A 266,367-nucleotide genomic window follows, 5' to 3' on the forward strand; every position below is an offset into this window, starting at 1 on the left:
AGGTGATGTTGCCCTGGCCAGGGAAAGCATAGTGCTCCAGAGAGATTGTTTGTGTCTCGCTCTAATTCTCCAGCAGCACAGAAGCAAATCTTCTCGTTTTACAGAAGTTTTCATTGTTTGTTATGATAGTTTTAGCTGCCGTGCTTGAAATTTACTTGCTGCCAAATCTGTTCTCTGGAACAGCAGAGATTCTATCTCTAGTCTTTGGTGGTCGCCTCAGCATTTCGAATACGGCACTGGCTGGCTAGACAGCAGTGTGGAACTAGGCTGGTCCCATCTCCCAGACCATGAGAGCCAGAGATATCAGGAGCCTCATTCCTGTCACCAGGTAAGACCTCTACTTCTGGTGCTCCCCTGAGTCTGGGCTTCCCATGACTGAGGAGATTGGCTGGAATCTCACAGGATGTGCAAATCAAGACCCAGGGTTTGCAAGTGATAGTCTCAACTCATGACCTATGCAAGAAAGATGAATTCTCTGGCTGAAAAATGCTAGAGGGAGATCTGTATTTGGATATGCTTGTTTCTAGGGTCAGGGATAGCATCGTCAAGGCATGCCTCTCCCTGTGTACCCTTGGCTCTGCTTCCTTCTTAGCTGGCTTCCTTCTCAAGCTCTCTATGGAGGGACAGAAATTGTCCTTAACATCTAGCAATTTCAGGACAAGAAATTCTTCTTTCCCAACAATTATACAGAGTCAAAAGGTACCTCTAATTGCCTACTCTGGGTCATGTGGCTATCTTAGTTTGTTTGGGCCGTTAAAACGAAAATACCACAGACTGGGGGACTTAACACGCATTTATTTCTCACGGTTCTGGAGGCTGGGAAGTTCCAGATCAAGGTGTCCGCAGATTTGGTGTCTGGATAGAGCCCACTTCCTGGCTTACAGATAGCTATCTTCTCACTACGTCCTCACAAGGCAGAATGGGAAAGGCAACTCTTCTGTGGGGTCTCTTCTGTAAGAGCACTAATCCCATTCATGAGGATTCTACTCTCACGACCTAATCACATCCCAGAGGCCCATCTCCTAATACCATCTCATTGGGGGTTAGGATTCCAGTATATGAATTTAGGAAACAGATAAACAGTCCATTGCAAGGACCATCCCCAAGGCAAACAGCATGATCTTGGGGATGGAGTATTTTGATTGGTCACCTGGGTCTGAGATAGTGATTGACAGTCCTACCAGGGGAGGGACAGTCTTAAAAATGTCTGGGCATGTATGGGTTTCTTGGGGCTGCACAACAAATTACCACAACTTGGTGGCTAAAAACAACAGAGAGATATTACCTCACGGCTCTGGAGGGTAGAAGTTTGAAAGCAAGTTGTTAGCAGGGCCACACTCCCTGCAAGGACTCAGGAATCATCTTTCCTTGCCTGATCCAGCTTCTTTGACCCCAGGCAGTTCTTGGTGTCCCTTTGCTTATAGCTGTATCACTCCAGTCTCCGCCTTGACTGTCATATGACTGCTCCTTCTGTGTTTCTCTTGTTCTGTGGGTGTCCTGTCCTCCTATAATGACATTTGTCATTGAATTCAGGGCCGACTTGATTAATCTACAATGATCTCATCTCGAGATCCTTCACTTAATTACATCTGCAAAGACCCTTTCCCCAAATAAGATCACGTTCACAGGTACTGGGAATTGGGACTTAGACATATCTTTGGGGGGAGGAGGCATAATTCAACTAATTATAGGGCAGAAAGTAAGTAATAGATAGCCACTACACTGTGCCCCTTGACTACCTAGCATAGAAACAATTTCAGAAATGCACCACCATACAAACATTTTTCCCCATACAAACAATTTCAGAAATGTGCCACCCCAACATGGTACAAGCTGCCCACATGTCAGCCAAGCTGGTGGATGTGCATTCTTCTTGGTCGGGTCTGGATGTTACTCTTAATAATCTGTCAGTTATTAAGAGCAAGTGGTCAAGTCAAACACCCCAGCATTTAATGGTCGAGAGAAAAAATAAAAACCACTTGCCTTTATTAAAGGGAATGGGGCAACAGCACACTGTGGTCACTCGTCCAACATTCTACAGAAGAGAATTGGCAAGAAGCCACTTCATATCTGCTGGAAGATCTGAGTTCCTCAATCGTCCAGGGGTGCCTGGGGTTCTGCTCTCCGGAAGACTCTCTGTTGCTCTTTACCCTCCATGAGTGGCATCAGAGAGAATGCGCCTTCTGGAAACTGTATACTCTAGCAGGCCACTAGATGAGGACCTGAGGACAGAGGTCTGGGGCTGGACCCAGCAATTGAGCAATCTCATGCTGTGGTTTGCTAGACGGGGGTGTCACTGGCAGTATGACTCTTTAAACTTGGAGACAGTTGCTGGACAGTTAGTTTTCTGATAAGTCCATAAGCTGGCAACCAACGCTGGAGCCCAGTCAAGTCATGCTCTGGAATCTGGACCTTGTCCTTACCATGTCTGTCTGCTAACAGTCATCTCCGTGCTCTTCCCTCCGCCAGCTTTCATTTAGACGCACAGCCACTTGGCCTCTGCCCTGGACACACTGAGTAGTGGGGGAGAGGCAGGGCTGATTTGACCACTTGCCCTCAGGCTCTTTCCCAGTGGACCGCTGTCTACAGTGGGGGGGAATGGTCACTTTGGCCAGGCAGGGAGGGCCCAGCAAGAGCTGCTGGAGGACAAGAGGCCCTCTCCAGTGTTCCTCTCTTATCTCCCATTGTGTTTTCCTTCTCTTGGCCTGGGCAGGGATTTGACTTCTGCGATCCTGAAAGATAATTTTCTGGCTCTCAGCTCAGTTGAATTACCGGCCACAGGCAGAAGGAGGATCTCGTGGCTCTGTTTTCCCATTTCTCTGCTTTCAGAAAGGCCAGCTGAGATTCAAGTATGTCTTTTGTTATAGAACCTTACTAAAGTCTGAAGAAGTAGCCAATGCACTCCAGAGCCCAGCTTTTTAAAAAATACGCTCTTTAAATTTCCAACCTCACTGAGCATGTGGTTTGACTCCCCAGACCCAACAGGAGAGAGTTTAGCAGCTTTGCTCCATGTAGCAGATATTGCTTACTTTCTGGTCAGGGAAGGGGAGCTCCACACGGCCCTGGTCCCCACCCCAGCACAGCCAATTCCACATAGTAGGGCTTGCCCCTTGTAAACCCCTGCTCATGATACACAATTCTACACTACACACAGCACACTTTTGATTGCAACTAGATCTGCAACTGTCTGCATAATGGATATCAGGAATGGCTGGATCAAGACACTCGAATGACAGGATGAGGACTTTGTCTCTGTCTTACCCCTCTCTCTACCCCTCTGTGACTCTCCAGTCCTCCTTTCTGCTTTTTTCTCTGCTAGCTTCATTTTCAGACAGATTTCATGGAGCTCTGGGCCTGCCATGCATTTACATATAGTAATGTTACCTCTTTCTTGATTGTTCCAACAGAAGGACATGGATGACTCTGACTGGGCTGGCTTGGGACCTCTGTTCATCCCTGTATTAACCACTGAGGCCAGAAAAGCAGAAGTATCCTGCCTAGCTGCCTTGAGTCACATGCCCACCAGACAGCCCCTCTGGGTTGCAGGGAAAGGTAGTCTCTGAAAGGAAAAAAATGCTTGAAAGGCAAAAATAAATGTGTAGGAGCTAGGCCCCTGAGCAGGTTCTTGATCTGCATTTTCCTTTTGGTCCAGAGCATGGCAGCCTGCCCAGCCTTCGCTCGCACCCTCGGAGGATTTGACCTTCTTCTGCATCCTTACCCATCACTGAGAGGCCTTTTTTCCTTTATGTTAATTTTTTATTGTGAAATGTATCATACATACATATAAGCCATATGTTCAGCTTAAAGAACAGTGAAACAAACACTTGCATCCCACCTCCCAAGTTAAAAAATAGAACAGTGTGAGTTTCTTAGAAGCCTCTGAATGCTCCTCCCTAGTCAACACTCCTCTCTCTATCGAAGAGAACCTATACAGAATTCTATGTTTATCAGCCATGCTTTTCCATACAGTTTTATTACCCACATGCACACTCATACACACACACACACACACACACACACACACACACACACTCTTAAATCTCTGAGCAGTATATTGTTTGATTTTGTAGAGCATGGATGCCTATTTTAATGCTATATTTAATAATATGATAGGGACACCTGGGTGGCTCAGTCGCTTAAGTGTCTGACTTCGGCTCAGGTCATAGTCTTGCGGTTTATGAGCTCGAGCCCCATGTCGGGCTCTGCTGACAGCTCAGAGCCTGGAGTCTGCTTCATTTTCTATGTCTCCCTCTCTCTCTGCTCCTTCCCTACTCACACTCTGTCTGTCTTTCTCTCTCTCAAAAGTAAATAAATAAAAAAATATAATACATATTCTGTGACTTCTTTCATTAAACATTATATATCTGAGATTCATTTATGTTGATGCAAATCACTGTAGTTCACTTTTACCGCTACATACTATTCCACTGTGGGATTATCCCACATGGCATGTATTTCTTCTATTCTTTAGAGTGTATACCAGTGTATGAAATTGCTAGTTTTAAGGGTGCTCACACCTTCAAGTCTACTGGGTAATGCTAATTTCCCCCCTCACATGATTATAATAATCTGTATTTTTACTAGAAGTCAACGGCAATATTTTGGTTGATCTCATTCTTGTTAACTTTCTCAGTTGAATGGGCATGGCCTGTGTCTCATTATGGTTGTAATTTGCATGTATTTGCTTACCACCGATTGGAAATTCTTTTCATGCTTTTGAACCATCTGCTTTTTCTCTGCTGTGAAATGCCTGTTCATGTCTTTTCTCTATTTTCTAACGGGCTGTTGGTATTTTTTCTTGATTTATAAGAGCTCTTTATGGATTTAGAGGGTTACAATCTGATATTGGTTCTATATGTTCAGATATTTACTTGCAGTTTGGGATTGCCTTTGCATTTTACTTGTAGTGACTTGAACAGAAGCTGTTCATTTTCATGCCAAATTTTTCTTGTCTAAGAAAACTTTTCCAAGCTGAGGTCATAAAGATCTTATTTATTATTATCTTCTAAGAATTTCATATTTTGTCTTTCATATTTGAAGTATGAAATCTTTCATGTTTTAAGTATTTAATCTACCTGGATTTGATTTTTGTGACTGTTGTAAGATGATCGGCTCCCAGTTCTACTTTTTTCCCCACTCCATCAGAAATCAAGTTTCCATGTGTGACTGGTTGTTCTTTTTCCTCCGACCTCTCAAACGTTCTGTGTTGAATGCCAGTTTTTCCCATAATCCATTGCAGAACAATGGTTTTGGAAATACAATAAAAATCAATTGCTAGAAAAATGAAATTCAAAAAGATACACAAAATAAAGTCCCCAGTTTTTTATTATTAGATCCAGCAAATTAAAAAAAAATTTTTTTAATGTTTTATTTATTTTTGAGACAGAGAGAGACAGAGCATGAACAGGGGAGGGTCAGAGAGAGAGGGAGACACAGAATCTGAAGCAGGCTCCAGGCTCTGAGCTGTCAGCACAGAGCCCGACGCGGGGCTCGAACCCACAGACTGTGAGATCATGACCTGAGCCGAAGTCGGACGCTCAACTGACTGAGCCACCCCGACGCCCCAAGACCCAGCAAATTTAAACGTACTCTGTCAAGTTGCTATCCAAGTTTCCAAATGCTTACTATTCACGTCTGTACTGATGGTTGGCCCATGGCAAACAGTTCAGAGATGACAAGCAGTGTTCAGACTACACTTTGAGTGGTGCTACTGTGTTTTGCCCTACTAATATGTTTGTTTATTCCTGCTCTAATATCCCCCAATCTTTTTGAAAAATTGTGGTAAAATATACATAACTTAAAATTTACCATTTTAACCATTATAAAAATTTTTTAATTTGGGAGAGAGAGAGAGAACCTGCACGTGTGAGCGAGGGAGAGGGGCAGAGGGAGGGAATCTTGAGCAAGCTCCACGCTTAGTGTAGAGCCCAATGTGGGGCTTGATCCTACAACCCCCAGGATCATGATCTGAGCCAGAATCAAGAGTCAGACGCTCAACTGACAGAGCCCCCCAGGGGCTCCCCATCTTAACCATTTTTATTTTTACTTTTTAAAATATATTGATCTATTCTGGAGAGAGAGGCAGAGAGAGAGAGAGAGAGAGAGAGGCAGAGGATCCGAAGCAGGCTCTGCGCTGACAACAGAGAGCCTGATGTGGGGCTCGAACTCACGAACCGTGAGATCATGACCTGAGCCAAATCGGACACTTAACTGACTGAGCCACTCAGGTGCCCCTTAACCACTGTTAAATGTACAATTCAGTGGCATTCAGTACATTCACTTAACATACAGCCATCCACACCATCCATCTCCAGGACTTTTCAGCATCCCAAACTGAATCTCTGTCCTCATTAAACAATGACTCCCCACTCCCTCCTCATCCAAGCCCTGGTTACCACCATTCTACTCTTGTCTTTATTAATTTATTATCTTAGCTAACTCAGAGAAGTGGAAGCATATGGTATTTGTCATTTGGTGGCTGGCTTTCTTCACAAACATGTCAGCAAGGTTCACCCATGTTGCAGGGTATTTCAGAATGTCCTTCCTTTTTGGAATATTCCATTGTCTGTGTCTGCCATATTTTGTTTATCCATTCATCCATCAATGGACATGAGGATTGTTTCCACTTATTGTGAAATACCGTAAACAATAATTTTGTGAATATTCCACCTATTGTGGCTGTTAGGAATAGTTGCTATGAATATAGGTGTACAAATGTCTGTTTGAGTTCTTTCCTTCCATTCTTTTTGGCATATACCCAGAAGTGTGATTGCAGTTTGATACGTAATGATTTTGAGTAAATGTTACAGTGTTTTCACAGAGGCTACACCATTTTACATTTCCGCCGGCGATATACAAGCGTTCCAATTTCCCCCGCATCCTTGCCAACACTTGTTATTTTCTGTTTTTGTGTTTTGTGGTGTGAAGTGGTATTTTATTGTGGTTTTGCTTTGCATTTTTGTAATGATTAGTGATGCTGAGCATCTTTTCATGTGCCTGTTAGTCGTTTGTATTTGTATATATTCTTTGGAGAAATGTCTATTCAAGTCCTTTCTCATTATTTAACTGGGTTGAGGGTTTGTTTTTTTTTTAATTTGTTTGTTTTTGCTGTTGAGTTGTGGGAGTTCTTTCATTTAATCTTAATTGCTATGGTTTTATAACAAGTCTTGATATCCGGTAGAGGAAAGGTAACTTCCCGCCAAAAAGAGACATATTTGTCTGTTTTTAAAAAATGATTTGGCATTTCTTGGCCCTTTGCTTTTCCAAACAAATTTTGGAATCATTTGTTGAGCTTCTTTTTTAGAATCTTGTTCAGATTTTGATTGGAATTGCCTAAAACATGTACATCAATTTGAGGATTACTGATATATTTACAATACTGAGTCTTCCTGTCACCAACATGCTGTCTCTCCATTTACACAGGTGTTGTAAAAAGTCAGTAAAGTTTTACAATTTTCTCCATAAAGGGCTTTCGCAATTTTTGTTAGATTTAGAGTATTGACATTTGCTCATGCTATTATAGATGGTATCTTTTTAAATTACATTTTCTAACAGTTGCCGATGAACAGAAATGCAATTGACTTTCACATATTGGTTTTGTATCTGGAAAGCTTCCTGAACTCTCATACCAATTTTAATAATTTACTTGTAGATAATGTTGGATTTTCTGTGCAATCATAAGACCTGAAAGGTTTTTTTTCCTTTTTTTCCAATCCTTACACAATTTGATTTGCTTTTCTTTTTTCCCTTACTCTACCACACTCACCAGTAGAATGTGGTGATAATGGGACTTCCTAGGCCTTGTTCCGGATCTTAAAGGGACTGCTTTCAATATTTCACCATTAAGCATGGTATAAATTTTTTGTTATTTTTTTCTTTTCTGGAGAAACAGAACCAGTAGGAGAGATATATTATGTCTGTATTATCTATTATATCTTATATATAATATAGAAGAAATTGCTCATGGGATCATGGAGACTGAGAAGTCCCACAATCTGTTGGCTGCAAGCTACAGACCCAAGAAAGCCAGTGGTATAGGACCTAGTCAGAGGGCAGGAGGAGGCCAATGTCTCAGCTCAAACCATCAGGCAGAAAGCAAAATCTCCCTTTCTCTGCCTTCTTGCTCTATTCAGACCCTCAAAGAATTGGATGATGCCCACGACCCTGGGAGGGCTGTCTGCTTTACTCAGTCTACCAATTCAAATGCTTATCCCATCTGGAAACACCCTCACAGACACACCAGAAGTAATGTTTAACCAACTACCAGGGCACCCCACGACCCAAGTTGACACATAAAATTAACTATCACAGTGTTCTTGTTTTTGTTATTTACTTGTTTCATTATTTTTATTTTGTTGTTACTGATATTGTTCCCCTCCACCTCTTTTTTTAACAATGCTTTAAAAATATAAAAACTAGGGTGCCTGGCTGGCTCAGTCAGTTAAGCGTCCAACTCTTGATTTCGGCTTAGGCCATGATCTCATGGTTTCGTGAGGTTTCGTGAGTTCGAGCCCCGCATCGGGCTCGTGCTGACAGCGTAGAGCCTGTTTGGGATTCTGCGTCTCCCTCTCCCTCTCCCTGCCCCTCCCCCACTCACACTGTCTCTGTTTCTCTCAAAATAAATAAATAAACTTTAAAAAGAAAAAGAAAAAATATAAAAAACTATTCTTTAACTCACAGGCTATGCAGAAGAATTTGCCAATCCCTGACTTAGATTATCTCCCAGTATCTACATCTCAATAAAGTTTTATTGTTTCCTACAATATAGTGATGCTTGTGTGATTTCTTAAAGTAAATATGTATGGAAGTCAAGAGTCAGAGGGACAGCCACCGCACAGCAGGAAAACCATGCTACCATATCTCCCTCCACCAAATCCAGTGTCTTTTCAAACTAGTACCAACCAGGATCACACCAAGTGCCTCTAACACTCAGGCATGGTGACGTGAACAGCTACAGTTAGACTCTGGCTCTCTCTTGCTGCCCTCTCCTGGCTGGCTCACTGTTGAGGATTAGATGTGAGTTCTGGTGGCGTTTCATGTGGCTCAAGATACCTCCAGGTCTGGGTGCTGGTCTGTAGACTTATCAAAACCTGTACCAGTGGAACGTACTAGTAGGACTCTTAACACTGCTTGTGATGGCCAAGTTTATTATTTCTTGTAAATAGTAAAGTCCTCAGACTTTTTGAGTACAGGTATTGTTATATAAAAAGAAGAGTTACCATGCAGTGAATGTTTCTGCCGAGCATGGCTAAACACGTGATGTTTCACCTCATCCGTGTAACAACCACATGAGCTCCATCCGTCTTGACTGTTCAGCATTCCCTTTGTGCAGGTGAAATGGAGACCCAGAGAGGTTACATAACCTGGCCAAGATCCACAGGTAGTGGGTAGTGGAGCTGCAGCTTGGGGTTCAGTCCTTACTGATCTGACTCTAAAACTCACGTTCTTCACCTGCTACCCAAGGTTCTCAATCTTTGGTAGAGTCTAAATCAGTGGGAATCCTCTGGAGCCAGAAATTTGCAATTTTACCAAGCGCTCCAGGGTTCTGATGCAGGTGTCCTAGAGATCTATACTTTGAGAACACTGCCTCCCATAAATGGAAACTGAATGGCTTCCAGCAGAAACGTAGAACTGTTTAACACCAGAAGCCTCACCCTGGGGTGCAACAAGCTGCTGGGCCTACCCCCTCCTGTGAATGCAAGAGGAGATTAGAAGAAGTGACAAAATGTCAGATATCTTATCTCTTCCTGTCCCTCAGGCTTCCCTACCCGACTCCCCACCCAAGCCACAGAGAAGTGCTGCTGTCACATTTACCCAAAGAGGAAGAACATTCCCCATGACTGACAAAGAGCCCTGAGCAGAGGTACACTGGTTATATGATGACGCTCAACACCTGAGCAAAGCCTGGCTTGTCTGAGGAACAGTTTCACGTCTTAATTGAAAATACACACTGAGCCACGCAGCAAATCCCCTTCCCTTTCTTTAATAAGTTAGACCCAGTGCTCAGGCTGTCAGATCTGGAACTGTTCATGGCTTGCTGGGCAGAGACAAAAGGAAAAACACTTTCTTATAATCCAAACACAATGATCTTCAAGGAAATAGAGCAGCTTGGGCTATAACTGTTTCTTGGCGCACTCTGGGTTTCCAGCAGCAAATCTACGTTTGGCAAGGAATGGGATGGAAACTTCTCCCCACCTGGTGGCCAGTGTTTCCTTGAACTTCTTTATCTCTCTTTGGCTCCTGAGTAGGGTTGGCCATCATCCACAGAGTGGGGGTGGGGGTTGGGGGCACATGCCTGGGAATCAAACCCAGAGTCCTTGCCCTTTCCACACAGCCATGTGCCACAGTAGGGGACCGCTGCTCTCTGTGTTCCTTCTTCAGGATAGATCCTCCCCTTCCAGTACAATCAGGTTCTGCTCACAGGCCTTGGCAAAAGGTCACTTATCCTCGGGTCTAAGAATCACATAAATATGATGAGCTGTTTTTTTTTTTTTTAAGATTTTATTTTCAAGTAATCTCTACACCCATTGGGAGGCTTGAACCTACAACCCCGAGGTCAAGAGCTGCACACTCCACTGACTAGGCCAGCCACATGCTCCTAAAATGAGCCATTTTTTTTAATTTAATTTTATTTCATTTCATTTCATTTCATTTCATTTCATTTCATTTCATGTTTATTTATTTATTTTGAGAGGGGGAAGAGGCAGAGAGAGGGAGAATCTCAAGCAGGCTCCATGCTGTCAGTGCAGAGCCCAATGCGGGTTTTGATCCCACACTGTGAGATCATGACCTGAGCCAAAACTGAGAGTTGAATGCTTAACTGGCTGAGCCACTCAGGTGCCCCTACAATAAGCCATTTAAAAAAAAAAAATAAGATTACTGGGGCGCCTGGGTGGCTCAGTCAGTTAAGTGTCCAGCTTTGGCTCAGGTCATGATCTTGTGGTTGGTGAGTTTGAGCCCCGCATCGGGCTCTGCTGTCAGCACAGAGCCTGCTTTGGAACCTCTGTTCCCTAGCTCTCTGCCCCTCCCCTGCTCATGAGCACTCTCTCTCAAAAATAAATAAAAATTTAAAAAATAATAAAAATATAAGATTACATATGTCAAGCACTTCACCCAATGCCTGGTACTCAGCAGACCTCTGGACATTGTCGGGCCCCTGGGCCAGGAGACTCCCTTAGCCATTTGGTAACAAACATGTCTCAAGCGACTACAATGGATGGTCAAAATAGGAAGAAAAAATAGCTTTGGACTCAATAAATTTATAATCCAACTGGGGAATTAAAATAATTTCATATTTAGAAAAAAATGAAAACTTATTAATAGCCTACCTATCACACAGAGTCCTCATTTCTAGACTAGTCCTGATCTTACCAACTACTAAATGTGTAGCCATGGAGAAAATGATTTCACTGGGGCCTCAGTGTCCTCGGTGGGAAAATGGAGACACGACCGATTTTATTGTTAGGGTCACACACGTGGTCGATTCCTAACAAACAACACACAGGAGCTGGGGGTAAAGGAGGAAATAGAATTAGGCGGGCTTTCTTCAAGACCTGGCTTTGGAACTGAGGTCTGAATGTGATGAGGGCTCTGGAACTCTAAAGAGGAAGTAATGTTCCTGGTGCTTGTATCCTCGTGTTATGGAAAACCCAACTCAAATTGGTTTAACCATGAATGGACTATACTGACTCACAGACCCAAGAAAGAGGCGGGGCAAGTCTGAGACGCAGTTTGATCTAGGCCTACGAATGACGCCATGGCTCCTGGCAACCGTTCTTCGTGAGGCTTTGGTTGTTGTTCTTCATGTGTTGGCTTTGCCAACAGGCTGGCTTTGCTTATGATAGTCAAATGACTGGAGCGGCCCAGCCTCACATCGACAGCCCCTGCAGACCTTCTGTTCCCTATTCTCCAGACAGTTCCAAGTGGCATTGAACCCATGAACCAATCCCTGCATGCAGGGGGGTTGGAATTATGTGATTGGCTTAGCTCAGGCCACATGTTCCGTCCCCAGCACCTTGGAGTCGTGCCCAGTTTCTTGGAAGCACGTGAAGCCTCAAGTGGAAAGGGGGACCTCTTGGAGGGTGGGATTTGGTAGGGAGACAGCCACAATGCTCACAAGGGGGAAGTTACTTTCATAAAATAAAAAGGAAAGGGTAAGCAGTGGTGAGAGCGAGCCTACAGGCTTGTTTGGCAGAGTGTTCTTGAGAGGGGGTGGTGAGAAAGGGCAGCGGGGGCCCTGGAGGGGGGCCATGCCAACCCTGGGCCGGGTGTTGTGTGAGCCTGGGAGTTCAGCATTTACCAGCATTTACCAGCACCTCAGCAAATTCAGGAAACACGCCTGTTTCCTTCTATTATAAAGGCTAACCCTTAATTCATTAAATAGAGTATTTACTGTACCTTAAAACATTCAGTGGGGGGTTAGAGAAGAGGAGAGCCCACATTTACTGAGAGCCCACTCTGTGTGGACTCTGGGCTGGAGGCACTTCCTACATCTTCTCCTTTAATGCCCCAACCTCTCTCTGAGATAGGAGGCATCAGCCCACTTCACAGATGGGCGAGGAAAGGGAATTTCAGTTGAGTCACTCAGCCAACAGATGTGCAGGGGGGAGACTTGAGTCCCCAGGCCTGCTTGACTCCAAAGCCTACAAACAGGGAACTGCGTTGGGGTTTTCTCCAGTTCGTGAGAATTTTGTTGTCCTATGTATCACAGAAAGTACCAGGTTGATGACCCTTCTGCATGGTTACTCTTGCTGCAGAGAGTGAGCTTGTCCTTAGCCACATCTGTTGTGCCCAAGGACACTGATAAATGTGGGAGTCTGGAAGCAGGAAGCTACTCATGGCTGAGGGCCCTGTTTCTAAGGCCTGAGGGCAGGAAGTCAGGCCCGGAGAACCAGGGCAGGCTGAGCACTCTGTCCTGGCCATTGTCATTGCCCACCTGCTCACAGTTTCCTCTCTAGCAGCTGTGAGTACTCTGCTCAGTGCTTTTCATATATTGTCTCCTCAACAGTCACAAAGCTCTTTTGAGCTTTCGAGGCTGTTATTCTCCCCATTTTATAGCTGGACAAATGAAGGAACGACCACGAAGGCTGAGATCACAGGAAGTGGCTTGTTCCTGTGGGTTGTGTCTTCTCATCCCTAGTTTATAGATGAGTACGTTAACCATCTGCTCAGAGGTTGCACACCGATCTCACATGGCTGGCCAGTGACAGAGTCAGGATTCAAACTCAAGCTCTGTCTGACTCCAGAGACTGGGTTAAGGGCTGTGCTATAAAGGGTGGCCATTAACTTAGGGAAAACTTTCAGGGAAGCTATTTGTCCTTGTGGATTTCGCTCCCAGAGGAGCTTGTGATCCACTTGTTGGGATAAACACAGGTCCTTTCTTGGGTCATCTGTGTATACTGATGTCACTGTCACTGTCCCTGTCCACTAACCCCCAGCTTTCCCCCACTTTCCCAAACACCTTACAGGAGGCCCTGAACAAGCCCTGGGAGGAGGAGCCACTTCAGAGGAGCTCCCTCTGGCTGGAAATTTTACACCTGCAGCAAGTAAGTACAGACTTCCTGGAGCCTCAGGCCACATCACCCCAAGATGATGCTGATGCTGATAGTAAGCCTTTTATTTTTTTAAAGCCACCGACAGCAAAAACACGGAAACTCAGAACGCAAAAGGTCGGCATGAGCAATCACAAAGTGTAACAGCAGCTGCAGAAGGTGACTGCGGGGAAGCGGATTGCCCCCCTTTACTTTAGGTTCTGTTTTTAGCCTGTGTTTTTCAGAGCAAGTAGGTGCCATGGTGATAGGTGCCATAGAAATAGATGGAGCACACCGCTGAGTGTGGGGCTGCCCAGCCGTTCCCATGGAAATGCACCGCGATTCCGCTGCGTCTGGCTGCTGGGCACAACGGGACCCTCCAAGGGCCCTGTCCCACCTGCCGACTGCTTAGTCAGAAGAGACTCCTAGGCCCCTTGAAGCTCTTAACTTTCTCACTGTGTTTGTCCGAGGCCTCTGATGGTCTCCCTCTGAGGGCGCCCGCGGGGGCATCCTCCTGGGCAACTCCCTTACGGAGCTCTTCCCTTTGCCCCAGCACACTGATCACCTAGGCAAACAGCGGCCTCTGAACTAGCGCCCGCCATGGTTCCCCTCCCCAGCGTTGGGAGTGCGCTGTCCCCTGCACTGTCCCCATCCTGCCTAGATGTACAGCTGTCACTGGTTTTATGCAACAGGTAATAAAGAGCTTGCGGTGTAGGCCCTGAGTTGCAAACATCTGGTGGTCAGGAATACTCATAAAATGAAATCTCAGAGAATCTTAACCAGAAAACAGAGCAGGGAAGGGCATAATCATGTCTGAGAGTGTGTTTTTCAGTTTGTGAGACCTCAGGCAGTGCAGACCCTGGCTCGGCCTCAGCTATTTCTGGATGCAGCTTTAACGGGACTGAAAGACCCTTTGGAACAACTGCCTGAGCCATCCCGTAGCATTTACACAACCGTCTCTGTACAGCTGTTGATGGATGGATATAAATGAAAGGGGGCCAAACTTAGCTCATTTTTATTTGGATTTAGACCAATTGCCTGTCTTCTGAAATGTAACCCATATATACATATGGCCTTGAAACCTAAATTATATTAGGCCCAGCATAAGAGGATTAGGTTTAAAGGACATGTGTCATTATATCTGTCTCATAATATGTACTTCTGGAATGGGGCTCTATTACTGAATATATTTGTTTCTGTACAATTATGATCTCAGGTGGCAAACTTCCTGCAGGGTAGGGTAAGTATAGTTCCGGACTAATGTGTGGTTCTGAGACCAATCATTCCAAGAACTGACCAACTAAGAGTTAATTTTACTCTCAAAGAAACACACATACATATCCCTAACACAGGAATTAAGGAAAAAAAAAAAAAAAAAAAAACTTTAGTAACCCATACCACCATCAACTCATAAATTATTGCCTGAGTAGTTACAGATTGTGAAAACCATAGGACTGGAAAGCACTAAAGAAATGTCTATCCTGGCACGTCTGACATTTGACACGAAGGAACCAGGCCGAAGGAATCAAGGTGCTTTGCTGTTTGATTCACTGTATCTTCTACGTTGTGCCAGATTATTACCACTTAGGTGAGACCTTTCCCAGCCAAGGAAGGGCATGAAGCCTCCAGCTCCTCCAACCAGAGAACAGTGTTCATTGTGACCTTGAGGTAGGCTTGTAGGTCGTGCTGTTGGTTGAGCAGTGAAGTGGACGGGGAGCTAGACATCAAAGCAACTGTTTGGTTTATCCCTAGGACTCACCCAAGGAACTACAAGGCAGCATTTACTGTTAGTAACATCATAGACTTAACCTCCGTCTGGATTTGTGTGTCATGTTTCATGGCCACAGGAATTCGCTCTGACAGAGCATTGCAGAACCTCTGTATTAAATAAGCAGACATGCGTGCTCTAGTTTTACAAGCAAGGCAAACTATGAAGCAGAAGGGTTCGCCTTGTTTGCCCATAGCAATGTCGTACCTTGGAGTCTTGCCACTTGGTTGGGTTGCTTTATTTAGCTAAGTAACTAAAAGCAGATTTACTTTGAAGAATGAGGCTCCCAAATATTCTATCACTCTCTAAGAATGGACATTCACCACCACGTTTGGCGGGAAGAGTTTTTCCTAAATTGTCACAGAGTCATAAAGTTAATGTTTGGCGACGTGAAGCATTTACACAAAATCTTTCCTTTTTTCAGGGTAAGCTCCTTTTCACGGAGCTGGAACAGGAACCCTGAGTTGGAGAATATTTGGTATTTATTTATTTATTTATTAAAAAAAAAAATTTTTTAACGTTTATTTATTTTTGAGACAGAGAGAGATAGAGCATGAACAGGGTGGGTCAGAGAGAGAGGGAGACACAGAATCTGAAACAGGCTCCAGGCTCTGAGCTGTCAGCACAGAGCCCGACACAGGGCTTGAACCCACGAACTGCGAGATGGTGACTTGAGCTGAAGTTGGACGCTTAGCCGACTGAGCCACCCAGGCGCCCCGAGAATATTTGATATTTAATTCAAGACACACACCGACCCTGGTGACACTTTTCACAGCAACAATTTGAAACTAAACATGTCACCAGAATGCACCTTAGCAAATCACAGTTTCCTTTGTTTAAGTTAAATATAATGTTGCAAAATATACGTAACATAATATTTACTGTCCTCACCAGTTCACTGGCCTTGAATATATCCAGATCGTTGTGCAACCATCACTACCCTCCATCTCCAGAACTTTTTCATCTTCCCAAACCTAAAACCTGGCCCCAGTAAACACTCACCCCCCGTTACCCCCATCCCAGCCCTTCGCAACCACCCTTCTATTATCTGTCCTTATGAGTTTGACTATTCAACGTACCTCTTTTTTTTTCTAGGCTTATTTATTTATTCTGAGAGAGAAAAAGAGAGCATCCCAAGCAGGCTCTGTGCTGTCAGCACAGAGCCCAACATGGGGCTCGATCTCATGAACCATGAGATCATGACCTGAACCATGAGATCATGACCTGAGGCGAAATCAAGAGTCAGATGCTTAACTGAGTCCCCCAGGCACCCCCTGCCCCCAGGAACCTCTTATAAGCAGAATCATACAGTATTTGTCCCTTGTGATGGGTGTATTTTACTTTCTATAATGTCCTTAAGCTTCATCCATGTTCGTAACATGTTAGAATTTCCTTCCTGTTAAAGGCTAAATAATATTCCATTATATGTATATGCTACATTTTATTTATCTACAATTTAATTTTCTATATTTGTTTCTTGTCATTTTTAAATTTTGAAACAATCACAAAGTGACAGAAAAATTTCAAGGGTGGTACAAAAAAAACAAAACCCTCTTTTTTTCTTGAACTCTTTAGGAATACATTGCCCTGATACTCCATCATCTTTCAATACTTTGCTGTGTCTTTCCTGCATACAAAGACACTTCCCTACCTGACCACAGCACAACCATCAAAACCAGGAAACAAGATTTGCCAATTATCGCAACCATGTTTTTGACCACAAAAAGATCCAGTTCAGAATCACTCCTGCACTTAATTAAGTCTGTTTAGTCCCCTTCAGTCTGGAAATACAGCTCAACAGTCTCTCCTTGACTTTCATGACCTTGACACTTTATTTTTAATGTTGTTATTTATTTTTGAGAGAGAGAGAGAGAGAGAGAGCAAGCATGGGAAGGACACAGAGAGAGAGAGAAACACAGAATCTGCACTGTCAGCACAGAGCTGGATGTGGGGCTTGAACTTGTGAGCCATGAGATCATGACCTGAGCCGAAGTTGGATGCTTAACCAACTGAGCCACCCAGGCTCCCCTTAAAAAAATTTTTTTTAATGTTTTGACCTTGACACTTTTAAAGATCGCAGACATTGTAGAACGTCCCTCAGTTAAGGTTTGCTTAATGTTTCCTCCGGATCAGATTCAAGTTATACACCATAGCAGGAAAATCATGCAATGACACTGCCTTCTTCCCCTTGCCTCCTACCGAGGCGTTCTCCATTTTGGTTTGTTCCTAAACTTTGATCACTTGGTTAAGGTGGTGTCTACTAGGTTTCTTCACTATAAAACTAGACTTTTCCTCTTTGTAATTGATAGGTATTTTATGGGGAGGTACTTTGCAATTGTGTAAATGTCTCATTCCTCATCAATTTTAATTATTTTTTATCTCCATATGAACTTTTGGATTCCTATAAAAGTTAGTGAGTTATATCCATTCCCATCATTCTTTAATTTAAAACTCGCATTGTCCCCAGTTTGACCACTGAGAGCTCCTTCATTCTGTGGCTTTTGTGTATGGTTCCATCATTCTTTCAGCACATCCCTACTTTCCAGCACACCTTCTGGACTTCTGACTTCCAGAAGGCTCACCTTCTGACTTCTAGGCCCCAGTTAGTGAATCAACCATTTCTCCAAGGCATCTTGATTCATTTTAATGGAAAATGGCATTTGGAATCCAAGATTTGGGCACCAGATGTGCTCATCCCTTTTGAGATGTTAGTGCTCCCAGGCAGAGCTAAGATACGTGTTTCCCTGTGCATGCGCACACACACGCACATGGGCACGCCCCCACGTGGGTGCACTCTTTCCCTCTGATGCTACATGCCAGTCTGCCATTGTCCCACCGTATGAGGAATCTCTCCTTGCACTGATCGGATGGTGACACCACGGGTCATGTCACCCTCCTTGGGCTTGTCCTCCTCATCACTTGGACTCTGATCCCCTGCTCTGGGCCACCATGGCTCCTGCCCTCCATCCCCCACCATGGACTCCTTCCTCACTCAGCTCTACCTAATGACTTTGGGACTGAATTGTTTAGGAAAGGAACCCATTGGCTTTGGTTGAAAATGCTTGTTTTGTTCACAATCTTTTGCTTATTGGGAGCACTTGAATCTGGCCTATTAGATAAGCAATACTAAACATGACTGCCAGCATTCTCCCTAATCTTTTGTCTCTCTTATTGTAATGAAAACAATTTTTGTGAAATGTCTATACAGTTAGGATGGCTTCTTCCTTACAGCAACATCTATTTTGCAAATTTGCAGTTGTATTTAGGCTGCCACCAGCCACTCTCTTGGCAAACGTCGAGCGACTCCCACCACAAAAATTAATGAGTAAAGACAAGGTCTGCACACCTACTTATTCTGTTCTTCCATTATCAAGCTGTAGGACTCTGGGGAAGTGATCCAGGGGACATCTACAGAAACCAGAAATGGAGTTTTGTGTTACTGTGAATTGCTCATGCTTGTGAATTAAGATCTTCCTGGTTAGACTCTGAACATCAAGGGAATGGACTTGTCTCCTCCTACTTTTTGTACCCTTCCAGGTCAGGTCCTAAACGCAATCCTGCTTACGGGGTGGGTGCTCCTGATGCTTGTTAACCAACAGGACCACGATGACACCATTATGGTGGTAAGGGAGAAAGGGCATGAATTCCAAACTCCAGTGGGTGCTTGTTGGGCTTTATCCTCCTTGACCTCCATAACCACCAATTCCCCCCCTGCAACACTTGCTTCCCTCGGCTTCTGAGCCATGGTTTCTCCTCTCCCTCCCTGGCTCCCTCATCATGGTTGCCTTTGTGCAAGTTACTTGCTCTGCCTGTGTCCTCCAACAGTGGACATTTATTGGGCATTCTCCATGCGCCAGGCACTGTTGTAGGTACTGGAGATATAGCAAGGAATAAAGAAGATCAGAACTCCTTCCATGGAAGAACTGAAGGGAAACAGAAAGCCTTGTCTCTTATGTGTGTGTGATTTCTTGTGTCCGTTCCACAGGACCAGCCTCTGCTGCTGCCCTGAAGCGTGTTGAACACTGACTGGTCCGGCCAGGCAAACAAAGGGTTAAGGTACCATCTCTCCTTCAAGATTTTTTCTAGAAGGAAGACTTTTTTTTTTTAAGTTTATTTATTTTGAGAGAGAGAGCGCGAGCACAAGCAGAGGAGGGGCAGAGAGAGAGGGAGAGGGAGAGAATCCAAAGCAGGCTCTGCACTGACATGGGGCTTGAACTCACGAACCATGAGACCATGACCTGAGCTGAAATCAAGGGTCAGATACTTAACTGACTGAGCCACCTGGGCACGTCCTAGGAGGGAGCCTTTCTGTACGCTCATCTCTCTCCTGGCCTCCCCTCTCATCTACCAGCCTCCTATTTTGCCTGCCCTGCCGTCCAGTCCCCCACCTGCAGCCAGAGTCTTCTTCATAAAAGGTAGGTCTTACCAAGTCACTCTACTGCCTAACACCTTCTTGATTTCCCATCGTTCTTGGATCGCCCACGAGCTGGCCACTGCCCCATCCCAGCTCCTACTCCCCTATCTCCTCCCTGACATCAAACATTCCAGCGGCACAGGAAGCTGGTTTCCTTCCCATGCCTCCCTGCTTTTGCTCATGCTGTCCCCTGGCCTACAGTGCCCCCTCCCCACCTGTCTGCTAGTCTGACCCCTACTCTTCCTGTTAGACTGAGCTTCTTTTCCTCCTCCACTTGTAGTCCACGTGGCCCAGGAGTGCTCAGCACATGGTGTTATAGCTACTGAAGATAGATACAGTGGTAATTATGTGCTTAATGTCTGTCTCTGGGGATGGCAAACCCCCTGTGAGCGTGGGCTGTGGCTGTCTTATTCCCTACAGTATGTGCAGCACGCTGGGTGAGGAGCGGTAAACAGGCAACGCTTTTGTGGTGCTAACCGTGCACCCAGCCAGAAATTGTTCTAAGAATCTCACGTGTGTTAGCTCATTTAATCCTTACCACAACTCAGTGGGATACGTATTGTTATGAATCCCTGTTTACAGATGAGAAAATAGGCACAGGGAGGTGAATATGATCCCCTCCTGAGTGTAGAGGCAGGCTTGGAATCCAGACAGCCTACCCCCTAATCTGTGCTCTGTACTGCAATGCCTGTTGAATGGCAGGTGGATGATGGATCGTGTCTGGATACTAAGTGCCTAGCAGGCACCCAGTAAGCGACAGCTGTCATTATTATCACCATGGTGTCCACACTCCCAGGCATGCATGCCTTTTATTTTTCTATTTTTTTAAGTTTATTTATTTATTTTGAGAGAGGGAGGGATGGAGGGGCAGAGAGAGAGAAGGAGAGAGAATCCCAAGCAGGCTCCACTCTGTCAGCACAGAGCCCGATGCAGGGCTCAAACTCATGAACCATGAGATCACTACTGCAGCCAAAACCAAGAGTCAGATGCTTAACCGACTGACTGACCCAGGTGCCCCAGGCATACATGCCCTTTAATGGGGATAAGTTCTGCTTTACTCACCTCTGTGTGCTCAGCACATTCTACCCACATGGTAAGGACTAAATAAATATTTACCAAATGAATGAAAAAACTCATGACAGAAGTATAAGGAATGACCTAGGGTGCCTGGCTGGCTCAGTCGATCCCCGATCTCAAGGTTGAACATGCGATCCCGGATCTTAAGGTTGTGAGTTCAAGCCCCACAGTGGGTGTAGAGGTTACTTAAAAAGGATATGATCCTACCTTCCTTATATATGTTTAAATTAAATTCCAGTTTTTAAATTATGTGATACTTACATGTTGTCCTATTGAAAGTTGTAGGAAGGATAAAGAGCAGAAAATCCCTCTTCCGTCAGGGCCACCCCCTAGCACAACTCCAGAGGGCACCACTCACCTAAAATACAGTGTGGCAGCCACTGCTCCTGCTCAGGACCCCATCCACCTAATTTCCCTCTCTGCGGCCACAACTGATATCAAGCTCTTTTCCATCTTTACAGAGATAGTTTACATGCATTTGAATGGATCATGGGTGTGTTATTCAACATAAAATCCTTTACCTTACCTTGTTCATTTTATGTCTTTGGGAGATTGTTTCATACCGGGTGTATAGAGTAGCCTCATTCTTTTTAGTGGTTACACAGTATCTCATTGTGCGGTATGGATGTACCCTAGTTTAGCTATGCCTCTATTTAATCAGCCCTCTATGTATTTACCCAACCTGTATTAGGTTGTTTCTACATTGTTTCTCTTACAAATAGTGCTGCCATGTGCTCCCATCATTCCACCTGGCTGTTTGAGAACATCTGGAGCATGCATTCCTAGAATTGGATTACTTGGGTAAAGCAGAGAAATGACTTTCTAATGGTGGAATTTCAGTCATCTGTGACAGGCATAGCTGAGGTATTTTTATACTGGGCTTTGGGGTGTGTCAGATCCTTCTAAGGAATTGATGGTCTGTGGGCCCCTCTCTGGTGTATCCCAGGCTAGGGAATGATATCTGTGGGCTTGATAGTTTGTTACTCTCTAAAGAGAAAAAAGAATTCACAGTGGAAGGGTAAGCTTCTTAGAGTCCAACTAGTGCTCAATGATTAGATCCCTTACTTAAAGTAAGGCCTTACTGGGTATTGAGACACTTGGGCCACGCAGGGCCACTCAGCAGTGAGTTCACTGGAGACCCTGGCGGAAAGCCTGAGAAGTTCAGGGTTCAGTCCCCAAAGGAACATATGGACTCAAGAGACTCTGGTTCTGGAATCACCTTTTGGGAGAAAAGGGGAAGGTCCTTGCTATTCCTACAGAGGATGTGGTTCTTATTAACACCAGAGGATGGATGGAAGGAGGGAGGGATGGATATATAGACACACAGGCATAGAAAGGTAGATATCAGTCAAGCAAGCATGAATTTAGACTTATTTTGGGGCTTAGGCTGTACCACTTAATAGTTATCAGACTTTAGGGAGCTTCTTTGATCTCCCCAAGACCCCATTCTTTGTCCATAATGGGATTAACAGTGTCTTTTTTGTGGGGCAGTGGTGAAGAACCAATGGTTGTAAACCAAAGAGGGTAAAGGGTCTGGCACGGTGCTGGCATACAGTGGGTTCTCATATATGGTAGGGTGGTAGCTACCATCATTTATTATATGACTGGGCACTCTGTCATTGGTGTATTGACAATTGCTAATGAGCATGTCCTTCATGCTCCATGTGGCCCTGCCTTCAAGGGGGATGACTCTGTAGGGTAGGGGTTCTCAGCCTCCTTTCCCTCCCAACATGCACAGTGGGTAATATTCAGGTGACTGGCACACTCCCAGCATGCATTTCACAGGGCAGGATTTCAAGCTACACTTATATAATCTCCAGGCCAGCAAAGCAACATTATTACAGGAATGACCTAGATCCACTTAAACTTATATTAAAACAATAAATAAATAAAGGAAAGGAAAGGCAATCACCCTCAGATTTTGGTCTTTTGACTACAGTTTATTTGCAAACCAGCTCCCAGCTTCCACCTGCTGTCTTATAGAGTAAAAATGAGGGGCGACAGCTAACAGGTACCACTGAGGGCTCTCATTTCGGTGGGTTTGGGGTAAGTTCTATTCTCTCCTCTAGATATGAAGTGAAGGCCATTACCAGAGGAGTCTGGCCACTGTCCCCACTTGATTATGGAATGGTTCTCTCTTCGACCTTTGCTGAGTGCCTGGCTGAGATGCTAAGATTTCTGCAGTGACCCTGGGAAAACACAGACATCCACGACCTTAGCTGGTGCCTCAGATGCTTGGCCAAGGGGTCAGGCCGGCCAGGTCCAGGAGGGCTCTCTCAGTCCAGCAGACAAGCTCAGGCTTGACCTCCCAAAGCAGCTGCTTTAATACTCAGTATCTTCAACTGGGGAATGGAATCCAACCTCACCTGACCCTCCCAGCACCCAACCCCCTCAGCCCAGCAGGACCAACTGTTCTCTCCTCTGTGTCCCCAAAGCACTTTGTTCTGTGGCTATTAAAGCACTCACTGTCAGTTTAAAACACACCTCCTCTACCCCTTCCAGGGCAACACTTCTTATATTTTGTTTGTTAAAGTTTTTATACGATCTCAAATTTTTCATTAAAATGGCCGTGGAGTTTGCTTGGTTTTCTACCTATGAGATTGGAGTTGAAAACTGCATTGGTGGTTTGGAATCCCATTGGGTTCTTCTCTAGCAAGAAAGGGCTGTGGAAAATCTGGCTTGTCCAGAACCTTCCCTGGGGACACCACCCTTGAATCCTGCTTTCATCCATTGTGCAGTCAGTCAGCTAGCCATTCAACAAACACTGAACTACACTTTTGTGCCAGGCACTGTGCTAGACATGTAGTATACTGAGATGAAGACGACATGGGCTGTGCCTTGGAGGCCAACACAATGAGACTGTCTAGCTCTGGATGGTTGTAAATTGAAGTATAGGTGACCTACAATGTTGTAATAGTTTCAGGTGTACAAACACAGATTTGACAATTCTGTACACTGCGCAGTGCTCACCAAGGTAATTGTAGTCACCATCTGTTAACCACACAAAACTACTGCAATATTATCGGCCACATTCTCTATGCTAGACTTTTCATCTCTGTCATTTCGTTCGCCTCTTCATCTGTCGAACCCTAGATTCCGCTGACACGTTGAAACCTCTTTCTAAAGCATGTTAACCTTAAAGAGAAAACTGCCAGCCTTTTTACCAGCAAAAACGGGTTTATTTGGAAATAGCAGAGAATTGCAATCCCAGGACGTGCAAGCTGTGGCAAAACTACAGGCAAGGCCAGAGGCAAGTCCGGGGAGCAAAAGGGAGGTAGGTAGCTCCTTTCCAGAGGGAAGGGGGAAGATGGGAGAGCTGTTATAATCCGGAAGTCCATTGGAGTAAACTGGGAGTTCGAAGTGTAGTGCCTCCTGATTGGCTGAGCTGTGACCGTCATTGGCGGGGCTGTTGCCAGGAGAGGAGGAGACCTTTCCTCCTCCTGCTGGGGCAGTAAACTAGTAGCTAAAGTAGTATTGGACTTGGTAAGGTGTAGGTCTTCCTGTTGGGTCTGTGAGAGCTCCCCCTGCTGGCCTCCCTCCTACGTTTTAAACTCAACCATAACCTGAACTAAACTGGTTTCCTTTCATTAGTTTTCACAAGAAGTCAACATACAGGATTCCTTTCTGAATGCAATTTCCTGGAGCTTTGACACCATCTCTGTATTTAAAAATCTGCAGTATTTTTTATTCATCCACCAAAAATCTCTGTTAGGCACTGTACCTGGAGTAGCGGGGTGGGGTGGTGGGGCAGGGAATATAAAGAAGAAAACATAAAATCTGTTCCTTCTAGGCACCTAAATCTAAATAACAGAAGTCACACATAGACAGAAAATCTGGCCTATTCTTTCATTTGTGATTGCACGTGGCATGCAGTCGTTTGTTCATCCGAGCATAAGTATTTTTGGTGTGTGCTATGTGCTTTGGCTGTCGTAACACCGCGGGAGGCCCAAGATGTGAACCTGCTCTCTGGGTACTTGGGGTCTCCCCGGGAAAGAGAAAGGGGGTCCAGAGTCCAGTAAACATCAGGCCGAAGTCAGTGGCTCAAAGAATGCTCTGGGGGCAAGGAGACCCGGCAACCAGTCGGCGTGAGCCTACTGGGTGCTTCATAGAGGCAGAGGATTGGAACCTGTACTGAGGAATGGAAAGGTCTTCAGGAGGGAGGGAGGGAGGACATCCTGGGCCAGGGGAAGGTCATGACAAAGGTCAAGACAAAGGTCTTGAAGTGTTAGGAGTTTCTCACTAGAAACTGAGACATGAAGGGGATGGGAATAGGGTGGGGAGAATTTGCTCCAAACAATGCCCACTCGGGCCAGGACAGGTAGGGCCGGGGTTGGGGGGTGGTGATGGATACCTGACGTCGAATCTGCCCCCTGCAAGGAAGCTGAGCTTCTCATTTGTTCCTCTTCCTTCCTTCACCCAGACTCTGGCCCGTTCAAAGACGGCATGATAACCTTCACACTTCCCTCTGCCATAAGGAGCTTGATCCTACAGAAGACACCAGACATCAGAAACATGTCCAGCGTGGCTGGGGGTAAGTAGTGATAGATGTTTAAAAAAAAAGAAAGAAAGAAAATCCCTAGAAATACCAGCGGTGCAGGGCCCAGGAATTCCTGAGACTTGTAGCTTCTGCCTGGGAGACAGGAAGTAAGAGCAGGATGATATTTGCTCGGGTCCCTAATTAATGTCCCAGCAGGTCTGGCAGTTGGGCCAGACTCAGGCGTGAACACCTTACCAGATGGCTCCGGTACCACCAGTTCTGCTTGGTCAACCCAACTCCACGGGGGGACCTGCCAATGGCCTCAGAAGATGAAAGGGGTTTTCTCTCGGGGGGGAAAAGCACGCCCAGATAACACTGCATTTTAATCTGGTTTTTGATTCAGACTACGTCTCCCCGTTTTGTTCCTCTCTGGGTGCACCGTCTCCCCAGTCTCTTCCAGGAGTGACACTCAAGGCTCTGAAAGGTCCTGTGAGAGAAAACAGCCGTCAAAGTTGTCACTGACACAAGTCCCAGCAAAATTTCATGATACGAAAGACTTTCGGTTACCGGAATCGCCAAAGAGAAAAACCAGTAGCATGGTTTAAAGTTCTGGAGCAGGACAGTTTTCACTGACGTATCTGGCCTCTGTGGCTATTTCTGGACCAACAGAATTCTCTATTATTGCATAACAAAGCACCCCAGACTCACCAGCTTAAGCGATATTCTGCGATGACGCTGGCCTTAGCCGGGGGGTTTTCTGCTTCACGTGGTACCACGTCTGCTGGGGCTGGACCATCCATGATGGCTTCTTCCTCACATGTCTGGAGTGTCTACTGGGAGGCCCAGAGCACTTGGGGCCGGCCTAATGCTTCTCTCTTGCTAGGAAGCCTCGCCAGCAGTGGTAGCCAAACTTCTTTCCAGGGTAGCTCAAGATTCCTGGAGGAGGAGCTGTAATGCCCAAGCACGTATCAAACACCCGCTTGCGTCATACTTTCTACCGTCCCGTTGGCAAAGCAAGGCACGTGGCCGAGGACAAAGTCAACGGGGAAGGAGCCACTCAGGGCTGTGAGCCCTAGGGAGCGTGCTTTGTAGAGAGCCACCAGGGTCATAGTCTCCCCCAACCCTGTACATGACGTACCAGCAAACACCAGCTGAACCCCACTGCTCGCTAGCACTTCGGGGCTCCAAGAGAGCAGAGCGTACCAGTCTGGATGTAAGTCCCAGCTTGGCTCCTTCTGGCTGTAGCTGTGGGTAAGGTGTATGACCTCTCTAAGCTCACCTGCACCCTGAAAGTAACAGTTCAGTCCTCCCTCAGGAGCTGTCGGGAGGGGTAACTGAGCTCGTGGGGGTAAGATGTACCATCCAAGTCAGCCGCTGTCATGGAATGTTCCACAAGGAAAGAAGCTCATTCTGCAGAAGAGCTGCAGCACCTCAGTTCGGGACTACGTCTTCCGGGGCTTTAGATCAGATTAGGGACATTAGAGGTGCTTTTTTTTTTTTCCCTCTCCCATCATTAAGTTAAAAAAAAAAAAAAAAGAATGGACAACTTTGCTTTGAGGTACAAGGACTCAGAAGGCTCACTTTGTTTCTCCTCACAAAGAAAAAGCTGTCATGACCTTAGATGGAGCCGGAGAGACCCAGGCAACACAGGAATCCGTTCAGACCCTCCCCTCACCCATCCCCCCCCCCCCCCCACCCAAAGCCACCACTGAGCCCTCTATTGGTGTCTTGTTACTAATGGGAACAACTGGGGACTTGGTACCATCAGCAGTGGAGATGAACAAAATGAAAACACAGTGCCCTCTGAAGTGCGTTTAATTAAAAAGGAAACAAAGAAGCTTTGTGCTCATAATACCTCTCTGATTTGCGGTATTAAAAATCCAATTTGCTCTCACAACAGGCTTTGGAGGTAAGAAAGGAGGCGGCTAGGGAAAGCCAGGCTTCTAGGCTGGCTGGATTCCCTTCCACCTCACTCCAGACTATTTTTGGAGACACGCTGGGCTTGCTCGAGACATGCAGTCAGCTTCCTTGGGCTTTCAGCAGCTGGGAGTGTCCAGCTCGTCCCCATTTTCAAAGTCTGTAGCATTGGCAGGCACCAAGGGTTTGAGGCAATGAGTTCCAGGATGTTAGAGCAGAAGCTGGTGCTAGAACTTTCCGTACGGATGGTTGCATCTGCTTGTATCCACTTCTTTCTACCATCCCTGAGGAGGAAGGTGCCGGAATGGGTGGTGGACCCATCCTACAAAGGTCTGATGCCTGCAGTCCAATGGTGACCCTAGAGGGACTCAGCGGTCCCCTGTCTCAGGCTTAAATCCTGGCTCTGCCATGCCTCAGCCATGTGAAGTCACTTCATCTCTTTGAGCCTTGTTCTCCTTACGTATAAAATATAAGTGATTACGTCTACAAATGACTTAGCACAGAGAGCTAAGGAAAATATCAGAGCTAAAGAGAAAATACTAGCAGACAGTATCGTTGTGGAAAAGAGATGCCCACATGTTGATACGGCAACCTAGCATTTAGGAGAATTGTCACCAAGATTATTTCTCCAAAAGCAGCATAATTATGTTTTTCTTTGGGATGGTGTGTTTAAAGGAAATAATCCCTTAAAAAAAAAACAAACCATAAGTTTTCTTGTTTGTTTTTTCCTCCAGTTACAGAATGATACCTATTTATTACATACATTTTAGAATTGAGAAAAGCACAGAAGAGAACATTAAATATCACGCAGTCCTGATACAGGAGATAACTGTGATTAACATGTAGATGTATTTCCTTCTAGTTATTTCTCTCATGAACTGTATAAAGAGGAAAATATGCCCCAAATACGGTTTTGTTATCTAGTTTTGTTCCTTTAACCGTACATTACAAACCATCATTAAATATTCCTTCAGTACCATAATTGTAAATGTCCATGCAAGAGTCCATATTCATGCCTCCAACCCCTACTTCCTGTACACCTGTGTGTTAGGTAATTAACACACAGGAATGAACCCCCAGAGTTCTCTTTGAGGCAGGTGTCATTACTGCCATCTCCTCCTTGGGAATACCAAGGCTCAGGGGGACACTGCTGGTCAGAGGCCGAATCAGGATTCAAACACAGGTTTGTTTAGCTGTCAAAGGACTTCCCATTCCAGAAGAGGGCTCCTTACCACAGGAGGTGGTGTCATGCAAGTGGGGGGTCTTCCCCCATAGCTGAAGTAAGACTACCTCCTTGGAGGGGGAGTCAAGGATTCTGTGAGCCTACTCAGTCAAGAATCTGCCCAGACAAAAGACATGAGCAGTGTCTTTCCCACAAAGGATACCCAAATGGCCAATAAAACCTATGAAAGTCACTCAACCGCATTGGTCTTCAGGGCAATGCAAATTAAAACCGCAGTGTGAGGCCACTACCCACCTGCCAGGGTGGATGGAATGGAAAAGATAGGCAACAGCAAGCACTGGAGAGGATAAGGAACAAGCAAGAACTTGCAATATAAATTGGTACAACCGCTTTGGAAACCGCTTAGCTGAACATGTATATACCCTGCAACCCTAGGGGTATGCCAGACAGAAATGCACCCCAACATGCGTGTATTAAAATGCTCATGGCAGCACCATTTATAATAACCCCAAACTGGAAGCCATTCAAATGTCCATCCACAACAGGACTGGGTAAATACATTGTGGTAATGAATATATCACACAGCAATGAGAATGAACCAGCTGTTGTCAAACACAAAGGTATGGATGGATCTCCCGGACATACGATTGAGTGACAGAAGCCAGACTCAAAAGGCTCACATTGTATGATTCCATTATATGAAGAACAGGCAAGAGTAACCCATGGTGTTAGAAGTCACGGTAGCGGCCACCTTCGAGGCTGGGGTGATTAACTATAAGGGGCATAGAGGGATTCTGGAATGTTGATAAATGTTGTTTCTTGACCTGGGTGTCGGTTACGTGTTCATCAAGTTGTACACTTATGGGCATTTTTCTGTGCTGTGCTACGATAAAGAGTTAAAATTGAAAGGCTCTACCAAGAGGCAACCGACTATGCCTGTGTCCCTTCTCTCACCAAACTCAGGGCTCCGACCAGCCAGCATGGTGGTCCTGCACAGGTCCCTGGCTCCAGCCTTTGAAAAGTTCTGCCAAGCCAACAATGGCCCTCTGCCCCTACTAGGTCTGACTGAGCCAGGCAAGTGGACGTCGCCTACCCCGAACACTGTTCTGGACACCAGGTAAAATGCTTGGGTTACCAGGGTTCAAGCTTGGGAGTGGCCACATGCAGCAGCCAGGTGTGTCTGTCAACGGGGACCTCTTTGTCCAGTCATGGGGATGCTCAGTACCTGGTACAAGGCCTCACCCATGACTCTTGCTCAGGGATGAGCTGTCCTCCCCTCCATTCCCATCCCTGTCCCTGTCCCTTGCCCTGGGAAAAATCTTGGGGATCACCAAGATAGTCCTGCCCTGGCTGCAGAAATGCCGCTGGCACCTCCCATCATCCACTTCCTCACCCAAGCCAGAAATCGGAAGCACTGGATGAAGAAGAAAGTAAAAACACTTGCATTACTGGTACCTACCCAGGGAGAGCCGTTATTAACACTGTGGGTATGTTCTCACAGACTTCGAAAATATAACATATTGAATAAATGGGCCTGCTGATTCTGCTTCCTCCATAGCATCCCAACGAGCCCACCTTTCTCCCACGACCCCAGCTCAGGCTCACATCCCTTCTGCTCGCCCACCTGAGTGACTTTTCCTAAATGCTAGGTCTGATCACATGACTCCCCCATTTAAAATCTTCAGTGCCATGGAGCGCCTGAGTGGCTCAGTTGGGTAAGCATCCAACTTCGGCTCAGGTCATGATCTCATGGTTTGTGGGTTCAAGCCCTGCATCGGGCTCTGTGCTGTCAGCCCGGAGTCTAGAGCCTCCTACGGATTCTGTGTATCTTGGTCTCTCTGCCCTTTCCCTGCTCGTGCTCTGTCTCTCTTCTCTCTCAAAAATAAATAAATAATTTTAAAAACATAAATAAATAAATAAATAAATAAATAAACTCTTCAGTGCCTTCCCATGACTTGCACCTTGGCCTGATACCTGGTCACCTGTAGTGACCAGGCCCTGGCTCAGTGTCTCCCCTCCCCCATGACACTCCAGCCATCCCCAGCCATCTCCCCAGAGAGAAAGCTCCCCCCGAACATTCTGCTGCTACCATTTTGTGGACTCTGGGCTAGGAGAGTCCTTCAGAGACCCCACCCAGACCTGAGGTCAGCTCCTTCTGTTTTTTTTCCTAGCACCCCCCAGGCTACCATCTTGGGGACGCTTAGAGCAGATCGCACGGGGTGTCACATGTTTGATGCCTCCATGCTGTTCACATACTGTTCCCTCTGCCTAGGATGTGCTTTCCCCCTTGTTCAGCTGGTGAACTCCTATCCATCCCTCAGGATCCAGCTCCAGCACCTTCCCCTTTGTGGGGGAGAGTGAGTTCCTCCCTTCCGTGGGTCACTCCTCCACCCACACTGTTAACACTCACTGCTCTGTGTTGCAAGTATTTGTTTTCAGTGCAGTCTCACCGCCAACGTAGGATTGCATACTTCTTATGGGCTGGGCCGATGTCCTCTCTGTCACTGTTGTCCCATCACCTGGCTTGTGCTTGGCACAGAGGAATGGCTCAACAAAATAATTTTGGAGTGAATAAAGAACTGGCTTAAAACCATATTTTTTTTTTTAAATTTTTTTTTTCAACGTTTTTTATTTATTTTTGGGACAGAGAGAGACAGAGCATGAACGGGGGAGGGGCAGAGAGAGAGGGAGACACAGAATCGGAAACAGGCTCCAGGCTCCGAGCCATCAGCCCAGAGCCTGACGCGGGGCTCGAACTCACGGGCCGCGAGATCGTGACCTGGCTGAAGTCGGACGCTTAACCGACTGCGCCACCCAGGCGCACCAAACCATATTTTAATTCTACAGAAAAGTCTCTTTTTTTAAAAGATTTTTTAAAGCTTATTTATTTATTTTTGAGAGAGAGCACAAGTGGGGGAAGAGCAGAGAGAGAGAGAGAGAGAGAGAGAGAGAGAATCCCAAGCAGGCTCCACACTGTCAGTGCAGAGTCCGACATGGGGCTCAAACTCATGAATCTGAGCCGAAATCAAGAGTCAGAGGCCTAACCAACTGCGCCACCCAGGGACCCCAACCCCCATTCTTTTTAAAAATGCATGGTCAGGGGCCATCTTGATTCTGGAACTATGAGCTTCCCCCCAGGACAGGGTGTCCCTAGTTCCGGAAGTACGAGTTTGGTGCCCGCGGAGGCAGCCTGACCTCATTGGAGGAGTACTCAGAGCAGCTGAGGGACATGGTGACTTTCCTCCCGGAGTGCAGCTCCTCCCTGGAAGCAGCCTTGGAGAAGGTGGGGCTCCCCAGAAGAGACTCCGTAGGGCATGGTCACGTGGGTGCGTACGAGGTAGGACACAATCTCCAAGGGCAGAATGACCTGAAAATGTGCATCACCTTGTATTTTCCTGTGGTGGGGAGAACATGCACTCAGGAGGTCAGAGACTAAAGTGACCTGAGCTCAGCCACTCTCTTGCTGTGCAACCCGACAAGTGGTTAACCTCTCTGAGCTTGTCCCCTCATCTGGAAAATGGAATGTCCAGCCTCTCTCGTGCCCACCTCTGGGATTGCTGTGAGCTCCCAGGGTGGCCTTGAGTGTTCAAGTCAAGCCCTTATAGACATTGTGGCAACTGTGTAAACCAAACCTGTCTGGAATTTGTCTGGCTCCTTTAACTTAGAGCATCTCAGTGAGCTTTTTGAAAATCCTCCTTGGCTCAAACTTCCTGGCATCGGGCAGAATGTGCCTGGCCAGGTAAATGGCCCGGGGATTTGTGGCAGGGCCTTGGCCAGCCTGTTGGCTGCCGGGTTATGTTTCTGTCAGGAAAGCTGGGTTCTGTTCTTGGCCAGCGGTGGCCCCTGGGGGTCGCCTCTCCTGGGACGTGCCCGCTGCCAGGGGTCACCTCCCTGCCGTGTCTCTGAAGTTCCATTCCAGCCACTGCTTGTCAAGGCAGGAGAACCAGATTCCCTCATTCCCCTGACCCCCCTCCAGGACATCGTGTGAATCAGCCCACGTCAACGGCCAGCTGCAGGGTCCTCTATGGAGGACTTGGACTGCAGATTTGGTCTTGGGCTTCCGGACATTTATTGAAACTTGCCTGGTTTGGGCTCCTGCCAGAGAGGCCCGAGCTGCCTCTGATGAGAAACAATTTTCATGAGTGAAGCATGTGCCTGAGCAGTTTTCTTAAAGGTAGGGAAGGGCGGAGACAGCAGTCACTGGCAGGGGCCCTGGGGCAGAGGTGGCCCCCAAACACACCGCCCTTGGCAGCGGGTACATCATGGGCAGTCTGTCATTGAGATGAGGAAACTGAGGCCTGGAGAGAGAAAAGGACCCGCCCATATCCCAAAGCCAGACCCTACCCTAGGACTCCTGGCTCCCGTTTATGAAATGTCACTAGTAGAAGTGTGACGATTAAGGGATGCTTTGCACAGCATGTTCATCACTGCCATGGTCAGTGCTCAGGGGAGCCATGGTTTTCCCATGACAGCTCACTTACCAAATAGCCTTCTGTTCAGTACGGTTGCCTCTGGCCCTTGGCTCCTGGGAGATACGGCCAGGCAGCCATCTTGGATTCAGGTGGGGCCCTGAGGGGCAGCCTCGGGGAGCGCTGCCTGTCCCCTGTGAAAGTCCCTGACGCGTGTCCCTTCCCCAGTGCTGTGATTCAGACACCGACCGGGCAGGCACGCCAAGGTTTCATCCTGCGGCCACCAGGGACTGCCAGGGAGGAAAACTTGTCCCTTCTTCCCTTCTAGGCCCTTTGGCTGGTCTAACACTTAGATCGACAGGAGGTGGATTAACAGGAGAAAACTAAATTTAATGTCATACCTACAGGAGCCCCAAATATGTGAGGCTCAAAGAAGTGACCAAAACAGATAGCTTTTACACCTTTCAGACAAAGAAACAATGAATTTGTGAAGAATTGGTAAGACAAGTTTGAGCTTGGGGTAGTAAATTCACGAGGAAGTCACAAGGTTTGTTTACATAGCCCTCTCGGCCTTGATTTCCCATCTCTGGAGATAAAGATGCCTTCTACCCTCTTGGTACAGGGAGGGTCCCTTCACGTGGGAGGATTATTTCCTGCTTTTCAGCGGGGGGGGGGGGGGGGGGGGGGGGGGGGGGGGGGGAGGGGGGTTGCTGGAAAGGGGTGTAGAGTGTTTTTCTTGCACTGGCGGTTTCTCAAGTAACTTTAATTCAAAACAATCTGTATGCCAAACTGGTGTATTTTGGGGTGGCATTTTCCCCCCTCAGTGCCAACAGCAAGCGCTTTGGGCAGCAGCCACGTCCCAGTGGATCATCATCCTGGCCACATTCTAAATCATTCATAAGCCCCACGGCAGCCACCAGAAACCGTTCAGACCACAAACACCACCACCAGTGAAAGTCACACAGGTCATTCTAAGGCAGGAGGAGGGAGGCAGGGCTCAGTGGGGCCCCCATCCCCAGTGTGGACTCACGAGGCAGAGCAGATCCCAATGCCTCCTGAGACATCCCTTGTCCTTGGAACCCTCTGCCGCTGACTGTCTTAGAGGTCTTCACCTGCGGTCCACGGACCCCTAGAGGTCTGTGGAGAAAATCCAGAGGACCCATGAAATTGGATGGGGAAAAAATTACATCTTTATTTTTATAGCCTCAGACTGAAACTGAGCATTTCCTTTGATTATGAATGCAGACAAGGAACTACAGTTGTATCAGCAGACCCTGTGATTTTGTGGCTGCCCAGAGAACTCCCAGATAGCTTCATGTCTCATGGCCATGCTGATAGCACAAAAATATCCTATATGTTGATCACTACACCAAAATTATAATGGTAGGTCTGCTGTCTTGTTCCCCAAGCTGTTAATGAAGGATACATATCGCTGCATCACATTTTTTCATAAGTTGGTAACTGCATGTGCGATATAATTGGTTGGCTTTGTAAACCTATGCGTTTCTTTTTCTGTAGTTAAAAACATTGCTTTAAGTGCTTTAAGCTACCAGAGCATCCACAGCACATACAAGGTTCTCTGTTTTAGACCAATAAATACCAGCAGGCTTTCTCATTTCTATGTCACATAAAAGTAGAAGCAACATGGGGCACCTGGGTGGCTCAGTTGGTTGGTTGAGCGTCCAACTCTTGATTTTGGCTCAGGTCATGATTTCACAGTGTTGCGGGTTCAAGCCCCCCATCTGGCTCTGCGTGGGTAGAGAGGAGCCTGCTTGGGATTCTCTCTCTCCCTCTCTCTCTCTGCCTCTCCCCTGCTGGCACTGTCTCTGTCACTAAATAATATAATATGATTAATATAATATAATATAATATAATATATTAAATCAGTCTTAAAAACAAACAAAAAGTAGAAGCTATAATTTTATAATAGCTGCTTGGATCCCCTCTTTCATTCAGCTGCTTTGAACTCCTAGTGTTCAGGCTTTCCATCTGTGTTAATTCTGTTTTTCAACTTGTTTTCCTTGATTTCTTTTCAGACGACAGCGCCTTGTGCTACCATTGCTGGCTTTTGCTGCCACCTGGTGGTCACAATGCGGCCCATCCCCAATAACAAGCTGGAAGGGCTGGTGCCGGCCAGTTGCTCCCCAGGGAATAAGGGACATCCCATTCATATCGGCGACCCGGGTGAGTGTCCACTCTCATTCAGTATTCTGACAGCCACCCCTGAACTTCAGCACGAGAAGACGGGAACCTGCTATGTTCCCGAACTCCCCCGGCTTGTCCTCATCTTCCCAGGGGTCCTGGGCGTCCTGGACAAGGATCAGACTCCCGCAGCAGCTTTCGGGCTGGGTTTACAGAGGCCCCTCAGGTTTAAAGGTGTTGCCCTTGGCAGAATAGTCAGCCTCACCCATCATCTCCCATGAACTTAAGGTGAACCTGAAGGGTCGGGGGAAGCAGGTGGTAGAGAATGACAGCACGGCTATGTGTCCCGGGACTTGAGCTGAGAGCAACCTCTAATCCAGGCTGTTGGTCAGCAGCGTATTTAGCAGGGGAAGGCTTTGTTCCAAATGTTCACTTCAACTGATCCCCAGGGTATTAACTCAGTCTGAGAGTGAGTGAGCAGATCCAAGAGTGACAGCTGTCCAGGCCTCTTTGTGGTTCTCAGAGGACCTGGTGAGAACCTGGGATTGGGTCTTGGGTGAGAGTCAAAGCTCAGTGTAACTGAATTTGCTCAACTGTGTAAAACGAGCCAATCAGACAAAACCTGCTTTCTCTAAAGATGCAATCAACAGCGGGGCCACCTTCCTCTTAGAAAGATGATCTCAGGACCCCCCAAAGCAAAGTGCATTGATGAATCATTGAATTGTCTTCTCCTCGGTGGGCTTGGGTTGGCCCAACACATCCATCTTTGCTGTCCTCATGAACCTTCTGATGCCAGACCATCAGTAGGGGTGCTGTTGGTGGTTAAGCAACAGAGTTTAGGTCTGCATTATGTGACTCAGCTTGTACCAAGATAAATGTGGGCTTACAAATGCTGGCTTGGTTAGCAACCTGCACAAGGTGCTGGGCTAAGTGCACCCAAGGCTCCTCCAGCAATCAAACCAGGGGTTTGAGGTTCTGTGTTCGGAAACTGTGCTACTCAGAATGGGCTAGAAGTTAGCAAGCGCCCTGGGTTGTTAAAGTCCCAATTCCTTTTCTCCAGTACCATCGACAGCAATCCTAGGACCAGAGTCTGTCTGGGAGAAAGAAGCATAAACCACTCAATGTGTGTCAACTTGGATGGGACCTACTAGGGCAGGATCCGATGGACTTCATTTTCTTTTTCCATTTGCAGAATGGTTGGGAATCAAAGATCTTTCTAGACCTGACTATGGGGAGCCTGTGGTGTGTCAGCCGGGGGACGTCCCAGTGTTCTGACCTTCTCCAATGACCAGCCTCGAAGCTGTCAGCAGCTGCAGTATGTCTGGGCTTATGGGGCACAATCACCATGACCCACGATGGAAACCAGTGGGGCTCTAGTTCTTGAAAGCATAGACTCACAGTGCAGTGATTTAAGAAATAGAGTCATAATGGGTTCCTGGGTGACTCAGTCAGTTGAGTGTCCGACTTTGGCTCAGGTCACAATCTCACAGTTTTTGAGTCCCCGCACTGCATTCGAGCCCTGCTCACGCTGACAGCGCAGAGGCGGCTTTGGATCCTCTGTCCCCCCTCCCTCTGCCCTTCCCCCACTCATGCTCTCTCAAAAATAAATAAACATTAAAAACAAAAAAGAAACAGAGTCACAAAACAGAACACAAAGCATACGGGTCTCGCTGGCTTCCTTCTTCCCTTCTCAGGGCTGGGTCTCACCAGCAGCTCGTCTCTCAGCCCAAGGATGCTTTGATTAAAATATTTCTCACCGCAGAGGGCTCCCAGCCCATTGTGATAGAATCTAGACCAATATTTAGCTTGACTCTCTGAGACATTTTGAAGGTGGGTGGGGCTTGTGAAAACAAGAGCGAAGGCAAAAGCACAGCTAAACACACCATTCCACGTGGCGTTGGCAAGGTGCAGCGGGCCCCCCTCATCTTCAGTTCTGCCTCGGGAGGTTTGTTACCCACAGTCAACTGCAGTCAAGAAGCAGATGATCCTCCTTCCGACGAATCGTCAGAAGGTCAGTAGTGGCGTCCCACTCCATCACAATGCCTACTGGTCACTCACCTCACTTCATTCAGCTCTCACGCAGGCACGTTATCACCTCACATGATCACAAGAGGAAGGGTGCGTACAGTACCAGAAGGTATTTTTAGAAAGGGAGACCACATTCACATAACTTTGATTATAGTATATTGTTATAATTGCTCTATTATTAGTTAGCCTTCTTAATCCTACTGTGCCTAATTTATAAACTAAACTTTATCATAGGGATGTACATATAGGGAAAAACATAGTCTGTAGGGCTTGGTGCTATCCGCGGTTTCCTGTCCACGGGGGGTCTTGGAACAGATCTTCATCCGGCAGGACCTCCGTATTTGAAAGCGATGTATATACAGTTTATTTTTCCCCAAGTGTAGGATGCTATTACAACGAAGCGACACACGAGGGCGCCCTAACTAGCTCACAGTAAGGTAGGGATGTGATAAAACATTAACTATTGCAGTCTATTTCATAGACACTGGAAAATTCTAGCCAGGTCAGCCACACTCACACTACAATCCATAGAATTTAGTGTTACTTTAATTGATTTTGAAATCATTCATATAAGTTTAGCTATCAGAATGGCCTCATGACAGGGGAAGATTAATATGGTGATGAGATCCGTGGAATTCTATTATCTAACATTAAATGTATGAGGCACCTGCTATGTACCAGGCATGGACCCAGATCTTGGGAATAAAATGCTGCATGAGACAAGATGCAGTTCTCAGGGAGTGTGTGGTCATTTCTGAGTGTGTGTGTGCTCATGTGTGTTCACACATCCACACACGTGCAGTAAATATTGTCTAGCTCGGTGGCCTCGCTCCTCTCTGCCACCAGCCACAGGGGACGCCCTGTTCTGCAGCAAACCCCAGCCCATTAGCTCTGGCTGGAAATAGTCTTTCTGACTGTAAATGATACCAAGTGACATCATTGGCTTAGGGATGACCTTGAATATTTCTGAGTTACAAAAGTCATGCTCAAACTTCAACATTTGAACTTCTCTCGGTGATAGATTAGTTGCTACACACCTCAAAGCTGGTGGGGAAAAACCTTGTGTCACCTTCTGAGCTGACTGTTCTGATGTGTACCTGGCATTAGAGTGATCAGTTTTAGATGCTGTCTAAAGTGATTACATTCATCAAAATCCTTAGTCCTTGCCTGTCTAAAAATTAAGTTAGAATGCTTTCTGCAGTTATCAGTAGGTTTTCCTTCTGAAGTGTTGACCAACTTTGGACTTTTGTTAAATCTGAAAAAAATGTGACTGTTTTCCGTGAAATTCGAAACATTTGTGCGTTGAGACACTCGAATTCTGAGATAAGTAAACAAAGGTCCCTCATCTCTGGGAGCATATAGCTGAGTAGGAGTGGAAGCACTCTAGGATAATAATGACAGTGAAGAAAGCAGAAGACGTAAATGAAGGACAGGAGGTATTAAGCACCTAAATGAGCCAGGCACAAAAGCATAGGATGAGTAAGATACCGTGCCTGATTCAGTGAGGCAAACCATCACTTATTGAAGGTTTACTCTGAACCACTTTGAGAAAACACTGTTATGTGCATTTTCCAGTTCTGACAACAACTATCTGAAGCATTATCATTATGATATAGTTGAAGAAACGTGTTTAGAGAAGATAAAGTCTCATCTCCAACTCTGGCACACTAAAGCCAGTTCTTTATAACTATACTAGAGTGCCCGGGATTCACATTGCCCAGGATTTAGTGTGGGAGAGGCGTGTTGTTTTGTTTGTGTTTTGTTTTGAGGGAGGGAGGGTGCAAGAGAGAAGGTGTGAGTGGGGGAGTGGCAGAGGGAGAGAGAGGGAATCTTTTTTAAAAAACATTTTTAAAGTTTATGTATTTATTTTGAGAGAGAGGATGCAAGCAGGGGAGGGGCAGAAAGAGAGAGACTCTTAAGTAGGCTCCATGATCAGCACGGAGTCCAATGTGGGGCTCAATACCGCCACCCTGGGATCATAACCTGAGCTGAAATCGAGAGCCAGACACTCAACGGACTGAGCCCCTTTTTTTGGAGGGGGGAGGAGTTTTTTAAAGAACAAAGTTAGCATATACCAAATCAAAATAAAAGTCCTATGGGAAAAAAAGGAGGTATGTTCAGAGAGAGCTATTTATTAGCAAAGTACAGAAAGATGGCTTCATGCATTGTAAGAGTTCAGTAAGTACTTTCGGATACCCGTGGGATTAAATTGACGGAAATTCCTAGAGCCCTATCTGTAGCTATGGCTGTACCTCCCTTCTCCCTTCTTCCATACCCAACTCATCTTCACTTTCCTAAAAATTGGAGGCACTTGTTTGAGTGGGACTTGATCTAGCCATAAGACAGTTTTTTCTGACTTGGTGCAAGAAGCCGTGAAGCACTGTTGGCAGAGTCGATGCATGGTGCCATCTTGCCCGTCCGACAGTGGGCTAGATGAGAATGAACTGAGTCTGATGAAGTGAGTGCATTCAGGCCCTCTTGTTGTGTGTTTCAGAGACCCCGCTGGCTTTCACCAGTGCACTGGGTTGCACAGTCATGACCAACCTGAAGAATACGGAGGCTCCACCCAGTTGTCTTGCCCCTGAGGGAATTCCTGAGGTCCATCCCATTTCCCAAGATCCTTTGCACTACAGCATCGCATCGGCTTCAGCTGTTCAGAAGATTAGAGAACTGGAGACTATAATTGCCACAGACCCAGGTAAGAAACAAAGTGTTCACACCTTAATGACTTGGAGAAATTCATCATTGAAGTAATGGTCAGTGAAAAAGGCAGCATGCAAAGTACATGCATCTATAGTACGAATTTTTTATGAAAAGAAGAATTTATTCCTCTTTATTTAACTAGCACTATCAAAGAGAAGAAGTTGCTGTTTTACCAAGAAAGTAGGCATAGCCTTGGGGCACCTGGGTGGCTCAGTCGATTAAGCGTCCAATTTTGGCTGAGGTCATGATCTCACGACTCGTGAGTTCAAGCCCCACATCGGGCTCTGTGCTGACAGCTCGGACCCTGGAGCCTGCTTCAAATTCTGTACCTCCCTCTCTCTCTGACCTTACCCTGCTCTCTCTCTCTCTCTCTCTCTCTCTGTCTCAAAACTAAATAAATATTTTAAAAAATTTAGGGGCACCTAGGTGGCTCAGTTGGTTAAGCATCTGACTTTGGCTCAGATTGATCTCATCGTTTGTGAGTTCAAGCCCCATATCAGGCTCTGTGCTGACAGCTCAGAGCCTGGAACCTGCTTCAGATTCTGTGTCTCCCTCTCTCTCTGACCCTCTCCTGCTCACACTCTGTGTGTCTCTCTCTCTCAAAAATAAATAAACATTAAAAAATTAAAAAAAAAATTTTAAACAGATACTCAGAATCCAAACTTTTTTTTTTTCAAACTCTAAAAAGTTACTTGAGAGTCATTAAGATACTTGTTTGAGTCGTCTTTCCCCTCCACCTCCACCTACATATACAAGGGTCAGCTGCCTAAATTCCCTCTTTGCCTCTACTGAGCAGTCCCACAGCGTGATATTTTATTTTATTTTATTTTATTTTATTTTATTTTATTTTTTAACGTTTATTTATTTTTGAGACAGAGAGAGACAGAGCATGAACTGGTGAGGGTCAGAGAGAAGGAGACACAGAATATGAAACAGGCTCCAGGCTCTGAGCTGTCAGCACAGAGCCCAACGCAGGGCTCGAACTCATGGGCCGTGAGATCATGACCTGAGCCGAAGTTGGCCGCTTAACCGACTGAGCCACCCAGGCGCCCCCACAGTGTGATTTTTTAAAAATGTTTATACTGTGTATGAATCCCCCAAAAATGCACCAAAATTCTAATGTTGATGATCTCTGGGTAGTTCGACTATGAATAATTTTTGGGGTTTTTATTTATGTTTTCCCCCCAAAATTGTCAACACTAAAGATAAGAGGGACTTTGGAAGGTGAGCTTATTAATTGGGTACATTGCCAGCAGGACTCAGTTGGGACCGGGTAGGTAAGAAAAGAGGGAGTATGATTCCTAGGTAGTCAACTGGCACCATTTAAACAAGTCACCCCTGGGTTTCAGTGTCCCTAATCCCATCTTTTTGTGCCATTGCCCTGAGGTTGGGTGCAGAATAGGCTGTGCTGGGCAACAGAGGTGGGGGCGGGGGGCTGGGTTGCCACTCACTTGCAGATGCTGGAAGGGCAGGACCCTGCAAGAGACAGCCTCACAAGAGTTTGGAAGCAACATGTATATTGTATATCGAGTCTCAGAGAAAGGACATTCCTTCTATGGCTTGCGGCCTGCTGGCTTTCTAGACATGAGATCCACTAGGGGTCTTCTGGTTGCAAGTAGGAGGAGGTTGGCTGTAAGCCAGTCGAGGGGCTTTTCTCTTTCCCCTGCAGCACAGTTTGTAAGAGCCAAAGGTCTAATTTTTAAACATACGACCAGCAGAGGGCGCTGATGTGCATGGAAATTCCATCAATTTGCTGGCTAGTGCTCCCCAGAGAATTAAGGTGCAGCCTTCCCAGCTGCTCTCCCCGTATGTTAAAAGCTTTGACACATTTCAGGGCGCCTGGGTGGCTCAGTTGATTAAGCCATTAAGCGTGATCTCATGGTTTGTGGGTTTGAGCGCTACATCCAGCTCTGTGCTGACAGTGCGAATCCTGCTTGGGATTCTCTCTCCTCCTCTCTGCCCCTCCTCTGTGTTCTCTCTTTTTCTCTCAAAATAAATAAATTTTTTTAAAAAATGTAAAAGCTTTGACACATTTCATCTTATTGAATTCTTCCAGTGACCCTATGAGACAGCTATTATTAACTTTAACAGATGAGGAAACTGAGGCATGTAAGGTTAAGAAACTTGCCCAAGTCCACCTAGCTAGCAGATGGTCGGGGCAGATATTGAATCCACACTAACAGACTCCAAAGCCCACGATCCACAAATGTTGGATAAATTGGAATCTGAGTTTAAATCGTATATCATGGTCCCACTGGGCCAGTTAAAACAGTGCTCTGGTCTCTCCTGGCTCACACCCCATTTCTTCTGCACCTTATCATGGGCTGTAATTCTAGACTTGGGAGCTCTTTGTACTTTGAATGTCTGGTGAAGGCATATAATGGTCTCCCTGCTGGCCCATCTGATCCCTGTTTCCTAAGCAGATACCTGGATTGATGGTGGTGGGTCCCCTGTGGAGAGCAGAGGGGTAAGGTCAGCCTGGAGACATCGACCCTCCTGGCCAAAGTCCCAGCACCTAGACAGAACTGATGACAGTAACATCAGTACAGAGAGCAGCAGCTGGGCAGAGTCATAGAGCAGCCAGCCAGGGTGCCTTTTTATGTTAAATAATACTGTGGCCAAAAATCAAATAGTTCCAGGACCAGTAACCAGCCTTAAAAATGTCTGATCTCAGGGTGCCTGGGTGGCTCAGTCAGTTGAGTGTCTGACTATTGATTTCGGCTCAGGTCATGGTCCCAGGGCTGTAGGATTGAGTCCAATGTTGGACTTCTCGCGGAGCATGGAGCCTACTTAAGATTCTCTCACTCTCTCCCTCTGCGCCTCTCCCCAGCTTATGCTCTCTCTTTCTCTCTAAAATTAAAAAAAAAAAAGTCTTCTCTCTCCCCTGGGTTTGGGATCAAAGGTCTACAGTAGCAAAATTTCCTTCAAAACCACAGGGCATAGCTTTTTGATTTTTTGTATGTCTGTTAGGTTGTTCGTTCATTCATTCATTCATTCATTGGTTCTGCAAAGAGTATGGTTTCTTTTACATATAAACCCACAGTAAATTTGAGATCTATACCTATCACAGGTGCACCTTTAAGGACATATGCATATACGGAGTTGAATGCTTATGGCTATATATATATATATAGAGAGAGAGAGAGAGAGAGAGCACCTCTTACATAGTTGGTCTCCTGGGTGGATTTTTTTTTTTTTTAATTTCTGCAATACTTTCTCCCTCACAAACATTCTTATCCAGGCTATATCTCTTCCACTCAGCACAAGGGTCATAAGGGAAGATGAATTATTAACTCTGCCATTAGCTCAGATAAAAAAGTAAGTGGGAAGTAAATTTACTGTAGACCCAGCACACCCTAACTTACTAAGAATGACCTAGGAGGTCATCCACAAAGCCCCCCTTTGGTGCTTAGTCAGACTGTGTCAAGGTTTGAAGCATGAGGGTTGGGGGAAAGGCAGATTCATGACAGTCCGAATGTGCCAGTACGGTCTATTAAGGAACATCTTTAATCCCCAAGAACAATAGATGCTTTTGATTCCTACTATATTACATAAGCAGATACAAGATTAATGGTGGTATACTGAGCATTACTCACTATTAGAGCCACTCAGTCATTTTTGAGACGACGTTGGCTTGCATTTGAGGTGCCTGGAGAATATGAAGGAACACAGGGTTCATAGCGACGATGCTTCTCTCATAATAAAATCATTGCAAATGATGAAATCATACACTGCTCTAAATTTGACAAAGTTCTCTCTCTCTCCTCCTCTCACTTTTGTTATCACATCCTATGAAATAGGTTACATTCCAATTTCTTTCTTTAAAAATGTTCTTCTTTCCTTTCACCAACAGCAGTTCATACTCGTTGGAGAAGCATCAGAAAATATATGAATGTAAACAGGCAGTAAAGATGATCAGAATCGGGGCACCTGGGTGGCTCAGTCGGTTTGTGAGATCGAGCCCCCCCGACTCAGGCTCTGTGCTGACAGTGCAGAGCCTGCTTGGGGTTCTCTCTCTCCCTCTCTCTCTCTCTGCCCCTTCTCTGCTCTCTCTCTCTCTCAAAAGAAATAAACATTGGGGCGCCTGGGTGGCGCAGTCGGTTAAGCGTCCGACTTCAGCCAGGTCACGATCTCGCGGTCCGTGAGTTCGAGCCCCGCGTCAGGCTCTGGGCTGATGGCTCGGAGCCTGGAGCCTGTTTCCGATTCTGTGTCTCCCTCTCTCTCTGCCCCTCCCCCGTTCATGCTCTGTCTCTCTCTGTCCCAAAAATAAATAAAAAATGTTGAAAAAAAAATTAAAAAAAAAAAGAAATAAACATTAAAAAAATTACCAAAATCTCGTCCCAATTAACATTATCAGCCATTCAGTATTTGCCCTTACGGTCTTTTACTTCAGTCTTAAACCTGTAAGACTGAAGAAATATATATAGAGAAAGAATATATATATACAGAAAGAATATATATATAGGAAGAATATATATATTCTTTCTATATAGAAATAGAAAGAATGTATATATTCTTCCTATATATGTAAACAAATTGTAAATATATTTTTCCTTTTATATTGCAAACATCCTTCCATGTCATTAGCTTTCTACAACATCCTTTCTAATGTTTGCCTAGAATTCCATTTGAGGAATGTGCCACCATTTATATTATTATCCTGTCACTTGGCACCACAAACAAGGCTGTGATGAACGCCTTCTGACTATGTGTGTGGACCCCCCCAACATTAACTTTATGAGGGTAAATTCCTACACGTGAATTGCTGGTGACACTAGAATGTGCCAATCTAAGGTCAAAGCGCCCTCCAGACAAATGTTCAGTTGGCGCTCCTACTGGAGGTATGTGAAGGGCCCTTTCCCTGCACCCTCCTCCACCTGGACACCCCCCCCACCCCATGCTCCACTAGGAAACTGAGGTCCGGAGCAATCCAGGGATGAGGCCAAGGTCACACAGCTACCATGTTCCAACACCTGGGCTTGAATGGAAGTTTCCGGATTCTAAGTCTGGAACTGTCTCCCCACAACAGAAAGCCCAACCCTGTGTCCCTTCATGTTCTCCAGGCAGCTCAAGGCCGAGCTGACCTCCTCTGGCTGCGTCCCTCAGCCCACCTCTCGTTTCAGCCACAGCTTGTGGGGGAAGTTCTGAGCCACATCCTGCCTTTACGGGGCACAGATGTGCTCTGGGGTGCCCTGAATACGGACAGGGTCATGATGAAATGTGACAGGCCCTGGGAGGCTGTGCTGCCCAGTTGGGACCAGGTTGACAGTCACCAGTAGGCATCACAGCAGATGCCGTTGGCACCCCACCTGTCTCCCCTGCCCCCAGGGGTTCACCTGCTGCTGCAGTGGGGGGTTCCCAATGGGACAGCTTCCCCACTTAGGCTCACATCTCTCTGTCTTCCACCTGATCATGTCCTTGTACCTCCAGACCCCCTCCAGCACAGCAGACACAGCCCTGGGTGATGGGGAGTTTATGTCCTGATGGGTAACCTGCACCCAGCAGGGGACAGGGGCAGGTGCCTCAATGCCCAGTCTCCCTGTCCTCTGGCAGGACAGTCCTGAGGTGTGTACCCCATGGTTTCCTAGAGCATCTCCAGCGGGATCAGGCCCCAGCTGCCTTTGGAGTTGATTTGCTCACTCACGCATTCTTTAGCGGCTTTTCTCCCTTTTTTCACACTTCTTCCATCTTCGGACTTCATGTTCCTGGGCTCACTTCCCACTGAAATCCCTGCCCCCAAGTCCGTGTCTCAGGGCCTTCTTCTGGTGACTCCCCGACGAGGGCAGCCCCATTGCCTCTCCTCTTTTGACGTTCTTGTACGAGTTAGGATTTGCTAAGACCACGATAATAAATTGACCCCAAGATGCTTTCTTCAAATACAGTACAAGTGTGTGGCTCTCACGCAACTGTCCAGGGCAGGCCTTCCCAGGTGAGTGTTCAGGTTCAGCAGGAAGGGGGACCTGCCCCCACCGGAAGCTCTGCCATCACACCCCGTGACCCCCAGCAGGCGCTGGTTGTCGCACCCCAGCACCCGAGAAGGGGGGTAGGCAGGGAGGTGTGTGGCAGGCCCAGAGGGGGTGCACATGACTTCCATTCACATTCCCTTTGACCCTCTCCGAATGCTGCAGAGAGAACTCAGTCCTGTGCCCTCCCCCTCCCCCAACCCCACTAACTGGAATTGCTGCTGGGCAGAGGTTGACCGGCTACCCTTTGTGAGAGGGGACAGAGGAGAAGGCATTCCAGGGAACGACCGGCAGTCTCTGCCACACCCCTCAAATCCACGTGAGAAACAAAAGGAAATCAAAAACCAAACCGCTGTTTGCATAAGCTTCTACTCGAAACACAATGACGTTGTTTTATGATTTTTTTTTTTTCCAAATAATTTTAGGCCACCGGAGGATCGGGCACCTGCTCTGTAAAAATGAGCTGCTGAGGGCCTCCCTGTCACTGTCCCACGCCCGCTCGGTGCTCGTCACCACCGGCTTCCCCACTCACTTCAACCATGAGCCCCCAGAAGAGACAGACGGCCCATCAGGGACCATTGCTCTGGCCGCCTGCCTACAGGCCTTGGAGAAGGAGGTCTCCGTGATCGTTGACCTGAGAGCTTCGGGTTTGTTCAAGAAACTTGTTGAAGATGCCATTGAGCAAGGTGAGCAGCGAGATGAGGGCAGTCCATTTCCCCAAGGGGACCTCCGTGGGCAGAGGGTGGGGGTCAGTGTGTGTGGAACTCCTGCCCAGCACCCAGCACAGGGCTGTGCACTGGGCAGGGGCGTTTGTCGTAAAGCTCAGAACAACTCTCTGGTATAAGCAGCATTATATCCGCGTTTTATGGATGAAGAGGCTGAGCCTCTGAGAAGTCCAGGTGATTTCCCCGGGTGGGAATGGTGAGCTGGGGTTTGAACCCCGGTCCTTCAGGCTCCAGGTCCCACGGTCCCACTGTGCACCTGCTCCCCTCCCTACAAGAGCCCTGGTGACCTGCAGAGGACTCAGCAACCCTGGCCAGCCCTGGACCCCCGCCCCCCAGTCAGAGGCGGGATAGTCAAGAACAGAGTGGCTGAAGGGCTCAGGTGGCAGAGTCCCTCCCTCGGCCGCATGGGTGGGGATGCCCCATGCTGCACAGGTTCCCAGAGCACCCAGGTGGCACGAGAGCTGCAAACAGTGCTGGGTGAGGCTGTGCTGCTGATGTCTGTGCACCACGATCAGCCTGGGGGGCACTGTGAGCAAGTCTCTTCACCTGTCCTCCCTTCCACAGGTGGTGTTTGGGCATCAGCTGGGAGCCTGGTGCTCTACCCTGCTTCCCATTGCCTACCTCTCTGTGTTCTTTAGAGACACATTTTTTCCTTTTAGCCTCTAAAAAGGGCTTCAATGAAGCTCTTCGTGAAGATGAAAAAATTCTGGAGAGGGATGGTGGGGTGCTTGTCAAACAACATTGCGAATGTATTCGATGCCGGGCAAATGCACACGTACAAATGGTTAAGAGAGTAAACTTTACATTATGTATTTTACCAAAATTACATCGTTTTAAAAGTTTTTAAAAGAGTGCAGGTTGGAGCCTCGGGGTGAGAAATCTATTAGCCACACAAATGGAGAAGTCAAGTAGACAGATCTACGAGTCAAGGTCAGGAGAGCAGTCTGGGCTGGAAAGATAAATCGGAGAGCAGTTGGCATACTGATGGTCTTTTAAGTCCAGACACAGGGTGAGATCACCGAGGGAATACGAGACAGAGAAAAGGGCCCAGGATTGCCCCCCTGGGACGCTCCCCAGGGAGAGGCTGAGGAGAAGAGGGGGAGCCAGCAGGGAGATGGAGAAGGGAGTAGCTGCCCTGAGGACAGAGGAAAACTTACCGACCGTGTTGTCAACACGGAGAAGGGACGGGCCGCGGTGGCAGCCACCGCCAACAGGCTGGCAGTCTTTTTTCCATCTGACAGCCGGGTCCGGTATTTTTAGCCGCACGCGTTCCCAGAAGCAGGTCTGCTCTCTGCTCACCTGCTCGCTGGCTCCAACTCCTGCGGCACAAGAGCTCAGAACTGGGGCTCGCTCAGCCGGGCGGGTTAGCAGGTGAAATCTACTGTGTTAGGTTGTGCAGAAATTTCATTACATGTGGACGAAGAAAGCAAAAGAGATTTGGCCCTTTTGATGAAAACTATTTCGGTTCTTTTTATAACCAAAGGCTGCACATGTTTAAAGAAGAAAGAGCTTAGTCATTTCTTCCCCGTCTTGAGCGTAAATGGACCAAACTGATAAATTGGTACTTCGTAGCTCAGGTGCAGGTTCTCATCTTGCCCTGACATTCCTTTGCAGGGGCTCTTTCTGTGTGCCCCCCTCTTGGAGGTATATTATGTGCCCTGCCCTGTTTGGCCCCTGGCACCCCTTCTTACAGGAATCCTGTATCCTTGATCCAACGTCAAGAAAGTAAGAAATCACCAGCCTTAACTTAGCACCTACTATGCACCAGCCTCCCCCAGCTCAGTGCTTGGGACATATCCTATCACTGCATCCACAGCACTCCTGGGGGCAGGGAGCATGATTAACCCTATTTGCAGAGGAGGAAACCACAACTAAGGGAATTTCTGTGACTTGTCCAAGATCACACAGCTAGGAACGTAGCTTCCCACCCAGGGGTGTTTTAGTCAGTCTTTGTGCGGGGCCACCAGGCTGCTCCTCACAGCACAGAAAGGGGCTGGGTCTTTCAGCCTGCTGTGACCACCCCCCGCATCCCCCCTCCCTGCCTGTTCCCTGGCCTGCCCCATGTAGAATGTGCTCAGTGAGTTTCCCTTAGTGGACTGACTGCCCTCCTCTTGTCTTTCCCCCTTAGACATGGGGTGGAGCTGGAGAGAGAGGTTGGAGGGAGGCCCTTTAGGGTCTCTGACAATGATTCTGGCCCCTCCACCCACTGTGGCAGTTCCCAAAGGGCTTGGGGCAGCAACACGGTGAAGCTGGGCCATCCCGAATCCACATTTATTATACAAGCACGTGGTCGTAACATAGACCTTACCTGGGCTGGGTTTATGTGAGGGGTGTGAGGGGCTGATGACGGAGATTATGACACCCCCTCTGGTCCACAGAGCAGTCTGGGGGGTCCTGCAGAACCAGTGGGACCATGAGCGCTGGGTCCGATCCCTGTCGCAGGCCCTCTGTTAGGTGTCTCAAGCTCTGTGGAGAGACCTCATCCTGGGCCAGTGAAGGCGCATGGATTCCACCCCAAACTGCTGTGAGGTCTTAGTTAAAGAAAATCAAGTCAATTTTATTTTTATTTATTTATTTTTTTAAGAAAGATTGAACTAGTTTCAATCTATCCCAAGAAGGAGACTTTTTTTTTTTTTTTAATGTTTACTTATTTTTTGAGATTCAGAGAGAGACAGAGCTCGAGCCGGGGAGAGGCAGAGAAAGAAAGAGACACAGAATCTGATGCAGGCTCTAGGCTCTGAGCTGTCAGCACAGAGCCTGAAGCGGGGCTAGAACTCATGAAACCATGAGATCACGACCAGAGCAGAAACCAAGGGTCAGATGCTTAGCCAACTGAGCCACCAGCTGCCCCAAGTCAGTTTTATTTTAATTTGGAATTTGTGTGTGCTTCCCATGTATTCTACAATAATATGTATTATTATTGTAATTAGAAAAGGTGCCTTTTTTGAGAGTCAAACTCACTTTTGGAAATCACTCTACTATCAGTAGCTAACTCCAGGCCCAGACTCTGGGACCTCTCCTCTGTTGTTCTCGAACTTCCCCAAGGGTGTGCAGGGAGGGGAGGGTGGGGACCAGATGAGAACTTAGCGTGGAAACTGAGGTCGTGACACTGACCTCCATGTTCAGCTTTGCCTAAGTTATTTAGCATCTCTGAGCCTCGGTTTCCCTCTTCTGTAAAATGGGATTCATAATGGTTCTTATCACATAGAATTGTTGTGCCAATTAAATGAAAGCATGCATGTCACATACTTAGTGGAGAGCTGCCTCCCTGTCACCTGGGCACCTAAATATGTCCTCAGCGCTCACAAGGACAGTGAGCCAGAATAGGCCTCCGATCACATGGTGTTATGGACATCTACATGCAGCCTATTTGCTAGCCCACAATATTGGTGCCACTAGCCCAGTTCCACTCAGGGTCACACACTCCACCAGCCCTGGGGTTTACTCACGACTAAAAGGAAGCAAGTATTTTTGCATCCAGGTCTTGGCTTTCCTAACAAAGTATTCTACAGGTAGGTGCTGCTCACCCATGATGATGATCCTCTCCAAAGAAGCTTTTGAAGAGCCAACATGAAGTTCCAAAATGCAGCACTAGAGCTGATGCGTCCACCCTTTGCCTTTACTTTCAAGGGGTCCTGAAGACACAGATCCCCATATTCACTCTCCAAGGTGAATCAGCAGGAGCTGCTCAGGCATTTCTCTGCAAAGATGGGGACCCCAAGTCACCCAGGTATGTATGTCACCTCCCAGTGTGAGTGGTGGTGGTGGAAAAGCCCACACGCTATTAACTTTGACAACTCCAGAGAAGACAGAACCTTGGGGTTCTGATGGGCCAGGCTGGAGGGTCTCAAGCTGTACTAGGGGCTTCTCAGAGGGTCTCTGGGAGTGGCAGGTCCCTGAGAGATGGCATGTCTTCTCCGTAGAGGGAGACAATAGGACAATTATAAAAAACAAAACCTTAACAGTTTCTCAAACTGGGTCATGACCCATCAGAGGGCAGTGAATCATTCCAGTGGGGGTAACCAGCACCTTCGGAAGGTGAAACAGAAATAGAAATACCATTGTATGTTTTAAGTCATCATGTTAAGTACTGTCATGAAACTTTATGCAAGTGTGTGTGCCTTTTTAATGTTCATTTTTGAGAGACAGAGACAGAGTGTGAGTGGGGGAGGGGCAGAGACAGAGGGAGACACAGAATCCGAAGCAGGTTCCAGGCTCTGAACTGTCAGCATAGAGCATGACGCGGGTCTCGAACTCACAAACTGTGAGATCATGACCTGAGCCAAAGTCAGACGCTTAACTGACTGAGCCACCCAGGTGCCCCCAAGTATGTGTATTTTTTTTTTACTGTGTGTTATGATCAAACATTTTGAAAAATACATTTTTATTGTAGGTAGGGATGAATTTCAGATCTTATAATTTTTAATACCGTGTTCTGCAAACGTTTTTGACAAAAGTAATACATAATACATTTTGCATTGCAAAACGGTACACACGCATGCACACACAACTAGAACAGAAGATTCAAAAAACAGTGTTTTCTGACATTTTCTATTCCAGTCTGTTCTATTCTGTTCTTCGGTGTTCTATTTTACTTTTCTGGAAATGCTGACGTGGCCTAATTTATTTCACAACCCACTAATGAGTGTCCCATTAGAACTTAAAAACACTGACTTAATAGGCCTGGAGGGCATAGCTTTACTGCACGTCACAGCAGAATTTGGTGATCATAATGACAACCCTGAGTCACCAATGAAAAGTTCAATCATGGAGCTGATATGCTACTTAAAGCTGCAAGAACATGTATGGTTCATATTAGAGATGTTTCTATTCTGCAAACAGTTGGCATATAAACAAAGCTCCGGATCTCGGGGGAGAAGCTGGAACATTCTCTTGTGTGGGATCCCCGATGGCAGTTAACACAGGTGCTGCTCTGTTTGCTGAGCGGAGAGAGGTGGAGAGAGGGTTCTGCTCTCTTTGGAGAAGATGCATTAACTCTTTCCAGGGAACAGGCTTCCCAGGAGTGGATTACTTCCCACTGTAGCTAAATGGACCCTGCAGGCCTAGAAAAAAAAAAAAATCAATCCACCTTCACGAGGTATATAACTGAATTCTCCTGGGGGGAAGATCCAGAAATGGTGTTCTCCCTGCAGAACAGAGAATGTATTAATCTCAATTGGAGGTCTTGTAAACAGCTTTTTCAACAACATTGATACAGATCTAGAGGAAATTCAGGGTCAAAGCTCTTTCCTCCTGGGGCGCCTGGGTGGCTTAGTCAGTTAAGCGTCCGACCCTTGGTTTCAACTCAAGTCATGATGTCACAGTTCGTGGGTTTGAGCCCTGCATCAGGCTCCACACTGACAGCGCAGAGACCTCTTGGGATTCTCTGTCTCCCTCTCTCTCTCTCTCTGCCCTTTCCTGCTCACTCTCTCTGCCTCTCTCTCAAAATAAATAAATAAACTTAAAAAAAAAAAAAAAGCTCCTTCCTTTTGTTGATTCTGCTTCTCAGTGGTTGCCTTTTTCTGCCGTGGACATGTAGCCTCAGGATTACATTCCAAAACCCGCCCGGTGGCCTATTCATCCAGGCATATATGATGTCACCACAATATGCACAACCAGAGGGCACAGACTAGGCATAAAGATTTTGTTTTTTAAAAACATGTACAGGGGCATCTGGGTGGCTCAGTCGGTTAAGCGTCCGACTTCAGCTCAGGTCATGATCTTGCAGACTGTGAGTTCAAGCCCCACATCGGGCTCTGTGCTGACAGCTCAGAGCCTGGAGCCTGCTTCAGATTCTGTGTCTCCCTCTCTCTGTCCTTTCCCTGCTCTCTCTCTGTCTCTGTCTCTCAAAAATAAATAAACATAAAAAAATTTTTTTAATAAAATAGAATAAATAAAAACATGTACAGAAAAAGCATTCAGAGCTTAGTGGTTTTTTTTACTGTAGTAAAATATACATAACATAAATGTTTCCACTTTAACCATTTTAAGTGTGCAGTTCAGTGGCATTAAGGTGTATTCGCATTGTCGTGTGTCCATCTCCAGGACCTTTTCATCTCCCAAACGGCAATGCTGTCCCCATTAAACAGTGACTTTCCATCCCCCACCCCGACCCCAACCCCTGACCCCAACCCTTCTACTTCCTGTCTCTATGAATCAACTGCTCTAGTACCTCATAAAGGTGAGATCCTACAGTATTCGTTCTTCTGTGATTGGCTGATTTCGGTCGGCAAATTATCCACAAGTTTCATCCATGTTGTAGCACGTGTTAGAATTTCCGTCCTTTTTGAGGACACACCTCTTTTGGTTCTTGGCTCGTCTGCCGGTGGGCACTGGGCTGCTTCTACCGTTCGCTTGGTGGGAACACCGCTGTCGTGAGCAAGGATGTGCAATATCTCTTGGAGACCCCGCTGTCCGTTCTTTTGTGGAATTTCTGGTTCGCGTGGTGATTCTATTTTATGTGCTTTGAGCGACAGCCACACAGTTTCCCATAGCAAAGATTTTTAAAATTTTTTAACGTCTACTTATTTTTGAGAGAGGGAGAGAGACAGAGCATGAGCGGCGGAGGGGCGGAGAGAGAGGAAGACACAGAATCCAGAGCAGGCTCCAGACTCTGAGCTGTCAGCACAGAGCCCGATGTGGGCTCGAACTCACAGACGGCTAGATCATGACCCGAGCTGAAGTCAACGCTTAACCACCTAGCTACCCGTAGCAAAGATTTTAAAGAACTCCATCATGGGAGGGTTTGCAGAGATAAAGAAGTGTGATTTTCATGTTTTTAAATTGGATAATCAAGACAGTATTTTCCTGAGGTGGGTGGGGGATAGGCTATATGGCGGTGGGCATTAAGGAGGACACTTGTGATGAGCACTGGGCACTGTAGATCAGTGATGAGTCACTGAATTCTACTCCTGAAACCAATATTGCACTGTCTGTTAACTAATTAGAATTTAAATAAAAACTTAAAAATAGTGGAGAAAAAAGATAATATTCCTCCTAATAGTGATAACATCCACAACTACTACCACTTACCGTGCACTGAGTGGGTGCAGGGCCCTCTGCTAAGCACCTCTTGTGCATTTTCTCCACTATATTGTTGAAGCCTCTTTCAAACCCAGGGAAGTAGATATTGCAGGCACAGTGTCCAAAAATGAGGCCGAGGGAGGCTGCTTTCAGCCCTGTATGAGACAGGTCCCCTTGTCAGGTCATCCGAGGTAGCAAATGTGGGTCAGAGAGGTTAAGCACTTGGCCAAGGCCAGGAGCAGGAGGGTCTGGACTCAGAGCCTACACCATCTGATTCCATAGCCCACAAGCTTACTGCTGCTCCCTGTGCCTCTTATCTAATCTCCGTCTTGTATTAGATTCATTCGTCTTCCATTTCAACTCTTTTTTAAGTCTGTTTGTGTTCGTAAACTGCACAAGAACCTAGAAGAAGCCAGAAGTGGGCCAGGAGTGGCCAACGCTCCAACCCCTGGGTGCTGGTGCCCACTGGCTAGTGGAGATGGGGCAGGGCATCAGCAGCGTCAAGCATGTGACCCTGACCATTGGCCTTCTCAATCTCACAGCCTCTGATTCTAATGAACCGCTAGAGATTCTGATGAGATTTTTAGTGATCTGATCGAGGGGCACCTGGGTGGCTCAGTCAGTTAAGCATCTGACTCTTGGTTTCGGCTCAGGTCATGATCACACGGTTCCTGAGTTCCAGGCCCGAGTCTGGCTCTATGCTGACAGTGCAGAGCCTGCTTGGGATTTTCTCTCTCTGCCCCTCCCTCCTCTCAAAATAAACAAATAAACTTTTAAAAAAAATGATCTGATCAACTAGCCCCCAGCACAGGCCGTGGCACACATAAATGTTGAGTCAAATTCTGTAGGAATGAAGGAATCAAAGAGAGCACAAGGGTCCTTCACACAAACACATGACCCAACAAGTCAGCCACACCCTCCATAAAGCCCCTATGCCCTTGCTTCCTGGCAGATTCGACCATCTGGTGGCAATTGAGCGCACAGGAAGGGCCGCCAATGGTAATTGCTATAATGCGAGGAAGATGAGCATCAGGCACTGGGTTGACCCCACTGATGATCTTTTCCTGGCAGCACAGAAGATTCCTGGAATCTCAGCTACTGGTAAGCCGGGAGCACAGAGAATTCAACAAGAGCGTGTCTGCACTAAATGCCTTTTTAGTTGACTATTGAACAGGTGACATGAAGGAGTTCTATAGGGTCCATAGTTTTTCTACTCCAGAGATGTTCTTTGTTTATTGTGATCTGTGTAGACAATAACAACATTATCACTTAGAAATCCAACATTCCCACAGCAAGAAAGGAAAATGATGCTTTATCATATTCTATTCCCCCAACTCTAAAATATTAAAACTAATAGTAAAATAGGGGCACCTGGCTGGCTCAGTCAGTTAAGCATCTGACCCGGGTTTCGGCTCAGACCACGATCTATGGTTTTGTGGGTTAGAGCCCCGTGTCAGGCTGTGTGTGGCAGTGTGGAGCCTGCTTGGGATTCTCTGTCTCCTTCTCTCTCTGTCCCCTCCCCCACTCACACTGTCTCTTTCTTTCTCAAAATAAATAAACTTAAAAAAAACTAATAGTAAAATAATAATAATAATAAAATCAAGGCATAACATATTCTTTTAGTCATGCAGGACCAATGCACCATGTATATACTGTGCTTCATCTTATAAGAGCTTTAGTTTTGAAATATATCTTGAATATACGATTAGTGCAATATTCCGATTGCTAATAATATAATGTGATCATTTGTGTTTGTACAGAACTTCATCGCTTTCAAAGAGGTTTCACATCCATATATTGTTGAAGCCTCTTTAAAACCCTGGGAAGTAGGTAAGGTAGAGTGTCCAAAAATGAGGCCTAGGGAGGTTCCTCATAGTCGCTGAGCCCATTAGTGTTGCTGGTAGAATTAGGAGTCCAGACTCCCAGGACCCCTCCAAACATGCTTTTCATGGAATCACGTTGCTTTAACTGAATTTCTGAAAGGCTTGCTGTAACTCCCAGAGCAGTGTTCTTCCCCTGGGAGTAGGTGTAGACCCTGGGGTAATTAAGGCAAGTTTCTCTGTTCTGTGTTTATTTGTTCTCTTCATTCAAACACTTCAGAGTGTTTCCCAGACTCATTAGTCTCCTTTGGCTTTTGAGGTTGGATGAGACAATGAAAGTCTTCCTGGCTGGGTAGAAAATTTCTGCAAATCGCCTGGTCTTTCCCAGAAGAGGCCGTGGGTGTGGTGCCCACAGCACAGTTGGCTTGGGCTTCCTGTCTCTCGAGGCTGGCCAGACGAGGGACCTGAGGGCTGGAGGAAGGCGTGCCCAGGGCAGGGAGGGAAGGGGTCTCCAAGTCCAAAGGGGCAATCAGGGTCTGAAGGAGCTGCTCTTCCCCTGATGAATGGACCCCTAATCTTTGCTCATCCCCCCAAGATCCCAGAGGACGCAGGTAGAGCTCGCTGTTTGTGCCTTCCAGTTGCCCCTTTTTTGTGGGCCCTTGGACCCCTCTCTTACCCAAAGGATCCCAACCTTCTCCTGTGATTTCCCCCAGCACCCCCTTCTCAGCAGGACCACCCCTGGTCTTTTCTCCCCTCTGCTCCATCAACACCCTCTTTTCCTCAGTTTCCACCGGTAGCTACCTTGTCATGGACATACTACCGACCACCCAGGACCTAGGTGCCATCCCTCTTGGAGATTCTGGGAATGCCATCGAGTGAGGAAAACAAGGACTCACCTGAGGAGCAAACAAGATAAAATTCATAAAATGCAAAAGAGCAGAGACAGAAATAGACAAAATACCAATGCTGGGGTTGTTATTATTTCCCTTCATTCAGTAGCCCGTCGTGGACCCAGAAAATTTTTCAGAGAGAAATTCTCAGGGTGTGGACCTAAGGCATCTGGCCATTCACAACAGTCTGATTCTTTGGGCTGCGTCCAGGTCTCTGGCACTCGAGGTGGGGTAGCTCTGGTCCCTGTCTACCATCTCACAGTGAATGCTAGCCTCTGGTGGAATGCTTCCACGCATCCCAGGCCTTTCTAGAAACAGACACAAAAAGAGCCATGCAACCTTTCTGCAGGCTTGCATGGCCTGGCCCTCTGCCCTTGAGGCCCTTGGACAAGTGTTTTGGGTAAGCGGTTATCTTAAGGCAGCCACAACCCTCTCCTGGAGGCAGATTCAGCTGACCTCTGGCCTACAGAATCCTCCAGAAATACCTGGACACAGGACCAAACGGTGTTCCTCTAGCACCACCACCTCAGATGGGTAGGCTGCAGAGTTGGTTATAACTTTTTTGTTTTTTTTTTTGGAGAGAGAGAGAGACAGACAGACAGAGCAGAGCAGAGGAGGGGCAGAGAGAGAGACACAAAAGCTGATTCAGGCTTCAGGCTCCAAGCCGTGAGCACAGAGCCCAACGCGGGGCTCGAACTCGTGGACCGTGAGATCATGGCCTAAGCTGAAGTCAGTCGCATAACTGACTGAGCCACCCAGGTGCCCCTGGTTAGATTTTTTTGCATCCTGTTCCTGTGAGGGTAGTGCGGCCTGGTAATTATTTTTAGCCAGTTCACCTATCTTCAACACCATTCCTGTCACAGAAGAATTAAATCATTTCTGATATTGATTTATTCTAACATATTTGCGATAGCATTTATTGTGCTAATTTACAAACCCTCTGGTGCTGCTTATCAGATCGCCTTTAGGCCGTGGTCTCTTTCCAGTGCTAACCAACCACCCCTGTGGTATGTGTTCCTCATTAGGCTACTCCACAAGCAGCCAGGCACCCTTCTGGTGTAGATTAACTGACACACATATATTTCATACTCTTTTTTTTTTTTTTTAATGTTTATTTTTTTTCGAGAGAGAGACAGAGCATGAGTGGGTGAGGGGCAGAGAGAGAGGGAGACACAGAATCTGAAGCAGGCTCCAGGCTCTGAGCTGTCAGCACAGAGCCTGATGTGGGGCTCAAACTCACGAACTGTGAGATCATGACCCGAGCCGAAGTTGGACACCCAACCGACTGAGCCACCCAGGCTCAGTCTTTAATTTACATTAAATTACAGAATTGACCTTTACAATCTGTATCAGCTCCCCAGCACATGGATGGGTTTCAGGGCCTTCCTTGAAGCCCCTCTGTAAACAGGAGTCACTCAAAAGTTGAGGAACCACAGCTGTGTCTCCCTCGGGCTTGGTAACATCAGTATAGGGGTTATTCCATCTGTGACTAGAGAGCATGACTCAGTAGGGCACTGGCCACATTCTGGTGAGTTCCAAACTTCAACTCACTTTTTTAAAAAAACTTTGTATGTTTTATTTATTTTTGAGAGAGAGAGCACTAGTGAGGGAGGGGCAGGGAGAGAGGGAGACATAGAATCTGAAGCAGGGGCTCCAGGCTCTGAGCCCTCAGCCCAGGGACCAACACAGGGCTTGAACCCATGAACTGTGGGATCATGACCTGAGCCGAAGTTGGGCACTTAACCAGGTGAGCCACCCAGGCGCCCCTCAACTCAATTTTAACTAAAGAAGTTCCTAGAAGATCTGAAGAAGTACATCTCCTAGTTGTCTGAAAATGTACCCAGAAGCAACCCTTTTCCCTAACCTGAGGCAACAAAACACATGTGGGGGGGGACCGTCCTGCCCCACAACGAGCCCCCATTTTGCCCAATCCTATACACCCACTGACTTGGTTCCCCTTGCCTTCAGGGGTCGGTGATGGGGCAATCAGCTTGGGAAGGGCAAAGTCAAGGAGGCTGTGAAAAGACACATACGAAATGGGGATGGGATTGCCTGTGATGTGGAGGCTGACTTTGCTGTCATCACTGGTGAGTATTCACATGGCGGGCCAGTCAGGCCCAGGTCTGCGCTGGGGCCCAAGACTCTGTGTTTCTAACAAGTTCCCAGGAGCTCCTGGTGCCACTGGTCTTTTTTTTTTTTTTTTTTTTTTTTTTTTTTTTTAGTGTTTATTTACTTTTGAGAGAGACAGAGTGTGAGTGGGGGAGGGGCAGACAGAGAGGGAGACACAGAATCTGAAGCAGGCTCCAGGCTCTGAACTGTCCGTGTTGCAGAATTTTTTTTACCTCAATACCCGGGGTTTGTTGTCTCACTGCTTTGAAGAATGAAGATGTGGACACAAAATGAGCATCAGGCAACAGTTTATTAGACTATAAGATTACTCTTACTTACAAAGTAAGAGTAATAGGAAAGTCCTCTTTACCGAGAGGGAGCATTCAAAAGTGAATGCCCCAACTATAGACAAGGGTCTTTTATATGGTTTAGGTCAGCCCCTTCCCTTCCCTCTTGTTTCTTCTCAGGTCCTACCCTTATTGACTGGATAACTCTAGATGCTGGGTGGTCCATTCCTGATTGGCTTGTTTCCATTTTATGAGGGGTGGTCTATGGCCATACCGTTCCTTGTGGGTCATGGGTTTTATGGTCACCGAAGTTGGACACTCAACCGACTGAGCCACCCACACCGCCCTTGGGGCCACTCTTTGAGATGAGTTCTGCTGCTTAGAGGCAGGGTGATGGACCCCATAAGCTTTCCAATTCTATGATAGAATCTTTTTCTGTTCTAGGTGTTTCTAACTGGGGAGGCTGTGCCTTGGCCTGTGTGCTGTACATCCTCAACTCATGTGAGGTCCACAGACATTACCTAAGGGAGGCAGTTGGACCCTCCAGAGCACCTGGGGAGCAGGACTGGGCTCAGGCCCTTCCATCCATTGCTAAAGTAACACACCCCGGCTGGCCACTCCCTGCAGGAGAGGTAGGCATGCTCCAGGCTTTCAGCCCAGGGCCAGGACCACTGCTGCCTGTTAACAGCCAGAGGCAGAGCCTGCCTATGTAGGGGAGCAAAATTTGCCACCACAAAATGTGGCTCTTGGGCATGTGGATTATTTTAGGATGATTGTTTTTTGAAAACAGAAGGACTCAATGACTCTGCCCTTCTCTCTTGGGGCCTCAGTTCCCACGGCCCTACCCACTCACCCCAATCGCAGACTCAAACCCACCTCTTCATCCCCTGCTCCTCCTTGAGCCTGAAGCACCTTCTGGGAGAATTTTCCAGAATAATTTGGATCATGGGAAATTGGAGCCAAAGCCCTGACTTGATGTCTAAATCCCAGGCCTGAAGGGACTTGCCCGTGAGCAGCAGCTTCACCTGGGGGCAGGCGGGAAGCTGAGAGGGCCACAAAGCCTGAGAAACAGTGGAGGGAGCTGGGGTGTTTGGCCTGGAGGGGAGAAGACTGGGGGGCATGGATGGCTCACACCTGAATGGCTTCCTGGAGGAGGGAGACAGACAACGCCCTCAACCCCCTGAGAGACAGAAGCAGGCCAAAAGGCAGAGGTCACGAAAGCAGATTCTGGTTCACTGTAAGGAAGACCTTGCCCTCTGCAGAGCTGCGCAGCCCTGCAAGGAGGAAGCCGCTGACGTGGGCCGATGGAGGAGGGGTTCCCGTGCAAGGGCAGGCTGGGCCGCTGACCCCGCAGCCACTCCTAACCAGTCCAGAAGCAGTCTCGTGCAACTGAAGGCCTCACTTTCCTAGCCTGGCCTCCCAAAGGTATGGATCGCTAAATGCAAGACCAGGAACCAGGTCTTTTGTGTCTGCTTTCCCAGCAACCAGCAGAGGGAACATAGTGATAAATTCTTGTAGAACGAACGAATAAACGAACGGGCAGGCCGATGCAGTGCTTTGTTAGGGCAGCAGGTCCCCAAATCTAGAGGCATCTGAATCACCTCAGGGCATCGTAAACCATAGGGTGCAAAGCCCACCCCAGGGTACCTGACTCCAGAGATCTGAGTTGAGCCGAAGTGGCATCTCTGACATGTTCTGGGTGACCACACTCTGAGACCCTGGGTTAGAGTGTTGGTCTGGGGAGAAGCGAAGGGCAATCCCAAGGCAGGAAGGTTCCTGAGCCTCGAGCCTGGACATAGCAGCTCAGGTGGGGCAAGTGGTTGTGATGAGTCCCCAGGCAGCCAGGGGCTGAGGCCCAGAGCCCCTCACTTTGGAGAAGCATATGCATCCAGAGCCCTGTCTCTCCCTCTGTGTCTCTTTCTCCCTCCTGCCACCCCGTTTCTCTCCAACACCTCCCTGGGTTGATGTTGTCCCCACTTTACACATGAGGGAGCTGGGATTCCAACAAGGGAGGTGGCTTGCCCAACTCACCCAGCTAGGAGATGACCTTGGACCTGAGCCTGGGTCTTTCTGACTCCATTCTGTTTCCGTGGCTCAGAAGTTTCCTGGTTCCTGCTAATGCCAAGGTGCCATGTGGGGTTGGGGGCACTAGAGCAGCTTGAAGTGACATTTTCAGGGGAAACGATCTGCCCCATAGGGGCCCACAGGGCCTTCTGTGTTTTCTTTGCACTTCCTGGATCTGAACTGGAAAAAAACACTCAGGGGGGCTGCCTGACACATGATTCCTGATTCACACAGGCACAAAAGAATGAACCCAGCCAAACAAATTCACACAGACCAAATGCTTACCCTCTGGGGATGGAAAATTCTTTTAGTTTCCACCCAGTCCTTCATAAATACATTAATAATCTATCACTCTTGTAAGGAAAATAAGAGGAAACGTTTTCAAAGCAAAAGTACAAACTCGTGTGTGTTGAGCCCCTCCTCTGGGCCAGGCCAGTTCTGCTCTGAGAGGCAATGGGGTCAGACCCAGGCCCTGGGTAGGGACCTCGGGATCTCCCTGGGGTCAGGTGTGGGGACTCATGGAACGATAGAAGTGTGCAGGGCAAGCTGCTGTGGGGACAGAGAGCAGGCACTCAGCTCCCTCAGGGGGCTCAAGAAAGGCTGCCTGGAGGAGGTGGTGCTGAGCTAGGTCTTAAAGGATGAGTGGGGTATAAGTAGGCAGGTAAGAAAGGGTGGGGATGCTCTTCCAGGCAGAGGACCCACATAAGCCAAGGTGCAGGCACACGAAGCAGTGCAGTGTGCAGGGGGAGTAACTGGGATCGTCATGCTAGAGTTCTGTAGGTGGCTCCATGGATGTCCCTGACTCATCGAGAGGTGTGGGCAGAGCTGTGGCCTGAGCAGGTGGTGCAGCTTGATTAGCAGGATGAGGAATGTCCCCCATCTCTGCTCTGTGAGTTGCTTGTAAGCAGGGCCTCCCATATTCAGGGACGGTTCTTAGGGGTCCCCTTGTAACTGTAGCAGGTGTGGGCACCAGGCTGAGGAGCCCAGGGAAGGTAGCCACCACCATCTAAGGCACACCCTGCCTGCTCCAGCCCTTGGCTGTGCCTGGGAGTTTTATCTGAGGGCGCTAAATGGCTGGAGAGCATTCCCCACACCTTGTCAAGGGCTAAGAGCTGATTGATGACACCTTACAGGGACTAAGGATGGATGGATGGATAGATGGATGGATGGATGCATGGCTGGCTGGCTGGATGCCTGGATGGATGGCTGGATGGATGGATGGATGGATGGATGGGTGGATGAATGCCTGGATGGATGGATGGATGGATGGATGCCTGGATGGATGGATGGATGGATGGATGGATGGATGGATGAATGCCTGGATGGATGGATGGATGGATGGATGAATGGATGGATGCCTGGGTGGATGGATGGATGGATGGGTGGATGGATGCCTGGATGGATGGATGGATGGATGGATGGATGGATGGATGGATGAATGAATGGATGGATGCCTGGGTGGATGGATGGATGGATGGATGGATGAATGCCTGGATGGATGGATGGATGGATGGATGAATGGATGGATGCCTGGGTGGATGGATGGATGGATGGGTGGATGGATGCCTGGATGGATGGATGGATGGATGGATGGATGAATGAATGGATGGATGCCTGGATGGATGGATGGATGGATGGATGGATAGATGGATGCCTGGATGGATGGATGGATGGATGGATGGATGGATTTCTGGCTGGATGGCTGGATTGCTGGCTGTCTGGCCAGATGGATGGATGGATGGATGATACAGACAAGCAGGAACATGGCTTCATCTTGGGCTCCTTTTCTCTTCCAGTACCTTCATCCCACTCTACTTTTCTTTCTAACTTTTTAAAATTGAGTTACATAGACGAAAGAAGTGCATACACCTTGCATGTACAGCAGATGAATTTTTACATACATATACATCCATGCAGCCACTGCCAAGATCATGATACAGAACAGTTCTAACTTCCTAGGAGGCCCCTTTCTTCCAACCCACTTTGAATAGCAACATCACCTACCCATGACACTACCCTACCACGCACCCTGTGTGAACCAACAGTGACCACCCACACACTCAGCCACTAAGCCCCAGAAGGCATCCTAGGGCCTCTTTCCCTGTTCACAATGAACTAGGCCCCAAGCCCTGGCCTTCTTGTCTCACTTCAGTCCTCTGTCCCTCCTCTCATGCCACACTGTCTCAGCCTGGATTGGTGTCACAGCCTCCAGGTGCTCTGCCTCCAGGTCAAGTCTCCTGTCTTCTGTCACCTCCTCCATGTGGTGGCATCTCCTTGAAGATGGTGTGGTCATTCAGTGATTCCTGGAAATTTTCAGGCAGTCTCCACTGGCCCAGCTGTTCCTTGTGGCTCTTGGTAGAGGCCGAGTGCCAACCAGTTCCAAAGCTGCTGTCTAATCACATGCACCCTGACACCCCAAGCCTCTCCCTGGGACCCAGAAGGATGGGAATGGTGCCAGTGGGCAGTGTGCTAAGAGGAAATGCCCATCCCCCCTCCAGGGACCCAGGAGCACTCCCCCAGAAAGAGAGGATATGATCCAATGGAGAGAGAAATGGAAGAATAAAGCCCAAACAAAGGGCAGGAAATGCCATTCTAGGCTGGGTAGTCCCTGGGAAGGGGCTGGTGGACAAAGAGATGCCTGGAAATGCCCGTGGGTGTCCCTCCCAACTTGGCACCCAGGGCAGGTGGAAATGCAGGCTCTCCCACCAGCTGGGAGTAGAGACGGTTCCCAGGTGACTTTTGCCAGCACTCTCTCCATTGTTTTGACTGGTTTTCAGTGAGTGCCCCTCACAGCCCCTGGCTTGGCTCCTTCCTGCTCTTTTGTCATCTGACATCCTAGCTGTCTGTTTTCTAGAAAGTCTTTCTTGAGCCACTCTGATAACCAGGGTTGGATGCCCCCTGCTTGGTGCTGTGATCCCCATAGACTGTGCCTGCCTGATCACTTATCTAGACTATGAACACCCCAGGGGGGCAGGGACTATGTCACATTCACCGCTGTATCCCTGGTTCAGCTCTGGCACACAGCTGGTGCTCAAGGAAACTTTGATGGGTGCTGAAATGAATGAGAAATGCCTGAGGAGGAAGATGAGAGCCCTTCTCAGTCCTATCCTAACCTTCCTGTTGTGGATTCCTATGTCTCCTCCACCCCCCCCCACCCCCCCACCCCCCACCCCCGCTTCTGCTTGAGGAGGAGGAGAGGGAGAACGTACTTGAATTCTGCCCCTCAGGCACCGTCCTCTCTCCTTTTGCCCACACCCAAGACCCCCTTCCTCAGGGAGAACTTTTCAACCAGAGAGTAACTCATGCTAGCTTTGATAAGTAGTTCTTTGGGACCTTTACTTTCAGAAGGTGAAATGAGGGGGATCAAATCACTTTTTAAAAAATGAGCAAATATGTCAAAGGAAAAAAAGCTCTGGGCTAAAGGCCAGGGGACCCAACGCTGCCAATAATAATTCACTTCATTTCATGAGCACCTACTGTGTGCCAAGGACCACACTAGGTGCTTTACTTCCATCGTCTTATTTAATGGAGGCATTACTACTATTATCATCAAAATCCCCATTATACAGATGAGGACACTGAGGCAAGGAGAAGTTAAAACACCTACCAGGAAAGACCCAAGTCAGATCTGTCTGATCCTAAACCCTGCCTGCTGGGCCCAGGGTCTGTTATGCCCAGAATTCGTGATCCCCAAAGACCGCCAGGGAGCCGAGTCCGATGTAAAAGCAAAAGAGCCTTTATTCGAGCTAGCCCGAGCTCAATCCCCTACCTGCACTGACGCAGCAGTGAGATACCGGGGAGAGAGAGCGAGTTTCAAAAGCACAAAGGTTTTATTGGGGCCTAGGGGCAGTTGGTGGGGTAATGGCTGTGGCCTCAGCCGATTGGCTGGGGAAGGGTCGGAGTCCTGTTAGGCAGGTGAGCGGGAGGTTACTCAAGGGGAGGAGGCGTGGTCAAGGTGAAGGACACAGAACAAGATGGAGTCGGCTGGCGTAGGCCCGCGCTTTCAGGTCAGGCTGCATTTTCTCCATGACTCTGCTCCCTCCGGATGCCCCCACATCCACACTGGGTCGTATGGAGAAGACAAGAAGGTGGCTGCAGCAGGGGTTGGTACACGCCCCACAGGAGGCTAACGGCGGCGACTCAGGAGGAATGGGAGCCTCCCTGGCACAAAAGCCGCCGACGGATGACCCGGAGCTGAGCAGGGGCTAGGTTGCAGGGAGTAAGTAGCCTGTGCTGTCCCCGCAGAAGCGAATCTTCAGTGTCTTTAACAAACACTAACTCCACGGTAGTTACCGGAAGAAACATCCCAAACTGTTCCAAACTGCTGCTTCTCGGGAGCAGGTTTGGGGCAGATGAGAGGTGATACAGGACACTTACTTTTCATGATGAGTCTGCCAGTGGCATTACTGTGGTTAAGCAAAAATTCGTCTTTAAAAAGGAGTCCATGGGGCGCCTGGGTGGCGCAGTCGGTTAAGCGTCCGACTTCAGCCAGGTCACGATCTCGCGGTCCGTGAGTTCGAGCCCCGCGTCAGGCTCTGGGCTGATGGCTCGGAGCCTGGAGCCTGTTTCCGATTCTGTGTCTCCCTCTCTCTCTGACCCTCCCCCGTTCATGCTCTGTCTCTCTCTGTCCCAAAAATAAATAAAAAACGTTGAAAAAAAAAAAAATTTAAAAAAAAAAAAGGAGTCCACGCCAAGTGAAACACTCTTCCTCCACTTGTAAATGTATGTGTTTCTTTCTTTTTCCTCCCCCTCCCCCATTCTATCCCCATCCCCTTGTTTTTCCAGGAAGAAAAAGTGTTGGGCATCCTGGTGCGGCACCCAAGTCCAGAGTGGAGTCTCGGGCGAGGTGGGCCCGGAGGTAGATGGGCTGCCCTTCCACGGCACCCACGCCCAGATGATCCAGAAGCTGGTGGATGTCACTGCGATGGGTGTGTGACTGTGCATGTAGAGTGCGTACCAGATGGCCGTGCCTGGAACTAGGAGGGAGTTCCCTGAGGGCCCCAAGCTCCTTTCCACACGGTCCTGGGTGAGCAGCGCCTGTGACGGGACAGCGCAGACGTTGGGGACTGAGGAGGATGTTTCCTCAGGGCTTCTAGTCCTTTGCTTTTCTTCCTAAGTGCTAAGGGATTGATTTCAACCCTCCTCCTCAGGCTTCTTCAGAGCACCCACATGGTCTGCTCTGAGAGTTTTCCGAGGCACCACTTATGGGGACAAGAGTAGGCATGACTAGAGCCATGAATAATCCCAAGGCTAATTAAAAAATAGTAAAACAAAACAAAACAAAACAAAAAACGGAGGGGGCACCTGGGTGACTTAGTTAAGTGTCTGACCCTTGATTTTGGCTCAGGTCATGATCTCGCGGTTTGTGAGATCAAGCCCTGTGTCAGCCTCCGTGTTGACAGTGTGGAGCCTGCTTGGGATCCTCTCTCCCCCTCTCTCGCTGCCCTTACCGCCCCCCCCCCACTCTCTCTCTCAAAATAAACTTAAAAAAAAAAAAGAAATTGTTAAATGTACAAATATGTAGCATATATTTACAAACCTCTGGGACTTTACTAAAGGTTTACTCACTACCACCACCAACAAAATATTTATACCTCTGAAATGCTTTCTTTTTCAAACACTTTGTTTCCTTGGGTCTTCAAACCTTACGCTTATCACCATCACCCCTCCTTTCTGTTCCTCACCTCTCTTCACCCCCACACCTCCCGACACCCCCTACCACAGAACCTGACTCTTGGCCCGCCTCCTCCCCATAGGCTCAGCCCCAGCCTAGAGCCAGAGGCTTTGGCCTCCCTGAATAGGAGGGCGGCCACACTCCTGGAGCCAGGGGGTTGGGGGGTCAGGAGTGTCTAGGGCTCAGGTGGCTCACAGGCTCCTCCTGGACAACTGTAGTCAGCTTGTCCTTATCTCACTCACACTCGTCCAGTGCACGTTTCCCAACAAAATTAGGAGCAGGATCACCGACCACATCCCATTACACTCCCCTGTTGAGCTAATACAGTATCTCGTGCTAGTTCACTGCCGAGCGATGGCTCACTCATCCAGATGGGGTAGTCTGGCTTCCCAGCTACAGCTCCAAATGTTTATTGGGCCTGCTTTGTTTTATTTCCTTAAACAGGTCCACTTCAACTCTTTAAGGGGCGTTAGTTGTGAAGCGTGAAACACATGCTACAAAAATTACCGCTAGGTTGTCTACTCAACAGAAGTTAAAGCCTAAGCGTGTAGTAAGTAATCTGGGATTAACTTCCAGTGCCATTTACACGGCAAAGCCCCTGGCCAGCTAGGGGTGGGACAGTCCAGACCTCCCTTTGTCATTCTGGCGGGGAGTCCCCACCTACAGGTCTGTGCTTCCCCTGGTGTGGCCTCCAGGGCTGACGTGCTCATTGTGATGAGCTCACAGTCCCTCCCATCTGCAACTTCTCACAGCTCACTGAGCCTGTCTCAGCTGTCAGCTTTACTGGCCAGGTGTTCCACACTTACAGTTTTCGGCCCTGACTTGAGACGGCAGAGTTCCGCGTAATGGGGGCCTCTGAGAGCCCGCCCTGGCATTTGTGAAGTCTCGATGACTAGGAGAGAGGAAGCGAGGAAGCATCACTTTGGTAAAGCTGCCATCACTCTTCTGATTCATATTTTGGGGAAAGACACTAATGGACCTTTGGTTTTGCAATAGTAATAACAGAGTTCTGTTCTGGCATGGAGAAGTTTAAGGCATGACTGTGTAATAGGTTATGTGCGCTGTGGCCAGAAGTTTATGGGATGATGATGACATTGTTTAGGACAGAGGCCGAGACCTGGGTGGAGCCCAGAGAAGGCCACGAGTGGGGGGGTCCTAGTTCTGGAGTGAGACATCCGCAGTACGCCCCCCCCCCCCCCGCACACACACACACACACACACACACACACTGCAGGGAGAAAGGGGCTAAGGTGCAAGCAAGAGCCAGGAATAGGGGCCAGCAGGGACCAGCCCAGGGACCACTGGAGCTCTGAGTTCCAGGATCCAGTTTTCAGGCATTTCCATTCCACAGAATGATTCCTGGTCAAGCCTTTCATAAAGTTTGGCTCAAATTTATCCTAGTGTTGGCTGTGTTTTGATAAAGGGCCTGTGTTCACGTCTAGGGTGACTGGGTGAGCATGGCTATGGCCTGGAGAAGCCAGTTGCAGTGGGACAAGAGTGTCCTACAGGGAATGGTGGGGCAGCCTGGGGTAAAGATGGGCTGGAACGTCCCCCGGGATGGATTCATGGGGCAGGTGAGCATCTTGGGGCACTTCCAGGAATGTTAGAGGGGGATCCTGGCAAGCAGTGTCTGAGATGCTCTCTGGATGTTCAAGGGCAGGCTGGAGACCTTGGGCACATCGAGATGCACATGCCCCATAGACCCTACAGGAGGTGGGACTCAAAGTCAAGCAAGCCAACCAATGGAGTCAGGGTTCCTTAGACCCCTGCTGTCCCCTGGTCAAGTGCTGTCCTATTGCTCATCTGGGCAAGACATTCCTCTGAATTCATTTCATGCCCCTAATTGCATGGGCCCTGCTGATGGCCAGCCCCACCATTGTCCAGTCCACTGCATTCTGCTCCTTCCTGCCCATTCCATATGGGTTTCACTGCTCCTCAATGATAATTCCCAGATTCAAGAGACCACCGCTCTAGGCAGGACAGAGAAGATGTGGCATAAGAGCAGTTCACATGGACTCAATGTATGTCAATGATGTGCTGTGTCTGCCAGAAAAGCCAATGCATCGACAGAAGCACAGTGAGGTAGTGGTGCCTGGGTGGCTCAGTCGGTTGAGTGGTTGACTTTGGCTCAGGTCATGATGTCACAGTTCATGAGTTTGAGCCCCACTTTGGGCTCTCTGCTTTCAGCACAGATCCCACTTCAGATCCTCTGTTCCCCTCTCTCTCTGTCCCTACCCCCTCTCCCTCAAAAATAAACATTAGGAGAAGAAGAAGAAAAGAAGGAGAAGGAGAAAGGGGAAGGAGAAGGAGAAGGAGGAGAGGGAGGAGGAGGAGGAGGAGGAGAAGCACAGTGTGAGGTAAATGGTCCCTTTCTCCTCAGTGCAGATCAGACAGGCTTGGTCTCACTTCAGATCCAAGCATCACATTTGAAGAAGTGAGTTTTGTTCAGGTAAGGTTTAGGAAGGTGAAGAGCTTAAAACCTGTTAAGTGGAGGTAGGTGACTTAAATTGCCGTCTGTCAGAGACTGGCTGGATGCTCACCACTTCTGTTTCCCCTTCCTGAATACATAGGAAAACTACATTTCCCATTCTCCCTTGCAGTTGGGTTGGAGCGTGTGATTGGAATCTGGCCAATGGAGTGTGAGTAGTAGATATCAACCACTTCCAGACTTGGCCATAAATGCCCCGTGAGATTCTTTTGGTGCTGCTTCCCCTACCTGTATGGATGGAACAGTACCCCAAGATGCCGGAACCTCTTGATGGAAGGATTCTGAATCACTGCCATCACTTGGATGAAGATTTTCCAGAACTGGCAGCCTCTCGTTGGACTTTGGATGAACAGAAGACAAACTTTTCTTGTTTTAAGGCACTGTGATTTGGGGGGGGGGGGGGTATATTCATTACTGCAGTATAATCCAGCCTTGTCTAATACAAGCTTGCAAGGTTTAATACTGAGAAGTAGGATAAGAAAATTCTCTTCAGATGCCAGTACTGGAAGGACCATGTACTCCAGGGGCACAGTTCATGTGCTTTAAGGCCAGTGGGGAAAGTGGTTCCACTTTGGCTCATTAAGAGTTAAGATTTTCTGACCAACCCTGGAACGACTTACCTCGGGAAGTAGCAAATTGGTGCCATTGGTGGTATTTGTTCAGAAAACTGGACCATCATTTGGGGGAGAGGGGATATACCTGGGATAATTCATGGAGAGAAAACGGGCTATCATGACCTGTATGGTGCATTCCAGCAATGATATCTAACATACAATCTAGCAGCGTCCTTCTGAGAGTAGTTGAATTAAAGCAAATGGAATAAAAATCCCACCATGTCTCCAGATCATTGGGTACTATTGTGACCTCCAGGTGATTGCCATCAAAGGCCATTGTCTTGCTAGATGAATTCCAGGAATGGAGGCTGTAGGATCGCCAGCTTCAAGCAGCAGATTTTTCAGAAAAGCAGTGAACCAAGCGGACCACATTCTGGCTATCTTGGCTCCACCGGTCAGAGGGAATGCGGCAGATGGGGCTGCATTCTGTGCTGAAAATTTCTCCCACTCTTGTCTGGCCAACCCACAGACCAATGTGTATAAACAGGAAGATGAGCCCTCATCTTGCTAAGCAACACTGGTGAATAAGAAAGGAATCTAATGGCTCTGTCACCTTCCGTCCAAACCAGATGGGCCTTTTCCTCCATCCATTCCCTCAGGAGAGAAAGGAGTCTTAATCCCCAATAACGTCCTCACTTAGTCTGTTTGGAAGAAGGATCGATTCTTGCAGAATACTTCAGGACTCCAGGAATCTGACCCAGAGAAGGATTAAGTGACCAAAACCAAATTTACATTTTAATATGATGCAGTTAATCTTGAGCGATAAACACATAGCCTGCCACTGTTGGCAAGATGCTAAAACCTAAAAGGGCTGGTCAACAAATGTGAACCTCCCCAAACAAAACCCAAGAAGTGAGGACATCCCCAAGAGAGGACTCCAGCAGGTCTTTCTACGTTGGCAATCTTCCATGGTGAGCGGGGTGGTCTCTCTCATCAAGCCCTTCCTCGCTGTGGGGGACAGAGGGAGTGATATTCTCCAAATCACAAGGCTGGACTCTGTCCTCAAAAGGAGGAAAACGAGTTAAGTCCCGGAGTGGATTTGTAACAATGTGCTATAGATCTGAAGACACTTTATGAATCTCAAGAGGAGAGAGAGAAGACCCAACTTCACTTGAAGGCTCCATTGTTTTTGGCCACTGCTGGCTGACCAAGGCAAAATACCCTAATTTCTCTGACTTTTCTCTAAGAAAACCGATCCCTGGATCTTCCTAACTCCATTGGGTATTTCAAGAGCCTTCTAGATACCCCTGGTGTTGGAAGACCCTCCTTCCCCATAAAGACTGCAGCACACTCCAGCTGTGGCTTTTTACTTTGCTTTATTTGCAGACTCAAGTTTGCTACGTAAATCCATTGCACAATTCGGCACACATATACTTGGCATAAAAGGGAGGACCGTACAAAAATACAACTCTTGATAGTAAAAGGAACCACCCTCAGCTCATCCCCGTCCATCCTCCTGGTGGGAACACCCATGTTTAAGGTCAGAATAGGGGGAAATTTGGCATGAGGAGGCATGGAGGTCTCAACCAGTTCCATTGCCCCAGTAAGATTCTGGGCTGGGGCCGGGTGGACTTTTCTGTCACTTTCAGATCTGGTCACTGCCTCCTCCAAGAAGGGGAAGAGAAGCTCCCCAGGTTATGGGAGGCCTTCCATAAGGAGCTAGAATAGGGCTATCCAGTCAAAGCCAAAGCCACTTCCCTGGGACACATCCAACCTGGGGTATCTGCCTCTGGGCACCCCTGATTGGAGAGTAAGCGACTCAGGATAAACCCACCTCTTGGAAAGGGATGGGAGGAGAGAGTCAGAGAGATCTAGAGGATGTTCTCCTTGGCTCTCCTTTTAGCAGATTCCATAAATGTCCTATGGATGCCAGCTTGTGTCTCCCTGCCCCTGGTGCCTCCCCAGGCTTGAGTCCACCTAGCCCCTTGGCAGTGAGGAGCTTGAATCCCAGAACTCCAAAGGAAGTCAGAGTTGGCCCCAGCCCACTGACCAGGAAATCTGAAGGACTAGCATTTCTGTAAAGGTGGGCAGATCCTTGGAGCAGCAAGAAGTCCTTCTGGTCCTTGGTATGTTCACCAGGGTGGAGGCTCAACATGGTCGGGCACAAAATTGCAGGAGAAATGAGACTGGTACTGAGCTTCCCAGGACAGAACAGAAGATGGCGGGCAGTACCTTGGTCTACATACGGCCCTACAGACCCACTATCACTCTCCAGGTGGTGGGGTGAGATGTCTGGCAGACGAGCAGTGCTGGAGAACAAAAGAGGCAGGGTGAGCCCGGGGCCACCTCCTCTTCTGGTCTCAGGGGCTATTTAAACCATTATGGAGCTTAACCCCAGGCCTTTGGGCTGAGAGATGCCAGAGAATGAGTCTCCGTTTTGTTTTGTTGTATCTGAGAACTCGGAGAGAATGTCAGGGTCCTCTCTGAGACTGCTAAGACACTCCACAGGGCGTGTGGCAGGGGGCTGAGGTGGGGACTGGGGGGTGGGGGGAGACAATTCTGCCAGTAGTCATATAACCTTAGCCTCAGTGTCTTGGCACAGAGCTGTCATGGAGACCCTGGCATTTTAACTGTGAACACATGCATGCTTGCACGCACGCGCACGTACACACACACACACACACACACAAACACATAGGGTTCCTGGCATCTGCCTCTGGTGCTTCTGGGCAAATGGAAACAGAAAAATAATTAGAACTCTGTGTGTTGGGAACTCGGTTAGACACACTGGATTTAGGCCTCTGTCCTGGCCCTGCGCTTCAGGACTGGCTGTTTAAAAGGGCCACAGACATGGCCCCAGGGAGCCCCGGGATTTGTCTTCCATCAGCCCTGGGGCTTGTAGAATCCACTCACCTGTCCTGTGAAAGTGAGACATGCCCTTCACTGTCCCCCCACCACATGCTGCCAGTGCCCGACCGCCTCCCCACCTCCCTTCTCCCCTCCGGCCTCCAGGGAGGTCATCTCCCTTCCGACCCCTTTGTGGGGTGGGGCTCAAGTGTTAATGATGACAATACACCTTCGTGTGTCATGTCCTCAGGAAACACCCGTGCATTTGGACAGGTGTCATCGGTGACAACGGCCCTGGAAGGTCCTGGCAGGCGTGAACCCAGATACCCCCCCTCATCTCCCAATCCCCACCCCTCACGCTCTGCACCCTCCCCACCTCCAGCCTGTCTTTGAGAACTTCCTGGAGGTGACAATTCACTGTCTTCCTCTCCCCAGAAGCCGGCCGCAGACGACTCCCATCAGCCGATGGGGGCTTATCCCCACTGGGCTCAGCAAGCTGGAGCAGCCCCCCCCCCGGGACCAGAGAGGCCCCCCCCCCCTCCCCGGGACCAGAGAGGTCTCACGGCGGCCCAGGCCCATCGCTCCCACCTGCGCTTGGCCACGCGGGCGGCAGGCGGCGGGCAAGCTCAGGCCTCACTTGGCCCCACACGGCGGCGGGACCCTGGCTAGGCCAAGCCGCCCGCGGGGGTCCCGCCCGCTCCAGGCGAGTTCGGGGTCTGGAAGGTCGAGTGGAGCCTGGTCAGCAACTCGGGCTCATCGCTCTTCCCCGAGGCGTCGGGGGTGCCCGACGGGTAGGCCTCCCTGGCCCGGCCGGTCCTGGCGCAGGCGAGCAAGGCCAGGCAGGCCCCGCGCAGGCGGCCCAGGTCCCTGTGGGTGGACTCGCTGACGAAGCAGTACAGCACGGGGTCGGCCACGCAGTTGAAGCTGGTGAGGAGCAGGGCGAAGTGGTAGGCGTTGAAGACGGCCCTGGCGAACTGGCAGCTGGCCTCCCAGAGGCTGCGCACCAGCAGCAGGGTGTGGTAGGGCAGGAAGCAGGCCAGGAAGATGACCACCGTGCTGAACACGAGCCGCTGGATCTGGTCCTTGCGGCTCTTCTGGGTGCCGTGGCTGCGGCGCACGGCCCGCAGGATGCCCCGGTAGGAGGCCAGCAGCAGGCACAGCGGGAAGAGGAAGCCCACCAGGAAGCGGTAGTAGTTGATGCCGCGCTGCCACGGCTCCAGCGGGTAGTGCTCGAAGCAGACGCGGTGCCGCTTGTCGTCCTCCACCACCTCCTGGTGCCTGAGGAAGTAGACGCTGGTCAGCAGCTCCTTGGCCCAGATGAGCGCGCTGACGCCCACGGCCGCCTTCAGGGTGCGGAACTGGTGGAAGCGGAAGGGGTGGGCCACGGCCAGGTAGCGGTCGATGGAGATGCAGCACAGGAAGCCCACGCTGATGTAGATGTTCTCGTAGAGGAGGATGCCGCACAGCTGGCAGGACAGGTCTCCGTGCGACCAGTTGTCGTGCTGCAGCACGTACTGCAGCCAGAAGGGGAGCGAGCAGATGTAGAAGAGGTCGGCCACCGTCAGGTTGCACAGGTACACGCCCAGCTCGTTCCGGGCCTTGATCTGCAGGTAGCCGAAGTAGAGGGACAGGCAGTTGGCCGGGAAGCCCACCACCAGCACCGCCACGTAGACCACCGGGGCCAGAGTCTGGTGGATGGTGTGGTCGATGGGACAGCTCAGCGACGAGTTCTCAGTGACGTTCCCCATCTTCGGGCCTCAAGGGGCCTCGCCCCTCATGGGCTCGGGGAAGGGGCCGGGCTCTCTGACGCCATCTTGCTTGCGGGATGCGGCTCAAGCCGGTTCAAAGGCTGGGCCTCCTCGGTGGCGGGGAAGTCCCTGAAAGCTGAAGGCGGGAGAGGCTTGGAATAACAGCAGCTCACATTTCTGTAGCACCTACTGTGTGCCAGGTCCCGTTCTAAGTGCGTCACCCGATCGAGAAGACGGACCGACCTCAACTCCACTAGCCTATCCGAGCGGGTGGTACACCAGGATACTAAAATGTAAAATGTGGTTTGGGCCTCCCTGTCCCCCTTCCCTGGCCTCCCGTCCCTTATTTATTTTCCTGGTCCCTCGGGGCAGCAAGCAAGGCTAGGAGCCCTTGTGAGCACAAACCCTCCAAGGGAAGCTCAACGTAAAGTTCAATTCCAACCCACGCACGACAGTGAGGGCTCCAGCCATTCTCTACAACAGCACTATGCATCCGTCACATCTTTCCTGCTTGCTCCAAGACATGTACCAGGGCAGTTAACACTGAGGTCACGGCCCCTTCTGGGGGCCTCTCCAGACAGCAGGGCCCGGCCCTGTCACGTCCTCTTGTGCTCTGGCAAGAAACAAAGGCCGTGCTTCCCTCAGGCCACTGCCTGGATTCCCGGTGCTCCCCAGGAGGTGCTCCCTCACCTCTTCTCTGGAGAACTGAGGGCCCAGCGCAGGGAACAGCACAAGACGGGAACCAACAGAAATGAACACGAGGCCGGGGTCAGCCGCTTACAGGCTGGGCAAGGCATTTACCCTTTGTCTCAGTTTCCTCATCTAGAAGGTGGGGATAGAAGCACTCTCCCTCAGGGGCAGTATCAGGGCCACATCAAATGATGGATGTCAAAATGCACGGCATTGTTTTGCCAGAGGGAAAGAGGCAGAGTCACAGATGGTATTTGCAAGAAGTTTATCGTGTTGAGAATTTAAGAAAGAAAATGCTATTGCTCTATTTTTTTTTTAAATTTTTTTAACGTTTATTTATTATTTTTTTTTTTTAATTTTTTTTTTTCAACGTTTTTTATTTATTTTTGGGACAGAGAGAGACAGAGCATGAACGGGGGAGGGGCAGAGAGAGAGGGAGACACAGAATCGGAAACAGGCTCCAGGCTCCGAGCCATCAGCCCAGAGCCTGACGCGGGGCTCGAACTCACGGACCGCGAGATCGTGACCTGGCTGAAGTCGGACGCTTAACCGACTGCGCCACCCAGGCGCCCCAACGTTTATTTTTGAGACAGAGAGAGACAGAGCGTGAACAGGGGAGGGGCAGAGAGAGAGAGGGAGACACAGAATCTGAAACAGGCTCCAGGCTCTGAGCTGTCAGCACAGAGCCTGACGTGGGGCTCGAACTCACAGACCGTGAGATCATGACCTGAGCCGAAGTCGGACGCTTAACCGACTGAGCCACCCAGGCGCCCCAGCTATTGCTCTATTTACAGATACATTAGAACAAAATAGAATAAAAATTGTTGTTGTAAGCCTACTTTATAAATTATCTGATATATATATAATGAAAAGCCTGAGCTCCTCTATTGATTAAACACTCCTGGTTCCAGTGAAAAATCTCACTGTGAGTCTAAATCAGGATGTTTCAACTTTTTGCTTAACAGTCATCCTCCCCGGGGGCACCTGGGTGGCTCAGTCAGTTGAGTGTCTGACTCTTGATTTCAGCTCAGGTCATGATCCCAGGGTTGTGGGATCAAGCCCTGTATCGGGTTCCGTGCTGAGCGTGGAGTCTGCTTAGGATTCTCTCTCTCCCTCTCCCTCTCTCTCCCCCTCTTCCACTCTCACTCTCTCATGCTCTCTCTGTCTCAAAGAAAAAGAAAGAAAGAAAGAAAGAAAGAAAGAAAAGAAAAGAAAAGAAAAGAAAAAGAATTATTCTCCCAAAGACCCTCATTAGACATTTTTCCCCCAACCACCCCCTTTCCATGAAATTTTAATACCCCATATGTATTGCATATCTCTTTGTGTCCTGTAGCCCTTTGGAAGGTGACAAATCATCGTAATAGCTCAGATTTTTTTTCACCACCCCTCCCCCCGAGAACATACAGTCTTATATGGTTGCAAATTCTGAATGAGTAACATTTGAATTAAGCTATTTTGAAGTATCAGCAGATCAACCCTGTCCTTTGCATGGTCTCTCAACAATAGTCAATCTGGGACTCAAGGACCCAGAAGGGAAAAGCCTCAGAGTCTGCCCCCAGCCACCTCACCGCCAGCTGACCAGGCCCCCTCCCACCGCCATCTCCCTCCTGCAGCTCTGTTGTGGCTCCTGCCTGGCCTCTTGCCTCTAAATGGGCAGGAGATGGTTCTGGTCCAAAGCTACCCTCCTCACCTGGAGTCCCTGGGACTCCTTGGGGCTCCCCCCACCCCACCCTGGCTCTCCCCTTCATGCTCCTGCCCATTACCCACATGGAAGGCACAGCCATCTTTCTAAATATAACCAGCTCTTCTTCTCCCTTGCTTAAAACCCACTGAGATGGCTTCTTATCACACCTACAGTAAAGCCCAAACTCCTTGCGGGACCTACAAGGCCCAGCATGATCTGGCCCCGACTCCCTCGGCCTTGCCCCCCCCCACCACCCTCTGGCTACAAAGGCCAGCTCTCTGCGCCTCAGGCCTGAGGAAGGAAGCGTGGGCAGGAGGACCCAGGTCTGCCTACTCCATGTCCCCGCTCCTGGCCAGCCAGTCCCCACCTGAGACTCACTCTCGAACTCTCAGTCAGTCTCCAGAAGGCAGGACTCCCGTCGGGCTCACCTCTCCACCCTTTCCAGGACACAAGCCCGGAATCTCAGTGATGGTGGCGGAGGGGAGTGCTTCTCGCTGTTTTTAATTGTGGTTAGATATATATAACATAAAATGTACCATGTTAACCATTTTTAAGTGTACATTTTTAAGCGGCGTGAAGTACATTCACACGGTTATGCAACCATCACCACACCACCCGTCTCCAGAACTTTCTCATCTTCCCAAACTGGAAAACTCTGTATCCGTTATACCCTATTCCCATTCCCCTATACCCCATACCCCATTCCCCTCACCCCCCAGCCCCTGGCAAGCTCCATTGTACTCTCTGTCTCTGAATTTGACTATGCTAGGACCTCGTGTGAGGGAAATCGTTCGGCGTTTGCCTTTTTGTGTCTGGCTTATGTCACTTAGCAAAATGTCCTCCGGGTTCATTCATGGGGTAGTATACTGCAGGATTTCCTTCTTCCTGAAGGCTGAACAACATTACGTTGTGTGCATGTACTGTGTTTTTGTGTTTCCACTCATTTGTCAGTGAACATCGGAGTTGTTTCTATCCTCCCTACTGGCCAGTGTGAATAACGCTGCAGTGAACAGGGATGCCGAGGGTCCGCTTGAGTCCCCGTTTTCAGTCCTTTGGGGTCAACACCTAGAAGTGGAATTCCTGGATCATAGGACAGTTCTATTTTCAATTCTTTTGAGGAACTGCCATTCTGTTTTCCATAGTGGCTGCATCATTTTACATTCCTACCCACAGTGCACGAGGGTGTTTTCTTATTTTTTGCTTTTTGTGGTTTTTTTTTTTTTTTTTTTGGTTTTGCTTATATGTTTTGATGGTGAGAGGAAGGGGGAAAGGGGGCAGATGAGCCCTGTGACCCTTCAACTCCGCCCGCGGCCGGTGAGTCAAACTTTGGTTCCACTCACCCTCCACTTGCCGACCCTCCTATCCCTGAATCCCAAGCCCACGCACAGTTCGGCTGGCTTACATATGAGGTCAACAGCCGGACACGTCCCTGAACTGTCCCCAAGAGCACTCACCCGGGACAGCCCCCGTCTCTAGATTTACCTCAGGTTCTCCAAAGTCCAGATAAAGTCCACCCGCAGGAAGATAAAATTCATTTATAAGCACAGGCCCCCAGATGCCCCCAAAACAGGGCAAATGAAGCCATCGTGAAGAAAAACACGTCCTGTCGGGTCTTTGGAAGGTCACCAGGCTGAAGCCTATTGTTTATAAGCGGTGAGTGTATATATGTGTGTATGGCGGGTGAGGGGGGAGCTGGGGCAATGGCTTGTGGCTTCCTCTTTCCTAGGCCAACAATAAGCGAATTCTGGCAACCAAAGTAAAAAATGTTCAAGCGTGCAAGGCAGAGAAGAAACATTTACTATGTTTAGGTTAAAACACCTCCTACGTTCCCTTGTAGCGAAAAGTGGGTTTGGGTGTTCCAGAGCCGTGGTTTTCATATTTAGGTGCATCTGAGTCACCTGGAAGATTTGTTTAAAACAGATTTTTGAGGGGCGCCTCAACTGGTTAAGCGTCCGACTCTTGATTTCGGTTCAGGTTGTGATCTCGCAGTTCACGAGTTCGGGCCCTGTGTCGGGCTCCGTGCTGACAGTGTGGAGCTTGCTTGGGATTCTCTCTCTTCCTCCCTCTCTGCCCCTCCCTCGCTCATACTCTCTTCTCTCAAAATAAATACATAAACTTAAAAAAAAAAAAACCTTATTGAAATTATTGAGCCTTACCTACCGAATGTCTAATCCAGTGGGTCTGAGGTGGGGCTTGAGAATTTGCAATATGCTCCTATGTGGTGTTGGTATGCCAGCCCGCTGACCACACTCTGAGTAGCAAGGCACTCAAAGCTCTAGAAAGTCTGGGATCTGAGTCCTGATAAGGGGCAGGATAAGTATCCTGATACCTCGAGTTCCCAAGCTGGGAGGCAGAGGTAGCTGTAAGGGGAACTTAACGACCCAACAGAACCCTTATGGGCAGAACCAGGATGCAGCCTTTGGGAGGTCAACAGCCTGATTCGCTCTCTCAAGAAATAGGGACTGGATCTGTCAGGGTTCTTACACCTCATATTTGCAAAATCTTCTGCAGTTTACAGAGCATTTCACCTCTGCCCTCTCACCCATCTTCACTACAGCCCTGTTATTTTCCCCATTTTAGGCAAGAGGACACTGAGGGATGGAGTGGCTTGTCCAAGAGTCCAGTTCCTCTGTGTTCCTCCCACCCTCAGGGAGCCTCCAGTCTCATAAGACAGAACAGCACGCACAAATGACTACCGCTCGAGGCAGCGCACGGTGGTACTGTGAGCCCCCCTCATACTCACGTTTAATTTGGTTTGTTCTTTTCACTCCACACACGGCCTCTGTGGGACAGCCTCCCTCTGTGGTTTCAACCCCATCTGCACTCTGACGACTCCAGGCCTCCCACCAGGCGGACAGTGGACGTAACCAGCTTCCCGCTGCCTCACAAGACATGCTCCATGATGAGGCCCAGCCCCCTTCCATCATTTTCTGCACTAACGGCCTCTTGGAAGGGGCATCTCTACTTGTGCAGATGAATGGCCTTTGGCTTCTTCCCTTATCTTCATCCAAAGCATCCAATTAATTACCCAGTTCTACCATTTTCAACTCCTGAATATTTCCCACATCAATCTCTTCCTCTTCATTTCCTACACCAATGCCCTAGATTGACTTGGTCAAGACTTCACCCCCAGCATCGGTACAATGGCCTCCTGTTGGATTTCCTAGCTCCATCTGACCGCCCTTAATGCCATCCTCTAAACCATCCATGCAACCATGCTTTCGTGCATCCATCCATCTGTCCATCCATTCACTTATTCATTCATACAACAGACACTTATTGAGTATCTATTGTATGGAAGGCACTGCCCTAGACACTGTCACTTAGTGAAACTCAAGTTGCTTTTACTCTCATGAGACAGCGGAGAAGACGGGTGAGACCAGCTCCTAAGGAGAGCACAGGACTTTAAGGGAGCTCATGGGAGGTAACCTGACCCAGCCAGAGAGGCCTTCCTGAGCGGCAAGTCAGACTAAGACAGAAGAAGGGGGAAGGGCTACCCAAGCAGAAGGGAGTTTCTGCCTGTGGAAACAATGTGTGCAACAGGCCAAATGTGAGAGAGACAATGGGCACGTTTGGGGAACTGAGAGTAAGTAGCTTGGCATGACTGGGTCTAGGTATGAGGAAGCATGGCCGGAGAGGAGACAAGAAGGAGCTACAGAAACTGACAACTAATTAGAAGGGAGGTAGGGGCAGGGACCCCAGTCAGGGACAAATCTGAGATGTTCCTTAGTGCTTGGTCCTTATAAGCTCTCAAAAATTATTTGTTAGGTGGGTGGATAGGTGAATGGGTGGACAGATGGGTAGGTGGATGAATAAATGAATGTATGAGGAGGTAGATGGATAAATGAATGAGTGAATGGGTAGACAGATGGATGAATGGGTGGGTGGGTGGGTGGATGAATATGTAAACAGCTAGATGGTGGCGGGTGGCACCTGAGTGGCTCAGTCGGTTGAGCGTCCGACTTCGGCTCAGGTCATGATCTCACAGTTCGTGGGTTTGAGCCCCACATCGGGCTCTGTGCTGACAGCTCAGAGGCTGGAGTCTGCTTCTGATTCTGTGTCTCTCTCTGTCTCTCTCCCTGTCCCCTGCTCACTCTCTGTCTCTCTCTCTCAAATAAACATTAAAAATTAAAAAAAGTATAGCTAGATGGGTGAGGGGTAGACAGATGGATGGGTTAATGGGGAGAGAGATGGATAGATGGGTGACTGGATAGGTAGATGGGTTTGAGGTTGGGTGCTGGGACAGCGGGGTATCATTAATAGAAATAGAAAAGTAAGGAGGAAGGATTACTGGGGTTTCCTCTTCAGAAGCCTGGCATCTGCTCAAGCCTCCAGAGCTGGTCAGAGGGTCCAGCTTTTGCACTCAGGTCTTATCACAGCCAACCTTCCCTTCTACCAGTTCCTGAGGACAGGTACCCCCAGATAGAAACTCCACCTTGCCAGGAGGGTCCCTTCTCTACCTGGTGTCCATAAGAAACTTCCTCCTCAAAAATCAAGGGACACAGTGGATGCAAAAGTGTTCCGTGAATGGGAAAACCTAGATGGAATAGAAGAACCAAGCCACATCGGCCGAGAGGGCTCGACGTGCCAGGCACATTTCCGCACATTCGCTCCCTTTCAATACCACTCTCATCAGTGCTCATTTGACAGGTGAAAAAACTGAAGCTCAGAGCGATGAACCAACCCGCTTAGGATTCCACAGTTACGATGTGGTAGGCTAGGTTTGGAGCTCAGACCGGCCCAAACTCTGTGAACATGAACTCTGTGTCATGTCCCCTTTCTGTCTATCACGGTGATCCGTGAGCAACCACCCTCCACCCCCAGGCTTCGCCAAGCTCCGGTCCTCAGATGCCACCAGGAGGGCCACCGGGCTTACTCCCGGGCCTGCTCCCCTGCACCCGGCAGATGTCTACCGGGTCACCCATGTCCTCAGCACCCAAAGTGCGCCCAGTCCGTGGTGGCCCGAGGGGCGGGGGGAGGGGCGGAGAATGAACACAAGGAGTCTCTGCATCTACCTCAAACGCTTCATCATCCAGCTAAGAAATCCACGGACTATCCACGACACAACCGACCCCTGAAAGCAAATCTTTCTACAAATGCTCGTCGGCACGGAGAAAGGTCTTCCAGGACCTTAACGACCGAGAAAAATTAGCCCTGAAAGGAAGGAAGCGCCTTTTGACGCAAGCTGAGAGCCTCCTGCACATCCCCAGCCAGAAGGCGGAGGTGCCTGATGCTGGCCTGGAGCCGGTGCATAAACAGTGATCTAATCTGTCGCCGTTTCTTCCGCGTGCTGCACACAGGCACGCACACAGACGGCTACTCACGGAGCCCCGAGCCCACGGAGCAGGGAGTTTCCTGCGCACCCAGCTTCCCTTCCCTTTAGCTGGTCAAACTTCCACCTGCTTTCAGAGGCTGACATTTCCCTCTGGGACGGGAGTAGAAATCAGGCTGCAGGCTTCCTGAGTCCCATCTTGCTCCCAAACAGCCTCACTCGGGCAACAACAACAAGGAGAAAATCTCATTTCTCAAGCCCTTGTCCCTGTTGGGAAGTTCAGTCCCATCTGGGCTCAGGCAGTCGCTCTGGGGCAGGTGGGGCTCGCACTGCTATCCCATTTCACAGAACCTGAAGCCCAGAGAGCCTAAGCCAGTGGCTCAAGTTCACACAGTAAGTCGGGCGAATCTGAATCCAGGACCCAGAACCCAGGCATCACGGCACTGATTTGCTGCCTTTTAAGCTCTTCTGACCACAAAGCATAGCAAGGATACATTTGACATTGTAACCAAGCACACAGACATCACACACACACACCTGCATACAGAGAATAAAACTTCCCCGAAGCAATACTTACCCCACTACTTGCGACGCACTCTGATCATTTCTACACTAAATTGATTTCCTGACCCACTAATGAGTCACGATCCTCAGTTTGGAAACAACTGGGCTGATCCCCCGCCTTCTCAGCCTCCAGACCCCAGGAAGGCGATGGTCTCTGACGCCAGGTGAAGAGCAGGCAGGGAGCGGCAGCAAAGGGGGAATCTGGCTCTTCTCTGACTGTCTACTCGGCTGAGCACTGCCCTCAAACCTCAAATAGCCGGGCTTCCTCTGGCCCTGGAGAGTCCCGGGGGAGGAGACGGGACCCACCTTGCCAGGCCTGGTGGAGGGCCCCAAGCAGGCCACTCTGCAGCCAGGACCCGCGCTTCCCCTCCGGAGATTTCCCACAGACCACACCTCCCAGCTCGGTCTAGAAAATCCCAGCTGGAGGCTGCCCGTTCCCGAGCTGAGGCAGAATCATGTGAACTCCGATCCGGTATCAGGCTGGGTGGTTGCCGAGGAACACTTGCCAGCCAAGGATGAGAGCAGGGGGGGACTGCTCCCTCCACCATCCGCATCCTCCAAATGCTTCCAGACCCCAGGGGGGCAGGGAGAGACCTTGCCAGGAATGTGAAAGCCTGAGTTAGGGGCAAGAGTCCTGGGGAGTGGGGTGGGGGTGGGGGGTGCAGGAGGAGCTAACCACACTAATTCTACCCATCAAACCACCTTGAGCACCTACAAGATACCAGGAGAGGAGCTACAGGGTGTCGAGCCCCTGCCCCAGGAGTCCTTGCTTGAGCCGTTCAGACAAGCCAATGCTAGAATATGCTGCGGACACCGGCAAGAACGATGGGACGGCCGGCAAGGACAGGGGAAGGGGACTGTTTCCGCCCCCAGCCCCGGGCTGTCACCCTTCAGCGGCAAACAACCAACATCTGGGTCAGTGGGTCGCAACTCACCTAAGAACATACCCGGGGGACTTATAAAAATTAATACTAATGCCCACGCCCCGCCTCAGATGAATTAAATCACCCTTTCTGGCGGTGAGATGCCAGCACCAATGTTTTTCAAAGATCTCAGGACAATTCCAGTGGGCGGCCAGGTGGAGAAGCACTGATGTGGTGGTGGAGGCAAGTTGGATCCTGTTCTGCAGACTGATAGAGCCAGGGCAACGGGGAAGGTTCCGGGCTATGAAGAAGGCAAGCATCGATGTTTTAAAATAGCATGGCCCAGAGCAGAGAGCAAGCACAGGGCTCTGGTTTCACGGGCTCTTCTGTCTCTCAGGAGCATTTACTAAGCTTGGTCAGCACAGCGGGATTGGAAGACCCCCCTGGAGGTTACGCAGCCCAGCCCCCTCATCTTACAGATGGGGACACTCAGACACAGAAGGGCAAAGGCTCTAAACTGGGGCCTTACAGCTAAATGACAGAGCCGTGATTTTCTCAGAACACGCTGGCGACTTCAGACGTCATGCTGTCTTGGCATAGCCTCCTCCCTTTGAAGAACTCTCCTTGGAAGCTGCATCATGGGACACGTTGCTGGGGCCACAAAGCCAACGTCCGCCACGCATGGGGGTCATTGAGAAAGTGCGTTCTCCCTGCCCCGTTGGGTGATCTGTGGGACTCGTCCTCTCTAGAGGGTGGATCGCTGTAGTCTTTTGGGGGGACCGTTTCGGTAGGGGTCTCAGGAAAAACAAATCCCCCTGGGTTGGGCCCGGGCCCTCCGAGCAAATGCTTCTCGACACAGATGTTCTTCCGGAGCCGCGGAAGCGTGGCTGGCGTTTCCTGATGTCACAGGAAGGAATGCGTGGGTGAGGAGGGCAGGGTTGACTTAGTGGTGAATGCCTGACCACCCGGTGGACACACAGGCCAGAGAGAATGTCTCTGGCTCCTTCTGCAGGGGGGCCCAGCCTAATAGGACACGCACACACAGGGGGCGGGTGGCGCTTTAGTTTTACTCAAGTCAGCTGAGCCCACATCCTCGGAGACACCCACTCAGTAAGAGAAAAAGGAGCCCGTGCTGTGTTCTCCTTTGCTGCCAGGATTTTGTCTTGAACCTAAAACAGGAAAGAAGGCCTAGAAAGCGTGATAACACAAAGCATCAAGCAGGGGCCTGAGGGGCCCTAGGGGCCCCATAACCTCGAGTCGCCCAAACCTCACTAAATAAACCTGTAACTAAGTACAAAGTAATGAGTTTGTAATAAAAACACAGCCTCAAGAGAAGCCCCCGGACTGCCTCCTTGCATTCAGACTTCTGTCCTTAAGCCCAAAGTGATAGTATCTTAGAGCTGCAGCTGAGCAGAACGGGGAGTTTAGTGAAGGGCCAGAATGCCTGAGCTCTGTGGGGTACGGTGACCTCATAGGGGCTGCTAGGGGCCACCTCAGTGTCTCCTTCCATCCTGAAAAGCCACAGGACATAAACTGGACCACGCCTGCCACCTGAATTCACTGTCTCCATCTCTCAGCCCTCAGTGACAGCAGACAGGAAGCCCTGTAGGCCCCCAGTAGAATGGCAGCCCCAGAAGGTTGGACTGAGCCCTGGGAAGACCTGTCTGCCCCCAGCATAAACATCTCCTCCAACAACCTTGGCTCTGAGGGGCTGGCGGACTTTTCTGAGCCACTCTGGAGGCTATTTTGAGGGCAACAGGACCATAGGCAAGAAGGCTCTCGGGCACCCCTGGCTCTTAGAATCCAGACAGCCTGAGACTCATCATAGGGAGGACTTCAGAGTCTGCCCTGAGCTGGTGGCACCATGCAAGCCGTCCAGCACATGGCAGCAATGCCATGGGCACGGGATGAAGGTTAAGAGCAGAGGCTCTGGACCAGACTGTGCAGGTTAGATCCCCGGGCTGCCACTGTCTGGCTATGTGACCTTGAGAAATCGCATACCCTGTGACCACTGGCCTTCTGTGAGAACCAAAGGAGATGAGGTTCAGCCTGGCACTCAGTACGTCCTCCATGTTAGTGAGGATCCAGGGGTGATGAGGATGGTGATGATGGAAGTGACAGGCTAGAAGGTCCTGCCCCATGGTCCGCTTTCCCCTAGAAAGGGTGAAGGGTGGGCAGGCCAACTTGGTGAGGTATTTTTTTATGGTGCACTACCTTATCCCCATGGCTACTCTCCCGATTTGGGGCTGGCTGGGGTAACGACCTCGGAGGCTCCCCGGGGGCTCTGACAAGTACCAGTGTCTTATTATGAGCCATCGGCTGTTTGACACCAGGGACCTTTGCTGACTTGTGTCTTGAAGGCCAGCCTTGGCCTTCCCCAGGCCTTCTATATCAGCGGCACAGGCTGTAAGCAAGGCTGTAAGCACAGGCTTACATCAGGGGAGCTAACACATGGTGCGATATTGTTGCAGGTTCAAAGGTGGCCAGGTGTGAAGTAAGGATGGCTCCAAGGACCAAGGAAAAGAACCAGCAGAGAACCTTCCAGAGCACCTGGCACCACGGCCCTGGTGGGGTCAGAGAAGAAGTGGAGGCAACATAGGGCCAAAGAGCATAGTCCTTGCCATTGTGGAAGCATGTGCTTAGTACCTGGGATGAGCACTTCTCAGATGCTTCCTGTGTTAATGCTGGCACCAACCTTGTGAGCCAGGGTTATCCCTGTCTCGGTCCACGGAGACCCAGCATGCCAGCAACTCGCCCCGAGTCGCATAGCTGGGAAAGAGTAGAGCTGTTTGGCACCAATGACTCTTGACCACTGTATGAATTTCCTGTTGCTGCCAGAACAAAGTACCACCCACTTAGTGGCTTAAGACAACACAAATTTCTTGTCTTAGAGTCTAGTGGTCAGAAGTCTGACATTGGTTTCACTGGTATTGGCAGGCCTGCATTTCTTCCGGAAGGTCTAGGGGAAATCCATTTCTTTGCCTTTTCCAGCTTCTAGAGGCTTCCAGCATCCCTTGGCTTTCGTTTTCCAAGCCAGCAGTGGCGGGTTGAGTTCGTGTCGCACTGCGTCACCGCGGCCTCTGCTCCCAGCCTCACATCTTCTTCTCTGACTCTGACCCTGCTGCTCCCCTCCTCCATTTTTAAAGACCCTTGCGATCATCCTGGGCCCACCTGGATAATCCAGGACAGTCTCCTTATTTAAAGGTCAGCCCATTAGCAACCTTGATTCTACCTGCTATCTTAATTAATCTCCCTTTGCCGTGTAAGGTAACATACTCACTGTCTCCAGGGACTATGAACTGGACATCATTTGAGGGTCATTATCTCTGCTGACCACACCACCACATCGCACTTATCTAAAACCCTATAGAGCAGTGCTTCTGGAATGTCGGCGTGAATGATGGAGCCATCTGTGAGACGTGGAGCCATCTGTGGTGAGTTGGGATAGAGCCTCTGGGTGCGGATGGGCTTTGAGCTGGTGCCCTGAGAGAAGGGGGGGGGGGGGGGGCGGGGCGGGTGAGGTGGGCAGAGGTGGCCGAAGTGTGAAGGAAGGGAGAAGGCCCATCACCCTCGCTCTGAGTCCCAACACAGGGCCCACCCACTTCCCGGCCTCTGCTCCCTAGTCTTTCAGGCCCAATCCCGTTTCCCCGGGGAGCTCCAGCAAACCTGCATCAGTATTCCCAGGCCCTGCCCTGGGTCACTGATTGAGAATCACTGAGGGATGAGGTCCAAGAGGCGGCACTTTGAGCAATACCTCTGGGTTTTTCTGACACACGCCAAAGTCCGAGAACCACGGCTTTCAGGCCCAGCTTAATGTGCTGCACACATCCCTCCTTGGGTTCTTTTCATCCTTCCTTGGCCAGCTGGAGGACTGTGACTGCCAGGGAGCTGGGACCGGGGCTCTCCATACAGAAAGAAGGCGGCCAATGAGTTCCAAATGACAAACAGGCACCGGACGAGGGGACACCGGGCGGGTGCTTACATACTCAGAGTTACCGCTATGTGCGAGGCTCTGTGTATCCCACAACATGCCTTGCTGATGCCTTGCAGCAACCCTGGGAGGTAAATATTATCATCCCGGCTTTACCACCGAACACACCAAGGGTCACAGGGCTGGCAGAGCCGGGATTCAAGTCAAGTCTAAATCCACTGTATTTTTGGGCCCCTGGGGGGCTTAGTCGGTTAAGCATCTGACTTCATCTCAGGTCACCATCTCACGGTTCATGAGTCCAAGTGCTGTACTGGGTGAGCTCAACCCCCGCTTCAGGTGAACACATGCCTGGCTTCGAGCAAGCCCTGCTTCTCTCTCTCTCTCTCTCTGCCCCTCACTCACTTGCGCCCTCTCTCTCTCTCTCTCTCTCTCACACACACACACACACACACAAAGAAAGAAAAAGATTCATTCCCTCTCTTTCTGCCCCTCTCCCCCATTTGCACTCTTTTTCCAAAATTAAAAAAACCATATAAATAAAATATTTAAAAAATAAATTCATTGTATTCTAGTAACTATCAATGCAGTGCATGGGAATCTGTATGATTATGTGCTAATGCCCACCTCCACCTCCAGACAGTAAGCCCGTGCGGAAGGAGGAGCCGGGTCGGTTCTGTTCTCTCTTAGGGAGAAGGTGGTTTGGCCCAAAATAAACGCACAACAGAAATGTGTTGAATGCTTGAATGAATAAATGAATCTAAAATCCGTTTCTTTCTGCAGCCCAGTGTGGCTGAAATTGAAGTCAGGAGCTAAGAGACTGGGGCAGGCCACAGAAAGAGGGTTGGTTTCGACTCTGAAGACACTGGTGGGTGGCCACGTGTGAGAATGCATCACGGTGGAAACCTACTGCCGAAAGAGAGACGTTGGTCTCTCTTTGGAGAGTCTGTGGTCTTTCTGAGAAGGTCTCAGCCGTCTGGGACATCCTTCCTGCTTGGAGCCAAAGCACAAAACCACAGACCTGAAGGTTGCCATGGCGACTCCTAGGGCCTGCTGCCCTCTCTGGCCTCCTGCCTCCCCACCCCCCGGGGCTCCAACCCATCAGTTAATAACCTAATAATGTAGGACAACAGTCACTCCCCAAGCACCCAAGCAGCAACCCTCGTGAAAAACAAACAGATTTCTCCAGGGAACTGAGCGCTACATAGATGTTCATTATACTCAGCCTGGGCCACCTGCTAGAATCTACTTTTCTGAATCCAAATTATCCCCTGCCTGGCTTCTCCCTCCGGTTTTAAAGACAAGGGGCTAGCAGAGAGGTTCCCGGGAAACAGATCCTAGAGAAGCCACTGTATAGGAGGCCTGCTCCCTCATTCCGGAACCAGGCCCCAAGAAAGTGACCGTGACCGAAACAGGCTCTGTGATAAGGCCCTCGTTATGGATATCTGGATCTCTGCTGGTCTTCTCCTTTGCGAGGATGAATTAATTTGTCACCATGGCACCCAGAAAAAATTAAAAAAAGACTTTCAAGTTGTGGTACAGTCAAGATAGTTGGAAATCGTTTGATGCTTTTTTCATTGAGAGATGGAGTCTAAGTCCCCTCCCCCTTGAATGGTGGTGGTCTCTGTGGCTACATGGTCAGTAGAATGAAGTGGAAACACACTGTGCTGGTTTCTCAGTCCACGGCTGAAGAGACTATAAACCCCCATTTCCTATCACTTGGGAGAGTTGCTCTTGAAACCTGGGCGCCATGTCATGGGGAGGCCCAAGCAGCCTCTTGGAGTGGCCCCATTGAGAGGAACCAAGACCCTAGCCCCAGTCCCAGCTGGCAGCCAGGATCACACAAATGTGTGATCTCAGAAGAAGATTCTCTGGCGCCAGCTCCGCCGTATCAGCTGACGCAATAAGGAGCAGAGATAAGCCACGCCCACCAAACCCTGCCCAAATCACAGCTTCCTGAGCAAAATAGCTGAGTACTGTTATTTTAAGCCATTATCTTTAAACTGGTGTGTTAGGCAGCAGTAAAAACTGGAACACAAGTATTCTTTTTCTCCAAAATCAGGTGAGGGCTTATCATGTGCTGGTTTCACTCATATGGTTATTTTAACTTTTATAACAACTTTGTGAGGTGGATATAATAATCTCCATTTTTCCCACGACATACTAAAGCTCAGAGAGGTAAGGTATCTTGTTTGAGACCGGCCAGCTAGGAAAGATAAAACCCGCTTTCTACCGTTTCCCTGAGTCTTCTCTCCCTATGGTGTGTGCACTGTACCCAGAAGGGTGCAACCTGACGGTAATAATAAGACTCCTAGCTAACACTCAGGGGCTCTGCAAGGCTTTCAAGGCGAGATCTTCTCCAGTATGATCTCGTAACACCCTAGGGAGTAGGCTCAACTATCATGCCCATTTCGTAGAAAATCACACGGAGGCTTAAAAAGAGGGTAGCTGATTTGCTAAGGTGATCACTCTCCTAAGAGTAAGAGCTGAGATTTGCACTCCCGTCATCTCGCTCTGGAACTGAGCTCTCATTATAGCATCCACACTGTTCCAGCCCGGCATCCCCTGTTAAGCTTAGGAATCCTTTTTCCACCATCCTCTCTTTGGAAGCTTACCTGCGGGGAGAACAACACAATCTCACCATCTCAGATCTGTAACATTCTCACATCTCTTTTGTCCTCACTAAAGTAGTTATTTCCATTTGACAGGGGCCCAGCCACAGGAAGTGACCTGCCTCTGGCTCCAAATCAGTGCTCCCTCCTCTTTTTCTCCTCTTGAATCCCAAAGTGTCTTCCTGTGCCTTTTGGCCAACGCGTCACTGTTCTCCAGCTTGAGGAGTACCCGGGCCCACGGATTGCCAGGCAGGTGGCCTTGCCAACCTCAACCGGGCGCTCCTTCGGCCAATCGCAGACAAGCTTTCCCTGTGCCGGACACCTGCCCTTCACGTAAAAGACACCGCGCAGGCCTGGGGGAAGGAAGGGAAAGCCTGGCCCACGCTGAATCTTGGGTCCCCTGTGCTGCCGAGCTCTGGGAAAAGAAGGGTTAGCTGTGTGTGTGTGTGTGTGTGTGTGTGTGTGTGTGTGTGTGTGTGTGTGTGTGTGTTAATTACCAGGTGGCCACAGAGCCAGCCGAGGGGGTGGCTGCTAACCCAGGCAGCTACCGCGGGAGGAGACACTCTACCGCGGAGGGGGGCCGGGACGCGCCGGCGCTCAGAGGCAGACACCAGGCCAGGCGGGGCCTGGCCGCAGCCGCGTCTGCCGGTACTGCTCGCCCAGGGCGCGCCCGCACTTGGGCGCCTCCGCCCCGCCCGGCGCGCGCACACCCGGCCGCTCCCGCACGTGCCCGCCCCGTGCTCTGCCCCCCGCCCCCCCATCCCCCGCGCACACGAGGTCGCTCCCACGCTTGGTGGCTGCGCTCCGCGCACGCACAGGTGGCCCGAAGCGTCATCGCGCGCTCGTGGGGCCGCTTCGGCGAAGGCGGGGAACTGGCTGCCAGTGCCCAGGACGCGGCCGCTGTCCGCAAGCAGTTTGCGGGCGCGCCAGGGACCCCACGACCTTGGCGAGAGGAAGAGGCCCAGCTGTGGGGGGGGGGGGGCGCAACGGGGGTGGGGGACCTACCTGCGCGGTGAAGGGCCCGCGTGTGGGTCGCAGTCACCCCGCGCGTTGTCGGCGCCCCCTCCTAGGGCTGACGCCCAGCAAGCAGGGTGGGCACTGCTGGCAGGGGTGGTCTGGGAACACTGGCGGGTACACTTCCTGGCCGGGCCCTCCTCCTCCTCGTTGTGCCCTGATTTCCTCTATCCTCTCCCCCTTTCCCGCTCCTGACGGTCGGGCACACCCAGCCCTGCCGGGTCCTTACCCAGCCTTTCTGACCGCAGGCCACAGGCTAGGCGCCTGCCAGGAGGAACCGCAGTGGCTCAGACCTGTCCTAGAGGCACAGCACTCCCCACCCACTACAACCGTGTCCCCGGAACAGACTCTGGGTGGCCAGGGTGGGCCAGACTGGTCTTGGCTGCAGAAGGACAAGGTTCCTTCTCCAGCCACATCCCTGGGGAAGCTGAGAGAAGAGTCCATGAAGCGACCTTCCTGTACTTTGCGGGTCCTTATCCTCAGCGCCAGCACATCGGTAGCCGCTCAGTAAATGCGGTACCGCGTTGCCGCCCTGAGCCTCTCGGCACCTCCCCTGGCACCTCCCCTGACCTCAGCGGGGCGCCCCCCTCCAGGAGTCTGCACTTAGGTTTGCTGCTTCCTGGATTCCGGTGCTGGTGCTTCCCAGGGCCTGAGTGTGCCTGAGTCACAACACAGACCTCCTGCTGTGGAGGTCAAGGAGGGAAGTCGAGGAGGCAGTCAGTCTCCCCCTCTGCCCCTCGGGCTCAGGGATAACAGCAAAAACAGCAGCCAGGGCTTGTGGTATTGTGCCAAGGGCTTAGATGACCCTATTAGGTACATAGTATTATCACCCCCATTTTGCACATGGGGGAATAAGGGACAGAAAGGTCAAGTAATGAGCCCAAGGTCACACGGGTAATAAGTGGAGGCAGTGGGTTTCAAACTCAGGCAGGTGAGCCCAGAGCCAGCAGTCTGTGCCAAGCCAGCCTTAGCTGTTCCCTCAGCACCTCTGCTCCTTCACATCAACTCCTGTGTCCCCCTCCACCCACAAGAACTCCTGTCCCCATCTTCTGAACTCCAGCCCCAGTTTTAAGACCCAGAAGTCACTTCTGCTACCAGGCCTTGACAACTGTTCCAGGCAATTTGTGCTCTGCTCCCCTGACCCCTTCTCAGCGTCTTTTGCACCGTCCACGGGGGTCATTGGCGCACAGACGTCTCTCTGTAGGACTCTCACTCCCGGCCCAGCGCCTGGCTCAGAGGACGGCACCCCATTCCTATTTGTGAACTGAGTGTCTGGGAATGGTCACTGCGGGAGTCTGCAGACTTGTGCCATTGGTCATTAGGACCGGCGGTCAGGGGTTAGGACTGAGGGCAGTCAGAGAGCAGGCAGGGGACGTAAAGAGATGGAGAGATATCTCACCTTCTGCTAACCCCTCTGGGTGGCTCAAAGCTGCTCACTTTGTGACCTGGCCCCTAGGGGAGTCTCTGGAGGGAGATGGACAGTGAACAAGAGGGCAGAGGACACCTCAGCAGGAAAGGCAGGGGAAGCAGAGGCTGGATGGGGCCCCTGGTGCGACATCTTCCTCCTTCTTGCAACATCTTCACACATGGAGTTTTCTGGATTAACTATTCAGGCCATAAAAATGCACATATGCTTTTCAAAAGTTGCCGGGATGAGAGTACTTGTTAAAGAGTATGCCTTCCAGGGGCACCCTGGGTGGCTCAGTGGGTTAGGTGTCTGACTCTTTATTTCGGCTCAGGTCATGATTTCCCGGTTAGTGAGATCGAGTCTCACATCTGATATTGCGGAGCCTGCTTGGGATTCTGTCTCTCTCTCTCTCTCTCAAAATAAATAAATAAATTTAAAAAAAAAGTTTGCCTTCCAAAGCCAGTGTCTGAATTAGAGTCCTAGCTCTGCTACCTATCAGTAGGGTGACCTTGGAGAAGTCCCTTAACCTCTCTGTGCCTAGCTCTTCACGTGCGAAATGGGGACACCCCTTCAAAAGGGGGTTGAAACGATTTCACAATTAAATCAGGCAAAGCCCTTAGCTCGACACCCAGCAGATATTAGGGTTCGGTAGATGTTAGCTGTTATTATTGTCTCCTCCCAATACCCTCTTCTACACGGCTCTTGTCTTTTGAATGCTTACTGTCCTTAGTGCCTATGCACGCTGCTCTCTTTGAATTCCAAGTAGTTTTATTCTCTCCAATTTACAGATCAGGAAGCTGAGATTCAGTGAATTACCTGAGGCCACTCGGTTCTGAGTGTCTGAAGCAGGACTTGAGAGAGTCTTAAGGGAAGCTGTTCTTGCAGCAATCGTGTCCCGTCCCCCAGGAAAGGAGTGGGGTGTTCTAAAGCCCATCGTCAGTTGCCAGATGCAGGATTCTGGCTTCCAGGGGTACAAACCGCGCATGCCATGTGGAAAGGTTATTACCAAGGGAATCCTGTCCGGGCTGCCACGACGCACGGTTCCGGGGGGCCCATACACACTGGAACCGACCGGATGGTGTCCCCTGGAGTTGGAACGGTGTGGCAGTGTCTGGTGGCCCTCTCTCCCTGCCTTTTTCTAGCACACAGTCTCTGCTTACAGACCTCCAAACACAGAACCTCTCACGAGGATAAATACTCTTCGATTAAAGCAAAGCTCTGTTTGGATTCATGCTTTAGTCTTTAGAGACCGAACAGCATGGCACCTATACTACTCACTGAAAGATCCAGAATCGGCCTGTGGAAGATGGGGTTGGCATCTCTGGCTGTGCTCTCCCTAAGAAGATGCTAGATTTGGGGAAGCAAAGAGATTCGTCGCCCTGCCTGCAACGTCACCTTCTGGCTCGACTTCTGCCCTTTCTTGATGTCAAGCTGCCCAGTCATTGGCAGGAGCAGTAGAATTTGTTGTTTTGTAAACAAAACCTGGCACTGGCCTTGCAAACAACCTACAGCTCACCATGTTAAAATGAAGCATGCATTGTTTTCCAGAACCTTCCTGGTCCCAGGGAATGGCAAATTACGGCCCATGGAATGCTGATCTGAGACACCGCGCTAATAACCATCTTCCTTGCCCACAGCAATCATCTCCCACAATGGGCTGGACTCCGGAGACGTGGTCAGAATTTCTCCATACCTGGCATAAGTGACGTTCACGTCCATTTCTTTTCCAGTCTCTCATGGGATTTCGGTCTCGGCATTTGCATTTTCCCAGTGTCTGGGTTAGGGAGGCCGCTGAAGGGCCCGGAAATGGCAGCTGATGGGATGGTTGAAAGGGATCGTTTCCTGAGGGCCAGAAAAGTGCCGAGGACTTTTTATCGGCCCATCCAGATCCACTGTCCACCCGTCTCCATCCTGCTCCCTGGATCGGATCACCGGCCTCCCTTGCCCTCTGGCTTCTGTTGGGTTTGGCCAATGGGAAGCACTAACTGGGATCAGAAGATGGCAAGAGAGTGAGGAGGAGGGAGTATTTATCCCCCTGCCAGGGTAGCTTCAGGTTGGCTGCTTCCTTTTAGCTCCTGCCGGAGTCCCTGTCCTACTCTGCTCTTCCTCTGCCCCCTCCAGCCTGGGGCAGTGACGACGCCAGGCCCAGGGTGCTGCAGACTCCTGCGCTGGTTCCCTTAACTCTATCCCCACATCATTAAAAACCGTCCCCTGTATTAACCTCTCCTCGGTCACCCTGCTTGACCTTGCGTCCGCTTCCTGCCAAGACCCTGAGTGACACAAAAGTGCACAGGCCAGATGCGTCTTCACTGCAAACTCACACTAATGGAAGAATATGCGCATATTTAGAATGTGCACAGATTATCTACTTTAAAAAAATTACTGTTTTTCCAGTTCGTTCTTCCAATGAGCACAGCTGGCCAGCCTCAGAGGAAATCTGTCTTTATCCCCTGAAGGAGTCCCTGCTTCCTCACTCTGCTACGTCAATAGCACATGGCTGCCTCTTGCAGATTCCCCTGCCCTGTGCTGCCTGTGGCTGTGAGCTTCCTGGCTATTCACTTGGGTATGTGTGACTCTCCTTTTGAGAAATGTTTGTCACTGAGGAGTCATGCTCCTGCCAGGACAGTTTCAAGCAGCAAGAAGCTGGTTTTTCTGCGAATTATCTTTTCTGGCATCAACCACACTCCGGCAGGCTCGGGCCTGAACTGATTAATCAGACTGACCTGATTAATACGACGTTGTTTCCGCTCCCACTCAGACAATCCCCAGGCTCTCAGACGGAGTGTGACTAATGGAGACACCCAAAGGCAGGAAACTCTGAGGCTGGTGGAGAAGACAGCACAAGTCCAGCTGAAGTGCAAGCACACACATCTGGAGAGCTGGGGAACCCATGTCGCATGCCAGGCTACAGACTTCCGGCGGAGGCCTTCAGGCTGGGCTTGCTCAGGCTTGGGGGCTGGGAGAGGGGGTAGCATCTGAATGTCCGGGTTCAAATCCCAAACCTGTGGGTTCTGGGGCTGCATCAAGCTCTGTGACAGTGCAGAGCCTGCTTGGGATTCTCTCTACCCCTCTCTCCCTCTGCCCCAACCCTGCTTACTCTAAATAATAAATAAATAAATAAATAAATAAATAAATAAATAAATAAATAAAATGGGGGTGATAAAAAAGATTGGTGTGAGGATGAAATATAAAAGTGTTCTCAAGAAATGTGTTGTCACAGGGGCACCTGAATGGCTCACCCGGTTGAGTGTCTGACTTCAGCTCAGTTCCTGATCTCATGGTTCATGGGTTTGAGCCCTGCATTGAGCTCTGTGCTGACAGCTCGGAGCCTGGAGTCTGCTTCGGATTCTGTGTCTCCTCTCTCTCTGCCCCTCCCCGCCACCACGACCTGTGCTCTGTCTCTTTCTGTATCTCAAAGATAAATAAACATTAAAAATTAAAAAAAAAAAAAAAGAAATATATTGTCATAGAAACCAGGGGCCCAGCCTAGCAAGTGCAAAGAGGGCAGGTTATGCTGGGAAGGCACAAAAGGGGCTTGGCCAACTGAAATACAGGGAGTCAGGCTGGGACTGTTCAGCCAGCCTTGACCAGCCTCTGCCTTGGTTCTCCTGTTCATGGAGAATGGACTGAATCTTCATACTGGCTGTGTGACCTTGAACAGTCACATGACCGCTCTCTGCCCCAGTTGCCTTATCTGTGAAATGGGGATAATAACAGTACCTCATAGGGTTGTTGTATTAAATGAGTTACTGAGTATAAAACTCTTGGAAATATGCCTGCCCCTAGTGGGCGCTCAATAAATGTTAGGGCACCCCTCTTCACCGAGTGCCTGTGGAAGGCTTCCGTGTTCTCCTCTGGCTCAGATATACAGGCTTCTTTGTAATGGCGAGCTGGGGAAATGTGGTTTCGTTTCTTTGGTTTGTTGTATAAGACTTGCCTTCTATGGGGCTTGTATGCCTGGGGGAGGGGTGTGGGGGGAGGGCAGAGGTGAATTTGACTGGTACTTGGCACCCAGGAGCTTTTCCAGGGCCACCTGCCTGAAGCCCCTAAAAAGAACCATCGGAAGCTCCCTGCAGCTCCCCGAGATAGGCTTAGGTACCCCTAATGGGGTGAGAGAGGGCTGAAATGGGAGGGGACTGGCCAGAGATGGGGCCTCACCCAGAAAATCTTGGTGAAAACTCTCCCTCTCCTGTTGTTGGGCTTCAGACCTTGCCTGGCCTCTCGCAGGCTGCTGGCTGGTATCTTGGAGGTGAGAATGGTGACAGGGAGGGAGTGTAGCCCCAAGGTCAGGAGGATGCACCAGAGCCAGACTGCGTGGGTTCAAATCCCAGCTCTGCCACTTGCCAAGTTATTTAACCTCCCAGTGCCTGACCTGTACCGTGAAGGTGGTAACTATGGCACCTACCTCAGAGTGCTGGGTGATGCGTTCAGAACGGTCTGTGGCCCGAGTAAGTGTTCAGTAAATGTCAATTATTATTACTATACCACCAGCCACAGTGCCCTCTGACCACCAGGGACAGCGATTACGGCAGCCAGAATAATGCCCCTCCTCAAAGATGTCCGTGTCCTGATCCCTGGAACCTGTGACTGTGTTGCCCTTTTATGGCAAAAGGGACTTGGCAGGTGTGATTAATTTAAGGATCTCAAGATGGGGAGAGTATCCTGGAATTTCCACAGGTAGGAAAGACGCAACCAGCCCTTGTTGGTTTTGAACATGGGAGTTGACCACCAGCCAAGAAATGCAGGCAGCCTCTACAAGGTTTCTAGAAACTGAAAAAGGAAATGAGACCCATTTCTGACCTCAAGGATTGCAAGACTAAATTTGCGTTGTTTTAAGCCACCAAGCTTGTAGTAATTTGTTACAGCAGCAGCAGGGAACTCATACAGCTGCCGAGACCCGACTCAGCTGCATCCCTGAGGGAAGAACCACGCTGACTCACTCCACAGTAGACATGAAGCATCTGTGACGTCACCCACTCTGCTTGTCCCGTGCAGGTGTGGGGAACACCTTGGACCATGGAACTGAATTTCCTCTGGGCACAGGCACTGCCAGGGATTGAATACAAAAGGGCAGGACACATCCCGGTGGGCTCAGTGGGTTGAAAAGGCCTCCTGGAAAATCTAGACCCTCAGGTGGGCCTTGAAGGATGAAAGGTGTGGGGTTTGGACAGGGAAGAGGAGGAGGAGGAAGGAAAGGCATTGTGGGAAGAGGCCCAGGGGGACCGAAGTCAAGGAGGTCAACACAGTCATTCAATCATTACTCATTCATCTTCCTATTCAGTGCTTGTGCTCCAGGCCCTGTGGGGGATAGATACCTGGATAGTAAGTGACTGAGACAGACCTGGCAGGGGTTCTTATGGGACTTACAGTGGGAGTAGAAGCCAATATCCCATTATAGTAAAGCATATAACAACCCTTACAGCAGGACGAGTACAGCTTGTTAAGGAAGCACATCTGGGTGGGCTTCCTGGAGGAAGTGGCCCTTCCAGGATAGGTAAACTGAAGGCTTGTTCCGTATCACTTCAGGCTCTATGTGGTGCTCTGTACTCTCAGCAGGTGCTGACTGAGAGTAGTTTAGCCATATATTTTATTATTCACTATCCAATTCTTTCTTTAAAAAAAAAAGTTTTATTTATTTTGAGAGAGAGAAAGAGAGCACAAGACGGAGAGGAACACAGAAAGAGGCAGAGAATCCCAAGCAGGATCCACACCCTCAGGGCAGAACCCGATGATCAGGGCTTGAACTCACGAACTGTGACATCATGACCCGAACTGAAATCAAGAGTCAGATGCTTAACTGGCTGAGCCACCAGGCACCTCTAGCTAATTCTCCCTTAGCTCGTCTTCCTGCACTAAGGAGAAAGTCTCAGCTGGGTGTTAGTGTGTCTTGAATTCTTTAATTCTTATTAATCTCGCTTTGTAACCTGGAGAGCTAGACTCGGGTGTGCTATGCAGGCAACAGGTGCCCATTGAAGTCTAACAACACTTCTTGGTTTTCCTTGTTTTTATTGGTTTAATTACCTTCATTTTGTGGCAGAGGGTACTGGTTTTCCACTTCTGCGAGCGGAACACAATTTCCTTTGAAAAAGAACTGTACGTAAGTGGATGGAACCGTAAGTCAGTGAGGGGTTCTCCCTCCTATCCCGGAGTTGACCACTGGGGTCCAGCTGAACACCAAGAGGGGCACACAGTGTGTGCCCGGGGCAGCGATGGGCCTGACTCCTTAGAACTTCCAGATCCTATTCTGGGCTGTGTGCGGTGCTGGGGACAGCGAGTGGAAACTGGGTGGCCACTGAGAGGCTGAGATTCTCTAAGAGGATTCTCGTGGAGGGGGGCGGGGCTGCTACAAGGAGAGGAGCCTGGGGTCCATCTGCTAAGGCAGGGGGCACAGTAAACTGCTCAGTGTGCCTTTTTGGACGGGAAGAAAAGAAGCCTGGAGAGGAGCAGGAGACAGCCAGGGGACAGTGAGTGGCCTGCATGCCGTCCTCCACTTGTCATGCAGGCTTGTGTGGCTAAGTGGATGTGAGGGGAGGAGCTGAGCTCCCGGGGGGCCAGCTGGTGGGGCAGGAACCAGGGTGAGGGGCAGGAGGAGACGGTGCTAGAGCCAAGATGCCCATGGGATCTGGACCGAGGGGGAGGCTCAGGGGACCTCTGGGTAACTTTTTGCCTTGTGCCCCTGAAAGAGCCACTCAGGGGCCATCCGGGCCAGTGAGGGCTGGCCAGAGAGAAGAGATGACCAACAGAGAAAAGTTTCTATTTCCTGAATAGAGGTTCTGCAATCCAGTTTCCAAAGTAAAATCAAGAAAAATGTTATGTATATACTAACATGGAACTAGAGTGGCTGAGTTTTTGAAACTGACTTAGGAGGGAAAGCTGGGAGTGATACGGCAATGACAATACTCTGAGAGCAGCTATGATCACAGGATGAAGGGCAGGAGGGCCATACTGTGGGAGCCCAAGGTCCCAGAGCATCTGATCAAGAGGACAGCAGTCAAGGTGGCCTTCCTGGAAGAGGTGACTTCTAAACTGAAACCCACAAGGGGGCAGGAGCATCCTGGAATTCCTCCCAGTGACTGGTGTTTATGATGCTGTGGCTACAGAAGGGGTCCTTTGAGTATTGATGGTGGGGGGCTTAAGAATTTCTCACTAGTCCAAGGGCATATTGCTGGTGGCGAGTGTCCCCTTAGATTCTGATCGTTTGGGGCAGGAAAGAGAAACAAGGTGGATCTGTCTCTCCAGAGTGTGAGTTGTACTGGCAGGGGGGCGGGGACCAGCTCCCTCCATGTGGGGCTGCTGAATGGGCCATAGGGAATGGATGGGGGAAGAGCGGAGACAGACAGTGGAGATGCTCCTGGAGAAGCACCAGGCACCAGCAGGCACTCGGGAGACGTTAGTTTGCCCCCTCCTCCCCGCCCCCCCCCCCCCCCCCCCATCAGGAAAGTCTCCAGTCTGGTACCGGGTCCTTGGACTCCGCCCACGGCGCACTTCCTTGGGTCTTAGCTGCACTTATGCAGGGTCAGGGTGTGTGTCCCGGGGACCTGGATGGTGTTGGACTTTTGAAATCTGCGGGGACCGCGGGGGCCCTGGGCAGGGCGGCCCCCTCCGGCCCTCTGCACCCCCAAACGCCCCCTCTCGTGACACACCTTCTCCTGATAGGTCCCTGGGCCCCCAAAGCACTATCAGTGTGGACCTTGGGATGACACGGACCTACTTCCCAGCCCTTCTCCTCCTCCTCCTCCTCCTCCACTCCCCGCTAAGGCCTTTATCTGGAGACTGGATTTTGAATTTTCCGCCGCAGGAGATGTCAGGGAGCCGGCCTTGCTGAAGGTCCGTGCTCCCCTGGGCCGGGCCGCCGTCATCCGCGCGCTGCCTGCCCCGCCGTCCCGGCCCAACCCCGCGCTGCCCCGGGGCGCACTCACCTCTCTCGGGTCCCGGGCGCAGGAGGCCGGATCGCGGCGGGCGGGAGCGGAGGGACGCGCGGGCGGCGGGGACCGGGCGGGGACGGGCCGGGGACAGGCCGGGGACGAGGTGCGGGCGGCCCTGCGCACCGGCTCCAGCTCGCGCGCCGCCTCGCCGCGGGAGGAGGTGGAGGGGGCGGAGGCTCCCGGCGGGCGCCGAGCAGCCGCCCCAGGGATCCGGGGAGGGTGCGGCTTCCAGAACCATTGCTCTCCCGCGGGGAGCGCCGAGGGGCCCAGGGGTTTCCTCCCGGCTCTTTATTGGGGGTCTCTTGGAGGAGAGGATTTGGGGAGCAGGTGGCCGGCTTTGCCTCTGCCAGCTCTCACACTGCGCCAGGTGACCCCCGTAATCTTCACCTCAGTGGGCTGGGCCAAGAAGCCTGGAAAGGGGAGGACGGGTCTGAGCGCTGCCATGATCCCTCCTCACCCCTCCCCAGCACGTGCCAGGCCTGCCCCGCGCCCGGGGCTCCTGCCTGACTTCACGTCGTTCACTGCTCCATTTTACAGACGCAGAGGTCGCGGGCTTTCCTCGGGCCCACTCTTTCCCTCTACCTGGGGCAGAAGGGCAAGGAGGGGCGATGGGAGGAGACCCAGAAGCCCGGGTCCGAGCTTGCAGCCTCCAGCGATGGCTCCCTGTGCCCTGTGCAGGAAGAACACTGCGCCACCCACACCAACACGGAGTAGGCGGTCAGCTCTTCACAGCTTCCTCCCTCTTCTTTGGTCTTCTTCGGTTCTCAATTCTGTCTCTGCTTTTTCAGCCCATCTCTAAAAAGGTGGTGCTCCCAGGAGCGTGCAGGAATTTTGCAAGCCAGTTGATAAACAGTCATCACTAAAAATTAACTTATTTTAATTAACATTAATTTAATTATGTTAATTTAGTAGGGCCACCCGGGTGGCTCAGCCGGTTTAAGCATCGGACTTCAGCTCAGGTCATGATCTCATGGTTCATGGGTTCTAGCCCCGCGTGGGGCTCTGTGCTGACAGCTCAGAGCCTGGAGCCTGCTTTGGATTCTGTGTCTCCGTCTCTCTCTGCTCCTCCCCCACTCGTATTCTGTCTCTCTCTCTCAAAAATAAATAATATTAAAAAAAATTAACTTCTGTAAACCTTTGATTAAATACTGTATTTTTTTTTAATGTTTATTTATTTTTGAGACAGAGCATGAGTGGGGGAGGAGCAGAGAGAGAGGGAGATACAGAATCGGAAGCAGGCTCCAGGCTGTCAGCACAGAGTCCGTCATGGGGCTCGAACTTGTCAACCATGAGATCGTGACCTGAGCCAAAGTCGGATGCTCAACCGACCAAACCACCCAGGCAACCCCTAAATACTGCATATTAAAAGCAAAGGTAATAAATACATAAAACTTGCTGCTTCCTAATTATTTTACCAGTACCCATACTCTTGAGGTTATTTACACCCACTTTATCAGTGTGGAGGTGATGCTCTGTAACAGGTGCCACACATGTCTTTCCACCTCCGTGGTCAATGACACCACGTTGGCAGCTTGGAATCGGCCATGGTGAGAATATTTACACCACAGAAATTGGCAGATATTACCAATCAGGGCTTGATTTATGTTTTTCTCAGTGTCTAGACTTAAGGAAATGGCAGAGAAAATGTTCATAGTGCAGAGTAAACTTAGAAGTATGTCTTGGGTGAATATTTATGGCATGTAAGGCGGTACATCTATTTTTTTAAAAAGTGTGCTCCGTCTGTAGCCATGATGTGACAGCACAAAATGGAGGAAACTTGCTCATCCTGCATTCAGACCTCCTCCGTGACCAGGTAGTCCCCGTGTCATCCACAAAGGAGTGAAGTTCTGCCATGCGTTTCTGGTTCGTTTTGCTTTCATGGTACTGGTTAACATAAAGGGAAATTTCAACCAACATCCCTGTTGGAATGATACTGACAGATGTCCGTTGCAAGCACAGGCTGGCTACAAATACACAAGTGTGGCAGAAATCGATGAGAGCTTTCTCGGAGAATCAATTGGCTGTACAGTTTCTGAGGCAGAAAGTATTATATATTTTACTATTTGTAAATTTTATTACACATCTTTATAAAATTTTATGGATGTATACATGTTCCTTCTCCTTCGGTTGATGAACATTGGGCTGGATGTTTTACACTGGCTAGATCCTTCCCAGGGTTTGTCCTGTGCTTTCTCACTTTAGTGTTCTACCCAGGGTGAGCCCCTCTTGTCCCAGAGATGATTCCAAATCTCTTTCCAGGTATAGACCTCACCCTGGAGCTGTGTGCACGAATGCCAACTGCTAGTCAGCTCCCCAGACGCCAGGTCCCATATCTCCCAGGCCAGTGCAGAGGGAGGTGCCTGGAGCTCAGGAAGGGCATGATCTGGGATGCCTGGCTTAGCAACAGGACCCTGTGGTACTGTCCGGGGGTGGGGACCATTGCCTGGGATTGGCTGCGTATGTGAGCGAGGTGTCAGAGCTGGAACCAGCTGATAAAGTAATGGATAGGACACAGGGAAGAGGGAGGGGGGTGTCAAATATCATCTGGAGGTTAGGGGACAGAGAAGATGAGATGGGAACCACAAAGAGGCTTTGGTGGGGGGGCAGGTGGTAAACACTATGCTGAGCATTGAGTTGGAGGGACATCCAGGCTGGAAACACAGGTCCGGAGGCTCCAAGGAGAGGCTGGGGCTGGAGCTGTTTGGAGCCTTCTGGGAACAGGCTGTAATTAAAATCGTGGATGTGTATGAGCTTGTCTGGGGCGAGGGGAGGGAGCCGTAAGAGGGCTGGGTGCACCTCAGTGAGCCATGTAGAGCGGCCCAGTCCACAAACGCATGGGTGTGACTAGTGCGGAGGCAGAGACTTAGGGGAATGGGTCAAAAGGAAAGGTCACCGGGGGTGAATGCCCTGAGAGGTGCCACGAGGGCTAAGTTGTTTGAGGCAGCCAGTCTATTGGGAAAGCTACTGCCCAAACCCAGGGCCAGGTGTGTGTGTGTGTGTGTGTGTGACCTGAGATGAGAAAAACTAAGACAAGGGTGGGGGTGCAGATTCCAGACACAGTCCAGAACGTGACCTAGAACGTGTGGGGTGCGGAGAGAGGAAGGGCCGAGCCTGCATCTCGGGCTTCTGGTTTTTGTGATAACAGGACAGCTGGTCCTTGAATGAGCGAGGGAGCCAGAGGGGTGGGGGTGGGGGTGGGGGTGGCCAGGTGGAAGAGTCGAGCGAGGCCTGCAGGTCCAGGCAGGAGGATCTGACAGCAGGTGGGGCTTCAGGCCTACAGCTCAGCAGTCAGCCCTTGGCTAGCCCCGGGGGGCTGCCCAGAAGGGGCAGCCTCTGGGACCTAGCACCTTAACTTTGAAGGCACCTTTATGAATGAATGAGGGGCTGGCAAGTATGAGCCCTGGAGACCCGTTCCAGACAGCAGAGAATCCCAAGCGAGGTTCACGTGCTAAGTGGCCAGGTGGCAAAGTCTGCACAGGAGGAAGCGGAGAGGTGGCTGCTGCTGTTTGGCCCGAGCCTTGTGGATGGCAGCCCCCCACTGAGCGGTCACACGGGACAGGCTGCAAGCTTCCGAAAGGACAGGCGAAAGGACAGAAGAGGAGGCAGGAGACTCTTAATCCGGGGGCACACGGGGGGCTCAATCACTTGAGCTCAGGTCGTGATTGCGCGGTTCATGGGTTGAAGCCATTCATGAGGCTCTCTGCTGTCGGTACAGAGCCTGCTTCGGATCTTCTGTCCCCCTCTCACTCTGTCCCTCCCCTGCTTGTGCTCTCTCAAAAATAAACGTTAAAAAAAGCTTGGTGAGGAAAGACACACCGAGGCAGCAAGACAGAAAGCCATTTGAAGAAAGACTTCACCATGTGTGGATATGTATATGCCTCCCATCCTCCCTCCCTCCTATTTAAGCATCTGATCTGAGGTCCCGGAGATCTAAATTCCAGATCCTAGTCGAGTACTCTTGGGAAAATCCAAAGGACCAGTTGGAGCTGAATCCCACATCAAAACAGGGTGTCTGGGTGGCTCAGCCGGTTAAGCATCCAACTCTCGATTTCGGCTGAGGTCACGATCTCACGGTTTGTGAGTTCCAGCCTTGCATCCGGCTCTGTGCTGACAGTGAGGAGCCTGCTTGGGATTCTGTCTCCTCTCTCTCTCTCTCTCTCTGCCCCTCCCCTGCTCACTCACCCTCTCTCTCAAAATAAACTCTAGGAAAAAAAAATACAAGTCTGGGAAAAAGCTGTATAGTAAGCACGAAAAACTTGTTCTCTGACCTGTTGGCAAAGAGTAGATTCCAGAGGCCAAGAAGGCTCTTGGAGGTGAAGCAGGGAGCCCCGGGAGCCCCCGACAGCCTGTCCCATAATGCCAAGGCTGTCCAGTGAGAAAACCAGGACTCCGTTCTCTGCCATCTCATTTTATTACAATCCTGTCCGTGTGTTCCAGAATGAATGGCTATTCAATACACAACCGAAAGCGCTCCTAAAACTGACCTTGTTAACAATCCCATTTTTTCCTCGGATTAAATCAAAAGAAAAAAAAAAAAATCTTAAAAAAAAAAAAAAAAAAAATCACCAAGTTTAGTATATCCCAGAAAGAGCACCTTTACTAAACAGAAAACAAAACGTGTCAGGAATCTGACCAAATACACAAAAGCAGCAGGTTAAGATTCCTGATGGAAAAGAAGGACTCCCAGTGGAACATAAATAGATTCCCCCTCAAAGGACATATATCTCACAGGGGCGTGTACATACATATGTAATATATTAAAAGAAATTTGGTTTCTACCACAAGAAGTTATTCAGAAATAATAAATCAATATCTCATCTGAGACTGGGGAAGTGGAGAGGCTGTACCCCACTCTTGCACACACCTCCCCTCTGTACACTATGTGCACTTGCTGGTCGGGGCTGGGGCAGGGCCCTCTCTCTGCCCCCAGCCCCCCAGCCCCAGCAGATCCAGTGTTTGTAGAGAAGTGAGTCAGGGAAGGCAGGTCTCCCCGTGGCCCCTGAGCCCACCATGCAGAGCCCAGGAGCCGGCTGCAGGGGGATGGGGGGGTGGGGGGGGTAGGCCAAAGCCTGAAGCCACTTGCCACCTGCCTAGAAGGCCACCTTAGCCCTGGGGCAGAAGGGGATTGCCTGGGACCCCAGGAATGGCATGGCGACACCCCTGATTTTCAGCAGCAAGCCTAATTCTGGGGTCCCCCCCACCAAGGTCCTCAAGATCTTTGTAGTTTGGCCAGTCTGGACTTCTCCTAGGATCAAACGGCTTTGGGGAGAGGGAATGGAGTTTCCAGAGCCGCGGGGGCTTGGCCACGTGAAAGTGTATGTGCACACACGCACATACACACGCCCGTGCCTTAAGAGAGGTCAACGAGTTGCAAATGAGTGTTCTACCGGGACATGCTCAAATAGTGTCTGCTTCAATGGTTCTGTCACTGCATTCTGAGTGTCCCCGTCAAGTGTGGATCTGTTCAAAAGCTCTCAGGTGCTGGAAGCTACAGAAGACACACACCTGGGAGTGTAACCCTCGCAGGGCTTGGCACAGTGTTTTCATTAACAGGAGAGACGCACAGGAACCCCCATCCTCATTCTAAAGCCCTTTCCTGGCACCACAGGGGCAGAAGCAAAGGCCGTCACCGCCAGAAGGGGAGTCAGTAGTTTCAGGGTTCAGGGGCCGCCGGTCCGGACGAGTCACACGCAGCCGTACTCGTACCACACCGTCTGCTGGTCCCCACCAGGCTCGGGGGACGCCGGCGTGCTCTTCAAGCTGCTTCCGCGGCTGAAGTCCTCAGGGGCCCGGCTGGTGTGCGGAGCCAAGTCGGGAGACCTACCCGGACTCTTGGCAGGGAGGCCCTCGCCGTGGCCTTGCCTCGGGACCCCGTCTCCCTCTGAGAGGCTGAGCGCGCCCCGGACAGGGGCGATGGTGGCCGCCTCCCCCGAGTGGGGGGGCGTCTGGGGTTTGGTCCTGGCAGCCGGGGCCGCAGCCGATGGAAAGTGCTGGGGCTGGGAGCTGCTGCCACAGGCACCGCCACCTCCGGAGGCGATGGCCGGGGCCGTGGCAGACTGCTGCAGGGGGACCAGCCTCTCCTCCTTTGGGGGAGCCAGTGAGAAGCGCCTCACGTCCGGGGGCCGGCTGCGGGGGGCTGGGCCTTGACCGGAGCTGCCGCAGGTCTTTCCGGCAAGCGGGGTCCGCTCCCGGGCCAGGCTGTGGGAGGTGGGGGGCGTGGGGCTCTGCAGGACGTGACTGCCTGTTTCTCTGCCCCCTGAGGTGTCAGGACCCCCTAGCTTCTGAGGGGCCTCCTGTTTGCAAGCCTCTGGCCCACTGGCCCGGAGAAGGTCGGCCGAGGCCAGGCTAAAGGCACGGCTCAGGGATGCACTCCGGCCGGCCGGTGTGTGGGACGTCGGGGGCATCGTGGCCTGCCGGGGTCTGCCCAGTGACAGGCTCTGGGGGGGCTGGGCCTGCCTTGGGGGGGCACTGGGCGGGGCCTCGGCCTCGGCAGGTCTGGAGTTTGGCTTCACGTACTGTCCAGGCTTCAGCAACTTCCCTTCAGGGGTGTTGACAGGCATCTTGATGGTAGGGGCCACGAAGCTGGTGGGCATCTTGGCCCCTTCTCTCCTGGCAGGTGGCCCCGGCTGGCTTCCAATGGCCGGGAGACCGCTGGCCTTTCTGAAGAAGTCACTTAGCAGGTCATCCGGGCAGCTGGGAGTGTCCTACGGGGAAGAGAGAAGGAGTGAGAAGTGGGCACAAGGCCCCGACAGGCGCTCCGACGGCCCTCCCCACCCCAGGACGTCCCCTGGGCAGCACAGGTGGCCAGGACTGAGGCTTCCTGCCCCCGCTAGGCCTCTTTGAGGCAGAACATCGCCCGTGCCCCCCACACACTGGTCAAGACGGGGAGGGGGCGATACACAGACCACCAGGGAGAGAACCCCAGACGCCACTCTGGCAGCCCCCTAACTTCACAAAAACAAAAGACCTCCAGACACGGGAAGGACTTCCCGCAAAGCTCATCCAGTCTCTGGAAAGGTCAGGGCTGAAAGCCCGACCACAGCCAACTGTTCCAATCTGTTCTCGCTTTCCTACTGCGCAGGGCCGAGGGAAGCTGACCGGCAGGGCCGCACTTTTCTTCTCCCGGTCAGCCCACTGTGCTCAGACACGTTGCAAGGGCTCTGTGTGTGGAGCCACAGAGGAAGGGGAACAAGACCAGCTCCTGCAAAGCCAGAACCCTCACTGCCACTCAGACCACTCTCCACATAAGAGGCAGGCACAGCGGGGGTGGGTGGGAGCCAGAACGGCAGGCTGCCTAGTAGGACAGGGTGGCAGGAATGGGGGACATGTGACGACCCAGCCCGCCAGACTGCTCCGCTCAAGCCACCGCTCCCTGGCTGGGCTTCCCCGGGCCAGGGAACTGGTGTCCTCTCGCCACCACTGTGTAGGCAAACAGAGTCACCAGAGGCCCAGGTCTATGATGCCGCTCAGTAACTTCAGCCTCCTGTCAGCACCTCATGGCCTGGAGGAGCCAAGTGGAGGTTCCTCCTCGGGCTGATGGACACTGCAAAACCAGGCAAGGAAGTGCATTCACGTGGCAGGTGGGAGTCAGGCACTGAGGGCTGAGGCAGTCTGACCCTAGCCTTCTGTGAGCTGTTGGGGGGTGGGGGGAGCCAGTCTGCAGGACGGGGCAGCAGCTCAGAAGCCATCTGTACCTGCCAACAAACTGCTGGCCCATGGAGACATCTGGATGCTCAACTTGACAGAGCCAAAACCTACTGTTTTATGCTAGTTTGGAGCCACAGATCTCGGTTGAGCACGCGCTAAGATCTTCAGTCATTAGCAGGGACAGGAACCATTTATCGAGTGCTTCCTGAGTGCCAGACACTGTGCTAGGAACCACAGGTTAACCACCAAGAAAACCCAAACCTCCCTGAACTCTTGAAAGAGCAACGCTGCAAGGCTGTTTAAGGCTGGATTAAAACAATCTTCGATAGGAAAGGAAGTTGAAGCCCCAGGGGTCTAACAGGTCCCACACCCGGAGAGCACAGACCAGGATTAACACCTACTGCTGGCTGACCCCAGCTGCTGCCTACACATGGTTAATCCTGTGATGCGCACCTGCATGGGGCCACCCTCTCTGGCCACCCAGGGAGCCCATTTTGAGACACTCCCTTGCCGGCATCAGGGAGGTGAAAGCACGGACGGGCACACTGTGACTTCTCCGGACTGGTCGAGGGAGGGTGGGAGAGGTCAGGTGCACGGGTTGGGCAGGGGTTGTGCACCCTAGGCAGGCAGAGAGGTGAGGGTGGCTCTCCAGGGCCAAACATCGGCTTCCAACACGGACTTTGCAGTAAGATAATTTTGGGGTTGTTTAGGCTGAAAAGGGACAGGTGATGATATGGAGCGTGAGGAACAGGGACTACCAGGGACAGGTCTGAACTAAGGGGGGAGTGGCCCTGCCCCTTGAACAGGACCCACCCCCCGAAATCTGCAAAAGGAAAGGAAACTCACTGCGGTAGGTACATAGTCAGAAAGGGTCGAGAAGGAAAGTCTTCCAATTTGCAGGCACCCCTGCTTTCTGGACCATTCTCACTTATTCCACCGGATAAGTGGAATCTGGCTCCTCAGCGTGTGATGCCTGGACACACGCTGACAGCAAGAGCATCCTCTGGGAATCCAGTAAACACGCAAATTCTCAGGGACCCCCACCTCAGACCCACGGAGTCAGAAGCTCCAGGGTGCAGCCTGTGTCCTGGCGAGGCCGCCAGGAGAATCTGGGAACCACTTGGCAGACCATAAGCTTCCTGAAAGCAGCAGGGCTTCTGTGTGGTTTCTCCAAGTCCTAGTGCACAGAGCCAGTGCTTGCCGGACAGAAACGTAAATGAAGGGACGGCAGGGGCCATGTTTTCTATTTCCTTCCAGTGCCAACCACAAGACTCAGCACCTAGCAAATCTATGAGAAAAGCTTGCCAATTAATGGTTTGCTCTGATTTTCGAGAGCAGGCACTATGCACACTGTGTAACATGTAGTAGGTGCTCAGTAAGTATCTGCTGAACTAATACTTAGTGTTTCCACCATGGCCTATAAGGTGGGTCATAGAGTTTACCGTGTGGCTAAAAAAGTTCCACTGTTAAGGGGAATGAGACAGAATCATGGAAGCATTAAAAATCCTTACAAGATCTCAGGGCACCTGGGTGGCTCAGTCAGCTGAGAATCTGACTTGATTTCGGCTCAGGTCATGATCTCAGGGTCATGAGATCGAGCCCTGCGTTGGGCTCCATGCTGGGTGTGGAGCCTGCTTCTGATTCTTTCTCCCTCTCCTTCTGCCCCCAACCCACTCATGCGTGCACTCATGCATGCTCAAAAAACAAAAAAACCCTTACAAGATCTCATTTGCAAGAAAGTATACTTTATCTGTTCAGTAACCCAACTGCTTACTTGACTGAAGTCAGGCAGAGTGTGTAAAAGGCACACGTGTAGCTTCAGGAAAGTTAAACAGAGACACTGGCAAGTGACAGAGGAGGGCACCCCAACGCCAGTGATGTCTGGGGGTCAGAGCTGCAGGATGCAGGCCAGCAAACTACAGCTGGAAGTCAATCTCGGTTGGCCACATGTTCTTGTACGACTTAAGAGCTAAGGAGAGTTTTTACATTTTTAAAATGATTTTTAAAAATTTTTAAAAAGAAAAGCCTTACGTGACACGTGAAAATTAAATGAAATTCAAATGTCAATATCCGTAAGTTTTGTTGGAACACAGCCATGTCCATTCACTGACAGAAGATCTAAGGCTGTGTCCTTACGAAAATGGCAGAGCTGAGAGGCTGCGATAGAGACTGCATGGCCCAGAATGCCTAAGATATCTACTATTGAGCCCTTTACAGAAACAATTTGCCAACCTCTGCTGGTGGAGGCTGGGGAGAAGTGGGTATTAGGGGCTCTGCCACAAAAGCTGCTGAGACCCTAGCCCCACCAAGTTGGGTGCTGGCCATATCCCGAGAGCAGCTCCCAGTGGTGGGCACATCCCATCCCTACCCTCTATGCTGGCAGCTACTTCCTGCCTGCTCACTTCACAATGGAGAAAACAGGCTCCGAGGTCTGGGGCCGGCTGCCAGAGCCCAGTGGCTTGCTGACTAGTGGGTGCCCTCCCCCATCCAAGCCAGCTCTCCACCCAGGCCACACCACGCCTGGCCCGTCCCTTTCTGGGACTCTGCTGCCAGGGTCTCAGCCCCCAGTGCCCATGTGGGGAAGACAGGCACTCTGTGTCCAAGCCCCGGGCCACTCACAGGGGTGGGGGAGCGCCGGTTGCTCTCCTCCAGAAACTCCTCCAGGGTGACCATCTCACTGCTTGGCGAGGCAGAGCTGGGCCGTCCCCCAGCGTGAGGCTGGCCCGCGCCCCTCTTCTGGATGCCCTCCTGGGGGAGAGGCCCGTTCCGGGGCGGGGGGCACTCATGGCGGCTGAGGGCGGCGCGTCCCGTGGTGCTGGCGTCCCGTGGCAGAGTGGCCGTGTCCCGGCTGGGGATCAGGTCTTCACTGCTGAAGCTCTCGGACCTTCTGTGGAGCTGGTCAGAGGAACCTGGGAGTGGGGGCGGGGCGGTACAGAGGGACACGCGTGAGTCTCCCTTGCCGTCTCCTCTGCCTCCAGCGGGCTCTGTGCTGCCTCGCAGTCACGGAAAACAGAGAGAGCCCTGCCAGGGCACCCAGGCCACACTTCTCCCAGCTGCAATTCGGATATTAAGGACGTTTTGGAGAGCTTCAGAATTTCACTCTGGCATTTAAAAACGAAACTCCTTGAGATAAAAGCAGAAAGCTTCTGGTAACGTTTAAGTTATTATTTAATATTAGTAGCTGAAGGCACCACACTCAGTAGGTCTCATCCATCCATGTATTAAAGGATTAATCAGCACCTGTTCCACGCTAGGGGTCTTCCAGGGGCTGGTCATGCGCATGAGAAGGGAAAAAAGTTATCTGTGAAAAGTTTCCAGGCTTGGGACAACACACACATTCTTTCCAAATGCTCAGAAATGTTAAGACAGACGATACTGTGCACTATATAACGAAGTTAAAAAAGTACAGAAGAATCAAAGTCATCCCACTATGCTCTCTGGCCACCAGACAGAACTATGGTCAGTACCCCCACGCTACAGATGAAGTAGCTCAGATTCAGAGAACGGGGGGCAGGGGGGCGGGCACCCAGGGCTGGTCTATGGGGATGAAGGGATTCAAACTCAAATCCGCTCAAACGCCCAGGTGTGTGCCTCAAACAGCACGATGTGGACTCCACCGGCAAATGTCCGATGAGGCAGACAACCTGTGAAGATGACCACTTTGTTGTAAAAAAAAAAAAAACAAAAAAAACCAACAACAACACGAGCCCAGAACCAAAGCCCACAATATAACGAAAAGCGTGCGGAAGCCAAGGCTGACCGACCTTTCAGGTTGAGGGGCGAGCTGTCGCTGGATGCATTTCGACTGCTCTCCAAGCTGCCTGGTCGGGACACTGAAAGGAAAGGACACTCCGTGTCAAGGGCCAACGAGCAGGTAAACCCCAGACTGAACCACCTGACCCGAGAAAGGCCGCAGAACAAAGCACGTCCACGCCAAAGTCCAGGCAGAGGCCCTGAGGATGGATGGGTGCCGGGGTTCTCTATGTTCCCCCACCGGGAGCGCCAGCAACTTGCGTGTGAGGCACGGCATCCAGCAAGCGACCCAGAAACGACAGGTAGCGTTGTTTTTATTAGGTCTAGGGCTAGGACTTGAGACAATTTTGTTAACAACACGAATCGCACACGAACGCTAGTCCAGGAAGCAGACCGAAAGAGAAGGGCTGCTCAGGGGAAGCTAACGAGAGGAGAGCGCCCACGCCTATTATTACATAGAGCTTTCTGGAACACATGTGAGACCTGGAGGGGGTAGAGGAGCCAGAAGACAGCGGGGTGCACACGTGTACAAGGGGGTGCGTGCCTGCGCCCAGGGCACCTTCCCTTTGCTGATCCACAGGAGTGAGTGCGGGGACCCTGAGGAGGGGAGGGAGAGTGTGCTTTTGCTTTTCTTGGCTGTTTGTGGCCCTTCAGCTCCTTGCTTCCTCTGCCTCGAATTTCCATCTGCCCCCAAGGGAAAAATTGGCCCTTCCGGTGACAAGGAACTTGGAGACAGCAGCTCTCCTGGCTGCATGAGCCTGCCTGAGTGTGTGCACAAGGGAGCTCAGGGCGGGGAGCAGGGGGAGGCAGGCGGGGGCGAGCCTGGCTGCAGGTGGGGGTGGCTTCACCGCTGCAAAAGGCAGGCTGGCCCTCCAAGGCCGGCAGACCCCCGCTCTCCTGGTCCACTCTTCCAGGAGCCCTGCCGGCCTGCCCCACACCACTTTGTTTGTCCTGCCGGACCACGAACCCCTGGGGGACAAGAACTGCTTTTCTGTCATCCCTGCATCTACCTCAGCACGCAGCTGGTGTCGAGCCGAAGGGCACGGAGAAACGAAGACGCGCGGAGGTGCTCTGTTCATTGTGCCCCTGGGGAGAGTTTGCTCTTGCTTTACTGGGTCTATAGGGCGTCCAGTTCCCAAGTGCTGGTGCGCTCTGCAAATAGCAGGCATCTGGAAAACTCTTACTAGCAAACAGGGTTTGGGGAGGAGCCAAAAAATCCGCAGTTTTCACAAACAGTGTAAAAGCAGAGTCCCCTCTTTCAGAAGGAAAAATTGAAGAAAATGCACGTCTCTCTTTAAAAAGGAATTAAGTTTTGGGGCGCCTGGGTGCCTCAGTCAGTTGAGCAGCCGACTTCAGCTCAGGTCATAATCTCACAGTTTGTGAGTTCGAATCCCGGGTCGGGCTCTGTGCTGACAACTGTGAGTCTGGAGCGTGCTTCGGATTCTGTGTCCCCACCACCCCGCCCCCCCCCGCCCCTTCCTTGCTCACACTTTGCCTCTCTCAAAAAAAAATAAACATTAAAAAAAAATTATAAAGGAATTAAGTTTCATTCAAAGAAAACCGTGACACAAATCAACAGGGCCCCAAAGCACTTTTGTTTATTCAACCACAGCACTGAAAACTGCTTTTCCTTCCTTCTCCCCTGATAATAAAAGCTCAAGGAATCAGAGTGCTTAGGAAGAAAACCCCTCGGTTGGTCAGCCGCTGGAGCACCCATCTGGCTCCTCAGTGCCCCTAACAAAGCACCGCGGCCAGTATGTCCAGGTGTGGCACCGCCCCCCTCGGTGCAAAGACACAAGGGGCCCTCGTGCCAGACTGTTGTGCCACAGAGCATGTCCGACTTCCACTCATACAGAGCGCCAGCGTCTGTATCTGTATGAACGTCCGCATCGTAAGACACTGAAGACAACGACGGACGGGAGACAACGCTATAGCCCCTACACTTACTGTTGATCACTTCCCAAGTAGCAGAGTTCACGGTGAGCTTTCTGATTTTAAGAATCATTTCCTCACCCTTATAGGATTTTTGTTTTTCAAAACTCACCAAAACCCAAAGCAGCTTTTAAGTTTTGAGAAAGCTGGTATGATTCGCTGTTTCCCTGCTGCAGAAACTTACAATGTCTCTAAATCAAATGGCCAAGACTTCATCAGTTCCTAAGACTAGTACAACGTGGAGCTAATGTGGACAACTGAACTCCAAGTGAGGACACTGAGGGACCTCCTGGCACTCAGTGCTCCCCGTGTGGGTCACCACAATGCCCTGGCAAACCTGAGGGGCACCCCCAAAGCAAGGGCAGTTGGAGCCTGTAGACGCGGGATACTTTAGAAATGGTGACTTCCGGGGCGCCTGGGTGGCTCAGTCAGTTAAGCCTCCAACTTCAGCTCAGGTCATGATCTCGCGGCTCATGAGTTCGAGCCCCGTGTCAGGCTCTGTGCTGATAGCTCAGAGCATGGAGCCTGCTTCGGGTTCTGTGTCTCCCTCTCTCTCTGCCCCTCCCCCACTCGTGCAGTCTCAAAAACAAACATTTAAAAAAAAAAAAAAAAGAAGTGGTGACTTCCCTGTCCCTGGAGGTATGTAAGCAGAAGCCATATGCTCAGGACCCTGGGGAGGGCAGGAAGGAGCCTGGAGGAACTGCGGCCCCTCTCCATCCTCACTTCTACCCATTTTGTATGTCGGACATCCACACAGGACTGAGGTTGAAGGAAAAGTACTGCAGATGAAAATGAGTCTGAGACCCCAGGCACAAGGACATGACGCTGAGCACTCACCGTACTGCCTGTGGTTGAACTCCAGCTCCAGGGACGGGTCACAGAGGCTGTCATCTGAATTATAGCCTATGGTGACAGTAAGGTCATCGGTTATTAACGCAGGAGTTTCTGGAACACTTTGAAAAACTACAGACTCTTATTTAGGAAAAAGTATACTTTTATTTGCCCTTTGACCCAGCAATCCCAATTCAAGGAATCAGCTCTGGAGAAGGGTTGGTTGAAAAGACTGTGTGATATGTGGCCATTTAATACCAATTAAAGTAAGAAAGATCTCCATGATGTATGCCTAGGTGGAAAAAAAGAAATCAAGATGCCATTTATTTTTGCAGAAAGAAGCACCAGGAATTTCAACGAGTACCGAAGGAAAAAGGGTATCCAGAGAGTGGTTTTGGAATAGAGTTCAGGGGATGGGGGCAGAGAGGGGACCTCGAACACTGAGAATACCTCCTCACATTATTCAGGTTTTTGAATCTATATTATGTATTTTAAACACCGGGTTAATTTATGAAGAAGTCTAAAATTGAAAACAGAACAAACCTCACTGCATGCAATTGTTAACAATCATACAGAGAGAAACATTTATCTGTTTACATTTTGAATGTAAAACTCTATGTGTGCATCCTTAGTGAGATGGAACTTAAAGAGTAAAAGAACTATAAAGAAAATACCGCTTAGTGGATTTACTTTAATAACACTGGCATAACTTTTTAAACCATTTACCACATATTTGGGGGTAAAAAGATAAGTCAATGTTTCAGGAGACCAGATTTCCATGTAAGAAAAGGACAGATATGAAATCAAAGAAGGAAAATCCCTGTAATGTTACATTTGAATCGGAAGTATTGACACAAACTTATAATGTGTCCCATCTTTCTCTACTGAAAGGGCCAGAAGCAATGGCAACTCTGTAGCGCCCAGATCTTGATTATTAAGTTCTGCTCTAGGGGCGTCTGAGTACATCAGTGGGTTGTCCAATTCTTGATTTTAGCTCAGGTCATTGTCTCACAGTCTTGAGATTGAGCCACGCTCAGTGTGGAGCCTGCTTGGGATTCCTTCTCTCTCCCCACCTGCCCTTCTCCCTTGGTTACATATACACGCACTCTCCCCCCCAAAATAACAAAATAAACCGATAAATTCTGTTCTAAAAGGAATCAGATTTACTTAGAGAAATGGCTGACTCTAAGGGGGGGGGGGGGGGTTTCCACTTGCTATTTGCCCAATGGCAGTCAATACTGAGGAGTGTGAGTACACGTTGGCGGGGAAGCGCGTGGCCAGGACTGGGTCTGCAGAGGTGACCCACCTTCCTGCAGGCTCCACAGGTGTAGGAATGGCCAGAGAGGTTTCTAGGCTCAGGCTCTGGTTTAGGACTGGGATCCAGACAGGGCCCGCGAATTAGTCTCAAGGGTTGGACCCTGAACCGCACAGGTCGCTGGAAATCCGAGGGGAGATGGAGTCCCGGCTCTTCCCTGAGACCAGGCAGGGCTTCTGTACCCCAGGCCCCGGGAGAACGGGGGGAGACTGCTGACAAGGAGCCTGTCCAGGCTGTCCACCTAGCATGTGACACCATCCCCTTGACCTCCACCAGCATGAGACTACCACTTCCAGTGTCTGGCCAGGAGTAGAGAAGGACCACCTGCTCGCCCTGTGCCCACTCATCTCCCCAGAGGTGTTCATGAGCTGTGAACAAGGTCGTGAAGCTAACCCAGATGCGCCTTGAGGGTGGGGACCCTGTGTGCTTTGCCTGTCAAACCAAGGTTCTGCACAGCCAGGTGGTATGGTGGTGGGGTGGTGGTATAACAGTAATCCTTCCCAGTTCTCTCCAATTTCCAACACCCCACAGGCACCCCTTCCAGCTGTTGCTTCAGATATTTTCATATCTCTAAATTGTAAGCAGGATGTCTTTTTCAGTCTTAAGCTTTATCTTCCTGTTTGTAGATTTTAGATTTCCAAGTGCTTTTCCCCCCAACTGCTCTCTTTTACAGCATCCTGTTCTTGTTTCATGGGTAAAACCACCTCACTTATCTCAGACTCTATTAATGACAGGCATTTCAAAGCTGTCACCTCTGTGCTGTTTACTCTGTGGCCTCGTATTGGTTTTGGTCGCCCTGGCCAGAGGCTCTCTTCAGGTGTCCAGGGATCCCTGAACTTCCCTAGGCCTCACTTGGCAAGATATGACTGAGCTGTTCTGGTGGGAATTTCTCAAGCTTATCAGACAGGTCGAAGAACATTTTAATCTCACGTCCAGAGGTGTGGACACATATGGCTCCTGGCACCCAGGGAGAAGTTCAGTTTGTAAGCCCCTCCCCAAATCCCCTTGTCCTCAGTTTAGGAGACCCACTCTCTAATCTACTGAGTGGACCTCCAGTTCAGAGACACGCTCGTGTTTCCTCCATAGAGAATAAACCTCCAAACTCCCACCACGGTGGAGTGAGGGTGTTGCCTGCATTTAGCCCAAACTCCAGTTCACCTCCCTTCTGGAGCTACTGGGTGCCACCACTTCCTGAAAAGTGCTGGTGAGAGCGGCTTAGGATCGGGCCTCTGGATGGTGAAGTTGTCTGCCCTGAGTCACCCGGCTGGTAGGCAGAATCCATGCCTTTGTGATTTCAAAGCTTGCCTACAGCTTACCTGCTCTGCTTACCACCTCATAGCCTGGGGTCTTTCGGAAGGACCCTGGGCGCTTATCCCTCTTATTCTGGAGGGGCCCACAACTCACCTTTGGTGCGGCCTGGGTGCCGGGAGATGGGGGTGGAGCTGGAAGGGGTTGTAGTGATGGCTGAGGTTGAACAGGTCCGGGAGCTCAGCTCCGAGGGCCAGGGTTTCACGGCCAGGTCGGCGGAGGCATCTGTGCGGTCAAGGCTGCCTCTGTGCGGGGACCCTTGCTTTGGTTTTAGGTCCCCAGGGCCTGGGGCAGAGAAGGACATTGAGAAATGGGGCTGCAAAAGCCCGTGCGAAGGCTGGGCTGCCACACTGAGGTCTAGAAGCAGGGACACCAGGGCACACGGACCACAACAAGACAGAAGCTGGGCTGCAGTTTCAACAAGAGGGCGCAGGCTGCAGGCCTGTGTTGGGAGGCCCAGAGAGGCCAGCCCTGGCTCTACAGATGGATCCTACTGCAAGCCCTGAAAAGCCGGGAGAAGATAAAGAACTCAAGACGATCGGATCGACACACTGTTGCTACAGGTCCCACATACGAACTACGGGGTACACCTGCTGTATGTAACTCCAATGACTGATCTAAAAAGATCCTCATAACTTCTGCTCAAGATCACTCAAGGCCTGCAGCCAAGGTTCCAAAGGCCCAGGATGTGCATCCTGCCAGCTGGCTTCACTGAGGATTTGAAGAAGATGTTCACTGTCACGCTGACAATTTAAGAATTCTTAATTTCTGTTAAGAGTGACTTTTACCTTGCATCTTGTGCTTTTCTGCAATCGCTGAATTTTCTACCACGAACACATACTCTTATTATAAAACAAAATCTATGTAAAAATATTAAAAAAGAAAAAAAAAACCCAACTCATTCCAACTACCTAACAGTAGGAAAGGAGATGGGCTCTCTAAATGGAAGGTAACACGAGTGCCGTTGGAACTACTAGGAGCAGGAGGACGTCACCATGTCCCAACCCAGGAACCCCGTGGCTGGGGACCCAGAGCCAGGGCCCTTCCGTGGACCTGACCCCACCGGCCCCTCAGCCACTTGAAGTCTGGGTTCGCTGGGAAGTTTTCAGTGCCCAAATCTTACAACTTGAAACCAAGGCAAAATTTGGATTCTGAAAGATACCCTTGATGAGAAGCAAGATTCAAGTCTGGTGGAATGAGTCGGGACAGGCATCCAACAGGTGCGGTTAAAATGAGGAGCGGAGGGGAGGTGGAGATGAGCAGACAGCACGAATGGCAGAGAGACAGGGCGATTCTAATGGCATGCTGGCGAGACAGAGTCCTGGGGGACCAGGAGCACGGTGGCCCGGGGTCCCCAAGGCGGAGCGTGCGAGATGAAGTCAGTGCCACTTTGAACGACTTCAACAGCTTAGTAGGTATGTATGTACTTTTACGGTTATCTTGTTTTTATGCTGATACCGGTTTTCCACAGACAGTACTGATAATAATCTTTCCTTTTAAAAATAAATTTAAGTAGCAACGCTGAGTCAGTTCAAGGGAAAACACGGAAGTAATCATACAGGTGATAAAAAAAAAAAAAATGTGGCAGAACTCAAGAAGACCACACAGGAATGACGGAAGACAGCAAACAGTGCAGTAGCTAAAGGCCTCTATCGACCAGCATCCCCCCGCTCTGGGCATGACTGGTGTGCTGATGGTCTTTCTGTCCGCTACCATTTTGGCTTCCACATCCAAGAGGTCAGAGAGCTACCACACAGTCATAAAACTTCATTCTGGGCTGCCCTCTGGCTTGGCAACATCGATCCAATTATACAAAATGCTTGAATGGAGCAGTAAATCCTTCAAAACATAGAGAACATCTAAAAAGGGCCTTGTCAGCAAAAGCCAACAATTCGGTGCTCTGACAAAGGAAAGGGCAGCGGTTTTAAATTTAGCTGCTTAAAAATAAGTCTTAAAAAAAAAAATCTCACTTGACAGAGGCCGTATACTTTAGGAAGCAAAGCGACAACCGACCAGTCCTGCTTTACACACGGGCATGACATAAGCCTGCAGGTGCGAGAGAGGGGAAGGCAGCCCACGGCCACCAGACTTACTTATTAGCACGGACATCCTGGCCCAAGGACCTGTGCACGGATGTCCCGAGGCTCCCCTAAAACTGTGCTGCGCTGGAGAAATGGTCCAGAGGGTGTGACAACTCATCTTCTCTTTTGAAATCAGAATCCACGCTGGCTACTTTAAGTTTGGCTTGAACTGGGGTTGGGAAGGAGGGGTCCACTATGGGTCATCTGGCCTTTAGGTACTTTTTGTTTGTTTCTTTTTTGGTTTTGTTTGAATTTCAGAAATGAAGGAGGATTACGTGATGAAGACACATGATACAGGAAAAGGATTAGAAATCTCCAATTTCTGAAAAAGGGACAGGCTCATTAGGAGAGGATGGGATGTCAGAGGAAGACCAGAACCGCAGGCGTTTAGACAGAGTTGGGTGGGCCGTTGGAGACTTGTCTTTGTCCTTGCTTTTGCTTCTCAAAAAGGGACTCTTTTTGCGCTGAGTTGCTAAATTGTTATTCCCCGCAATACCCAAGAGAGGAAGAAAAGAAAAAAAAAAAACAAGTAAATCAAATGAGTAACAACAAATGACTCTAAATAAGCTAAATGTAGTCAGGAAATCAGAATCCTGTCCAACCCAGGAAAGACAGAAACAATACCCATGACAAGCCCAGAACCAGGACTCCGTGAATCATTTATGCTCTGAGTCAATTTAATTTCACCGGCATCTTTGTGCCAATGCTTCACTCTGCACGTGAGGAGAACTATATACTGCTCAAGGAGCCAATGGCTGAGACATAGTTCAATTTCAAAGTGTTAAATTATTAAATAAGGATGTTTGTTAATTTAGGACCCGGCTTCTCTTACTCGTCCATTTTAATGACAGGCCCCCTGATGATGTGGTGCTCACTCTACTCCTGTTCCTGTTCAAAGGCCTTGGAAATCCCTAATGGTCTGTTTCTGGCCTGGTGTCATGAACAGTCTACCCTCAAGTATTCACCAGTAACTCTGTATATCTACAGTAACCTCTTTTGGCAGTATATGTTTAAAAACAATGAAAATATCACTTTTTATACCAAACCCCCTGTCAAGAATTATTTCCCTTTCGATCTCCCGCACAACCTCTACCCCAATCCCACACTTCTTGGCCTTTAGAGTCTTGTCAGAGCAGACACTCAAGTCTTACTTTCTGAACACGTCCTATATTGACACAGCTGATTTAACCAATTTCTCATTTAGGATTAAAGCAATATGGGATCCTCGGTTATTTCTTCCTCCACAGCGCCACCTGGTGGCCAGAATAAGGGACCTCAGGTTCTGCCACACTTTAGTTGAGCATCTTCGGGGACCCAAAGGGCTTTAACTGCACACAGTGGTCAAGAACTCCAGCTCGCACCCCGACAGACGTGGATCCCAGTTCCACCACTGGTTACACTGGCAAGGATTTAATTTCACCAAGCCTCACTTTCTCAGCTCTGAGGAGGGACGATTAATCGTGCCTGCCGGACGTGGCAGTTAGGACTCAAGGAGACAGGTAAAGCATGTAAATTAGCTACAGGGATGCTGAGCCCAGAGGAAGCACCCCACACATGGCTGCCACTATGAATAATTTTCCCTGACCTGCTCGTTCATGGATCAGCTCAACGGTCTGGACCAGCCAAGCACTTTTTTTCCTCTCAAAGTTTTCCTAGCTCATTAGACAGATGGTAGTTCACTAAGTCAATTACAGAATAATAGAAGTGGAGGGGATAAACGTCAACAGCTTTAAATGGCCAACATGAAAACGGGAGGCAACAGGGCTCCTCTAGAAACCAAGGTTAGGCTTCCTTATCTCTTAGCTGCACGTGAGCGTTTCACCTAATCTGATCTGTAAAGAAGGGGAGGGAGGCAAGCATTCGTCGCCAATATGTGCGCGTGTGCACGTTTTTTTCTGCATTCAAAAGTGACAGAACAGGACCTCGCATGGTGAATGTACCCCCCCCCAAAAGGTTTGTGCACGTGCCACACTCAAGAGGCAGCTTGTCTCCGCCAGCCGTCAGCAGCCGGGGGCACAAAGGTCTCAGGCCTGGTCTTCAGACAGTCCTAGGGTCCTGCATAAACACTTACATTACTAGCAAGGTTTATGGGTAAGTAATCTTTAATCACCACTTAAAAGTAAATTTGAAAATATAACAACGTTTCATGGCCACTGCCGTGTTTGGTTGATTCTAAGACATGCATTTCTCCCCATTCCTTCCCATCTCTGAAATCAGGACACAGCTCCGATGGTGTCTGAAAGTCACCGGTGGCCAGGGGGTACCTCTGATAAAACGGTCACTGCCACTGCCAATTTATTTTGCTCCTGTTTTCCGTTTACGTCTGGGCACAGCAACCTAAGTCTTTGGAAGAGCTCTCCAACAAGAGTATAACAAACTTTCTGAGTGGTAAGGCACTTCCTCCTCTGATTGCCAGTCTTTTCCTTCCCGGGTGGCATATTAAGTAATTATGCAGTGCAGAGCTGATAGAGTCTTAGATGTGATGAAACATAGCATATACAACAAGAACTCCATTTCAGAACCTCTGGCAAACTCCAAATGACAGGTCTAAGTAAAAGGGTAAGCTGTGCCCCATGGCTGGTAGGACTCAGGGACTTTACTGAAGATCTAATGTGCACACAAAACACGTTAAATGCACTTGGGATTTCCCTACAGGAACAGCTCACACTAAATCTTTGACATGTACAACCTCAAAACATATACTACCGAGCCTGTCTCTACAGCGCCTGCATAAGTATCTCTGTGGATGTCAGACCCCCTACCCCAGCGTACCTGCTGGGCGATGGTTCTCATTCTAAAATAACAAAACTGTCATGGGACGAAGCTGCTGACGTAGATGTATATTTTCTACCTGGTTGCTAACATACGCGAAGAGGCAGATGTGTGCGTATGAGGCACACCCTCTCCATGCCCCTCCGCACATGCGTGCACATCCATGCACCGTCTCTCATTCTACCCTCGAGGCTCGGCCCTTCGGAGCATCCCCTCCAGAGCCTGGCTGCAGCCTGGTCGGCCACTCGTACCTTTCCCCACAGGCCCGTTGAGGGGGTCCTGCTCTTCCACACAGTTGGAGCCAGATGGGGCCGTCTCGGGGTTGTCTGGCTGCAACCGGAAGGGCTGGGAGGCAGATGGCGTCGTCGGGTCTGGGGACTCCAGCTGCCAGGGAGGGCTGTCTGCGGTTGACTTCAGTCGTTCTCTGGAACCCTCCTTCTTTGGTTTGATGAGTTTGACTAAGGCTTTGGCTCCAATCCAGTGGTTTTTCCTAGTTATGAGCAGATTGTAAGAAGGACAAGGACAAGGCCAACCCGCACTGTCCCTCCAGCAGGTCACAGGGTGGGGGGCCCTGATGGGAGCTGGACTTTCCATAAGCCTGGAAGCCATTGATTTGGGGTTCAGAATGGTGGTGCTCTTCATCACCATAATCATTGGATTTGGGGCCCAGGGATGGTAGAAATGTGTGTTGTGGCAGAGATCCACACTAGCCTCTTGGGAAAACAGACTTCAAACACGGCCACTGACTCTTGGTTATCTGTGTGAAACCAAGTGGTGCTGTGCTAACCGCATCTGTGTTCGCTGGCAATTTTTCTGTCAAAATGCCATTCTGGAACAGAGTCATGGACCTCTTCATTTTCTGTTAAAGTTAATAGTGAGTGAGGTGAGTGAACATTCTTCTCCCAGTCCCTGGCACAGAGGAATATGGGAGAGCAGGAGGCAGGTAGAGTAGGCCGTTTAAATTAAAACCAGTGAATTTTAAGAGTAAACGACAGAGTAGCAGCTAAATGGAAATGGGAGCATCCTGATATAACAAAAAAACTGACTCTGACACTAGATAGCACTGTGTCTACACAAACTACTCGGTTCCTCATCTGGGCCTCCATTTCTCTGTCAGAGAGAAGGGTGAGAATAAGGTTCTGAAATTCTGTGGTTCACCAGAGGAGCCTTGAGGCTTCATGGTGATTCTGACTTTGAGGCTGGGCTGGGACAGGACACGGGAGGGCTGGCTCAGGGGTCAATCCTGATGGATGATGCCGGCCCTGCTGGGAGACTGAGCGGGCCCCACAGCCAGGGGGCTGCTGCTCCCTGGAGAAAGAAATGTGTTTGTGAACCTGCCCTGGGGTTCAGGGAGCCCAGAGGAATTTGTGTGAGGCCCAGGGGTTCCCGTGTTCACCTGTAGGAGGTGCTATACCAGCTTCCTTCTCTGAAACAGGAACGTGATTTGCAATGTCCTGAGAAATCCTGAGACAGAACCTGACACGGCAGCCATTTGTCCCATTTTAATGGCTCCAAAACCACAGACTCTCTGCCCCCTTTAAAGGGCTGTGGCTAAATTAAGCCCACGTCTCATCACAGTCAGCTGGCATCCGCCGTCCCTCACAGGACAAGCCAGAGCACAGGGGGCGGGGCCGAACGTCTAATTCCCCTCTGTCACGGGAGCGGCCTGCACACAGGGCCTCCACAGAGCGGGAGGCATGGGCTCTACAAGCTGGGTGCTGCTCCAGAAGGGAGCAGTTTCCACCCCACTCATGAACACGGACATTCTCTGCTCTAGGTCTAAGTCATAGACACTTCCATCAACTCACTTCTTGGGAGCAGGGTCATAGAACTTGTACTGATCCATGATTTTCTCCTCCAGTTTTTCCTTATGTCTCCGTAAGGCATTTAATTTGTCTCTGTGAAGAGAGAGGAAAGGGGGGCTCTCAATCCAGTTTTAAATAAAACACGTGAATTTACTTCATCAGCCCAGCCTGGAACCTTTTCTGGGATTTGGACATCACAGTGTCATGACCCTCATGATCACAAAGCTGGGAATGTGTGAATGGAAACGTCTGGCATGAGTCCAGGGAGCCCTGCTACCTTAAGGAGCCATGATAAATCACCTAGGGTCTGGATGCAAGCCAACTCAAGGGAGCAGACTCCTAACCATCTGAAAACCTGCATGTTTCTAGAAGCTCTAAGGACTTGGCGGCCAGGTCTTTCAGGACACTGGGCATTCGGGGGTGGCCACAGCACTTGCACGTTAATACCTTTGGTGAAAGGGGAAAGGTGTGCCCTCAGCTAGTCAGTTCAGCAAAGTCAGACCTCTGACTTGGACCTATCCCGATGCCGGTTCCTGAGGACATTCCACGAGGGCAAACTCAAAAGCTTCCGGGGCCAGAGAAGGAGCAAAGCAGGCCTAGAAAGAGCAGGGGGAGCGGTGGGCACAGTAGCCCAAACAGATGGCCACTAGGCAGGGATCCATGAGGCCTACAGGGCAGACCCGCCAATGTTTTCAGAGAAGCCAGAAACTTAGGTCATGAAGCAACATGTCCTGATTTCTAACTATTGGAGATCAGTTCACATTTTCAAAAACACAAAAAGGATCAAGACCCCTCTGGACCCTGGGGCTGCCAGAGGGCACTGCTGTGCCCTAGGAGAGTCTGGCCTTCCTGATATGAAGGGTGTGCTTCTGGTTTGCTTTATCTCAGGAGTCCCAGGGGCGGTGCCTTCTACACGCACTGCCCACAGGCTGCCACCTGGGTCTCAGCAGCCATTACAGCTCGGAACCCTGGTCTCCTTGTTAGAAAAGGAGGCCTCTGAACCAGAGACAGGTACACAGGCCTCTGTCGTGGAGCTGTAGGGGCTCCATCCGAACTGAGGGCTGAGACATCACTGCACAATGACATCCCAAGAGTGACAGCTTCGTGAACCTCTGGCGCCCACCAGGAAGCCCCACTCTGCTCCCGGCCCCCTTGGCTTGATGTCTGTGTTATTCTTCTGTCTCACTGCCATGCTGCTCAGCCTTCCTCTGTGAGCACTTCCGTGGTCGTCTGGCCCCACGGATGCAGAGTAACTCCCTGCGAGTGGGCACTGCACCCCTCCCAGGGCCCAGAACGGTGCTCTCTGTTCAGCGCAGGCTCTGGGAAGCTTGCTAAGCCCCCGGCATTCCGCACTCTCTAATGCAAAACCACCATCAAATCACCCCCCTTGGATACCAGGCTCTTACTCTTCTGGTTAGCACCTGCCCAACCCCCTGCTGGCATTTTTTATCAGCTGGGTTACAGACGGCCAACTTCTGTCAGTCTGATCTACCCTAAATTTACAGCGTGGTTTTCAATGTAAACCATCCTCCAGTAGGTGGCGAGCCACCTCTACAGGATCAAAGCCAGAAAAGTAACGAAGCAGCGTCGTTATGCTGGAGAGCGGGCCCAGTGCGGCGGCATTCACTGTGATCACATCCCTCTGCCAGCCAGCTTCCTCTTGCGTTCCCCACACTGGCTAGCCAGTACCCTCCTCATGAGGAAGGAGAGCCCACCCACCACAGCACAGAGTGGTGAAAATCACCCCATATCCACGAGATGGATCTTGGATTACTCAACTTTTAAAGCATGAGGTTTCCAGGACCAGGGCTCCTCCTCCAGACCTCTATTTCCTAGGCCCTGCTAGACCAGCATCCTTTTGGATGATGGCATCCTTCCCGGCAAATCAAAACTCACAAGCTGCACAGAGAAGCCTTCCACGGCTGAGTGCCCACCTCCTCGTCCAGGCTTCTTTCCGTGCACATTCCCTGCACCCAGAACACTGCTGAGCTCCACCTTCAGGTTCCCCACCTGCCCACCTTCCATGTCCACAAGAGAACCTCATCTCCCCACTACGCTGCCTTCCATGAAGCTCAGCAGGTGCCCAGCACGGAGGTGCTCCTCGCACAACCCCCCACCCCTACCAGTTCCTGGCCCCCAGGGAATGGATCTGTGCACCCATGGGGCCCGTGCCAGAGCTGGCACTTCATTAACACCAGCTGAGGGAGGACAATCACAGCACAGCAACAACCCACTTTGCGACAATCCAGGGGAAAACAGACACAGGTGACAGAAAGACACCAGCTATGGCACCTGTGCTCAGCCTTCCACTTGGATTCTTCCCTGAGGTATTTCTCACCGGCACCGTCCTATTTTTAAAAGTGAGCTTAATTCCAAAAGCAGATTCCAAAGCTTCTGGTGGGGGTACTGCCTTTGAAACACAAACAAAAGCTAACCACCACCACTTACAGAAACCTAGAACCATTCCAGGGAAGCCAAGAGAAGGATGTGTTGGTAAGGTGGTCCGTCCCCTTGCCCTCAGGACGCCAACAGGCTCGGGGCCATTCCTTGTCCACAGTGTCACAGGTCCTGGATGGGGCCCGGGAAGCTAGAACCTCCCCCCGCCCTTTGCCTACAGGCGTCAACCCCACACGTGCCCTTACATGTACTGCTTCTGCTCCTCGTGGTACTGCTCCTTACTCTCCATGTTCTGCTCTAGAAGCATCTGGTTCTGCTGGCTCAGCAGCTGGATCTGGCTCAGGAGGTGATGATTTTCTTCCTCCAAGTTTCCCTTGAGACGGGAGAGCAGCTACAACACAGATCAACAGCGTTTCAGACACTACGCGATCCCGTGACTCCTCTGCTGGGAATGTGGCTTCCAGGGGAAGGGCCACGTGCACAGGGACGTGCACCCCTCCTCTGCCAGTGAGAACCTGCAAGGACCAAAAGAGCCAACGGCATGGGAAGAGCTGAACTCCTTCTGCACCTGCCCTGCCCAATCTGGCAGTCACCAGCAACGTGTGGCCATTGAGCTTACAATGCAGCTAGTCTGAACGGAGGTGTGCCAAAGTACACGACAGATTGTGAAGACTTAATGATAGTAAAGAACATAGAAGATATTTTTTTGGATACACATCGAAATGATAATATTTTAGATATGTTAGCCAAACAAAATATACTATGAAAATTAATCCCACCTGTTCTTACTTTTTTAACATGGCTACTAGAAAACGTTAACATGTGCACGTGGCCTGTGCTTTATTTCTGGTGGGCAGCTCTGCTCTTGAAGAGGGTCAGCACACCTTTTCTTCAAAGGACCTGACACTAAGTATTTCAGGCTTTCCAGACTGAAAGGGGGTCGCCTGTTGCAAAGCTTAGACTCAGTTGCTGCAGCAGGAAGTAGCCACAGACAAAATGTAAGCGCACCGGGTGAGGCCATGTTCCCATAAAACTGCTGACAGACATGGGCATTTAAATTTCCTATCATTTCTGGGGGGCCTGGGTGGCTCATTCGGTTAAGTGTCCGACGTCAGCCCAGGTCATGATGATCTCACGGTTTGTGGGTTCGATCCCCGCATCGGGCTCTGTGCTGACAGCTAGGAGCCTGGAGCCTGCTTCGGGTTCTGTGTCTCCCTCTCTCTCTGCCCTCCCAAACTCGCTTGCCCGCCTTCCCTCCCTCCCTCCCTCTCTCTCAAAAATAAACATTAAAAAAATTATCCTTAAGTTTCTTATCATTTCCACTTGACACAAACTATTCTGATTTCTCCCAACCATTACCACTGTCAAAGACATTCTTAGTTCATAGCCGAATGTATACAAACAGGCAGTGGGCTAGATCTGACTCATGGGCTGAGATCTGCCAACTCCTGCTTCAGAAGATCAGTACGGGTGATGTAGCAGGAAAATCGCAGGCTTTGGCTTCAGACAGAGCTCCATTCCACTACCGTGGACCTCAGTCTGTCGTCTCCTCCGAAACCCTAAAGAACCTCCCTGTGACAACACAGCCTATGGTGGCTGAGGCTTCCTCTGGCTTAAAGCCTGGCCCCCACCTCCTCCACATGCCCCTTGCCCCAGCCCAGGGGGCCTTGAGGCACCTGGGCCTTGGTTTCCTCAGCTGAGATGTCCCACAGGGCCACCACGAGCTCGAAGGAAAAGGCCTCTGAGAGGATTTCTGGACAAACGAGAGGCAAGAGGAGCTGTGTCCTGGGGATGGTGCCATCCATGGGGAGGGACCCACGGATGAAGCTGGGGAGGGACCAAGTGCTCTCTCCTGCCCAATCCACTTTGGTCTTATCTGTCGCGGGGTCTGCTCACGATTTCATTTGAGATGCTTTTGCTAAGAAGACAATTTCCAACCTAGTGCACCAAAAGAGAGCTCCGCTCCTCTGGAAACCCGGGCACTCCTGAGTAAGCTCCATCCCAGATGCCCCGGGATACAGGACCCGGAGCCAGAGTCAGCCATTCACGCCATTTCTCGGGAACAGCGTGGATACTGAATTGCAAAGATGAAAAGTGTAGACACAGACAAGGGGATGGAAATAAGTCTGTGTTCTGCTGTCCCCACGCATGTCTCTGATGCTCGGGGAAGCACAGGGCAGATGGAAAGGTGTTTTCGAATACATCTCTGCCAATCATGGGGTCCGTCTCCCTTTTAAACGCCTCAGTACCCTCTCAGCCCCTGTACCGCCTTCCACAGAGTCTTCGGATGCCGACGCCAGCGCAGACCCATCGCAACCCCACCGGGCCCAGGGCCGTCCACGTCCTGAGGCCTCACCTCGCAGCGGTTGTCCAGCTTGGTCAGCGAGATGTCCATGTTCTGGTGCTGCTCCTTCAGCTCGTCAAACCGTGCCTGCCAGCGGTTCAGCTCCAGCTGTGAGTTGTTCAGGGAGGTTTTCAGCTCCTTGGTGTGGGCGTGCAGCTCCTCATACTCCCCCTTCAGCTGGTGGTGCAGGAAATTGACCCTGGGGGTGGAGAGCCACAGGCCAAGAGCTGAAGAGCTGTCCCTGCTGTGCAGCCTTACACAAGAGGATAGCCTCTCTGGGCCTCAGTTCTTTCACGTGTAAAATGAGAGGCTTGAACAAAATCAGCAGTCTTCAAACTGCGTCCCTTGGGGTTCTACAAGGATCCCCCTGGTGTCCTCACACTGGGCTGGGGGGACAGAGTGGGTAGGCTCAGACACCTGCTCCAACAGAGTATCACTGCTATGATGTCTTTTGGCTTTAAAGCCTTGGGATATCTGCATATGTACTTGGAAAAAAGGGTTCAGTAGTTAGCGTGTTTTGTTTTGTTTTGTTTTTTGGAAACACAGAACCAGAACATTTTTGCGTCTGGCTCTTCTTCCCAATTTCAAGCTCCTTTCTAACTTCAACTCCTGGGATAAATAAAATGAGATGCCAGGGTTTTACAGAAACCCACTAAAATTATCATCATCATGATAACTATTATCTAACTGGGATTTCTTGGGGGAAGATTTGGATCAGAAAGTTCCGGTCACTGGAGGCTCACGGATTTCATTTGGACACAGCTGTGTCTTATTTGGCCCCGCACCGTTCTTTTAAATGGATCAGTGTGCCTGATTTAGAAACATTTAGAAACCTGAAAGTCTCACGTCAATACTCCGATGTCCCATTTCTCTTAAGAAAAAAGCATAAAACGGAAAGATGACCTGGTAGCGGTGAGCCCGCCTCGCGGCTGACAACCTTCAGCCGCTGTGTTCTTCTCCACGTCACTGTCCGGCCTATCGCCGACACTCCCTCACCCGCGAGCCTGGTCTCCCAGGGCACAGGACACACCGCAGTATGTGGTCCCGGTGCACATTCGTGCAAGGACATGGAGAGGAAGCAGCTTTATACGGTCATTGTGGTAAGACTGGATTCAAATCCTGATTCTGCCATTAAGTGATTTTGAAAAAATTTGCTCATCTCTGAGCCTGTTTCTTATCTGTTAAAAAAGTGGGGGGGGATAATAACAGTAGAGCTGACTCTTGATATCTGAGGTAGTGATGCTCTGTGAGGTCCCCCAAGATCACTGAACTGGTGGATACTGAACCACTGCTCCTCGGGAAAATGCACAATACAGGTTCCTGCTCTGGTTACAACATTTTAGTCGACCGATCAAGACATTCCTTATTTTATAGGGGTCTCTGTTTAAAGACACCTCCCGGCCACAGCACCGTAGCTCCTGCCTGAATGGAGCTTATCTAATGTGTACTTTCCCTGTAAGGCCATCACAGCCTTGCACTTAGGAACATGAGACAACACTTCAGTACTCCACTTGGTGGGTATTTTAAATAGTAAAACTGCCACGAAGTAAGACAAAAATATGAAAATCCCACGGGTCACAAAAAGGATGCTTATTCACAGTATGAGAACTGAAACAGGAAGGCAGAGCATCCTTGTATGTCCTCAGCTGGAAATGTGTGCGTCAGGTGACTCAGGTACTGGGCCACCCCGGGCATGTACATCAAAGTACCATGAGCATCGATTTGGGGGTGACGCATACATTTTAGGAAGGAGGTGAATTCACAACAGGAAACGTGTGAATACTAAGCATCAATGGTGTGTCCTTCATGAGATCGCCGTGTGGCCTACATCAGATGAGGGTCTGTGCCTGATGCAATATGTCTCTCGAGTCCTTCCATCCCAGCAACAAGCTAGAGCCCCCTCTCAACTGTGCCACCCAGCTGTGAACAGGACAGGGTTTATAAAAATACAGGTCTGCGGGGCACCCAGGTGGTTCAGTCGGTTGAGCATCTGACTTCGGCTCAGGTCACGATTTTGCGGTTCATGAGTTCGAGCCTACACGTCAGGCTCTGTGCTGACAGCTCAGAGCCTGGAGCCTGCTTTGGATTCTGGGTCTCCCCCTCTCTCTGCCCCTCCCCAACTTGTGCATACTCTTTCAAAAAGTCAATAAAAAATTTTTTTAAGTAAAAATATAAAAAATACAGGACTGCCAGGGGACCCCCGCTGACCTCCTCTCGGCAGGGCTGAGTGCGTCTACGTGAAATCCCGGATGGCAGCCGCCCCACACGGAGCTCACCTGTCCAGCTCTCCCCGCAGCCGCTGGTTCTCACCCACGGCCATGGCGCCCGTCCTCTGCTCTTGCTGCAGTGCCTCCCTCTCGGTGTTCAGAACCTTCTCCCGCTCCTCCAGCTCCGCCTGACGCTTCAGCATGTCGTCGTGCCTGGCAGAGGGGAGCACACCCGCTGGGAGCTGGGCTGGGGCCTCCTTTCCCTCCAGGTACCCAACTCCCCAGAGGACTGTGAAGCTGCCCACAGAAGGCAGGGCCCCTCTGGAGGCTTTCTCTGGCGTCTTTGAGGGGGATGGGGCAGGAACAGGCAGGGTGAGATGCAGGGCAGCAGAAAAACAGAGAACGGTGGCCAGGAGAGGCGTCTGGGCCAGGGGTCTCCTCCAGCCCCACACGTGTCCACAGTCCCTCAGATTCCCTGTCAAACCAGCCATTCCTCTCTGGCCACCTGGGCTGTGTTTCCTGCACTCTGAGCCCTTCCCTTCAGGAGTCATGGCTACATTACTAGGTGGTTCGCTAAGCACAAACACATCTACAAGAAACGACAAAATAAACAGCTGAATTCCACCACACTTAACTCTTAATCCCTCTTCACTGGGGCCTGGGTGAGCCCTCCGCCCTCCTCTCCTCCGGAATTGAGTCTCCTTGTTCTTTGCCTGGCGTTGCTGCTGGGACAGAGGCTTGCTTGATAGGGACCTACTGGCTGCCAGTGGCCAATTCACACACACACACACGCATGCGCGCACAGCCTTTTCTCAGGATCCCCAACCATAGCCCTCCCCCTCCCCTTAGACTTTTCTCTCCTTCTGCAGCCTCAGTCTCTGGGGGTTACTATGTAGTTGTCTCTGGAAACCAGCAGAGCACAGGAGGATGGACCCCTTGACAAGCCCAGGCTGTCTTTCCTACTTGCTGGAAACATCCGTGTTCAAAGACGACTCAGGATCTCCCCCAAATCCATGGCAACGACTAAGGCACCACCTTTCAATCGTCCCCATTTGGGCAAATCCCTCCTCTGCAGACCCTCTTCCTTGTCAGACCGTGTGACAGGGTGCCCAACCTGTCTTCACAGCTCCACGCCTGCGCCCTCAGGCCCCACAGCAACTACACTTATACCACCTGACTAGAGCCAGGACTAGTCGGGGATCAAAGTCAGAAACCTGCTTAGGCAGCCGTTCAATGACACACTTTTGTGGGGCCTTCTGCCACACTGTGGAGAAGCATAAAGCTGGGAGTGGAAGCTCTGTCTAGCTTCTCAGGTGGTGACATTTCTCAACCAGGCTAACAATTCTGAAAAAAGCCATCCAGGTTTGCAAATTAGGGCCACAGGCAGATATCAGGGCTCCCCAAAATGTGTTTCCCTGCGGTCATGTCTTGGAAAAGCCCACAGGGGTATCTGTAACCACTAGTAACCACCTAACTGCAGGACTGATGCCATGTGTCCTGCTCACCAGTGAATCCTGGGTACGAGGCATGGCACTTGGTAAATATCTATTAAAGAACGAAGAAATGAGCATCCAATTTAAAAAGTGCCATCATCCCTGTGTTCCAAGTACCTACACTCCCAAAGCCACAGCCCCACTGCAGACAGACCAAGGGGGCCTCCAGCCATCTGTCCAGCCAGTGAAAATTCAAGCGACACAGTAGTTCTGCCTGCTGTATTGACAAGGAGCCAGAGGGAAAACAACAGTGAACCCCCTCAAGGCCAGTCCAAACTCCACCTGCAAAAACCTTCACCCTCTAAACAGACACTAAGGATATCGTGAGACACGATTAGAACATAGAACAAGATGTTAATGACAAGACGCATAAGTGCCTGGTGAGCAGTGGGCAAGGTTCAGAGCTCTGTGAACACCTTTTGCTCCACTTCATTAGCCAACCGGGAGCATCCCTGGCAAGTCCAGACACAGCACCATGCACACAGTACATGCTCACCAAGTGCCACACGAACCTAGGAGGGGCTCAGGAGGAGAGGGGAGATGGAAATGCCCAGAGGCACAAGACGCTAATTTGGGCTGGAAGGCATAGTGTCTTACTAGGAGCAGATGCTTCGACAGCTCCTGAAGAAAGGAGATGTGGGTGGAGAGAGCAGGTAGAGGACCCCAGAGAGAGGCAAAACAGAAGCAATGGGTGAGTGGATAAATGAATGTCATCACCTCTGTGCCCTCAGCATCATCAGATACCCTTACCACTTTGCAGCTCCATGACTAAGACCAGTCAAAGGAGATGCTGTCAGCAAGGACACCTGACAAGCACAGGAAGTGGGTAATCAACTGCTCCCTCCTACACAGCTCCGTGGGCTTGAGTGCCCACCTCTCTGTAGAGACACAGCTCTCTCCTGGGTCAGAGTCAGGTGCACAGCACCCCTCCCACCAGACTCCGGGTCCTGCCCGGAAGCACTCAGGGATCTGCCGGGGGACAGGAGCTCGGGCAACGCTAGCTGAATGTACACGAAACCCAGGACGCTGCTTTGTGAAGAGTGCCAAGACCTGTAGGTTTCAGTGCATGTAAATTTTAGATTAAAAAAGGAAAGGAGGGCAGGCAGGGGAAGAGAGAGGTATGGCTGAGAGGTACACGGGGGTCTCATTATACTGTTCTATTTGCTTTCTATATATTCACAAGCTGCCAAAATCAAAGGCTGGAAAGAAAGCGTCCCAGACCTTGACAGGGAAAACGAGGCTGGGGAAGTCCATGGGAGCAGGTCAGTGTAAAAAACTGCGTGGCAGTTGTGGTGAATGGCCTCCTTTTTCCTGGTTTGGAGAGGAAGGGAGAGGTGGGGGAATCCTTAGGGAAGCAGGAACCCCAAGGCTGGGGATTCCCTGAGCTGGGAGTGGGCACGGCACCCCCTTCTCTACTCGGGGACCCTCCTGTCACCCGACCTCCAGCTGCACAAACTCATCCAATCGCTGGGTGGGACTTTCGATGGACTTCCCTCCGGGAAAGTCTGGGTGTCCCAGACAACGTGAAGCAACGGCCGAGAGGAAACGCGGGGAAGGCTTGTGGGCAAGGACATGAGCCCGGAGGGGCAGGGGCGCCGCCAGAGGCCCGCACACACCTGTCCCGGAGCTCCTTGTGCTCCAGCTCCAGGTTCCGATGCAGCGTCTTCAGGCAGCTGTGCTGGCGGATGAGGGCCTCGTACTCCGTGGACTGCCGCTCGTGGAGCGCGGCCAGGTGCTCGTGGTCCTGCAGCAGCGCCTCGTAGGCCGCCGTCAGCTGCTCCTGCTGCTTCTGCAGGTTCTCATTCTCGCTCTCCTTGGCCGTCTGCTGGTTCTGGAGCAGCGTGTACTGCGCGGTGAGCGCGGCACTCTGGGAGCTCAGAGTGGAATTCTCCACCTGCCGGGAGGGAGAAGGCTCCGCCTGACCGCGGGCAGGCCCCAGGGAGCCACACGCTCCGTGTCCCCGCTCGCGGTGACCACGCCGTGAGGAGCCGGAGGCGGACACCCGGACAACAGGGACCCTCGGGGCAGCCAACACCCAGCCGCTGAGAACAGTTCTGTCTCAACTTGAGAAACTGCTCTGGAAAGAGGCAGCACCAGACTGTCAGACGGCTCTGGTCCTGCGCCCTCCCTACATGGGACCTTTCGGGGCCACTTATGTCCTTTCTCTGGAGAAGCTCCCGGGCACCCTCTTTGGCTACTTTCACACACCTGTTTCCTAGAACAAGTAGAAAACCAGTGACGTTGCAGAATACCCGGTCACCACCACCAGCCACCCTAACTGATGCTCCCAGAACCACCACCCCACAACATCCCAAACTATCAGAAAACTGAAGAGGCAGCACTGCCTGACTCATTCTGGGGCCACTTTTACTGACGTGAAACTCAGACGAAGACCTGGCGACAGCCACCACCACCAAAACCAACAACCAATATCAAATTTTGTTATTTTAATACAACAAATTCCAACATCTTTGCCTAATAGTTTCCTGTTTACTGTCCTGACCCATGTTCCGTGTTTTCAAACGCTTTTCTCAGAAACTGCATTAATGAACGATTAATTCATTTCCTCGCAATGTATTAACCGTAAATAAAAACCAACGTCCTCGAATATGCGGCATGGAATACCAGTTTCACTAGAAGCTCTCAAAAGCCTGGCAGCTACTTGATGCCCTATATGTCCCTCGTGGAGATTAAAAATTCACACTAGCTTAACAGAGACTCTGCCAGGTTTTATAGTAAATAAAATCGACTTGAGTCCACAACCTCTTTCCCAAGTCATTCCTGGTCAAAGCTTATGGAAAAGACTTTGAGAAACAGGCAAGTCCGGGCAGAGCAAGTTTCCAGCCCTGCAGCCACAGGCTCAGTCACTGGAAACAAACCCGCACCACCTTCAAAGACCCCCAGGCCGGGCCCCGCTGTTTGCAATGAGCCAACGCAAAATAAATGTGCGGAGACTCTCCCGTGCTCGGAGGAGCCAGTGTGGCGGGCCGGTCTCTACGTGATGCCTGTGGCTGGGCCCTCACTCACCTGCAGCGTGGCCGTCTGGGTCTGCAGCGTGGTGTTGTGCTCCTGCAGGAAGGCGCTCTGTTTCTGCAGTGTCAGGATCTGACTGCTGAAGGCCACGTTCTGGGTCTCTAAGTGCTGCAGCTGTTCCTTGAGCAGCTGTTTCTCTGCCTGCAGAGCTGCGTTCTAGGGGATGAGGAAGCACGGGGCCCGTCAGACACCGGCTTGGGAAATGTAACCGGCCACAGGCACTGGGGTTGGAAGCAACACTCGAGAGTTGATGCTGTGGTCACTAAAGCCAGAATCCAACAGGTGAGACAAGTAACGTTTCCCTCTTGCAAAAGACAATCAACAGAATTGGGGGGGAGGGGAGAGACCTACTTTTTTTTGGTATGTGCTTTCCAGACAGAAATGCATTCACCTAATGGCGATATGGCTTCAAACCTGAGCATCTGAGTGCAAGGCAAAGGCAAGCTGGGGTTAAAGCCGTGCAGTGTCTTCTCTCTGTAATGCTTCTGTTTTCTGCTGAACACCCCACAAGTGGCGTTCTGTGAGCTTCTCCCACAGGACAGGGAGTCAAAGCCTGTGGCCACACCTCACCCTACTCAGGAGCGACAACAGACAGAAGAAGGCGGTTCACGTCCCAGCAGACTGAGAAATACCATGTAAAATATGCCACCAACCGGGCCAGGACATATGGGTTACAGTCCAGTGCTGTCCCTTACTAGCATGGGGCCTAGGGTCGAGTCTCTTAACCTGTCTCCACTTTCTCATCTGTCAAATGATGAAGATCATCACTACCCGCTTCACAAGGTTGTTGGGAGAGTCCGACAACATCGGGGGTTAGACACGCACCGGCAAACTTCTGTAAAGGGACGGACAGAATTCTGCAGTCTTCCAGGCACGTGGTCTGCACTGCAACCACTTACGTCTGCCACGAGGGTGGGAAGACCACACACAATATGTAACGAAGCAGATGTCCATGGGCTGGCAGGCCACGGTCTGTCAACCCCTAGGGGAACACTGTGGAAACAGGGCTGGTGTACAAGCCAAGGGCCAAGTCTGACGGGCAGGCAGACAGGGATTCACCATGGGAAAATGCGAACGCGCTCCTTTCCGCTAGAAAGGCTGACGAGATCTCAAATGACAAGTAGCTCATAGGACTTGCCAGGACAACTCAAGAAGTATTCAGCTGGATCTGGGTAAATCTCAACAGATTCTGACGTCTCGTGTCCTTTATGGTAATGGTGGCCTATCACTGGGACAATCAACAGAGTGCACTGCGCGCGCGCGCTCACTCTCTCTCTCTCTCTCTCAACGACCGCAGCAGGGGCAGCCCACTCACATTCCGTTCCAGCTCGATGGCCCGGTCCTTCACTCGGAGCAGCTCCATGGTGGCTTCCTTGTGGCTGGGTCCCCAGGGCTCCTTCCCCTGGAGACCGGTGACCAGAGTGTCCACAGGGTGTTTGAAAGAGTTCTCCAAGTGCTTCCCTTCCTGCTGGTTCTGCCTGAGGACCTCACACTCGGTCTTCAACTGTGGGGTGGGAGCAGGAAAAGCAGACTTGGGGCAGGAAAAGGCTGGCTCAGAGCTCCGAGTTCGTGGCTAGAGGAGAGCCCCATAGCAAACCCAACCCCTCACCTGGCACCAGTGATAAGCCAGACACCGTTCTTCTGCTCTGCAGGGAACGTACATAACCCACCCTGTGCTCCCCCTCCTTCCAGACATCTGCCTCGGTCTCAACTTCAACCACATGACCTTGGCAAGTCTTCTCGCTTTCCCGAGCTTCAGCTGTCCACTCCATCAAATGGAGATGAGCCTGGGGGACGTGGACCGGGTGATGTTACAAAGCCCCTTCCAGCTCTAGAACCACTTTGTTCTAGATTCCTTGTTCAATCACGCAGCCAAGAAATGTGCCAAGGCTTCAAAAAGCAGAAGGGGCGGGGGTTTGGGGGAGCGCCCGGGTGGCTCAGCTGGTTAAACGTCCAACTTCAGCTCAGGCCATGATCTGTTCTGGAGTTTGAGCTCCACATCGGGCTCACTGCTGTCAGTGCAGAACCCACTTCGGATCCTGTGTCTCCCTTTCTCTCTTCCCCCTCCCCTACTCCTGCTCTCTCTCAAAAATAAATAACCATTAAAAAAAAAAGCCTTTGCTTAAAAGAAGCAAAGGAGAGCTGGAAGAGCACATATCACCAGGAGTGGACATCCTGATGAAGCACCTGTGCACCCACGCCCACCTGTCCCGTGTGAGGGTGCCCAAGAGACTCGAGGCCTCTGTCTGGTCTCGATGCTCATAATCTCACACTGGTCCTCATCGGTGTTCCCGATCTTGCCTAGCAGACTCAGTGCTGCTCTGGATGTGGCCTCGTCTCCTCCCAGGCATCTGATCCTGTCCAGCCCCAATGCACAGGATTGTGATGGTAGCTCCCCCGCTCAGAACCCTGTATCTCAGTACATCTGCTCCGAGAAATGGACATCCAGGCCGGCCCTCTGCTACCCCCAGGTGAGGGGCTGGAAAAGGTGGGGCAGGGGCCTCATGACTGGGACTTACAGTGTGGCACCGAAGGGGGCCAGATCTTACCACCTGGAGCTCGTTCTGCAACTGGTGGTTCAGGCTGGCCTTCTCTTCCATCTGAGCTTCTAAAAACACAATCTTTTCTTCTTTCAGGGCTAATGTTGTTTTTAATGAGTCATTTCTGTCCTCCAGAATCTTGAACTTTCTGAAAAATACAAAGACACAACTGTACCTATCTGCCTCTTCCACCCACAAGCCCCCAGTCTCCCAGCTACCAACACCTATCTCCTCCATTAAGCTCGTTTTCCCTATTATTCTGCAGCATTTGGCCCAGAAGAACTGTAGGAGCCAAAAGCCATCACCCAGAGCCCTCCCCGGGGCTCCCTGCACACACCTGTGACACCCTCCAATGAGACATCACTGCTGTAGTCTTACAGGCATAGTCTTAGAGGAAGGTATCATCAAGGCCATTTTACAGATGGGGAAACTTAGTCTCAGAAAGGTTAAGTAAGCACAGGGCACCTGGGTGGCTCAATCGGTTAAGTATCTGACTCTTGATTTCAGCTCAGGTCATGATCTCACGCTTTGTGAGACTGAGTTCTATGTTGGGCTTTGTGCTGACAAGCAAGGAGCCTGTTTGGGATTCTCTCTCTCCTCTCTCTCTCTCTCTCTCCCTGCCCCTCCCTGACTCATTTCTCTTTCAAAAATAAACATTAAGAAGGAAGAAAGGAAAGGAAAGGAAAGGAAAGGAAAGGAAAGAAAAGAAAAGAAAAGAAAAAAGAAAAGATAAGATTAGGCCATTTGCCCAAGACTACAATGCTAGCTAGGTAAGTGGTAGCCTTTTCACCACACCGACAGCGTGTCACACGTTATCCGTCCTGTGGATCTTGTCAGTTACAAGTCCAGGAAAAATCCATGATACTGGATTTCTTTGAACAATGAGACGGTTACAGAAAGAACCGCAGGCAAAGACTACAACGGTTAAATGTTTAAAAATTAAAGGGCTGGGACCAGGAAAAGAGGAATGAATAGGTGGAACACAGGATTTTCAGGGCAGAGAAACTGTAGGACACTTGGCAGATGCAGGTTATTACACAAGGGTTGAAACCCATGAAATGTGCACCATCCAGAGCGGCCTCCAATGTAAACTGTGGACTTCGGGTGATGATGGGTCAGTGGAGGCACATCAAGTGTAACACATGCACCACCCTGGTGGGGATACGGATTACAGGGAGGTGATGCCGGGCGGGGGTTGAGGCGGGGTGGCACTGGGCATTCAGGAAATCTCTGTCCCTTCCCTTTAACTTGGCTTTGAGCTTAAAGCTGCTCTAAAAAGTGTATTTAAAAAAAATTGAGAAGCCTTTCCACTGGACAAGAGAGTCTCCTTTCACCCCTCCCTGCAAACCTCCAGGGAGATGATCTGCAAAGGACACAAGCCCCTCATAAAGACCACAAGACAACAAGCCCCGAGGTAGGTAGAGTGAACAGAGCTCTGGAGCTGGGAGCGTGCGGCGTGCAGCCCCGGGTAAGAGCCCACAGACCGCGGCAGGGAGGTCCTCACGTGTCGCCATGGCTGCTCTCGTCCTGTAGCAGCAGCTCCTTGTGGAGGCCGACCTTCTCCAGCCCCTGGCTCAGTTTGTCCAGCTCACTGGTCAGCTGCTGGCTCTTGAGCTTCTCCAGCACCAGGTCCTGCCAGGACAGGGAGAGGATGCGCATGGGACGGGAGCCCAGCACGGAGGGCCTGGCACAGGCCCTTCTCAAGGCCGAGGAGCCATCTTCCCGAGTCATGGCTGACTCAGGTGTCCTGAGGGCTGAGCAGACAGTTCCACGGGACAAGTGAACCCCAGGGACATCTTCCAAAGGGAAGGGACAGACGCGCTTTCCCAGCCTCCCAGCCTCCATGGTGATACGGGAAGGACGTGTGTTTGTGCAACGCCATTTATGTTGACCTTTGAGTAGGAGCTTTGAATTCTAACACGATTACCTTTTCTGTGAAGTAATGGAATTAAATGCTCCTTGCGGAGAATTTGGAACAGAAAAAAGGACAAAAGAGATAAAGATTTTACTAAAAACTCTGGTTGTGGTTTATTCTGCAAAAGCAGTTGCTCTCATTTAGGTGGTTTACTTACTGTATGTAGGTCCCCCTTCTTACTCCCACCCATCTTCGAAGCTCTCCAGGCAGGTACTGCTCTCTGCCCAGTGCCCCAGCTACTTGGCATGCAAGCTGACCCCCCACCAAATCCTCAGGCCTTTGACGGCCGTGTGACAGCGTGGCGCTCGCCCAACACTCCATCAGCTCACCCCAAATGTCCCAGCTACCCGGTAGTTCTGGCCAGTGAGTGGTGGGTGGACATGCTGTGGGTCACCTCCTGGCTGCAGCACAGCAGAGCCGGTGTGTGACCTTCCAGCTGCCTTTGTCCTGCCTCAGCAACTGCCCAAGCCCCGTGCTGAGAAGGCGGAGCCATAAATCAAAGCAGCCTGGACTGCTGAGTCACAGCACAGATGACAGGCTCCTGGGGAGTCACCTGGACTCTCACGAATGAGAAGTCAGTCCCTGGCGTGATGAGCCGCTATGACTCCGGGCTTGAGTGCGACCATGGCAGAACTTATCTTCTGCTTCCAGAGACAGGGACTAGGGGTCACATTAGTGAACTCTCTCTCCCATAGCCTTACGATCTTCCCGCACATGAACATGGAGACATCCCTGTGTTCACCAAATCTATTTCCTTTTCTCCCCTGGCACACCGCTGAAACACGTTCCCCAGCCTCGCCTGCAGCTAGGTGCAGCCATGTGACCACGTTCTGCACAGTGGAGTGCAATCTTTCTTACCCACTGTCTTCCTCATTTACTGCCACAGCCAGAAGAGGACTCCACTGCGGGATGGCCGAGCCACAGGATGGGAGAAACCAGGTGCCCAAGTCACTGAATTTAAGGCTGTCCATGAACAACCACACTCAACTCCTACCTACGTGAGACTCAACTTCTGTGCCGGGCCATTCAGATGCTGAAGTCATTTACTAAAGCAGTTTATTCCCCCTCAAACACTGAAGGAACCCCCAGAGGGCCCATGCAATAAATACTGGGGAAACAGTAGGATGCCAACTTAGCAAGAAACTTTAAGATGTTCATACCCTTAGAACCCCTACTTTTGCTTCTAGGAATATAGCCTGAGAAAACAGATATATGTATGCAAGTGTCCAGTGATATCTAAAATAATGAAAAGAATTGGAAAACCACCTAAACGTCCAAAAACTAATTGCAGTAAATCTACAGCATTAAAACCCTGTAGCCATTAGAAATCCATGGCTTCAATCTTACTTACTGTAATGAGAAAAGAAAGGCAGAGTAAGTAAACAACAGAAGAGCTTAGGATGCAGGGACGCACGATGTCAAGCGTGTGTATGTACAAATGCACATGGGGAATGACGGGATAAAATCGGCCAGACTATGAGCAGTGGTCATCTCTGGGCATCTCTGGGCAGGGAGATTAGAACCAGTGCTTTCCCTTTGTTCTTCGCACCGGCAGACCTTATTCTGTTCAGAATCAGGGCGGACACACACACACAGTCTCACATCTGCTCGGGAGGCACGCACCCCCACCCCCTCACCACGGGGGAGGGGCCTGCCGGTGCCAGCTCACCTCTCTCAGGGTGGTCAGCGTCCTCGTATGCATGGTGACTTGCTTGGTGAGGTCCCTGTTGTCCCTCTCCAGTTCCTTCAGCTTGCTGGCCGCGTCCCTGCAGCGGGCCAGCTCCTTGTCCAGGGCGCGGCTCTCCCTCTCGGCGGCAGACAGCTTCGCGGTGCTGTCGTCTAAGACCGCCTCCTTGAGCTCCACCTGCTGCCACAGCCGCTTTGCCTCCTTCTCCAGCAGCTTCTTGTCTTTCTCCAGCTGGGCCACCTCCTGCTCCAGGGCCTTCCTGTCCTTCTCAGCCCTCTCCAGCTGCTTGTGGGAGAGCCGAAGGGCCTCCAGGTCGCGCCGCAGGACCTGGTTTTCGGCCTCCAGCTCGCCGAGCTCTTGCTCCAGGGCCTGGGACTTCTGGCTGCTGCTCTCCAGGGTCTGCTGCAGCCGCAGGTTCTCGGCGCTCACGCCCTGGTAGCTGAGCTCCAGGCGCTCGGACTTCTTGCTCAGGGCCTTCAGCAGCTCCACGTTCTTCCTCAGCTCCTCCTTCTCCCGCTCGAGCTCCTGGTTCTCCCTCTCGATCTGAGCCATCTTGGCACTGGTGAAGCGCATGGTCTCCACCATCCTGCGCAGCTCCAGGTTCTCCTCGTCCAGCTGCTTGTTGTCCCGCTCCAGACCCTCGAGCTGCAGGGACACGTTCTGCAGGGTGTCCAGCGACTTCCTGAGCTTCCGGTTCTCCAGAGCCAGGCCCCGACTCTCGCGCTCCAGGGCGTCCACCTTCTCGGTGGCGGTCTTCAGGGAGGCCACCTTCTTGGCCAGCTTCTCGTTGTCCTTCTCCAGCCGGTGCAGCTCCTTCTCCAGCTCCTCCACCCGCTCCACCTTCTCCTTCGCCTGCTCGAAGTCCTTGTGCAGCTGCTGCTTCTCGAATTCCAGCTTGCTGAGTCTGCTGCTGGTCTCCGTCACCGTCTGGTGGAGGGCTTTGTTCTCCTTCTCGATGTCCTTCACCCGGGCCTCGCTGCTCACCTGCGACCTCTCCCGCAGCGTCCACACTGCCTGGTTGAGATGATCCTTTTCTTGCTCGAGATCCTTGATCTGCGGAGAAATATAACGCGAATGACACAGGAGGTGGCTGTTGCATGGATAAATTTCAGTGACCTGGGTCCAAACTAGGAGAATAAATTGTAGGCCCCTGAAGGACCACCCAGAGCCATCCCATTGCTTCCCAGGCCAAGGTCAAGGGCAGTCATTACTCAGTTCAAGCCAAACACATCCACAGCAGTCACAGCGATTCACAAATGTAAACCACTTCTCTTCCTCTTATTTACAAGAATGAGAATGAAAGGGATTTCTCTGGTACTCCTCATCCTGGGCAGCAAGACCCCCACGACCTGAGCCTGCCACCTATGGCCACCCCGTATGCCACTCTCCCCCGCTGCGGACGCTGCACGTGATGTTCCCTCTGCCTTGAACACTCCCCCATCTTCCCCCCACTGATCTACAGCATCTCTGTCCCCTCCTTGTCCTTCAGGCTCAGGGAGAGTGTCAGCTCCATGACTTGAACATGCCTGGCACCCAGCAGGACGCTCTCCCTGGGCATCGTGACCTTTTTCCCGCCCATACTTTGGGGATGTGCAATAGCTAGGCCTGGCAGGACAGGTAGAGAGAGGCCTGGCTTCTGGCTGGCATCACTGAGCCACTGCACCAGCAATGCGTTGCCCACCCTGGACCTCTTATAGCGTGAGCCAAATAAAGCTCAAAGGTTTGCCAGGGTTCTCTGCTAGGACACGACAGACGTTTACAGCTGGACCTGTTCTTCGTCCTGAGGGGCCGTCCTGTGCACTGCAGGCCATCTGGCAGCATTTCTGGTCTCCACCCACAGGCCACGGGCACCTTTTCTCTCCTCCCCCAAATCACGACAATCAAAACCAGGACTGCCGCTGTCACCTGGGAGGCAAAAGCTGACCCCTGTTCCTGCACCGTCAGCTAAAAATGGCTGGTTTGAGGGCAGCTAAGCTGGGTCAGTGGTAACACAAAGATCACTCATCAATTATAGGCAGTGGCTACAATCCTGGACTCTCCCTCTTGTAGGCAGAGTTCCCAAGACAGGCGAGAAGGAACATTCATCCCGGAGGCACCCACCTGCCTGGCTCTGTCGGCCTTCAGGGTCTCCATGTCACTCTGCAGCTGCTCCTTCTCTTTGATCAGCTCCTCACTCAGGGTCTCCAAATCCTGGTTGCTCTGCTTTTCTCTCTCCAGCTGGGTCTGTAACTTTTCAATCTGTGGAGCCAGAAGAAGACCCAGCCAGTGCAAAAGTCACTTTCACAAAGTGAACGACATTTTAAGACAAACCAAAGCCCTGCCAGCCTCACAGAATACTTGCACAGGCCTCTTCTCAAGGAAAAACATCCAGGTGCTGTTCCGTAGCAATCTCAACTCTTAGCTCACACCTTGCACTTTCGGCTCAGGGAAGAGGGGAGGGTCCTGGGCACCAACCAACCAGTCAGCCTCCCTCTCACCCCACCCCTGCTCATCCTCACTGCCAAATGTTCTTAGCCACACCCAGGTCCCTCGCTTCTGTCTCAGGCCTTGTCCACGCTCTCAAGGGTCAGAGCACATGCTCTAGGGGCCACCAGCCACCACTGTTGGATGCCCTGCAGGGACTTTGGACTCACCCTTCTACCCTCTCCTTCACAAAGGCCACCTAAGTTGGGGACACACCTGTTCACCCAGCTGCTCAGAGCAGTCTTCTGATGCATCTCTCCTTCCACTGTCACCCTCCAATAAGTTTGTCAGCAAGTCCTGTCCTCTCTACCTGTGCCCCTCCCCCTCCACATGCCCCCTGACTACCCCAGGCCTGACCATGTTCCATCTTTTTTTTTAAAGTTTATTTTTTAGAGTGTGTGTGTGTGCGCACATGCGTGCAAGTGGGGGAGGGGCAGAGAGCATGAGAGAGAGAGAGAGACAGACAGACAGAAACAGAGGAGGAGGATCCCAAGCAGGCTCTGCATTATCAGCACAGAGCCCAACTTGGGGCTCGAACTCATGTACCGTGAGATCATGACCTGAGCTGAAATCAAGAGTTGGATGCTCAACTGACTGAACCACCCATGCGCCCCTGGACCACACTCCATCTTGCCTGGATGACCACCTGTATCACCTCCTGGGTGCCATGCTCTTGGCTAAGACCCACCAGCGTCCATCCTTCCTAAACATGAACTACCTAGCTCAGGGCTTCTCACACTTTATCATGCCCGATACCCACATTTATCATCGTGGTAAATGCAGATTCTGACCTGGAAGGCTGAAGGCAGGGCCTACAACTCGGCTCCCAGGTGATGCCCATGTCACCTTTTGCAGTCTGAGGGCTTCGTGGGGGCTGCTGTCCCTCCCTGTCAACCCCAAACTCCTTATCACTGGGGACAGGAGTTGGGGAAACGGCACTGACTGGTGTCAGAGGGACACGGGTTCAGAGTCTAGTCCCTTGCTGCTAACAACAGGACCATGATGAGCAAATTTCTGTAAATGACATTGGGCCAGTGGCGTCCATCTTCATGAGCTATCCCATCAAGTGCTCAGCATGCATCTGGCAGGTGTCAGGTGTGCCAATGTCAGCAGACCCTCCCCAAGAGCGTGCTGCCAGTGACGGGTAAGGGAACAGGCAAGTATTACTGACCATCATGCAGTGGACGACTCTGGGCCAGAGCAACTAAGTGATTTGCCCAAGGCCTCACAGTGAGGACACAGCAGGCCTAGGATGCACACCAGTGGGTGACCCCAGACCTGCTCCCAGGCACTGTCAGCAGCCTGTGGTGCGTGCCCCCTGCCTTCCCAGCTCATCCGCTGACCTCACTGGTAATCCTTTACCCTGGCTGCCCCTTCTCTCCTGGAGAAAGGAATGTTCTTCCAGCCTCTGCATTTCTGATTGTTCTTGCTTCTAGTCTGAAGACACGATGTCCCCACATCCCACCTATCACTGCTGGATGCCCACTGCCATCTTTCTCCCTTTCTGGTTCTTTCTGCCATGGAATTGGAGCCCCTATTCTTACCCATCCCTGACGGACCACAGTGGCCCTGGGGGAGCTCGCGGGGCTGAGATGTGAGCTGGCCGTAGGCCTGTCAGCCCTGAGAGGGCTTCCCATCCTTCCTCAAGTACCTGGCTCAGGTTATGGATTCCCAGAGCATGTGGGTGCCAGGGGCCTTCCCCTCAGCTCTGGATCTGTACACACCCTCAACGGGTTGCCTTCCTGTCTCTGAAACTAAGGATTCTTTACTTCTTAGCTCAAGGCGTTCAACTTGCAAGGTATTGACACAGTTATAGTCATGAGGGCGAGGCAGTTTCTCTAAGTCCCATGAAAATTTCATTAATTAGAAGGAAGATATTAACTTTGGGGAACGACGGTTCCCACAGACATCCTGAACCTAAGCAAGCTTGCAGCCTGGGCTACGTGCAGGATGATGGGAGAACCGGGCTAGCACGGCAGGGGGCGGGAGGGGCCTCCAGGTCACTGTGTCCTGGTTGGCCCTTAACCCTCCTTTGTAGACACCTCCCAGGGTAGCTGTGCCGTCTGGGCTCGTCCCAAGGCGGTGCCCTCCCTTGTTCCAGGAGTCACTGTTGGGGATGTGTCCCCTGTGGGGCTCAGCTAGGTTGGTGGTTCACCTATTGACCAAGAAATGCCAGCTGGTGACTGAGACACACTCCATGGAGAGAAGCGCAGAGTGAGGTGACCAAGGCTGGGGAAAGGCAATCCCAGAGGAGCTGACAGGCTCCCTCCGGTGTTCTGTACCAAGCTGGATGGTGCAGAGAGAATGTAACTACCCACGCTGGGTCAGAACAGATCCAGCCAGACCCTGGGCAGGCTGAGGACAAGGAGAAGAGGTGCTCCAGTGGGCAGAAGGACTCCCTCCCCAGGGCTCCTGACTCTGGACACAGGATGGCTTCAGTCTGGGAACAGTGGCACCTCCCTTTTACCAGGGATGCTGTGCCAAGATATGCTCCCATAGGCTGCGGCAGGGAGGGCTGCTATCCCCCTGGAGAAACGATCCAGAGAGGAAGCAGGAGGTGGGACCGAGAGACGGGGGCTCAGAAATAATGTTGGGCAGGCAGCACCCACTGCTGGTCCTGTCTGTGCAGAGGAGGGACCAGGGTGGACCCCAAGGGGAGGGAAAACTTCTGAGGCTGGCTGGGAGCTGGGCCAGCAAGATTTCAGCACAGCTTTCTACGGCAGACCCGTGAGGACCTGTGGAGTTGAAGGTTCTCATTTCTCGAAACGTCAAAAAAAATTTTTTTTTTTTTTTTTTTAGTCTTGGCTGAGGTCAGACTGCCATTTATAGAGACATTTCCTGTGCTAGGCCCATGTGAATCTAAACACCCAAACCGTCTAGTCGCCCTCCACACGCTGCTCTGCATTAAGACACAGAGCACAAGAGAGTGTGTTTTCCATTGTCCTATGAGAGACGACAGACTTTGGCACCTACCACGCTGCGGAGCACACAATGCTTCAAAGGGACCAGAAGGGTGAGTAACCGAGCCTGGGAAGTCCCAGGAGGGGACGGGAGAGACCATTTCATAGAAGGAGGGGCTGCCTCAAGCCTCCCCCAGAGAGGAAGTGCAGGCAGGGCCAGCACCAGTGGACCCCAGTCTCTTGTCTGCAGCCCAAGCTCCTCCCCCTGCCGGTGCAACCTCAGTCAATGACACTGGCCAGACAGTGGGCAGGTCAGGACAGACACCCAGATACCCAGAAGCGTCGGCCCTGCACGGTGGTCAGCGGGCAAGAGCACTCTTGTCCTCTCCCTCAGCTGCAATCTGGCAGCTGGTGTGTGGATAGCCCACGATGCAGGTGCGCTGTCTGTAGTGTGGGTGACATCTACTGAGGCCCTGTGACCAACACATGCAGGCAATCCCTGGCTCTCAACTGCCCTTTCGTGCACCTGATCCGCATCCCCTGTGCGAACAGGGGTCCTCGTAACCGGAGAACAAAGACGGTTTGGGAGCCTCTGTCTGTCCTCCCAGAGGTCTGGGCTCTACAGTGCTAAATCAAAGACCCAGCAGTTGTCCTGAAAGGCAAATGCAATTTGGCCATCTCTTCTTCCTCACCCCATAAACCAAGAGAAAGAGGTGTGCTCTGATCTTGTGTTACCACCAGCAATGCCCTAAAATAGTCCATCAGTGTCCTGTACACACGTGCACGCAGGCATGTCTGACATCACCGCTTCCTCTTCCCGTGCCCCGTCCTATGCTTTTTAACAGTGCGTTCTTTTCATAGAGCACTTACTATGTATGTGCCCGACTCTACTTACACTAACCCATAAAATCCTTACAACCCCCATTAACCCCATTTCGCAGATGAAGACAAGGCACACAGAGGTCTAGTCACGCTGGGGCCACATTTGCATTTGTGGTGCAGGGACAAGCCATGCTGCCTCTGGTCAAGGACACGCTTATCCCTCTATTATAATGAACTGTGCCTGCAGTGGATTCTGCATTTTTCCCAGCTGTGCACACTCACCAACACCTGAACGCTCTGCCTGGCTGCACATTATAGACAAGGGCCGGGGGAGGAGGTCGCCCACCCCCGGCTGGAGTTACCTTCTTGCTGAGCTGGTGGTTCTCCTTCTCCAGCTCTCCGCACTTCAGGCTGCTCTCCTCCAGCGCCAGGGATGCATCCCGCAGCCCCTGGATGGTGCTCTGGAGGCTCTGGTTCTCCTTCTCTAGCTTCAGGATGCGGCTGGAGGCACATTCGTTCAGCTCAAACACAAATGACTTCCGGGAGGCTGAAACACAAAGTCGGGTCACAGTCCAGGTTCCAGGAGAGACTCTGCTTCCACTCTCTTCCCCACCCCGGGATCAGCTGGGTGCCTCACCCCCAGTCCATGCGGTGCTGCTATGGTCAGCACGCTAGAGACCTTCTCCGGTAGTTCCAGTCCCTCTGCCAGCTCAGCTGGGGTCTGGGGGAGCAACCAGGAGCTTAAGAAGAAAGCAGCTCATAGAGGAGGGGCCAATGTAAAAGTCACAGACTAAGGGCTGGGAACTGTTTTTACCAAGCTGCTAACTTGACTGTGCACTCAAGGACTGTACAGACCAACAGAGATGGCAAACAGGTGACATTTCTGGGCCGGTTCTGGGAGGTTCAGCAGGAGGAACATGATAATTGACTAGTTATGTCTGCCACAAGTGGTCAGCAACTGTGTGGGGATGTCTGCCAGGTACTTGCCATCCTTTTGACAGAGATTTTGTAATTTCCAACGTTTTTTTTTTTTTTTTTTTTTTTTTTATTTTTGGGACAGAGAGAGACAGAGCATGAAGGGGGGAGGGGCAGAGAGAGAGGGAGACACAGAATCGGAAACAGGCTCCAGGCTCCGAGCCATCAGCCCAGAGCCTGACGCGGGGCTCGAACTCACGGACCGCGAGATCGTGACCTGGCTGAAGTCGGACGCTTAACCGACTGCGCCACCCAGGCGCCCCGAGATTTTGTAATTTCACAATTGTACTGGAAAAAAATGAGATGGTATATATAAATTGCTTTAAAATTCTAAGTGAGATGAAAATGTGAGCCAAAGACAGAAAAAGGCAGATTATCTACTCTGCTTCTAAAACAGCTCAAATACAAATAAATGAAGAAGGGGGCACAGACCCAAGAGTCAGGGGACAGGAGTTCTTGGCCCCATCCTGCCACAGCAGGTGAATGATATTAGGTAACTTAAGGGGCTTTTCTGGAAAGGAAAAAGGAATGTATGTGAAAGCCCCTGAGAGAAGGGATCAGGGATGTCCTGTCCTCTTCTGTCCCGTGAGAACCATGCTCAGCTCTGGGAGCCTTACCACACTGTATGGCTAATATGGCCTCCCCCACCTGCTGCTTACTCATCACGCTAGGGCCTGGAGGTACCAAGAGCTGAAGGCTTTCATAGCAACCACATCAAGCTGGAAAAAAGAAAAACGTGTGTTTGGATCCCCTGCATGATCCTAAGAACTGGAAGGCATCCAAATCCCTCTCTGAGGTCTCTTCACCCACCAAGGACAGGAGTACAGACCCAACAAAGCAGAAAGGCCTCAAGACCACAGGCAACAACAGGCATGCAGCAGTGGAGGTGGATGGAGTGTCCGCAGTGCTGACCATCCCCGCACTAACGCACCCACGAGCACATGCGCTCTCGATGTGCAAAAACGGGTGCACAGTGGGCTGTCTCGACTGTGCTACGAATCCAACTAACCTGACCTAAAACCCCACTGACTCAGAACCTGTGATCACTGGGACAGCATTCATGGGAAAAATCACATTTTTCATTGTGGTGCAATATACAGAACGTAAAATTTACCATTTTTATCGTTTTCAGTACAGTTCTACGGCATTAGATACATTCTCACTGGTTAGATTCAACCGCCCCCACCATCCATCTGCAGACTTTGTCATCATCCCAAACTGAAGCTCTGTACTCATGGAGGATAAATGTGAAGGTTCCACACATTAAACAAAGGAATTGATTACAAGCCTCATTTCCCCTTCAGTGAAAGGCAGGCCCTCAGAGACAATGAGGACCCAACAGTTTATCACAAAACCACCAACGACTCTTGACTGAGTGCTTCGCTCATTAGCACCCCCAGCAATCAGATTTGTGAGACAGGTCGTGTGTGTGTGTGTGTGTGTGTGTGTGTGTGTGTGTGTGTGTGTGTGAGAGAGAGAGAGAGAGAGAGAGAGAGAGAGAGAGACAGAGAGACAGAGAGACAGAGAGACAGAGAGACAGAGAGAGAGAGGTGGGGGGAAGGAGGGAGGAGTTTTGACACAAGAGCAAGACAGGAAGAAAGAGGAGCCCTTCCCAGAGTGCCTGTGGGCCAGGTACAGTGTAACGCTTCACTGCCTCCCATCACTGGATACTCAAGGCAATCCTGCGAGGTGGCTGCATCACCCCCATTTTGCAGCTAAGGAAACTGGGCTGGCCAACTAGCTCTGACTCAAGAAGCCACCACACCATACATGCACAAGCACTTTCGGGCTCTGCTCACATGCCACCATTCAAACCAAAGCCCACGAGCTCCCCGCTAAGCACTAGGAGTTGGGAACACCAAGAATAAATCATCATCATGGACCTGAAAGGGCTCACAAACACACTCAGTCGTGTGAATCAGTGAGGCTTCCGACTCCAACAGCCGCCCTTGGGTGTCACTGAAACACTCCCTTTTGGTCTGATACTGTCCTAGGCAGCCTGCACCACCTCTCTGCCTCGCCAGGGGGCAGCGGTCCTCCCCGGTGAACCTGAAATCCCAGGGCAGGAATCCATGTGAACCACCCCCACCAACCCTCAGGCCCCACCACAGCCCCCGGACACCATGGCACAGGCAGAACTAACTTCTCACACTGATTAATAATTTAATCAACGTATTTTAGGTTTGGAACTTGAGAAGAAATACCCAGCTGCTTTCAGTAACCCCTCCATTATGTTTAGGGATGTTTATCAGAAATGAAAAAGTCCCCCCAAACCCACCCAATACCCTACCCACACTCTGTACAGTTCTAAGTAAACATTAACTCACACTATCAGGTGCACGTGTACTATTTTTGAACAAAGGAACTGGCTTATTGTTTGCGGAGCGCTGGAGCTTCCTGCTGCCCCACCCGCCAATCCCCAGCCAACACCTCGCCTGGGGTGCTGGGCACAGGGGGGAGAGGAAGAGGCCTGGGTCCTGTGAGGGGCAGCCACTTAGCAATCCCCACCCAGAGAGACAGAAAACAGACTGCATCCATCTTGCCCAATTATGCAAATGAACAGAGGAAATAATGCCCGGGGTACTTGTATAGTGGAGATTAATGACCACTGGGGGTGTCACCTGCCATCCAGAGCTTTCAATCATCCATAGAGAGGCCTAACATGTCCTCTGGGGGTCAGCGTGCTGTAATCTGGAAGCTCCTAGGACTGTCCATATGGGAAACGAGAAAGCTGGCAACGCTTAATTTGCATTTCATGTCCCGACACCAAAGCTGCCGGACCCCTCATGTTCTCCTTGGGGAGAGCAGTGATGAAACCATTCCAAATGGCTCTTGATGGAAACCCTATTTACTTGGGGTGAATGGCTAGACTGACACGGAAGATTCTGAGCCAAGGGTTCGGCTCCCTGGATGAGAAAGCTGCTGCAGGCCGGCTGAAGACCCCAGGCGGTACCCACCATCGGACAGGTCTGCGTTCTTGGACAGCTGCTCCAGCTCCCAGCCGAGGTGCACCGACTCATTCATGCTCTGCTTCTGGGCTATCTCGAGGACCATGTTCTCTTCCAGCAGCTCCTCAATTCGTTTCTTGTCTGTGTCCCGGTCCTGGTGCAGGAAGAGCGAAGGAGTGAGGCCGTGGCCAGGGGCTCCCGCTGGACAGGCTCCAACCCCCAGGCACCTGCCCTCGTTCCCCCCCCAGGATGAAGGGATGCCATGCACCTGGCTCACTTCCCAAAAAATACAGCTGCAAGGAAACCTCTCCAACACAGGACCAGCTGAGTTACAGCCATTAAGAGATACCCTGCCCCAGTGACCTAGGTAATGAACAGAGACCTGAGGTCTCTAACTGAATGCTGTCTTGACAAAGTGACACACTATGCAGGGCTTTAAAGCAAGTAATGTGACGACAGGTGGTTCTGGGGTCCTCGAGCAGGCCTCACACACCTTGAAGAGGCTGTACAGAGACTCACAAAATCACAGCTCAACCCGTACCATGAAGGCCAGCAAGGACCTTCCTGCCACAGACATGCACATACACCCATGCCTACGGAAGAGCACAAGCGGTCGAGTCCCGTGTCATGGGCGTCGAGTGCTGCCCACTCAGTCGCACTGAGCTTAGCAAGCTGCCCACCATGGTTCATGAGCCACCGCGGCGGCGGCAGCAAGAGCCCAGGGGTGAAAGCCCCGAGGAGGGCATGGCATAAATCAGACACCGCCCCAATCTGTTCCAGATGTAGTGGCGGGAGCTGGCAATACCAGTTCCAGGTCGTGAAGCTTGGATTTCAGCTGCAGGTTCTCTTTCTCCAGCTCGTGAACTTTATCGCCCCGGGCCCGGGCTGCAGTCAGCTGCTCCTCCAGCATGGCCTTGGTCTCGATTAAAATGATGTTGTCCTCTCTCAGCTCCTGCTCAGCAAAAACATACACGAGAACCGTCAGATGAAGGCACCTGGCTCACAACCAGGGTTCTGGACCGAAAACACACAATGTAGGGGTGAGGCCGCTGTGCAGGGGTGGGAGGTATGTCTCCACCTTTCGGCACCCCCACATTTCTCACTGGGCCAAACCAAATGGGCATGCCCTACTGAAAGAAAAGCCCCCGGATCAAGAAAATGGTTGAATTTGGTGTCTTCCTCAGTAGACACTTCCTCGATGTCTATGCTGCCCATGGTATGAAGACGTTTCCCATTTAAAACCTCATCTGGTTGGACAAGTGGACTCTGCTGACAGACATGGGGCCTTGCTGAGTCCCATTTCTTTCTTTTTGTTTTAAAGTTGTTATTTTTGAGAGAGCGAATGAGCACAGGAGCAAGTGGGATAGGGAGAGGGGGAGGGGGGGGGAGAGAGAGAGAGAGAGAGAATATGAATGAATGAATATCCCAAGCAGGCTCTGTGAGCACAGACCCCGCTGCAGGGCTCAGAGAACTCATGAACCGTGAAATCATGACCTGAGCTGAAATCAAGAATCGGATGCTTAACCGACTGAGCCCCCCAGGTGCCCCGAGCCCCATTTCCTTAACAAGAAAGAGGTGGGGCTGACAAGTCTGTCCCGGATTCGAGGGCTGAGTCTAGCCCTGTAGACTCAACATTCACTTTGTAGTCAGGGTCCTGGGAAGAGGTAGCTGTTGAGATCAGCTTTCGTTCCATACCCAGCTCCTATCTGAACTTGTCACATATGTACTCTTGGAAGAACAACAGTTCTCAACAGTTTTCTGGAAATGCAGAGTCTCCGAGACAGGTCACAAACAAATGGGAACCCCCAAAATAAGTGCTACCGGCCCCCTGTGTATTAGGCACATGCTGGGTGTGGAACGTGATGGCCATTCCCTCGAAGACCCCCTTCGTGGGCGAGGGGCAGTGGGACTCTTCCTCCTGCACCAGACAGCCCAGCACACACGATGGAATTCGGCTCATTTGCTCCATTTCTCCTCCCTCTTTGTTATGGGGCTTCTTGGTTTCTCTTCTCCTCAGAGCCCTTCTGGCACCACTCAGGATCCTGGAGGGACAGTTTCCCAAAACGCCTTCACAGTGCATGCAAAACACACACAGGTTGGAATGTGTCTGCAGAGTTTTCAAAGGCCTGCCCCCCTAACAACCGGGAAGCTCTTGCTTATCCACTACATGTGTGTCTTCCCTGTACTGAAGATTCTTGGTCGAGGGGGAAACCACGTGCCTTCTGGTCAGTGGTCACGGTTCTGATCAAAGCGTGGCAGCTGTGAAGGGTTTAAGACTCAGATTACCTAGACGTCCTCTCTCTGTCGGAGACCCTGTCTACTGTGCAGCTGGCCCTGCCCTGGGCACACCCTCTACCTCACTCGTCCCAACAGCCCCGAGAGGGAGGCAGGGACAGACCCTTTTTACAGATGAGGAGGCTTAAAGTAAGCCATGAGCCCCAAGTCACAAAGCCGCTGAGGGGTGAAGCTGGGACCTGAGCTCTGGCCAGAGAGGTCCAGACATGTGTTCTCTTCACCACCCTCAGCTGACAACTCATCCTCAAGGGGCTCACGTGGGAAAGAGGCCCAGACCAGCCATAATGATGTGAGCCAGAGCACATGGGGGTGTCAAGCAGAAAGAAAGGCTGGCCCTTCGTCTTTGGCCACTGCCCCCACTGTTCACACCCTGAGTTCCAGCAGCTGCACCCACCAGCACTTTCCACCATCACCTCACTACTGGGCTCTCCGTGCCCACAGCACAGACTGCCCCTTCATCCTCACAACCAACTCCTGATCAGCCTTCAAAACCCAGCCTGAGTTGCCCCCTCTGAGAAATGCCTGCAAATTCACTCTGTCCTGCTTGCTGAACCAGGTACTTGGGCTCCCAGAGTGCCCTGGACACGCTGTGCGGCAATGTGGCCTGCCCTCCTCCCCCAGACCTTAAACTCCTCAGGGTAGGGCTGTTCCATTTCTGCCCTTGTGAGCCTCATAGATTTGTTCAATAACACTGTTGGCTGAATCGGGTGGGCAGCAGGGGTGGGGTGGGATGGTTGGGTGGGTGGGGGGAGTCGGGCATGTGAGGTGGGCCCTCAAGGACTCAGCGACTTCCAACAGGCAGGGACAGATAAGAGTATCCAGGAGTGAAACACAGTATGGAACAGGGTGATTTCTAACTACTATTCAACTATATTTCAATCCTCTGGCCTTATCAACCTCCACCACATATTAGGCAACAGAAGTACGTCAGCTTGTCTTGGACACCCCACGACCTCAGGAGGGAGGGACTAGAACTCTGTGAAATTGTGCCCCAGCTCCTATGGCAAGCCGCGGGCTCAGCCCAGATGACTGAGAATCTGTATTCCTCCCCTCTGGGCAGCTGCCTGAAGCCAGCCTGCCCCCCGCAGATCTGACCTCAACTGAACCAGGAGGCTATTTAAAAGCCTGACCCAGCCCTGCGAACAGCTGAGGGGCCACATTTAGGGAGTCACGGGCCAGGTCTGATGGCTGGTCCCCAAGGGGCTAAAGAGCTGCCCCAGCTAATCTGTCGTGCTGACCGGGAATGTGGGCTGACAGGCTCCGATTCCCAGGCCTGCCAATGCGCTATTAGCCATGGGATGTGAAGCAAGTGAATGTCCCTCAACTGTGGATCCTTCCTTTCTGCGACGGGCACACAAGTAGGGCCGATACGGGATCAGACGCAGTAATGCTTGTCAAATACTCCGTGCACGGTGCCTGAGGCCCAGTGAGATAGAGGCATTCCCTCATGCCCCTGTGGTCAGCCCAGCACTCCCCAGGCATCCAGCCACCAAGCAACAGGCCAACACTTGTTTCCAGGGGGTCTCCTTGACCCCCAACAACCAAATGCCAGAGATGCGGGGCGGGGGGAGGGGAGGCGGAATCAAACCAACCACCGGTTCCTCCCCGCTGCACTCTGATCGCAGCACCCAATGCATCTCTCCGGAACCTAGAGCAACAGAAAGCCAGTCCGGAGGTGTCCTCAGGACGGGGACGGGGGCACTCCACACCGGGCAGGTGGACCTCCTGCTCACTCAGCCAAGATCGCCCCCTCACTAAACTCCACCTGTTTGCCCCGTCCCACTGCCATCAGCTCGGCTCCCTAGAACACCTGCCCGTTCTTCACCTGCCTCCAGGAGTGTGGTGATTGGTACAAACATCAGGTCTGCCTGCCCTGCTTTTACCTATGTACTGAATTTTATCAGCACTCCTCAGAAGCCGTTAAGAAACAAGGAGAAACACAAAGTCCCAAGTGTAAACAGATAATGAATGTCCCAAGGTTCTTACTCAGTTCCCCGAATTTTAACGTTCCCCACTCACGATACGACATCCAAATTCCCACATGGACCACTGGAGGCGGGGCCTCCGTCTGCCCTTTCACGGTGTTGTCTGAGGCAGGGGCCATCATCACCTCCTCCTGAGCACCCGTTTCCCACCCCCCGCCCCCCCCCCCCCCCCCCCCCCCCCCCCGGGCACTGCTGCGTCTCTCTGTGAGTTCCCTGCCTTTATTTCCTTCCCCGTCAAGATAGAGGCCCTGCAGGCAGGCAGACACATTTCAATGCAACCTCCGTACTGACGGCAAAATGCAGACACTGTAAATCAATCCTCAGTTTTCTCCCATGAAAACAGGACATGTTTAGCAGTGGCTGCTGAACCCTGTGGGCCACCATGAGGCTTACACGTGGTGATGTAGTTGGAGCTTAACCATTCCTAGCATGCGGAAAAAGCTTCATAAATACAGTTATAACTGCTCTTTAACACCTTACTGTGCACCTACTCTGGGCCAGGCAGTTAAGTATTTTCAGCTTTTCAGGTCATAAATTTGTCACAACCATCCAACCCTGCAGGTGAACCAAACGCAGCCACAGAAAAATGTATGAATGGATGGATGCCGTTGTGCTCCCGTAAAACTTTATACTTACAAGGTGGATGGGGGGGCCAGGTCTAACCCCTAGATGGGCTGTAGTTTGGCCATCGCCAAGCTACACAACATGCTCGAAGTCAGTCAGGCACGGACCTGGGCTTCAAGGAACTCCCAGTATGGACAGGAAACAGGAAAACACACATCACAGCACCATGTGAGGAGCACTGCCCGAGGTCACATGAAGCACTGCCTGGGGCCTGCAGGAGGTGAAGTGTGAAGCAGAAGGCTGGGGGACGCAGAGGGATGTGGACAAGGACAGAAAGAGGCAGAATGGCCAGTTTGGATACCCGCGGAAGACATCCTGTGTGTAGGCTGTGGGGTCACATGAGCAACGACAGACAAGGCCGGTAGGGCAGAGACCCTCACTCCCCCTTCCACCTGCCCTGGACAGCGGCAGGGACGTGCCGGCAGGTGGGAAAATGGGCTCTGGAGGATGGGGAGCATCTGGGGCTGGGTGGGGGCTGGGTGGACTGATCACGAACCCAGCTCCTAATTGCCTTGCCAACAGCCCCCCCCCCCCCCCCCCCACTGTACGGTCAGCTCCCAGGGCTTGCTAGGATCAGCTCACTGGAAACCAGCTCCTATAGTGCACAATGCCCTTTTATAGAACACCCAGCAAGGGGGGTGGCAGCTAGGACTGTGCCCTGCTAGGTCTCTGCCTCTCAGACTGTTTACTTTGGGGCCAGCACTGCCTAGGAAGCCATAAATGCCACATAGGAGCAAGGACAAGGCCTGTCTCACCTCCACCCCACACAGATGCACATGGCACTGAAGCACCTGTACTCTGCTGTTGGAAATTTCAGCCAAATCCAAATCACAGGACAAGAGGAACGTCCGGGCAGCTTCTGTGCCTCTGTCCTCCTCCCACAAGGCTCACTGGCAACAGCGAGGAGGGACAAGTGCTTGCAAAGAAGCCAAGGACCACCCGGTGCACTGACCCCATGCTTCCCACCGTTCCCAGGGATGGCCACACCACTCTCGCCCTGTAGTGTGAACTACACTCACGTAAACTACACCGGGAGGCACGGAAAAGCTGCCAGAAGCTTCACAGTAAAACATGGAAATTTGTGGTCCATATTTTTCTAACCAAAATTAACTTTGCCCTTGTCCTGAACCCCAAGGCCTTTTATCTTTTCCTCCCATGAGGCATGAGCACACGCTGCCTCCCATGATAGGCGTTAATGTGTCTCTCAGCGGGGAGACTCGACAGGCTCTCGGGGAGGGCACCTGGGCCGCCTGCCACTCTCCTGTCACTCTCCTGTCACTCTCCGTGTCTGGAAGAGCGTCCCCCACAGGGTAGGTGTCCACAATGTGAGCTGGCACGAAAGTGTCAATCCTGTTCCTCTCTCTGCCCTCCTGACCATCACACCTACCACTACCCCATTCTCCAAGAGAAAAAAGCTCTAGATTCTTCTCGTCCTTTTCTCCAGATCAAGTCTTTTTATTGATGAGTGATGGGGTTTTCCCTGACTTGTGGGGTGATTACCAAGTGCCTTGTGTGTGCCAGGCCCTGGCCACGCCGTCATATTAAGACCTAGTCCCTGCGCTCAGGGGCTCAAGTTCCATACAAGGAGCCTCAGGCCAAGGTCCACCCACAGACTAGCCGTCAGCCTTGCCAACCCCACCTCTTGCAGAGAAAAGCCAGCAGTCGGAGGAAAGTACCCTGTTCATATGACTATGGTCCTCATGCTTGGCAATGCTGAAAAGCCATCTGGGAGAGAGCATTCAGAACACACATTTCTGGGGCCCAGGAATCTCCATTTTTAACAGGCATGCTGGACTCAGATACAGGTGGACACAGACCACCTCTTGAGAAATGGAGATCTAACACATGGGGCTGTTCAGTATTTTAAACTATTATTAAGTTGATGTTAATCACGTATGAGCTTATTCAAAAGGGTTAACATCCACTGCTATCTTTTTACCTTCCACCACCCCCCTATATTTTATTATGGAAATTTTAAAGCCTACTAGAACGTTGAAATAAATATTCTGAACACCATACACGTATCACCAGGATTCTGTAATTAGTGTTTTGCTCTATTTGCTTTGTCACATATCCCCCCATCTCTGTTGTTAAGTTTTTGGATGTGTAAACATCGAAATTGGGTCTTTCCCAGTCTAAGGTTTTATCACATGCAGGTCAATTTCCATTCACAGACACATCTCTGCATGGTACTGCGTACTTCTAATTACTTAGAAATTATTCAAGAATCTTGAATATTCAAGAATAATTCAAGAAATTATTCAAGAATCCCTTGGAGGTGTGCATCACTACACCCTGGAAAATCTGGTTTTACGTACAAAGCTGGGCAATGTTGTTTTCTGAAACACAAACATGGACCCAAAAAACACACCCGTGCATCAAGGTAGTGCTTCTCCTTGACACGAAGCACCAGAAGGACTGAACGGCCCGGGCCCCTAAGTCTGGGGACAGGCAGCCCACCTCAATCCCTGCAGGCCCCAAGTACTACTGGCTCGCATCCCAAAGCAACCTGTCCTGAGGTCTCTAAGCAGCATTCTAGGTTAACTTCCAACACACCCCAGTGTGCCCTGGTAGGCAGCAGGCCAGGGGAAGCCTGCACAGGGGTCTGAGAAGGCAGGGGCTCTACTGCGGCCCAGCAGCAACAAGCTCTATAAACGCTGATCAAAGAAAACCCCAGATACGGGGCACCTGGGAGGTTCAGTCGGTTGAGCATCCAGCTTTGGCTCAGGTCATGATCTCGAGGTTAGGGAGTTCGAGGGCCAAATCAGGCTCACTGCTATCAGTACAGAACCCGCTTCAGATCCTACATCCCCCTCACTATGCCCCTTCCCTGCTTGCACTCTCCCAAAATTAAATAAATACTAAAAAAAAAAAAAAAGAAAGAAAGAAAGAAAGAAAGAAAGAAAGAAAGAAAGAAAGAAAGAAAGAAAGAAAAAAGAAAAAGAAAAAAGAAAAAAAACTCCGGATATAATTCTTTCAGCAAATGCTCATCCACCACCACCCATGGGCCAGACACTGGTCCAGATGCTGAGCACATACCCACAAACAAAGCAGAGTCCCCGTTCTGGGGCCCATGCCACTGGGAGTCACGGAAGCTGCAGCAGAATGCACCCTGGGCAGTCCATCCAACCTCCCCAAGCTTAGCTCGTCCTCAGGGCTGCTTGGAGAAATGAATGAGAACACACAGATGTTGCTCAAGTAACGCTCAGCAGCTTGCAGCCTTGTGGCCAGGAGAGGGAGGAAGCTCACCAGGCTGGAGATGGGCCCATCCTGGCTGATAAGAGGGTGTATGGGTCCCAGGTGGGCCCATCTGGCTGGCAGACTTCCACAGCCCATGGCATCCTGTTGCCCCTTCTGGTCCGTTCCCTACCTGGCAACCCAAAATGTGCTTTCTGAAATCCAAACCATGCCATTCCCCTCACTAAAACACTTCCTGAGGATGGCATGCACCTTCCATGGCTGGAGTCTTTGGCCCCCTCCAGACAGTGAGAAAGGCTGATGTGACTACTTGAGATCTAAGGATGAGTGCCCAAGTGCTCCTGTCCACTGAACCCTGTCATCAGGGGCATCCCAGCACAGCAAGACTCATCCTCTCTATGGTGGCCTGGACTCCGTGGACCACACCCAATTCATCAGCCAGCCTGGGCTGCAAAGGGTCTGCAAACCCATGCGTGTCCCTGCCTGCCCCAAAGTAAACACCTCATGCAGACACATACCATTTCTCTTGTGGTGAATAAAAACTAAAGTAAAATTCAAGGCCTTACCAAGCTCCCAGTAACTTTTCACTATGCAACTAATCAATATGAAAAATGTTGCTGTTACTACAGAGGCATGAAATTTGAAAATTTGAGAAGTGTGAGAAAAGAGGGGTCCTGGGAGAAACCCTAAAAGTTGGAAGCTCTGTGAATGCAGGGCATGCATCATCTTGGGTTTAGATCCCTAGCTGCTGGTGCAGGCCTTGGTACCACACAGGCGCTAAGTCACCGTGTCTGGATGACCGTGTGAGGCTGCCTGGACAGGGCCAGGGGTGCACACAGAGACAGAGACTGGATCCCGATGCCCACCTGCTCCATGGGACAGAACTGGGGTGAGGTGTGGGAGCCACACTCTGCCTGTGATCCCATCTGGGGGCTGCGGAAGGCCTGCACTGTTTAGAAGGGGCTGCTGGGGCAGCACTCTGGGGAAACGGGCGGGACCCCCCTGATTCTCTCAACTGTGGCATTTCTAGTAAGTGATAAGAGGCCCCGGTATATGTCCGTGTCCCAGAACCTGTCTGTGCTGGGGATTTATGCCTTTCAAATTCAGCGGGGCCAGTGGACCATTTCCAGGACAAAGCCAGAGGTGGTCTCCCACCTCCCACCTCTTGCACCCCAAAGCCACAGTACCAAAGGTGCCTTCTCTGCAGGAGGTAGGGCGTCGCATTCCTCGGAGAACAGACACTTCTTGGGTAACAAATGGGCCCGGCACCACAGCCTTCCCCACCACCTCCCGTGGCCCGTGGGCAGGGCCTGCCTGTAGCAGCAGAGCGCGTCCGGGTGTTCAGCCAAACACCCTTCCCCAAGCTGGCCTGCCAGCAGCATGGCTGGGAGAAGGATACCATGCCCCCCAGACCCATGTTTGGTCCCCTCAAAAGCCTCCTGAATGGCAACTGGAAACCTTTCTTACCAAACAAACCCGGTTGGTACAGGCTGACATCCTGATTTCACCATCTCATTAAAACTACCTTCAGACCCCACCTTGGGATTGTTGATAGGGGCAAAGTCCCCAAATCCTTGGGAAAGTAGGTCCTGGAACCCGTGGCTGACATGAGGCAGTCAGGGTGAGCAGTTGAAGCACCGGTAACCCCACTTGGGTCTCGGTCTCCAGTCCCCCGTTAGCCCTGACGCCCTCCCCTGCATCCTCCCAGAACCTCGGGATCAGAGTGGGCTCCACGACTGAGGACTTCCTATGGGACTTGCCCAAGTGACAGGTATTTTTTGTCTTTCATCTGGAAAAACTCATGAAGTGGTAGGATTATTTCTATTTTATGGACGAAGAAACTAATTCCCTGTAAAAGTTAGCCGCAGAAACTGCAAGAAGTAGGAAAAAATAAATAAAAATCCACGAACTGAAGGTCATCACTGTGGCAGGAAGCAGGAAAAGGAAAAATCCTAAAAGGAGTCTGAGCTCTTCATTACAGAACCACGTTCCCTCCCCGCCCTCACCCATGTGACACCTCTAGGTGGGCAAGGAGCTGAGGGATGGAGCCTCCTGGGCCCACAGACAGGCTGAAGGGCAGGGAAAGCCTCGCCGTGGAGATCTCACAGCTCCCTTTCCCGGCCGGCGCGGACGCGTTCTGGAAGGCGGGCTCACCTCCATGCGCGCCTTGTAGAAGTCCACGTCGTGCAGCTTCTCCCTGCAGCGCACGAGCTCCATCTCCAGCCTCTCCACGCGGTTCGCCTTCTCCCTCAGGGAGTCCAGCTCGTCGCGATAGGCACGGGCAGACCGGGCGTCAGCCGCCAGCTGGATGTTCTGGGGGGTGGGAAAAGGCGGGGGAAGCCAGCTTAGGGCCCCCCCTCCAGGGAGGGGAGAGGGGCTCAAGTCCCTGCAGTGCAGCCTTTCCGGGACATCCCAGGAGAAGCCAGGTCCGGGGGGCCCGGCGGGTCGGCGTGCAGGTCCCTGCGTGGGGTCCCCCACAGGCTGTCACGAAGACACAGGGTCGTCCCCCCACAGCAGTTCTCAGGACAGCTGGCTGTCAGGCAGCGTCGCTCTGAGCAGACAGAAACAGAGGCCTTTGCCGGAAGCTCCGGACGCCGTTTTCCTGAGCCTCTGGGCCGCAGTCACTGTGGAGTCTCGGCCACCACCACCTCCTCCAGGACACACGCACAGGCCCGCCCGCTCACCTCCTGCTTGGCCTTCTGAAGCTCTAGCACCAGCTGGTCCACCTCATGCCTGGTGTCCACAAGCTGCTCGGTCTTCTCCTCCCTGGGGGCGATGTGGAGGAACGGAGCTGAGGAGCGTCCTCAGCCAGCGCCCTGAGCGGCCCCCCACCTCATGAGACCACAGCAGGGAGCGGGACGGCGGCTTCTGGGAGGGAGGAGGGCAGTGTGCGTACGGGGCTTACAAAAATGTTCCTGACTCGCATTCTCTTCTGCCTTTAACTTTTCAAAGCCTGCTCTCAAACTCCACCCACCAGACACTGGGTTTCCCTCTGAGGGTGCAGGGCAGGGGGACAGGTGAGGAGGCTCCTGCCACAGGTGCACTCCCCACCGCCAGGCAGGCAGGCAGGCAGGCAGGCAGGCAGGCTGTGAGGGGGAGGAGGGCAGCTCCCCAGACGGGGCACAGGGACATTCTCCTGCTGCAGGAAAAGAGGCGACAACAGGTTCACTGGATGGCGGGGTGGGGTGGCGGCGTGGGGGTGGGGTGGGGTTGCATCCTCCCTCTAGCCAAGAAAACATGCCAGTAGGTGATCAGTCCTGCCCCAAACTGGACAAGTGTGGACAAGAGGCTATCTGCAGACCATCTGTAACCCGGGCCGGTTGGAGCCCTAAAGATCTGGTAGAACCCCTCCCCGTGCAGGCCCAGACAGGGAGGGAACTAGTCCACGTTCAAACAGCGAGCGAGCCTGGGGCAGCGGGCTCTGGGGCCCGGGTCGGACGGCTCCGGTTGGCCGCACCACACGACAGACCACCCAAAAGCAGAAAGACAGCCCAGCCCGGGGGTCCCTGCAGGACTCACAGCTCCTGTCTCACACGGCGCAGCCTGGCCTTGGTGTCTGCCAGCTCCACGGCCAGGTGCTGCTTGTCCTCGCTGGAGAGGCTGCTGGTGGGGCTGGGGGTGGACTCGGCGCTGGAGGACCTGAGCGGGCTGGGCGGGTGCTGCGCCTGCAGGTAGTCCCGCTCCTGCGTCAGGTCCACGATCAGCTGCGGCAGGGCAGGGGGAGGGGGGGGAGAGCAGTCGCACCAGCGCGCCCCGCGCCCTGGCCCAACCATCGACAGACAAGGAGAAAGCAAGAGCAGAGGCCGGGTGTGGGGGAGAAACCACGAGGGAGGTGGCTCGAGTTTGTAGGAAGAGCTAGAATATTCGGTGGGACAAGGAGTGCGTGAATGGGGGCAGGGCCCCGAGCTCGGCGTTTCTACAGACTTCTCCTCCCGCAGGTGTGTGCGGCCACGCACCTCCGTGCACTCGTCACGCTCATCTATGAGCCTCCTGAGGTGAAACACCATGTTCCTCGAGAGGGCCTCCAGCTCCTCCGGGGCCACGTCCGGGAGTTCCAGCCACTGCAGGTCAAACACGTTCTCCTGGTTGTGGGTCACCTGTGGGCACACAGGCAGGCGCTGCAGAGGCCGGCAGGGAGCATCCGCCTCCCCGCGCTAGGCCGGGCGGCGGGGTCGTGGCTGACACGTCCCACTGACATTATCAACCCGTCACTGACACATCTACTGCACCAAGGGGGCCGCATGAGTAAGGGCAAACTCCCTTCAACCAAGCTCTGGTGCAAAACACTCCTGCTTTCAACACCGGCTCAGAGAACACCTGGAGTCTTAGATTTTTTTTTAATGTTTATTTTTGAGAGAGAGAGAGAGAGAGAGAGAGAGAGAGACAGAGAGAGAGACAGAGACAGAGTATGAGCAGGGGAGAGGCAGAGAGAGAGGGAGACACAGAATCCGAAGCAGGCTCTAGGCTCCAAGCTGTCAGCACAGAGGCCAACATGGGGCTCAAACTCAGGAACCGTGAGATCATGACCTGGGCCGAAGTCAGGTGCTTAGCTTAACCGACTGAACCACCCAGGCGGGCCAAGCACCTAGATTCTTTAATGCCAGAAAGCTCTCCTACAATACAGTATTTCCCTAAACAGTCCTCAGATACGGTTGTTGTAAGCTGTCAATTTACAACTCAAGAAAGGGAAGCCTCAGGGGCTGGGAGAATCCCTCAAGAGGGGGACCCTGTGTTACTACTTCAAATCCAATGTGAATACGGCAAATGTTACATAAAAGTCTTATGTCAGAATGTGGGGCACATAACAATCTTATTTCGGGGGAAGATATTTCATAATCTAAAACAATTTTCAGTAAGCCTGAATCTCATTCCTCACGTAAAATCATCTGGTTTTTCCCTTTCCGCCAGGTGTGAGCGGAGACCCACAGCGATGTCCGCACATAGCAGCCTCTCCATGGATCGTGACAGTCTGACCTTCTCACCACCCCCCAGCCCCAGACCTACTGAGGGGGCAGATGATCTATTGGGAGCACCTGATAGCTCAGTTTGGGAAGTGAAGTATTCGTGTACTCAGGCCTCAGTGGGGGAAAACAGAAAGAAGCCAGAGCTATCCACTCAGTGAGGCGCACCAAAAAAGTTCTTAAGTTTTTCAGAGCAGTAAACGGAAACAGAAAATAGTTGAACAAAAGACAGGGCCCTTTAGTATCTCAAAAGGGCTTTCTTACCTCTCCCCTCCTGACAAAGGAAAAGCTAAGAGTCAGCTGATCCTGAGCAATCAGGAGAACCTTATCCCATGGTACAGGGTACCTTAAACTCTCAGAACTGGGAGCACAGGCTGGATGGGTGCTAGGTCTGCCCACAGAGGAGAAAAGGGGAGCAGGGGCTCAACCCCAGTGCACATCAGTCACCCAAGGAGCTTTTAATTAAAGGCTCATGTCCTCATCCCCTAGTTCTGACTCAACAGGCCTCTTGTGGGGTCTGGACACCTGAACGTTTAAGCAGCACCCAACTAATTGCGAAGCCCGGTCCCCATAGCCAGCCACCAAATGACATGCATGCAAGACTCCTTTTTGGCCACATTTGACCTTCTCTTTCTGATATTCTGCTGTCTGAGCAGGAAAGGTGGTCAGTGGCAAAAAACAAACAAACAAACACTGCTGGCTTCAAGGACCCAGTGCCCAGATAAATACAATTTTCAAATTAAAAGCAGAATGGTTCTTAGGCTAACAGCTGGTCTGCCCCTGATAAGGATGCTTGAGGATATCTGTGACACTACTGACTCTCCCTGATGGACCCCCTACCGGCCCAGAACTGCATCTGTCTCCTGCTTCAAATCCCACCTCAGAACTCATGCCCCCAACGCCCCGACAGTGCCCTGGGCAGCTGTGGAAGCCCGGGAGCCCAGGAGCAGCCTGTCCCTGGTGCCAGCAGCGGGAGCTCTGCCTTCACTGCCCCTGTCAGTTATATACCTGCTCCTACGAGCTCCTGGTTATGTCTTTTATATTTAATACATCTGTCCAATTACACTGAAGGCTGAACCTTAAGTCCTGAGGTAATTGAAGAATTTTGCTGTAAGGGTGGGGTGGAGATCAGGGAAGAAAATTTTCAGGTGAGCACCTGCCTCTCTCTACAGGCTCATTTTCCAGGGAAACCCCCTCCCACCAAGGTCAATGGCGGAGAGGCTGCTCTCAGTGCAGAGCCCTCCTGACCCCATCCTGGACGCTGGGTCTCTGGAGACAGCCCTCTGGGACTTGCTGGTTTTTAACTTCCCAAGTGGCGGCGGCTTGTCTCTCTGCCATGTTACTGACAGAAGCAGAGAATCTCTTTCTATAAAGATCAACCATTCAAAACAGGGTGACATTTGCCAGAATACATTTTCAGGATCTGTAAATCAAATTCTGAGCCTAAACCACTTGACAGCTCTTAAAAATAGTCTGAGTCCATATTAGGCAAGAAGAGGAGGCAAAAGATGACTTGATTGAGGGTTTAAAATTTTTTTTTATTTTTACCCCCATTTTATTTTAGCTCACTGATGATTACCTTTCCAAATAGAATACATTTGTCTGTGGTGTCTGAAACCTAAGATCAGCAAGAATATTGATGGGTGACATATTCTTCAAACTTTTCACTGGTGGAGACTGCCCATCTCCTGGCCACCACAGGAGCGGCAGTCCACAGCCACACCCCACGAAGCCACACACCTACCTCCTGTATATGGGCCACGATCCCGGCTTGGGTCTCAATGTCCAGCTGTTTGATTCTTTCAATAAATTCCTCTTTCCTCTCACACTGTGGAGGGTTACAGGTGTTAATGGAAGCATTCTGTGAGGGCAACCTGGGGCCACCATGCTAAAGAAGTACAAACTATCCACCCAAGCCCTGGCTTTCTCCTTTATACCCCAGAATGCTCTTGTCCCCTTACCAGCCCTTACACTAAGATTTCTCTAGAAGTTGCTCTGACTACCTAGATCAGACCTATAGCAGATTTTTAAAAAGCACATCCCAGACTGAAAACACTGGCGGTAGAACGCTGAAATCTGCACTGTATTATTTTAAGTAGGTTTCATGTCCAGCGTGGGGTTTGGACTCAGAACCCTAAGATCAAGACCTGAGCTGAGATCAAGAGTCAAATGCTTAACCCACTGAGCCACCCAGGAGCCCCTGAAATGTGCACTTTGGACAATCTCTCCAGATGATTCCTAAACCGGTAAAGAACAAGAACACCTGGTCTAGGCCAGGGGCTGGCAAACTTCATTGGTAAAAGGCCAGATGGTTAAAAAAAAAAAAAAAAAAAAAAAAAAATCTCAGACCCAGTGGGCCACGCCCCACAGATAATATGTAAAGGAATCAGCATGGCCGTGTTCCCATAAAACTTCATTTACAAAAATAGGTGGCAGGTCAATTTGGCCCCCAGGCTGCAGTTTACTGATCTTGTTCTAGATGTTCCCATACGGGGCAGTCTACTCATGGCGTCTTGGTCCGTGGGATCCCCACCTGCTCTCTTGCACAGGGTGCTCTGTGTGAGAGATCAGTGCCATCCAAGATGGTGGCCACTGTCTCTCAGGCAACCAATGGTTTCACTCCCACCTCAATTCAGGGGGCGTTTGATCCGCACAACTCCAAACACAAGATGGCTAAGAGCAGGCCCTCCCCACTGCATGCCCGGATCCCTACCTGGACGGCACAGCCCAGCACCAGCAGCAGCACCTTCTTTATTTCTTCCATGCTCTTCCCTAAACCAAAAGAGCAAGATAAATGTAACTAAGCTCAACTGTTCATAAAATTTCACCACTGATCTGCATGTGCTGTAGGGGAGGTGGGGGTGGAAGGGATCAAGCTAGAAAGCTAGAGAAAAAGGACTCTTTCAACCCAGCGATATCCATGTAGGTGTGCAGAGTCCATCTGTTTTCTATGTATGGGTTTATTTTTTTGAACCAAATGAGAATTCCGTATATGACTATTTGTGGCCCTTTTCCGTTCAGATAGCATAAATATCCTCTCATGATAACGAAGGAACTTCAGAACCAGCAGCTCTTTTCAGTGTGTGGGAAGCAAAGTACAATGGGAGAGAGTAATCCCCACGGGAAATACGGAGTCCTCCAAAACACGGCCGTATGCAACTTTACTTTTCCACCACGCAAGAACGTCCAGGAGCCAGAGGAACAAACCACCACACTCACAGCCTGGCTTCACACTATGGACTGTTTACGCATCGGTTCGGTCCCCCCCCCCCCCCCCCCCACACACACATTCGACTAGAATACTCTAAAGCAAATCCCTAACATACATGCGGCATTTTTGATAGTCTCATCTTTACTTTGTACAAAGACCACAAACTTATTCAACCAATCTTCTTGGAGAGGTTCAAGTTTTTGATACTCTAATCTAAATAATGTGATAGAGAACATCTTAGTGGCTAATTCTTTATGCACATACTTACATCTTTCATTAAAAAAAACTTTTCTTTAAAGTTTATTTTGGAGGGGGGGAGGGAGAGAGGGAGAGAATCCCGAGCAGGTATGATGCTGTCAGTATGGAGCCTGACGCGGGGCTCGATCTCATTTTTTAATGAAATTTATGTCAAACTGGTTTCCATACAACACCCAGTGCTCATCCCAACAGGTGCCCTCCATCAGCTGAAAAATTCTACAGGATTCTCCCTTTCTCATTATATCCTCTTCTGTTTGGGGGAAAAGGGACAAGCCACATATAGCCTGGTTTTCTTGACAGACTTACCAGCATGAGCTCAACCTGTGCAAAAACGGCCCCAGGTATCCCCAACACCTGCTAGGATAAACAAACCAAACCTGGGTCCCAGGAACTAGTGTGGTTCATTCCAGGTCCCTGGGTGTAAGGTGGGTGTGGAGTGACACGCGATCTTGTCCTAATATTTCTCAACGGAAAAGTGTCTCAAAATAGCTTTTCCCTGACATCGTGGTGGAGTCTCAGATGTGGGGGCTGGACATTCGTTCAGCCAAAACTGAACACCCCTTCCTACCTTCCAGCCTGAAGGCGGGCAGGAGGGGCTGGCGAGCTGGACCACAGGGACCCTTCCGAGCACTCAGATTCCACAGTCTTAACACACTTAGCTTTGACGGCACTGTACACCAGTGTACTGGGCTAAGGCCCTTCTCTTTGCTAGTAAGGTGCACAACTTCATCAGTGTTTGAAATGGGAACATTTTCAGACTTTCATACATTTTTTTTTTTTACTGGAGGCCTTTTACTTGTCCCAAGAGTCTAATCCATAGACATAAATAAATAGATGGCCACAATGACTCACTTCTCCGTTAAAGCTGAACTGATGATCAATCACAATTTTAGTGTTGATTACAAGGAAATGCCCACCTGAATATTAAAAGCCGACAATCAGTCTCACCAAAATCTTTCCCTGGCAACAGTGCTGCATCCAGCCCAGGTGACCACCCTCACCTCTGTCCCCAGACACCCAGCCAGTGCCCCTCATACACCTTTGGTGGATAGAACAGGTACAGACCCCTCCCAGCCACTGCCAGTGATTCACCACCTGTCATGGGCCATGAGCCCGGCGTATAACCGGCAGGGACACACAGGAGGAAAGCATTCGCAAGGTCTCCTGTTAGCCCAGACGTAAGTCAGAGTTCACACGGAGAATCTTTACATACTGTGTTCACAGCGAAGGCCCCAAAGGCCTTCATTATATCATACACTAGAATAATTTAAACAGCCCCGATGATCCATCTTCCTGGCTCGCAACAGATGAGCAAACTAAACGTGGGAACAAGCACTGAACACGCCCACTGCCAGTAGCAGGAGCACAAGCCAGTGACTGCAAGGAAAAGACCAGAAACCCTATGTACACACACGCCAAGGCCTCAAAACTACATTCTGTGGCTATTAAAACAACAAAGGTTCTGTTCCCTCAGCACCCAGCACTTACACACCTTGACAACCATGAGTCATTCATTCATTCGTTCATTCACTCACTCACACCTATTAGAGAAGTATGCAATTCCTGTTTTGTTAAGTCTTAGAACAGAGTAGGGGGGAAAGGTTTTAAAGGGACAGAGTTTTAGAAAAATTCTCATGGAAAAAAAGTATTTAAAATAAACTTTTTGGTAATGAACAGGGTACCAGGAAAATCACCCCTGCCCTCATTCAAATGAACCAGTGCTGTGCTCATTCTCACCAGGCTAAGTGAATACAAACATTTGCTTATAATAAATGCATCCTGGGGTGCCTGGGTGGCTCAGTCGGTTGAGCATCTGACTTTGGCTCAGGTGATGATCTCACAGTTCGTGGGTTCAAGCCCCGCATCGGGCTCTGTGCTGACAGCTCAGAGCCTGGAGCCTGCTTCGGATTCTGTGTCTCCCTCTCTCTCTGCCCCCTCCCCCGCTCATGCTCTTTCTCAAAAACAAAACCCATTCTAAAAAATTAAAAAATAAATAAATGCATCCTGTGATTTACCCCTACACAGATTCCTGTGAAGTTAAAAAAGTATATGAAAATAAAAAACGGAAGAATACAAGTTCCTTCATTTCTCCTGGGAAGCTGATGCCCAATTTCTCTCAGGATTTCAACAGTAAGGCAAACTACTGCTATTTTCATAAATCTGCCAGATTGTAGGTTTTGAATAGTTTCAAAACATACCCGAAGACTCTGTACTGGGTCCCTGCCAATAAGACTGGCTCAGTGACACACTTAAGCAGGCCAAGAAGAAATAAACCTGCAGGCAACTCCCTCCCAAGCACCCCCAGGGGTGGAGGCTCGCTGAGAACAGAACCAGAATCAACACAGTCCTCTGAGCTCAGACCAGGGGCAGCAATTTTAAAAAGCTGATAAATGCTATGGAAACCCAGAGGAAGGACATCTAGTTTGCAGTAAGGATCAGGCAAGGCTTCCTGAGGAAATGACCCCTGAACTGAGACCCAAGGATGACGAGGGATGTAAGACGCAGGTGAACCAGGGCTCAGGCACAGGGATCATCAGCATGTGCAGAGGCCCAGAGGTAAGGCAACATGGTGTCTGTCAAATTATGAATGCTTTGTGGTTACGGGTGGGTCTTCAGAGTGAGAAATGGGGGCAGGGTATGAAGTGATGTTCATTTCTCTACCGAGTGAGTCACAGGCAACCAAGGGGGGAGGGTCAAAAACATCCGACACCCTCTGCGTCTACCCACAACCCCAGGGGGAATCCCATGACAGCCTGAGCTAATGGCTGAATCTAAGAAAAACCTTCCTTTACTACCTGCTTCCTACAGTCCTGACACAGAGAAACTCACACCGGCCTTAGCAGAAATAGAATACATCAACATATGCTGATCTAAGCTATATATAAAGTTAGATGTTTGTAGCAACCCGCTTCCAAAACAGAAGGGAAACTATCTGATATTGCATGTGTGTGAGGGTAGACAAAAGATAGAAGTAGATAGACAGTAGGTAGATAGAAGTGGGTTTTTTTTTTTTTTTTTAGTAAGTTCATTTATTTCTGAGACAGCATGCAAGCGAGCGAGCGAGCAGGGGGGGTAGAGAGAGAGAGAGAGAGAATCTGAGCAGGCTCTGCACTATCAGCACAGAGCCCAACATGGGGCTGGATCCCACGAACCATGCGATCATGGCCTGAGCCGAAATCAAGAGGCAGACTCTTAACCAACTGAGCCACCCAGGTGCCGTTCGAAGTGTAGTTTGATAATTAAAGTACATGACCCTCTAAAATGTGGAGGCAGAGCTAGATCAGGGCTGGAAAATCCCCTTTCTAATCTCCTGTCTGTGGTACATGTGGCTCGTCAATATCAACACCTTGTTAAGCAGCCTGGAGAGAGGCCTCAGAATCCCTCGGAAAAGAGCACTGGACAGCACCTGCCAATCAACAGAAGTTGACACATGAAACGAAACCTGTCTTCCGTGCCTGGTACGTGATCTCTAGGGTCCTTTTTGGGTCCACTCTGAGTCTCCAAGATGCAGCCCTCTGAATGTTCCCACTTCCTGGTCTCTAAATATGGAAAATAAACCTTGTCATTGATTATTGGTCACTTAGGTATGAAGGTGGGGATTTAGGCAAAGGAATGCTAACAGTCCCCTCTAAGACGGAGCCCCTCCTGCACACCCTCTGCTCTGTTGAGGTCAGAAGGCACCGTGACTGCCTGCAAAGACAGGGTCAGAGAAAGGCACTGACACTGACTCCTCAGTCTTGCTCACTCAGCTCTCCACAACCACAGGGGCCCAGGATCAGCAAACTGCCAGCCAGGCTGAGGGTTTAACCCTCACCACCTGAGGACCCTTTCAGGTTAATTCTGCCCCCGCCCCACCCCGTGCCCTTCATGCCTACGGGCCATTACTGCACTTTCAGTAAAACACACAGTCATCTGATTTAACCCCAAAGGACAGCATTATCTCCACTTTACAAACAAGAACAGGTTCAGACCAGCAGAGTCACAGAACTAAGATTTGGTCCTGGGCTGTTCACCACCTGCTTTGCCCTAACTCCCTATCGTCCCTTTGCCCCCTGAAACTGTCATTACTGAGGGTTACAGCTCCTTCCAGAACAGAACTCTATCTCGTTTAGCATCTGACCCAAATGCCACAGTGCAGGCATTTAACCAGTGCCTGCTGATTGAGTGAGTGACATTAACAGTTAACACTGAGTCCCTGGGTAGAACATAGAGAACAATTTCAGTTTCCTTCCCTGCTGGGATGGAGACTATGCATTCGTATATACCTATTTGTTCTTAATAATTCTCTATACCGCTCTCCTCTGCTGTGTGTTAGAGTCAATCACTAACTGTGTTTCCCCCTGGTTTCTTGTTTAACAAAAAAATTTTTTTGAAAAAGTGAGAGAGTGCTCGAGCAGGGAAGAGGGGCAGAGGGAGGCTGGGGAGAGAGACGGAGGGAGAGAGACTCTTAAGCAGGCTCCACGGCCAGTGCTCAGCCCGATGTGAGGCTTGATCTCACGACCCTGAGATCATGACCTGAGCCAAAATCAAGTCAGATGCTCAACCGAGTGAGCAACCCAGGCACCCCTCTGTGCTTTCTTATTTAAAAAAACGTTATTTCCTAAGGATGATTACGGGGCTGTCTCACTGATTTGAAAGTAATGCTGTGCTGAACGTGACCCATGTGTATGTCTCTTCAATGTCTAATGGCATCCTGAGACTCACTCACAAGAGCACAGCTCTGTGGGCCCTCCTGAGGACCTGGCTTGCATCAAAACCAGCGGTTTATTATCATTTGAACAGTCAGGGTCACCTTCCGCAGGCACTGCCGAGGAACAGAATGGATGGGGAGTTCCTGGTGGGTGGGCACATGAGGACCTCCCCCACCTACCTGTCTCGGTGCATACGGTCTGAAGCAGGCATCTCCACATGATACCTCACTGGCTGAAGGGCGACCCCTAGGAAGCCCTCACCTAGCTTTCTAACACCCAGAACATTACCACACGGGGCCCCCACCAGGCAGGAACATAACCAGGCACTCCACTATCTGTTTATTCAGTTACTGAATAAATGGTTATCACAGGTGGGCTGTGGCAGGCACCAAGTCGCATGGCAGTGCAAACGGTGCAGGGGCCTCCCACGCACCCCCCCCTCCGCCGACCAGTGGCCCCCTGATCCCGGCATCAGTGCACCCCCCAATCCAGCCTGCCGCCAACCCCCGGATCCCCCAGCACCGCCGGGTGTGGGCAACAAGAGGTGTCTGCCCAGCAACAGAGGCAGCTGCTCCCAGATTGGGGAGAACACTTTGAAACAGCCACCCCAAGCCCCTCAGACAGCATGCCCGACAGAAAGGACTCCCTGCCTGTCCCCCTCCCCCCCCCCCCCCCCCACCCAGGCCACAGCAGGGGAAAGCTAATTCTCCCTAGCACCAAACAATTACAGATCAGAAAAGCAAAATGCAGAGGCGCCTGGGTGGCTCAGTCGGTTAAGCGTCCGACTTTGGCTCAGGTCATGATCTCACGGTTTGTGAGTTCGAGCCCCGCATCGGGTTCTGTGCTGACAGCTCGGAGCCTGGAGCCTGCTTCCGATTCTGTGTCTCCCTCTCTCTCTGTCCCTCCCCTGCTCACAGTCTGTCTCTCTCTCAAAGTAAACAAACATTAAAAAAAAGAAGAAGAAAAGCAGAATCTGACCACAAGAACTCAGCTTGAGACCCAGCATCTGTACTGGTTGCAGGCGAGAGGGTGCCACAGGCAGGAGATGATGCGAGGAAGGGAAGGGTTCCTCCCCACCACCAGGCAGAAAACTCAAAGCCCAAATACTATCAGTGACCATAAAGAACCTTTCACAAACAACATCTCGTCCCTCCTCCTCGGACAGCCACGGCCACAGGGAACAGTGCTGCTGGAAGCCATGGCGTGGTTACCACAGCCAGGGAGCCGTCTCTGTGTACAGACCATCGCTAAGAAGTTTACTCAACAAAGGCTGGTATCCAGGCAGATCCCAGGGCTGTTCCGAAGGCCGGCATTTGGCTGCGCTCTAACACCCGCCTGTGCCTCGTGTTAACCAAGCTTTTCACGTTCCTGGAAAAGCAAAGTGCTGGCTTTCAGCTCAAGTGTCCAGCAACCCCGGCGTTCTCGATGGACCAAAAGACTCCTTTCCGGATCCAGCAAGCAGCACAGGAGCAAAGCAGCAGGCCGTAGCCTCGCCATTTGCAACCACACTTGGATGCTCTTCTGAGCCTGCTCCCTCCAGGACAGAACGGGGAGCGTCACCAGGATCCAAATGGCTACAAGGCTGGTTCTCCTTTGCTCACTTACTTCTTCCCTCTTTGTCTAAACAACCTGAGGTTTGGGGCCCCCGGGTGGCTCAGTCGGTTAAGCGTCCGACTCTTGATTTCGGCTCAGATCACGATCTCACAGTTCGTGGGATCGAGCCCCATGTTGGGCTTTGTGCTGACAGGGCAGAGCCTTCTTGGAATTCTCTCTCCCTCTCGCTCTCTGCCCCTCCCTCCCTCACGCTCTCAAAATAAACAAACATAAAAAAATAATAAAGAACCTGAGGTTTTCGTAAATACAAAAATAAAAATATGTGCACACAAGAACAAAATTACAGTGAGGGAGAAATGAAAAAAAAAATAAGGTTAAGAGAAGTAACACCAGAAATCTCCCTTTAACCCCCGATGGTGGACGCTTGCCACCAGGTCACCCGGCAAGCGGCGGCACTAGGGAGGGCAGAACCGCAGGGAGATGGCGGGGGAGGGAAGCCAACCCTCGAGATCTTTAAGAGAACACTCACTGGGGCAAGAAGACTGTTCCTAACAAACCTAGCTCTGGGCCCTCTTCCCGGGCTGCAGGGAGCAAGCCACAGGCACACAGCCCACACAGGCTTCCTGCTAGTCTGCAGAAGGCAGAGCTGTGCCGTGTGGACTAGGAGGCAAGGCTTCCACGGGGTCTGAAAAGCACTTTGGGGATGCCTTTGACAGGAGAGCAGGCAAACACTGCAAGGGTTAAATACTGATCCCAGGAGTTTCCCTCCAGCCTTTGAAAAGTAAACTTCGGCTGGGACAGAGCTTCCTCCTAGTGTCCTGAGGACAGATGCCCCTCATGGGATTCCCAACACAGTTCCACTCCTGTGGGCTTCTCCCTCCCAGGACACCTTTCCTCTGCTGCTCTGCCACACACAGCCTCCTCCAGGAGGTCTTCCCGGCCTGCCTGGCAGAATTCATCATCCGCTCTGCATTTTATGGAAAGCACACGTATGTCACTTCTCACCCTGGAAAAGATCCAACAGTTACCAACGCGGTCTTCCTATCCTCCCTCCCCCAACACGGACTGGGGGCTTCTTGAGCAAAAACAGCCTCCTTGTTTCCAGGGGCCCTGGACCCAGCGTGGTGGGCATCTGACAATGAAAGCTGGAGGAGAGGGCCGGGCTCAACTTCTCTGTGGGCCTCTGGCCGAGGGGTAGCCTACTCAAAAAAGCAAGGGTGCAGGGCCATTCTAGTCTTCTATGGGGGTGGGGGAGGGGCAGAAATTGGCCCTTTGGTTTCCTCCATCAGAACAGAGGCCTGCATGAACTGGGAGGAAGCTATGGCACCTGCAGGCACAGAATGCTCCCACTCATCAAGGTGCTTTCTCGGTCACTAGAAGCCCTTCAGTGAGCACCAGAACAGGGAGAAAACAGAAGACCAATGGCCAGCCCACTGAATAGCAATTAATGGAATCCCCAAGGCTATCCTCAAGTGTTCCAGCTGTATTCACAGACAGCACTCTGTAGGATATGGGGACAGCCCCTCCACGGACCCGGGTATCTTGCCTTGTGTTTAAAATCCACGCAGCACCGGGCTGAAGGATGACGGTGGCCACTCCCCGATGACCCACGTATATATCCATCTGCAGAACTTAACAGTGACAAATGCGTCTCTTACCTACGGGGCCATCAAGCCATATGCTTCTGAAGGAGTTCCCTCTCCTCTCTGAGCTGGGTTTCCCAACTTAACATGGCTCCCTTCCTTCCACTCTAAGCGTCTTAGGTGGGATCAGCCATTTACAAGTCAGAAAACCACTACTGCACTTGGATACAAACCTTGGAAGACAAACAATGCTCTCTTCCAGCATGACTGCTGAATGATTCATCGGAGAAATTAATTTGCTACCACCTTGGCTTCCTGTCAGACGAATCCAGCCTTTTTTTTGTGTGGCCCGGTGACAGGCCTGGCTGCTGAGAAAGCAGAGCTTGAGGGGACCAGGGAGCTGGTCCAGGTGTGACCAAAAACCTTCCCTCGTTTAACAGATAAAGCAGACATCATCACCTCTTGGTTGTCATGACTTCTTCCAGAACAGACTCTGAGAAACCATGTAAATGTCCCTAATGGATGCACGGCTGGCAAGCTGGTGGGGTGAGGGCAGTTTCCAGCGCATCATCTCCAGTCTCGCGGAGCCACACACACATGGTGTTGGGCAGAGATGGACTTCCACTTGACCCTGACCACTGACATCTGATCTTTTGCATCTGTGAGAGCATGTGCTTAACACTTGTCAGCCGCACTTGCTTGAAGGAAGGGAAGTGGGGACAGGAGGAGATAAAGGTAGGTCTCCAGCAGGCATGCTTTCTTTACTGAGCACCTACTATGGGCCAGGTACTGCTGTGGACACTTGGGATAGATGGGAGGCAAGAAGAAGAAAAAACCCAAAGATTCCTGTCCTCATGAGAAATTACATCCTGGGGGTGGGGGTGGGTAAGCAACGCAACAGAGATGAAAAAATAAATGATACTGGAGGGTGATAAATACTGGGAAAGGGGGAGGCAGAGCAGGATGAGGGGACTGGCCTGGGGACACAGGGGGTCGGGAGGGGCACTTGAGCAAAGACTTGTGTCTGGGAAAAGCGTGCCAGGCAGTGGGAACAGCCACTGCGCAGACCCTAGCGCCAGGAGGGAAGGGGCAAGAAAGTAACACAACCTGACTGGCGTGTATCTAAGAGGACCAGGGGCTGTGCTTAGGACAGACTACCAGGGGCAAGGACAGAGCCAGGCAGGTGTCACAAAGCCACTCTGGCACGCAGCCGGGTGGGAGATCAGGGTGGCCATGTGGCAAGAGGAGAGAAGAACTCAGGTGCTGCGAAGGCACAGCCGAGGTACCTGCCTGACAAACAAGTGTGGGTGAGAGAGGTCAGGATTTAGCCAACTAGAAACAAAACAAAGGGACACCCTACAACACCCAGCCCTGGGAGCCACCAGAACAAGGTGGGAGCCACCAGGGCAAGGCTTTCCTGCTCACAGCCATCATGTAAAAGTGAGCAAGGGGCTCAGAGCAGAGTCCTGCGAGACCCCAGCCGGGCTCCAACAAGTGGGGTCCACAGTAATGAGGTACTGGACAGACGCTTCCCAAGGGACTGGCACCCAGGTGACAGACAGCTGCACAACATCGTGCCATTAAAGAGAAAATCCAGAGTGGCAATTCAAGCTAAAGAAGAGAGAATGAGGATTTGGGGCCAGAGGGGCAGGTACTGCAGAGAGATTTTTTTTTAAGTTTGTTTATTTTGAGAGAGGGAGTGAGAACATAAGTGGGGGCGGAGGGGGAGACAGAGAAGGAGAGAGAGAATCCCAAGCAGGCTCTGCACTACCACTGCAGAGCCCAATGTGGGGCTCGAACTCATCAACTGAACCATGAGATCACGACCTGAGCCGAAATCAAGAGTCGGACACTTAACTGATGGAGCCACCCAGGCGCCCCACTGCAGAGAGATTTTAACAACAGTTTAAAGTATATGAAGTTCTTTGGGGCAACTGGGTGGCTATTGGTTGAGCGTCCAACTCTTGGGTTTTGGCTCCAATCATGAGCATGGAGCCTGCTTATGATTCATTGTCTCTCTCCCTCCCTCTTTGTCTCTCTGCCCCTCTCCCTGGCTTGCACTCGAAAGAAAGAAAGAAACAAAGAAACAAAGAAAGAAAGAAAAGAAAGAGAGAGAGAGAGAGAGAGAGAGAGAGAGAGAGAGAAGTTCTTTTTCGCATTTACTGAGCAGTTCTCGAATCCCACCCAAGGCAGAAAAAAGAGAACATCCTTTTGTCTGACGGGCGCAGGCACAGCAGGTCAGACACACAGAAAAAAATCTCATAACAGAAGTCATGACACCTCCCTTGTTGGGGTCAGAGCAAGGGGACAAAGGTTTGGCGTCTCAGGATGGGTGTCACTGGGACTGGATGCTCTGTTGGGTTCTGTCCCGCCCGCGGCCCCTGGCTCCACTGAGACGCGTTTGCCAAAAAAACAGTAACAACAACCCCAAACTGTGATGTGTTATAACTAACGATACAGTGTCCACGTGAGCCGAAAAGAGCACAGGCATCTTCCTACGACGTGCGAGGAGGAGTAAAAAGACAGCGCTCCTCTCACCTTCCAAACCCACTTCCAGGCCACCACCCAAAACAGAAAGCAACTTTGTGCTTTATTCAAAAACAAACCCCAAATGCTTCACTCATCTATTTTTTTTTTTAATTGAAAACAGACGACACCATTCCATAAATAGGCCTCTGCATCTTCTTGCCAACCTTCCCTCTTCCCGGAGGCCCCCTGGGACTTCCGTCAAAACCTACCCAAGCGTGTGCCCAGCTCCCAGCTCCCGGCCAGGCCGCCAGTGCCGTGATGAGCCAGAACCGGTCTCTGTGCACGGCCCGCAAAGACCCCGCCTGGGAGCCCTCCCGGCTTGTCGCGAGGCCCACGTTCGCGGCCTCTTTCCAACCTCTCCTTGAGAGCTGGGGACACAACCTTTTGAGTGACATGTACAGATTCTTTTCTGTGCTGGAGACAATCCACGCACCTGTCACAGTTGGAAAGCAGCTTCCCCACAACGTTCTATACCTGAACTATGGCAAAGGTCACACGACTCTACACGATTATGACAGAGAGTCACCCCACAGTATACTCAGAATGGGTGAATTTTATGGGATGCAAACTATACCTCAATAAAGCCGTCTCAAGAAAAAGTCAGCGTCCACCTCACCTGGATGTTTCTGTTCAGCGCTGGACCTGAAGTGGGGGCCTGTGTTGTCTCTACATGTGGACAACCTCTTGGCCCCTGTGGTTCAGAGGCTGGAACAGAAACTCTGCCGAGGGGGAGGCTGGGGCCAGGGTTCCAGGGTGAGGAGGAACCTGGTGAAGGGGCTTCCAGGGGACAGGTTTCCCGCCAGCAGCAGGAAGAGAGGACACTGACAGGGAAAAGAAGGGGTACCCAGAGGAAGGTGGGTGAGCTACACAGCACGCCGGGGTGATGGGGGGGCTGGGTGGGGGAGTGGGAGGAGTTTCAGGTTAGATTGAGCCATCTGCCACTGCCAGTTTTGTAGGTCAAAACGGCTGAACACTGGCCCAACCTCACATGTCCGTGTGTGCTATGGATGGGGAGCTCAGACTCCGGGGTCTGCTTACGGGCTGAGTGACCGAGGGCTCATCACTTAAACTCTACGGGCCTGCATCTTCTCACCTATAAACGGGATGGCACAGCCACACCCCGGAAGCACACTTTGATTTCCACGTTTTAATACATACACAACGCCCAGCACATGGCAGGCTCACCAAGGGCTCAAGGAGGGAGCATCCTTCTTTCCTGCTCCCCCGGCCCGCCTCTTCGCCTTACGTGGCCGCCTCCAGAGCAGAACGAAGCTTGCACAGCCAGCCTCCCACAGGCATCTCTCTTCCCTTGTAAGACCGGCCCCCGAATACGTCAGGACAGTTCTGCTCGGCGAAGGAGACCCCCACTTTCCTGACGTTACTACAGAAATATGACAGCGCCGACTGTCCCTGGGGCCCGGGGCTGTGGCTGGCATCCTCTATGTGGGGGAACCAGGAAATCAAACCAAAACGCGAACGGCCCAAAGGCAGAGCTGGGGGCAAAGTGAACCAAAGGCCCCGGTTACCGACACACCCAGTGGGTAAGGGCGTTCGCTGCCAGGAGCCACCCGGTGGGCCTGGGTGGCCTCTGCAAAGCCATCATGCAAGGCCGTGAGTGCTCATGGCCAGCTGTGCTAAAGACTATGGGAGGTCATGTGGAGAAAAGGCACATGCACCACCCAGCTGGGGCCCAGGAGGACACTCGCCAGGAGCAAAGTGATCTGATGCTCAGCTGCCCCCGACCTGGTGCCCCCAGATGCTGCTGCAGCCAAGGGCCACGGTGCTAAAATACAACTTCTCTACAAGAAGTGTCCTGGGCTGGTCACTCGGTGTACTCTTCCTTCAGTCTGCAGGCAACTTTAGCTAATGTCATACAGGCAGGAGCAAGGACGGCCAGACTCCAGTGGGAGCAGGGTGAGAGGAGATGCTGCAGAGGAAAGCTTCGGTTCCTTCTGTAGAAGCCTCTACTGTGTGGGGTCCTTCCTGCATTCCTGGACCCTCACCTGTTTCTAGGAGGCCAGAGACCTACGCTAGCCAAGTGTCCGCTGGAACGAGTCCCAGCCAGCTAGTGCACTGTCCCTGGGGCCGGCGAGCTGATGTCCATGAGCCATGGGTGCAGGTCAAGGCACACAACTGTGGCAGGGAAGAAATCCATCAGCCTGTTTAACTCTCCCGGTGAGTTAGCTGGGCAGGTATGAATTAAGCTCTGATTTTCTGCAATGGAGGACATTTCATTCAGTCTTTCAAAGGCACACCAAGTGTCCAAGCCTGGGACTTAGAAACCTTGCCCTCTCGGGCTCCACAGACATGTGGGAGGTATGAAAACAGATACAAAACAGGACATGCTGGAGAGATACACCACAGTGTGAATCAAAGTGTAGTACAATCCAGCGGAAGGGACATCCGTTCGCTCAAAAGGTTCTTAACTTTCTTGCCAATAGATACCACAATACCATGACGGTGTGGCTTCCACATTTACTAAGGAGAGACCCCCAGCAAGTCTGGCCTACGGCTCAGGCGCCTAAGCCTGACAAAGCAGTGGCCTCGCCTGCCTCCACACTTGCATATGAGGGGTTGGGAGGGCTCATTCTTAAAGGGGAAGAAAACGTGCTCTTGGCTTAATGCCTCAGAGTAATAAACCACCCTTTAAAATCGCACCAAAATGATCACGTGTTGTCACTGTGGTGGCTCTGAGCCGGCAGCCAGAGCTCTGTCTCCAGCAGCTGCTCAGAGCCGATGGCACTGCCCGGGCACCGCAGGGGGCAGCTTCCACTCACCAGACAGCGGGTCTTTGCCAATCATCAAAACATTGGGCAAATTCATTACGATCAGCTGCTGGAGAACTTCCTACAGAAACAAAGGGGAAAAGATACCGTTAAGAACAGGAAACAAAAGTAAAGAATGATTAAGAAAATTACAGTTTATCAAGTCACTGGACAAAACGTGCAGCCGTTGGATGGTAACTATGAAGGATCCTACAGAATAGGAAGGAATATTTACAATACAAATAAACGTGAAAAGTCAAAGTTAATTATACTTCAGCCTTGCTCATGAACAAATAAAAGTCATGCTTGCATATGTACAGAAACCTCGGGAAAAAGATCTACTGCATGCTAGGATAGAGGATTAGGTGTAGGCTTCTTTTTAAGAGATGTCTTTATTTTTATTTTATGGTCTGCTCATGCAATTAAAAAAAAGTACAGAGTAAAGATTACAGAGATGCTTCTGAGTCCCCACGACCTGATGATTCAGGATCCTAGCATTCAGCAGGCCTTTGGTACAAGCTGTAAATGAGGAGACTTCTCTCCTTTACGACACTGGCTTCCCTGGGAGAGGGGATAAATCACAGCTAATCTGCACCGTTAGAGGCAGCGCGCGGAAATGAGCCGCCTTCTGGCCCTCACACCAAGGGGCTTTGAAAGGAGGCCCAGGCACCAGCCATCAGTCATGGCCCCGTGTCTGGGGTCTTTAACAAGCTCCCCCTGGGAGTGTGCCGGCTCCGACCCACCGCTCATGTTGCCCAAAACACTTCTCAGGGCAGGTCTGCCTCCCCCGCCCAGATGTACCTGGTTCTTCACAAATCAGAAGATAAAAGTCTAATTTTACAGAAGACCAGTAAGGGGATAGGTTTCTTAGGTATTCTTGGTCTTACAAAAGTGGTCACTACAGAAACTTCACCAACAAAGCTCCTCTTAGGCCTTTTTAAAAATGTTTCCAGTGAGACAGCTTTTTTTCCAGAGTCACTCTATTGCACAACACGAGGGTCTCTGTATTCTGTATACTGCCAGCTAGCACTGATGGAGACAAGAGGGACAATCACACAATGCCCTAATCCCACAGGGTCCAGCTGAACACCCCAGAATGATGTCCAAATCATCAGATTAGAGTGAGAGCCTTGGCAGGCATGCCTGAAGAGGCCAACACCTTCAAAAAACATATATAAACACCTTCAAAACATGTTTCAAAAAAACATGATTTTATCTCCCCCTCACTGTTTCTATGGCTCCTGTCCACACCAGAACTTGGGGGGAGTGGATGTGGACCCAAACACACCAGGCCCCTCCCCCACTCAATGATGGGGTCACAGGTCACCACATCAGAGATCCTCATGTTTTCTCAAACACGTCTTAGTTGTAAATACCTGTGCTGGACAGAAGTGTGAACCATGTAGCAGCCTCAGCCCGCCTTCAGGGCTTGAAAGAAGTCCACACACACACACACACACACACACACACACACACACACACGGTCTCTTAATTGAATGCACTCACCCCAAAGGATTCCACAGTCCCACCCTGGGGCAAAACACACATCAACAGTAAAATCAGCAAAATCCACTTTCCAGCTTGCTCATCCAGCAAAAGGAAGGACTCCAGGCCAGATTAGCCCATTCTGGCGCAGAGTCCCTGCTCTGCCCCAACGGTAAACTCAAGTGCGCAGCCCAACTTCTGGCGGATTTACTTGTTATCACTGTCCAACCAGCTATAGTCCCTTTTGGAGTCTTGGCTGGTTTCGCCCTGCCACCGTCCAGGAGTCCGGAGTGCTAACGCTATTATCGGGGTGCTTACGTTTATAAGAGATACAGAACATGAAAGCATCTTGAAGGACTCTGAAATGACGCAAAGTGGTATTTCTATGCTAATGATGAGCTCAGCAGAAGACTGCTGGGAGCATTGCTCGGAAATATTGCTAGAACACCCACATACTCCCCTTCCAAAGCAGCATGTTTAACTTTGTCTAATCAGTACTAATTTTCCCACAAGAAATAGGTCATTTGTGCAATCAAGAAGTAATGCTTTAGGAACAGAAGATATCTTTTATTTGTTCCTTTCAAAACACACTGTGGGTCTCCCAAGATCGAATCCTGGGGCCCAAAGCACTCCTGAGACATTAACCATCTCCCCAACCGCACCCCACCCCCGCCAAGGACTACCAATCACATTTTCAGCAAAAGCAGGCTTCAAGATAGAAGCAGCAAGGTCAGAGAAATACAGCGCGAGACACAAATTAACTTCAAATGTTCTAGTAACCGTCTTAAAAAAAGATTTTTTAAAAAGGTGTATTTATATGAAAATATCCTAATAATGCCTTAAGACAATATATATCCAAAATATTATTCCACCACATAATTAACATAAAATCATGAATGAGATACTTTACATTCTCTTTTCATACTATAGTCTCTGGTCTCAAAGTCCATCTCAATTCGGATGCTAAATTCTCACTGGAAACACTTGATCTGCAAAAGTAGTTTCACACACCCCAAGATGTTCCAAACACACTTTAAAAAGTTTTCCTAAATAACTGAATCAAGTATCAGTTTTTAAATTTAATTAAACTTTCACTTCCTCAGTCACACTAGCCACATCTGGAGGCCCCAACAGCCCCATGTGGCCAGCAGCTGTCACACTCCCCGACACCAGTGACAAGGGGACTCGGCAGAGATCAGTCCCTGAGGAAAGCCGGGGTGGCAGGGCCTCCAAGGCGACAGGCCAGGCCCTCCATCTAGTGGGGACGTGAGGTGGTTGCTGACGAGGAGACCCTCCCGCCTGGTACTCAGAACAGAAAGCCACTGTGGAGGCCGCAGCTGACACTGGCCGGCTCAGCAGGCACCTGGTCACACCCTGGCTGGCTGCGTGGGGTGGGCAAGAGCCAGGACGGAGAACACTAGCCCAGTGGTGTGCTCTGAGCAGCCCTCAAATGTGCCAGCAAGCCCTCCTGGCACCAGCCAGGCCTTTGCAAAAAGCAGAAGCAAAGGCCACTGCCACATCCCGAGGCAAATGATGAACGACAAGGGCAGCCTCTGTCTGGTCACCCCATCCGTGTGGCCTGATGGGCAGGAGGGAAGAGTCAGGGTCAGGGTGCAGCCTTCCTGAGACCCCACCCTTTGGAGGGACTGGGGTGGGGTAAGGGTTAAATACCGAGATCCAGGGTAGATTCTGTCCCTCTTCCTTCTCCTCCCCATTCCCCCTCTAAGTTTGTTCCCAGATCCTAATAGAAGATGCAAGGGGGACCCCAGATGCTCCTTTTCATAAATGAAGCTGCCCTAATTGTGTCCTGGAAGGATCCCATGGGGAACTGCTGTAAACAAATTCAAGGAAAAGTCACAAGAAGGGACGAAAGGAGGGTGGGTGTCGTGGGCAGCAGAGGCGGGGCAAGTGCTCTGTAATGTAAAAAGGGGACAGAACCTAGGGGACACCAACCAGCGAGGCTGTCAGTCCAGGAGCGAGAATCTCATCCTAATTCCGAAGCTCCTCCCAGGGCTGTGAGCCCTACAGGCTAGGGGAGAATGGGACGGGGAGGGGACACTCTCCTGGAAGCGTCTGTCACCCCAGTTGCTGGGGGTTGGGGGCTGCATCTGTGTTTGCACATGGTGTCTGTCAACAAGCCTAGAGACTCACCCACCCTCGGATTCCAGCTTCCGGATTCCAGCGGCAGCGGCCACCGGAGGTGACCCAGGGCACGTGGCCTGGCTCTCAGAAGTCACCGGTGGGGAGAAGTTCTAAGAACAGAACCAGGAAGCTGAGTGCAAGGAAAAGGCTTCCTTCCCATCAGAAACCTCTCCTGACAAGTACAAATGTACTCAGTGGGGGGAAACCACGGGGACGTGGGAGCCCCATTCTGGGCTCCAGTTAATGGGGTGCTGGTAGTGACAGGAAGGACGATGGGAGGATGGGGATGAACAGATTCCAGAGGCACCTGGATACACACACAATGGACAACTAAGCGAGCAGCCACTGTGGACCACACTGCAGCACCCAGGGGCACGGCTTCACTGCCCGTGGCCAAACACTGGTCCTGCTGGTCTGTGAGTCCACCTCGGGGCCCAGGTGGCAATTCGGGCTGGCTCCACAGTGTCACGCTGCACCCTCGTCACTCCCTACTGTCACCGGCCATCCCCCCCCCCCCCCCAAGCTCCCTCCAACCTCACTCCTCCCAGGGAGGCTGCAAAGTGTCCTGAACGCCTGCACTTGGTGGGTTGTCAGCAGGGCAAAGTCTTAGGATGAAAAGATCTGGAAGTTTCCGTCACTGCTCTACGGACAGGGTTGTCCTGCTAGAGGCAGGAGGACACAGCGAGGGGGAGTGGGAGGCCTGGGGCAGCACAGCAGGGGCTGGGAGGGACCCGGGATGGACCCAAGCACCCCTGGTTGCCTCAATCCACCTCCTCTGGCCCAGGGCCTGATGTAACCCTCCTCCTCATGCACCTCCCCACCCTCAGCTCCCAGGGGCTTGCAGATGCGGCTCAATTTCTGCGTCTGTCCAGTCACTCGATTAAACTGTTAGGTTCTGTGGGAGCTGGGGCCCCTAATTCCACGTTGGCCAGTCCCCATTCAGGACTTATGCACACTGCACCCACACAACCATGTTCACGCAGCTGAATGTCCCGGAAGCTCCCAGGTGAGCCTGGGCTTTCTCCCAGGACCCCACCCTTGGCTTAGGAACAGGGGACTCAGCTCAGGTCCCTGCAAACTTACCTCTGGGAATAAGTGCACATACCCCAAACTCTTGGTAAACTGTCTACTGCACAACTGTCAACAGCAGAGTATTAAACGGAGACCCTAACACACCCCTACCAAAACCTCAACATACAAATGAAAGGAAGTATGGTGTGGGCAGGGGGAGTCGGTGTGATACGGGAGTAGCACTTCAACACTGAGGCTACCGATGGGTAGGTGGTCCTGGTTAGAACACAAGATGCCTCAGTGAATAGAAGGACACACAATTCTATGTGCAGTACTGGTGTTGAAAAAAGAAAAAGAAACCCTCAAAGGGAATGTACCAGAATGACACCACATTCTTCACTCGTATTGTCAGAACAAGAGCAAGTTTTCCAGTATTTTCTAAAGGGCCTGTAATGTGCTCATATCTATGGTATTTTAACCCACATGGCTTCTCACACATACAGTCCGCAGCATCTATTCATCAGATAGTAAGCCATGAAAGGACAGGTTCACAAAAATGACCTCCTTTGAGACAACTCATCAGGTATCCAAGATGAATGAAATGGATTCCCATGTTTTAAAACATGCCCCCCCCCCCCCCCCCAGCTGGGAAGAGCAGACACCAGCCAGCAGGACCCAGGCGACCTGGCCAGGGATGGGGACAGGGCTGACTTATAGGCCTGGGGAAGGGGTGGGCTCTAGAGCATCAGCCCCTTGAAGGTTCAGGTTAGGGGTCCCAGAAAAGTTCCATCTACCACCCGAGGCAATGCAGAGGCCTCACTGAAAAGGCTTACAAGCCTGCCAGGTCCCATCTGGACCTCTGTGCCCGCTCAAAGAGAAAGGTCATTTTCTCCCCTGGTGGAAGAAATGCGAGGTCCTGGAGAAGTTCTGGGGTAGAAACACACGTGTGTAGTGGGACTACAGGATTAAGAACAAGGATTTCATTGGGGCGCCTGGGTGGCTCAGTTAGTTGAGTGTCCAACTTCAGCTCAGGTCATGATCTCATGGTCTGTGAGTTCAAGCCCGACATCAGGCTCTGTGCTGACAGCTCAGAGTCTGAAGCCTGCTTTGGATTCTGTGTCTCCCTCTCTCTCTGCCCCTCCCCCACTCATGCCCCCCCCCCCCCGTAAAAAATAAACATTAACAAATTTTTTTAAAAAAAGAACAAGGATTTCATGAAGCTGCTGAAATAATTTTTTCTCTCCCCCAGAATCAAACTGAATTTTATGGCTTGATATGGTGCCAGGAAGACCAAATAAATGCTACTAAAAGCCAAGTTTTCAGGCCCATGAGTGACACCACCCCCTCCCCCTCCGAGGGGTTTAAATGGGAGAGGATGCTGAGTAAACGAGGGGAAATCCCAGCAAAATTAAGACAATCACCGAGCAGAGGCATCCAGATCATTACCAAGGAGGTCTGGCCAGTCCAGACAGCAAAAGATGCCTTCCACACGGCTAAAGAAACAGGGTGTTGTTGTGGACCTGTCCACGTTCTCAGAGCCAATACTGAAAATCAGACACGCGTGTTATCAGCTTTGAGCATACACCCAGCACCCCTTTAGAACTGGGGTTCAGATATTCCAAAGATACATACTGAGCACCGTGCTGTGAGTGGGGAACTCTCAGCCTGAATGGAAAGGCAGAGAGGCAGAAAATCACAGCGCAAAAGGACAGGTGTCAGTCAGAGCAGCACAGCACAACCAAGTCCGGGAAGGCTTCCCAGAGGAGGCGGCTTCTGAGCTGGGCTACGGAGAATGCTTAGGAGTTCCACAGGCGGGGGAGAAAGCCCAAAAATATATTAACTGTTAAATGTGGCCAACAAGCCAAGCCTTTGGTTACCCTGTACTGTACATACTCTGCAGTTCCTCCTGGGGCACAATCTTCCTCACATACCCCTAGCCTCAATTACTACCAGTCAGAATCCTATTTATCCTCCGAAACTCACAGAAATCATCACCTCCTCTATGCAGCTACCACTGATGCCCTTAATCACATACGATTTTCTTTCCCCTGAATTCTTAAGGCTTCATTTGCCCTCTTCTGTGGCCTTTTCACATTCTGCCTTCTTCATCAACTCCCCAAAGGCAGCAAAAAGCTGCTAACAGTGACAGCTGACAGAAAATCAGACTGATCAGAAAATATTCCTCAACATTTATATTAAGATGAAAAAAAATTATCCTCTTGGAAGAGGTGTCCTCTCTCTCTCACACTAACCGGGGAACCAAGTCCTAAAAACCATCTGCTTTGCTCCACCACCATGATGGAAGTAACTCAACTGTCTTTGCCTGGAATCTTGGCAAAATCGGCTGCCACATGCCTTAAGATTCAACAGCCTGCAGATGTAGGCAAAAGTTAAAACATCTCCTCATCAATTTGTAATGCTGGTTTGGGTACACCATGCTTTCTGATTGTTAATTCCTAAATACGATCATTTTATGAGCAAAGAGAAGCAGAACAAGGGTATTTAAAAATTCCAACACTACAGAAATGACTCAGACAGGAAAGGTATCACCTGAATTCTGATGTTCTCAGGGTCTATTCCAGTGCCCTAGAAGAGGTGACATGTCTAAACCCCACAGCAAGAACACATCCAGGAAGTGCAGAGCATTTAGCTGGGGTTCACACGGGTGGGATGCCTCTGGGCACCCGACAATGAGACACTCACAGAGCACCGCAGAGAGACCTACAGAGCCAGGGACTGGCTCCAGGGGTCCTCTGCACACACACCACACAGTTTGTGCTCATGTCATCAATTAGCAGTCCTCCATACCACACCTTGAAACCTCCCACCCGCATCTGGCCAAGAGGGGTTCCTTAACGCCCTTCAGGACTCCTCAGTCAAAACAGAAAGTGCCAGAAACCCTGCCTGACCTTGCCAAACATACACCCAACCACAGAAAGTGCCCCATCTCTTTCCTTCTCCCAATATTCACAAGAGGTGCTCAGGACAAGAATTACTAGAATTTCCCATCTGAGGGAACCACAGCACAGGGCAGGTAACAGGGCTTCACGTGGGGTCCAGAGCAAGGGCCAAGACTGGCAGTCTGCGTGGCGAGCTCTCCCCCATACCACGCCAGCTTCCCCGTGGCTCACACTAGAGCACTCTCTACGGGTGAGGCTTGCCTCATACCTTCCATGGTGATGCCTGGTACCGACAGTCTGCTGGCCTCACCCCGACAGATCACGCCTCCCATGATATCACCCAATCTGAGAGCAACAGGGACTAGACTCCAAAGCCAGGTGCCACAGCCCACTTTCTGGGATACCACAGCCAAGAGCACGAGTTTCTAACGTAGCTGCTGGGAGGAGACGTAAGCCTGATGATTTATCCTCAGCCGCCTGTTCAAAGCCTGAGCCCATGGGGCCACGTGCTTGTAATTCCATCTGGACAAGGGGCTCTGGCTCCGGCCGCCTTCCCTCTCACTGGGGCAGTGAGCCCTGGCAAAATGAGTGGGTAATGAAGTGCTTTTATGTTAAGAGGCTGTCACGTAAAGCTGCTGATAGATTCAATCCATCTGTTCCAACTCCTTTCAATTAATCCTGGGGTCCCCAGGGCCTGAAACCAGTCCGGATCCACACAAGCCCAAGAGTACTGGCTCCCCTAACTAGGCCACGCTGCATCTCAGGACCCAGCGATGTAAAGCCACCAACCTGGGCCATCCGTGGTTATCACGTCGTGAAAGAACCGCCTGCCCCTGAACGCTTTGTAGCTGCTTGCCCTCGTGGCTGTTCACAAAAACAAACAACACCATTCTTTGTTCGCAGAAAGGAAAACAGTATTTCCTTCGATAGAGGAGGAGGAGGAGGAGACCTGTGGGAAGGAGCCCCTGGAAACTCAATCACCACTGCATGAGGGCAGAAGCTATGTGCTGTGTGACCTCAGGAAAGCCACAGTCCCTCTCTGAGCCACACCCTCATCTGTAACAGGACTAGGACCACCTCTAAAGGGATGTCTGGCTCCTTCAGAAGTTGGGGGAGGGGAATTGGGAAAGGAGACAGCGTGCTGGCATAGAGGAGCACATCACAGTTTTATCAGGTCACTAACTCAGGACTGCCAACTCTGAAAACAGGCAAGTGCCCATGTGTCCCGGAAGAACCCAGGGGAAACCCAACAAGGGACGGGACTGCAGGATGCTCAAATGTCCCCACAGACGTTTGTCACCTTCCCTTTAGGGCTGGTATGACGCCTGGGGTTGCTCTGCAGCAGGAGCCGTCTTATCTGATGCTGGTAAGTGCCTGTTCTGAGCCCATGGACCAAAAAAAGGTGGTGGGGTAGCCCCGGAAGCATGGGCAGGGCACTGCGTTCAGCTCCTCTGAGAAGAATTTCTGCCCATAAATGGTGTTTCGAGAGCCACTTTACATGGTAAACACAAGCCTGTCACCAGCAGCCAAGGTTGGGCTCTAGGGGAGAACTTCTGCAGCAAAGCCATCAGCAGCCACAGGTGCTGGGGGAGGGGCACAGGGCTCCAGATGGACCAACAGACGGACATGCAGACTTGCTGACAGATCCCGGCCAGCATCAAGGGGCTGGTGAGAACTAGCTTTTAAGACTGCAAGAGGCTTCCAGATTACCTACAGAGCAGGGAAACTGAGACCCAGAGAGGAAAATCACAGGGTGGGGCGGTGGGCAGCATCACACCTGGGTCTAGAAAGCCAGGTCTCCTCTGCCTCCACCCCGGAGCTCTTTCTACCATGGCAAGGAGAGCAGTTCATTCATCAGTGTCTACTGGGTGCCTCCTACACCCAGGACCATGCTCCAGGAGGGGCTCGGGGGAGGGAGGGGTGGTCCTGTCCTCACACTCAATGCCCAGAGTGGTTCAGGGCCGCCCTGTCCTCTCCTCAGCAACATCAACAGCATCAGTGCTCGGGGCTGACACAAGAAACCCTACTTCATGGCAGTGAGGGATCTTACAGCTGTGGACCAGCAGTTGGAGAATCCCTGTGTCCCAGCTTCTTGGAAGAGTCTACATTTCTGTTGATCAGCAGGCAAGGACGGTGTGGGGCTCAGAGGCAGACCACCTATTGGCCAGGGTGTAGTGTGGGTGTGCGTGGGTATGTGTGTAAGGGAGGGAGGCTAGAAGAGCCACCAACACCACCAGTCCATGGGACCCAAACTGCTCCCCTACACCCCCAGCAGCTGGGGGCCCTAGGCTGATTTCCCAGGCACCGTCTGCCCTGGGCACGCCTACAGAGCTTAGCGGGAGGGGTGCGGCCCTCCCCTGTCCCAGCAAGTTGCTGGGTGTCTACGCATCCACTGTATCCCATTCTGCTGCATCCATCACTCAGCCCAGGCAGGGCTGGAGCAGGGGCCACACCCTAGCAGCCCTCACCCGTTCCTGACAGTGCTGTACCAGCTCCCTCGCTCCCAGGGTACAAGTCTGAGCAGGAGGGGACAGAGTGCTTGGAAGCCTCCAGCAGCAGGTGGCAGCCTGCTGGGACCTGTGAGGGCAGGGAAAGGCAGGGAGGGAAGACCAACCCAGAGCGTGAGCGTCGCAGGACCCAAGGCACCAACGCATCCAAGTCAGCCAGGCCTCCACACCCATCTCCCCAGGGCAGGGGGAATAGAAGGACAGCCGATCACTCTCTTTTGGACACCACTGTATTTCCGGGTACCTAACAGGTGTCAGGTGGTGTGCTGGTGTGTGTGTGGTGGGGGGAGGGGAGTTACACAGAGATGACTTCTGTCCTCAAATCTACAATACACAGAAAGACAAGCTCAACAAAACGTGCAAGAGCAGTGAGGGTGCCCAGGGTGTGTGCGCATGGGGCCGGGCTCTGTCCTTGAAGAGCCTGCCGCCTGGCAGGGGGCCGACCTGCTGGCAAGTTTGGCACCCTAACAGCGGAGATGAGAGGCATCTCAACTGAGGAGCACACGGGAGAGGGTCACCCAGAAAGGCTTTCAGGAAGAGGCGGCACTGAGCTACGATGGAACAGAGAGGCACAGGTGCCCCCCAGGCATGTCACATGCCTAGCAGATCATGCTGATGGCAGGGAAAGGAGGCAACAAAGGCAAAGGAAGAAGCAAAAGGCACCCCACCCCCACTTCCTGTGTCCAACACGGGCACTGGAATCCCACCTCCTGGCCCGGTCCAGGATGAAGCAGCAGAACCCCTGTTCAGGGAGTTGGGGCCCCCGGCATGCACTCCGTACTCAGCTCTGCGGTGGCAGCAGTGGCTCTGGAGTCCCCAAACCAGGCCCACCAGCAGCCTCTTGCCGCTGGGACTCAGCTCCAACTCCTGCCAGGTGGCTGGGCGGGCAGGGGGGGCATCACACCTAACCCACAGGAGACTGAGCACAGCACCTGGCACGTAATGAGGCCCCAGACACTCTTAGGGAGAACACATGCCTGCCTCCTGCTTCAAGGGTCCCGCTTTAGAACAGTTCTAGGATGCACACATGTAGGAGGCCTGCAGAGACCAGAAGTGAAGACAGCCACAGTGAGGTGGGTGTGGGAGTTCACCCTGGAGGTCCTCGGGAATGGAGAAATCCTCTCCACCCCTTTTTCCTCTCTACTGCTCTGGCTCCTTCAGAAAGGACTGAATAGGAACACCTGGACACCTCTACTCCCTTGCTCTCACTTCTCTCTTCCCTCCAGTCGCTGGAGGAAAAGCACACACGATGATAGGCACTGCAAAGGCTGGCAGAGGTTTCAACCCTCAAGGCCTGGCAGGTGCTATGCTGAGAACTCTCACGGCAGGCCTAGGCTATAGGGGAGGGGGTATAGGGAGAGGGGGTGCTTGGTACATTAGTGATTCCTGGGGGATGGGGAGAGAGATGCCTGGGGGATGGGGAGAGAGGTGCCTGGTTGATTAGTGATGCCTGGGCATGGGGGGGGGGGCGGGTTGCTTGGTTGATTAGTGATGCCTGCCTCAGGCAAAATGACAGAATTTGCGCCTCCGAGACAGAGACCGGCAAAGGTGGAAATGCAAACTCTCCACAGCAGGAAGTGAGCTAGGTAGGCCTGTACTACTGCCTCCCTCGCCCAGAAAGCTGCAGATGAAACAGACGGTACAAGTTACAAAGAGGTGACTTTTGGCTCCAAGAGGAGGGATTTCTGTGAATTAAATGAGACACATTGACAAAATGATATACTGGGTCAAAAATGCCAGGATCCTTGCATTTGGAGGGAACCTGACTAGAATAACTCTACGTTATTAGAAAAGTAAAACGGGGAGAACACATTTACTCCTCAGGATTTCTGAAAACTAATCCTCAAATCCATGTTAAGTGACCTAAGGGCGGGGGGGGGGGGGGGGGGGGGGGGAGCATACTTAGCCCGTTTTACTAAAAGCAGAACATTTCTAAAAATTAATCTTCCAAAAACAGTAGCAGTTGCTACATCCGTCTGATCATCAGAGGCCTTCCCCATCATACAAATAACCCACCTGGGAACAACCACCACAACAGCAAAGAAACAGAGAAACAGATGGTGTAAGCAAACAAATCTTATAAACACTGGTCACTTCGCATCGTTAAGGGAGGTTGCCACTCATGGCCAGACTTCATCTAGAGAGTAAGGAACTCTGAAAGGTTCTTATTTTCCTATCACCAAAAATGTATTCTATAGCAGGAAACTGGGGGAGGGCAACTCAGGACACAGTTGAAAAACTGGGGAGGAGGAAGGTTAAGAAATGAGTTTGTAATGAGTAACATTTCGTCAGGAAGCGAAAATCTCAACAGATGGTATCAGCTTCAAGGCAGCTGGGCAAGGGCTTGGTGGTGGCTCAATGCACGCCCCCTCCCCCCAACACCTGATGCAATCTCCCCCACTCTGCAACACTCACCTCCAGTGCCATCCTCTACCCAAATTCCTTGGTTGGACATCATCACTTCCTCCTCTGTGTCCCTGAGCCCCAGGGCGTGCACCCCTATAGTCAGTTCGATGTGACTGGGAACCTCAGGGTCTTGGGGTGCTGTAAGGTGCTCATCTCTGAACTGTCCCCTCCACCACCCCAGGCCTCTGCACGTGCTGCCCACAGATGGTCACCAGCTGCTGGCTGACCCAAACCCACTGACCACAGGAGGAAGGGTCTGGTGAGAACAGAGGCCTCAGAACCTCAGGTCACTGACTACATCTTCGCCCTTCTTGCAGAGTGCAAGCAACACTGGCTTTTGAACAGTAAGCCAGTCCTAACCGGCAGGCGGTATCCCAGGTCCACTGGCTGGCTCTTTGCCAACACAGGATCTGTTTAATCAACAAATATTTTAAGTTTATTTATTTGTGAGAGATAGTGTGAGCAGGGGAGGAGGCGGCAGGGCAAGGAGAGAATCCTAACCTGTGAGATCATGACCTGAGTCAAAATCAAGAGTCAGACACTTAATTGATTGAACCATTGATTGAACCACCCAGGTACCCCGATCAAATATTTCTGATTGCTGGGGATGCTGCAGTCAATGAGGGCAATCAAGAGGTAAATAAGTATATTATAAGCACGTGCCAAGAAATACTAAGTGTGGAGAAGAAAAATCAGCAAGGTAAGACCATTCGGAGTGACAGAAAAAGAAATTACAGACACGTAGCCAAAGGAAAGCCCTTCCATGAAGTGATAGTTGAACAAACATGAGTGGAGAGAGGGTGTGAGCCAGATGGACACGTGGAATAAGAGAATTCCAGCCACAGGCAAGTCTTGCAAGAGGGCAAGTCTTGTGGCTGGAACACACCGTGCAGTCCCACGGAGGGTGAAGCACACTGGCAGGGGTCCACCCTAACCTGTGATGCCATTCCCAGCAGTGCCCGCAGTGGACTCCCGGGGTCAGACTCCCCATTCTGAAGCCTGAGGCAGCACAGGAATGTCACATGAGCAACTCACCAGGACACAGGGGTTCTAAAGCTTTTGAGCCTTGGACACCAGGCACAGGTGACTAGTGGTGGCTATCTGGAGCGCTGTGTTGAGAAGGATTCTGAGGCCAGGGCTCGGAGTTAGAGAGTGCCACGATCGATCAGTGAGGTCAGCCTGAGCTAGGAATTAAGACACGGGGGCACTCCCTGGTAGAGCCTGGTGTAATAACATGCTGTAACACGCTTGTGGTATAAAATGCTGCGGAGACAAGAGGAAGGGACCAGCATTTCTCTGTCACTCATTATAAAGCTGCAGACTGAGCTCCCTCTGCTAAACCATCTTCACTTGCAAAGCCTCCATACCAGGCTGTGGGGTCCCCAAGGTGGGGATCTGGACCATCTTCCTCCCTGCAGCTGCCCAGGGTGTGGTACGAGGAGGGGTTCACTCAGTGTTCTATCGGATGAGCTAGGCTGGCATGCGTTCTATGTGAACAGCCCGACTGTGGGTCCCTAAAGGACAGAGGCAGAAACAATGGCCTTCAATTAGACCAACTGGGCCTTTCTGGGTGAGGATCTGACCCGAAGACAAAAACAAAACAAAGCAACCACCTTTCTTTTCCTTTTAAAAAAGAAAAGGGAGGCTTCCTTTCAGATGTGGGTAAGGTGGGTGTGAGGACCACCAGAATCCAGGAACATTGTGGGGGGGGGGGCGTGGGTGGGAAAACTAAGGCATGCAGACCCACCCCAGCACCTGGCCACGAGGCAGCCCAGCTGAGAACCCACACTTCAAACAAATAAAGGCATCCTGGCCACCTGTTCCTAAGCTCAAATCCAGCAGGGTGACGGTTTGTGCCCATCCCACCCCATGGCAGGTGGACTCCTCCAGCCCAAGCCAAAAGATGAGAAAAGATGCCATCTGTGCACATGAACTGAGCACCTACTGTGTGTGTGTGTGTGTGTGTGTGTGTGTGTGTGTGTGTGTGTGTGTGTGTGAAGAACATCTCGCTCTGGTCCAAGTGTGTACATGCTGTCGTGGGCTGAGTGGGGCAGGTGTCTGTTTTACACCTGGCTTTTGGGGAGTGCATCTGTCTTCCAGAATGCACTCATGGTCCTCTGTGCCTTGCACACTCGTGGACTGCCTCACTTTTACATTCATTAGCTAATTCACTGAATGAGCATTTACTGAGCCTAGGTCTATTCCAGGCAGTGTGCTCGGGTCGGGGACGTGATGATGGTGAGTGAACACACACTCCTGGTAGAGACGGGCATTTATCAACCACCCTCACGAGTGAGCTCAGTCAGCAACGGCGCTGTGGGCGGGCACAGGGAAAGCTCTAAGTAAACGCTTCCTGAATGAACGTACAGGAGAGATGGAATACTGCAAAGCCAGCAGCTGGTCATCGTAAATTCCATCTCCCATCCGGAAGCAGAGAGGAAAGATGCAGGAAGTGGGACGCACTGTGCGCTCCCAGCCAGGACCACAGGCCCGAGGGAAGACCACGGGTTGAGCCACAGGATAGGCCCATCTCTCGGCAGACTGCCCAGGTACAGCCCCGGCCTGCAGCGGTAGGAAAGGCCTTTGCTCCAACAGTGACACTGCACTCGCCTGGCCATTAAGACCCAGGAAAACGAGGCCAGACGTTGGGCCTGGAACAGAACTGCTCCAGGCAGGCAGGCTGGCCAGCTACTCTGGCTGCAGCTTCACGCACACATGCGCCACCCCTCCATTAGCATCGCCACCACCTCCCTCTGCACAGAGGGGCTCTCACCCCGTGTCTAAGACACTGGTCTTTGCTTTCAGCCAGAAAAATAAAGAGAAACAGAAGCCATGACAAAGCACCCCCACGTGAAAAAGCAAGCTCATCTCATCTCACACCACCCACCCAGAGCTTCCTCTAAAGAGTAGAGGGCTCACAGTGGCTGCTGAGGGCTGGCACCAGCAGGCAGGGAACAGAGCACCTTCGACAGGCACAGGTGTGTCAAGGGGCCCCTAAATCCACTGCTGGGAAGTGGGGTCGCCACGGAGGGCAGGCCGAGAGGTGACGTTATGCCTCCACAGTGGAGTCCCTGAGCTCGTGGGGCTGCTGTGAAAATTACAGCACATGTCTACGGGTGCTGATTAACTCTGGCATCCACAGGAACCATCCTAACTCCATGAGCCAGCGGAGTTCAGAGGAGTTAGGTGATGCCCAGGTTACCTGCGGGTGAGTGGAGTGTGGGACCCAACGCCAATTCCTTGGAATCCTGACGCCAATGTGAGATCCTGCTGACCTTTTAGAATCCACAGGACTCTCGGTAGTCATTATGCACCTTGCGGTGCTAGAAACCATGGAGCTGGGGGCGGTTACATGACAGATCCCTGAGAATTACAGTCATCTGGGAGTAATGAAGACCTGAAAACAGTGACGCCCTAGGTGTCAGGGACCTGGGCACTGCGAAGCATTCCAGGCAATGGGCAGGAGGGAGCTTCTGAGAAAGGCATGCTGCCCCCTCGTTCAAGGAGGGCTTCCCAGAAGTGGCACTCAATCCTGACCCCAGAGCCATGCCTGGCTGGAGGGGAGGCTGGGGCTTCTTTTATTAAGGAAGAAGGGGGAGAGCGGACAGGAGCTGGGGGATAATCTGCCACATAAGACAGGTGATAAAACACGACCTCTGGCCTCATGGAAATTACCGTCTCGTTAGAAATATACACACATGTGGAGATGATTAGTGGGTGAGGCCACCTATAACAAGACACTTTGACACACAGGAAACAAGTGGTTAAGGCAGAACAGAGCCATGGGCCGTGGAGGTTGCTACAGCCAGCGGGCATTAGTGGAAGAGGGAGGCCTGAACTGCAAGGGGGGCAAGAGAGAGGCAGGGGGAAGGCAGCTCTGGAAAAGCAGATCGCTCCCCCCCTCCCTGTGAACACTGGGCCATCACAGCCTTTGCTAAAACTAACTTGGCAGTGGGGGATGGGGGGGGGCAAGCTGGACCTAACAGGCACAGAACTAGGTTAATTATTAAACATAATCCTTGGCTCATGACACTCATCTGTGGTCACACATGGCTCGCTTTCTTTCAGTTACTTTTTACAACGTAATAACCACCTGCAAACCCACCACCCCAAACACAGGCTATGATCTTGACAATAACCTCCATCTAACCAGATGGTTCCCCCATCCCACCTCCACCCCGCCTTCTATCCAAGATATCACCATCTTGGATCACAAGTGCACATTCCCTTGCTCTCTTTTTTACAGCTTTACTTCATCTGTAAATATTCCTAAAAAGCACATTTCGTTGCTTTTTAACTTTAGAAGAAAAGGAATGATGGTGTATGTAATCTTTGAGAGCATATGCTCTTTTCACCTAGTATTTATGATATTGCTAAAATTCATCTACATCACTGCACGTTGCTGCAGTTAATTTGTTTGGACAGCTGTATAATATTCCATTGTGTGGTCACATCTCCGTGTATTCATCCGTTCCCCTACTGATGGGCATCTGGGCTGTTTCCAGGTTTTTGCTGTTGTGAACAGAAATGCTGTGAATATCCTTGTACAAGTCTCCCAGAGTTCACGCGCCAGAGACTTTCTTGGGTATACACCTAGGCGTAAAATGAGCTGGGCCATCAGGTATGCGGATGCTGAACTTTTGCCATTAATGCCAGTCTGTTTTCCAAAGTAACTGCACCAATCTGCACTCCCTCCAGCAGAGGATGAGAAACAGAACAGCCAACACTGGCCACACAACAAGAGTTCACCAGTTCTCTCCCAGTTGCCTCATGTCAGACTGGGAGCAAACACTGACCCAGCACCACCACCTACTGCGTGCAAGAGCCAGGTCCTGACCCATCAGCAGCCGGACTCTAAAATCCCGTGTTCCCAACCACAAAGACCTCCCCACTTGACAGGCCAACTCCCGCCAGAGGGAAAAGGCTGGAAGGGCAAGGATTACATCTAAGACACCTCAACAGGATCAAGTTCAGGGTCAAGGGCTGAAACACAGACATGCCAAGCCAGTCTGTATAGGATCCTACCTTTGTCACCCAGGGCCAGGGATGAGCTGTTGCCAAGTCTGACTGGTCTTCGATGGCCGGCATTTTCTCACTCTGTCATCCACTGCCCTTGACTCTTAAACTGCCTCAATGCAAGCCCACCAGATGAGGTGGCAGATGGGGCCACATAAGTATTGGCTCCTTGAGCTTGCCTCCTTCTACTCCATCCCTGCTCCCGCTCTCATTCTTGGCTCCAGGGACAAGTGACAGTGATGGCTTTCCATGGCCAGGTCAGGTACCTACACTGGTGCCTGGGCCCTCCACTGGAGTGCCTCATTTGTTCCCACTTCCAGTCATTTCCAGTGGGCCTGCCTGAAATCAACACATAAAAAACTGAGTCTTCTTCATCAGTAGTTTAGTTACTGGAGAAAGGGTCCACCCTGCAAACATGTGAGTGAAGGCCAAAGGGTCTGGGGTTGAATATAAGTGCCGTGGGACATCAGAACGAGATGAGATGGTGGGGACTGGACAAACCCACTATTAGAAAGGACCTCCATGCTATGCCACGAGGACTCACCTTCCAGCTTCAAGTTGTCGTCCTGACACTAGCAGCACCCCGCCAAAGTCATTTCCTCACGTTTGTTTTGTCTTCACACATAGATGCTCAATAAATACTTGTCCAATAGAAACAAAACTCTCATTGCTATTTATACAAGACCACCCAAAAAATCTTTGTCAAATGCTATGGATAGAATTCTGGTCATCTTGGGGTGGTTAACTGTTCTGCAACTTTTTGGAAAGCATTACACAGGGAAGCACACCTGCTTCAACATGCAGCAGAAGCAAGGACATAAGAGCAAAGTGCCAGTGTGGCATCAGACATGCCTCTCAAAGCGGGCAGACCAGTTTAATGCACCCAAAATTACATGCAAGCCAAAAAGTTTCCAGAAGAATCCTATTATATATACACTTTTACAACATGGTTATTGTGCAAATTTTCAAAAGTAGATAAAAGGAGACAAAAACAGTACAATAAGCCCTATGTACCCAGCAGCCAGCAAGATCAGCTTCATATGTCATTTTTCCCTTTGCTATAAAATTATTTTCACACAACCTCCAGCATCACATCATCTCAGCCCTCCATCAGAATGTTTCTCTAAAGAACACTGGCATTTTCTTACATAACCACAATTACATGCTATTATCTTTTTCCTACGTGCTTCTTAAAATGAAGCACTGTATGTTTCTGGAGTCCAGCCAGGAAGTGAGAGAGAGGGGAGGCGGGAGGAGGGGGGGAGGAGGGGGGAAGGAGCAGGGAGAACGTGGATACAGGTTTCACGTGAGACCTGCAGTATGCTCTAGGGAGGGGTTTCCCCACGTGCACGCCCCATGCAGATTTGTTTCTTCCATGACTCTAACCACTGACTAAGGAGCATGTGAGATTGGGGGGCTGAGGACATGGAAAGGTGTAGTAACATGGGGAGAAGTTAAAGGTTTAAGGGCTTTCTCTGTGGGGAGTTTGAGTCTCCCATCCCCACCTATCCCAGGAAGGGGGCCTATGACCCACCAGACCCGTTGCACATTACCAGAGGGGTCTCATGGAGAGGAGGGACCCCAAGTCTCAAAAACACCAGAGCCCAGGTCCCGGAGACACAGCAGGTGCGGCAAACCAGCTGGTCAACACGGAAACAATCTTTTGGGTCTAGGGTTTTATCTTCTCCGCATTTCTCTATGCCCATGAAGTTACACATTCCTCCTGCTACTGAAGGTCAAGGCTTTTTTTTCCCCCCCAGAATAAAAAACTCTTTTATTGAACTGGGAGAAGGATAAACACGGGGAGTCTTTATCTGATGGGGTGTCCAGACTCAGGGAGGCCCGGGCTGGGGGCAGCGGAGCAAGAGGCGGCAGCGAGGTTGGTGCCCTGGAGCTGGGGCTGTGCGCACTTGAGGGATGGCTACACGGCCGGGCATGGGGCCTTGGAGCACAGTGCAGGCCATGCAAGGCTTGAGCGAGCACAGCTCCGCGGGGCTGCAGCGGGGAGACAGAGAAACTGAGGCAGGTGCAGGGGCAGCAGTGAAGACATCCTGTCCTCGGACCAATCAGGGGGTCTCAGGAGGTTGACCTGGAGGGCGCCGAGGACAGTCAGACCCCCGATTCTCCCCCGCAGGACGAGGCCAGTGGAGAGCAGGAGGGGGGCTGAAGATGGACAGACATCCAGCTCTACCCCGGGGGTCGGGGGAGGGACAGGCTGGGCAAAAAGAGGACTCACCTTGGCATCCAGTTAAATGGTTAACAGAGAGGTTGGGGGGGGGCGCCCCTCTGGACACCCCATTTGCAGCCAGAAGGGCAGCTGGGGGACTCGAGGTTGATCCACCTCTCATTCTCAACCTTGGGACACAGGATCTTCTGAGGCCAGGAAGATGCTCTATCTTCCACCCCCGGGACAAGATTAAGGGTCCCCGAATCTGGACAAACACCTCATTCTCAGACACCTCCAGACTAGACAGGCACAGCATTTTCTCTCACATCCAGAAAAATCAAGTCTGGGTGCACCTCCCCCCCCCCCCCAAGGTCTCTCATTCTCTGAGACGGTAAGGACTGTGACCAGGAAGGTAGGTCCCTGAGCCATGCCTGTAAAGCACAGGCTCCAAGTCGGAGCCCGCCCCATCGAGCAAGCGGTGCGCCAGGCTCAGCGCCGCAGCTGAGTGCCGATCCGGCTCCCATCCTGCTGCCTTGGCCTCCAGCAGAGATAGCTCCAGAAAGTAGGTGGCAAAGAGCCCCGAAAGGTCAAGGCTTTAAAGCCTGACACATCGGGGCGCCTGGGTGGCTCAGTCGGTTAAGTGGCCGACTTCGGCTCAGGTCATGATCTCGCGGTCCGTGAGTTCGAGCCCTGCGTCGGGCTCTGTGCTGACAGCTCAGAGCCTGGAGCCTGTTTCAGATTCTGTGTCTCCCTCTCTCTGATCCTCCCCCGTTCATGCTCTGTCTCTCTCTGTCTCAAAAATAAATAAACGTTAAAAAAAAAAAAAAAATTAAAAAAAAAAAAAAAAAAAAAGCCTGACACATCAAGAGGAAGGCTGCAGCTTCTGTACTTTCTGCCCCAGGTGGCAGGCTTTGCCTCGCAGAGGCGACTGCACAATTAATTGCCTTCGTCCCAATCAGGCCTCTCCTACAAGACCCAGCTCACTCCCCTGTCTGGTCCAAGCCCACCCCCGGGTCTCCTTTCTGATTCCTTTTTTCAGTGTATTTTCTTAACAGCCCATTTCATCAGGGTTAGTCTGCTATCTTCTCCTGTTTCACATCTGCACGTCTGGCCTCTCCAGCTAGGATAGGTTCTTCCATGTCCGAGCAGCAGAAAGAGCACAGAGCTGAGGTTCACAGCAGCCTTGGGTTCTAGTTCCAGGCTCACCGTTAAACACAGAGCTCATCACACCTTCTCGGGGCCTCGGTTTCTTCATGTGTAAGATGAAGCCATGCAGGGAACAGCACTGTCCTCCTCCTCCTCCCTCCATGGCAGACATACTACAGAAGGAAGCCCTCTTTCCCACAGATCCAGGCCTCCCGGCCCTTCTGCACACAGTTCTCTGCGCGGCCACACCTGCTCCATCTGTACCTCAGCGCGAGCTCGTCCCCCACTCCCTGGGCTGGATGGTTTCCAAGGATGCTGTAAATACAGTGGGCCCCACAACAGAGCACCCAGAGAAGATTATGCAAAAAGTGGGAACAGGAGGTCCTCCCTGACAGTGTTTGGACTCTGAAGTGGCCACCTCTGGTGGGAATAATGGACTCTGAATTTCTCCAGATGAAGGCCCTTACAAGGTGGTCTCATCTCCAGCTCAGCTCTGCCTCCACTGTGTTCGAAGGAATCTTAACGCCAAGCTCCTCCAGCAGGGGTGAGGTCGGCTATCTCTCCACCCGCCTTGGGGCCCAGGGCCGAGCCCAATTCATGCTGCGACCTAAGGAAATCATCCAGCAGTTGAGAGAGAGGGCAGAGAAGAGACACAGCCGCCAAGGTCTCGGAGAGATAAAACCTCATCTCATGTCAGCCTGAGAAGGGCGTGAGGCATGAGTGGAAGCCCCTTGGGGTCACACAGACTGTCTGGTCTCCTACAGAAAACCCAGGGGGAGACCACAGCCATTCCGACATGAGGCACAGACTTGCCCAAAGTTTAAATCCTGATTTATCAGGACACATGGCCTCTTCTGACTGTACCTCTTTCAATACCCGTGCCATAGAAGGGAAAGGAGGCGGCCGCACCTGTCCCTTACCCCCGAGCCCTCAGGGAGAGAATGAAGCCCTCACACCTGAACTCCCTGCCCTCCACCCTCCCAGGCTGGGGGCATTCTCCTTCATCCCAGCTTCTAGTACTACTGACAACAGCCTCGAAGGGCAGGTTGAGATCGGCTGAGGGACCCCCAGGGTCTGGCTCCCACGCTTCACTGCCCCTCCTTTGGCAGCACCTGACACGCTCCCAAGCCCCAGGGCCTTCTTGCCAAACCTCGCAAAAAGCTTAAAAGCCCACAGCTGCCTGCAGGAGCCCGCTTCTCCTCACCATCAGCCCAGAGTACCGCAGCTCTGGAGCACTACAGCTGGGAGCAGTCAGGTGGACAGAAAGCCTCATCTCCCAAGGGGTCTGTCTGAAGCCCAGGCCTGCCTGCTCCAGTGGGGGGTCCTGTGGCGAAGGGCCCCAGGCAAGACTGGCTTTGATGATCAAGCCCCTCCCCCCACAACGCCTAGGAAAGGGAAGGCCCTCCCTCATTCTGCTTGTGCACTCAAGTGTTAAGGAGCAGGAGGAAGAGGGGGTGGGGGAGAAGGCCAGGAGCCAGGGTCATTTGGCCTCCTCAAAGGTCCGCCAGTAACTTATTAAGCTTCCCCATCCTTATTCGCACTGAGGATCCCCACGGAAGTATCAGTTTACTCTGCAAAACCAGTTCCTGCTGCTTAAAGACCGAGCTTGGTGAATGGCAGTGGGAAACCGGACACCCCTGGGAACAACACTGTTCTGGGGGAAATGAAGCGCTGGGAAAAGACACAGCACTCCCACAGGTTATAAACCATTTTACTGTCAGCTGCGCGCTCCGACAGGGAGCTGGGGCCACCAATGGAGAGGATATACCACCGAAACGTGATCACCTCAAACTCTAGTAGGAGACCCATCTTTCTCACAGTGAGACAGTGAAACACATTTACTTGTGTGTGTCAACCTTTCCAGTAACAGGTGACACCGTGAAGCCCGCAGAAAGGCTGCGTCTCTCCATTTCCAATTTGAAGATCAATTCTGCACCTCATGTGAGGGAAGGCCTTCTGGAGCACCACGCGTGGGGACCACGGTGCACTGGTGCATCCTGGGGAGACGTTCCAGGAGGACCACACCTGGGGACCATGATGCACTGGTGCATCCTGGGGAGACGTTCCGGGAGCACCACACCTGGGGATCATGGTGCTCTAGTGCATCCAGTAAGACTAAGGTGAGAGAATCAGTGCATCGAAATCCAAACCCTGAGGATCATCCAAATATTCTCAGGAGGAAAACACCCTGCCTTTCACTACTCTGCTGTGAACTAAGCGCTAGCACATGGGAGAGAGGGCAGCTCGCTATTCCTCCACCGCACACCTTGGAACCCCTTCAGCCACACTCTCCTGCGCTTCGGCTGCTCCACTGGCCGGCTGGTGAATCAGGCTCATCAGTGTGGTGCTAACAAGTCACATAGGGAATCTGGGCTCTGCGATCCTCACTTCCCTTCCTGCCTGGTCACGGCCCACGTGCATCCAGGCCCGCTGTGTCCTCAGTCACCAGAGAACCCCAGAGGAGGACATGCGGCTGAATCTAGTGACGCCTCACACCCTGCTCCCCAAACCCACAGCACAGGGGCCACCACCCACCCAGCATCAAAGGGCAATACGGTGCCTACTCTCCAAACTTTTCCTTTGTTCTCTTTCAAAGTTACTGCTCCCCACGAAACACTGCAGTGTGATCACTGAGATCCCCGAGAGCCTTTTCTAGTGAACCACATGGTAAGACCAGCACCCACAAATTCTCCCTTTCTGACAGACAAGGCCCACCAGGAGCACAGTGCCCCAGGCTGGTATTGCTTTGAGGTTTAGGTTCAAGGGTCTGTAAGATGCCAAAGCATCAGAACTCCAGGTGAAAAGTGGTTTGTCGGCCAGGGTTTATCTATAGGATTCTGGATACTTCTAACAATCTAAGATAACAAGAAGCCTACCAACGAATGTCACCCAACCAGAGCCCCAACATGCCTTCCCCCATCTTTCCCATATGCGGCATTCTCCTGCCCAAACAAGGAACTTTAACACAAGAAATGCCCCCGTGGCTGCACTCGCCACCACACCCTCCCCATCAGGCCTGTGGCCCAGACCACCACCAGCTCTGAAAGCCAGCAGTCTCCTGGCAGCATTATGAAGTTGGGAGCCTCCCGCAGCCTCAATAAGAAAGGGAGCCAGTGCATGGGGACCAGCAAGGTGTCAGGCATCTTTCAACTTGCCCAGCCCTCCAAGGTGGGGGGCTTCCATCCCTACATGGCCCCCTAGGAAACCTGTGCTAGGAGATGGGCTTCAGGTCACCAGGTGGTGGATGGCTTTGAAGCCAGAAGGTGGTACCATTCCTGGGAAGTTCAGGGTGTGCCCAAGGGGGTCTGGATATTCTGGAGTATTAAAAGCCCATTTTTGTCATAGGGCACAGGGCTTGCTGCTTATGACACAACTCTACCCACCTTCCCCATCGCCTAGAAAACTGATCCACGTGCATTTTTATTTCAGAGGCCATGAAGCACAGAAGACAACACCGTACCAGGAGCAGAAAGATCAGGTTTCTGATGTCAGGTCTGACACCCACGAGCTGTCTGTGACCCTGAGTAAGCCACTTAGGAACAGAAACGAAGCCAAGGGCTCATCTCCTCATCTGTAAAATGGGGGTCATAATACCTGAACCACCCACCTCATACTTTTTATAGATCTTCTGATGACTGTTCTCTCTCTATCCTACGATGAACCTACAATTAAAGTGAATGCAGCCAGCACACTCCTGCCAGAACCAACAGGATTTGTGTATATTTGCACATGCACGCACACACACATCCTCATCATGATCACATCTTGATTGCTCATTGCCCTGGTGGCTGACAGTCTGTCCTAGAGGCCAATCTGTTTTCTGCCCATGCAGCCTGCGTGGCACATCATGGTGTGGGGCGTGACTGTTCAGACCAAAGGGAACCCTCCCAATTCCCCAGTAGGCTGGCACCCTTTCTCCTCACACCCAGCACTGGAATGACCTGAGGGATCCAGAGGGCCAGTCTAGCCCCTCAGTCCACCTCAGGGGCCTTAGATCTCTACCTACAGCACCTCTGCCAGAGAAGGGAGCCAGACCCCAATGCAATAGACTGGGCTGGGCACCCTCTACCATCAGATGCAAGGACGGTGATGGCCACTTCTATACTAAGTGCCAGGCACTCTTCTGAGTATTTATTATTTATATTCTTTTTTGGAGAGAGAGAAAGACAATGTGAGCACAAGCAGGAGAGGGGCAGCGGGAAAGGGAGACATAATTTTTTTTTCTTTTTTTTAGTTTCATATCTTGAGAGAGTAGGGGAGGGGCAGAGAGATAATTCCAAACAGGCTCCATGCTGTCAGCATGAAGCCCAGCGCGGGGCTTGAACTAACCAACAACGAGATCACGACCTGAGCTGAAGTCGGACGCTTAACTGACAGAGCCACCCAGGCGCCCTGGGAGGGACAGAATCTCAAGCAGGCTCCACGCCCAGTACAGAGCCTGACATGGAGCTCAATCTCACCACGTTGAGATCATGACCTGAGCCGAAATCAAGCTCAGGTCATAACTGAGTGAGCGCCCCCTGAGTGTTTTAAATATACTGACTTATTTATCCTCAGTCCAATCTTGTTAGGATTCTCAGTTAACAAATGAGGAAACTGAGGCATGAACACGCAGAGCAACAAGCCTAAGGTGATATCAGCTTTTGGTGCAACCATTCACATCAAATCAAAATGTCTGGCCTCGAACACAAGGGCCTGTGCTGGAAAAGAAAATAAACTACATGGTTGGAAACAGAAAAGGTTTATGCAAAGATCATTTAACTTGCTTGTGAAGTCTGCCATCAGAGAGTTTCGGCTCCGAAGCTGGTGAAGGTGCTGCCTTGGCCTGGTTACATTACTGAACCTCTCAGCCCCTCAGGTCCTGCATCTGCAGAACCAGGGGTACCGTGAGAGCAGTGGGCACACAGTAGGCACTCAGCAGAGGGAGGGTCTTCTGAGAGGAAGCCAGCTGGAGCTGAGTAGTAGTGACTGGGGGGCAGTGAGCACCCAGGATTTTCTGCAAAAGCCTCTTTAGAGGAGGAGGAGCTAGATGGGAGTAAAGCATCCGCCACCCTTTGGACGGAATAACCCCTTTAGATGGTTAAAACTCAAAGAGGGATAATCACACCACGTGGCCACCAAAACAGAAACAATACGCTTGCCTAAGAACAACCTCCAAGGTCTCTAGCAACAGCAGGTCAGGGCTCTAAGACAAGCCAGTTCTGGTTCAAAGGGCCCTGTGTTGAGAAGGTAAGCCCCTGGAGGCTATGCACAGTCTCCTGCTTTAAGAGCTCAGTGCTTTCCTGAGAGCCTCGCTGGGGAGAATGGGGAGGAGACAGAGGAGGCAGTCGCCAGCCCGGGAGGCCTGGCCAAGTGGCCCAGGCCATGTTTCCAGCTCCACTGTGTCCTCTCCCAGAAACCCGCCCAGGCCAAGCCTCCTGAGCAGCACACACTGTAGGAATCACTCTCTAGACAAAACCACCCTGGCACAGGGCTGACGGCTGCCGCACGCATGGGAGAGAGCTCACTTTCTGGCTCCCCCAAAGTTCCAAAGCCAGGTGCTAACTGAAACACCCAAGCCATCCTGCCCTGTCTTGTTAGGCTGGAGAAAGGCACCGGGAAGCACACCCAGGCCTTCTCAGGTCGATCTGTCTACATCAAGTACACAGGCTCCCCAGTGCTGCTCCAGCAACTTTCCACAGCCTCACCAAGATCCCGGGCTGATGCCTGATGGGGAAACAGGGATAGGAGGTGAGACAGCAATCTTGGGAGAAGGGAGCCAAGAGGGACTCAGCTGCCCGCTGCCTCCGAATCACAGAAGGGACAAAAGGAAACCACTCAAAGGCCCTGTGTTTGTTTCCCATTTGCTAAACGAGGAGCAGGCGGAACAGGATTAGTGGTTCTCAGCCTGGCTGCGCATCACAATCATCTGATTACAAGCATCCAGGAGAGCTTTTAAACAACACTGACACCCAAGCCCACCCAGGCCAGTTAAAAGCCAAATCTCCCGGGGGCGCCTGGGTGGCTCAGTTGGTTAGGTTAGGCGTCCGACTTCAGCTCAGGTCATGAACTCACAGTCTGTGAGTTCGAGCCCCGCGTCGGGCTCTGTGCTGACAGCTCAGAGCCTGGAGCCTGCTTCAGATTCTGTGTCTCCCTCTCTCTGCTCATCATCTGTCTCAGTCTCAAAAATAAATAATTAAAAAAAAAAAAAAGCCAAATATGTCACTTTGTGGGGGTGGGGAACACGTGCAGCATGTTAGGTATTCTGGGGTGAGACCACCACCACCAAACTGGGTCTCTCATTTCCCTCCTGGCTTTAACCCTCTACCAGCCACACCCCAGCAGGGCTTGTTCTGAAACACCCCTCTGTCACAGTCTCCTGAGCCTTAACACCACAGAGGAACATTTATCAGGCCCCAGGCATGTCCCAGCCGTGCCTCTGGCTAGCATGAGAGAGGATCGGGGTGGTAAATGAGCCCCAGTCACCGTATGACCAGATTTCTGTAACGTCACATGAGAGCTGGGTTCCAGCTCTGCTGTTAACTCGCTGCATAGCCCCAGCCGAGCCCGTCTCCCACCGCCCCCCGTTCCCCCACCCTGACCCCCTTGCTTGTGTAGAATGAGGGTAGCTCTGGGCTTCAGCCCAGCTTTCCAGAGCACTGATGCTTCCTCTAAACCTTGGGCTTCCTACACTCAGAGGTCCAGGCAGGAACCAGGTGGCACTTGCCACAGCAACACCCCAGGCTAAGGCATCTGTCCCAGTCCACCATGGGGACTCGAGATCCCAGCCGAGGACTTGAGCCGTTCCTGGGTGACACAAGCTATGGCAAGAGCACACTATGAGTGTGTCTGCTGCTCAGGACAGCACTCAGATGCTCACAATAAGCTCTCAAACGGATCTGTAAACAAGAAATACACACGGCAAGCTGTCAGCCACTTGGGAAGCACAGAAAATGACTAAAAAAGGATTGGAACACTCTAACACATGACGTTGCAACCAAATAAAGACCGAGGTCTGTTCTCACAGCAGGCTGTGCCTCAGAAGCATGCTTGGGGAGAGAGATGCTAACTCCTCCCCTTTGGGGCCTGTGTGACGGACTTCCTCGGGTATTAATAACCGCCAGCTGTCCCCACAAAAGCCAGAGACTCCCTTCTTAGCAAAGAGATTTTGGCTGGGAAGGATGGTGAACTATGAGCCCCTCTGATGTGCTGAGATGGCAGGAAGGCAGGGAGACATCTGCCTTCTGTCCTTTAATGTGAAGTTTTACTCAGATGACCATCGTTTACATGGTAACAACAGAAGACAGAAAAGCAAGCATCCAGGTACCTCGCTCTGCAGAGCAGGCCAAGGTCTCCTTCATGGGGGTGCGGAGAAGGCTCACTTCCAGATGGAAAAGGACCCCTCCCTCCAGCATGTGCCCACCAGCCCAAGGCAGGACATTAGTCTGGATGCCAGACCAGCAGCAGATCCAAGAAAAACCGAGGTGCACAGGGAGCATTCCTGTCCTCCACCGGGAAGAGGGTCAGATTAGTTCATACTAAGGCCTCAGCAGCTAAGAGCCGAGCGGGGCCTTTATAGGTCATGTAGGGGTAGGTAAGGGGAGAAGAAAAATGGCTCCATCCACTCTCCCTCCAAGTCCAGACACTAAAATGGGAATTGGAGAGGTCGTGTGTTCTCACCTCTGCTACCACCATCCCCCTCACTGCCTCCCAACTTCTCTTCTGGACAGATGTGGTTCCAATTCAAAAATGAAGTCACTGACCTAGACCCAGAAGACCTCAAGGGGAAAGGGATGCTTCTGTGTCTGACAATTTAATCCTGGCTTGATTTAAGCAGGAACTTCTAAAAAGTCCTCATATCTTAGGACTATCCATCATCAGCAGGAGTATCCTGGCTGCCAGGACTCAAGATTAATTGCTTTGATGTGGAAAAATCCCTACACTGACTCCAGGTGAAAAGGTTATTCCTTTACAATAAACAAGAAGAAAAAAAAGATGGCGGGGGGGGGGGGGGGGGGCGGTGCGGGGAAGGAAAGGGAAATAAAAGAAATGCTGACTGACCCTGTTCAAGTAGCCCCCCACTGTCATTAAGCCATCGAAACGGGGCAGAGACACGGCACTTTTAAGCTGGGGCTGGGGTCTCAAGCCCTTTATGATTAACATCACGTATGTTCTTATTAGACACTCTCCTCATTCCTCCAGAAAATATGAGACCAGCATCTGGCACAGAGCCATATGTTCCACAAAAACCTCCTATCATCCTCTCCATTTATGCTTTTAGAATCTCTACCTCATTACCATACTAGAGAGGGTGGGGACCCATCTAACTCAGCGCAACACCCAAAGCATGCCATGAGCTGTGTGTTAAATGCAGAAATCATGCAAGCTGGCTATCTCACAGGTATCAACACTAAATAAAGCCCCTCAACCGCAGAAACCTGTGGGGCTGTGAGGTTTCGTGGGGCACACACCAGTTCAATCTCTTTGTTTGCTAACTGGCTATTTCAAATCCACACTGCCTGACCCTAAGAGGTAAAGCCCACAGCTACCCTCGCAGCACCCTTTGAAAAGTGTCACTGAAGCCACCTTCCAGGAACCAGATGCAAAAAGCCAACAGCTGGTCTCACTTTACTGTGGGGATTCCCAGAGCCGAAAACAAAACAAAAAATCGAAACAATGATTCTCCCAAGGACCGGAGAGAGGAGAGAACAGGGGCCTCCAGAAGGAAAGGGTAATGGGTTCAGTCCTTTTTTGGGGTAAGACTATGGTAGAACACACAACCTAAAACCAAGTAAAATACACATTAACATTTACCATCTTAACCAATTTTAAGCGTACGGGTCAGTACCGTTACTGCATTCACACCGTTGCACCTACCACCATCCTAACGGTTTCTAGGTCTATGAATCTGACTGTTCCAGGTCCCTGATTGTAAGTGGAATCATGCAGTAGTCGTCTTTTTATGACTGGCTTATTTCACTTAGCCTAATGTCCTCCAGGTTCATCCATGTTGTAGAAGGTGTCAGAATTTCCTTCCTTTTTAAGGCTAATATTCCATTGTGTGTACGCACACCACATTTTGTTACCCATCCACCCACTTGGGTTATTACTTCTACACCTTGGCTATTATGAATAATGCTGCTGTGAACGTGGGTGGTGTTCCTTGCCTTTTAAGTCAAAGAGGATTTCGAAAACCAGGCAGCCTCCTTAAAGACTAAAAGTTCAATTTTCTTTTTTTTCTTTAATTTTTTTTTAAATGTTTATTTATTTTTGAGAGAGACAGAGACAGAATGCGAGTGGGTTAGAGGGAGAGAGAGAGGGAGACACAGAATCAGAATCAGGCTCCAGGCTCTGAGCTGTCAGCACAGAGCCTGAGGTGGGACTCGAATTCACAAGCCTTGAGATCACAACCTAAGCCAAAGTCGGACGCTCAACCGACTGAGCCACCCAGGCACCCCTAAAAGTTCAATTTTCCTGAGCATACCATATTTTTTTGGTTTGGTTTGGGTTTTTTTTGGTAATTACCTCATACTTTCTAAGCTCTTCCCATCCAAATGTGAACATACACTCGCATTTCAGAGTCACATCATGAATTCACCTCCCAGCTCCATCTGGCTGCTCCAGGCCTTCTGGGGACTCTCAGGGTGGCAGCTATCATCAGGACCACCATAATAGCTGCTCCCAGTTGACCCTGTTCCTGCCAACCTGATCTTCCCCAGTGGTTCAAGCTCTCCTTTCCAGAGACTATACCTGGGAGCTCACACACACCTGGGAATTTAAATGACCTATGGACTTTGGCACGACCATCCCTTCTCACCACGTGCCCCCCTCCCAAAAGAACCCAACCCAACTAGACCCTTTGGAGGAGGAGGATGGTTATGGAAATGGAAGTCCCATGTCCTGACCTTGAACTCCCAGAGCAGGGAAGGAACCTCAGTCATTCAGAACTAGAGGAAGACACTTTCGAAAGGAAAAAAGAAAAGAGGAAACCTTCACTGGTGACGATTCCAATTACTCTCTGTTTAAAAAGGCTGTGAAAGGGTTCATCAAAGAGGCTTTGCCTTTATTTATTTATTCATTTTTAATATATGAAATTTATCGTCAAATTGGCTTCCATACAACACCCAGTGCTCATCCCAAAAGATGCCCTCTTCAATACCCATCACCCACCTTCCCCTCCCTCCCACCCCACATCAACCGTCAGTTTGTTCTCAGTTTTTAAGAGTCTCTTATGCTTTGGCTCTCTCCCACTCTGACCTCTTTGTTTTTTTTTAAGAAATCAATTTCTCCCAGTTTTTGAACGCCGGATGGATAAAGACCCAGTTTCAATGCAGGTGATGCACCACAGCAGGGACAGTGGAGTCTAGTTTGTCACCTAAACCTGCCTGCAGCAGTACACAGACTGGCCCTGGACCCTCAGGCCAGGGAGGCACCGGTGGGGCAGGCGCACTGCTTCTTTCAGACACCAAGTGGCCAGGCGGCCCATCAGTCGGCATTTACTGCCCCCAGTCCCTGGTTAAGTCCAAGGCTGCCAGTTCCTGCCCTGAGAAAAAAGCTGGAAACGGGTGCAGGACCCAGAAAAGCAGGTAGGAGCTGAAATGGCAGGGCTCAGGAAGATAAATAAACCTACGTTCACAGAGGAAGACCAAGGTAAGGTGCTCTGACAGGAGAAAGTACCAAGACAAGACACAGGAGTGGAGGGGGAGGCAGGCGGGCACAGAGTGGGGCAAAGACGTAAGTACTACAGCCTGGTAACAGGCACAGTCTGCCGGCACCAGCCTCCAGCTCTGCAGCAGGTGCCACGCGGGAGTGCAAGCACTCTGACCCAGGGAGTCAAGTTCAATTATTCCCCTTAGACAAAGGAGGAAATGGTTTAGAGGGGTCAGGTCGCTTGTGCCAGGGGAGGAAAGACCCTGCTGTCTACTGTCTACAGAACATTGGGGAGGACACTGTCCAGGAAGGACACTGCCCAGAGCACCACCCCCCCCCCCCAGGCCCCAGCATGTGGGCTGGGGGCAAACGAGGTGAAGGCAGCCTGAGAGTTTACCTCCCAAAGGAAGAAACCAGGATGATGACAGATGATGGAAAGAGAAGCAGGTCAGATCTAAGCACTTCTTCCTCCCAGGCGACCTATACTTCAGTCCCCATCTGCCTTCCTCGGAAAGTGGGGGCAAACCATTTTGGATTAACTGCCCTAGGCAGCTAAAGAAACCACCCACTCTTCATTTTTCTGGCATCTCAACCTTGGGACATGTACAGCTGCGACTTAGTCCCTTTACATCTGAAAAGTCCAATTTTGTAAGCTCTATGCTATAAAATTCCAACATTCAGAATTCTCACCGTAAAAAGGAGAGAGTGACTAGAAGACCAACTTGGCACAAGAAGTGACAACCTGCTTCAAAGTTTCTGATACTTTTTGTAAATTTTTTTTTTTACTGTTTATTCTTGACAGAGAGACAAAGACAAAGCAGGAGCAGGGGAGGGGCAGAGAGAGAGGGAGACACAGAATCTGAAACAGGCTTCAGGCTCTGAGCTGTCAGCACAGAGCTCAAGGCAGGACTTGAACTTAAGAGCTGTGAGATCACGACCTGAGCTGAAGTCAGATGCCTAACTGAGCCACCCAGGCACCCCCAGAGTTTGATACTTTAAGCAGCCACAATTCCACATTTTAAAGGAAAGTAAACTGTTCTGACTGGTTACAAGAGCAGGAGGAAAAGCCTGTTTGGTTGCTGTGGTTTGGAAAGAAGGCATTCATTTTTAAAGTTTTAAAGCCATTAAGCCTAAACATTACTAACCTCAGGGGAGCCAAGCTGGCTAGACAAAGTTGAAAACAATCAATGTAATTTCCACCCCCCAGGGACTGGGCCTCCCTAGTACCTGACAGATGGCATCTCCATCAACAAAGCAAACACCACATGAAAGCTTGCAGGTTGGTGTGAAAGCAGCGGGGGTCCCCTCTAAGAGTGGGATTCAAAGGCTCCAGCCACCCCACCCCATTTTGATCTCATTTGCCCCCAGTGACCTCCTCAACAGTCAGGTCCCCAGTCCCTGATGTGTGTCAGGCACTCAAGGGACACACAGAATGAAAAAAGCAAGGCCCTGGGGCATCTGGGTGACTCAGTCGTTAAGTGGTTAAGCTCCTCTGACTTTGGCTCAGGTCATGATCTCATGGTTCAGTTCGTGAGTTTGAGCCCCTCGAGCCTCTCCCTCGGATTCTGTGTCTCTCTCTCCCTCTGCCCCTCCCCTGCTTGTGCTCACTTGCTCTCTCTCAAAAATTAACATTAAATGTACATATATGCACATATATGTACACACACACACACACACACGGACCTGTCTTCCAATTAGTCTAGAAAGAAGCAACAGGTCAGGGAACTCTGTAGGACTATTTTCGCCTAGAGATAGGATCCTGGGTCCAAGCCCAGCACAGTAATGAACTCCCTGAATGCCAGGACTTACTTTCTGAATTTACTTACTCCAGACTCACTCCAGAGTGAGTCGTCGTCTGTTCTGTTGTTTCGTATCTTGTCTCTAACACACGCTGAAATGTTTCCATGCTGATGGGGTGAGACACAAAGATGCAGTGCCTACTTTTAAGGTGTTTCACTGCTGGTGGCAGATAGAATCATGAGATAATATGTGTAATAATAGGCCTAAGACACTCCACACCATGAGCACACAGTAAACTTTTTAAAAAGCTCATATAGGAGAAAAATATGTACGGCAAATCAAGCACATACGTGCATGCTCATTGGACTAACCCAAACCAATCACAGTGCACCTCTTGGAAGGGCCCGTCCATAAGCCACCCACTAAGACATCAACGAAGCACGCCCAGAGGGGCAGACCTGCCCACGATACCCTCTGCTCCACCAGTGCGCATCTTATCCTCACGGCTGGCAGGGAACCTGCGCAAGGCCCTCATTCAACCCTCCTCATAGTCTCTGAGGCAGGCGCTATTCATATCCTCGTTTTCAGATAAACACTCTCAGAGATGAAGCTGCCCGAGGTCACCAATCTGAGCGGTGAGCTTGCAGGATCCCGCGCCTCTGCAGACAGAGGCTTACAGTTCCTTTTTGTGCTGTGTTTGGCCCCTTCATACTGACCAAATGCCAGGTCAGCCTGGGAGAGGAGCCACTGCCATGAGCATTCACAGACTCAAGAAACTTGGCACTATTTCACCTGAGCCTCATGACAACCTGCAATACGGTATTACCCACACTTTACAGGGGAGGTTCAATGATCCAGCCTAAGTCACATCGGTAGGAACAGGGACACACAAGTTTCTAGACCCTTGAAAGAATAACATGACCCAACCTGACAAAGCAGTGGAGTTTGCCCTTATTTCTGCCCCCGGCCCCCCAGCTTCCATCTGGTTCTTCCCCCTCTGGCTTCACCTTCCTGGCCTTCGCCCCACAGAGCTCGCTCATCCATTCCACGGGCCAGTGGCTAACATCCTGCCCCCAGCTGAGAAAGCAAACCCGACCACCCCCCCCCCCCAGCCAACGGAAGTGTGCCACCGTACGACGTTTCTGGACACCCTGCTTTCAAGCTCCATTTTCCTTTCCAACTGATACGAACTCTTGAACTGGGCCAGAAGTGGCAACAGTTTTACTAGCAGTTGCTCGTAAACTTTCAACAGAGCAACCGGCAGTTGTATCATATGAGGACAGTAAAATTAATTAATACACATCAGGGACGGCTGTGTTTGGTAGCTTCAATAAAATAATCAATGAGATAAGTCATCAGAAGCAGCTCAACCCGTCAGGCCTACGTTAGCAGGCTTTTTCTCTCCTTTTCCCTATCGGCATCATGTAATCACCCCCTTTTCTTCTTTCTCATAAAAACCCCTTACTTTCCCCGCACAGTAACCCCACTCTCTGGTTACTCGGTCATGTTTGGTGCTCCCTGAATTGCGATTCTGAGACCCTGAGTGAAGGGCTTGTTCTTTTCAGTTTTGCCTTCTTTTCTAGGTGGACAGAAGCAATGGGAGGCTCCCCCCGAGCCCCCCGAAGCTGTGTTGTGTCCCATCAGTATAGGGTATAGGGTCAGTATAGGGTCAGAGCATGGCCCTATACTTCGAACACCTCCCTCCCCCCTTTAACCTCTTGAGAAACCTAAATCCCAAGCCAATGGAAACCTTGCAGGGTGTAGCTGGCACAGCCCTTCCAAAACCTCCACCTTCCGTCAACATACCACCAACAAACTCTGAACTGGGGGCCTCTTCAACACCTCCATCAACCTTGCTGAACCCACCGATTTAAGAGCACTTCCTCATCCTCCTTGGTCTTCCTCCTCAATACCAGAAAAACGACTGCAATTCTATCTTAAGATTAAGGACCAAGGCCCTGAATCTGTGGCCAAGTAGGAGAAAAACTCTGCCTTTCCAGAAAGAAAGGCTGAATAAGGAAAACTGCTATTAGCCCTGGACGTGAGCCACGCGGGCGGCTTTACGGAGGGGCGAAGCCTGCCCGGGCAAGTTCTTCAGGGACTCCTCCTGACAAAGGAGTTGTAACATCCCACATGCTGATCTCGGCACCAAACACCAAAACCCAAGGCAAGGGAGAGACCCTTCTTTTTTTCTCAAACCTTGAGAAATCCACTTCCCTCCTTTTCGTCACAAAGGGCATCGGTGCCTCTAACCGCTTCCTACGTCTCTGGTGCCTAGTACACTACGAAAGTTGTTTCTACCACCTTCATTCACCCAGCAGTGCTGGATCCTCAACACTCCCGGCTCCACTCTGAATGTGTGAGCAACAAGAGCTAACTGAAAAGGACGCCAACTCGCTCCACCTACAAGCAGCATGGCCCATCCTCGGCATCGGAGAGCTTCGCGGCCTGGCTTAGCCAATATTCTGCTGGAAGCACAAATTCAGACCCCCTGCCCGGTGGTGGGGTGACCCCCCCCCCGCCCCCAGCCAAGCTTCCACCCCCCGCTCCATTCTGTGCCCAGACCTTCGGAGAAGGGCTCACAAAAAGACCCTTCTTAAACGAATGGCCACTGGCTATGAGAAAACTTGAGCTAAAAGTGGAGAAGGAAATTCATGGCGAGAGAACATGTATCAGAAACAGGATTCAGGAAAGAAGGGCCGTTCAGAAGGAGAGGAGCCGGGACAAAGTTCAGATTCACAGAAGCAGAGGTTTGAGTGGGTCCCTTGGGCCAATGCTGTACCAGGTTTTTGGGCTCCGTGCTGTGAACAGCCCAAAGCCAGCTGGCAGCCCAAGGGGCCTTGGGTGGCACCCTCAGCACCTGGGAGGGAAGGTGTGGCAGCTCAGGGACAGGAGGCAAAGCCCCAACAGTTCAAGGTCTGGACTCAAGGCCAGGAGGGGGAGCCCACACAGACCAGAAAGGATGGTGTCTATACACATACTCCCCCGCCTCCTCTGTCTTTGTGTGTATGTGTCTCTCTCTCTCCCCTCCTCGCCTTTAGCCTCCATGGCCTGGCCAAATTCCAGCTCCACTATAATTACATCAGACCCACCTTTCACCCCTCCCCACCCTCTGCAATTAACCCCGATTCTCTGCTTCCTGCTGCTCTGGGGGTGCAGGATGAAGTCTGAGGCCAGCTGTTCCCTCCATCCCACCCACCGCCCAACCCCGGAACTGCTGGCCTCACAAGGTGCCTGAAGCAATCCAGTCCCTTCCTCTGGGGCTCCAGGCTGGTGTGAAATCTAGTTTTCAACACGGGAGAGCCTCAGGAAGCAGCGCTCCCAGCCTGGCCCACCACACAAAGCTTCTGAGCTCAGGATCCACCTCACTCTGGTGTCAGTGCAGATCCTGGTGGCCCTGCCAACCTTTATAAAACAGACTCTCTACCTACAGCAAGCTATCTCCCTACACAATGGACTACAGAAGGCTTCTTAGAAAGGCATTTCAGGGGCGCCTGGGTGGCTCAGTCGGTTAAGCGTCCGACTTCGGCTCAGGTCACGATCTTGCGGTCCGCGGGTTCAAGCCCCACGTCGGGCTCTGGGCTGATGGCTCAGAGCCTGGAGCCTGCTTCAGATTCTGTGTTTCCCTCTCTCTCTGCCCCTCCCCCGTTCATGCTGTGTCTCTGTCTGAAAAATAAATAAACGTTAAAAAAAAAAATTAAAAAAAAAAAAAAAAAAAAAAAAAGGCATTTCACCAAGCAACCAACGACCAAGAAACCCTGCAGCTCTCCGGGGCTGTTTCCATATCTTATTTGCTGAGCCTCCCTTCTCTAATCTGTAAAATGGGGACAGCAATTTCCTCCCCACTATGCCAGGGCCTGGCTCATAGGAAGCACGGTTATCTTCTTCTAGCCTTCTGACGGGGGTAAAAACTAAGTCTCGAAGTTCCTGCTTGCTATTTCATATGCCTCAACAGCATTTCTTCTAAAACAAAAAAGGAGAAAAAAACAAATAAATCAAGTTCAACTGACACTTAGTCTCCCATTTTGCGGAAACAAAACCTGCCTCTTGGTAGATTTGGGACTGCAAAGCACATGACCCTGGGTCTTCAGCCCCATCTGCCCCACCCTGGTCAGCAGGACAGGAAGGGTCACAGGTCAGGAGTAAATACCTTCTGTTTAGTGTAGAAAAACAGAATTCTAGTGGCCCTGAAAGCTGCCCCCCTCCAGCTGACTCAGAGTCACGGCCACCCCATCGGGCGGGTCCTGAACCCCAGGACCCTGGTGGGAGTGAGGGTCAGATCTGCTGCAGCTCTCAGTGGTCCTGGGTCTGGTAATGCATTTTGCCCTCCCCTCAGAAGCTCGCTCCAGGTGGGGCACCAAGCACGCTGCTATCCATAGCCCCATATGGGCAACACCCCACAGAGTCTCTCAGAATTCGTCCCCTCGCCCCTGCCTTGGTCCAGACCCCCATGATCTGCCCTGACTCCCCACTCCCTCTGACACCAATCTGTTCTTCATGCTGGTGCCAGCATTGCCTTTTTTAAACTTTCCCTTTTAAAAACTCTCCAAAGATTCCCAAGTCCTTTAGGATGAAGTTCAAATTCATTAGCATGGCATCCACTTCCCTGAAACCTCCTCATCTTTCCAGGCTCCCCCCATCACCACCCGCAAAGACACCCAACCTCTAGCCACCTTGAAGTGATTCAATCAGTCCTCAGACTGTCTTATGTCTCCACAGCTTTGCAGGTGCTTTTCCTCTCCCAGGACACCCCCTTCCACGCACCCCACTTTCAGCCAGCCTAGCTCCCTGCCAATCCTCCAAGACTCAGGACAAGTGTCACGCCCTACAGAAAGCTCCCCCATGAGCTTTGCCCTTTCCCAGGCTGGGGAACTCCCTCCTGTGCCCTGTGGCCTCTCTTCCGCCCACTGGAGGTGGGCACCTCAGGTCTGGAGAAAGGCTTTAACAACAAGAAAGAGAAAGGAACCAGGCAACCCCTGGTGAGTGACACCCTCCCCTCTGGGCCCCCAGGGCTTCCTCAGCCCACATTTCATCACTGCACTAGAGACAATGAGGGACAGGAAGTGAGATGAAGGAAAGAGGAAAGGAGGGGTCCGTGCAGACCACCGCCCCTCTCAGGCTCACTTCCCAACACAGCCTGGAAGGTTCCCTCTTGCACTTTAAACTGACCGCGAATAGTAACAGGGAAGTAGGCAAGCTCCCGGGTCAAGCCCATTAACAGAAAAAGAGCTCCTACCCCTGACTGGGGACAGGACACAGGGGCCTCTCTAATGAAGGCCTCCCAGGCCTGGGGCTGCACCGCACAGCTCACGACCACATTCGGTCACCACACCACAATTGCCGGAAGGCTGTCCTGCTGGAGATTCCAGACCAGCATCCAGTAATACTCCAACACAAGGAAACGTGCCCAGGCACACAGTAAAAATCTCAGACCTTCATCCACACGGCAGAGACACAGAAATCTTCATTATTCATTCAGCAGCGATATGAAACACTGCACATCTTAATACGCAAAGGGCGCCAACGGGCAATCCGGCCAGAAAAACAAGGCAATTCTGGCAGTGAGCAACCGGGGTCCTCAAAGTATTCATGCCCTCTGACCCAGCAATTCCATACCACGAATTTATCCCAAGGAAATGAAAACATTTGTTGAAAGGCTCAAGTACCCAGTATGTTCATGGTTGTATTGTTTATAATTCTGAGACAGAAATAACTCCGTACCAGCGACAATGGTGGAGCCATCAAGTGCCATGTAGACATTAAAATTCATGTAATGAAAGAACATTTAGTGACGTGGGAAAATGCTCACTGCACAGTAAGTGAAAAGAAAGGTTACAAATAGCATAGAGGATATAATCCACACTGTGAAACCCATGTACACACAGACACAGAGATGGAAGGCATAAACACCAAAACGTTAACCACAGCAGCTCTAAGTGGCATGATCATGGGTGAACCTACTTTTCCTGATTTCTCCCCATCTGCGATCAGAAATTTTTATAATAAAAAATGTTACTTTTAACGTCTTCAAAACGTAAATATAAGCTACGAAATCAAGAACATCCCCCCTCCAGAGCGCCTGGGTGGCTCAGTCAGTTAAGCGCCCAACTTCAGCTCGGGTCACGATCTCACGGTTCATGAGTTCAGGCCCCGCATGGGGCTCTATGCTGACAGCTCAGAGCCTGGAGCCTGCTTGAGATTCTGTGTCTCCTTCGCTCTCTTCCCCTCCCCCACTTGTGCTCTGTCTCTCAAAAATAAATAAGTGTAAAAAAAGAAAAAAAAAATTTTTTTAAAAGAATATCCCCCCTCTGTCTCCTGTGAAGCCTCACAGCCCCCCTCTATAAAATCAAAAGTGGAGAAGATAAGTACTCCCCTGAAAATCTGATACAATGTATTTTTCACAAAGCAAATTCTGCCAGTACTGGTACTGTAGAAAAGGCCTGTGTGGACCCTAAGCTCCCCTGAGCACTGTCCCTATCCATCAAAGCAGGTCACACCCACCTAAGGAGGCTTTGCTTGAACTAAACACTAAACGCTACAGACCACATGAATTCTCGAGAGGGACCTATGAAGTTTACTATGTTCCCACCAATGATTATCAAACGTACATTTCCTTCTATTCTTACTTTTGATAAAAGTCTTTCCTTTCTCCAACTGAGGGAACACACTTCTAGAGATACTTCTAATTTTAACTAGCCAGCCCATGCTTATCAAATACAACCACTACAGGAAACAGACAGATAGCAAAAACTGGCTGAGTGGGGAAAAGGTACAGACGGTACATGAAGTTTTATCTAAAGGTACCACAAAAAACAACATATATGCACACATACACATAAATACACGCAAGAGTGTAAAGCCATGAACTGGACACCCACCAAATTAACAATGGGGTCGTCTCCAGGGAGGGAGGGAAGGAGAACTGGACTCACTAGAGGCATCCTAGGGACTTCTATCAGAGAAATGTAGAGGGGGGGGGGCGGGGAACCTAAAGCAGATATGAACAATACTCACACGTTCACATTTATTTTTAACAGAGACACAAGGGTGCATTATGACCATCTGTACTACTTTTGTTTTTCAAGGCAATAAAGGAAAGAGACTACAAAAGATAAAAGGCAACCCCAGATTCTTTACTCTGCTTTTCTTCTGAGATAAAGAACAATATTCTGGGTTGGTTCTGGTCTTCTGAGCATGGCGAGAGACGAGAGCTCAGAAGAGCCAAGTTCGAGGAACTCCTAAAACAGAGCTTCCTTGAGGTGACCTGTCAGATGTCTCCGGCCACTGCGTGACTGTGGAATCTGAGGCCCATGAGGGCCCATCCACTTCTTGACAGATGAGAACTCAGGCGGCCCAGAGAGGGAACGCAGACTATTCCGGCACATGATCAGTTAAGGTGAGAAGCTCAAAGAAACTCCGCAAATTTCTCATTTCAGGGTAAGTTCTGCAGGTGGGTCCCTACATCCACCTGAGGGTCCCGATTTCAGGACAGAGATCTGTATGTGTACCTGACAACAAAGATCAACACACAGTGAATTTATCCAAGCCTCTGTTTGAAATGCTTCCCAGCAGCATAAAGCCAAAAAAAGCCTCAGAAACTTCACATGACAAGTAGGCCCTGACTGTCAAGAGGCAGAACAAGGGTGCAGGTATCCAGGGCAGGTAATGGCAATGGGACACTCACACACAAACCCCAACGAACAAACACACAGCCACTGCTGCACCAGGGATTTCTGCTTATACTAGCCATATTTTCCTACTGGCTCCACTATCAAATGAACATGCATTTAACATAAACACTCAAGAATCTGAATATAAAAAAGAACCATTCTATAAATCCAAACTTTAACTTAAAAAAGACTCAGATGAAGAAGGGCTTGGTTGTTGAGCATTGAAACAAGCATCACATGATGCCGGGCTCAAAGATGGCCAGCCAGGTGGCCGGAAGCAGCATGCAGTTCAGGTCTAAGCTTGCCTTTCCTCCAAGACTCAGCACATGTCCTGTCTGCGGAGACTCATCCTGGAGCAGGTACCTCCACCTTGGACTGCTAGCCTTTTCTTCTGCAAAAGCCAGAGACTGAACCAGGCACTCTCTTCTCTGCCTCACTGTCCCAGGACACATGAGATGTGCCTCTGTACGTGATGGACAGGAGTCACCTGGGGACACCTGGCTGAAGATGCCTCTTCTGGACATCACTAGAAACGCTCTAACCCTTGGTTCCCGTGAGAATGTGCATCAGAATCACCTGGAGGGCTTGTTAGGACAGACTGTGGGGCTGGGGAGGTCTGCAGAAGGGCCTGAGGATCCCCACTTCTACTAAGTTCCCAGGCCATGTCAATGCCATTGGCCTGGGGACCACACTTTGAGAAAGCCCAGTGATTCCCAATTCTGCTGGAAGGATGGCAAGACTAACAGCTGGAGAACTTCTAAAATGCAGAATCTAGGCCCCAACGGCAGAGAAGTCCAAGCGGCAGGTCAGAAGGCAGCCTGAGATCTGGCTGACACACCAACGGTCAGACTGAGACTGGCCATGCTTATTTTTACCCACCGTCTATGTTCTGCCCCAGCAAAAGGTCAAGGATCGTTGTCTCCGAAGGTTTTCAGAGCCAAAACTTGAGTTTCCTTGTGACAGAAGCCCACGCCATTCAAGAGAGGTCCCCATCTTTTCTAACTGTCCCTGTCCCATGGTACCTCTGAAAAGAAGGGGACCGCCAAAGGCAGAACCACTGCTTGGCAAACAACACTCAAGGCTGGCTTCTGTGACCTCAATGTCTCAGAAAAGCCACAGGCAAGACTCAATGTCTCAAGTCTACTGAAAAGCCACAGCCAAGTGGGGGTCCCACTCCCTTGGGGGCAGCCTCTCACCCTTCTAGGCCACCCTTGTAACAATAAGGAATGACATTTGTCTTGCTTCATCCTGAGCCCTCACAACCTGCCAGGCCACTTTCACAAAGGGACTCGGGCAGTACTTCTCTTGGAAACTTTTCTTGAGTGACCTTTTATAATTATAACCAATTATGTCTACACTTGAATGTCAGGTGGAAGGAAAAAAGGCAGGATATGCAATTGTATATATGGCATGACCACAACCATGTAAAACAAAAACTATTCATGCAAACACTGGAAGGAAACAGTAAAAACGTTAACAGGGATTGTCTTTAGGTGGTGGGATTGTGGGTGTTCTTTTCTTCTTGCTACTTATTTTCCAAGTTGTTTACAAAGAGCACATATTACTTACAGAACTAGAGCTTAATTTTACAATAAATCGGAAGGAAAAAATATACACAACTGCCCACATCTAACGTGTGCCAGCCCAGAGAGCAAATGGCCTGCTAGTCTTCTCCACGTAAGCAGGACTGTGGCTCTGAGGCCTTGAGCAAGTGCCTTCAGCAAATATTCACTCTGGACTGGGCTGCTAATGCACACCAGCATTGCCCTCGAAGGGTTAACAGTGCAGAAGCAGAACAAGGATGCAGGGTCCTCCCTTCTACCTCTGAGACTTCCTGGGCCCTGAGCACGGACTAGACATCTTTTCCTCCCAGTTTCTCACCTTCTGGAACTTGACAGCAGCAATCCGCCTCCAAACGGACACTGTCTCAAATAAGCATCAAACTCCCTTCGGCTGGACTGTCAGGAGCCACTGCTCACCATCAGCATGTGACCTCCTGGACCAGCAAGAGCAGAGGACAGCCCCTGCACGGCCATCACCTCCACTTGAGAGCTTCATCACTGCCACCAACCAGGGAGAGGGTACCACCTCCCTGCCATACCTCGGGCCTGAGACACACCTGTCAACTTATCGACAGGGCTGTTAGCCCTGGCCAGCCTTGCACACCGGTTCTGAATTTCGGGATCTCTTATGTTCATATCCTCTCCAGTTCTGATTCATCTAAACCTTAGTGAAACAAACCTTCATTTGAGCAGCTGCAGAAAATGTGGACCCTGACAGATCGAGGACAGACCTGTCTTGTGCCTCCATGTCTTCCTCTACCTCTACACCCCTCCCCTTTCTCTTTCCCATGACCTTCCAAACTTGGAAACTCAATCACCTACCAAGACTCCACTCAGGTGCCCCCTCCTCCAAGAAGCCTTCCCCCTCTCCAACCCTGCAGCATGGGTTAGAGATCTTGTCTCTCCCAACTATCTGCACCATCCACTTCTGGCACTTAGCACACACCATTGAAGGCACCTGCAGACAGGGATCAAGCCCTGAGTACATGCTGAACAGCCCCTTCCGTGCCCAGACTCAAGTTCACTGGCAGGCCAATCACCTTTACCCAACTTCCCCTGCCTGTGGCCGTCTCCAGGGGAACACTCGCTGAGTATTTCCTGCCTGCCTGCAGCATGCTCGGCCCCAAATGTGGCACCCTTCAGATGAGGAAACAAACCCACTTCACCCCACAGATCCAGCTGGCTCAGGCCCTCTCCTCAGCACAGCTGGCATCTACCTGGGACTAATAGGGCAGGGCTGGACCTAAGTCTCCCAGAAGCTGCTCAGAGAGTCCAAGGTGCTGGTCCATGGAATGAGCTCAGGTGGCTTGTGGAATTGGCTGCTCAGGGAAAGTGTCCTAGCACCGAAGCCTTCTCTCACACACCCCGATCTCAATGAGAGGGTGGAAACAATCATCTCGGAAAACCCCGGACACAGTCCACTCCCTCCCTCTCCCATCTTTGGATGGAAGATCCCAAATTTGTACTGAGTCAGAAGAAGGGCCCCTGCAGCCACCACAGCCCTCAGCAGGAGCTGGCCCTGCATGAGGCCTCAGCTCACCTCAGAGCCAGCAACCACTGCACCGCATAGGACAGAGAGGGAGCCTACCTCATGTCTGCAGGGATCTCTCCACTCTGAAAGATGCCCCTGAACCCCAGCACCAAGACGGAGTTACAGTCCAGAAAGTGGATGCTAGGAACAGGTCTCAGAGGCAGAGTCTGCCCAAGCAATCAGGGAAGCCCCAGCATGAATTCTGGAAAAGATTTGTTCTTGAGCAGTCGTTCTCGAATGGTGTTCCCTGGGGTCCTGGGAACCCACAGAGATCCCCAGAGGGAGAGAGGGGAGCTGAGTAGAGACCACTAGGACCCGTCAAGTCAATCAGAGTCACTAGGGCTTCACTTGGGGCTTCAGGAAAAATGCACAGAGGGAAGAATTCTTGTTTCACTGCTATGAAGTTGGAAAACCAGGGTTCTGAGACACACAGTTTAAATCCATTTACAAGCAATATCAAAGACTCTCACCTGACCTTCCCAAGGCTGGGATGGGGATTTTAACAGGCCTTCCCCGGAAGGCCCCCTTGCCCAACCCATCACCTATCTGCCAGTGAGATACAGGGAGACCCTAACAAACGGACACTCCACACCATGAATCCCTGTCCGCAAGCTGGGGGCTCGAGCATAACCCTTCTGTGGTCCCCCCCCACCCCGACCCTTGCAGTTGCTCCTGAACAAACACTCACTGAGCTGTGGGTGACACCACGTCAGGGTGCCCCCGCCCCGCCCCCCGGAGCCAGTCTCCGTTCAGCTGCATGCTTGAGGCTGCGGCTATGAATGGAGGGCCATCTCTGGGAACCCCCACCACACCACATACGATGCTGGGCACACAGCTCAAAGGACGTTCACCAGACAAAGTAATCCAACATCAGACCCTTCTCATGACACCCCCAAAAAATACAAAAGTGAAAACACACCAAGCCTTAGCGAGTAGATGCCTAACCATGAACACCATTTCCTCTCAACTTCCTGTGGGGAAACCGCCTGAGTGACGAGACTGCCAGATGCACAGCAGAACCCTGGGGGAACAGAGTTCCTGGCCCTTACCTGGTAGTAGGTCTTAATGTTTCTCACCAAGATGGTCAAGTTCTGAATGCGGAGGTTCACGTCGTTGTTAACGTGCTTGTTGATGCGCTGATTTGTTGGTCTGGGGTCACTAGAGAAGGAAGAGGAGAATGGAAACTGCGTATCGCATCATCTGCCACGCACCCCCATTCCCAGGCAAGAGTGAACCTCCCGTCCTCCCCTCCAGCCTCGGTTACTATGCAGCTATGACTGTGGATTGAGTCAAATCCTTATTCTGCTACTGCCAATCCCCGGATCTTGGGCGGGGGCGCCCCATCACCTCCCTGCTTCCCCATCTCGCAGCACCTAGCCCATCACAGGCCCGGAGTCAATGCTATTTCTCCTTATTCTGCTACTGCCAAGTCCCAGACCTTGGGGGCGGGGGGGCGGGCATCACCTCCCTGCTTCCCCATCCCCCGGCTGGAGTCAATGCTATTTCCATCCCTACTGCTGGCAACACCCATAATCCACCACCAAATGCCAGTGCAGACCCAAAAGGTTATACTGTATAAAAACCAATAACCCATCCCAAGATTTCAAGATTAAAAAGGTTAAGGGGCGCCTGGGTGGTTCAGTCAGTTAAGTGTCCAACTCTCGGCTTTGGCTCAGGTCATGATCTCACGGTTTCATGACTTCCAGCCCTGTGTCAGGCTCTGCATTGACAGTGGGGAGCCTGCTTGGGATTCCCTCTCTCTCTACCCGCCCCCCACGCTGTCTCTGTCTCTCAAAATAAACAGACTTAAACAAAAAAAATAAAATGTTCAAGTCTGAACAGACCAAAATATACTAAATACCAAGAAAGGAAAGGAAAGAAATGTTGTTTTCTGACAATAAATCAAAATTATTAAAGTTCCATCTCCCCCTCCCCCACCCCGTCAACCAGATTGGTCTAGGCTGGTCCTGCCGGTGATTGACATTTCAGGGACACAACTCTACCCCCGAAAAACCCGAGTCTGTGACAGGGCATGATGTACACGTACCCTATGAGAAAGGCTAAGAGCAGAGATATAAATAATTCATGTGGGAAACCCCCAAAGCGTCATTTATTTTCCAATCTCAGGCAAAAGTCAGGTCCAGCTGCGATGAAACTAGAAATCTGAATCAAGTGATTTATCATTCCTCTCATCTACGTCCAGAACATTTTTCAAAAATGTTTCTTATGTGAAGAGAACAGAGTCAGGAAAAGAAATTCAGCTTCTGCCTCCCCAGGTAGCACGCGATGCTTTCCACAACAAAGCCCTCCCTCCCAGGTGCCTGTCCCATCCTCCACAAAGAGAGCTAACTGAAATGAGGGCTGTTTTCAGGGCTTCATCATCTGTCATCCTGGCTCCGTGATAAGGGTGCTGAACCTCCCCGGGGTGGTGCGAAGGCAGAGTCAGCCTCTTCCTCAGTAATCGGCCCACAAGGAGACAGGAGCACAGGAATGGGGGTGGGGGGGGGGGGGGAGAGTTAAGGAAATCAACCTCAATGCCACTCGACTCATCCCAAAGCCAACTAACACAAAACTGACCAAAAAAAATTTACAAATAGAAATCTTTTCAAATGTCATTGGCAGTATAATTTTTTCTTAATAACATGAGCTGTTTGGAATTCAGCCGTTAAACATTTGACATATACACCACGAGTCCCTACCCTGTTTCATGTGTACGCAAACCCCTTTACGCATTACATGTTGTCAGCCATGGATTTTGTTTGAACACCCTGTATCCCCTAAAATAATCACATGGGTACCTTGGGTCAACCAGGGAATCTCTTTTCAACTGTCATGTGACAACATGTCTTATTGTCCCCACAGGGTAATGGAGCCTGGCCAAGCCATTTGCACGTTAGGTTTCTCTTGGAGCCATTCATTACTGAGAAAACAAAGGTTAACAGTTCAGTGGAAATTAATTTAGGAATAGAGGCGGCATTCAGAACTTAAACCACAAAGGCATTGTTAGCTACAGAAGTATACCTGACATTACAAATAATTTATCTCAAAGGCTCACTTCTCCTTTGCTTAGGTATCTCAAGAGATGAGAAACAAGTTCATAATGTGACTAAAGTACTTCTTAAATCTGAACTTAGAGAACACGCAGGACTTTTTCTGTTTTGCTACTGCGGTCCCAGCTTTGAGTCAGAGGGCCTCGGCACGCGTGGTGGAACACACATTCACTGCGTGAGCAAAGGCACAACACACAAGGGATGCGGGGGCGGTGGGGACCTGGGTGCCCCTCAGATAACAGCAGGGAAGCCTCTGACCATCTCGGCTTTTGTTCTCCCAGTTCAGCTAAGAGAAACAACACTACAAAAGAGCCTCATTCGATGCTTACCATATGAGTAATTAGACTCATTATCACCATCATTAGTACTCCCATCTTCTAACTGAGGCTCTCAGGGTAGAGAAACAACTGGAAACAAAAGTCAACTAGGGTTAAGTAAGGCTCATCCTCACTCTCCCAGCACTGAGTAACCTCCACCTTTCTATGCTGCAGGAAATGGGTCAGAAGACACAGACTCCAGTCCAGGGTGCAGGACTGGCCAAGGTTCTCTGGGCCCCAGGGTGCTCATCTGCAAAATGACTGTAGGATCCTTCCAACCGAGACTGTCATTCTGTGAAGGCCAGGTCGCACTGGCCACACTTGGTCCTAGATCCCAGAAAGAGGACATCATATAACCATTGCACCAACTGCACATCCCCAAAAGCCATCATTAACAACAAGATCTTCTTTCCACAATATCAAGATGTCAGAGGGCAGGAGAGAGGCACTGGGAGTGCAAACATCTGGTAGTGTGTCCCATCTCAGAGAGTTCCAAGTCCAAAGTGTGGGGCCCCCAGGGCCTCCTTCTCATAAAAACTTCTAACTAGAAAAAAGGAAATCAACTTGCCCTAGAATTTTAAAGAGTTATGATTTAGGTTTATAGCAATCTTGCCCCCCTTCTTTTTGAAAGCCAGCCCCCAACTTTGGTTATATTCCAAAGGCTTCCAAAATTTAAACCTGAGTCAAGAAATGTATTGACACAGAACAGATGTCCACAATATATCACAGGTTAAAAAAAAAAAAAAAAGGATGTTAAAAAAACAACAGCATGAGCCCAAGTTTGCATAAAAATACATTAAGGAACATATACCTATTTACTATAGACATTCAGAAGACACAGATTAGCATTGCTACCTCTTTGTGGCAAAATTATAGGTAATTTTATTTTGCTCACCATTTCTTATTCTCCTGCAATGAATGTAAACTTTTGGTGTAATTAAATATATTTTTTTTCAACTTGAGAGACAGCAAGCAAGTGCGTGAGGCACAGAGACAGAGAGGGAGAGAGAGAATCCCAAGCAGGTTCTGCACTGTCAATGCAGAGCCTGACCCAGGGCTTAAACCCAGAAACCGTGAGATCATAACTGAGCTAAAGAGTCAGATGCTTAACTGACTGAGGTGCCCCCTTGGTGTTATTTTTAAGGACTCAAAGCCCCCACGTCATACTCTGTAGCCAAAAAAGGAAATCACTTAAGTTCACAAGTAAAAATTTTTGCGCCAACACTTTCCTGCCAACACAAACTCATTCAACAACAAATATTTGCCCTTATGTCCTCAGCTTTCACAGATACCGAATAGGAATAGAACTCCTCTTCCAGCACACTAGGGGAAAAAAAATTATCCTTCAAATGCCTTTTAGAAACTTAGGCCTGAGGAGGTTTCTAACCCCTGAAAAAGATCCTGAATTTTGCAGTGAGCACCAGGGGTAAAGAAGGGAGTCTGAATAAAGCAAATAGTGCCGGACTTCCCACAGGCCTTGCAAGGGCACAGGCTCTCAGTCCCAATCCCAAGTTCCCAACTGCACTCAACAGCCACAGCCTCAAATCAGAAGGTGTCTGCTCTCAGAAGTACAGATGCACGCTGGAGCAGGCACAGGGGTGCACGCACGAACGTGGCCCAGGTCTCACTCCCAACAATGATGGATGTTTCTTGGGCATTTTCTATACACATCATCTTATTCAATCCTCCCAAGTTTATAAAATACAATCCCCTTATTACTGATAGCGAAGTTGAGGCTTAGAGAATGTAAGTAATTTGCCCAAGGTGGCTGAACTAGTAAGTGGCAGAGAAGGGAACGTGAACTTGGTCCCTGAAAACATCAAGCAGACAAGCACTTAAATACTTTTGCTACGAGACAGCGAGAAACGTGTCCAAAGTGAATCAGAAATCTTGTTTTCCCTTGGGTACCAGCAGATCACCCAGAAAGACTGCATTTACAGAGGCACTATTCAGCAGGGTGCCCCGTGCATCTTGTTCCAAGCCACTCAATGCCTTTCACTCAAGAATTCTCCTAGACCTGGGCCTCCCCTGAAAGCTGAGCCCACAGGGCTTTCCTGCTTCCAGGCACTGATGTCACCGTGAGGCCAGGGCCAAGAGACTACTACTGTGGCCTTCTTCAGTTGCCGGAGACAAAGCCTAGGTGCAGCCACGTGACCCTCGCCGGCATCCATATGGCTCTGAAGTGTTAGGTAACATGCCTCTTATCTGAGCTCCAGCAACCCACTGAGCACACTGCTCTCTACAATTTTCCCAGGTCCTACCAACTTGGGGAGAATTTACCAAAATAGGCAAGTAGCACACAGTTGGAGCTATCAGCATAGGAGATAAGGCAGAATCGCCTTATCACTTACCTGCTAGATAGCCTGACATTTCTCCATTTGGCACAAGTGAACACCAAGGCTTACAGACAGTGTCAAATATGGGGCTTGGACTCAGGTCCCAGCATCCAGCTGTGCCCTAGCGCTTGCTGAGAGAGGACCAAGGCTAAGAGCTACGCAGTAATTTAGGAGACTAACAACGTAGGAGAAGGTATACTGGAAAAACTCCTAAGGGGCACCTCAAATCCGTTCTGGATTAAGATGGCACATATATAATTGATATTAATACCTGTTAAGTGGCAAGCACTGTGCTAATCGCTAACACATCATCCCTTTTAATCCTCACAACCATCGCTTAAAGGAGGCAATTTACTTCCCATTCTACAGATGAGCAAACTGAAGTGTTGAGCGGTGTGTGCCCAGCCTCACTTGGTGAGTGTAAGCTGACCTAGGGTTCAAACCCTGGCTGGCTACCTAGGCTGTCAACACTAGGGCTGGAACACTTTTTTTTTTTTTTCAGTTGAGGTAATTACATAGAGCGAAATGCACAGATCGTAAGTTACAGCTTGATGAGTTCTGAAAAATGAAATGTCCTTCATTTCATGATCAATGTCCTGATCAATGTACAGATCAGTATTACCGTCCCTAAAAGTTCACCTGTGTTTCCTTTCCAGACGATCCCCACCCACCTCCAGGTGCAAACAACGTTCTGATTGCTATCACCTGGAACAGGGTCATTCTGTAAACGGTGTGCTGCTGAAGCCATTCACTCCTTGATTTCCTTGTTCAGAAAGCCATCCAAACAGCTTCCTGGTGTCCTTTCCTCTGTTCCTGACCCTGACCAGAAGGCACCAGAAACACTGCTTGAGGCCATAAGAGCTGCCAGGACTTATCAGCTCCCATTTCTAGAATGATTATCTTCGCATATCACAGAGGAGAGACCATGTAAAATTGTCAAGGGAAGTGGAGAAGCCCTTCAAACTGAATTTAGCCACGGGGCCAAGTGTGAACAAGTGATGAGCTGGCATTTCTCAAAGGAATGGTCCAACAGGCTCTCCTGATTTACAAGCAAGTGGTAAACGCTTCAGGAATTCCAAAGGTCAGGGAAGAAAGAGAAACAGTCCCAGGGCTTTTGTTCTCCCCTCCGCCTGGGTGTAAAAACTGAATGAAAAGGCTGGGGATACTGCTGTTTTTAATTAAACAGTCTTGGGCTTGGGTAAGGACACACTGGTCACCGGACCAATGGAATCCAGTAACTTTCGGGGTCCACCAAAATGGGGGTAGAGTTGCCAGAACTTAAATATGACGCTTGACAACCCCAGGAAAACTCGTTTTCATCAATGTTCTCAGACAAGAGCTGCCAAAGTCGCAACAGATTTGTCTTTTTAGAATCTAACCAAACACAAGATTGGTAAGATTAAGAAACAGGCAAACTGAAGTGTCTCTCACACAACATGACACCCAATGACTTACTAAAAGAAGGAGTGTTGCCAGGGAATTTTAAAAAACAGGCCTTTTTAGGTAGATCTATTTAAACCACTTTCTGAATATGCCCAAGCTAAGTGCTCCTCCTGTGTGGGCCGCAAAGCTGATTCTCATTAGCTAATGGCTTCATGTTCAAGTATGACAACTTGCTTAGTTGCAGGTGAGTAGGTGAGCACAAGGGGCCGATCCACAGAGAACATTAGAATGTTTTATTTTGCTTCCAGCGCTTGTGAATCATACTGACACTCAGTTCCAATGTGTTCCCTGCACTTTCTGGGTTAAAAACAGAACGCAGTGGAGAGCCAACACCTACGTGTAGCAGGCTGTCAATCAAACGGGCTCTGCAGAATTCAGCAACAGGAAAGGATGTGGTCAGACATATATGCTAACAAGTGTAACTTCCACCAAGACCCTGTTTAAGCTGCGAGTGCTTCAAGACAAACAGTACCACAGCACTGAGACTCCCAGGGCCTCTCTTAACACAGTGACTTCAAATCCAATACAGGGGAAAGGCCTTAACCAATTGCACTTGCTTCGGGGCAACTGAAAACAAGATGAAATGGAAAGCTCAGAAACACAGGCATCCCAACCTACAGTGGAACTTTATAGTCCGTCACAGATGCTCTGGGTCCACCCTAGACACTTCCTGTAACCAGACTCTCCGTTACAGTTCCTTGCCCCCAAAAAGGGTTTTGTTTTTTTTTTATTTCAGAGTTCAAACCTCAAGCATCTGAGTTTGAAGTCAATTGTGCTATCTAGACCAAGAGGATGATAGTCGTTCAATTTCATATTTGCCAAACAAGCTGCCAACCTGCTGTCCTGGAATTCTCCACATCCCCAAGGGAAAGAAGTCACCTTCATACTATACTGCAATACCAGGGACCCTGCCTGCAAAGAACCCTCCTGTTTCAACTTCATGTTCCATTTCTACAACCTTAAACCTTCTGAAGCATCAATTTTTCCTTTCTCCTTGTAGATAACTTACATTTGCAACATGATTTGGTTCAAAAAGATGCCATCCGCTAAATCCATGTACATTGTCAGGTTGTCCTGGTTGCCGCTTCCAAATGAGCCAAAAGTTTTCACCTGCCGGGAAAGGGGCATAAAGAGAAAGACAGGAAAAGTCACCCCCAAGCGCACAGTCTAAAGCTCTCTCAGGTAAAGGCGAGCAGGGACGGTGTAGGAAAAGGGGGTCACCCACACCCACTCACCCTTCAGCAGGCACCAAGCCCACCCTTTTCTAGGGCCTCTACCCGCTCCTCGTGCCAGGCAACAGAAGCCAGAGAGGAGGAAAACTTCCTCCCCGCTTTTCTCCAGCGTTCCAGGGCGGAGGGGGAAGAAAAAAAAAAAAAAAACCCAAAAGGGAGTTTTCAATAAATTTCTCACGTCTCAAATCTACTGGAAAGGACTGCGCCGACCCCAGCCTGTAAGCGTTCTCACTCGGAAACCCCCAATCCCCACCGCCATCCACCCGGCCTCAGGGATTCAGAAACTACACGAGGATATTTTTGGAGAGTGGGTCCTTTACTCGAGTGATCAAGCCATGGGTGGCCCAGGTGACTACTCAGACCTTGTCCACTCCAGGGACACAGCCCAGCGCCCGAGTGGGAACAGGTGTACCCGCTCAGACCCCGGTCGGAACAGGCGCAACGGCTCCCAAGTTGGAAATGCCTCCGGACCCCGGGGCTCAGACCCCGACCCTGGCCAGGAGCACTTACTGAGTCCCTCGCGTTCCGGAAGCTACCCCGTACCCCGGGAAGAGAGAACGTACCGCTACCGCCGGTGCACCAACAATAAGGCAAGGAGCTAGTTGGGAGCACTCACCCAGGTCACCAGCGGGCTCTGCAGGAAGAGCTCCATGAGCTCCGAGACGGTCACGTCCATGCTGAGGCTGTGCCCGCCGGCTCCACGCCCCGGTCCCCCGCGCCGCGGCACAAAGCGGCTCTGGCAGCAATCGGCGGGCGCGGGGCTGCGGCGGCTCGCGCCCGGGAGACAAAGGCGGGGCGCGAGCCCACGTTCCGCGGCTACGGCGGCCCCGCGCCCCGCCCGGGGCTGGGGGAAGGGGAGGGCCCGCCACTCGGGGAGGAACAATGCGGGCGGCAGCCCCGCCCCTCAGCAGCCCCTGGCAGCCGGCGCGCCGCCTCGCGGTGCCGGAGCCGGGATCCCGGACGCTGGCGCTGCTGCGCTGGGAGCAGGGAGGGGGCGAAGGCCCGCACGTGTGCGGGGGGAGGGGGCGTCCGCGCGGTAGGCGGGGCTGCCCCCACGTGGGGCCGCAGCCACGCACCCACGCTGAGCGCAGCAGCCTCCGCGCTCGGGGCCCCAGCACGTGGCGCCTCCCTGCGCGCGTGCGCCTGCGGCGGGCCCGAACTCCCAGCGCGGGCCAGAGCGCGCGGGCGCTGGCGCCCCCGTGCCTACCCGGGAGGCGCGCCGGAGACTCGGGCGCCCTGCTTCCGAGGGTCGTCCCCGGCCCACCGCTCGCTAGGGGCACAGCAGAGCCAGATCCCGAGACCGCCGGCCTCGGGCAGGTGCAGCCCTTCGGCCACGCGGAGTTCCAGCCGCCCAGGTGCCGCCAGAGGCCCCGCCCCGGCCTGTGGCAGAAGAGCGGAGCCCGCCCCCCCCTCACGTGCTGGCGTCGGTCTCGCGTGCAGATGGGGCGCGAGCCCGGAGGTCACAGAAGGAAACTTAGTGTTGAGTTTAGACCGTAAGAACGCGACCTCTTGCGTCCCGCCGCGCCACCTCCCGGTCTGCCTCCCTTTTAAAAGTTCCAGTAGGTGAACGGTGATGCTCCTTCGGCCCGCCCCTCTGTGATCCCGACCCTCAAAACTACCGCCTCTTTGCCGTAGAGGAGCCAAATATCGGATTCCAAATTGGAGGACGTAGCAGCAGTTTAGTGGAGGAAGACAGGAGAAAGGAAAAGGGCCCAACTGGATGGAAAGCAAGCCCTGGGACCTGACCAGTCTGCTGAGACAAATGCCGTGGACCCAAGTTCCTGTCTGCCACCTCACCTTGGGCTGGTAATAATTTCACACTACGATTCAGTTCATTGTTCAAAGCACTTTATGCGATTTAATCTAATCCTCACGCGTTGTCCAGGTGAGCCAACCGGTGTGGAGTTGACCTGAAGCGCCTAGTGTATTTCTTTTCAAGTATACAGTAGGCATCAAATAGCTGGGTTGGTAGTCAGTTCGAAGTTGGCTGCCAGGTGTTGAGCCTGCGGCATCTGCCGGTGAAGTGTGGTATTGCAGCCGAGTTCTCTCATCTTGGGCTGGTGAGGGGGTGACATTGCGGCCCCAAGAGCCAAGTGGGTGATTAAGAGTTCCTAAAGAAATGTGGAAGTCAAGGTAACTGAGGAAACAACTGGGACACTGCGAAGGAACTAAAATTTCTAACCCAAGTAGTTTTCCCATGCACCAGAAATTTATTAATTCCCTAGTTGCCCTTAATTGTAAACTCGGTTGGAAAACAGGTGTAGCATGTATCTACATCCATCTTTGCTTGGAAGGTCTTTGTTCTGTAAAGTAGTGAGTGCCTGAAGGACCAGAGTGTTTTCCACATTGCCCCCAACTCTTCTGGAGACACAAGGAGGGATCTTTAAATTTTTTTTTTTTTTCAACGTTTTTTATTTATTTTTTTGGGGGACAGAGAGAGACAGAGCATGAACGGGGGAGGGGCAGAGAGAGGGAGACACAGAATCGGAAACAGGCTCCAGGCTCTGAGCCATCAGCCCAGAGCCTGACGCGGGGCTCGAACTCACGGACCGCGAGATCGTGACCTGGCTGAAGTCGGACGCTTAACCGACTGCGCCACCCAGGCGCCCAACAAGGAGGGATCTTTAAAGTTATTTGATAAGCATACTATTTTGTGCTAAGAAACACATTGAACTAATGAATGCTTTGTGACCGTGGGGATGAGACATTTCTCATCATGATGAGAGAATTTGTCCCTGGGGACATTGGTAATCCCTGGGCCACAGGTCAGAAATTTCTGATTTGGGGTCAATTAGCTGCCGTGTTGGTTCATGATCATCGATGCATCCATCATTCATTGCCTAGACCTTAACCTCACCCTATTCAGAGACTGCTCAGCATTCTTGTTTCCTGAGAGGCAGGGGGTCAGGTAATCCAGAAGGTGCCCAAGTTACAGGGTTGAAAGTCTTTGAAAGGCTGGACCACCTGTACAAGGTACTTCCTAGAAGCCTTTTAATGTCTAAAACTGAAATAAGAATATTTTCCCCTATGTGACTTTAAAATATAATTTTGAGGGCCCAGGTGTGGTGCATGTGAAAGGATTTATAAAGATCCATAATGACAGTCTCTTGCTGATCTTTTGCAGAGGGTTCTATCACCACTTTAATAAGAATTCTTTCATTGGGGTATCTGGATGGTTCAGTCGGTTAAGCATCGGACTTTGGACTTGCTCAGGTCATGATCTTGGATTTGCGAGTTTAGTCCTTGCATGGGGCTCTTTGCTGTCAGCGCGCAGCCCACTATGGATCCTCTGTCCCACTCCCCCTCCCTGTCGTACTGTGCACGTGCTCCCTCTCTCATAAATAAACATTAAAAAAAAGAATACTCTTAAATAAGAATTGTTTCCCTGAAGTCTCCGTTGGATTGGAGCATAGCTTCAGGGAGCCTACACACAGACCATCTGCTAACCACTAAGCAGAGCCTCTCCATCCCCACCTGAACACCCTTTGGCTTTCACTCCATCTGTCTGAGACTTCACTCTTTAATTTTTTTTCTTGCTTGTTTCTGTATAAAAAGTAATTTCTCTGCTTTAGACATTGCTTCTTAGGACTATTTTAATTATGTTCTTCATTCTGAAAAGGAATTTTCCTTCCCTTCTTGGAAAATGCTGGCTCAGCACTGTCAGCTAATGGCATATCTAGGTTACCTGATAGCTTAAATTATTTGTGCAACTTGGGGGTGGGGGTCAGGAATGGCTCTTTGTTAATGTGTCTTCGTATTTGGTTTTTGTTGGAATGAGTATTTCATAATTTAAAAATATTCTTACGTCAAAACAGACCTAACCTAAAACTCACCATCTTAACCACTGTGTTCGGTTTATCAAAATTGAATACATTTGCATTGTTGTGAGGCCATCACTACCATTCATCACCATCACTCTTTTCCTTTTATAAATCTGAAACTCTATACCTATCAGTCGCTCTCCATTCTCTCCTCCCCCAGCCCCTGGCCCCATTCTACTTTCTGTCTTTATCACGTTGACTATTCAAAGTACCTCATATAAGTGGAATCATACGGTATTTATTTTTTTGTGACTGGCTTATTTCCTTTAACGTAATGTCCTCAAGATTCATCGATGTTATACCATATTTCAGAAGGTCCTTCTTTTTCAAAACTATTATTCCGTGGTATGTATACATCACATTTTGTTATCCACTTATTGGTCAATAGACACTTAGATTGCTTCTTTGTCTTAACTATTGTGAATAATGCTGCCCTAAATACAAGTGTGCAAAATACCTCCTTGGGACCCTGCTCTCAATTCTTTTTTGAGTATATACCCAGAAGTGGGATTGCTGGATCCTATGGTAATGCTATTTTTAGTTTTGGGGGAACCTCGCTCCTGATTTCCACAGTGACTCTACCATCTTCCATTCCATCAGCAGAACACAAGCATTCTGATTTCTCCATATCCCCACCAACACCTGTTTCTGGGGTTTTTGTTTGTTTGTTTGTTTGGTTGGTTTTTTGTAGGAGCCATCCTAATGGATGTGAGTGGGATCTCCCTGTAGTTTTGATTTGCATTTCCCTGATGATTAATGTTGAGCATCTTTTCATATACTTACTGGCCATTCGTATATCCCCTTCGAAGAAATGCCTACTTTTGAATGTCTGTGGTTGTTGCTGAGTTTAAGGAATCCTGTATATATTCTGAACATGAATCCCTTATCAGATAAATGATCTGCAAATATTTTCTCTCATTCCATGGGTTGCCTTTTTGCTCTCTGGATAGTGTCTCTTGATGTACAAATTTTAAATTTTCACAAAGTCCAGCTTGCCTTTTTTTTCTTTTGTTGCCTGTGGCATCATATCCAAGAATTTATTGCCAAATCCAATATCCTGAAGCTTTTGTCCTATGTTTACTTCCAAGTTTTATTGTTTTAGGTACTTGATTCATGTTGAGTTGATGTTTGTATGTGGGGTTAGTTAGGAGTCCAATTTCATTCTTCTGCCTGTGGATAATCCAGTTTCCCCAGCATCATCTGTTGAAAATACCATCCTTTCCCCATGAATGGTCATGGCACCCTCATAAAAAGTCATTTGACTGTATACACAAGGGTTTATTTCTGGATTTTTCATTCCATTGGTCAAGATGCCTCTCTTTATACAAATACCACAGTGTTTTGATTACTGTAGCTTTATAGTAGGCTTTAAAATTTTTCTTTTTCCAATTTGATATAAAATTGAGCTACAGCAGTGGTTAAGGTATAGAGCAAATGATTTCACTAATACATTGTAAAATGGTTACCACAAGTAGTTAGCACCCAACACTTCATATGCAGTGTTAACTAGAATCACCATGTTGTGCATTAGTACTGATTTGTCTTATAACTAGAAGTTTGTACCTTTTGACCACCTTTATCCAGTTTTCCCCTTCCCCTTAGCTTCTGCCTCTGGGAACCACATTTTCTATTCTACAAAATGTGTGGGGTTTTTCTTGTTTGTTTTGTTTGTAGATTCCATGTATAAGTGAGAGCAAATGGTATTTGTCTTTCTCTGACTTATTTCATTTAGCATTATGCCCTCAAGGTCCAACCATGTTATTGCAAATGGCAACATCTCATTCTTTTATGACTAATATTCCACTGTATATATGTACCACAACTTCTTTATCCATTCGTCCATCAGTAGACACCTAGGTTGTTTTCATGTCTAGGTTATTGTAAATAATGCTGCTATGAACATGGGTATGCAGATATCTTTTTGAGTTAGTGTTTTTGGGTTTTTTTTTTTTTTTTTTGATAAATACCCAGAAATGAAATTGCTGGATCATATTGTAGTTCTATTTTTAATTTTTTGAAGAACCTCCATACTGTTTTCTGAGTGGCTGTACAATTTACATTTCCACCAACAGTGCACGAGGGTTCCCTTTTCTCCACATCTTTGCCAGCATTTGTTATCTGCCATTCTGACTGGCATGAGATAATATATCATTGTGGTTTTGATTTGCATTTCCCTAATGATTAGTGATATTGAGTATCTGTTCATGTACCTATTGGCCTTTCATTTGTCTTTGGAAAAATATCTATTCATATCCTTTGCCCGTTTTTAAATTGGATTATTTGTTCTTTTGCTATTGCATCATATGAGTTCATTATATATTTTTAATTTTAAACCCTTAGCAGATACATGGTTTGAAAACATTTTCTGTGGGTTGCCTTTTCATTTTGATCATTTCTTTTGCTGTGCGGAAGCTTTTTAGTTTGATGTAGTCCCTCGTGTTTATCTCTGATTTTGTTGTTTGTGCTTTAGGTGTCCTGTCCAAAAATATCAATGCCAAAACCCATGGAAAAGGTCTTTTTTCCTATATTTTCTTCTAGGATTTTTATGGTTTCCAGTCTTACATTTGAATTTTTAATCTATTTTGAGTTAAATTTTGTGAGTGGTATAAGTAAGATAGGGGTTGAGTTTCATTTTTTTTTTTTTTTTACGAATATCTAATATTTATGGCACCATTTCTTGAAGAGACTGTCTTTTCTCCATTGAGTATTCTTGGCTCCCTTATCAAATATTAGTTGACCGTATTTGCATGGGTTTATTTCTGGGGTCTCAGTTCTGTTCCTTTCGTCTGTGTTTATGCCATATAGCGTTTTGATTATTATATTTTTATAGCATAGCTTAACATCAGGAAGTGATTGTGCTGCCTCCTGCTGTGTTCTTCTTTCCCAGGATTGCTTTGGTTATTCAGGGTCTTTTGTGGTTCCACATAAATTTTAGGTTTTTTTTTTTTTTTACTTAAAAAATGCTATTGGAACTTAATAGGGATTGCATTAAATCTATAGATATATTTGGGTAGTGTAAGCACTTTAACAATATTAGTTCTTCCAACCCAAATTACATTTATTTGTGTCTTCGGTTGTATTCATTGTGTTATAGTCTTCAGTGTAGAGATCTTTTACCTTCTTGGCTAAACTATTCCTAAGTATTTTTTGTTTGTTTGTTTTTGATGCTATTGTAAATTGGATTTTTTTTTCAGATAGTTAATCATTAGTGTATAGAAATGCTACTAATTTTTGTGTGTTAATTTTGTATCCTACAACTTCATTGAATTTGATATGACAGGGTTTTTTGGTGGAATCATTAGGATTTTTTATGTATAAATTCCTGTCATCTGCGAATAGAGAAAATTTCACTTATTTATTTCCATTTCTGATGCCTTATATTTTTCTTGCCTGATTACTCTGGCTAGGACTTCCAGTACTGGATTGAATAGGAGTAGTGAGAGTGGCACCCTTGTCTTGTTTCCGATCTTGGAGCAAAGGCTTTTAACCTTTCACCATCGAGTATGTTGTTAGCGGTGGGCTTGTCTTATGTGGCTTTTATTGAGGTTCATTCCTTCTGTGCCTAATTTATAAAGAGATTTTATCATGAATGGATGTTGAATTTTGTCAAATGGTTTTTCTGTGTCTGTTGAAATGATCCATGGGATTTTTTTTCCCTTGCATTCAATAAGATGTATCACACTGATTTGTACATATTAAATCATCCTGGCATCCCAGCGATAAATCCCATCTGATCATGGTGAATGATCTTTTTAATGTGCTGCTGAATTCAATTTGCTAGTATTTTGCTGAGAATTTTTTATATCTCAGTTCATCAGGGATATTCGCCTATAGTTTTCCTTTCTGGTAGTATGCTTTTTGGCTTTGATACCAAGGTAATGCCAACCGTGTAAAATGGGTTCAGGAATGTTCCCTCCTCGTCTGTGTTTTTTATTCCTTGTGGGGTTTTTTGAGATATAATTAACATTATATTAGTTTCAGATATACGGCATAATTATTCAGTGTTTGTGTGTGTTGTAAAGTGATGACCACATGTAAGTCTAGTTAACATCTGCCACTGTATGTAGTTACAAATTTGTGTTCTTGTAAGAATTTTTAACATTTACTCTGTTAGCAACTGTCAAACATGCAGTAGAGTATTATTATCTATAGTTACCAAGCTGTACATTACATTCCCCTGACTTATTTTACAAAAGGAAATTTGTACCTTTTGACTCCCTTCACCCATTTCACTCACCCCCCTCAACCCACAGCCCCACTGCCAACCACCAATCTGTTCTCTGTATCTGTGAGTTTGGTTTTTTTGTTTTTGTTTTTTTACTTATTTTTTTTTAGTTTGTTTATTTTGAGAGAGAGAGAGAGAGCACATGCAAGCATATAGATGGAGGGGGGACCTGAGGAGGAGGGGGAGAGAGAGAGAATCCCAAGCAGACACCAGGTTGTGAGTGCAGAGCCCAGTGCGGTGCTGGACCCCATGAATCGAGCCATGAGATCATGACCTGAGCTGAAATCAAGAGTACCACGCTTAACTGACTGAGCCACTCTGACGCCCCTGTTTTTGTTTTGTTTTGATTTTTTAGTGTTTTTATTTATTTTTGAGAGAGACCGAGCATAAGCGGGGGAGGGGCAAAGAGAGACTGAGACAGAATCTGAAGCAGACTCCAGGCTCTGAACTGTCAACACAGAACCCACCATGGGCCTGGAACTCCTGAACAGCAGGATCACGACCTGGGCTGAAGTCAGGCGCTTAACTCACTGAGCCACCCAGGCACCTCTGTTTTTGTTTTTTAAAGATTCCACATAGAAACTATATCATATTTGTTTTTCTTTGATTTACTTCAGTCAGCATAATGCCCTCAAGGTCCATCCATGTTGTGGCAAATGGCAATATTTTATTCTTTTTTATGGCTGAATAATGCCATTTGTACATGTGTACCACATTTTCTTTCTCCATTCATTCCTTGATGGACACTTAGGTTAATTGCATATCTTGTCTGTTGCAAATAATGCTGCAGTGAACATTGGAGTGCATGTATCTTTTTTTTTTTTTTTTTTAGTTTTAATTTTTTTTTTTTTAACGTTTATTTATTTTTGAGACAGAGAGAGACAGAATGTGAACAGGGGAGGGGCAGAGAGAGAGGGAGACACAGAATCTGAAACAGGCTCCAGGCTCTGGGCTGTCAGCACAGAGCCTGACGCGGGGCTCGAACCCACTGACCGTGAGATCATGACCTGAGCCAAAGTCGGATGCTTAACCAACTGAGCCACCCAGGCACCCCTGTATCTTTTTTGAATTCATGTTTTTTTCCTCAAATACCCAGCAGTGGAGTTGCTGGATCATATGGTAGTTCTATTTTTAATTATTTGAGAAAAGCCATACTGTTTTCTATAGGGGCTGCATTAATTTACATTTCCACCAACAGTGCACAGGGTTCGCTCTTCTTCACATTCTCACCAACACTTATTATTTCTTGTCCTTTTGATAATAGCCATTCTGACAAGTGTGACGTGATATCTCTTCATGGCTTTGATTTGCTTTTCTCTGTTGGTTTGTGATGTTGGGCATCTTTTCGTATATCGGCCGTCTGTATGTCTCTTTAGAGAACTGTCTATTCAGATATTCTGCCCGTTTTTAAATCAGATTGTGGACTTTTTTTTTTCTTATTTAGTATTGGGTTGAATTCTTTACATATTTTGGGTACTAACCTTTCATCAGATACATGACTTGCAAGTATTTTCTCCCATCTGGTAGGCTGCCTTTTCATTTTGCTGATGGTTTCTTTTGTTGTGCAGAAGCTTTTTAGTTTGGTATAGTTCCGTTTGTTTATTTTTGCTTTTGTTGCCTTTGCTTTTGGTGTCAGATTTTATTTTTTTAAAACTTTTTTTTTATGTTTATTTATTTTTGAGAGACAGAGTGTGAGCCAGGGAGGGGCAGAGAGAGAGGGAGACACAGAATCCAAAGCAGGTTCCAGGCTCTGAGCTGTCAGTACAGAGCCCGACGCGGGGCTTGAACTCACAAGCTGTGAGATCATGACCTGAGCCGAAGTCAGACGCTTAACCGACTGAGCCACCCAGGCGCCCCTGGTGTCAGATTTTAAAAGTAGCACCAAGACCAATGTCAAGAAGCTTTCTGCCTATATTTTCTTTTAGGAGTTTTATGGTTTCAGGTGTTGTGTTCAAGTCTTTAAGTCATTTTGCATTAATTTTTGTGGACACTAGAAGATACCCCTCCAGTTTCATACTTTTACATGTGGCTGTTCAGTTTCCCCAGCACCATTTGAGAAGGCTGTCCTTTCCCCATTGTATATTATTGGCTCCTTTGTTGTAAATTAATTGACCATATATGCATGGGTTTATTTCTGAGCTCTCTGTTCTGTTCCATTGGTCTGTGTGTGTATTTTTATGTCACTATCATACTGTTTGGTTACTGTAGCTTTGTAATGTAGTTTGAAATCAGGGTGCATGATGCTTTCCACTTTGTTTTTTTCAAAATTGGTTTGGTTATTCATGGTCTTTTGCGTTTCTATACAAATTTTAGGATTGTTCCATTTCTGTGAAAAATGCTACTGGAGGGGCACCTGAGTGGCTCAGTCAGTTAAGCATCTAACTCTTGGTTTCAGCTCAGGTCATGATCTCAAAGTTTGTGAGTTAGAGACACCTGCATCAGGCTATGCACTGACAATGCAGAGCCTGCTTTGGATTCTTTCTCCCTCTCTCTCTGCCTTTCTCCTGCTAATGTGCACATGCTCTCTCCCTCTCAAAAATAAATAGGGGTGCCTGGGTGGCTCAGTTGCTTAAAAGTCTGATTCTTGATTTCACCTCAGGGCATGATCTCACAGTCGTGAGATCGAGCCCCTTGTCAGACTCTGCACTGACAGTGCAGAGCCTGCTTGGGATTCTCTTCTCTCCTCTCCTCTCCTCTTTTTTTTCTCTCTCTCTCTCAAAATGAAAAACTTAAAAAGAAAAAGAAAAATGCTATTGAAATTTTGATAGGATGTCATTGAATCTATTGTTTTGGGGGTCACATGAACCTTTTAACAATTTTCTCCCAGGTGATGTGCATGAATATCTTTCCATTTATTTGTATTTTGTAGTTCCTCTGTTCTTTTTCTCATGCTCTCTTTCGTGGCTTGATGATTTTCTTTAGTGGTATGTTTAGATTCTTTTCTCATCTTCTGTGTATCTACTATAGGTTTTTGCTTGTAGTTACCATGAAGATTACATATAACAATTTATATTTATAACAGCCTATTTTAAGTTGATAACAGTTTAAGTTTAAAGGCATTCTCAAAGCACATTTTTACTGTTCCCTCATGTTTTATGTTTTTGGTATCACGTGTCACATCTTTTAATGTTGTGTGTCCCTTTACTAATTATTGTAATTATGGTTATTTTTGCTACTTTTGTTTTTTAACCTTTAGGCTAGTTTTATATAATGCATCTTCTACCTTTACTATATATTTACCTTGGCCGGTGAGGTTTATGCTTTCCTGTGTTTTCTTGTTGCTAGTCAGCTTAAAGAAGTCCCATTAGCATGTCTTCTAAGGCTGGTTTAGTGAGGGTGGACTCCTTTGGCTTTGGGTGTCCAGAAAACTCCATCTCTCCTTTAATTTTGAATGGTAATTTTTCCAGGCAGAGTATTCTTGGTTGGAAGTTATTGTCTTTTAGCACTTTTTTTAAAATTAAGTCTTTTTTTTTTAATTTTAATCTAGGATAGTTAATATACAGTGTTACATTAGTTCCAGGTGTATGGTATAGTGATTCAGCGATTCTATACATTATTCAGTGCTCATGGTGACAAGTGTGCTCTTTACCCCCTTCCCCTGTTTCAACCATCATCGCCACCCCACCCCCCACCTCCCTTTGGTAACCATTTGCTCTCTAGAGTGTGATTCTTGGTTTCTCTCTCTTATTTTTCTTTGTTAGTTTTTGTTTCTTAAATTCCACATACAAGTGAAATCATACTATCTTTCTCTGACTTGTTTAACTTAGCATAATACTCCCTAGCTCCACCCATGTCGTTGTAAAGGGTGAGATACCTTTCTTAGGGCTGAATAATATTCTATTATGTATAGATATACCACATCTTCTTTATCCATTCATCTATCGACAGACACTTGGGCTGTTTCCATAATTTGGCTATTGTAAATAATGCTGCAGATGCAGAAGACCTAGGGGTGTGTGTATCCCTTTGAGTTCATGCTTTTGTACTTTCTGGGTAAATACCCAGTAGTGTGATTGCTGGATCACAGGGTTGTTCTATTTTTAACTTTTTGAGGTACCTCTGTACTGTCTTCTACAGTGGCTGCATGAATTTGCATTCCCAACCCGGTGCATGAGGATTCCTTTTTTCTTCATCCTGACCAGCACTTGTCCTTTTTTGTATTTTTTTTATTTTAGCCACTGTGACAGGTGTAAGGTGATATCTCATTAGAGTTTTGTGACCCAGTATATGATCTATCTTGGAGAATGTTCCATGTGCACTCGAGAAGAAAGTATATTCTGTTGCTTTGGGATGCAGAGTTCTAAATATATCTGTCAAGTCCATCTGATCCAATGTATCATTCAGGGCCCTTGTTTCTTTATTGACCGTGTGTCAAGATGATCTATCCATTTCTGTAAGTGTAGTGTTAAAGTCCCCTGCAATGACCACATTCTTATCAATAAGGTTGCTTATGTTTATGAGTAATTGTTTTATATATTTGGGGGCTCCGGTATTCGGCGCATAGACGTTTATAATTGTTAGCTCTTCCTGATGGATAGACCCTGTAATTATTATATAATGCCCTTGTTCATCTCTTGTTACAGCCTTTAATTTAAAGTCTAGTTTGTCTGATATAAGTATGGCTACTCCAGCTTTCTTTTGGCTTCCAGTAGCATGATAAATAGTTCTCCATCCCCTCACTCTCAATCTAAAGGTGTCCTCAGGTCTAAAATGAGTCTCTTGTAGACAGCAAATAGATGGGTCTTGTTTTTTTATCCATTCTGATACCCTATGTCTTTTGGTTGGCGCATTTAATCCATTTACATTCAGTGTTATTATAGAAAGATATGGGTTTAGAGTCATTGTGATGTCTGTATGTTTTATGCTTGTAGTGATGTCTCTGGTACTTTGTCTCACAGGATCCCCCTTAGGATCTCTTGTAGGGCTGGTTTAGTGGTGACAAATTCCTTCAGTTTTTGTTTGGGAAGATCTTTATCTCTCCTTCTATTCTAAATGACAGACTTGCTGGATAAAGGATTCTCGGCTGCATATTTTTTCTGTTTAGCACACTGAAGATATCGTGCCAGTCCTTTCTGGCCTGCCAAGTTTCAAAAGAGAGATCAGTCACGAGTCTTATAGGTCTCCCTTTATATGTGAAGGCACGTTTATCCCTTGCTGCTTTCAGAATTTTCTCTTTATCCTTGTATTTTGCCAGTTTCACTATGATATGTCGTGCAGAAGATCGATTCAAGTTACGTCTGAAGGGAGTTCTCTGTGCCTCTTGGATTTCAGTGCCTTTTTCCTTCCCCAGTTCAGGGAAGTTCTCAGCTATTATTTCTTCAAGTACCCCTTCACCTTTCCCTCTCTCTTCCTCCTCCAGGATACCAATTATGCGTATATTATTTCTTTTTAGTGTATCACTTAGTTCTCTAATTTTCCCCTCATACTCCTGGATTTTTTTATCTCTCTTTCTCTCAGCTTCCTCTTTTTCCATAACTTTATCTTCTAGTTCACCTATTCTCTCCGCCTCTTCAATCCGAGCCGTCATCGTTTCCATTTTGTTTTGCATTTCGTTTAAAGCGCTTTTCAGCTCCTCGTGACTGTTCCTTAGTCCCTTGATCTCTGTGGCAAGAGATTCTCTGCTGTCCTCTATACTGTTTTCAAGCCCAGCGATTAATTTTATGACTATTATTCTAAATTCACTTTCTGTTATATTATTTAAATCCTTTTTGATCAGTTCATTAGCTGTTGTTATTTCCTGGAGATTCTTCTGAGGGGAATTCTTCCGTTTGGTCATTTTGGATAGTCCCTGGCGTGGTGAGGACTTGGGGGCACTTCCCCCGTGCTGTGGTGTATAGCTGGAGTTGGTGGGCGGGGCCGCAGTCAGACCCGATGTCTGCCCCCAGCCCACCGCTGGGGCCACAGTCAGACTGGTGTGTGCCTTCTCTTCCCCTCTCCTAGGGGCGGGATTCACTGTGGGGTGGCATGGCCCGTCTGGGCTACTTGCACACTACCAGGCTTGTGGTGCTGGGGATCTGGCGTATTAGCTAGGGTGAATCGGCAAGGTGCACGGGGGCAGGAGGGGCAGGCTTAGCTCGCTTCTCCTTAGGTGATCCACTTCAGGAGGGGCCCTGTGGCAGCGGGAGGGAGTCAGATCTGCTGCTGGAGGTTTGGCTCCGCAGAAGCACAGCGTTGGGTGTTTGCGCCAAGCGAGCAAGTTCCCTGGCAGGAACTGGTTCTCTTTGGGATTTTGGCTGGGGGATGGGCGGGGGAGATGGCGCTGGCGAGCGCCTTTGTTCCCCACCAAACTGAGCTCTGCCGTCCGGGGGCTCAGCAGCTCTCCCTCCCTTTGTCCTCCAGCCTTCCCGCTTTCCGAGCAGAGCTGTTAACTTTTGACCTCCCAGACGCTAAGTCGCGCTTGCTGTCGGAAGACACTCTGTCTGGCCCCTCCGCTTTTGCCAGCCAGACTCGGGGACTCTGCTTGGCCGGCGGGCCGCCCCTCCGCCCTGGCTCCCTCCCGCCAGTCCATAGAGCGCGCACCGCCTCGCCGCCCTTCCTACCCTCTTCCGTGGGCCTCTCGTCTGCGCTTGGCTCCGGAGACTCCGTTCTGCTAATCCTCTGGCGGTTTTCTGGGTTATTTAGGCAGGTGTAGGTGGAATCTAAGTGATCAGCAGGACGCGCGGTGAGCCCAGCGTCCTCCTACGCCGCCATCTTCCCATAATCCTCTCATTAGAGTTTTGATTTGCATTTCCCTGATGATAAGTGATGTTGAGCATCTTTTCATGTGTCTGTTGGCCATCTGAATGTCTTTGGAGCAGTGTCTGTTCATGTCCTCTGCCCATTTTTTTAAAAGTTTTTATTTGGGGCTCCTGGGTGGCTCAGTCAGTTAAGCATCTGACTTCACTTCAGGTCATGATCTCATGATTTGTGAGTTCAAGTGCAGCATTGGACTCTGTGCAGATAGCTCAGAGCCTGGAGCCTGTTTTGGATTCTGTGTCTCCCTCTCTCTCTGCCCCTCCCCCACTTGTTCTCTCGCTCTCTCAGAAATAAACGTTAAAAAATCTTTTCTAAAAGCATTTATTTTGAGAGTGTGGGGGATGGGTGGAGAGAAAGAATCTCAAGTAGGCTCTGAGCTGTTACCACAGAGCCTAATACGGGGTTTTATCTCATGGAAGCGTGAGACTGTGACTTGAGCCAAAATCAAGAGACCGATGCTTAACCCACTGAGCCACCCAGGTGCCCCCTTCTGCCCATTTTTAAATTTGATTATTTGAGTTTTGGGGGTGTTGAGCTGTATTAATTCTTTATGTTTTGGATACTAATTCTTTATTGGATATGTTCTTTGCAGATATCTTCCCTCAGTAGGTTACCTTTTAGTTTTGTTGATTGTTTCCTTCACTATGAGGAAGCTTTTTATTTTGATGTAGTCCCAATAGGTTATTTTTGCTTTTGTTTCCCTTGCCTCAGGAGACCCATCTAGAAAAATGTTGCTATGGCCAATGTCAGAGAGATTACTGCCTTTGCTCTCTTCTAGGATTTGTATGGTAAGGTCTCACATTTAGGTCGTTAACCCTTTCTGAAGTTTATTTTTGTGTATGGTGTAAGATAGTGGTCCTGTCATTCTTCTGCATGTCGCTGTCCAGTTTTCCCAACACCATTTGCTGAAGAGACTTTTTCCCATTATATGTTCTTTCCTCCTTTGTCAAAGATTAATTGACTGAATAATTGTGAGTTTATTTCTGGTTTTCTATTTTGTTCGTTGATCTGATGTCTGTTTTTATGCCAGTACCATCCTGTTTGGATGACCACAGCTTTATAACATAACTTGAAGTCTGGAATTGTAATACCTCCAGTTCTGCTTTTGTTATTCAGGATTGCTTTGGCTATTTGGGATCTTGTGTGGTGCCAAACGAATTTTAGGATTATTTGTTCTAGTTCTGCAAAAAATGTTGTTGATATTTTGGTAGGGATTGAATTAAATCTGTGGATTGAGTAGTATAGACATTTCAACAATATTTTTCCAATCCATGGAGCGTCTTTATTTTGTGTCCTCTTCAGTTTCTTTCATGAGTATTTTATAGTTTTCAGAGTACAGGTCTTTCACCTCTTTGGTTAAGTTTATTCCTAGATTTTTTATTGTTTTTGGTGCAGTCATAAATGGGATTGTTTTCTTAATTTCACTTTTCTGTTTCTTCATTATTAGCATGTAGGAATGTGACAGATTTCTGTATGTTGATTTTTGTATCACGTGGCTTTGCTGAATTTTCATTTGTCAGTTCTAGTTTTTTGGTGGAGTCTTTAGGTTTTCTATGCATTGTATCATGTCAACTGCAAATAGTGAAAGTTTTACTTCTTCCTTACCAGTTTGGATGCTTTTTTTTTTTCTTATCTGATTCCAGTACTATGTTGAATAAAGGTGGGGACAGTGGACATCCTCATCTTGTTCCTGACCTTAGGGGAAAAGTTCTGTTTTTCCCCCACTGAGTATGCTTTTCACTGTGGGTTTTTCATATAAGGCCTTTATTCTGTTGAGGTAATTTTCCTCTAGAAGTACTTTGTTGAGAGTTTTTATTATGAAACGGATGTTGTACTTTGTCAAATGTTTTTTGCATCTATTGAAATGATCTTATGGTTTTTATCCTTATTGATATGATGTATCACATTGATTAATTGCAAATATTGAACCACCCTTACATCCTGGGAATAAATCCCACTTGATCATGGTGGGTGATTTTTTGCAATGTATTATTGGATTTGGTTTGTTAGTATTTTGTTGAGGATTTTTGCTCTATGTTCATCAGAGATATTGGCCTTTTTGTGTGTGTGGTGTCTTTATCTGGTTTTGGTGTCAGGGTGATACTGGCCTCAGAATGAATTTGGAAGCTTTCCTTCCTCTTCTATTTTTTGGGATAGTTTGAGAGTAATAGGTAATAACTGTTTAAATGTTTGGTAGAATTGTCCTGTGAAGCTATCTGGTCCTGGACATTTGCTTGTTGGGAGTTTTTTGATTACTGATTCAGCTTCCTTGCTGGTAACTGGTTTGTTCAAATTTTCTATTTCTTCCTGTTTTGGTTTCAGTAGGTTATATGTTTCTAGGAATTTGTCCATTTCTTCTAGGTTGTCTAATTTGTTGGTGTATAATTTTTCATAATATTGTCTTACAATTGTTCGTATTTTCATAGTAGTGTTATTGTCTTTCATCTGTGATTTTGTTTCTTTGGGTCACAGAACTCACTTCTTGCGCGTCTGCTCGCTTGCTCTCGCTCGCTCTCTATGAGTCAGGCTAGAGGTTTATCAATATTGTTGATTTTTTTTCAAAGAACCAGCTTCTGGTTTCATTGATCTGTTCTATTGTGGTTTTTTTTGTTTGTTTTAGTTTTAATCATTTATTTCTGCTCTAATCTTTATTATTTCCTTACTTTTGCTGGTTTTGTTTGTTCTTTGCTAACTCCTTTATGTGTAAAGTTAAGTTGGTTTTTATGAGATTTTTGTTTCTTCTTGAGGTAGGCCTGTATTAAATAAACTTCCCTCTTAGCACTTTTACTGTATCCCAAAGATTTTGGACTATTGTGTTTTTGTTTTCATTTCTTTCCATGTAGTTGTTTATTTCTTGGTACACCCATTCATTTTCAGTAAGTAGCATGTTATTTAACCTCTTTGTATTTGTGTTCTTTCCAGATTTTTTCTTGTGGTTGATTTCTAGTTTCATAACATTGTGGTCAGAAAAGATGCACAGTATGACTTCGATCTGTTTAGATTTGTTGAGGCTTGTTTTGTGGCCTAATACATGAACTGTTCTGGAGAATGTTTAATGTGCTTTTGAAAATAATACGTATTCTCCTGTTTTAGGGTGGAATGTTCTGAAACTTATCTGTTAAATCCATCTGACCCAGTGTGTCTTTCAAAGCCACTGTTTCCTTATTGATTTTCTGTTTGAATGATTTGTCCATTGATGTAAATGGAGTATTAAAAACCCTTATTATTACTATTGATTAATTCCTTTATGTTTATTAACTTGTATGTATCTGGGTGCTCCCATTTTGGGTGCATATTATTTACAATTGTTAAATCTTCTTGTTGGCTGGTCCCCTTTATTATTATGTAGTGTCCTTTTTGTCTCTTTCTCCAGTTTGTTTTAAAGTCTAGTTTGTCCAGTATAAGTATTGCTACTCTGGCTTTCTTTTGACATCGATTTGCATGATAAATGTTTCTCTAGCCTCTCACTTTCAATCTGCAGGTGTGTCTGTAGGTCTGGAATGAGTCTCTTGTAAGCAGAATATGCATGGGTTTTTGTTTTTTGTTGTTTTTTCAATCTACACACTTACCCTATGTCTTTTGATTGGAGTCTTTAGTCCATTTACATTCAAAGTAATTATTTACATATATTTATTGCCATTTTGTTACTCATTTTGTGGTTGTTTTTGTAGTTTTTCTCTGACCTCTTGTTCTCTTCTTTTCATGGTTTGCTGGCTTTCTTTAGTGATATACTTGGATTCCTTTCTCTTTATTCTTTGCATATCAGTGGATTTTGATTTGTGGTTACCATTAGTTTTATAGATCATATTTTCTGCATATAGCAGTCTATATTAAATTGATGGTTGTTTAAGTTCAAACTCATTCTTTACTCCTCTCCCTACCCCCCACGTTAGGTATTTGGTGTCATATTTTGCACTGTTTTATTTTGTGAATCCTTGACCTTTTACAGAAATATTTATTTTTACTGCTTTTGTATTTCATATTTTTCATACTCTCATTTATGGTCTTTCCTTTCCACTCAAAGAGTCCCCTTTAATATTTCTAGTAGGGCTGGTTTAGTGGTTATGAACTCCTTTGGTTTTTGTTCGTCTGAAAAACTCTCCTTCTATTCTGAATGATAGCCTTGCTGGATACAGTATTCTTCGTTGTAGATTTTTCCCATTCAGCACCTTGTATATCATGCCATTCCCTTCTGGCTTGCAAAGTTTCTGCTTACAAATCTCATAGCCTTATGGGGTTTCCTTTGTATGTAACTGTCTTCTTTTCTCTTGCTGATGTAAAAAATTTTTTCTTTATCACCACTGTGCCATTTTGATTACTCTGTGTCTTGATGTGGACCTCCTTGGGTTGATTTTGGTGGCGGGGGTTGGGGGGAAACTCTGTGCCTCCTGGATCTTGGTATCTATTTCCTTTCCCAGATCAGGAACTTGTCAGCTATTATTTCTTTAAATAAATTTTCTGCCCCCTTCTCTCTCTCTTATTCTGGGATACCTATAATGTCAATTCTATTATGCTTGATGGAGTCATAGTCCCCTGAAACTGTTTTCAATTTGCATATTTTTTTTCTCTCATTTGCTCTGCTTGGTTACTTTTTATTACTCTGTCTTCCAAGTCATTAATTTGTTCATCTGCTTCCTCTAGCCTGGTATATATTCCATCCAGTGTAATTTTAATTTCATTTATTGTGTTCTTCATCTCTGACTGGGTCTTTTTTATCTCTCTTTTTTTAAGGATATCACTGATGTCCTCCACTCTTTTTTAAGTCCAGTGAGTATCTTTATGATCATTACTTTAGTATTTAAAATTTTTTTTCATGTTTTATTTATTTTTGAGAGAAAGACAGAGTACAAGTCGGGGAGGGGCAGAGAGAGAGAGAGAGAGAGAGAGAGAGAGAGAGAGAAGGAGACACAGAATCCGAAGCAGGCTCCAGGCTCTGAGCTATCAGCACAAAGCCTCTTGCGGTCTTGAACCCATGACCTGAGCCAAAGTCACTCAACCAACTGAGCCACCCAGGTGCCCCTCCATTGATTGATTTTCTTTTTTTTTTTAATTTTTTTTTTTTAACGTTTTTTATTTATTTTTGAGACAGAGACAGAGCATCAACGGGGGAGGGGCAGAGAGAGAGGGAGACACAGAATCAGAAGCAGGCTCCAGGCTCTGAGCCATCAGCCCAGAGCCCGATGCGGGGCTCGAACTCACGGACCGCGAGACTGTGACCTGAGCTGAAGTCGGCCGCTTAACCGACTGAGCCACCCAGGCGCCCCCATTGATTGATTTTCAAATGCTGAACAAACTTTGCATTCTTGGGATAAACCACAGTTGGCGGTGTTGATTGTTTCTTTTTATGTGCTTTTATTCTCATTTTGTTAGTAATTTGTTGAGAAGTTTCACATTTGTGTTCATGAGGGATATTTGTTTATGATGGTCTTTTTCTGATTTATGTGTCAGGTAATGTTAACCTCATAGAATGGCTTAGGATATGTTTCCTTCTTTATATATCCTACAAGAGTTTGTGTAGAGTTGGCATTATATTTTCCTAAATATTTGGTACAATTTGCCAGTGAAGACACCTGGGCCTGGAGTTTTTATTGCTGGAAGGTTTTAAACTACAAACTCACTTTCTATAATAGACACAAACTGTTCAGGTTATCTATTTCTTCTTGATTAAACTTTGGTAGTTTGAGTCTTTTATGTAATTTCTCTGTTTCATCTAAATTGTCAAATTTATCAGCATAAAGTTGTTCATACTAGTCTCTTATCGTTTTAACATTTGTAATGTCAGTATTGGTTTTCCTTTCATTTTTTGCTGTTTGTTGTTTGTCTTTTCTCTCTTTTTGTTCCCTTGGTCAATTTGGCTAGTTCAATTTATCAACTTTGAATTTTTTTTTTTTAAGTAGGCTCCTTACCCAGCACAGAGTCCAAAGTGGAGCTTGAACTCATGACCCTGAGACCAAGACCTGAGCTAAGATCAAGAGTCAGATGCTTAACCGACAGTTTCTCTCCACTTTTGTATTTTTTTAAGAAAAAAATTTTGTGTGTTGTATTTCTATTCTTAATTTCATCGGTTTCTTCTCTCCGTTTTCTTATTTCTGCTTGATTTGGGCCTAATTACCTTTTTGTCTAGTTTCTTAAAGTGGAAGCTAGATCATTGTTTCTATCTAAGATATTCTATCTAAGATATTTTTTCTTATTTTTAAAAATAGGTGTATTGAGACAGAATTATCATACCAGACCATTTACCGATTTGAAGTGTACAACTCAGTGTAGTCACAGATCTTCACAATAATCACCACAATTTTAGAACTTTCCCTACCCTCAGAAAGAGACCCTGGATCCTTTTGCTACCACCTTCTTTTTGTTTATTAAAATATAATTGAAATACAATGTTATATTAGCTTCCCATGTACAACATAATGAATGGAGAATTCTGTGCATTGAGCTGTGCTCATCACTGTAAGTGTAGTTACCATCTGTTACCATACAATGTTATTTCAATATTATTGACTATATTTTTTTTTTAATTTTTTTTTTAACTTTTTTTTTATTTTATTTTTGAGACAGAGAGAGACAGAGCATGAACGGGGGAGGGGCAGAGAGAGAGGGAGACACAGAATCGGAAGCAGGCCACAGGCTCTGGGCCATCAGCCCAGAGCCCGACGCGGGGCTCGAACCCACGGACCCACGGACCGTGAGATTGTGACCTGAGCCGAAGTCGGACGCTCAACCGACTGAGCCACCCAGGCGCCCCTATTGACTATATTTTATGCTCTGCTTACATCCCTGTGACTTAATATTTACAATGTAAGTGGGTTAGCATTTCTTAATTTCCTTCGCCTGTTTTGCTCATCTCCCCAGAATCCTCTCTGGCAACCACCAGTTCTCTATATTTATGATTCTGTTTTGTGTTTTGTTTGGTTACTTCTTTTGGTTTTTAGATGCCATATATAAGTGACCTCATATAATATTTGTCTTTCTCTAACTTCACTTAGCGTAATATTCTTTAAGTCCATCCATGTTGTCACAAATGGTAAGATCTCCATTGTTTTTTTATGGCTGAATATTTTTTCCATTGTGTAAATATACCACATCTTCTTTATCCATTCATCTACCAGTGGACTCAAGTTGCTTCACTATCTTGGCTAGTGTAAATAATGATGCAATAAACCTAGGGATGCATGTATCTTTCTGAATTAGTGTTTTTGCTTATCTTGAGATAAATAACATAGTGAAATTACTAGATCATATAGTATTTTTTTTTTAAGTTTATTTATTTAACTTGAGAGAGAGAGCACGCAAGCACGTGAATAGGAGAGGGATAGAGAGAGGGCAAGGGAGAATCCCAAGGAGGTCTGCTCTGTTAGTGCAGAGCCCAGTGCAGAGCTTGAACTCATGAAACCCTGAGATCATGACCTGAGCCGAGATCAATAGCTGGATGCTTAACTGACTGAGCCACCCAGATGCCCCAGTATTTCTATTTTTAATTTTTAGAGGAACTTTCATAAAGTTTTCCGCCATGGTTGCACCAATTTGCATCCCCACCAACAGTGCCTAAGGGTTCCCTTTTCTTCACATCCTCACCAACACTTACTTCCTGTCTTTTTGATACTAGCCTTTCTGACAAGTATGAAGTGATATCTCATTGCAGTTTTGATTTGCATTTTCCGGGTGATTAATGATGTTGAGCATCTTTTCATATTGGCTATCTGTGTGTTGTCTTTGGAGAAATGTCCATTTAGGTCTTCTGCTCATTTCTTAATCAGATTATTTGTATATGGTGTTGAGTTGTATAAGTTCTTTATGAGTTTTGGATATTATCCCCTTGTCAGTTATAGCATTTGCAAGTATTTTCTCCTATTCAGTGGGTTGCCTTTTTGTTTTATTGATGGTTTCCTTCAAACGCTTTTAATCTTGGTGTAGTCATGGTCATTTATTTTTCATTTTGTTTCCCTTGCTTGAGGCAACTCATCTAGAAAAATGTTAAGGCTGATGTCAAAAAGATCAGTGCCTATGTTTTAAGGAGTTTTATGGTTTCAGTTCTCCTATTTAGATCTTTATCCATTTCAAGTTTATTTTTGTGTATGGTGTAAGAAAGTGGTCCTGTTTCATTCTTTTGCATGTAGTTGTGCAGTTTTCCCAGCACAATCTTTTGAGGCTGACATTTCCCCATTGTATATTCTCCTCTCATTTGTGGTATACTAATTGAGCAGATTAGTGTTGGTTTATTTCTGGGCTCTATCGTGTTCCATGGATCTATGTGTCCCACTATCATACTGTTTTGATTACTATAGCTTTGTAATATATCATGAAGCCTGGATTTGTGATACCTCCAGCGTTGTTCTTTTTTCTTAAGTTTGCTTTGGTTATTCAGAGTCTTTTGTGGTTTCATACAGATTTTAGTATTTGTTCTGGTTTTATGAAGAATACTCTTGGTATTTTCTTAGGGATTGCATTGAATCTGTAGATTCTATTGGGTAGTATGGACATTTTGAAAAAATTAATTCTTCAAATTCATGAACATGGTATATCTTTCCATTTATCCTCTTCAGTTTCTTTCAGTGTTTTATAATTTTCAGAGTATGGGTCTTTCACTTCCTTCTTAAATTTATTTCTAGGGTTTGTTTTTTTTTTTTGGTACAGTTAAAAGTGGAATTACCTTAATTTTTCTTCCTGCTACTTCATTATTGTATAAAACTACAACCGATTTCTATATATTTTGTATCCTGCAACTTTACTGAGTTTTTAGTTTTAATAGTTTTTTGATGGAGTCTTTAGGGTTTTCCATATATAGGATAGTGTCACCTGCAAATAATGAGTTTTACTCCCTCCTTACCTATTTGGATACCTTTTATTTCTTGTCTGATTGCTAGGACTTCCAATACTATATTGAATAAAAGTGCTAAGAGTGGGCATCCTTGTCTTGTTCCTGATCTTAAATTATGATTTTAGCTGTGGGTTTGTCATATATGGCCTTTATAAAGTAAATATCTCTCTCAATGCACTTTGTTAAGAGTTTATGTTATGAACAGATGTTAAAATTTGTCAAATGCTTTTTCTGCATCTATTGAGGTGATCATATGATTTTTAGCCTTCATTTTGTTAATGTGATATATCATGTTGATTGATCATAGATTGGACCATTCTTGCATCCCTAAATTTCATTCGATCATGGTGAATGATCCTGTTAATATATTATTGAATTCAGTTTGCTAATATTTTGTGGAGGATTTTTTCATCTATGTTCATCAGGGTTATTGGCCTGGAGTTTTCTTTTTTTATAGTGTCTTTGTCTGGTTTTGGTATCAGGGCAAGACTGACATTATAGAATATATTTGGAAATTTTCTTTTCTTCTTTTATTTTTTGGAATAGTTTGAAGAGAATTGGAGTTACCTTCTCTTTGAATGTTTTGTAGAGTTCACCTGTGAATCTGTCTAATCCTGGACTTCTGTGTGTTGGGAGTGTTTTTGGCTATAGATTTAATTACATTGTTGGTAATTGATCTGTTCAGATTTTCTGTTTCTTCCTGATTTACTTTTGGAAGATTGTATGTTTCTAGGAACTTCTCTATTTCTTCTAAGTTGCCTAATATGTCGGTATTACAATTTTTTGTAGTACTCTTTTGTAATCCTTTGTATTTCTGTAGTGTTTGTTGTTACTTGTCCTTTTTCATTTCTGAATTTGTGTCCCCTCTCTTTTTTTCTTGATGCATTGACTAAAGTTTTGTCACTGTTTATCTTTTCAAAGAACCACCTCTTGGTTTCATTGAGCTATTCTATTGTTTTTTAGTCTCTGTTTTACTTATTTCCACTCTGATCTTGATTATTTGCTTCTTTCTACTAACTTTGGACTTTGCTTGTTCTTCTTTTTCTAGTTCTTTTAACTGTAACCTTAGTGTTTGAGATTTTTCTTGCTTCTTGAGGTAGGCCTGCAATACTATAAACTTCCAAGAACTGCTTTTGTTGTACCCCAATGATTTTGGACCATTGTGTTTTCATGTTTACTAGTCTTCATATATTTTTTCTCTTTTTAAAACTAATTATTTTGTTGACTCATTGGTTGTTTAGTAGTATATTGTTTAGCATCCACATGTTTCTGTTCTTTCCAGGTTTTTCTTTCTTGTAGTTGCTTTCCAATTTAAAACCATTGTGGTCAGAAAAGGTGCTTGATATGATTTCAGTGTGATTAACTTTATTGAAACTTGTTTTGTGGCTTAACATGTGATCTATCTTGGAGAATGTTCCATGTACACTTAAAACAATATATATCCTGTGTTTGGATGGAATTATGTATCTGTTCAGTCTATTTGATCTAATGTGTCACTCAGACACTGTCTCCTTATTGTTTTTCTGTCTAGATGATGTAGCCATTGATGTAAATGAGTGTGAAAATTCCCCTGCTATTGTTGTGTTACTGTCAGTTTCTCCCTTTATGTCTGCTAATATTTGTCTTAAATATTTTGGTTCTTTTTTGGGTGTATAGATATTTACAATTATTATATTTTCCTGATGGATTGATCCTTTATCGTTATTTAATGATCTGTCTCTAGTTAAAGCTTTTGTTTTAAAGTTATTTTTGTCTTGGGGTACCTGGCTGGCTCAATCAGTTAAGTGTCTGACTCTTGATTTCAGCTCAGGTTGTGATCTCATGGTTCATGGGATTGAGCCCCACGTTGGACTGCACACTGACAGCATGGAGCCTGTTTGGGAATCTCTCTCTCTCTCTGTCTCTGTCTCTCTGTCTCTCTCCCCTTCCCACACATACATGCACACATTCTCTCTCTCTCAAAATAAATAAACTTTTTGAAAAAAGAAAATAAAGAAAAATAAAGTTTATTTTGTCAGATGTATTGCTACCCTGGCTTCCCGCCCCCCCCCCCCGCCCCCGTTTTTATCTGCAGAGAATATCTTTTTCCATGCTTTCACTTTCAGTCTGTATTTGTCGTTAGGTCTTAAATGTGTCTCTTGGAGGCAGCATATAAATGGGTCTTGTTTTATTCATTCATTCATTTATCCTATATGTTTTCATTGGAGCATTTAGGCCATTTGCATTTAAAGTAACTATTGATAGGTTTGTATTGTCATTTTATTGTTTCCTGGTTGTTTCTGTAGTGCTTCTCTGTTCTTCTCTTGCTCTCTTTGTGATTGATGACTTTCTTTAGTGTTGTGGATGGATTCCTTTCTCTGTTTTTTACATGCATCTATTATATGTTTTTGGTTTGTGGTCACCATGAGGTTTGTATAACATCCTACATATATAGCAGTCTGTGTTAAGTTGATGGTCACTTAAGTTCCAATGCATTCTAAAGGAACTTCAATTTTGCTTCCCCTTCCCCATGTTTTATGTATATGTTGTCACATTTTTATATCTTTTTATTTTGTGAGTCCCCTTAAGATGGATTTACTACCTTTATATGTTTACTTTTTCATGAAATTTTTTCCTTTCATAATTTTCCTTTAATTATGGCCTTTTTTCACTTAAGTAAATCTGTTTTTTTTTTCTTTTTTTCTTAAAGTAGGCTCCATGCCCAACGTGAGGCTTAAACTCACGATGCTGAGATCAAGGCACATGTTCTACTGACTGAGCCAGCCAGGTGCCCCCTTTTTAACATTTTTTATAAGGCTGGTTTAGTGGTGATGAACTTCTTTAACTTTTGTTTGCTGGGGGAACTCTTTATTTCTCCTTCAATTTTGTATGATATCTTTGCCGAGTAAAGTATTCTTGGTTGTAGGGTTTTTCCTTTCAGCATTTTCAATATATCCTACCACTGCATTCTGGCCCGCAACATCTCTGCTGAAAAGTCAACTGATTTCCTTATTGGGTTTCCCTTATTTGTAAATAGTTGTTTTTTTCTTGTTGCCTTTAAGATTCTCTCTTTATCTTTAATCTTTCACATTGAAAACAAATTTTTTTAATGTTTATTTATTTTTGAGAGACAGAGTGAGCAGGGGAGGGGCAGAAAGAGAAGGGGACACAGAATCCAAAGCAGGCTCCAGGCTCTGAACTGTCAGCACAGAGCCCAATGTGGGGCTCAAACCCACGAACCATGAGATAATGGCCTGAGCCAAAGTCGGACACTTAAACCAACTGAGTGACCCAGGTGCCCCAAATCTTTCACATTTTAATTATTATGTGCCTTGGTGTAGACCTCCTGGTTTCATCTTATTTGGGGTCGTCTATGTCATGGACCTGGATGTGTCTCTTCTTTCTCAGGTTAGGGATGTTTTCAGCTATTACTTCTTCAAGTAAGTTTTCTGTTCTTTTCTCCTTTTTCTGGGACTCCTTGTAGTGCGAATGTTCACATACTTGCTGTTGTCCCAGAGTTCCCTTAACCTGCTCTCATTTTTTTAGGAATTCTTTTTTCTTACTACTGTTCAAGTTAGGTGCTCTCCATTATCTTGTCTTCCAGATTGCTGATCCATTCTTCCGTATCTTGTCATCTGCTGTTGATTGCTCTAGTGTATTTTTCATTTCACTTACTGTGTTCTTTAACTCTTTTTCCTTTTTACATTTTCTGCCTTTTTGTTAAAATTCTCACTGAGTTCATCCATGCTTTTCTCCAGTCTGGTCAGCATCTTTAAGACCATTACTTTCAACTCTTTATCAGGTAGATCGCTTAATTCTGTTTCATTTATTTCTTTTTCTCCTATTTTGACTTGTTCTTTTATTTGGAGCATATCCCTCTGTCTCCTCATTTTGTTTGTGTTTGTGTCCGTGTCCATGAATTAAGCAGAACAGCTACTTCTCCTAAACTTGAAGTAATGGCTTTGCCTAGGGACATTACCTGTGTATACTGTGTGTGCCTGGTGGCTGTGGCTGGCTGGCTGGAGCTGCAGCGGGGGGGTTGGGGGGGTTGCCTCTGAGCTGAGGCAGCCCTGCTGGCTGGCTGGAGCTGAGGAGGCTGTGAGCCCCAGGTTTCGGGCACTCTGTGCAGCGGGTGCCTTGGCAGGAAAGCTGGAGCTGAACCACGTGTGGGCTGGGAGGTCCTAGGATGCTCCATGCAGCAGGTACCTTGGTGAGTAGTCTGGAGCTGAAGCAGGTAGGAGCCTGGGGTATCCCAAGGTGCTTTATGCCTGTGTTGCCTTGGCAAGATGGCTGGAGCAGTAGAGGACACTGCACAGAGGTGTCCTCATGTGCATTGTGCCAGAGCCTCCTTGATGGAAAGGCTGGGCTGGTATAGGCTAGGGGCCTGGAGCTTTGCTCAGGTGGCAAGCCAACTGGGGCGCCCAGATCCTGCTCTTGTCTGTACCTTCATGGTGGAGGGGCAGTGTAAACAGTGGCGCTCATGAGCCTCTCTGACCTGGAAACAGTTCCAGCAGGCTCCCCCACCTAATAGGAAGGTTAGTTCCTTTGTATTTCAGTTGCCCTTGTAAACCACGACTTTTATTTCTGTGCCCCAGGACAGATAAATCTGCTTCCAGTCCCACAGTACTATCCTTTCCCACTGCAGTTCAGAGCATTGGTGGGGGGTGGTTCTTATTGTTACCCTGTCTCTGTCTCTCCTGTTTTCCATGTGGTCCTTCTGTCTTCTATTGTGCAGAAGCTGTTCAGTCAGCCCTCAGTTCTAGTTCAGGAGAAATTGCTCTATACGTAGATACAGATTTAGTAAATTCATGGAGGATGTGAGCTCAGAATCTTCCTATGTTGCCATCTTGGACCATCTATCATCTCCTTATTCCTCTCTTGCCCCAGCCCTAAGCAACCGCTAATCTACCTTCCATCTGTCTAGATTTGCCTATTCAGGACATTTCATATAAGTGGGACCATATAGTATAGTTTTTTGTTCTGAGCTTCTTTCACTTAGCATAATATTTTCAAAGTTCCTTCATGTGGTAACTTGTATTAGTACTTTATTCCTCACTCTGGTTGAATATTTTATTGTATGGACATACCACTTTTTATTTATCCATTCATCAGTTAATGGGCATTGGGTTATTTCCACCTCTTAGCTCTGAAGAGTAATGTTCTTATAAACATTCACGTACAAGTTTTTGTATGGACCTATGTTTTCATTTCTCTAAGGTGTATGCCCAGGAATGGAATTGCTAGGTGATGTGGTAACTTTGTCTTTATTTAATTTTAGGAGCTACTAGACTGTCTTCCAAAGTGCACTATTTTATATTCCCACCGGTTATGTATGAGGGGTATGATTTCTCTACATCCTTGCCAACACTTATTATCTGACATTTTGGATTTCAGCCATCCTAGTGGGTGTGAAGTATCATCTCATTGTGGTTTTGATTTGCATTTCCCTGATGGCTGGGCTAATGATGTTGAGCATCTTTTCATGTGCTTATCAACCATTTGTGTATATCTTTTGGATAAATGTTAGATCCTTTGCTGTTTTTTAATTATTTGTCTTTTTGCTTTTGAGTTGCAAGTGTTCTTTATATATTTCAGGTACAAGTCTTTTATAAGGTGTATGATTTGAAAATATTTTTCCCATTCTGTGAGTTGTCTTTTCACTCTCTTGGCATTGTCTTTTGAAGTACAAGACCTTAACATTTTGATCAAGACCAGTTTATATAATTTTCTCTTGTTGCTCATGTTTTTGGCTCATGGCCAAATCCAAGATCAAAATGCTGAACCCCCTATGTTTTCTTGTAAGAATTCCATAGTTTTAGCTCTTACACTTAGGGCTTTGATCCATTATGAGTTTATTTTTTTTAATGTTTATTTATTTTTGAAGGGGAGAGAGAGAAAGAGAGAGAGAGTGTGTGTGTGTGTGTGTGTGTGTGTGTGTGTGTGTGCGCGCGCGCACGTGTGCAGGGGAAGGGCAGAGAGAGGGAGCCACAGAATCTGAAGTGGGCTGTAGGCTCAGAGCTGTCAGTACAGATCCTGATGTGGGGCTCGAACTCACAGACCATGAGATCAAGACCTGAGCTGAAATCGGCCATTTAACCAACTGAGCTACCCTGGCGCCCCTATGAGTTGGTTTTTGTATGAGGTAAGGATGCAGTTTCATTCTTGATATGTGGCTATCTCTTGTTTCAGTACCATTTGTAGAAAATACTCTTCCCCGTTGAATGATGTGATCTTGGCTTGGCATCTGTATAACTCGGAGTTCTCCAGGGAAACAGAACCAATAAGATGTGTGTATCTATATTTGTATGTGTATTTATATTTTATATGTGCATACACACACACATACATACGTGTGTGTGTATATGTCAGTATATCGAGAGAGGGAGAGGATAGGGGGAGGGATTTATTTTAAGGAAATGTTTCATGCAATTGTGGGAGCTGACAGGTTCATATCTGCAGGTTTAGGGCAGCAGCCTAGAGACCCAGGGAGGAGATGATGTTGGAGCTCTTGTCCGAAGACAGTCCAGAGACAGAATTGCCTCTTCCTCCAGTGACCTCAGTTATTTTCTTTGTGTCTTCAACTGATTGGAGGAAGCCCACCTACACTCTGGAGGGAAATCTGCTTTACCTACAGTCCACCCATTTAAATGTTAATCTCATCTAAAAAATGCCTTCACAGCAATATTCAAATGTTCTGTGAAGTCTCTGGGTACTGCGACCTAGCTAAGTAAGCACATAAAATGAACTATCGCAACGAACTGATTAAATCTACCACTTAATCAGCTTGGTGCCCAAACACATCTTCTTGAACCACACTCTATCTCTGAAAAAAGACAATAACAAGGTTATGTTTCCACCTAACATGTTAACACTTGTCCTGTGCACAGCTAAAATTGGGCCGAACTTTTCCCTAGAAGAGAATACAAAGTCCTGTGTGATATGACCTGTTGTACTTGAAGTCCTATAACTGAAATACTCTGATGTCATTAACACTTCAATATATGAAGTCAGGACATCTTACCTTAGGGTAAGATGATAAAGGGTAAGAGAGACAAAAAAATATATTTGAGATACACACATTCATAACAAAATAAAGAAGATATGCTCATGACAGTTACAGTCCTCACTTTTGTAACTGATCACTTGGTCATAGCTGTTATTTATAACTTCTTTCTTCCACTAGCCACTCCACATTCCCTTTGCTCTCAGTAAACACCTGACGTGGTCACGGCTCTTGACCTTCATTAGTTGGGTGGCGTGACTCAAACCTTCATTCCTGAAGGGTCTGGGCCACTGGGAGTCCTGCATAAGTTGAATTGTAGTTTTCCGTTGACTTTAATCACATAACATGGTGAATACTAAGAGATGCCCTAAGAGATCTCCTATATTCCAGATATATACTCTTCCTTACATCCATTGTGGAGGAGCAGCCCCATTTCCCCCTTGGTGACTAGATCAGTCACTCCAGCCAGCACAGAACTCCGTTTTTGTCTGTTGATTCAAGGGTACAAAGAGTTCAAAGTGGCTGGGTGGCAGTCTTAACTTCCAGTTTAATGAAATCATCTTGGTAAAAGCGATTCTCCTTTTGGAACTAAGGCCTCTAAGCCAGCAGAGCATCAGGTTGTAGGGACAGGAAGCAGAAATTTTGCCCGTGGAGCGCAAGGGGTCATAGTGAGTGGTGCCACCCCCATTTTCAGTCTTGATTACTGGATCTGTGGGTCCTTGCAATGGGAGAAACAGTACCATATATTGGATGCTGATTCAGAGCATATAGAGCTTTCTAATAAACTTGCACCAACCTACAAGGTATTGCCACCTAGCTGATGCTGTATCTATGTGTTCAAAAGTCCATTCCAGCATCTTTTGTGAAGCCAGCTGCTTCACGGTGGTGAAGAATGTGGGAAGACCACTGCATTCCACAAGCACAAGTCTGCATTTCGTGCAAGCACCGTGCCTGCATTTCGGTGGCTGTGAAGTGAGTTCCTTGATGAGAAGCAATGATGCGGAGCACCGTGATGGTGTATAAGGCTTTCTGTAAGTGCATAGATGACTTTTGGAGAAGCATGTATGCAGGGAAGACAAACCTGTGTCCAGAGTATGTGTGTATTCTAGCAAGGAAAAAGAATCCTGCCTTTCCGTGATGGAAGCATCCAGTGTAGTTAACCTGCTAGCAGGTAGCTGGCTGATTACTCTAGGGGAGTGGTCCCACGTGGAAGATTCAGTGTTGGTGCATGTATCTTTCAAGTTCATGTTTTCATTTCTTTTAGATAAATGCTCAGACATAGAATTGTTAGATCATACGATAGTTCTATTTGAAATTTGGGGAAACTCCATACTTTTTTGGCAGTGGCAGTTTTGTATTGACATCGTCAGTGTACGAGGTTCCCTTTTCTCATACCCTCACCAACACTAGTTATCTCTTTTTGATAGTAGCTATTCTAACAGGCGTGTGGTAAGATCTCATTCTGGTTTTTGAGTTGCATTTCTCAGCGATTAGTGATGTTGAGCACTTTTTCAAGTGCCTGTGGCAGTCAGTATGTCTTTTTTGGAAAACTGTCTATTCAGATCCTCTGCCTACTTTTTAGTTGGATTGTTTGAGCCTTTGGTGTTGAGTTGTAGGAGTTCTTTGTATATTTTGCATATTAATCCTTTAATTAGATGTTATTTGCAAATATTTCCCCCCATTTGGTGTAGATTGCCTTTACATTTTGCTGATGGTTTCCTTTGCGGTACAGAAGCATTTTTGTGGGCCAAAGTCCCACTTGTTCATTTTTGCTTTTGTTGTCTTTCCTTTTTCTGTCAGACCCCCCCAAAATCATCAAAACTCCTCTCAAGGAACGAGCTTCCTGTTTTCTTCTAGGAGTTTTATGGCTTCAGGTGTTATGTTCAAGTCTTTAATCTATTTTGAGTTAATTTTTGTGTATAGTGTAAGTTAGTGGTCCCATCTTATTCGTTCACACGTGACTGTCCAGTTTTCCCAGCACCATTTATCAAACAGACTATCCTTTTTCCATTGTATATTCATGGCTTCTGTTGTAAATTAATTGAGCATATATGTGTGGATTTATTTATGGGCTCTCGTTTCTTGAGATAGGCCTAGATTGCAATGTATTTTCCTCTCAGGACTGCCTTTGCTGCATCCCAAAGCGTTTGGATTGTTGTATTTTCATTTTCATTTGTTTTCATATATTTTTAAATTTCTTCTCTAATTGCCTGGTTGACCCATTCATTCTTTACTAGGGTGTTCTTTAACCTCCATGCTTTTGGAGGTTTTCCAGACTTTTTCCTGTGGTTCATATCAACCACATAAACCACATGTCATGCTTCATGTCAAGCTTCATCGCATTGTGGTCCGAAAGTACGCATGGTATGATCTCAATTCTTGTATACTCATGAAGGGCTGTTTTGTGACCCAGTGTGTGATCTATCTTGGAGAATGTTCTATGTGCACTCGAGAAGAAAGTATATTCTGTTGCTTTGGGATGCAGAGTTCTAACTATATCTGTCAAGTCCATCTGATCCAATGTATCATTCAGGGCCCTTGTTTCTTGGTTGATCCTGTGTCTAGATGATCTATCCATTGTTGTAAGTGGAGTATTAAAGTCCCCTGCAATTACCACATTCTTATCAATAAGGTTGCTTACGTTTGTGATTGTTTTATATATTCAGGGGCTCTCGTATTCGGTGCATAGACATTTATAATTGTTAGCTCTTCCTGATGGATAGACCCTGTAATTATTGTATAATCCCCTTCTTCATCTCTTGTTACAGCCTTTAATTTAAAGTCTGGTTTGTCTGATATAAGTATGGCTACTCCAGCTTTCTATTGATTTCCAGTAGCATGATAGATCTCCATCCCCTCACTTTCAATCTGA

The 266,367-nt window shown here is 49.5% G+C and overlaps 3 protein-coding genes across 4 annotated transcripts; 1 reads left to right on the forward strand and 2 right to left on the reverse strand.

The window, feature by feature from the left end:
• The first annotated feature begins 25,231 nt into the window (after window positions 1-25,231).
• Window positions 25,232-65,815, forward strand: DGLUCY (D-glutamate cyclase). The gene is given in 14 exon segments (XM_042944098.1): window positions 25,232-25,319; window positions 29,329-29,482; window positions 31,504-31,702; window positions 34,811-34,958; window positions 36,109-36,231; window positions 39,439-39,642; window positions 46,036-46,296; window positions 49,966-50,065; window positions 54,311-54,459; window positions 58,037-58,045; window positions 58,048-58,155; window positions 58,909-59,060; window positions 65,314-65,346; window positions 65,348-65,815. Coding segments are annotated over 14 exon segments (1,845 nt in total). The 3' UTR covers window positions 65,465-65,815.
• Window positions 65,816-72,662: 6,847 nt separating this feature from the next.
• Window positions 72,663-99,828, reverse strand: GPR68 (G protein-coupled receptor 68). Of its 2 annotated transcripts, none has more exons than XM_042940686.1 (2): window positions 99,794-99,828; window positions 72,663-73,975 (listed from the first exon to the last, which is right to left on the reverse strand). In XM_042940686.1, the coding sequence occupies exon 2, from the start codon at window positions 73,837-73,839 to the stop codon at window positions 72,757-72,759; it is 1,083 nt and encodes a 360-aa protein (XP_042796620.1). In that variant the 5' UTR covers window positions 73,840-73,975; window positions 99,794-99,828; the 3' UTR covers window positions 72,663-72,756. The 2 variants fall into 2 exon arrangements, with proteins under 2 accessions (XP_042796620.1, XP_042796619.1); XM_042940685.1 differs by lacking the exon at window positions 99,794-99,828 and adding an exon at window positions 82,063-82,362.
• Window positions 99,829-104,187: 4,359 nt separating this feature from the next.
• Window positions 104,188-233,724, reverse strand: CCDC88C (coiled-coil domain containing 88C). Its single transcript, XM_042944099.1, has 30 exons — window positions 233,528-233,724; window positions 232,689-232,789; window positions 225,583-225,691; window positions 180,634-180,703; window positions 166,744-166,802; window positions 165,775-165,858; window positions 163,026-163,166; window positions 162,589-162,773; window positions 161,754-161,835; window positions 161,224-161,382; window positions 151,773-151,919; window positions 150,977-151,121; window positions 147,407-147,591; window positions 142,960-143,097; window positions 140,842-141,912; window positions 138,762-138,889; window positions 137,267-137,405; window positions 136,033-136,221; window positions 134,712-134,873; window positions 133,301-133,578; window positions 130,261-130,404; window positions 127,997-128,183; window positions 125,886-126,031; window positions 123,247-123,336; window positions 121,690-121,928; window positions 116,682-116,870; window positions 113,969-114,034; window positions 111,211-111,279; window positions 110,066-110,355; window positions 104,188-106,503 (listed from the first exon to the last, which is right to left on the reverse strand). The coding sequence occupies exons 1-30, from the start codon at window positions 233,585-233,587 to the stop codon at window positions 105,484-105,486; spliced, it is 6,072 nt and encodes a 2,023-aa protein (XP_042800033.1). The 5' UTR covers window positions 233,588-233,724; the 3' UTR covers window positions 104,188-105,483.
• Between the last annotated feature and the right edge of the window lie 32,643 nt (window positions 233,725-266,367).

This window comes from Panthera leo, chromosome B3, assembly GCF_018350215.1.
Source record: "Panthera leo isolate Ple1 chromosome B3, P.leo_Ple1_pat1.1, whole genome shotgun sequence".
NCBI classification, from domain to species: domain Eukaryota; kingdom Metazoa; phylum Chordata; class Mammalia; order Carnivora; family Felidae; genus Panthera; species Panthera leo.

Bases quoted from the DNA above. Each gene is read 5' to 3' on its own strand.
- GPR68 (XM_042940686.1), bottom strand. From the start codon at position 73,839: ATGGGGAACGTCACTGAGAACTCGTCGCTGAGCTGTCCCATCGACCAC.
- CCDC88C (XM_042944099.1), bottom strand. From the start codon at position 233,587: ATGGACGTGACCGTCTCGGAGCTCATGGAGCTCTTCCTGCAGAGCCCG. The intron at 137,406-138,761 runs GTGAGGACCTCC...TGTATTTTTCAG, and splicing joins GAGAGCAGCCATGGCGACAC to AAAGTTCAAGATTCTGGAGG. The intron at 114,035-116,681 runs GTGAGTTGTGGG...CTGTCACCATAG, and splicing joins GCACCCAGGCCGCACCAAAG to GCTATAATTCAGATGACAGC.